Source organism: Eubalaena glacialis, chromosome 5 (genome assembly GCF_028564815.1).
Source record: "Eubalaena glacialis isolate mEubGla1 chromosome 5, mEubGla1.1.hap2.+ XY, whole genome shotgun sequence".
NCBI lineage: Eukaryota > Metazoa > Chordata > Mammalia > Artiodactyla > Balaenidae > Eubalaena > Eubalaena glacialis.
This window is the reverse complement of record NC_083720.1, coordinates 8287379-8575736: the sequence shown is the minus strand read 5'-3', so window position 1 is coordinate 8575736 and position 288358 is coordinate 8287379. Positions and strand designations below refer to the sequence as shown.

Below are 288358 nucleotides of genomic sequence, written 5' to 3'. Positions count from 1 at the left end.
GGATTGCTGGATCATATGGCAACTCTATTTTTAGTTTTTTATGGAACCTCCATACTGTTTTCCATAATGGCTGCACCAATTTACATTCCTACCAGCAGTGTAGGAGGGTTCTTAACAGGCATCTTTTGATTCAACATTATTTACAAAAATAGGCAGGTGGTCAGCAAGCTGTAGTTTTCTGACCCTTGTTCAAGAGACACTCTCTGGAAAACACAAACCAGTTAAAAAATAGGCAAGATCTGAACAGACACTATGTAGAAGATAATGTGCCATTAGCCAATAAGTATACAAACAATTCAATCTCTCAAGTCACCAGAGAGTTTGTGATCAAATTCCCTCCCTAACAGCCCAGGAGGCCTTCAGGTACTTCTCTTAACAGGGCAGGAGGCAGCCATGCAAATGAGATCATTGATGAGAGCATCTTGGGGCAGCTCTCCCCACCCAGAACAAGGGGGGCATCCCTGTCTACTCTTTATTTACATTGAGAGTATTCAGGACCCTCCTTGGAGCCTTCAGATACACATAAAAACTGTATATCCTGCCATTTAGCAAGTAAGGGAGGCAAGACCACATCTGGTGAAATCACCGATATGATGCAGAGAAAATTTCCAGACCATCCTTCCTGAAGGTTAAATTCTTTCCTCATGAGAGGAGAATTGGACAATGGGATCACAGAGCAGAGGCAAAGAGATTTCCAAAGTCCTTTCTGCTTGGTCAGCTGTAATACGCTTCCTCTGAACAATGCTGATTTCAAACATTTTATTTTATTTTATTTATTTATTTTTAATAGATCTTTATTGGAGTATAATTGCTTCACAATGCTGTGTTAGTTTCTGTTGTACACCAAAGTGAATCACCCACATGCATACACATGTCCCCATATCCCCTCCCTCTTGGGTCTCCCTCCCACCCTCCCTATCCCACCCCTCTAGGTGGTCACAAAGCACCGAGCTGATCTCCTTGTGCTATGCAGCTGCTTACCACTAGCCATCCGTTTCATATTTGGTAGTGTATATATGTCCATGCCACTCTCGCTTCGCCCCAGGTTCCCCCTCCCACCCCGTGTCCACAAGTCCATTCTTGATGCCTACATCTTTATTCCTGCCCTGCAACTAGGTTCATCAGTACGATTTTTAAATTTTTTTAGATTCTATATATATGCGTTAGCATACAGTGTTTGTTTTTCTCTTTCTGACTTACTTCACTCTGTATGACACTCTAGGTCCATCCACCTCACTACAAATAACTCAACTCCATTTATTTTTATGGCTGAGTAATATTCTACTGTATATATGTGCCACATCTTCTTTATCCATTCATCTGTTGTTGGACATTTAGGTTGGTTCCATGTCCTGGCTATTGTAAATAATGCTGCAATGAACATTTTGGTGCATGTCTATTTTTCAATTATGGTTTTCTCAGGGTGTATGTCCAGTAGTGGGATTGCTGGGTCATATGGTAGTTCTATTTTTAGTTTTTTAAGGAACCTCCATACTGTTTTCCACAGTGGTTGTATCAATTTACATTCCCACCAACAGGGCAGGAGGGTTCCCTTTTCACCACACCCTTTCCAGCATTTATTCTTTCCAGATTTTTTGATAATAGTCATTCTGACCAGCATGAGGTGATACCTCATTGTAGTTTTGATTTGCATTTCTCTAATAATTAGTGATGTTGAGCATCTTTTCTTGTGCCTCTCGGACATCTGTATGTCTTCTTTGGTGAAATGTCTATTTAGGTCTTCCACCCATTTTTTAACTGGATTGTTTGTTTCTTGAATATTGAGCTCCATGAGCTGTTTGTATATTTTGAAGATTAATCCTTTGTCTGTTGTTTCATTTGCAAATATTTTCTCCCATTCTGAGTGTTGTCTTTTGTCTTATTTATGGTTTCCTTTGCTGTGCAAAAGCTTTTCAGTTTCATTAGGTCCCATTTGTTTATTTTTGTTTTAATTTCTGTTACTCTAGGAGGTGGGTCAAAAAAGATTTTGCTGTGGTTTACGTCAAACAGTGTTTTTCCTGTTTTCCTCTGAGAGTTTTATAGTGTCTGGTCTTACATTTATGTCTTTAATCCATTTTGAGTTTATTTTTGTGTATGGCGTTAGGTAGTGTTCTAATTTCATTCTGTTACATGTAGCTGTCCAATTTTCCAGCACCACTTATTGAAGAGGCTGTCCTTTCTCCATTGTATGTTCTTGCCTCCCTTGTCATAAATTAGGTGACAATATGTGCGTGGGTTTATCTCTGGGCATTCTATCCTGTACCATTGATCTATATTTCTGTTTTTGTGCCAGTACCATGCTGTCTTGATGACTGTAGCTTTGTGGTATAGTTTGAAGTTGGGGAGCCTGATTCCTCCAGTTCCATTTTTCTTTCTCAAGATTGCTTTGGCTATTTGGGATCTTTTGTGTTTCCATACGAATTATAAAATTTTTTGTTCTAATTCTGTGAAGAATGCCATTGGTAGTTTGATAGGGATTGCATTGAATCTGTAGATTGCTTTGGGTAGTATAGTCATTTTCACAGTATTGGTTCTTCCAATCCAAGAACATGGTATATTTCTCCATCTGTTTATGTCATCTTTAATTTCTTTCACCAATATCTTATAGTTTTCTGAGTACAAGTCTTTCGCCTCCTTAGGGAGGTTTATTCATAGGTATCTTATTCTTTTTGTTGTGATGGTAAATGGGATTGTTTCCTTAATTTCTCTTTCTGATTTTTCGTTGTTGGTATATAGGAATACCAGAGATTTCTGTGCATTAATTTTGTATCCTGCAACCTTACCAAATTCATTGATTAGTTCTAGTAGTTTTCTGGTGGCACTTTTAGGATTTTCTATGTATAGTATCATGTCATCAGCAAACAGTGACAGTTTTACTTCTTCTCTTCCAATTTTTATTCCTTTTATTTCTATTTCTTCTCTGACTGTCATGGCTAGGACTTGCAAAACTATGTTGAATAAGAGTGGCAAGAGTGGGCAACCTTGTCTTGTTCCTGATATTAGTGGAAATGCTTTCAGTTTTCACCATTGAGTATGATGCTTGCTGTGGGTTTGTCATATGTGGCCTTTTTATGTTGAGGTAGGTTCTCTCTGTGCCCATTTCCTGGAGTTTTTATCATAAATGGGTGTTGAATTTTGTCAAAAGCTTTTTCTGCATCTACTGAGATGATAATATGGTTTTTATTCCTTAATTTGTCAATGTGGTGTATCACATCGATTTATTTGCGTATACTGAAGAATCCTTGCATACTTGGGATAAATCCCACTTGATCATGGTGTATGGTCCTTTTAATGTGTTGTTGGATTCTGTTTGCTAGTATTTTGTTCAGGATTTTTGCATCTATGTTCATCAGTGATATTGGTCTATAATTTTCTTTTTTGTGTGATATCTTTTTCTGGTTTTGGTATCAGGCTGATGGTGGCTTCATAGAATGAATTTGGGAGTGTTTCTCCCTCTGCAATTTTTTGGAAGAGTTTGAGAAGGATCAGTGTTAGCTATTTGCTAAATGTTTCATAGAATTCACCTGTGAAGCCATCTGGTCCTGGACTTTCGTTTGTTGGAAGATTTTTAATTATGGTTTCAATTTCATTACTTGTGATAGGTCTGTTTATGTTTTCTAATTCTTCCTGGTTCAGTCTTAGAAAATTGTAACTTTCCAAGAATTTGTCCATTTGTTCATGGTTGTCCATATTATTGGCATATATTGTTTGTAGTAGTCTCTTATAATTCTTTGTATTTCTGCAGTGTCAGTTGTGATTTCTCCTTTTTCATTTCTAATTTTATTGATTTGTGTCCTCTCCCTTTTTTTCTTGATGAGTCTGGCTAAGGGTTTATCAATTTTGTTTAGCTTCTCAAAGAACCACCTTTTAGTTTTAGTGATCGTTGCTATTGTTTTCTTCATTTCTATTTCATTTATTTCTGCTTTGATTTTTATAATTTCTTTCCTTCTACTGACTTTGGATTTTCTTTGTTCTTCTTTCCCTAGTTGTTTTAAGTGTAGGGTTAGATTGTTTATTTGATATTTTTCTTGTTTCTTGAGGTGAGATTGAATTGCTATAAACTTCCCTCTTAGAACTGCTTTTGCTGCATCCCATAGGATTTGGGTTGTTGTGTTTTCATTGTCATTTGTTTCTATGTATTTTTTAATTTCTTCTTTGATTTCTTCAGTGATCTCTTTATTTAGTAGCACACTGGTTAGCTTCCATATATTTGTGTTTTTTACAGTTTTTTTTCCCTGTAATTGATTTCCAATCTCATAGCATTGTGATCAGAAAAGATCTTGATACGATTTCAATTTTCTTAAATTTTCCGAGGCTTGATTTGTGACCCAAGATGTGATCTATCCTGGAGAATGTTCCATATGCACTTGAGAAGAAAGTGTATTCTGCCACTTTTGGGTGGAATGTTCCAGAAATTTCAATTAAATCTATCTGGTCTCTTGTGTCATTTAAAGCTTGTGTTTCCTTATTTCTTTTCTGCTTCAATGATCTGTCCATTGGTGTAAGTGGCGTGTTAAAGTCCCCTACTATGATTGTGTTACTGTCAATTTCTCCTTTCATGGTGGTTAGCATTTGCCTTATGTATTGAAGCGCTCCTATGTTGGGTGTGTAAACATTTATAATTGTTATATCTTCTTCTTGGATTGATCCTTTGATCATTATGTAGTGTCCTTCTTTGTCTCTTGTAATAGTCTTTATTTTAAAGTCTATTTTCTCGGATATGAGTATTGCTACTCCAGCTTTCTTCTGATTTCCATTTGCATGGAATATCTTTTTCCATGCCTTCACCTTCAGTCTTTATGTGTCCCTAGGTCTGAAGTGGGTCTCTTGTTGACAGCATAGATATGGGTTTTGTTTTCATATCCATTCAGCCAGTCTGTGTCTTTTGGTTGGGGCATTTAATCCATTTACATTCAAGGTTATTATTGATATGTATGTTCCTACTACCATTTTCTTATTTGTTTTGGGTTTGTTTTTGTGGGTCTTTTTCGTCTCTTGTGTTTCCCTGACTAGAGAAGTTTCTTTAGCATTTGCTGTAAAGCTGGTTTGGTGCTGCTGAATTCTCTTAGCTTTTGCTTGTCTGAAAAGCTTTTGACTTCTCTGTCTTCTCAATCCGTGCCTCCATTCTATTTCTGAGATTCTGGATCATCTTTACTATCATTACTCTGAATTCTTTTTCAGGTAGATTTCCTATTTCCTCTTCATTTATTTCGTCTTGTAGGTTTTTACCTTGCTCCTTCATCTGTGACATATTTTTTGCCGTCTCATTTTTTTTTTTTTTTTTTTTTTTTTTACTGCAAGTGGAATTGTGTTCCTGTCTTACTGGTTGTTTGGCCTGAGGTTTCCAACACTGGAGTCTGTAGGCTGTTGGGTAGAGCTGGGTCTTGGTGTTGAGATGAGGACCTCTGTGAGACTTCACTCCAATGAATATTCCCTGGGGTCTGAGGTGCTCTGTTAGTCCAGTGGTTCGGACTCAGAGCTCCCACCACAGGAGCTTCAGCCCGACCCCTGGCTCATGAACCAAGATCCTGCAAAACATGTGGGGTGGCAAAAAACAAAAACAAAAACAGAGAACAATAACAAAGTAAAAAATAAAATTAGACTAGGAAACTAACAGATGTGTTATAAAGAATATAAAAATATAGATGAATCAACAACTGGAAGGTACAACAGTACAGAATAGTAAAAAAAGAGGAGGGAAAAGAGAAAAAAAAAAAAAAGAAAAGAAAAAAAATGGGGAAAAGGCCTTGGCTGTGGAAGGCAGGGCCTAAGCAATGGCAAAGTTTGGATGGTGGGCGGGGCCTAGGCTCAGGGCCCACAGGGCTGGAAAAGGCCCTGGGGGCTGTGGGGGGTGGGGCTTAGGCTCAAGGAACAGAAGGAGCCTAGGCGTGCCCCCCACCCCTGGTCTCAGAGGGCAGTGGACCTCACCTGGGAGCCCAGCAGGCTTCCTGGGCTCGAGTGGGTGGGGCAAATGCCCTCCTCTCCTCTCCTGCTCCTCCTGTCTGGGAGGGCCCCTCCCACCTGCCTCTCCTGTTCTCCCCTAGGCCTCCTTCCTATGCCCCAGGGCCCACGAGGCCTGGAGGGGTTTGGAGGGCAGGGGACCAGCCTGGGAGCTCAGCAGGCTCCCGGGGCCGAGTGGGCCGTGCGATTGCCCTCCGCTCCTCTCCCACTCCTCCAGGAGGGCCCCTCCTACCTACCTCCCCTCATCTCCCTGGCCTCAGGGGTGCCATCCTGTCTGGCCTCCACTTCTCCTCCCCCCCTCTGTCCCCCAACATCCTACCGGTTCACTTGGGGGTTCCTCCCATCTCCTTGGCATCAGGGTCCCCCACCAACGGCCAGCAGGTGCCCTAGATGTGGGGAGACGTTAACTCGGTGTCTTCCCACACTGCCATTTTGACTCTGCCCTCTCTTTCCTTTATTATTAATGGTTTAGAATGCTTTGTACTTCTCTGGCTATGGAAGAACTTTGATATCTCCACTGGCTACTCCTGCTGTAGCTCCTGTTCCTGTCACCTCTCACTTTGCTTCCCCCTAAGGGAGATTTGAGATGAGATGAAAGTCACCAATCACCCCAAGGCTCTGCACTGGACCCCTACTCCTTTACGTGTGCTACCTGGTCATGCTGGCCTCCTGTGGATTCAAACGCTGGGTGACAGTTGTCAGCCTCATGTTGTACAATCTTTCTCAGCTGGTAAAGAACCCCACTGTTTATGTTCAGGTGAGGTCATCCCATCCCTATTTGAGTCCTCAGCCCCTCACTATCCTCTAGAACACCTTCTCATGTGTTCAGACAATAAACAATACATTGAATAACTAACTAAGACTCAGGCACTTCCAGATCACAGGGATAAAATAGTGAATATCATCACTTTCCTCATGAAATTACTATTTTTGGAGCTGGAGACAGGAAATGTATAAATATTGAAGATCATTTCAGATCGCAAAAAGCACAGTAAAGAACATTAGAGGTTGGAGAGACTGGTAGGGACACCCCGTGAAGGTGACATGTGAGGTGAGAATTAAATGTCAAGTAGAAGGAAGCACATGAAGATCATACAAAAGAGTATTTCAAGTTTGGTAGTTTTAAAGAGCAAACTCTGGAGGAAGAAAAAGTGAGAGAAGGGAAGCCAGTGCGGCTGAAATTAGATGAATGAGAGGTAGGTGGGTGGCTGAAATTGATGTTAGAAAAGATGTGAAGATACAACCAGTAGGCCCCAAAAAACAATGGTAAGGTAACCGTGATGTCCTAGTTGGAGGTAAGAATTACCTCTAAAATTACCATATGACCCAGCAATCCCACTCCAAGGCATATATCCAAAAAAAAACTATAATTCAAAAAGATATATGCACCCCTATGTTCATAGAAGCACTATCTATTCACAATAGCTAAGGCATGGAAACAACCTAAATGTCCATCAACAGATGAATAGATAAAGAAGATGTGGTAGATATATACAATAGAATACTACTCAGCCATAAAAAAGAATGAAATAATGCCATTTGCAGCAACATGAATGCAACTAGAGGTTATCATACTAAGTGAAGTAAGTCAGAAAGGGAAAGACAAATACTGTATGATATCACTTATATGTGGAATCTAAACTATGACACAAATGAACCTACCTATGAAACAGAAACAGAATCATGGACATAGAGAACAGACTGGTGGCTGCCAAGGGGGAGGGGGTTGGGGGAGGGATAGAGTGAGAGGTTGGGATTAGCAGATGTAAAATGGATATCCATTTTATATATAAAATGGATGAACAACAAGTTCCTACTGTATAGCACAGAGAACTATATTCAATATCCTATGATAAACCACAATGGAAAAGAATATTAAAGAAAAAGAATGTATATATAACTGAATCACTTTGCTGCACAGCAGTAATTAATACAACATTGTAAATCAACTTTACTTCAATAAAAATAAAAATAAAAGAATTACCTCTGTAAAGACCTCAATTAAGCTTTCAGAGAACACCTTCTTTTCTCCTGTGTATCTCAGGTTGAAGGGAAAGTTTCAGTTTCTCAGTTACCCCTCCCCACTCCAACATACACCTCTGCACACATACACCTATGCTAGCATACATAGTGTAGCCACACGTCTATACAGAATATGCATATTGAAAATCCAATATGCATCCGGGACTACCCACAAAGGAGCTGTTCTTCTGAAAACTCCGTGGAAACAAGTTGTGGCTGAAGGGCTAATGCCACTTGTAATCACATTCACTGAGCTATGTGATAGAGCGCAAGCCAAGATTTTTCCATAAAGTATTGCCAGTGTGTCCAGGTTCCAAATCAAAATACTGACCCAGAGGAGCTGGGTCAGTGCTCCACTTTTCATGTATAATAGCTTAAGCACCCACCCCAACTCTTAAGAGTCCCTCTTCCAAAGTCTTAGTAAGTAGCCTGACTCAGCTAGACTTCTGTGTGCTCACCTAGAATGCAATGCGCGGAGAGAGAGCTTTACATCTGAGACCATTTTTGCCTCCCAGTGTTCCTCTCAAGGGCCACTGCTCCAGTAGGCTGGTATGGGTCCTACTTGACCATTGTTCTTGTTTTCCCAGTATGGATGCATTTATGCAATGGCTGCCAACACAGAATCTGTTGGGGCATTGATGGAATTTTAACCTTCATAAGCACAGTCTACCCAGAGACTGTTATTGATTTAGCAATAATTTTGACTATTGCAGGCTAAGTATATACAACAGAAGTAAAAAAAAAAAAAAAAAATCAAAGAAAAAAGGGAAATTCTATCAACTTCTGGAAGTCAGAAGAATTATTAGAAAGAACCCTAAATTGGAGGTTATAAACAGGTGTTTAGGTCACTCAGGCCCTAAGTAACTTCAGAAAATTATTGAGTTTTGCAACAGCTGGTGACTTTAGGAAAAATGTATTTTGATCCTTCAGCTTGCATGATTATGGCTGGAATTGAAGATGCTAAGTGCTTTGCCAAGGTTACAAAAGGATAAAGTGAGGAAAAGGATCCAGATCTCCTAATACCCAGGTTTTTTTTTCCAATCTTCAGTAATCGTTTTCAGAGTTCTTTCCTATATCACACCCTCACAGCTAAAGTTAGAGGTGTGAAATGCTTATGGTATTTGCAGCTACATAAACACTGAATTAACTTTTTAAGCAAATGAAATGTTTACTTACAAAACTTTTTACATGTTCCATCACATAGATGAGTGTCAAATGAGTTATATAGGTACAAATGTTTAATTATTAATTTCATTGAAATTACAATCAAATGTGTCTGTTTGGCTGGTAAACTCATGAAATTTCCATGAAAATATTCATGCTGCCCTAAGTAAAGTATTTTCCACCTTCCACTGCAATGCAAAATCTGCATTGCTAATTTGTTCACATATGATTTTCAGAAGATAACTATCCAAATCACTATTTTTTCAAGTAAGTTTTTGTGGATATATATGTAGTTTTATTTTTAATTATATTTTAATTTCTTTTTAATTGCTGTTTGAAAATAAATAACATTGTTAGTAGATTAATTGGATATTTCCATTAGATCTTTAAATTTGTGATTTGTTTACAGCATCTCTGTATTTATTTTAAAAATATTTCTTATGTATTAAAATATTCCTTCTAATTTTTCCTTTCAGTGCCTTGCTTACAAAGACCTTTTCCATCTAAAGAGAACTTTATTATGGAGATATTTTTTCCCAATAATTTCTGGGAAGGTTTTTTTTTTTTCTTGTATTAATATTTAAAAGTGTAATGGAGTGATGTTAATATAAATATCTCAATGCTTCTTCCCTCAACAAATGAAATTATTAACTGATGATGGGAGTTTTGCTATTTAAATATGCCATCCTTGTTTAATGTTTTGAAATGATATATTTTTGATATACTGAATTCTTACATACAATTAATTCCATTTCTTGCTTTTTCTTTTCTGTTACACTTAGTTGTCAATTTATGCTTTGCCACATTATTTTAGGTATTTACTTCTCTTGTTACACTTTCTATGCTTCTCAAGCTGAATTAAACCAAATTCAATGCACTTCCTGCATATTCCCAGCCCCCAGAAGACCCTTTCACTCTGCCAGGTAGATGGTGCCTTCTAACACAGATCCACAGTGTTTGATGTATATCTCTGAGTTGCAAAAGTACATTCCTGTAGGCTCCATTCTTGAGACACGCATCTCTCCTTTGCCTCCAAAACCCAATGCATTTCCAATTCCACTGAAAGTAGCTCTAATTTGTCTCCATACCTATTCATCTCCATTGTGAAGTCAAACATCATTCCTCACTGCTCTACTATGATGGCCTCCTACCTGAGTCTCTGCACATATTGCGACCCTCTCCATTCAGTGTCATTCAGTGATCTCTTCAAGATGCAAAACTGAGCATTATTCATCCTTCATCAAGTTCTTCATGCCTCTGAGGATAAAGGCAAAACTAACTTAACTAGAACTATGAGGCCCCACATGCTCTGTTTCTTGCTCACCTTGATGCCTTATCTGAATAACTCACTTGACTCCAGCCTTCCATCAGCTCCTCGGATTTATTTGTTTGTCCTCGGGTGTATTTGTATGTTTGTTCCAGCTTTGGAGCATATACCTACAGTTCTTTCTTTCTGACTATAAAGAGTCTTCATCTTTTCCCTTTAGTTACTACTCATCTTTCAGATATAAACAAAAGCACTTCTGAGACGCTCTCTGTATTCTGAGTCAGGTGCTTTTGTTATCTGTTCTCTTTTAACTAGGTTCCATTCCTCTGTGGCTCTTATATCATTTTGAAAGTATACATTGCAATGTGTTACTTATTTAATTAATGATCATTTCCCCAGTTAGACAATATGCTCCATGAAATAAAATGCTCACTGCATCATCCTGACATAGCACAGTACTGAATATAGTGTAAACGCTAAAAAAAAAAAAAAAAAAAAAATTATATACAGAGTAAACAAATGGGCACTTTATGGTCTTACTCTTTTATATTTGTGAATCTGTCATACATTGAAAGAGGCAAATTAAAATCGATAGGCTTTTTTTAACCTTTTATTTCGTTTAGTTTTTCTGTCATTTAAACTTGGATACTCCTTATATAAATATTTTGTATATAGCATATATTTACGATATAACCAGAAAAAGTTACATTTGTGATCTATCATTATATTTTCTATCATTATTAAGTCACCTTCTTTGTCCTGATAAACTTTCACTTCTCTTTTGATTCAAGTATTTCATATTTTAAAACTTTATTTGTGTCCCTTGATTTTGCATTTCAAGGTTGAACATTGTCCATTGTTCAACTTCAGCCTTTTGAGGCACTGTGTTCCAAGCATGGCTCTTAGTTCAATTTCTGTGTGTGTATTTGTGTGTGTGTGTGTGTGTGTCTTTAATACTATGAGTTTATATTTCCTGTTAAAAGCTAAACATGTTCAATTGGTTTAATTGACTTTGAGATATGTGATCTGAATTATACTATTCATAAAGAATAAATATGGACAACAGGTTTCTGTTTTCTTTATTAAATATATTTTAATAGCTTTCTATATCCTATATTAGATATATGTTGTTTTTTGATTGTTTTTATAATACTGCCTGATTTACTAAATACATTGTTTGCATTAATTCTGTAAGTGCTGACATATTTAACATTATATAGTATGCTCAAACCTGTTTTCCATATACAAAGGTCTAAATTCAATCTGTTGATCCCACGTGAATGATAAGAAAAATATTATACCATCACAGCCTTTTTCTGCCTTTCAAAACCCCTAACATGCTTGTTCATATTTTTCAATGATTTTTATCTGGGTTTATTATTTTTAAAGTGATATTACTACATAATAACATTATATTTAATTAACTAGAACAAATTCATTAGTTAATAACTATATAAATTTCATTAATTTAATTACACATTTAACTGGTGACAATACCCATTGTCAGTATTTTCTTACTTTTAGTCTCCCATTTCATGAATTCCTTATTTTAATTCATCTTTAATTAGTTAGTATGCATCTTCAAATGGATTTTTGCCAAAAGAGTAAATCAAAGAGTTTGGAGTTTTTGTGTACTTGAAAATCCGTCTTGGTTTCCAATTTAGTTTTAGTTTATTATGAAATTCTTGTGTCACAGTCTCTTACATGTGAAACTCTACAGATGTTGCTTTGCTGTTTTCTGGTTTAAATTATAGCATTGACGAAGATCAAGGTTTCCTCACAACCACCTTCTAAATTACTTGCTTAATCTTCTGGAATGCTTGTATTGTTCTTTTTTATCATTGAAATTCAGGGAGGCAAAGAAGGCTAGTGCTCTGCTCACATTTGCTTTCCTACCATTTACTGGTCCACATCTAATGTATCTTCCTACCCTCTTGTAGTTCAGCTGAACCATATGACTGGGTTGCGTCAAACAGAATGGCGGTATAAATGATACACCACACTTTTTGGCTTAGAAAACACTTCCTGTCAGTGGTTCTCCATTCTCTGTTTTCATTTAGGAATGACTGCAGGCCATGTAATTAAAAATGAGGGCACCAGAGGTGGAAGGAGCCTTGGTACCTAAATTCCTACATGGAAATTGCTTGACACATGTTGGGCAAAATATTTTGTAAAACTATTACTTGCAATATTTGGAAAAACAGACCAAATGCTTACTAACCTGGGAGTTCTAGAGAAAATGATGAGGATAGACAGGAGGATAAGAAGGATTTATGGAATACTGGATGTTTAAATACATTCAGAGAAATTTTCCAGCTCAGCTTGAAAGTTTTGAATAAACAGGAAAAGAGTATATAGAAAACTAAGCAACACACACACACACACACACACACACACACAATCATTAACTGTAATATAAGCAAAAAGATCTATAAGAAAGAAAATGTAATCTTATTTTACTATGTGGCTTAGCAACAAGAAGAATTTGCATAGTCATAATAATGTAAGCAATGGATATTTATTTGACAACACATTGAGATGTAACAATAATCACAACATGTGGAGAGAAGAACTGTATGTGTGTGAGAGTGAAAGTGAGAGACAGGTCAACATAAACAACCACATTTTAGGAAAAGATAAGATCAGGATAGCTAGGTAGCATGCATTTTAGAAATATGAAAGTAGAGGAAAGAGGTAAAATTATTGCTAGTAGTTGTTATCAAGCAGTAGGAATGAAGAGGTAAAAGGTAAAGAGAAGGAAAAATTTGCTGTTGGTTTGCCTTGTTTTACAATTTTACTTTCTATACATAAATAAAATAATGTATTTGTATTATGTTATACAAATAAAATTAAATAAAGCAATGTCGAATATAGTATTAGTATTAAACTGAAGTGATGAATACATAGATTCCCTCTTAGATGTTAAGGAATCTGAGACTCCTGAATTCATTGTGTAAATGATGTACTAAAAAAAGTATTTCTTCATTGTTTCCAAAACTGTGCTTTATAACATCTAAGAATGTTGATGTTCATGAGAGGGGTTTCTGTGTTCAAATATACTTTGGAAACTACTGTATTTTCCTTCTTGAGAATCACAACTCACTTCAACACGTTTACTGTAGATGATTATTGAGTCCACAAGGAAAAAAGCATTTCAATTTTGTTTGATCCATTTTTTTCACAAACATATTTTAAGCCTAGAACACTTTTTTTTTAGCTTAAAAATTTTCTTGTCAAACAGTGCTTTGTGGGACACTGTATTTAAAATCTTGTTTGTGTGTGTGCAGTTGTCTTCTTAAGCCTATTATATAATATAGCCCGATGATTTTACACAAAATACTACTTTTATAAGCATCATTTCAAAAGAATCTCAATGGAGGACAGAGTTGGGGTAGCTAACTACACAAATAAGAACACCGCAATACAGTATGGGTAAGGAGTGGAAGGTTGAGATCCAGACTAAAACAACAAAAAATTAGTGCCTTGTTAGCATCAGGGCTACTGAGGAAAGAAGAAAGTGTCAATGTGTTCATCTATCAAAGGATTAATATCAAATGAATGTAAATAGTTATTATGGAAATGAGATCTCAAAGTTGGAATATGCATATGCATATGCATATCATTTCCTGATATGTGATAAAGTTCTTAAAAGTCCTGCTAGTTTAGGAATATCATCTTGCTTTTCTCCTTTTCTTTTAACAGTTTTATTGAGATAACATTTACATACGATATAGCACACTTATTTAAAGTATACAGTACAACTTAAAAACATTCTATTCACAGAGATGTGCAACTACCACCCAAATCTGATTTTAGAACATTTTCCTCATTCCAAAATGAAACACTATACACATTAGCAGACATGCTCATTCTCATATCCACTCCCAACTTCTGGCTCCGGGAAATCAATAATCTACTTTCTGTTTCAATAGAGTTGTCTATTCTGGACATTTTATGGAAATGGAACCATTATGCATGTGGTTTTATGAGGGGCTTTCTATCACTTCGCATAATACTTTCAAGGTTCACCCATGTTGTAGCATGTACCAGTGATTCATTATTGTTTTTCCTATTGTTCAGTCAATTCGCAAATTTATGAAATGTTTAATTTTAGTTGTTTTGCCAGTATTTCCATTATTTTTGTGAGAGAATGGATCACCTCTCTGAGAGAGATTCTTATTTCATCATTCTGGAAGTCAATCTCTTCATTTTGTTTTCTAAAAAAAATATTTTTACAAGTTAAGATGTCATCTATTTTTGGTATTATTTAAATATAGTTTATCAATGTATAATACTGCCTTTTTATCTTTTCAATTACATATACATACATACATACGTACATACATACATAAAATAGTCACAGAAAAGTAGAAGACAGAAGTATGCAACATATAAAAAATATATAACTTAACAAAATAGTATGTATTCTAGTTATATAATGTTTTTGAAAATGCTTGCAGTCTTACAAATTGTTTGCAAAAGAAAATTGCTGTAGTCTTATGATAAAATGAGCAGTATTTTGGACAGGTTCCCTATGGTTTTCTCTTAAAGCTCTGGGAATTTTTAAAGGTCAGCAACCAACTGGTTTATCATTTGATACATAGGTGACTTGAAATAAATCAAAACAAGGATTGGAAAAATATTTTTAAATGAGAATTGCATAATGGACATCCAACAGAGAAGCCTTTATATACTTTAGATCCCTGAAAATATAAGGGGAGGTAAGTGTGTTGAAAAATATCTGTAGGGTGCTCAAAGATAATGAAGTACAAAACATAATCTGTAAAATATTACACAAAAGATTTATGTAGTGTTCATAATGTAGATCTTTATCTTATGAGCAATTATCCAATGCCTAGGCCATTGCTCAAAAAGGAATCTGTCCATGTAATGGGACCTCCTGTTGTGTTATTTGAGAAGAGAGCTCTGCAAGGATCATGAAATGAAAGAGCAAAGAAACTTTCACTTGGAACCTTGAAACAACTAATTTACTTCCTAGATTAGATTTCACTTTTTTCTTGGATTTGTAGCCATGGGCATGAAGATTTGAAGGGACCTTAGTTCACTGCTTTAATAACAAATAACTTCACCAATGTTAAGAGTCAAAGGTATGCCTAGAATGCAGGTCATTCATTTCTTCAATTAAAAAAAAAAAGAAAAAACACATTGATGTCATAATAAATATTATTCTAGATGCTTGAGTGACAAAGTTGAAATGTTCACTTATGTCACATTAGGTACTGTACTGAGAGAACACTCAATACATATTTTGCAAAAAGATATTTTAAAAAATTACTGCAAATACAAAATTCTAATACAATTTAGAATCAGAATCTAAATCTGATTCTAAAATACAAAAACAAGTCCAAGCCCCAAAAGACAAGACTCTAAAGTTAAAATTATTTGATTGGATATGTATAAATTTATAAATATATATGATTACTTTGAATACAGGTTTATTATTAAAGGCTTAATATTGTAATTATACACACACACCCACACACATATAATTATTATTACCTTTACTGTAAGTAGTGTTGGCCTCCTTGAAATACTACCTAACAAAATTCCTCCCCTGAAAGTCAAGCCTCCCTGGCTAAACAAATACAGTGTTTCTTTTTAATGAAGTCCTTAAGTGATGGCTATAAGCACCATGGGTTAAGGGGTAAGTGTGTTATATTCATGACCCAGATCCTCGCATAGTGCCAGAAAAATGGTAGATATCTCATAAATATTTGCAGAATTTATGAATGAATGAATCATCGAATGAATGTTATTGTAATGCTGAATGAAAAATCATAAATGCTGTCTAAAACGTCCAAACTGCAGAAAGCAAATATTACTGATGAGTTACCAGAGCTAAGGAATGTGATCAATGATTTCTTGGTAGTCTCTGAAAGGAAAAATGCCTAAAAGCATAAATATTTATATGACCACCTTCACTGTTTAATGTATAACCATTAATTTTAATGATTTTCATATTGTATCAGATGTTTTGATGACCCAGTGCTGAAAATTTTTTTTAAATGGAAGATTATATTCTAAGTTTTTTATTGGGTTTCTCTGCTAGTTTAGATGGGAAATGAAAGAGACATGGTGTTACTTATATCATTTTAATTATACTAAGAAAATACATAAAAATGATAGTATGAACTTCAAGATATAAAACCATCTGCTTTATCTAGAGTTTATTAGACCATAATAATTTGGAAAAATATAGAAGATGGATCTTATGATGTAAACCAACTCCTGCTATCCTTATATAGGCCTAATTAAAAATTAATCCTAATAGCCTGTCAGAGTACAGGAAAAATAAACTACTATAATGACAACAAAAACAATCAATGATTTGGGAATTTAGATGGCCCTTTTGAAAGATTTTTAGTTGTCTTACCTAAGTTAAATCTCTTAAGTTTCTTGGTGCAGTTTCCTCACCTATAATTTGAGTTATTGGACTTCAGAAGTGCTGAAGTTCTTTCCATGTCTAATATTATAGGTGATTTTTTAGTCATTAAGGGTAACTATATTTTGAGTCTTTTTACTTAAAATCATTGCAAAAATATTTTTTTTGTAAAATCTAAAAACATTTTAATTATATTTACTATTTACTATTAAATTACTATATAATTACTAAATAATTACAAAATTTATTTAAAAAACATATAAACATATATTCATTGAAGAAAATTTGAATACAATAAAAACTAAAATTTATCTTAGATACTCTCCCTGGAAATGACCACTCTGGCACATAATTTTGCCTTTTTACTCTGTTTTTACTGTGTATGTGTAAGTGTATGTGTGTGTGTGAGAGAGAGGGATCTATGAATAAGAAAATACTTTGTGATGTTATTTTGCAATCTACTTGAAAGTTAACTTGGGAGTAGCTTTTTTTTTTTTTTTTCCTTAATGTGTCCCCACGTCGCCTGTCCTGAGTCTTCCTCTCCAGTCTTATCATTAGCTTTCTTAAGTTACTTTTCAACTTCCTCCATTCCTCTAAGGAAAGAAGGGTATATTTTCTTACACCGTTGTTTTTAAATTTAGCCACGTGAGTTGCTTTGGCCAATGAGATGTTTGCAGTTGTGACAGAAGCGGAAGCTTGAAAACTGTTCATGTATTTCCACTTCTCTTTGTGCTTTCCTCTCTCTGTCATTAAAATGTGCTTGGACTAATGTGCAGAAGGAACAAGAATGCAAATCTGAGGCCATCCTAGACAAGCTGAAAGTTAGTCCACCCTCACACTTGGTGTTGAGCACACAACCCAAATCTACAGCCACCTAGCTGGATCAAGCTGACCACAGATGCAGGAATGAGCCAACCTGAGACCAGAAGACCCATATAGTTGGCCTATAGACTCATGACCTAAATTAATGGTTATTGCTTTAAGCCAGTGCATTTGAGGTGGTATTCTTGTGGCATATTAGTACATTGTTGTGGCAATAGATACTGTAAAAATTGTTTCATTTAGATCTCCTTTGCTTTTTAAAAAAACAGTGTTATTGAGTTAGAACTAACGTATCATAAATTTTGACTGTTTAAATGTACAGTGCAATGAATTTTAGTATATTGATAAGGTTGTACAATCATTATAATAATCTACATTTCCACCATTTCCACCACCCTAAAAAACATGCTTAAAGCCCTCAGCAACCACTAATCTCACTAACTTTCTGCCTCTTTATATTTGCTCTTTTAAAATTTTATACAATTGGAATTATACATTATGTGTTTTTGTGTCTGTGTGTGTGTCTGGCTTCTTTCACTTGGCATAATGTTTTTTGGGTCAGCCATGTTGTAAGATGTATCAATACTTCATTTCTTTTTATTGGTGACTATTATTCAAGTATACTTACTACCTTTTGTTTACCTATTCATCACTTGATGGATAGTTGGATTGTTTCCACTTTTTGGCTATTGTGAATAATGCTGTAATGAAAACTCAAGTGTAAGTCTTTGTGTGGACATATGCCTTCATTTCTCTTGTATATACACTTAGATGTAAAATGGTTGGCTCCTATGATAAGAAAATATTTACCATTTTGATTGTTTTCCAATGGGATAGTATCATTTCATATTCCCTCCAACAGTGCATGAGGGTTCTGATTTCTCCACAATCTTGTCAACACCTGTTATGTTTTTTTTATTATTATAGTCACCTTGGTGAGTGTGAAGTCATATTGCATTGTGGTTTTGATTTTCATTTTCTAATTGAGTATCTTCTTCATGTGTAGATTGGCCATAGTATATCTTCTTTAGAAAAAAAAATGTTTCTTGAGCTCTTTTGCCCATTTTTAATTGAATTGACTTTTCATTGTTAACTTGTAAGAGGTTTTTTTAATCTGGACATAATTCAGTTATGATATATATATCATACGACAGATATCAGACAGAACTATGCTTCCCTTTTATTTCTTGGAAGTGGAGAGAAATAGCGAAAGGTAGAGATGAATTGGGATGATAGGGCAAATTCATAGTAATCTTTATCTTGAAAAATATTGACAAACACCACTTTAGGATAGAAGTTTAGAAAAAGCACCAAAGGCTTCATCCTTTACTTTGGTTTGCCACCAGTTTCTAGTATCTCTTTTTTTCCCCTTGCCATCTTTAATTGGTAATGTAGAGCTTTACCAGGGATTTTTCCTGCTCTTTTTGTTTATTTATTGGCAAATTTTGTATTCTCCATTTTACAAAAATTAGAGACTCCAAACTGATCAAAGATACAGTATTTAATCTTCTGTTTGTCCCAGTAAAATAACTTCCATAGTAAAGTGGCATTTCAAAGGGGGAGACTGTGACAACATAATGTTTTCCATTTCATCTGTATTTTACCTCCAGTTTGTGATTTTGGTGTTTTCCCACTGATAATAAAAAGATAGTTTTTTAATATATATATTATATATATTTATATACATGTATTATATATATATATATAGTGCAATTATTTTCTCCCTGTCATCTTTTCACTTTCTGGGTGGTAGCTTTTGAACAGAAAACATATTTCTTTTTGATGAAGTCTACTTTATCATTCTTTTCTATTATTGCTTGCACTACTGTCTTCATATTTAAGAAACCACTGCCAAACTTAAGATCATAAATATTTACTTCTATATTTTCTTCTAAGAGTTATGGTTTTAGCTTTTATATTTAGGTCTGCCATACACTTTGAGTTAACTTTTTTGTATGGTGTAAAGTACAGCTTCAATTTCTACTTTATTTATTTCGCATGTGGATAACCAAATGTATCAGCACAATTTGTTGAAAAGACAATTTCTTTCCCACTGAATTTTCTTAACATCTTTGTTGAAAGTCAGCCGACTATAAATGTTAAGGGTTTATTTTTTGACCCTCAATTCTGTACCATTGATCATATGTCTGTCCATATGCCAGGACCATACTGTCTTCATTACTGCAGTTTTATAGTAAGTGATGCAACTAGGAAAACTAAGTCCTCCAATTCTGCTTTCTTTTTCTGGGTTTCTTGACTTTTCAGATGAATTCCATATAATTAAGCTGGGCCAAACATTATAAGCCACAGAGATTGACACAGGCTGAGTAGCATGGCTCCTACAAAGCTAATCAAGGTCTATCCCCAGAATTTTATATCAGTGCTTCAAGAGAGAAGTCTTCTCTACTTTGTGTCTCTAAGCTGCCTTAGTAAAATCCAGAGCTACCAGTTGCCATTGTTACACACATAAAACAGGACTGGACTATCTCTCTGTACCAGGAGAGAAAGGTGATAAAATACATAGAACAACACAGATAAGAAATGAAGGAGAAATCCTGTAACTATTCATAGCCTCTCAACCAATTGAACCTGACTCTTATTCAGCTCTATCTTTTCATGGTTTAGTTTTGCAGAGCCACCCAATTCTCCTTTTTATTGCTTAATTTAGTTCAAGATGTATTTTTGTCAAATGGAAAGATTTCTAGTTAATACAAACACATTTTTATGATTTCCCTTAACACATAAGGGAATGTATATCTCATTATTTATTTCAACTGGCACCTGGGAAGTGTGAAGAAAGACATCTTTGTTTAGTACTAATAATACTCAGGGCAAAAGCACTTCATATTTAATTATAATACAATAGTTGCAGCATGATCAAATGCTCCATTTTTCTTAGTTACTATGATATATTAATAAACTAAAAAGTATTAGTTGCCTTTTCTTTGAAGATAGTTTCTTGAACTGTGCTTCTTAATCAAGTTATAAGTAATATAAATTCCGAATATTTTCAGTCATGTAACAAAGTACTGGATGACATCAACATTCTGTAAAAGAAATTTAATGTTTCTAAGCAGTGTTGTTTTTCTTCATGAGACTTAACACTCAATCAAAACAACTGAGTAAGGGACAAATCTGGAAAGAATTTGTCATAAACAAATACCATTATAAATCACTGTATGCATTTCTACCTGTCAGGATGATTCATTATTTATTATTCCATTTTTAGCTCTGAGCCATTGACATATAATCAAGAACCAGACAGAGAGACTGGATAGTTTGTGAGGCTATGAATCACCAACATTCCAGTCTGGCCAAGGAAGAGAAGTTTTAGAAAGACAATGCTTTCTTGCAAATGAGCATTTACTGAAAATGAGGGCTGGAAAGTTAGATTTAAAAAAACATCCTTTTAGGGACGTTCCCCGTGGTGCAGTGGTTAAGACTCTGTGCTCCCAAAGCAGGGGGTCTGGTTTTGATCCCTGGTCAGGGAAAGAGATCCCACATGCAAGCCACAACTAAGAGTTCGCATGGTACAACTAAGACCCAGTGCAACCAAATAAATAAATAAATAAATAAATAAATATTTTTTAAAAATCCCTTTAATAAACTGGAAGAGCAGTATCCTGCCATTATAAGGTAAACTTTGTTATAAGGTACACTTTGTTCCTAAAGTTTACCTTATAGAACCTCACCAAATGTGCAGATCCCTGTCACCAACAGCTTGTTACCAAAAAAAAAAAAAAAATTCTATTAACAGCTGCCCTACTAATTATTTCAAATCTTTCATCTCCAGATAAGAGTAATCTGAGCTGATTCTACCTTCATTTTCTATTGCATAGTTCTTAAACATGTTCCCTTTTTGACCCTGCACTTTTTTGGGAGGAGGCCAATCTTTAGTTTGAATATTCTTCATATATGTCATTTCAACTAATTATCTAAATTAAAACTTTTTTTTTGTATTTCAAACTAGCTGCCAATTAGTCCCAGAAAGATCTATTTAAAATTGGTATTCCTATTTATGCTTTCACATTTAAATAAGATTATCTTCTTGTTTTATTTTCACTGAATGCTGAGAATTTTAACCTTATCCACTTTTTAAAAAAAAAAATTCCCACCAGGGTTCCTATTTCCCCGTATCCTCTGTAGGGCTTGTTATTATCTGCCTTTTTGATTATAGTCATTCTAACAGTTGTGAAGGGTTTTCTCATTGTGGTTTTGACTTGCATTTCCCTGAGGCAATTGATGCTGTCTTTTCACATGCTTATTGGTCATTTGTATATCTTCTTCAGAGAAATATCTATTTGGATCATTTACCCATTTTAAAAAATTGAGTTATTTTTGTTTTTACTGTTTAGTTGTAAGAGTCATTTTTACAATCTGGATACAAGTTCCTTTGGTATATGACTTACAAATATTTTCTCTAAGTCTGTAGGTTGTCCTTTTACTTTCTTGATGGTGTTTTTTGAAGCACAGAATTTCTTAATTTTGTTGAATTCCAATTGATCTAATTTTTGTGTCCTTCAGTACTTCTGAAAATTATTTTAATATATGTTGTGCAGAATCTTAAATATATAAAGTTTATTGATGCTATTGTGTCTTGATTTTTTCCATTTTATTTTTCTAAAGGGTTCTTGAATGTGGAACCCTTTGGTGAAATGTCCCTTTTACCTATTATGTACAGGCAGAGGGTAATCTTCCTGCTTGCTTTGCAAATAATTTCTCTATGATTCCTTCTTCTTTCAGTAAAAAAAAAAAAAAAAAAAAAAAATCAGTAGTTTCCTTTGAGGAATGATAGAACAATCCCTTTTATTTTCATTGGTTGATAAAAATCTCTCCTTGTAACCAAAGGCCAGTAGTACTATTGTATTAGTATTTGCATTTTACTCTAAATCTTGTAAATCATTACCACTGAATAGATTAACTGACATTCTCCCTTTTCAAGCTTGGTGAGTATAATATATTGCATTAAAGATAAACAAAATAATTAATATATTTTCTACTAGAGTAAATCATAGTCAACATATTTAAAAAACATTCCAAGCAGTTGTATGACATCGCATACTATTTCATGTCACTTTAATAGGCATTGAATAATTTGACAATCACGAATATCCAACAAATTGGACTAGTCAATGTTTACAAGGACGAAACTGTATTTTAGAGAGATAGATAGTAATAGAGATATTTTACTTTGCTTTAGTACTTTCCAATTTACAATACAATTTCCCTGACTGTCTCTCTTGATCCTATCACTAATTTTGTAAGGTATTTGTGGAATTTTTTCAATTTCTAGGGCAACTTAAGGGTTATTTATTAGCAATAAATTACCCAGGCATCTAAGTAAATATACGTAAAACAAAATTTCATCTTGAGTTTCTAATCAAATATAGAGTACTTTTTTTTGGTGATATATTAAATAATCAGAGGGTAATAAAGATGATTATTAGGCAGCTTCCAGAATATTGGATCATCAAAAAAGAACTATTATTCAGATAGAAAATCATGCCTATAAATATTTCAAAAGATTGTTTACTTGAGTAATAGAAAAATGTTTACTGTTCCTTAATATAACAAGTCTTCTAACCTACCTAAACCCAGTCACAAAATTTGAATCCCAAAGGGATGTTTCTAATCTTAATGCAGTTGTTCCCCAGACTTGGTCCTTGTCCCTGCTGCCTGAGGAGTTGTTTTTGCTGGTTCCTTCTGTGTATTCCTGAGTGATCCATCTAAAAATATGTTATTCTATATTTTTATATCTTAGACTCTGAGATATTATAAATATCTCATTGCCTCTTCTTTTCCCACTTGGTTATATTTTTGAGCATTACAAAAGTTATTTTTCTTTAACTGATTTACTATCATGCTGGTATCCCACTTTAAAAACAAAAAAATCAAAATTTGATGGCCCCTTTTACCAATAAGGACAGTAAAAGAACTTGTATACTAGCCATTTTTATTCTTAATGCACCCTTGTAACAACACTGTGAACCCCAAAAAGGATTCAATACTACTGAAGTGTTAGAAAATGCAAAATAACAGAGCCTTAATACAAATAAAATATTATGTCTCTTACACCTAAAAGAAGTGTAGCGGTAGACAAACCAAGTGTGTTATATTGGCTTGGCTCCACAAACTCTACAGGACCCAGACTACAGCTCACCCTTGAACAGCTGGGAACTTAGGGGACCAAGCCTCTGCACAGTCAAAAATCTACACATAATTCATAATGGGCCCTCTGTTTCCAAGGTTCCTCTGAATCTACAGCTCCACATTCACACATTCAACCAACTGTGGATCATGTAGTAGTGTAGTATTTGCTATTGGAAAAGTCTGCATATAAATGGACCTGCACAGTTCAAACCCTGTTGTTCATGGGTCACCTATACTTCCATTTCTCCAATCTATAATCCCTAAAATATGGCTTTTATCCTCATGGTCCAAGAGACTGCTGGAGTACCAGCCATCATATCTGCCTTATACTTTAAAGTTGGAAGCAGAGGTGAAAAGCACAGGCCCTCCTCTAAGAGCTTTTCCAGAAAATTGCACATGAGAGCAGCTGAATCTTAAAGATGGACCAAACTAACCGCAAGAGAGCCTAGAGAAAGCAGTGTTTTACTTGGGCAGCAATTTTTAATCTAAAAAATAAAGTTCTTATTATGGAAGAAGAAGGAGAATAGACGTTTGAAAGGAGTGGCACCTCTGCCACAGTACTACTGTTTTGCTTTATTCAGTAAAGGAAACCAAGGCTCATAGACATTCAAATATTTGTGCAATTTTACACAACTGAGTGGTATCAATTCATTTTGAATTTAGGATGTTCTGACTACACAGCCTTGCTCTTATTTCTACAGCATGTAGTCTCCCATTTCCAGGCAAATTTTGAATAAATTTTGACTCTAACCTGTATTTTATTCCTTCCCTGCTTTTCATCTCATCATATTTATATTTATATTTCTGCAGTGTATTTCTAATCAGAGAGAATCTAGTGCCACTCACTTAAAAACTCCAACGCTTTCACACTCTGCTTTTTCTCCTGTAAATTCTACTACATGGATGATTTTCCTATTTGATGTATTTGTATTCATCCATCTTAAGGACTTTCTTGTTTAGATTCTCCAAGAAAAAGAATTATTTCCTCCATTGTATGCCCACCTCGCAGAGTCATTTAAACTTTTTGTAGTCATGATTATTTTATAGGTCAATTTCCACTATTATTCTCTTTCCATTTCTAGAGCATATAAAAGTATTTGCCACATAGAAGTTGTTAGGAACTGACTGTGTTCCCCACTCCCAAATTCATATGTTGAAGCCCCTGTACCTTAGAAAGTGACTGTTTTGGGAAACTGGGTCTTTAAGGAGGTGTTAAGTTAAAATGAGGCTATTGGAGTAGGCTGTAATCCAATCTGACTGGTGTCCTTATAATAAGAGGAAATTTGGACACCCAGAGAGAGACCAGGGGCTCTCACACACAGAGGAAAGATCATGTGAGGACATAGCTAGAAGGCAGCCATCTGTAAGCCAAGGAGGGCTGTCTCAGGGGAAATCAAACCTGTCCGCACCTTGACCCTGGACTTCCAGCCTCCAAATCTGTGAGAAAATAATTTCTGTTGTTTAAAGCATTCAGTCTGTGGTATTTTGTTATGGCAACTCTAGCAAATTAATACAAAAATCATTTAATAAATATTTAGTTAATAAAATGCTTACTAAAAATCCTTACTCGAGAGGATATCTACATCAGAAAAATAAAGTAAGCTTCTTACTGTAAATGTATGTAACAGGGGAAAAAAAATCAGGATACCTTTTGTAAGTGTATCACTTCTCTTGACCAGAATGGCATCTAAGAACCTGGAATATATGCTTTCTTACAAAAGTTCACATCACACATTATAATACAAACATTAATTAACCTCCATCTTACCATTAGGTAAGTATTAGGACCTATATATACATAGGTATACCATTAGGACAGTATTGAATGCACTAATCTCTTTTTATCCTTTAGACCTTAAAGTATTACCTTCAACTATGTTGCTTGAGCATTACATTTTAAAACTGAAGCATGTCAAAGTCAGGTAGGACTAGCTACAAAATTTTAAAGGCTCAGTGCACGTGAGAATGCAGGGCCCCATGGACAAAAAGCATCAAGAATTTCAAGATGGCAACCGTGGGGCATTAAGTGAAGCACAAGGCCTCTAAGTGTGGAGCCTTGTGTGACAGCACACCTCACACACCCTTGAAGCTGACATTGACGCTTCATGGTTATGGACTAAAACAGACATAATTTGTGGTTTATACTCAACGAACAGCACATTCCTTTCCTCCAGTGGCTCACCAGCCTGCTGATGACTGGTGCTAATTGCCTCTAAGGTGCCTTTTCCCAGCATCATATTCCTTGCAACCCATTTCCAAATACACTGGAACAAGCATTCTTTCACAAAGAGCTACATCTTATATCTCCAGGGCCGTAAGGATGCCCAAATTACTCACATTGCACTCTCCCACAGGGAATGTGCATGAGTGTGTACATAATATACAAACACCAACTTCACCAACAACCATGTGTTATACAAATATAAAACAAATTAGATGGTATATAGAAAGCCATAATTTAGATGAATTCTGTGCTTTAAAAAAAAAAAAACTATGTTCTTCATTTTATCTGGTTTTTGAATATTCAACAACTTGTTAAATTAATTTGAAGTCAGAAAACTATTACGCTAATTTGCATTTTTAACTCAGGAAATTTTTTTGAAGTATAGCATCTACCCCTGCCAAGTGCAATGCTGTATGTTCTCAGAGTTGCAGGGCTCTGCAAGACTCATTGCCAATCACTTATCGGCTGCTGCAAAATTGAAAATCCTCACAGAGAGTTCCACCAACAAAATCCTTAATGCTCTGATTATGAAACAGGAACACCTTTAAAGTGTTTTACCTCAAAAAAGAACAAAAAGAAAGAAACAAAGATGTAGTGACTTTGCACACTATTTTCAGAGATAAATTATCTGGCACTGCTGCTAAGCTTCTCTGAAAGCTGCTTTCTCGTGGTTATTAGATTTTATGCACCCAGCTACAATGGAAACAAGAGACCCTCAACCATAGGAACGGAGGTAAAGTGGTATTTTGTAAAAATAGGTTTTTCTTGTTATTTTTACATTATAACATGTAACAACAGACCTAAAAGTGACATTTTAAAGATGTATTCTCTTGCATATATATAAAAATTTCCATTACTCTAGTTAGAATGCATGTAATTCTCTTACCGTACTCTAAAAAAGAAATGTCAAACTTGAATCAAATTGGCTTGAAAAATAAAAGGATTGATTATTTTACTTTAAATATGTCTAGAGAAAAGATAGACCTCAGGGCCAGCAAATTAGGGCTCTGGTTCTGGTTGCTAGGATCCTCTGGGTTTTGCCTTCCTCCGTGATTATGTGGGACAGTTTTAGCAGTTACAGGCACTACATCAGAAACACCAGAAGGACAGAGGGCCGTTTCCTTTATCTTCAGTGTCTTCTAACTGGAACAAAGGAATCTTCCCCAGGAGGCTTCCAGCAGAGTTTCTGAATAGAATCAGATGTGGATTCATAAACCAATCACTGTTATGACAAAGCTAATTAATTGGAGTGGGCATCTCTCAGCCTACTTAGTCTAGGTTATGCTGTAGTTAACAAAGTCTTACTAGTGCACCAATAAAAAAAATATTTCTTTTCTACATTGAACGGCCTTTCTAGTTCAGTGTCAGCGCTGCCTCACATCGTCTTCAGGCTGGGCCTAGAGCTAAGGGAGCAGCTTACATATGAGAAATGGCATTGTGAGAACAAGAATAAGGGTGAACTACATGCTGACTTTTAAGCCAGAAGTGCACACTTCTCTCCTCTTCACTTTTTATTGTCTAAAGCATGTCACATGCCCAGGTCTGACATCAGTAGGGAAGGGAATCATTCTTTCTCAAAGAGAGACCCTGTAAAAAGGGGCTGGATGGGAAAAGACAATTCATATTTTGACAACAGGGCAATATACCATGGGGCGGAGGAGGGAGGGAGCCCATTACCCTTTGCCTTCGGAGTATTATCATTCATTGTTGCTCTTCAGTGTAATTGCATTTTGTAGGACAAAATGTGGTACCATAAAAAGGAATAACTTTAGGTCTACTTAGAAACTATTAGAATTATCTAACAAGTCAACCATTTGAAACTTATCTATGGTGGAATCATAGATAAGAGAGTGTTTTTACCTCTGACCCAATATGGGAAATAGATCTAACAGGTCTGAATAGGCAGATTTGCAACTGCCTATTTCCTTAACTTCTGCAAGTGTTTTCTTTAGTTTATAAGCTTTGAATGAAATTATTGTTTCCTGATTTTTTGTTTGTTTCTTTAAAGTAATAAACAGGACCACACAGATCTAGGAAATTCTCCTTGTAGATATTAGCAGCATATCACTAGTTGTTAAAACATAATTAGGAGTATACAAAAAGTAAGAATTATTTTTTGTGCTGTCTATCAAAGTTGTATGTACTTTTCATAAAATGTCATAATATTTTATATTTATACTAAGAGACATCCCTTTTACTGTTAAACCATTTAATTAACTCCTTTTCCTTCATCATTAAAATGTCTATGTGTAGCATCATTTTGGGAAAGAAATAAAACTCATATATATTTTTTTTTGATGACACATGTATTGCTAGAAATCATAAGGCATATACAAAGTAAAAAACATGAAAATAACTGTGAACAATTAGTGAATTTAGCAAGGTCTTTATAGGATGAGGAAGAGCTGAGTATGTGTCCTTGCAGTTTTAGTTTAGGCACCTGTCTTTGACATTAAGCTAAACCATGGTTTTGGATTATTCCTGTTTTTATGCTATTTGCTTAGGATCTCAGTAAGCATCAGAACAGTGTTTTCCTGAGAACAGTTTTGGCAAGTGTTGTGGCTTGTTACCTGCTCAAAATTCCCTGAGCATTATGAGATACACAGCCAAGAAGAAAGAAAAAGGGGAGATGATTGAAGGCCAAGGGAGTTTTCCCAACTGGTCACCCTCTATCATGTCTACTTTAGTCCTTCTACAGTCTCTAGGAGTGACATAGATTATGGAATATCTCATAATTGATTTAAGCAAAAGTGCCCACTTTTTCAGGAGGAAGATATATTTCAGGACTAGAGTTAGGGAACACATTCTAATAAGCAACATCTATATTATTTTTTTTCCCAAATATTATTATTTATTTTCTATTTTACCTATCATTTTCAATTTGAAACCAGTTGAACATTGTGATTATCCATTTCAGACAATTTTGTTTTGTTAGATATCCCTCTTACTGGAGAATTCATAGTAATTAAGAAATATCCTCCACAAATAAGGGAAGGAATTACAAGTTAGTCTCATAAAAAACTTTAGACTGGTAAAGGGGAAGATGAGAAATCAAATTTGCTTGCCTGTTCTCACTCTCCCTGCAAGTTTGTTTCCTTTATTTCTCTATGCATAACTTCTTTATTGGCAAATGTACCTGCCTATTTAGGTTTTACCAAGTATGCTCTAAAATGGTAGCTTTAGACCCTAAGTCTGCATGATTTTTTTCTGTGTAGAACCTACAGCATTCAAACCCATTTTTTTCATCTATGGACTTCATATTATGTGAGAGGGAGTTACTCAGGTTGAATCTGGCATCTCTCTTGTAAACAACTCTGATGGGGGCATGGAGTGGTGTCATGTATGTAATCTTACCTGCCCTCTGCAGAGCAAGGTGGGGGTTAGCTCTGAAGGGCAGTCATGGATGTGAAAGGGGAAGATATGGATGTGAAAGGGAAAGAAAGATATGGTCTTTCTAATTTAATGGACTGATGTTAATAATGAATGAGAGGAAAACTGCTGTGTTATATTCATTGTACATATAATGTTTTATGGATGGTAAGAGATCATTCGTCAGTAAGCACAGGTAAGAAGCTTATATTATACCAACCAACTCAGTGAGATGGTCAACTGATAAATTATAAATTGTTGTTTCTTACCTTTTTTCTTTATTGATTTTAAGTGAAGTTATTCATTATAATCCAAGTTATATGAAAAACAGGAGTTGTTAATGTTTTCACGTTTCAAAGATTTGTGCTGGTGTTATGAAAGCACCATATAGACCAGTAAAATCCATGGAATGGGAAGAAATTGAGAGCAAATTTTCAACTTATTTAAAGGCTTAGCAATTTCAATAAAACAAGTAAAAAATAAACAGAATAAAGAGGAGAGAATGGGTAAGAAGTTGGTAAGAAAACATTTGTGTGGTTCAGTTCAATATAAGAAATTGAGAGGAAAGAAGAGATATAGAAATAGTAGAAAGTAAGAAGAAACATTTCGAAGGTGGAAGATTAACAAATACCACCAAAATCTTAATTTTTGAAAAGGTAATGTTCTTTTCTGACCCAAGACTTCCTTCTTTAAAAAAAAAAAAAAAAAAGCCTCAAATAGAATGTAAAGGAGGTATAAATGGTGTGGTAATAGAAGGTGAAAAATTCCCATGTGGGATTGGGTAACATTTGTCCCAATTGCTTCGAGGTGTCAAAAAGGCAAGGTTTATGTCTGAAGAAGCCACAGAGATAAATGGAATGCTCAAGCCATTGGAGATCTTGGGGAGTACAGTCCCAACCTGATAATGTTTATAGTGCTAACAAAGTGAAATACTTCCCTAGCCAAACAAAACATATCTGAAGGCATTTGACAACCCCTATATGAAGTGGAAAAGGGATTGAATAGGATTTTTTCTGTATTTCCTGCATTAAAATTCTCTTCCTCAAATCAGAGACTACCTTCTTGGTACTTCATTTGGTACAGTACATAGAGATAACCTCCATTATCAAAAACACTGCTATAGTTTTATTTTATACGTCTCACATTTATTGTATTTATTATTTGTATTCTGAAATGTTGGCACTTTTCTATATGCTTTCCTTGAGGATATTAATTTGTTATCATTAGGGAAATAAGACAAAGAGAGTTAACAACATGTACTAAGCTAGTATTTTCTGTCTATGAAGTTCAAAGTTAAACACACACACACACACACACACACACACGAAATAGAAAACAGTTTCAATCCACTAGCTACAGCATATCTGAAGCTCAAATGATAATTGAATTTCATGGGCTTTAACTTTTTCTTGGATGATGAATATTCCATACTCAAAAATAATAATTATAAAGTAAATGAAATAATTATCTAAGCTAAGCACAAATTGATATAATTCCCTTTTGGCTCAAATGAATATGCTAGTATACATATTAGTCTTTATAAGAAGAATATTACTTTATGAAAAAGAAATATTTAAAAATAGAATGCTATTATGATTCCTAATAAGAAAATTATCAAAATGATTTTGAGAAAAGATGAACTCAATTTTTGTGATTTTTTTAAACTTGTAGTCTATGGTAAATAGACTTTAAGATAAAAATTATACGAAGCTATTTGAGAAGCTTTAATTGATTCTTTTTTTGAGTAGACCTTAGAAAGAAATTTAAGACAAGATGTAGACTAAGATTTAAAAAATTTAAAAAGAGAGTTTGAAAATTTCACATTGAAGGGGATGATTACCTAATGTACATTTCTATTATCACATCCTGAGCTTCATTTCTATATTAAAATGCCACCTAAACATATTCACATAGATCTATTATCATCCCCTAAAAACTGAGCCTGTAATATTTCTCCCACAATGGCTGTTCTTCCTGTCCCTTAATAAAAACTCGAATGGTGCATTCAATATAAAGATTTGTATCAACATTTATTTTAAACATTTTCTTCTTCCACTTCTATTAGTTCCTATACAAATATATTAAATGGTTGCCCCTTATTTTATGCTTAGTGGTAGATGTTCCAGTCATCTGGAATAGACCATTTTGCTTAGGAAAAATTTATTGAGTCCTTCCTGTTACTTAAGTAAATTTAGAGAGAGAGGCAGCCTTTATCACGGGATCATAAGACAAAAAAATATTTGCAAGATACATATCTAATAAAGGACTTGCATCCAAAATATACAGAGAACTCTTAAAACTTAGTAATAAGAAAACATATAACCAAATTTAAAAATGAGCAAAAACTCACCAAAGAATATATATATATATATGTATATGTCAAATAAGAATATAAAAATATGTTCATCTTTTGTTATTAGGGAATTGCAAATTAACTCAGAGATACCACTACATAACTGTTAGAATGGCTAAAATTCAAAAACCTGACAATCCAAAGGCTAGTAAGGATGCAGAGCAACAGGAACTTTCATTCATTGCTGGTAGGAATGCAAAGTTGTACAGTTTGGAAGACAGTTTGACAGTTACAAAGCTAAATATAGTATCATCATATGATCCAACAATCACAGTCTTAGGTATTTACCCAATTGAGCTGAAAACTTACATCCACACACACACACAAAACTAAAGTGAATGCTTGCAGCAACTTTTTCCGTAACTGCTCAAAACTGGAAGCAACCAAGATGTCCTCCAATAGATAAATGTTTAAAAAAATTGTGGTACATCCAAACAACAAAAAACATTCAGCAATAAAAGAAATGAGCTATAAAGCCAGATAAAAATATGGACAAACCTTAAATGTGTACTTCTATTAAAAGTAACTAGTATGAAAAGGATACTTAAGCTATGACTCCAATTATATAACATTCTGAAAAAGGCAAAACTATAGAATCAGTAAAGAAAAAAATCAGTAGAACTATAGAAGCAGTGGTTTCAAGGGATCCAGGGGAAGGGAGGGAGGGAGAGATGAAAAGTTGGAACATATGGAATTTTAAGGTGGTGTAAATATTCTGTATGATACTATAATTATGGACACATGACATTATTAATTTCTAAAAACCAATAGAACTTTATAACATAAGGAGTGACCCTTAATATATGAAATTTAAAAAAATCATTTAGAAGGCTATAGGATCCCAGGAAAGAACGCAGACTATGATGAGAGAATCTAACTGTACTAAAAATATATGAAACAACCTCACTGAAGGGGTCAGGGGGAAATGTGCTGACCTAGTTAACTTTGGAAATAAATGGAGTCAGTAAGATTAAAGACAAAAGGAACTTCACCTAAGTACCACACTTTACTGGATAAAGTTGTTTCCCATGGCCTTGTGGGTTAACAATTCAGACACTGATATACATGTATGCTGAAACTGAACAATTAAATAAATGAAAGGCAGATGGTAAGAATCAGGTTTCTCACTGTTGAGTGGGAAAAGCAAGGGGAGAAAGCTAGAGCTATTCATTGGGTAACAGATTAGAGTTGAAGACATCTGTAAGAACTCATATTTTCCTTAATATAGATACAGATGGTTATATATTGACATATTTATAAATATGTATATATACATGGGTTAGTGTACACACGTATATCCCCTTGCTCTGTCAGCTAAGAGAGCCTAAAAGAAATGACAACCAATAGCAATGAACATGCCTACTGCCTTGAAGTTAGCTTCTAATACCATTATCCAATGAAAGGAACAACACTCTTGGGAGAAATGGCTGATTATAGGACTAGGACAAGTAATAAACAAGATGATCCTGGAGCACCTTTAAGCACAGGTGAGTAAGAAAGTCTTCAAACACACAAATGAACAAACAAAAAAATCACAACGATGGACGTATGTTAAAGGGCACAAGGAGCCAACTAAAAGAACTCCCAATGGCCAAAGCTAGAACAATTTGAACAAAATAAATAAAGTACTATTGGATTATAACTCAAAGTATAAAATTATATCCATGAGTCCATCCTGATATAAATAAATGATTAAATCAGTTAATAAATGGAATAGGAGAGAAAAATGTCCCACTCAGAAGATTCCCAAATTAATGATGTAGGTAATCCACTCTAAAGAAAGGGAAGCATAATTTCCCATTCCTTAAGCTGTACACGGTGACTGCCTTTCAAAGAGTATATTATCAAAAGGGTGGAGCGGGGGGGGAAGAGTAACTTTACAGGGAAGAGACCTAACAAACACTAAGCCAGCCAGATGACCAAAGTTAACTTCAATAGATGTCATATTGATAGTATGTACCCTTAATGTGATGTGATGAAACTGACACTTTCCTTCTGTGGCCTTCCTCTCAAGAAAACATAACCCCAGTCTAATCATAAAAAATTCCAATAGAAGGGCATCTTACAATATCCCTGATCAATATTCCTCAAAACTATCAAGATTATCCAAAACAAGGAAAGTTTTAGAATCTTTTGCAACCAAGAAGAGCCTAAGAAGACATGACAACTAAATGTAATGTAGTATCCTGGTTGGGATCCTGGAACGGAAAAAGGACTAAAAATAAGGAATTCTGAATAAGCTATGGATTTTAGTTAATAATAACGTATCAACATTGGCTCATTAATTGTAACAAGTATACCATACTAATGTAAGGTGTTAAGGAAAACTGTGTGGGTGTGTGTGGGAAGGCAGGGGAGTAATATGAGAACACTCTGTATTATCTGTTCTATTTTTCTGTATATTAAAACTGTTCTAAAAATAAATCTAGCCTATTTATTGAAAAAGTACACAATTTTTACACCTGTTACATAGACAAGTCACTTAAACATAATATGGAGTGAAATAAGACAAAATGTATGCATTTTTATGATTCTATTTATATGAAGTTTCAAAAAATACAGGGCAAAAAATAACTATGGTGATAACGTTTAGGATAATTGTTACCCTTGAAGGTGGTATGGACCGCAAGCGGGCAGTAGAAGCTTTCTTGGCTGCTCACAATATTCTATTTATTGATCTGGGTATTGGTATATAGGTACTTACAAATGTAAAACATTGTATGTGAATCATACCTCGATTAAGAGGCAGAGAGATCCACCTTTTTTTTCCAAGCCCATCTTCTTACTCTCTTCCTCTTCCCCATGGCCTAACTTCAAAGTGTCACCTACAGGCTCTTTCTCCCTTTCCATCCCCTCTTCAGCCTGCTGCAATTTGGTTTCAGATCTCATCAAAACGCTCTAACAAAGATCATCAAAGTTTTGTTGCCAAAGCCAAGGGGCTCTTTTCAGACCTCATCTTTTTGGGCCTAGAGACAGTCTCTGATATTGCTAAGCACTCTCTCCTCATTGAAATTTTATTTTCCTTTGCTACATCTATAACAATGGTTAAGGACAGTGCACATCTCATTACAATGTTGTTGAGATGAAATAAGCTTGTAAGGTCTCTACATAGAGCTGTTCCTGAAACTTAGGAAATACCTATATATATATTAAATGCAAGGAAAAAATATATAGTGAGAGATGGACTCTCTGATTTTTAAAACTATGAGTTATGAAAATACCGATTGTTAGCAAGGTGAGGGAAAATAGAGAGATGCATTTGCTAATCTTATGAGGATAACTTCATACAACTATGGGAAACTTTCATTTTAAATTATTTTCAATACAGTCAAGGATTGTATACATATCCTGTAGTCTCAGACATACATGTTTTGAGGAATGTTTGCACAGATATACCGGAATCCATGTACAAAATGTTCATAGAAATATTGTATATAATGGCACCAAATGAGAACCAAACAAGTACCAGTAATGGAGAAGGAATAAATAAATAATATATTAAAATACTGGAATACTACAGAGGAATGAAAATGAACACACTATTAATAAGAGTTTTCAACTTGGATTATTTTAAAAGCATAAGGTTGAGTTAAAGTATCAAGTCCCAGAAAAATACACAGGACTCATAGTTTAATTAATGCATCTTTTTCCACACTGATTTTTCTAACATGTAATAAATAGCTCTTCTACATAATTTTAAATGTGATTATAGTAAAGTCACAAATTACGTTTCCCTTTCTTTTGTTTTCCATGGTACAGTGTATTATTTTATTTTTCATGAAGTCATGAGACTGCACATATGTTAAGAAAATAAAAGAATAGACCTTGTCTGAATATATACCTAGCAAAGAATAGGCAGACATAAATATAATTCATTAAACCACACTATAATTTCAATAGCATGGTATTGCAAAATATAGATATGAATATAGATGTATACATCATACCACATTCTCTTCCTTCTTCTATTTTTCTTCTTTGTTCTTCCTAAAGGAACATGAACTTTTGGCCCAAATAATCTAAGCCTGAATGCAAGAATGTTCCATTTCTTTCTAAAAGGCACAAATAAGTGGGAAATAAAATCCATTGGATTAATATTCTAGGATAATGGCTGGTAAACTACAGCCCACAGGTGAAATCTGGCCTGTTACTACTTTTTGTACTTGTTGTACTGTGAGCTAAGAAATTTTTTAATGGTTGAAAAAAATTCAGAATAAAATTTAGGGGACATGAAAATGATGTAAAATTCAAATTTCTCTGTCCACAAATAAAGTTTAACTGGAACATGACACAGTCATTCATTTACATATTGTCTATGGCAAAGTTGAGTAGTTCTGACAATTGAATAGCTCCCACTACAGTCTAAAATATTTGCTATTTGGCCCTTTACTAAAAAGATTGCTAATCCCTGGCCTAGAATATACTATGGCAATATCTATCCAATTCTTTTCTTATTGAATGGCATACGTAATTTTAAATTTTTTCTGTAAATCCATTTTATGGAGATGATCTGTTATTACTCAGTAAAAAGGACTTCAGTTTCTTGAAGTTTCATATATCACATTCTCATATTTGGGGAAACACTTCTTAGTGATATTGATAGGTGTTTCATGAAATTAGTATTTCTTAATGGAGTCAGTTTGGAAAACTTAGGGTTAAATGAGGTTACAAAAGTTTTCACTGTAGAATGTTTCCTTGCTTTTGATATGCCCATATGTTTTGTGAATTTTCAGTGCAGCATATTGTGCATAGCATTTCTAACTTTATTTAACCACAAAGTCTCTTTTTAAATTTTTTAATTTTATTTTAATTTTTAACATCTTTATTGGTGTATAATTGCTTTACAATGGTGTGTTAGTTTCTGCTTTATAACAAAGTGAATCAGTTATACATATACATATGTTCCCATATCTCTTCCCTCTTGCATCTCCCTCCCTCCCACCCTCCCTATCCTATCCCTCTAGGTGGTCACAAAGCACAGAGCTGATCTCCCTGTGCTATGCTAACCACAAAGTCTTGTTTATGCTATGTTGTATTCTGTGGAATCTGACAGAGAAACAACTATACTGGACATAAGAAACTTACAAGGGAAGTAAAAGTCTTTGAGGGTTCAGCCATTTTTTTTTTCTTCAGTACAGTTCAAAATAGCATATAGCCAATTAATAAAATCCTTAAATTATTATGAATATCATTGTAGCTTTGATTATCCCAATTTTAGAATATATCTGTTCTTTCATTTGTTATAATTTAATAATTCATTTGCAAAGTGTCTATTAATTTAATATGCTTAATATAGTAACACAATGTAGTAGAATTTTTCACTGTCAAGGAAACTTAACAAAATAATCTGTCTAAAATTTTTTGATTTATGTAGAATCACATGATTTGCTGGTAAACTCCCCCAGAATTTATTCCAGCCAACATTGAACAGAATACGATGTCTTCATTATTTGTTTAGCTGTTAGCCTGTCATCCTTGAATGGATGAACATTAGATCTTTGCCTTTTCAACCTTCATAACAAAAATGCCTTTAATGCCATTTTCTTTAAAAAATAAATCTTCCATCTTAATATGCTTCTCCCCTTTTTTATGCAGTTACTTTGGCAGGAAATGATCTCACATTTCCCTCTGCTGAAGAAAGCAATCTGTGACTCATACACAATTTGAGAAAAGTATTACCTTATTCAAAAGATAAATCATGTGATATTGTTATGCTGAATGAATACGAAAGCATGGATTAAGAATAGATTAGGTGGATAGGAAGAAGATGGCGGAAGAGTAAGATGCGGAGATCACCTTCCTCCCCACAGATACATTAGAAATACATCTACACGTGGAACTGCTCCTACAGAACACCCACTGAACGCTGGCAGAAAACGTCAGACCTCCCAAAAGGCAAGAAACTCCCCACGTACCTGGGTAGGGCAAAAGAAAAAAGAAATAACAGAGACAAAAGAATAGGGACGGGACCTGCACCTGTGGGAGGGAGCCGTGAAGGAGGAAATGTTTCCATGCACTAGGAAGCCCCTTCACGGGCGGAGACTGCGGGTGGCGGAGGGGGGAAGCTTCAGAGCCACGGAGGAGAGCGCAGCCACAGGGGTGCGGAGGGCAAAGCGGAGAGATTCCCGCACAGAGGCTCGGCGCCGAGCAGCACTCACCAGCCCGAGAGGCTTGTCTGCTCAGCCGCCGGGGCGGGCGGGGGCTGGGAGCTGAGGCTCGGGCTTCGGTCGGATCCCAGGGAGAGGACTGGGGTTGGCAGCGTGAACACAGCCTGAAGGGGCTAGTGCACCACAGCTAGCCGGGAGGGAGTCAGGGAAAAAGTCTGCAGCTGCCGAAGAGGCAAGAGACTTTTTCTTCCCTCTTTGTTTCCTGGTGCGCGAGGAGAGGGGATTCAGAGCGCCGCTTAAACGAGCTCCAGAGACGGGCGCGAGCCGCGGCGATCAGCGCGGACCCCAGAGACGGGCATGAGTCGCTAAGGCTGCTGCTGCCGCCACCAAAAAGCCTGTGTGCGAGCACAGGTCACTATCCACACCGCCCCTCCCGGGAGCCAGTGCAGCCCGCCACGGCCAGGCTCCCGTGATCAGCGGACAACTTCCCCGGGAGAGCGCACGGCGCGCCTCAGGCTGCTGCAACGTCATGCCAGCTTCTGCCGCCGCAGGCTCGCGCCGCATCCGTATCCCTCCCTCCCCCCCGCCTGAGTGAGCCAGAGCCCCCGCCCGAAGCAGCTGCTCCTTTAACCCCGTTCTGTCTGGGTGGGGAACAGACGCCCTCATGCGACCTACAAGCAAAGGCGGCTCCAAATCCAAAGCTGAACCCCGGGAGCTGTGCGAACAAAGAAGAGAAAGGGAAATCTCTCCCAGCAGCCTCAGAAGCAGCGGATTAAAACTTCACAAACAACTTGATGTGCCTGCATCTGTTGAATACCTGAATAGACAAAGAATCATCCCAAATTCAGGAGGTGGACTTTGGGAGCAGGATATATTAATTTTTCCCCTTTTCCTTTTTTTTTTTTTTGAGTGTATATGTATATGCTTCTGGGTGAGATTTTGTCTGTATAGCTTTGCTTTATAATAGCTTTATTTTACTTCACTATATTTTATCCTCTTTCTTTCTTTCTTTCTATTTTTTCTCCCTTTTACTCTGAGCCGTGTGGACGAAAGGCTCTTGGTGCTCCAGCCAGGCATCAGGGCTGTGCCTCTGAGGTGGGAGAGCCAACTTCAGGACACTGGTCCACAAGAGACCTCCCAGAGGGAGATGCAAGAGGGAAGAGATATGGCAACATATGTATATGTGTAACTGATTCACTTTGTTGTAAAGCAGAAGCTAGCACACCATTGTAAAGCAATTATACTTCAATAAAGATGTTTAAAAAAAAAAAAAAAAAGAGACCTCCCAGCTCCACGTAATACCAAACGGCAAAAATCTCTTAGAGATCTCCACCTCAACATCAAGACCCAGCTTCACTCAACGACCAGCAAGCTACAGTGCTGGACACCCTATGCCAAACAACTAGCAAAACAGGAACACAGCCCCATCCATTAGCAGAGAGGCTGCCTAAAATCATAAGGCCACAGACACCCCAAAATACACCACCAGACGTGGACGTGCCCACCAGAAAGACAAGATCCAGCCTCATCCACCAGAACACAGGCACTAGTTCCCTCCAACAGGAAGCCTACACAACCCACTGAACCAACCTTAGCCACTGGAGACAGTACCAAAAACAACGGGAACTACGAACCTGCAGCCTGTGAAAAGGAAACCCCAAACACAGTAAGATAAGCAAAATGAGAAGACAGAAAAACACACAGCAGATGAAGGAGCAGGGTCAAAACACACCAGACCTAACAAATGAAGAGGAAATAGGTAGTCTACCTGAAAAAGAATTCAGAATAATGATAGTAAGGATGATCCAAAATCTTGGAAATAGAATAGACAAAATGCAAGAAACATTTAACAAGGACGTAGAAGAACTAAAGAGGAACCAAGCAACGATGACAAGCACAATAAATGAAATTAAAAATACTCTAGACGGGATCAATAGCAGAATAACTGAGGCAGAAGAACGGATAAGTGACCTGGAAGATAAAATGGTGGAAATAACTACTGCAGAGCAGGATAAAGAAAAAAGAATGAAAAGAACTGAGGACAGTCTCAGAGACCTCTGGGACAACATTAAACGCACCAACATTCGAATTATAGGGGTCCCAGAAGAAGAAGAGAAAAAGAAAGGGACTGAGAAAATATTTGAAGAGATTATAGTTGAAAACTTCCCTAATATGGGAAAGGAAATAGTTAATCAAGTCCTGGAAGCACAGAGAGTCCCATACAGGATAAATCCAAAGAGAAACACACCAAGACACATATTAATCAAACTCTCAAAAATTAAATATAAAGAAAACATATTAAAAGCAGCAAGGGAAAAACAACAAATAACACACAAGGGCATCCCCATCAGGTTAACAGCTGATCTTTCAGCAGAAACTCTGCAAGCCAGAAGGGAGTGGCAGGATATACTTAAAGTGATGAAGGAGAAAAACCTACAACCAAGATTACTCTACCCAGCAAGGATCTCATTCAGATTTGATGGAGAAATTAAAACCTTTACAGACAAGCAAAAGCTGAGAGAGTTCAGCACCACCAAACCAGCTTTACAACAAATGCTACAGGAACTTCTCTAGGCAAGAAACACAAGAGAAGGAAAACACCTACAATAACAAACCCAAAACATTTAAGAAAATGGGAATAGGAACATACATATCGATAATTACCTTAAATGTAAATGGATTAAATGCTCCCACCAAAAGACACAGACTGGCTGAATGGATACAAAAACAAGACCCATATATATGCTGTCTACAAGAGACCCACTTCAGACCTAGAGACACATACAGACTGAAATTGAGGGGATGGAAAAAGATATTCCATGCAAATGGAAATCAAAAGAAAGCTGGAGTAGCAATTCTCATATCAGACAAAATAGACTTTAAAATAAAGACTATTACAAGAGACAAAGAAGGACACTATATAATGATCAAGGGATCGATCCAAGAGGAAGGTATAACAATTGTAAATATTTATGCACCCAACATAGGAGCACCTCAATACATAAGGCAAATACTAACAGCCATAAAAGGGGAAATTGACAGCAACACAATCATAGTAGGGGACTTTAACACCCCACTTTCACCAATGGACAGATCATCCAAAATGAAAATAAATAAGGAAACACAAGCTTTAAATGATACATTAAACAAGATGGACTTAATTGATATTTATAGGACATTCCACCCAAAAACAACAGAATACACATTTTTCTCAAGTGCTCATGGAACATTCTCCAGGATAGATCATATCTTGGGTCACAAATCAAGCCTTGGTAAATTTAGGAAAATTGAAATCGTATCAAGTATCTTTTCTGACCACAACGCTATGAGACTAGATATCAATTACAGGAAAAGATCTGTAAAAAGTACAAACACATGGAGGCTACACAATACACTACTTAATAACGAAGTGATCAGTGAAGAAATCAAAGGGGAAATCAAAAAATACCTAGAAACAAATGACAATGGAGACACGACGACCCAAAACCTATGGGACGCAGCAAAAGCAGTGCTAAGAGGGAAGTTTATAGCAATACAAGCCTACATCAAGAAACAGGAAACATCTCGAATAAACAACCTAACCTTGCATCTGAAGCAATTAGAGAAAGAAGAACAAAAAAACCCCAAAGCTAGCAGAAGGAAAGAAATCATAAAGATCAGGTCAGAAATAAACGAAAAAGAAATGAAGGAAACAATAGCAAAAATCAATGAAACTAAAAGCTGGTTCTTTTAGAAGATAAACAAAATTGATAAACCATTAGCCAGATTCATCAAGAGAAAAAGGGAGAAGACTCAAATCAATAGAATTAGAAATGAAAAAGGAGGAGTAACCACTGACACTGCAGAAATACAAACGATCATGAGAGATTACTACAAGCAACTCTATGCCAATAAAATGGACAACCTGGAAGAAATGGACAGATTCTTAGAAATGCACAACCTGCCGAGACTGAACCAGGAAGAAATAGAAAATATGAACAGACCAATCACAAGCACTGAAATTGAAACTGTGATTAAAATCTTCCAACACACAAAAGCCCAGGACCAGATGGCTTCACAGGCGAATTCTATGAAACATTTAGAGAAGAGCTAACACCTATCCTTCTCAAACTCTTCCAAAATATTGCAGAGGGAGGAACACTCCCCAACTCATTCTACGAGGCCACCATCACCCTGATACCAAAACCAGACAAAGATGTCACAAAGAAAGAAAACTACAGGCCAATATCACTGATGAACATAGATGCAAAAATCCTCAACAAATTACTAGCAAACAGAATCCAACAGCACATTAAAAGGATCATACACCATGATCAAGTGGGGTTTATCCCAGGAATGCAAGGATTCTTCAATATACGCAAATCAATCAACGTGATACACCATATTAACAAATTGAAAGAGAAAAACCATATGATCATCTCAATAGATGCAGAGAAAGCTTTCGACAAAATTCAACACCCATTTATGATAAAAGCGCTGCAGAAAGTAGGCATAGAGGGAACTTTCCTCAACATAATAAAGGCCATATATGACAAACCCACAGCCAACACTGTCCTCAATGGTGAAAAACTGAAACCATTTCCACTAAGATCAGGAACAAGACAAGGTTGCCCACTCTCACCACTATTATTCAACATAGTTTTGGAAGTGTTAGCCACAGCAATCAGAGAAGAAAAAGAAATAAAAGGAATCCAAATCGGAAAAGAAGAAGTAAAGCTGTCACTGTTTGCAGATGACATGATACTATACATAGAGAATCCTAAAGATGCCACCAGAAAACTACTAGAGCTAATCAATGAATTTGGTAAAGTAGCAGGATACAAAATTAATGCACAGAAATCTCTTGCATTTCTATACACTAATGACGAAAAATCTGAAAGTGAAATTAAGAAAACACTCCCGTTTACCATTGCAACAAAAAGAATAAAATATCTAGGAATAAACCTACCTAAGGAGACAAAAGACCCGTATGCAGAAAATTATAAGACACTGATGAAAGAAATTAAAGATGATACAAATAGATGGAGAGATATACCATGTTCTTGGATTGGAAGAATCAACATTGTGAAAATGACTCTACTACCCAAAGCAATCTACAGATTCAATGCAATCCCTATCAAACTACCACTGGCATTTTTCACAGAAGTAGAACAAAAAATTTCACAATTTGTATGGAAACACAAAAGACCCCGAATAGCCAAAGCAATCTTGAGAACGAAAAATGGAGCTGGAGGAATCAGGCTCCCTGACTTCAGACTATATTACAAAGCTACAGTAATCAAGACAGTTTGGTACTGGCACAAAAACAGAAATATAGATCAATGGAACAGGATAGAAAGCCCAGAGATAAACCCACGCACATATGGTCACCTTATCTTTGATAAAGGAGGCAAGCATATACAGTGGAGAAAAGCCAGCCTCTTCAATAAGTGGTGCTGGGAAAATTGGACAGATACATGTAAAAGTATGAAATTAGAACACTCCCTGACACCATACACAAAAATAAACTCAAAATGGATTAGAGACCTAAGTGTAAGACCAGACACTATCAAACTCTTAGAGGAAAACATAGGCAGGACACTCTATGACATAAATCACAGCAAGATCCTTTTTGACCCAGGTCCTAGAGAAATGGAAATAAAAACACAAATAAACAAATGGGACCTAATGAAACTTAAAAGCTTCTGCACAGCAAAGGAAACCATAAACAAGACCAAAAGACAGCCCTCAGAATGGGAGAAAATATTTGCAAATGAAGCAACTGACAAAGGATTAATCTCCAAGATTTACAAGCAGCTCATGCAGCTCAATAACAAAAAAACAAACAACCCAATCCAAAAATGGGCAGAAGACCTAAAAAGACATTTCTCCAAAGAAGATATACAGATGGCCAACAGACACATGAAAGAATGCTCAACATCATTAATCATTAGAGAAATGCAAATCAAAACTACAATGAGATATCATTTCACACCGGTCAGATTGGCCATCATCAAAAAATCTAGAAACAATAAATGCTGGAGAGGATGTGGAGAAAAGGGAACCCTCTTGCACTGTTGGTGGGAATGTAAATTGATACAACCACTATGGAGAACAGTATGGAGGTTCCTTAAAAAACTACAAATAGAACTACCATACGACCCAGCAATCCCACTACTGGGCATATACCCTGAGAAAACCACAGTTCAAAAAGAGTCATGTACCAAAATGTTCATTGCAGCTCTATTTACAATAGCCAGGACCTGGAAGCAACCTAAGTGTCCATCGTCGGATGAATGGATAAAGAAGATGTGGCACATATATACAATGGAATATTACTCAGCCATAAAAAGAAATGAAATGGAGGTATTTGTAATGAGGTGGATGGAGTTAGAGTCTGTCATACAGAGTGAAGTAAGTCAGAAAGAGAAAAACAAATACAGTATGCTAACACATATATATGGAATCTAAGGGGAAAAAAAAAAAAAAAAAAAGGCCATGAAGAACCTAGTGGCAAGACGGGAGTAAAGACACAGACCTACTAGAGAATGGACTTGAGGATATGGGGAGGGGGAAGGGTGAGATGTGACAGGGTGAGAGAGTGTCATGGACATATATACACTACCAGATGTACAATAGATAGCTAGTGGGAAGCAGTCGCATAGCACAGGGAGATCAGCTCGGTGCTTTGTGACCACCTAGAGGGGTGGGATGGGGAGGGTGGGAGGGAGGGAGATGCAAGAGGGAAGAGATATGGGAACATATGTATATGTATAACTGATTCACTTTGTTATAAAGCAGAAACTAACACACCATTGTAAAGCAATTATACTTCAATAAAGATGTTTTTAAAAAAAAAAAAGAATAGATTAGGTGACTGCATTATAAAAATATCAAAGTAAACTGATCTAAAGGGTGCACTGTGAATGGACTGAAATTTAAAGATATTACATTGCTACCTAAGTCTACTGGGAATCTAATGAACAAAGGCTGATTTTCTGTTATAGACTTTCAGAAGACTGAGAATTAATGTGAGCCTTATTTTAGAAAGTTTGTTGTATTTATTACCCTCATTACATATGGAGTAATATGCTCAACTAAATAACTTTTTCTAGTAAGATTTGTTTAAAAATTTTTTCACTTTATCTGTTATTTGATTAAATAAAAATTATTGCACTTTTAATACTTAAATATTGCATTAGGGCTGCAATAACAAAGTACCAAAAACCGGTGCTTCAAAATAATAGAAATATATTGTCTCACGGTTCTGGAGGCCAGAGCTCTAAAATCAAGGCAACGGTAGGACTATGTTCCCTATGAAGGCACTAGAGAGGATATATTCCAGGCCTCTGCTCTAGCTTTTGGTGGTGCCTTGGCTTGTGGCAGCATAACTCCAGTCCTCACATGAGTTCTCTGTGTGTACTCGTCTGTGTTTATGTCCAAATTTTCCCCTTTTTATAAATATACCAGTCATATTGTATTAAGGCTCATCCTAATAACCTCATTTTAACTTGATTCCATCTGTAAAGTCTCTCTCTCAAAATAAAGTCACATTCTGAGGTACTGGGGTTTAGTACTTGCTATAACTGAATCTATCCTCCCAAAATTCACATGTTGAAACTTAACCTCATTGTGATAGTATTTGGAGGTGGGACCTTTGGGAAGTGATGAGGTCATGAGGGTGGTGCTCTCATGAATTGGATTAATCCTCTTACAAGGGACCCGGCAGAGATCCCTTGCCCCTTCTGCCATGTGAGAACACAAAAGAAGGCTATTATGAATTATGAAGTGAGCTCTCACAAGGTGCCGAATCTGGTGGCACCTTGATCTTGGACTTACAGCTTCCAGAACATTAAGAAATAATGTTTTCCTTTCTTTATTCCTATATCCCACCCAGTTTATGATATTATGTTATAGCAGCCTGAAAGGACTAAGACAGTACCCCAACGTATTATTTTGGGGGACACAAGTATTGCTTTTTCTTACTATTTATCCCATTGTAATTGCCCCCAAGTTTCATGGCAATCATAATCAAATTTATTCTATCTTTTCAATTGAAATTTTAATGAAGCCACCACCAAAGACTGACCCATTCTGAATATTTGGCACCTATAACATATTGACTTTTGCTTTTCACACTCTTTCATGTTCATTCTATGGCCTTTGTAACTAAAGGCAAAATGTCTCTTTATGGAAGAGACTATCCATTTCTCTACTTTTTGTTTTTAATCACTCTTTTTAAAAAAATGTTGTTTTCTTCTAGTTTTATTGAGAGATAACTGACATATAGCACTGTAAGTGTAAGGTGTACAGCATAATGATTTTATTTACAAACATCATGAAGTGATTACCATAAGTTTAGTGGACATCCATCATCTCATATAGGTACAAAATTAAAGAAATAGAAAAAAAAAAACATGATTTCCTTGTGAGGAGAATTCTTAGTATTTACTCTCTTAAACTGTCATATATAACATACAGCCTTGTTAATTATATTTATCATGTTGTACATTACATCCCTAATGCTTGTTTATCTTATAACTGGAACGTTTTTAACTTTTGACTGCCTTCATCCAATTCCCTCTCTCCTCACCCACCACTTCTGGCAACCACAAATCTTATCACTTATTCTGTGGGTTTGTTGCCTCTTTGTTCTTGATGTGTAGTTGACCTACAACACTATGTTAGTTCCTGTTATAAACCATAGTGTCTCAGCATTTCTGTACATTTCCAGATGATCACCATGGTAAGTCTAGTTACCATCTGTGACCATAGGAAGATATTACATAATTATTAACTATATTCCCTACACTGTACATTTCATACCTGTGACTCATTTATTTTGCAACTGGAAGTTTGCACCTCTTAATCTCCCTCACCTACTTCTCTCTTCCCTCCACCCCCTTCCCTTCTGGAAACCACCTGTTTGTTCTCTAAATCTGTGACTCTGTTTCTGTTTTGTTATGTTTGTTCATTTGTTTTGTTTTTAGATTCCACATATAAGTGAAATCATACTGTATTTGTCTTTCTCTGTCAGACTTATTTCGCTCAGCATAATACCCTCTAAATCCAATCATGTCTCAAATGACAAGATTTCATTCATCTTTTATGGCTGAATTATATATATATATATATATATATCCCACATCTTCTTTCTATTCATCTATTCATAGGTACTTAGGTTGCTTTGATATATTGGCCATTGTAATTAATTGTAAATAATGCTGCAATGAACATAGTAGTGTATATATTTCTTCAAATTATTGTTTTCATTTTCTTTGAATAAATACCCAGCAGTGGAATATCTGGGTCATATGGCAGTTCTATTTTTAAACTTTTGAGGAATCTCCATACTGTTTTCCAGAGTGACTGCACCAATTTACATTCCCACCAACAGTATAGGAGGATTCTCTTTTCTCCACATCCTCACAAACACTATTATTTGTTGTCTTTTTGATAACAGCCATTCTGACAGGTGTGATTTTGTGATTTTGATTTGCATTTTCCTGATGATTAGTGATGTTGAGCATCTTTTCACGTGCCTGCTGGCCGTCTGTATATCTTCTTTGGAAAAATGTCTATTCAGATCCTCTAGTTATTTTTTAATTGAGTTGTGTGGGGGTTTTGGGGACATTGAACTGTGAGTTTTTGTATATTTTGGATATTAACCCCTTATCAGATGTATCATTTGCAAATACCTTCTCCCATTCAGTAGGTGGCCTTTTCATTGTTGATAGTTTCCTTTGCCCTGCAAAAGTTTTTTAGTTGGTGTAGTCCCATTTGTTTATTTTTGCTTTGTTTCCCTCGCCTGAGAAGACCTAGTCAAAAAAATATTGCTAAAACCAATGTCAAAGAGCATACTGCCTATGCTTTCTTCTAGAAGTTTTATGGCTTCAGGTCTTCCATTTAAGTCTTTAATCCATTTTGAATTTATTTTTGTGCATGATGTGAGAAACTAGTCCAGTATGATTCTTTCATATGTGGCTGTCCAGTTTTCCCAACACCATTTACAGAAGAGACTGTCTTTTCTTCATCATATATTCTTGCCTCCTTTGTCATAGATTAATTGCCCATATAAGTTTGGGTACATTTCTGGGCTCTCTATTCAGTTCCATTGATCTATGTGTCTGTTTTTGTGCCAGTACTATACTGTTTTGATTACCGTGGCTTTGTAGTAGAGTTTGAAATCATAGAGTGTGATACCTCCAGCTCTGTCTTCTTTCTTGAGATTACTTTTTCTAAACAGGGTCCTTTGTATTTTCATACAAATTTTAGGATTACTTGTTTCAGTTCTGTGAAAAATGTCTTTGGTAATTTGATAGGGATTGCATGATCTGTAGATTGCCTTGGGTAGTAGGGCCATTTAACAATATTAATTCTTCCAATCCAAGAACACAGTATATCTTTCCATCTGCTTGTCTCCTCTTCAATTTTATTCATCAGTGTCTTATAATTTTCTGAGGATAGGATTTTATCTCCTTCTTTAGATTTATTCCTAGGTATTTTATTCTTTTTGATGCAACTGTGAATGGGCTTGTTGTCTTAATTTCCCTTTCTGATCATTCATTGTTAGTGTAAAAAAATACAGCAGATTTCTGTATATTGATTTTGTATCCTGCAACTTTACTTAATTCACTGATGAGCTTTAGTAGTTTTATGGTGGCATTTTTAGGCTTTTCTATATATAGTATCATGTCATCTGTAAATAGGGACAGTTTTCATTCTTCCTTTCTACTTTGGATTCTTTTATTTCTCTTACTTGTCTGACTACTATGACTGTTCTGGTAGGCATGACTGGCCTCTGGTCTGAATGGTTGCCAGGCCCTGCCTTGTGGGGTGGCTACTGGCTGCAGAGCTCTGGGACATACTGGGTCTAGTGCTAGCCCACCGCCTGGAGCCAAGTTCAGGGGTTGCTAGTTGTGGGGACAGGGGTCCCAAATCTACTGTTGGCCTGCTGGTGGGAGGGTCCAGTTCCTGACATGGCTGGCTGTAGGGTCTGAGTTGTCCCTAAGTTGGTGTCAGCCTGCTGGTGAGTGAGGGTAGACCCTGGGATGGCTGGCTGAAGGGTCCAAGGTATCTTGGAGCCAGTATTGGCCTGCTGGTGGTGGGCAGAGCCATGTTTGGAGGTCTCTGGCTGCAGGACCCTGCAGTTTGGTGTTGGCCTGTTGGTAGGTGGAGCTGGTTCCTGGCACAGCAGGCTTCTGGGTGTGGTCATCCTGGGGCTGGTGTCAGCTCTCTTTTGGGCATGGCCAGCGCTCTGGGGATTAGCGTCAACTGGCACATGGGCAGAGCCTGGTCCTGGGGTCACTGGCTGGAGGGATCTGGGGGTCACAAAGCTGGTGTTGGCCTCTGGTGGGTGGGGCTGTGGCCTACCCACTGGTGGGGGGGAGGTAGATGCCTGGGTCTCTGGCTTCTGTAATAGGTGATTCCAGAGCTGGCATGAGCCCACTGGTGGGTGGGGCCTGGGCCCTGGGGGTCCTGGGGCTAGTGATGGGTAGAGCTGGGACCTGGGGTTTCTGGCTGCAGGAACTTAGGGTGTCCCAGGGCTAGTGCTGGGACACTAATAGGCAGGGCTGGTTCCTGGGCCCTCTGGTAGGTAGGGCCAGGTCCTAGAGTGGCTGGGGGCTCAGGGCGTCCTAAGGCAGCAGGCCTACTGGTGGGTGGGGCTGCATCCCAGCCCAGCTAGCTGCATGGCCTGAGGTGCCTGACTACTGGTGCTGACAGGCTGGTGGTCTGGGCCAGTTCTGGTGCTGATAAGCTAGAGGGAGGATTCCAAAATGGTGCTTGCCAGGACCAGTGTCTTCCTGGTAGGAGGAATTTCCGGTAATGGCTACCAGAACTGTCTATGTCTCCAGGGTGAGCTCCAATTGCCTCTTGCTTCCCTGGGAGCCCATTTCTTTTATGAGAAAGCAAATTCCTTCCCAGATCCTCCAATATAATTTCTCTTAAGTCTAATTGCCAGGATCCAGCAAAGGGGCCAAAGACACTTTAAAGTGACTAGAAATCATGAGCCATTTCCTGCTTTTGAGTACATTGAAAAATTTCAGTTCTGTCCCCACCAAAAATTTCAGTTCTACTAGCAAGAATGTATAATGTCTCTGTTGGGTCAGCAACTCAAGAGAATCTGCCTTCCCAACTGTAACAATGACAGTTTGATGGTGTCTGATGAAATTGGTGAGTCTTTCTTTTGTTTCCTATACCTCCAAATTACTCACAAGTGGTTTTTAAGAAATGAACACAAGAAGTGGCTATTGAGGGCCTGAGAGTGTCATCCTGATTTTTGGATAGAGTTTATTTTATCACAGTAATCAATCATCTCATCTCATCAATTACATATTTTAAGTTATATTTAACTTTTACAAAATATGAACATGAATATAAGGATGTGAGTTTTCTGTTACTTAAAATACAGCATTTTTCCCCAACTATATTGTTATTATAAACTGAAACATATTTTCATCTAAAGATCCATTTCAGTATGGCTCCTTTCTTCTAATAGATAGGAAATATACTTGAAATATATATTATATATATATATATATATATATACAGGAAATATTCTCTTATACAGAGAAACAAAATGTTCTAAGCAAAAATAATTTCAATTTATCATTTAGTAGGGGTATTTTTAAAATTTATTTATTTATTTATTTATTTATTTTTGGCTGCATTGGGTCTTCGTTGCTGTACGTGGGCTTTCTCTAGTTGCGGCGAGCGGGGGCTACTCTTCATTGCAATGCGCAGGCTTCTCATTGTGGTGGCTTCTCTTGTTTTGGAGCTTGGGCTCTAGGTGTGCAGGCTTCAGTAGTTGTGGCATGCAGGCTCAGTAGGTGTGGCTCACAGGATCTAGAGCACAGGCTCTGCAGTTGTGGCACACGGGCTTAGTTGCGTCATGGTATGTGGGATCTTCCCGGACTAGGGATTGAACCCGTGTCCGCTGCATTGGCAGGCGGATTCTTAACCACTGTGCCACCAGGGAAGTCCCTAATAGGGGTCTTGAAACCTTCTATCAGTCTGGTTCACTACTCTTACTTATGCATAAACAGAGGTAATTTTTATGTGCATTGAGTATCTTCTTCTAATAATTTCATATAGAATGAAATTGTACATTAACACTTCTCTATGCCACACAGCTTTTTTTCTTTCCAGTATATTTTTGTAAAATTTTCTGGGTGGTAAAATATATTTATGTTTACTTTTCATCAAGATAGAACTGAAAGAAAATAACTAGGTACCAACTAGAATTGAATCCCTTCAGAGCAGATGGAAGTAAAAATAAATGACATTAAAGTTAAACACTATTGTTGAAAAGGGAACTTAATGAAAACAGTGAATCAAAAATAAGATGTCTTGAGGGTAGTAAAATGTCTAGGATAACTTAAGGCTTGTAACTTTGGCTTATATCATTTCATATATATCATATAAATGGCACTGCTTGTTCTTGGGAAAACAGTAAGTAATGCTTACAAAAAAATAATATTTTTCAACAAAGACATTGTCTAGCTGCAATCAAACATAACATATCTACATGGTTCAGCAATTCAATAAAATTGATTGCAGATAAGTTGAAGCAAGTTGTATCAGACAGAATAATTCACAACTAGAAATAATCTTCATAAAATGCTGCTTCAAACATAAATTTGGCAAAGTACAATAAAGTATTTACTTAAAATTTTACCTGTAAAAAATTACAAAGTTGAAGTGAACTATCTTACAATATATGAAGTGTCATAAATCTTCCATAATTTTTTTCCATTTAAGGAAGTGCAGTATTCGATTTAAACAGTCAAAGGCAACATCACCATTTAAGTCAAAAGAAATGTGTGACTGCAAAACATCAGGGGAATTTACCTCCAGATATAAGACACTAATTTTTAATGTTCATTTTTGTTTTGAGTACAGACATACATGATATTCAAGGAAAATTTTAATCATAGAGACATCCATTCAATCACTTTGAATTCTGAAGTTCAAAATATATATAATCAGTTTATTGGGTAGTTTCAACTGAGTGAAGTATCACAAAAATGCCACTTTCCATAAACCATCCCTTTCTTGTGCTAATGTCAACCTTTCATTTGCACCAAGAAGTGGTCCTCTTAATACTTAAATTTCATTATTTTTGGTTATGTGGTTTATTCAAACTTAATCCAGACTAGTTTAAAATTCTAATCTCAAATCTATTTCAGAGTTTTCTTAACTCCAGCTTCTACAGCACAGCCATCTCTGGCATGGAGGGGGCCTTGCCTAGCTCTGAGACCCCAGCTCTACCCAGATCCCCTGGTGTGGAGCAGAACGGGATAAAAGGCAATACAAAGATCCTCTTACATACGTGACCAGTCATATCTCGCTGAGCGCCTGTGTCCTTGTCTCATCTACAATGTTGTCCGTTTCCCTCTGTGATGTTAGTTTTCTCTCTGGATGTTGTGGGTTCCCTGTAGAGGACACAGGTTACTAGGTTGTAGATGAAGATCACTTGTGAGGCGCGATCATGAACTAACTCTGTACCCCACTATTCCCTCAAAATGTTTTTAATAGGGGAATTTTTTTCCCTGATACAAGATAATAAATCGGGCAGTTCAATGATAAGGCAGTTTCATTATTATTATTATTTTTAATCATTCTGCTATAATAAATATATTCTGTTTTCTAGAAGTTACTAAACACAAAAATGTGTTTTGCTATTTTTTGGTGGATAAAGATGTGGGGGGAAGGCTGGGAGGGAGGCAATCTGGCTCTACTTTTTTGGAAGCTCCTTGACTCCTCTTTCTAAGGTGTGAATATTAAGACCCCTTGTCCTCTGACTTGCATCTCAGATGCAACTCCAGTACTAGTGGGTAAATCTTACTGCCTCTCACATGTAAATGAGTTATTTATGTTTTCTGGGTTGTGGTAGCAAAAGGAACTAAAATCTATTTTCTTTTCCTCTGGTTTCTCTTACTCTTTAACCCACTATACTTTTTCTTCAGTATCTTATTCCAAAAAAATGTTATAAAACTTTTCTCACAAACTCAAAAGTTGAGTAAACTTAAAATTCTTGTCTGCCATTCCATATTCTCACCCCAAATTTTGGAAAAGGAATTTGCCTACATTCTCTTTCTTAGAAATTTGCCTTGAAATTCTCCATGAAAAATTCTTATATATAGAATTATAATGTGATTATCAGGAAGCACTAATCATCTTTATTCCATATTTTTTCATAGCCACCTAAAATCTGAAGTTTTTAAATAAAGCTATAAAATAATTGTATAAGAATCTAATGTAAGTCAAAATTCAAGCACAAAAATAAGAAATAAGATCTGTCAGTGGTTGTAAGAACACCATTATCTTCTTTAATTACTGTTTTTAAATATTATATTTCAATAAGCCATAAATATTTATTAATTTCTGTGCCTTATTTTAAAGTCTTTGCTATATATTTATAATGCTGTTGGGAAAATTTGCACTCAGTGCCCATAAAATAATGCAATTTTAAAATTCCAAATGTCATATAAACCAATAAAACTTATTAAAAATCCCTTCATATTCTGTTTATCCATTTCACTTTTAGTACTATACTATCAGTAAATATAAATGTAACATCTAGCAACAAATCTGCTACAAACAGACAATGTAATAAAATATATTTATTGACTATCTGCCCATTGGCTTTCACTGCTCTATAAATCTGTAAATAAATATCTGTTGAGTATGAGAGCATCTTCCTTTATGACACTTATTTTTATCATGACTTTTATTAAATTTTACGAAGTACTTGATGCACATAAATATTAATATGAATTTTATTTATACTTTTTAGAGATTCTTGTAGTGAATTATATTGATTTATTCAGACTCTTCAAGACATTCATTTTATAGCATTTAATATGGATAGATTTTGAGGTCAAGATATACTCTTTGTAGAACAATTGTGGCTGAGTAGCATTATCTAAATGAATAAAATAACGTGGATTTTTAAAGTATAACACACATGATATTGCACATAATATGGCTCTGAACTGAAAAGAGATTGAGAGGGAGTACTGAGAAGAGAGAAATCAGAAAATATCATGGCAGCCATATTTCTGTACATTCTTGAATACAGGGATGAAACCGAGCAGGACCCTGTGAGGCTCCTGAGCACAAAATCCTTTCTGTATCCCTTGTTTCTTGTTTGTAGGAAATAGGCTTCAGCCTCCATGACCTTCCCTGAGTTCCAAAGGGCAGGATCAAACAGTTGCTAACCAGAGAAGGGAGGGAATACAGAGACAAGGGAGGAGCAGCCCAGAAACAAGAGTGTAGCCTTGGGACAGGGTCCTGCTTCCACCTCAAGGGATACACATAACAATATCTTTGAGCTCTTCTGCAGACAAAAACCTCTAACAAACGGAAGATGTTAACTACTTGATGAAGCATTCTGCATTCCAGAGAGGTCACAGCTTGATAACCTCCAGAACCACAGAAGCTCATCAGGAGATCACCTGAGGCCAGATTAAAGGAATGCAGGCTCTGCACACACCCTAATCCTTATCAGCAACCTGGCCCTTGAACTATTGCTCTAAAACTCCTCACCAAATCCCCCCGGGTTGGGACACACAGTTTTGAGGGCACAAGCCCACTGTGTCCCCCTTTGCCTGGCAAAGCAATAAAACTATTCTTTTCTACTTCACCCAAAACTCTGTGTCCGAGATTTGCTTCAGCACTGGTGCACAGAGGATGAGTTTTTGGCATCAGGGAGAGGAAGAAGGAAATCTGATTTTAGCTGGGATTTCAATCTGGAAATTACACTTACTGTGTTTGGAGGAAATATAAAATAAGTTCAGAGGGAATGAATAACCCTATTAGAGACCAGGGCCATGGACACGCAGACTATATATGCAGCGAAAAGGAAAACCACTTTACTGCAGCAATATACCAAAATAACTGGGGGAGAGGGAGAAATGTAGTCTGAAGAGCATGTTGGAGGAAAATAAAACCTTTTTAAAAATAATACTGATGAAGATGTCCTGGTTAAAGTGTTCTTTGAGGAATTAGATATGCACCGAAAGAATTTTTCAGTCGTAAGTGTGAAAGTCCTGTTTCAAGGTGATAACATTTTCTGTTTAAATCATTTGGTGTGAGGAAGAAAATGTGGACAACATAGGAGAGAATCAACAATACTGGAGTAACACGAGATAAAGAAGAATCTTGGCCACACGAGAACAGAAAAATTCTCTCAGCCTCACTGCCTAAGAATTGTCATTTATCAAGACAATTACTCCTCTGTCATTTGTAGTTGATTTTACATAATCATGCTTAAGTTAAATAGATGACAATATTTACAGATCTTTCTTCCAAAAACACTAAGATTAAATTGAGCGTATGTTATACCCCTGTGGGGCCCTCCCAGGCACAAAAGCCTTTCTGGGTCCCTCATTTCTTGTTTGTAGAAAAAAGGCTTTAACCTCCTAGACCTTCCCTGGGTTCCAAAGGGCAGATTCAGTTACTGATTTAGAGGGGTGAGGGAATGCAAAAACAAAGAAAAGGCTGTCATGAAACAAGAGTACAGAGATGGGGCAGGGGCCTGGTTTCTCCTCAAGGGATGTGCATAGAAATCTGACACATGTCTCTGAATTCTTCTATCGGAACAAAGGCCCCCACCCAGGTGGAGGATGGTAAGTTCAGGCTGAACACAAGAATGTGGACCCCAGATGGGCTGGAACCAGAGGCTGATGACTGAGATTCCAGGAGCAACATCCTATTACTTCACCACCAACCAATCAGAGGAAGGTCCACATCCTGCAAACCTACCTGCAAACTTTGCCTACAAAATCTCTTCCCCAAAAACCATCCAGGAGTTTGCATCTTTTGGACATAAGCTACTCTTTCTCCTTGGTTGGCCCTGCAATAAACTGCTCTGCTCCAAACTGCAACATTTTGGTTTGTTTGGCCTCATTGTGCATGGGAGACACAAACTTCAGTTCTACAACAAACATTTAAGTTCTACTTTCAGAAAATTTCAATTATACAATACAGTGTTATCAACTATGTATAGTCACTATATTATACATTAGATCCTCAGACCTTATTCATCTTATAGCTGAAAGCTGGTACACTTTTACCAACTTCTCCCTATTCCCCCCACTCCCCAACCTCTGGCTTATTTTGCTTAGCCTAATGTCCTGCAGTCTTATCTATGTTCTTGCAAGTATCAGGATTTCCTCCTTTTTTTAAAGCAGAATAATATTCCACTGTATGTATATACCACGATTTCTTTATCCATTCATCTGTCCATAGATAGGTTGTTTCCATATCTTAGCAATTGCAAATAATAATGCAAAAAAATACCTATGTTTCCTGATGTTTCTTTCTGAAGTCTAACTTCTTTACAACTCTTACAAGTCAATATCTTATATTTATTGTCAAAATTTTTTTCTAAATTAGTTGTTCATCTCCTAATGCTCTAGGCAGCAATGAATTTGTTAGGGGAAACACTGACTGACACCGCCCACCCTGGCCAGGCACCACAGTAACCATTTGCATGAGTTATCTTAAACAGGAGGTCCTGGTAAGGAGCATGGAACTAACAAGCCACCACCAACCAGAAGAATTTGGGGAAGGTCAAAAGTAGACACCAGGCCATATGTCCTACCAAACCTCCCAGAATCCTCTTCACTGGAATCCATCTTGGCTGAGCGATGCATGTGCCACCAGGAAGGACCCTGAGTCAGAGTGATTGGCCAGGGACAACCCGGAAACTAATCCCATCACCATAAAACCCAAGACTGTGAGCCACGTGGCAGAGCAGTTCTCCTGGGTTCCCTTACCCTCCTGCTCTCCACCTGGGCGCCCCTTCCCAATAAAGTCTCTTGCTTTGTCAGCACGTGTGTGTGCTAGGACAATTCACTTCCAAGTGTTAGACAAGAGCCCACTCTCGGGCCCTGGAAGGGGTCCCCCTTCCTGCAACAAATTCAGAAACATTCTCCTGCTGTCATGTCATCATAGTGTAATGTCCAGAGTGGCTTGAATATGCATTGAGGAAGGAGTTTGTGTCAGAGGAAAAGAATATTAGGTCTTGGCCTGAAATGGGACTCTACTTTGTTACAAACCCTAATCTGGTGACCAACAGAGCTGTTTATGGACCCCTTAAAATAAGAGAAATATGTTATCAAAATTGTATAATTTCTTCACCTCTTATTAATAAATCTCATGGTTAAATTTTCATAAAATGATGTACTTCAAATAGTTTTTGTTTGTTTTGTGAGATAAAAACATTGAATATTTTTCCTTTTGCTATATTGGTGTGACAAGAATTTTAAAATTTATATACCCATTCTTTATGGTATTTATTATTTTATAATATTCACTCCTTTACATATCATCCTCCTAAGAGAATTTAAAGTTACTGATTCCAAGTTTTTGTTGAATACTTAATATTTAAACAGAAATTACCATTTTTTTCTCTCTACAAGATTTGACCAGGAATAGTGTTTCTCAAAATAGGTTGTAACAAATAGTGGGTTCTGGAATCAAGGAATTGAATTTTGACCAATATTATAAAAAATAGGATAGAATGTAAAAGAATATACTAGACTAGAAAAGTGTGGACAAAGAACGTTGCCTGGCATTTCAGTAAACAAAAAGGTTTCAGCCATAAAGCCATCAGCCACTGTAAACCCCCCACCTCCACAGTGTGTGCTTGAGGGGAATTCAGGATGGAGAAAAACAGGTTACTGACCTAGGATAGTTAAGGTGCATATCAAAGGACTAAATTCAATAAATCCAGACTCTTGCTTTCTCGAATCTTCCCATACATAGAAAAGCACTAAAATCACTTAACTTTGAGATGTCTATTTTTTGTGATTAGCAATAATCTTTTTTTTTTTTTTTTTGCCTCACCACATGGCACGTGGGATCTTAGTTCCCTGACCAGGGATCAAACCCGTGCCCCCTGCAGTGGAAGCACAGAATCTTAACCACTGGACCACCAGGGAAGTCCCAGCAATAATCTTTTGATGTTCAACTACACGTGGGTTTTTTTTTTTTTTTTTTGCAGAAACTCCTATATATCCTTGTTCCTCCCTTACCTCTTTGGAATACTTCCTCAGAGCTATCCAAGAGGCTGTTACCAGGCTATAGTCCTCAGCAATGCCCCATATAAAACATAATTCTCAATTTTTAAGTTGTGCATTTTTTTCCCAGTAGACAAAAGACTAGTTTAAACTAAACTGGAGTCTGTTTGACTAAAAAACAAAGAAGATAGTGTTTGAATATAAGAGTAAATACAGGTTCATTACTTTTTGTTTCAGTTTATATATGTATGTACACAAACATACACACTATACATACATACATACATTTGTGTGTGGGGAGGGTGTGTTGTGTAAGTATAGAGACAACATAAAATGTTTTCCTTCCTATGGATTGCATTACAATTTTTAAAATGTTAGGAAATCATTTATCAAAACCAGTAGATTATCTTTGACCTCAGACAGAAAAAAAATCTATCACATGTTGACAGACAACTGTGTATTGACTTCAAAGATAATTTACAAGAGATCAAAGTGAGCCAGTAATAACTACAGTAAGTTTAGAAAAAAGGAAGAAATAGGCAGGAAGACACAAATTGGAAGACTAGGAAAAGGAGAAGAAAACAATTTGAGATCTTGATTCTTTTGCCTGGGAAAGAGGTGTGGATTCATCAAATATAAAAATAAATAATCTGTAAATGTGTCTATGCCACCTTTAACATTCTCACACTCTGTACAGTGAAGGTAATCTCTATCCTGAAGATATTTCTGCATGTTTCAGGAGTGATTTTTGAGCACCCATTTTTGCCTTAACTGTGGAATGATAATGACTATCTCCATCATGCCCCAGTGACTGAGCAGATGATTAGAAGAGGGCTTCCTGCAGCTCCTGGCCAACACCTAGGAAGCTTAATTTTTAAGAGACAAAGAGTGGAGAGGGACTAATGGGATTCAAGAGGAGGATGGAACTTGGCTGAGGAAAGGGGGAGAGATCATAAAGACATATGGGGTGTCCATAATCAGAAAGGGTCTCACCCTGTGTGACACCCACTTCAGTAACTGCTGTCCCATCACTGTGCAGCTATGATGAAAGCTACCTGGCCCTTCAATAAAGAACTCTGAATAATTCCCATTGCAGTTATGGAATTTTCTCCAGGGGAACATGGCAAGACGGATAGACCAACAATTGAAGGTGATTGGAGATTAAGGGTAGAGGGCTTCTAGGAAGCAGAAGGCCAGAGTCAGCATACACCTGTGTGATTCATGAGCAGAGAAGAAACTCAAGACAAGAACAATGGTAAGAACATATTCCTGAACACTCTTTATGGATTAGTGAGTTTCATCTTTCAAGAAAATGAAACTGTTTACCCATGATAAAATACTCATGGGTATTTTATTATCTTTACATTATAAAGAACTGTAAAAATGATGGTTCTCAAAGACTAGGGAGATGAGAAAAGACTATATTTATGTTATTGTATGTTAAACAATGTCTCTAGAATATTGAGACATTGTTTTACATACAATAACTCTATTGAAAAAGCACCTGCATACATTTAATATAGTTAGTGTAAAAACTATACTCATATACTTATATATAGATGATACATTAATAAGGATTTACTAGCAACACCTCTTCAGTACTTTTTTATAACTATGAACTATCATCTCCTTAAGAAGATTCAACTGTATTATATTTTTGAAAATTTTATATATAATACATTCTGACAGTTTTAAGAAGCTTTCTTTCCTAAAATTCTTTTTTTTTTAATTAATTAATTTTTTATTTATTTTTGGCTGCGTTGGGTCTTTGTTGCTGCACATGGGCTTTCTCTAGTTGCGGCGAGCAGGGGCTACTCTTCGTAGCAGCGCGCAGGCTTCTCATTGTGGTGGCTTCTCTTGTTTTGGAGCTCGGGCTCTAGGCGCATGGGCTCAGTGGTTGTGGCATGCAGGCTCAGTAGTTGTGGCTCAAGGGATCTAGAGCACAGGCTCTGTAGTTGTGGCGCATGGGCCTAGTTGCTCTGTGGCATGTGGGATCTTCCCAGACTAGGGATCGAACCCACGTCCCCTGCACTGACAGGTGGATTCTTAACCACTGCACCACCAGGGAAGTCCCATCTTTCTTAAAATTCTTAATATATAATATTGCACATATTATAGAACTGAGCAAATAATTGAGAAACTATGTAAAATTTACAAAAATGCAAAGTCTTGAGGGCAGGGGGAAGATTTTTGAGAAGTGGAAAATTAGACCCAACAAATATTCTCCACCCAAACTGTGGAAGAAACTGTGAAGGGAAACTGTGTGGAAACTTGACAGATGATGTCTAAGCATCATAAACCCATGAACTTGCATCCAAACGACAGGCATGGATGCTTCCAGTAAGTTGGCCCAGCTTTGATGAGTAAAAGCAAATGTTTGTTCAGTGCATACTTTGCGCAAAAAGTTTTTCTAAATGCTTTACATGTATTAAATCATTAATCTTTACAATATTCCTATAAAGTAATGACTATTATTGTTTTCATTAGAAAAATTATGGAATTGAGGCACAGAGAGGTAAAACAATTTGCCCAAGATCACATAGCAAGTAAGTGATGGAACTCCCAAGGCATTAAATCTATTAAAAGAATCACACTAAGTTACAAACAAGATGTTCTTCTTCAAATTAGCTTGATGGTATAAAACACAGTATTCCTGTTTAACTGTAATGGAAAAGAGAAGCAACCCCACATACATATGGTTAAAATTTCTAACAATTCAGCTCATATAAGCTAAGGGATTTAATTTAATTTAGAAAGATAAACAATTGCATTTTTTCCTTGGACCCAAATATCATGGAGGAATTCATACGCATGAGTGATATAAGTCAATACCAGATTTGTGGTTTTAAGTGTTAAATTTGTACATCTATACCACTGGCTTACAATGAGATATCTTTTTAAGGACAGTGTTGAAGTGGGGCTACGTCACAATAAAATGAATGCTCATTCAGCCTAATTAAAAACTCTAAGGGGTATTGGGATCCCTCACTCCTATCACCTGTGTTGTGAATATGACCACTCCCCACAGGTTTTCTCCAAACCAAATATCCTGTGATTTATTTACCACTATAGGACTTCTCTACTTGAGTCTGATTGCAAGTTAATACATCATATGATAGAAACTCGCCATAATGTAGCGATTATAAATCTTTTAGATTTCTGTTCATAAATAAAGATTTATGAGCAAGAGTTACATTTTTCTTTTCTTTCACATATAAATTAGCCTTAGGATTTTATGAATAATTCAACATGAAAACTATCATCTTTCAAAGCTGCGGTAAATAGTAAAGTATGTGATTTTGTGCAAGGGTTTCTACGTGTATATGTTTAAATAAAACAAGGTAGAACAAGTATAAAAATTAGTAAATCTTACTTTAATGCTTTCTGAACTTTTGAGCATTTTCTTAAAATGTTATATGTCAAAATGCATCTTCTGGTCTTAGAAGGCTACCTATAGAATAGGGTGATTTGTGAAGTAAACATTTTAATTTAAGATATTTAAACAGTGATTTATGTGGTATGTTTCTGTTTGTGTGTATTTTACAATTTAGAAACATTAAGCACAAACAGTTTAAAAATAACTTTTCAGTTTAAGTTAAGGCTGCAGTCTTTGAGGTATTGATTCACAATACTGCCAATTCTCCTGAAAAAGAAAGAACAGGAAGGAAAGCAAAGCTTTGGGAATCAGCCCAATCAATCTGATATTGTCCTTAAAATTCCTTTTGACTTGAAAGAAAACATTTCTGAATTTAGGTCAGATCTGGAATACATTTAAAACATTTATATAATATAATAAATTCCTTATCCTTTGGTAAATGCTCATTAATACACTATACAAAATTCTCACTAAGTATACTAAATATTCTTCACCCACAAGTTTGTAACATTTTAATAGCAAGTGAAAAATACTAAAAAAAGTTAATTTTGGTTAATTCTCTACTCTAATTAACTCCAACAGTTAATATTTCTAATTATTTCAGGAAATATTACTAAGTACTGTTGCAACTAAATTTCTCAGCCAGCGTTCCATGCAGACTGTGAGAGCACAGGATTTGAAATCCCTCAGGACTGCTTTGGGATTCTCTCTCTGGATACGGACTTGACATTCCTAAGCTCAGTTTCCTCATCTTTAAAATGAAGAGAACAATTGTGCTTATCTTGTTGGGTCGTTGTAAGAACTAAATGAGTTAATGGAAGTAAATCGCTTTGCATGGTGGCTGTTGGGGTTTAAGACCTAAGTAAGACCCCAGAGTCGGCGACAGAGACATCAGTGGTTTAGTGGATGGGGGAGCTTACATGTCTGAAGCAAGGTCCTGGGGCGACTCCCCACCGTGTGCGGAGGACAAGGACAGCAGTCTTCCTTCCTGGGAGGAAGGGGAGATGCCAGTTATAGGGGGAATTAGTCAAGTTGGCTCATTAGTTACCAGGGAAACTGGCAGAGGGGCACGCCCTCCCTTGCCCCTTTGATGAGAACAGTCACCAGTTAGGGTGGGGCACGTACACACGAAGGTCAGTCATGTGACTAGGGTGTAGGTGAAGCAGGCCCTGGTTGAGCAGGGGGATGTACAGAGAGCAAGAGAACATCCATCTTGAATTGCCTGACCATACAGTGGCACCAAATAATTACTAATTAAATATTATTAATTATCAAATTAATGTATCAATTATCAAATTAAATATTTATATTATTATTCTATTTATTCTGGAAAAATTGGTTAAGTACATTTTGTAGCTATTGGCAACAATAGAAAAATCAATCTATATCCTTGAACATGTGTTTTTTTGCTATCTTTTCCAGTTTTATTGAAATATAATTGTCATATAACATTATATTAATTTAATGTGTACAAATAATGATTTAATGTGTGTGTATGTGTATATATATATATATAAAGAGAGAGACAGAGAGAAATGTTTACCACAGTAAGTTTAGTTAACATCCATTACCTCATGTATGTACTTACAGTTTCTTTTCTTGTGATGAGAAGTTTTAAAATATACTCTGTTAGCAACTTTCAAATATACAATTGTTTTCTTGCTATTAGTAAGAGTGATAATTAGAACGGTAATAGCATTAATAACGATGGTAATATTTGACTTTTACTAAACAATTAGTTACCTACCTCCTTTCACTGAATCATTACAAACCAACTTTTGCAGTAGATTATGTTAATATCCCCATTTCACAGATAAGACTACAGAAATTCAGGGACAAAATAGTAAAGGGGAAAGAAATTTGAATTAAAAACTTAGAAAAACTTTCTTCAGGACTTGGTTTTAACAACTATACTGTTCTTCTTCAGCTCACCAGTTGTATGTGTACACACACACACACACACACACACACACACACACACAGAGCAGTATGGAAACTAAAGTGATTATATGACAGATTGAGAAAGAGGAGAACTTTTTTATTTGGATTTTTGTTTAAGAATGCCTGCATGGCTCCCTCTTTTTAATTAATATCCACCCGGACCCAGTACATCTGATTCCAATGGTAAATGTTTAACAGCCTCTGGGGGAGGGTAGAGGAAAGAGAGCCCCCTGTTGTAGATTTCCCAATTTCCAATTTCTGCAGTGTAAAATATTCTCATTATAATTTGCTTCAAGCTACAAGTGGTTGAAACTTGAAACAGCTTGCAAAATTCCTGAAAACATAATAATTAATAATCAATTCTAGAGAGCTGGCATGAACCACCTCCACATTACCACTGCATTACCTGTTTTATTTTTCATTAAAACACTTCCTATCACCTAACACATTCCATATTTACTGGTTAATTTTAAAATATCTTACCTACAAAACTGCCCCTAAGTAAAATGTATGTTCCAAGGAATAATGAGAATAGAGAACTCATCTATTTTGTTGACTCCTCTATCCTCAGCATCTAGAAAAGTGTACAGCATATAATAGGCACTCAATAAATATTTTTGAATGAATGAATGAATTTTCAGTTACTTTAAAATTTAATCCTATTAAAGCCATCACTTATCCTGATTTTCCTGTCCAAACTTCCAGCTGTATTTAGATTGGCATCATTATTTTATTTAAGTTCTTATGTGTCTCTAATGTGATTTGTTAAAATTATTAAAATAACTCATTCCACAAACATTAAGGCTAATTTATTTTCTGTGTTTATTATGTAGAACCCTAGACATTAAAAATTTAATCAGGGTAATCAATGTCAACTGACTATATTTGCCTTTGAATATTTGTAATATTTACATGTGTTCTTTATTGAAACTGTACAGATAAGTTTATATGTTGCAAAAGGACTGTTCAAAGCAGAAAAATGGATTAGATTATCGTAAACTTGGTCATTTTTGTGCTACAGCATTAAGATGACAAGATTTACTACTGGGGACATTTATTTACAGTTTAAAAAGTCAAAATTTTCTTCTTTTGGGGGGCACATTTGAATTATTTTTATTTTGATTCCATGATGTGTTTCACCTAAAAATTATTCCAGTTTCTTGTAACCCAACGGAGCTTTAATAAAGTCCTGAACTAAATGTTGTATGTATTTGCATCTATGGTGATATATTTATAGATAATATGTATATAAATAATTTTACTTTCATCCTTGCTATATTATCATTATGTAAATATATTTAAGTGAGTTTAACGGAGACCAAGTAATGCATGGATCAGTGCTTTAATGAACAAATGATCTTTTAGAAGTTATTTTTCTTGGTAAAATGTTATAGTACAATATGTACGATTGTGTTTCTTTAATGAAGTTTAATGGGATGATACATACATGCATGAACAACTCAGTGCCTGGCACATTGTAAATTCTCAATGAATTTTAGTTTATCCACATACTTTTTATAAATTATATCAGTCAGATATGATTTATGATATTTACGATGATTTTGTTATTCATGATTATGATATAAGGAATTTCACTCAACTTCTTAGTCTTTGCAAAGTACTTCTGGAATCCAAAATCATGAAAGAATTTAAAATCTTACACTCTTGGGGCTTCCTTGGTGGCGTAGTGGTTAAGAATCCGCCTGCCAATGCAGGGGACATGGGTTCGAGCCCTGGTGCTGGAAGATACCACATGCCACGGAGCAACTAAGCCCATGCACCACAACTACTGAGCCTGCGCTCTAGAGCCCACGAGCCACAACTACTGAGCCCGCGTGCTGCAACTACTGAAGCCCGCGCACCTAGAGCCCGTGCTCCACAACAAGAGAAGTCACCGCAATGAGAAGCCCATGCATCACAACGAAGAGTAGCCCCTGCTTGCCACAGCTAGAGAAAAGCCCGCGCGCGGCAACAAAAGACCCAACACAGCCAAAAATAAAATAAATAAAATAAATTTATAAAAAAAAAATCTTACACTCTTTTGGTTGTGAGCAGTAAAACAATGAATCAAATGTGTATGAATTCAAATGTGTACTTACACGTAACTTCCTGCTCACTATTTGCTAGCTATTACTCTAAGAATATAAAGGAAAACTGGCTAAGTGTGTTTGGAAATACTTTTTAGTTATTCACATGTTTGCACATAACTGTTAGGTTATTTTTGTATGCATATTAGTGAAGGTGAAGGTGGGTCCTATAGAAGCAGTAGAAATCTTGAAAACATACACATGCAGAGTGTGAGCCCCTACACAAAGCACCACCCCAAAATGCAAGCAACTGACCCAAATGCTGTATTTGATTTTTCTTTGTAGTGAGTTCTGATTTGCTGAAATCCCTAAGTATTCATCTACACAAACAGCAGTTATAGGGGTAGTTTCATCATCCAGAAAAAATAAACCTAACTACAAAGAAAATGAAAGAGAGATTACTTCCATTAGTTAATTTAAAATGGTATGTTAAAATATTTGTCTTTGGTTATTCAAATCTGGAAATTAAAATTTAATTTTAATGATATTTTAGATGAGGCAAAAATGATTAAATTATTATATGGTATGACTCTATTATAGATGACATGGAAAAAAAAATTTGTAGGTGTCAGCTGAGCCAAATGTTGAGTCTGCTATATTCCTTATCATTCAGTAGAATACTTCTTCTCTTTCTCCAAACTTTGCAAAAATACTGATTAATTTACCAGTTAAACTACTCTTCCCAAATGTCAAGTTTGCAATGAATTTCTGTAATACAAACGTTTCATATTTAAAAATGATATCCCTGCATGTTCTCAGAGGTAATATGTGCAAGAAAGAGGCCATTTAAACTACAGCTGTTCCAATTATAATGATTCACAAATGTATAATAATATAAACAAAATATTCTAATGACATTTTAGCATTATTGGTGCCAGACCAACAACTAAGCAAATAAATGAATATTTTGAAAAGGTTATTTTATCGACTATCTAAGCTTTGAATTCAGACCTTACATTGATGCATTTCAACCTGTCTTGGGCAAAAGATTTACTTGGGTTGCTGGCTTAAAATGATGATTCCTGGATTGCACAATGATTCCTTTCTTAGTACATGTGAAGTGACTTCGAGAAACCTGTACAGTATTTTTAACAAGACCCCCCCCCTGGAGATTATGGTGTAGGGAATTATGTGTCTACAGCTCACACTTTGGAAAACACTGTCCTTCTTTTCCATTGAAAGTAGTCTTGTAGCAGAATAAAAACCACCGTCACGGATGAGTGACCAAATAGCGTTAAGAGAAATTTCCTCAGAGACTTTGTGTCTGTATCACCATAGAGAGAAAGAAGATGAGAAAAATATGTGAAATCTCAATATAAATGAACATCAAGGCTTAGGAATTTGTTTTAATAGATGCAAATTAGCATCTATAATAGGCTTAAAAGATGACCAATTCATTCACATTCTGTAGAGCTGGAAAAAGAAGCCCATAACTTTATTTCAAAATATTTTTGCAAGCTTGTATACCACACACATGAGACAATCATGTTGTAGCTAAAATCACTAATTTATATAGGCTATAATAAGTCTTCATAATACAAAAGTAAATGACAGATTATTAATATAAATACCTAAATGGAATTTTGGATGGGTTAAATTTTAAAATATAGATCTTTTTTCTTTGCAATTCTCTTTTTCTCTCATAAGTGAGGTACTGTGTTACAAAAAAATCTGCCTCTTATTGTGTTAGTTTATCCTTAGGCAGCAATCAGATATTCTTATAGGAAATCGTATAGCCTATTCTTGAGAAGCTGGTTAAATATAGCTACTGTGGGGCAGACTGATTCAAGGGCTTGAAGATTCTGCATGGGTGAATAGCATTGCTATGGTAGGAACATAATAGCTGTTCCTACCAGCAGAGCACATTTTAGCTACTAGATAAAAGATGTAAATTCAGGTCAGTGCTTTAGTACCAAAAAAAAAAAAAAAAAAAAAGTTATTAGCAAGCTACCAAGTTTTCTTCTCCCCACTTGAGGTAGTCATTTCTCTCTTTCAGTAAATTTGTATTTTTAAAGGGCAGAATTTATAAATTTTAATTCAACAAATTATACATCAAACTTTATATAATATTTAAATCAACATAATGAAAGCAGATGGAAAGCATGCCCGTGAATCAGAAAATTAAGATCATACCTTTTTTATTTTTGAAAACAGAACCCCATTAAACTATGATCACTTAGAATAATATTTTACAATACTTACAATCTCTTAAAGCAGAATAGACAAAGCTCCAGAATCAAAATCATTTAAAAATTCCCACGTATAATATAATTCTATTTGAATGCAAACTTTTTTTAAGTAAAGGAGAATCCCCAAAGTAAAGATATATCTACCTCCACAATTTTACATCATGTTGACACAATCTTGAAACAGTTTACATTGTTTGCTTACAGACAGGAATATTCGGGGAATTCCAAAGAGTCCCTCAAAATAGTCCCTAGTCCTTCTACTACTAGACCTGCATACAGTTACAGCCTAAAAAACAAAAATAAAATGCAAGCAGAGAGGCACTTAAACATTCACAAAGCATGGATCTATTTAAATGACTATTTAAGGCTATTTGCTGCATGCGAATCTTGTTCATGGGTAGTGAAAGTAGATGAGGGTTTCTACAAGATTGCATAATGTAAGTTAATCTAAAAGATTTTACCAAATGTGGTGGCTATGAGAATGTGCTTCTTACATCTCTGAAGGCAGGTAAGTTAATTGACCAAGGGCCCCATCTACTGCTCTCTGGAATCTACGTTGGCCCTGAAGGCTGAGACCAAACTTCCCATAGTCTGTTCCCTCTGATGCCTCAGCCAGCAGGGATACTGTGGCAAGCCTGTGCCTGGAGGAGCAGGACTCCTCTGACGGATGACACTGTCTCATGGGCTTTCTAATGGCCTTGCTAAAATTGCCTTAGAGCTGATGGCAGTCTAAGATGCTTTCACCCAGTCTTCCCTTCTTTCCTCTTCCTTTCCTTCCTTCTTTCCTTCCTTCCTTCCTTCTGTCTTTCCTCTGTTCCTCCCTTCCTCTCTTTTCTCCCTCACTTGGTGACCAGCCTGAATTGTGGCTTCATGGCTCTCCCAGCCTTCCAGGCTCCCTTTCCATTCTCTTTCACAAATATTTCCCTTAAAACTCTTTCTGCATATTTAATCCCAAGGTGGTATCTATTTCTAAGAGGATCTGAAATTACACACCTAAAAGAACAATTTGTTTAGAATCATATGGACAAATATCTGTCAATGCTTCCTCCAATGTTTTGCCCTAAACAAAGCCAAAATTAAGCTGAGAAGAATCAAAGCAAATTTATCCAAGTAGGCACATAAAATCTGCAGTGATATTGAACATGTAAATAACATTTTTTCATCTTTTACTAATTGTGCTCCCAGATTTGAAACACTGCACCAAGATTGTTTAAAAGAGTACTATGATATTTAGAGACATTTACTGTAGAGACCTAGTCATCAATAAGAGTGTCTACTAGTGTTTACTCATTAATTTTTTTATTCACTCAGTCAATGGTTATGGGATGCCTGTGTGTCATGCACTGCTAGCTGAACAGACAAAAATTCTGCTCTTGTAAATCTTTCCTTCTGTAGTGGAGACATTGAGAGGCAATAATAAATAAACGTGAAGTACAGAGTATGTCAGATGGCAAGGGCTATGTAGAGAATTAAAGCAGAGTAAGAGGTACAGAGATCCCTGATGAGGGAGTGGGATCAGGTGTAACTTTTAATAGAATAGTCAAGGAAGATCTCAGTGAAAAGTTGAAATTTGAGCAAAGAACTAAAAGAGGTGAAAGAGTAAGCCATGCAGATATCTCACAGAACATTCCAGGCAGAAGAAACAACAAGTACAAAGACTGAGACAGAAGCATGTATGCAGTGCTCTAGGAAGACAAAGAACTGGCTGGAGGAGTGTGGGAAAGAGGAAATATGGTTGTAGCTCAGAGACAATACAGGACTGAGACCTTCTAGAGCTTCAGAAACAGTCTGTCGAGGGTTCTTACTTTCTCTGAAAGGGATGGAAAGCCATTGGAAGATTTGAGTAGAGATTATACATGTTTCTAAAAATAACACTTTCAATTCCTGTGTATAGCATAAGTATTAGGGGGACAGAAATGGAAGGAAAACAGGTTAGGAGGCTACTTTTAAACCAGAGGAGAGGAGATGGCAACTTGGAAATAGGTGAAAGCAGTGTTGATGATGACAAGTCGAGTGTTCCTGGTTATGTTTTGTTAGTGGAGATGATAGGAATTGCAGACCAGGTAAGATATGGGGTGTGAAGGAAAGAGTTAGGATGACTCTAAGTTTCTGGCCTGAGCAGCTGTAAGATGGAGTGGCCATTTATTAGGCTGGGGTAGGAGTACGCAAGTGTGTATGGGTAGTGTTAAGGTCAGCAGATAAGGGTTTAGCATATTAAGATTTAAATACATATGAAACATCAAAATGAAGTTTTCTAAACCAGGGAAACACAATTTTGGGGTCATTCCTGGATGGACAACACTTAATCCTTAAGACGACCAAGCAAGTAAGTGTGGATAGAACATAGAAGAGGTTCAGAGTCTGAGAAGTGAAGAATTCCAATCTTTAAATACTGTATATGGAGGAGAAACCTTTAAAAGACACTGCAAAAGAGTACATGATGAGTTAAGCCAAGAAAGTGAGGCACCTTGAGTTTCAAATAAAGAAGGTACTTCAAGCAGGAGGAAGTGAACAACTGCAATAAATAACAATGGGTGAAGTAAGATAAGAACTGAGAATTGCACACTGTGTTTAGCTCTGTGAAGATCAGTGCAGATTTTTGTTAGGAAAAGAATTGGTAGAGAATACATGAAACCACAAGGATAGACAAGTCTTTCAAGCTTTTTGTTCCTTTGAAAAGAAGAAGAGAAATGGGTGAAACTGGATGGCAAAGGAAGTCGAGAGAGGCTCTTTTTCTTTAATAATGAGGAACTAAAACTCTGTTTATAGGCTCATAAGGAAGATCTAATGGAAAGAAATAGAAATGTCTAAGAAAGAGAATGAAGGGAGGATTGTTGGTGTGACTCCCTTGAATACAAGGTAGAAGGAAGAGAGTGGGCTTGTGGCCAACTTTGTCAGGACCCAACCCATACGCCTCAGAACAACCCACTCTCGTGCCTCAGGTAAACAACTCCCCTCTCTCCCGATATTCATTTCTATGCCTGAACAACCCTTAACCAAGGACCTTAAATATTTATGTATAAAATACTCATTTCCTTTATCCCTCAGGCGGATAGTTCAAAAGTATGCATTTTATACTATTTCCTAGAAACTCCCCAGACGACTAAAGTGCTGTCATTCACTGTGGTATCTGGTTTGATAGTGTATAATTTATTGAATGCCTTCTCTGCCCTTCATCACTTCTTCAGTTTTAAATCATAGACCATACACTCTCCTCGTCTAAAACCCTCTTTCATTCAAATCATTGTCTCAGAGTCTGCTCCTGTTTAAGCCCAGACTAGGGCAGAACTCTAGAGCACAATGCAGAATTTAGATTTGGCTAAAAGTAGAGAGTCATTCAATGCCACCAGAAAAGAATGGAGTATGTGGGCATAGGTGCCCTTTGACATATGGATAAGTTGCCAGGAGCTTGTGTAAATACTTTTCTAATTGCTTACTATAATCTGAATGAAATTCAAAGCTCATCAGTTGGAATGAGGCTGATGGAAAGATTTTGGAGGTCGAGAAAAGGTACTAGTTACCTAGGAGATGGGAAAAGTGTACTAGAGTAATGATTACCCAGGAGTATTAGGGAACTCTGTGAGATTAGTGACCTTAAAATTAAAGTGAGACTTATTTGCAAAATTGTTCTGTTTCTTCAGTCATATTCTGCTACATGGGTGCAGGTGCAGAAAGGAAGTTGGATAGCCCTGGGTCAGACTGTAGCTCCCAAGTCCCCATACTTTCTTGGAAATATATTTAAGTCTAGTGCAATTGAAAAACTCTTTTCCCTAGGGTTCTACCCCACCATACATAAGAATGAATAGGAGGGCTCCAGAAGTTTGTATGTTTCTGGCATAGTCCTCTCAAGCCATCCCAAGTGGTAGCTCTTTTCTTTCTCTCAATCCTAGTGTGACTGGACCTGGCTGTGTGGTATCTTCCTTGAACCACATGGCAACTTCTATATGATTCTCCCTCCTTCCATAAGAATCCCAATCTTTGAATTTCATATCATCAAATTATATATATATATATTCCACTACCCTTCCTTGTTACTGTTAATCACAAATGCTTGCGTTATTTCTTGAGTATTTTATTTTCATTTTTTTATTGAGGTATAATTGACATATAACATTATATTCATTTCAGGTGTATGGCATAATCATTTGATGTTTGAATACATGGAGAAATGATCTTAAGTATTTTAGTTCACTACTCCAGTCATAATATTTCTTGTTTTCAAAAGCCTTGAATTATTCTTGAATTTTAACTTCTGTTACTTTCTCTTTTTTTTTGCAGGTAACCTTGTCTTCTGCTCTTAGCCACTTTCTCCCATGGTTACATCCTATATATTGTCATTACCAATAACTTCCCTTCCACCTTAATCTCAACTTCAAAATATCTCATTCTCAGACCAACATCCTTAATTCCCACCTCACTCCATCCAATACTCCTATTCCTGCAAATTATTCAGCACTGCAGGTGACACTGAAAATTATCAATCCTACCAAATTTTTTTTACTATCCATCACACTTTTTGTGTCATTGTTTCTTTTTTTATTCCACTGAAATCCTATGATTCTTTATTATAATCAACCCTTTATTTGCACCTTGAACCTTATTCTCCCTGGCAATTAGTCATGCTTACCTTACAGAATTAGTCAAGGTAAAGAATAATAAAGAAATCCACAGATATTTTAATCAAAAAAACAAAGAACCCAATCAAAAAATGGGCGGCTGATCTAAATACACATTTCTCCAAAGAAGACATACAGATGGCCAAAAAACACATGAAAAGATGCTCAACATCACTAATTATTAGAGAAATGCAAATCAAAACTACAATGAAGTATCACCTCACACCAGTCAGAATGTCCATCATCAAAAAATCTACAAATAATAAATGCTGGAGAGGGTGCAGAGAAAAGGGAACCCTCCTACACTGTTGGTGGGAATGTAAATTGTACAGCTGCTATGGAGAAAAATATGGAGGTTCCTTAAAACTAAAAATACAGCAATTTTTATGATCCAGCAATCACACTTCTAGGCATATATCTGGAGAAATCCATAATTCAAAATATACCTGCACCCCAATGTCCATTGAAGCACTATTTACAATAGCCAGGACATGGAAGCAACCTAAATGTCCGACAACAGAGGAATGGACAAAGAAGATGTGGTACATATATACAATGGAATATTACTCAGCCATAAAAAGGAATGAAATAGTGCCATTTGCAGTGACATGGATGGACCTAGAGACTGTCATACAGAGTGAAATAAGTCAGAAAGAGAAAGACAAATATTGTATAATATCACTTATATGTGGAATCTAGAAAAATGGTACAGATGAACTTATTTGCAAAGCAGAAATAGAGACACAGATGTAGAAAACAATTTTTGGTTACCAAGGTGGGAAGGGAAGGTGGGATGAATTGTGAGATTGGGATTGACATATACACACTACTATGTATAAAACAGATAACTAATGAGAACCTACCGTAAAGCACAGGGAAGTCCACTCAGTGCTCCGTGGTGACCTAGATGGGAAGGGAATCTAAAAAAGAGTGGATATATGTATATGTATAACTGATTCACTTTGCTGTACAGCAGAAACTAACACAACATTATAAAGTGACTATACCTCAATAAAAATTAATAAAAAAAGAAATCCACAGATATTTTATGTGTAGGTTGATAAAGATAAAAATATAGAAAAGTAGCTTTCTCTATATTTACCTGACTACCCATATTTTTAGAAGTGACTGTGTGCATGCACTATCCTAAACACTGTGAAATGTAAGCAATTTAAGAGGCAATCCTTCCAAGGAGAAGCTTGCCTTTGGTTTGTGCATGGGCATGGGTCACAGACCTATTTACAAAATTATTTTAATGAAAATACCGATTTACAAAATTATTCTTATGAAAATGTAAAAATATGAACATTTGTATCCTAGTCTGTGTATATAAGAAATGACCTTACGAAAGTTTAGAGTTGGAGTAAAGATTATGAACACAGAATGTCATCAATATTTAAGAAGCAAGTAGAGGATGAGGAATATTTTCAGTAGGCTGAGAAAGTTTCATCAGAGAAAGAGGAGGAGAACAGTTGGCAAAGAATGGAAAAGAGAGAACAAAGCAGGGAACAGTTTTAAGAGTGAGAGAGTATTAGATAGAGATGAAATAATGCAGGTAAGTAGAGAAGGATGTGTATAAAGTTTAATTTTGCAGTAAGAGGTCATTGATGAGTTTTGCAGAAAATTTTCTGTTGAAAGCTAATGGTGGAAGTAAAATTGCTTGGAATGATGAAAAAATGGAAAGAAATGAGACGGGCAAACATAAACTATTTTATCAATATATTTGATCATGATGAGGAGGAGGATCGTATTTATGGGCAGGTAAAGAAGGATGAAGGACATTTTATGATTGGCGGGGATGTTGGCTCAATATCACCAAGTAGGAGACTTGGTGAAAAGTAAAAGATTAAAGTGTAAATGTTTTCTGCTTTGCTCATTCCCTGGAAACCACATGATGACACTCAGTCATTTAATGTTGCTAGGGATGGCACTGTTAGACAACAAATATTTTTTTATATGCAGACAATCCTCCTTGAATCCCAGTTCTTCCACATTGCCAGTTTTAGGGTTTTTAATCTTCTCCAGGGAAAACACGTGTGTGATAGGCTGTCACAGTATTTCTAGATCTTGCCACTGCAAGATCCTTACAGTATTATAATCACCACAAGGGAAAACAGTAAGTAGAAACATATAATGTGCCTCAAAAATTGTATGCCTTATTCTCTGGGTGGAGTGGTGGGGTGGTAGATACACATACTTGGTTATTTGTAATGGCTCAGTCAGGTAAAAGATAAAGTTGACCATTTGTGTCCCAAAGGAGAAAAGTTTCACTGAAATGTCATAACTTCAATCATCTAGATTATAAAGGAGAGTATCAGAGCATTTCCTCACTTTGGAAGGAATTACTAATCACATTTATACAATATAGAAATACTCATATAGCATAAGCAAACTGTATTTTTCTTCCTTCCCCACTCCAGGTTGTATGACAGAGATTTTCTATTTTGAGATTAAAAAAAAAACCAATTTAGGTGATATTTGACTATTATGTAATATTACTTTTAGTAGAAAATAAAAAAGAGCCTTGTCAAATAAAATCTAAGGTATACTAAAAACTCTTTGGACTGGTCTCTGTTTCTCTTTGTTATGGATGTCCACATCATGCTTTATATAATACCAAATTATTAAATAGGTCTTAGCAAAGAGAAGGGAATTATCCTGGTACTTTGGCAAAGTTTCTAAAAGTAACACTTAGTGTATGTCAGAGGCAAACAAAAATAATGTGAGCGGTCTTGCAAGTGAACTAACAGCATAAGATTTTAGAAAAGTCTTCAGATGATTACTACTTTCTTTCTTTCTTTTTTTTTTTTCATCAGATGTGTGACTTTGAGGAAGTCTCTTAAACTCTCAGAAGCGTCCATTCCCTCATATTAAAATGAGGACAATTACAATACCTATTTCTCAGACAGACTATGTATAAGATCACCAGCTCATAGTAGGTATTTATAAATGTTTGCCCCTATCATATTTCTGCCATCTTTTAAAATAATTTTATAGACCTTCCTCATACATAATACACACACATTATACATTTACAAGAAACACAATAAAATGTCCATTGGGCAAAGAAGAAAATGAAAGTAACGTGTTGAGCATGAGGAACAATTTATAATAGTTTTCAGGTCTAAGAGCTTAACCTAAGAGAAGCTCAACTTCTTTCTTTCAGATTATTAGTGTTTGTATACAGACAAAAAAGAATGCTCTAATTTAGATCCTTAGCATCCTATCCTGTATTAGATCACTAAAGCTGCAGTTTACCAATTTAGCGTTTTTATTTCATAGCTTCCTTGAATAATTAAAAAGTGAGACATTGAGGACACACAAACATTCTATTAATACACATCCTAATAGCATCTCCCATTGCCAAGCAACATCTTTACATACCTACTACATTTCAGAGCTCATCATCTTCAGGAAGTTTTCTGCAATTATACTCACCCACAATTTCAGCCATCAGGCACATAAATCTTGAAGTTTATTTAATAACCTAACATCATGCATATGCCTCTTTCATTTCATGAAAGTAAACCAAAAATTACTAAAGAAAAATAAATGTAAAGAAGTAAATTAATATACTGAAAAAAGAAAAAAAAAATGATATGAAGATGATAGGCAAATTTTCCCTTGGATTGGCCCAGTAGATGCAGAGAGAAAGCAGGTAAAAGGGGATGGAGAGAACGAACATTTATGGAACAACCACTAAATGCCAAGCTTTTTATGAAGGGCATTTCATTTTAGCATTGCCATTTGGCGATAAGGTATCATTTTCCTCACTCCCCATTTAAAGATGTCAAACGTGGTGTTAGTGAGATTAAATAGATCAAGGTGTTAAGCTTTAAGTAGTGGAGAGTCAAACCCAAAACTATCTGACCTTGGTGAATCTAGAGTACAATCTATTTTACTAAATTGCAAAGTGGTTGTAGGGAGCAATAATATGTCACTAATGTAGGACTTGCAGATAGTATACACTCCCCAACTCTTACTGCTTTATTGTTGCGGGGAAAGCACGAATAAGTGGTCAGGAATAAATAGATTTCAGCAACACATTACTGATAACAAATTATTGATTAGATTTTAATGGATCTAATGTTCATTCTTGTTTTTTTCACAGGAAACTTTGCTTCACTTAGGAAACCACTCCTCTACTTATCACCATTTTGTAATTATTTTTTCTATCTTATGTGTCTTAGGATAAGGGATAGAATGTACGACGTCTTTATAAGTTTATATAACTTCAAACTTAGAGATAAATTAAGTATGTTAACATATTACAGATTACACCTTAATTATGTTTGACCAGGTGGATTATACTAACACACAATTTTTCTGTAGAACAGTTTATAGTGATCTGTATTCTTAGGCTCTTCAGGCAATAATATTGTATGTGACAAGCGTCATAATAATTTCTCTGAGTGCAGGTTTACTTTTTGTTTTAAAATATGCTTCATTCCACTAATATAAGAGGGCTAAGAAATTGCAGGCCTGTAGTCAATAGAAACTACTGAAAGAAGGCCAAAGGAGTATTATTGTACTAGGTCTTTCATTACAGAACTCAGCATACCTGAGAGAGTTAAATTCCACCTGAGATCCAATAAGTGTGATTAAAATCAGATCCACATTCAGTACAAACCAAGTGACATACCTAAATATTTTTAAAGCCTTCAGAATGGGAAGAAAAATAAAAGCAAGACAAAAATTTCAGCTTAACTTCACTGGAAAAATATCAGGCTGATTTTAGACTTCTCATCTGCAATACAACATTCTGAAATGTAATGGAACAGCAGCTTCAAATATGAAGGGAAACAATTACACACCAAGCCTAAAAATTATCTAAGTGTGAGAGCCAATTAAAAGCATATTGGCCGTTAAAGAATTTAGATATCTATATCTATCTATCTATATCTATCTATCTATATCTATCTATATCTATATCTATTGAAACTAAATATTTAAATTATTTCAACAAAGTAAAAAAGTAAAAAGAGGAGGATGATGCAGGAGACAAGAAACCATTTTAAATGATTATTATCCAGATGAAGTAAAGCAGTATTAATAAAAACTCGGTTTTTAGTAGAGCCACCTAAGCAAAGTATTTTAATTACATGTGATAACATATTGCAATTACTGTAAATAAAAATCACACAATTATATTTAAATATTGGTTATTTATATTCAATTTTAGAATCAAGTTATTGTAAGACATTACTGAATTGTACATAACTAACACAAAGTAAATAAAATTGAGAAGGCAAGACAATAATATATGTAACAAACTTTGTTAGTAAGAACAGATGAATTTTGGAAGAATAATCCCCTTGTCTTTCATATTATGTCTGCTAGGTAGCAAAATATTGACATAGTTTCCAAAATAGGAAATGTCAAAAAATTTAGAACACTCATATTTTGTAAAATAAAACTGCATGGTTTGAATTTTAAAATCGGGAACTCCTTAATATTTGGCAATTTTATCACCCATCAACCCCACTAAAGTAAAGAAATGTTATCACCTTTTATTTATTTTTTAATAATAAAAGTTAACAGGAGTTGAGTCCTTACTATAGACCAGGTACAGTTCTAAGAACTATACATGTATAAATTCATTTAATCTTGACATCAGAACCTGAAATAGGTACTATTATCATTCATATTTTGGAGATGAGGAAACTGAGGCACGTACAGGTATATTAACTTTCCTAACATTGCACTGATGCCATCTGAAAGCCAATGTTTTGAACACGGGCAGTTAATTCCAAAGCTCATACCTCTAACCAAGATGTCATTGTCTGCTATTTATGGTAATAACATTTATAAATTTATGTAACTAGATAAAAGTAGAAGAAATCGCATTGAAATTGGCTAGAAAGAATAAACAAATGAGAGAACCAATGTGAACCTCTACAAATGGTAAGTGGAATCAGCTAGCACTGGTCAGTCATGTCATGGTGCTATAAATAGAGTCTTAGGATGTTCATTGAGAATTTGATAGTTGAGCAAAGAACTGAAGGAGATGGAGTTATTCATATGATATCTGTGAGAAAATCTTTGTAGGCAGAAGCAAAAGCTGGAACATAGGCCTCTGACTGGAGGATGAAACCTTCTTGACATGTCCATGAACACAGATGTAACTCTCTGGTTAGAGTGAGTGGATTTGGACTTTTATTATTAAAAAAAAAAAAAATAGTCCATTGCAGGGATTTGGAAAAAGTTGCAACATGACTTAGTCATTTATTTTTAAAACACCAGTCTTGTCGAATGTTTTGAAAATAGAAACATTCAGAGGCAAAGACCTCAGTAAGGAACTAATACATTAATCCAGATGAGGGAGGAAGGTAGCTCAGAGTTGGGAAACAGAGGTGAAATGTTTGAATTCCAGATATATTTTAAAGACAGCAAATAGGAATTGCTGCTGGATTGTACATGGGGTAAGACAAGAAATGTCTAATCAATGAGACCTCAAGGATTTTGATCTCAGGGAATTAAAGGATGGAGTTGCAACTTATTGAGATGGGGAACTGGGTAAAGCACATTTGGAGAGGAAGAATGGAAGGTTTTTTTTTTTTTTTTTAATATAGGTAAACTCATAGATATTTATTTTGTATCTACATAGTAGGTGGCTGTAGATTAAAAAATCTAGAATAGAGGTAGACGTACTAATGTCATGTGTTTCTCTCAGCACTCTCTGATATGTTTGAAGATGATTTGGCCTGAACTGAGATGACAGCAGTGAGAGAAAGGAGAAAATATTTGGAAGATATAATTGATGGGTCTTATGATTGATGCTAAGAGAAGGATGAAGGGTGGAAAAAGAAGTGGGGAATCATAAGTTGCATTTGTTTAAGAAACATTTTTATGAAAAGTTTGTAAATTATCACAAAATCTTTAGGGTGAGATCAAATGCTGTTGCTTTTATTATTATGGTTTTTTGTTTTTGTTTTTGTTTTCTTTTTTGGCCACGCCATGCCACTTGTGGGATCTTACTTCCCGGACCAGGGATTGAACCCCGACCCCTGGCAGTGGAAATACTGACTCTTAACCACTGGACCACCAGGGAATTCCCTTATTTTGTTAATTTTGGCCCCCAAATAATTTTGGGAGCATAAGAAGTTCTGAGACTTTTGTATTGCCTTATAGGAGAGCATCTCTCACTTATGCTGCCTTCATAGAAAATTTATACTGCTTACTTGTTTTACAGTATTCTGAGAAAGGAAGTCAATCCCACCATGTTCCATAATACAGATACTTATATTTTTAACAATAGAATACAATATAATTTATAAAATGTTAAGATTAAGTTTTTTGACTTAAGCATGAGGAGTACAAACACTTTCCTGTGCTTAACAATATTGAAAAAAAAAAGAAAAATTAAATCTGTGCTACTTTATTTTCAGCATAACTTTTTATCATTGTGCTATGTAGTATGATATATTTTAAAAAGTACTATATTTAGATCATTCAGTGTTTGTAGCCTTGTTTTACTTGCTCTGACACCCATTTTTCATGCTGATTTTTGTTTTGTATTTGCTACTGTTCTGTTGATTGCTTATTTTCAAACATTTCATTACTTAAAAAAATTTTTTTCTCACAGATGTATATCTTTTTTAAAGACAGAATTCAGGATTGCTATTTTTTAAGTTAATTAATGCTCTTTATTTTTACAAGGGTAATTTATGTTTGCTATAACAGCTATTTTAGTTTTTAACTGAATTCAAATATATTTATATTGCTGCAAATTAAAAATAATCAATATATATATTACGCATCTTACATAGGAGATCACATGTGCTGTCAAGATTTTAGCTTTTCCGTGTTTGAAAGATTTACAAATATACACAATTTCCCCAGTAAGTGAAGAATGTAGGTTGTAATACTGAGATGGTGGGAAGGAGGCTCAGTCCAAGAGAGGATACTCTATCTAATGTTATGTCACTAGAAAAGAAAACAATTTTTATATCTTTAGGCATAAACTAACAGTAAGCTTAATGACCATTTTTATATTAACTCTCTTAATTCACTCAACAGTCCTATGAGGATGATAGTATTAAATTTCCATTTAACAAATGAAGAATGGAGAAACTGGGTGATAGCCAAGATTTCACAAATGGAAGTTGGAAGAGCCAGGATTCAACCCAGGGCCCACGTAGGACACCACTGAGCAATTCTGCTTCACAGTAAAGGATGACAGTATATGACCCAAGAAATGTGGTTTTTCCTCTGAACTGGATGAGCTTCTACAATGAAAGTTTATGCCTGGTGTTTGAGCTTCTCAGAAGCATTGATTACTAATGTCTATGTTCTTATTTTGTTTTATGGTTGACAGTCAAATATCTGGCATCGACATAGGTGATTTATTAAATATATATTCATTTCATATTTTAAAGACTTATGCTTAGCACTTTGACTTTTATATCATACTGCAAACTGTTGCTACTTCTTACATATAATATTGAAATTTTCCTTTTTAAAACAGTAAGTTATGATTTTTGAGTCAGTTGTTATTATACCATTAATATACTATGTGTTGGTTTGTTGATGTGAAAAATATTTAACCTAATAATGTGTTGGGTAAAATTTATTTTCTCAGGTATAGTGTTCTTTTTATTTTTCCTGACATTAACTTAATATTTCATTATATTGAGCTTTTGTGTTGTAAATGGAGCAATACTTATGGTGGTTTTGGTAATCTTAAACACTTTGATATAAGTCAAAATGATTATTATATAAATTAGAAGTGAAATGAGAGAGTAGGATGATTTGTGTATAAAACACTGATATACAATTACTCCCACTCTCAACAGGCATGCTTTGTCTTTTTATACATTCATTCATCAGCAGGAATCATCTATGTCAGCACAATACTTCAGACTTTCAGTATTCAAGTAATTTATGATGCTTAGGATTACATGCATGGGCAGACTATTTTTTACAAGTTTTAAACAGATGTTTTTATACCAAAAATTTTTATAATGACAGAGAACAAACATAAGTTCTTTATGGCCAAATTGTGTCTCACTGTATGAATTTCTGCAAACTCAAGCATATTGAGTGTATTTCTCTCTGAAATTCTATTTCACAACTTATAAATGTGTATATGTCACTTTCAAAGACTGCAGGTGCATTGCATATTTTATTTTTTTATTTTATTATTTTTAAATAGTTTTATTTCTTCTGCTCTAACAAAGTTGACAATGCCACTATTTTTTTAGACCAGAATCATCCTGGGATCTACCCTAGGAGCGTCTTGGTTAGGGAGTTAGGGAGGTCTTCAGGGGCCTGGTTCACCAGGAACTTGCAGGAGACTAGGAATCAACTCCCTTTATTTATTTATGTATTAATTTAATTTTTTATAAATTTATTTATTTATGGCTGCATTGGGTCTTCGTTGCTGTGTGCTGGCTTTCTCTAGTTGCTGCGAGCAGGGGCTACTCTTGGTTGCGGTGCACAGGTTTCTCATTGTGGTGGCTTCTCTTGCTGCGGAGCATGGGCTCTAGGTGTGCGGGCTTCAGTAGTTGTGGCACGCGGGCTCAGTAGTTGTGGCTCACGAGCTCTAGAGCACAGGCTCAGTAGTTGTGGTGCACGGGCTTAGTTGCTCCGTGGCGTGTGGGATCTTCCCAGACCAGGGATCAAACCCATGGCAGGTGGATTCTTAACCACTGCGCCACCAGGGAAGTCCCAGCATTGCACATTTTAAAAAGCTGGCTTTTATGATAACCTATTTGTGAAAATGTTTTGCATGAATTTTCAGGATAATAACTCTGTTAAAAATAGGTTGCAAGAATTTTCCTTGTGGGGAATCACTGTGCCAGATTTACTTTTCTGACTGAATTGTAGGCTCTGCTAGGAAAATGGATTATACTAAACCTGTACCTTCAGTTCTGTGCTGAATGTACAGCATGTAGATGTAAACTGTCCTTAGATTAAACCTGTGAAATGCTATCCTAAAATGGGAAAATTTGCATATCTATAGAGGACTATAATGTAATAACACACTATGCAAGTAAACCAGGAAAGTTAAGGTAATGATTTATGTTATAGTTAAACAAAAAGCTTTACAAAGTTACAATCTTACTCATCTCTAAAATATAAGATTTGAGCTCGAATGATTTTAAACTATTTTCCAGCTGTAATATCCTATGATTCCTAAAGAATTAATAAGTTTATAGAAAATCTATTTGCTTCTTAGGAAGCACTCACCCTGCCTTATAAAATGTTTCACCAAAAAAAATTTTTTTAAGTAAGCGATGATAGAATGTTTCCAAAAACAGGCTTAGCAATACTGGTCTCATTTAAGCATAACTGCAGCATAATGATAAAAGGCTTTCTGTCATAAAGAGGGAGAGAGTTTGTAATAAAATAAAAACTCCAAAGCTTTTATGCAATGTCTACATAAAAATAAGAGTAACAACATACTGTACGGAAATGTTTTAGATTTCTGTCATCTGTTCAGTATTATAAGCTTTTTATACATTAATCTGGTAAAAATATAAAGAAACACACATGCAAACATGAAAAACCATTTATGCAGGCTTTATGGATAAATTTGACTTCTACTAATATGCAGTCAGAGGCAAATGTCTGCGTGTGTGTGTGCATTTTTTTGACTCTAACAGGTGCAGCATACCTTTTGAATTAGAATGGTTTGTTCAATAAATTCAAAAGCCTGTCAAACGACTGGTAGATAGAAAGAAACTAAATTTCTTTGTCTATCTTAGATAGCATTGGAGCACAGCAGATGCGGAGGGTATAGTATTGGGTTAAGGACAAGTTATTGTAACAGGGAAGATTGTTTTTTGTGTTAAAAGCATCAGGATGTTTATAGGAGGATCTCAGGAGATGCCTCACTGTGTGTATGAAAAAACAATGGCAATACCAGGACCACAAGTAAACCCTCGGAATGAGACAGGGCTCCCCTTGTTTGTGATTTTAATTTTACACCAAGGATATTATTAAATCATCTAGTACCCCTTACACTTTTAAAATTAATTGTATTTAATGTCATATTTTCAGATATTTCCAATTAAAAATTTTAGTTTAAAAATTTAGATTTAATAAATACATTATGATAGTTCAGTTTCTTTTCCCTTTACAAATTCCCTTTTTTGTATACTGTCCCCATATGGCTGAATAAAACATGGAAAAATATAAACTTATAGATCAACTTACACAATATGGCCCCAAACCACTTAGTAAGCACTTATATGCGTGAAGCTCTGTCAGGCACTGTACTAAGCAAAGATGATATGAACACTGTCTTCTACATGTTTTTCCAGAAAAGCTCTCAAATGCTCATAAAATTAGTATAATTTGTTTGCAGATAACTTTAAATATAAGTAGATTTTCAGAATTGTTTATTTAGAGAAGAAAGAGTAAAAATGCGGATAGTTTAGAAATACAATTAGTGTTCCCATGTATGGACATTTATTGGTACAGGGGCACATATGACTTTTAAATGTGTTTATTATCTAAATATGTGACATATTCTGAAGTAACTATGATTTTAAACAAAATTACATCCCTGAATATGGGACATTCCTTAGTTTAAGAAGCCCCTAATACCTAGGGATATATTAATTTTGTATAAAATATTTGACATTTTATATGCAAATAATTGCATGTTTAGAATATCTCACTTTACCTCATGCAACCACTATCTTTATAAAAGCTGACAAATAAGTAAAACTTGATGAGTACGGATGCCAAAACCTGTATACTAGAATTCACTCTTGGAAGGTGGCAGAAAATGAACTATCAAGAAAGCAAAGTCATGACATGGTAACCAAACAGGTAACAGTAAGGTTTACAATCCATAGTAAAATTTGGAAAAGCTGAGGATCACAGTGTATAGTATTCAATAAATTACACATCACACTCTGCCATTATTTTACTCTCCTCTATATTAAAAATTTTTTAAAGTAATGTTGGTTTTATCGTTATAAATGGGGAAAATGTGGTTATTGTAGGAAATCAATGTAGAGAAATGAAAAAGTTCACTAGAAGCATTGTCATAAACATATATATATATTAAATAATAAACTTTTGTTTAAAAAACCTGTATTTATTTTCCTGAGGACACTAGTGTACTATTTCTAAACCAGAATTGTTGAATGATGTAGGTTCAAAAACAGTATTAATGATCTTACAGGATAAACAAGTTAAAGATATTTATGAAATGAAAGTCTTACTATCTTGTTGCTAACTGTTAATAACATAAGGTGAAGTATATAAAATGTGTTGTGTTTAATATAATGGGATTTTGGCGATCAACACATTTGAATGTTTAGAATTCTTCCCAGGAAATTACATGAGTGTGGCACCTCTACCGTTAGAGCAATTAATCCCCAAATTTATATATATTGCATGACATGAATAGGTTATAAGGAATAAAAGCATCAATACAAAGATATTATCTGACATAAACATTTCTAATATGAGACGTCTTCCATGCCATTGATTTTTTTTTTTTTTAAATCAAGCCATGCAAGGAACTCCTAGAAGTAGGCCACCATCTAAGCACAAGGAGAATTGTATATACTAGAGCTTTAACCAGCACAGCACTTCATTCAAGAAGACCGCTTCAAGACTTCACTTAAAATTGTCAGGGGCACATTATCTGGGTAGAACAACAAGAAGCAATTATTGGTTTAATTAGCCGGCATTCACCATATCGCCCTCTTTCTCTTTGTTTGATTGCCAGGCAATTTTCTACAATCATTAAGCAAGGGAACTATAATTCCACAATGAACTAATCTACAGTTCCTTCTTATCACACTGGAATACTTTAAAGTTATTTATGACTGTCCTCAATAAGAACTAAGCCCACTGGACAGAAAACACTTCGGGCTTAAAAAATTCAATATTCATTGACATATTCTAAATCTTGATTATATTTAATGTTACTATGTTTTATTTGGATAAATATTTGCCATGAAATTAGGTTAAGACTATTTGATTGAAAGGGACCATATATGATCTCTTTTACAATGTGTTAAAATTCTGCAAGTAATTGATATATCGTTTGCAAGTATACATGTATAAGAGTGAAAATGTGGAACTAAATTTTAAAAAGTGAAGAAATTTGAACATATAACTTACTGTAAACACAAAAGAGACAGATAGACTTATTCTAAGATGTTTTCATCAGTCAAACTCTTGCAGATGGTCAAGTGAGATTATTTGTTCACAATGTTAACCATTGGTTTAGGTGAATTACTCTAGTCCGGCATTAGAAAACAAGAGTAAGTTAAAAGGCATAAAATTGTTTCCTCTGTGAGGCTATAGTTAATGCATGTGTCTCTGTGGTACAAGAATACCCAGTGGAGGATTTAGAAGCAGTAAAAATGATGTCCCATACGAAATAATTCATAAAGCAGGGATTGGGCCAAGAATTGCACTGCAGCTAATTCCCTGGGCGAAAAGGGGTCTGGGCATCCATTTCGCCAGTGCTTTAATTCTTATCTCACTGTGCCTCAAGGTCCATAAATATTTTTTACAAAGTTCTCCAACACGTAGAAATAATACTCAAAAGGTAACTACTCTCTATCAGTAGAATCCCATTGTGTTATAGGAGCATACATTTTGCTACATCCATTGACCTTCAAGCTGAAATGTTCTAGTTTGAGGACCAATTCTATATCCCAGTAAGTTTCTCCTCTCCTGCCCCAAGCTAAAGAGCATGTCTCTTCCAAGTTCTCCCACTACCCAGTACACATTATACTCCTGTCTTGGGCACCACAGTTCTGATCCTACTAATTCTCCTGAAAGCTCAAATCATAGCCTATCTTGCTCACACGATGCTTTAGATTTCTATCATCTTTTACAGCAGTAATGAGCAACATATTTAGATTTGCTTTTCTTTTGAATTTTAAACAAAAATAGAAAAAAGAAGCAGTATAAGTGATCAGGGTGTAAAAATAAATATCCTTTCCCAAAGAAATTGGTTTTTGTTACAATGAATTATGTGATACCCAAATACGAGTCGATGAGTACCATTTAGTAACACTAGTGTTGTCAGTCCCTACCAAGTAGTTGGCAATTATATATCTATGTGGTGTGTGTGTATGTTTTACATTTTTAATTACTGAATAACACACAAATTATTTTTGTTGCAAGAGATTCAAATAATGTGGAAATACAGCAAGATAAATGTGAAAGTCCCCTTTCTAATGGCTTCCCTTCCACTGCCTTCTCTCTTCCCCAGGGATAACTACTGTGAACTCTTGTAACTGTGCATTCTTTTAATCCTGTTTCAATGTGTTTATTACAGATAACAACAAAAAAATCAATGCCCATTTATAAGAGGTTTACATAAAAGGCACTATACATATTTATCTGTGACATTTTTTAATATTTGCTTTGGAGATCTCTCTAAATCTGTTCGTTTATGTCTAGCCAAATGTTTTAAATTGTAAAATAGTATTCTATAGATTAGATTTTATATCTATAGCCTAAATGGTATATAATTTATTCCAACTCTCCCATATGACAAACATTTGGGCTGTTTTCACAGCTGCACTGAGCATACTTATACTTAATTTTTAGACACAAGTATAATAAATTATTTAAGGAATCTTACTTAGTACTTAGAAACAGCCTCAAAGTTGCTCAGCATTACATATATATTTTACAATATTTTTCCTTTAAATCCTAATTTACAGTATTATTAGAATATAATTTGGACTTCATATTGAAACTATTTGGCATTAATCAATTTTTAAATGCTTGAAAAAACGGGGCGTTTTCCATTTGCTGAGTAATACATAATATATGGGGTTGGGCTTGTTAATTATGAACACAGATTTTAAATTATTCACATATTTTATGTTCTTATTCACTTTCAATCTACAAAATATTTTTGAGGCAGCTTAAAAAATAAACCACTATGATGTTAGATTTATTAAACTTTTGCTGTGTTCTGAACAATTTATTTTATCACTATATTACCACTTATCATTTTATCATTTTTACTTTGAGGTTTGGCACTTTGAAACAGTATATAGCACTTCATTTGTTTTAATCTTAAGAATTTTGGTTACTAATGAGCTAAGACATTTTTGTACTCCTACCAAAGTATTTCACATTTTCTATTTGCCACAGTTTCTTGATCTCTACCCCTCCCTCTTCATCCATTTATTCCTCCCTTTCTTTCTTCCTTCTTTGTTCTTTCACTCTGTTAAGACAGAATGGATTTTCTTGTTTTCTTGGTTCCCATCTTCATTGACTCAGTAGTTGTATATCTTACTTGTGATTCTCTAATTGTCATCCTCAAATTTTTATTACTCACATTTGGAAAAAAACAGGTTGGCATCTAGTGTTAATATGTATCATTGAGAACTAAATAAGATCTTTGAAGATATTTATAAATTTCCTTCTTTTTCCAGGGTTACAAAGAAATCTTTACATAACTCCTATTCCTTTGTTAATTTAAGCTTCACAAGTTTGGATTCTTCTCTGTAATATGGACATAATTTTATTATAGGATTATTATAACGATTGAGATAGTAGGTAGTTGTGCCTGTGTTAATCACTTGAAACATGACAGATGGCTAGCCAATGACATTTCTCTTATCCCCATTTCTTTTTTTTAATCAATGTATGTATTTTGTGATTAGAGAGTTATGGACATCATTGTTTTTTTAATGGTGTATAATATTTGTATGCTAAAGCTGAGCTTTACTGTTCAAACCAAATCATTTCAATCTCTCTCTCTACTGTACAGGATCATAAGGCCATGTAAAGGAAATAGGATTATGAAACACTTTTGATCTTTCATAAGGGTAACACCAAATTATGAAGTTATTAAAAGATGATATCAGCTAATTTGTGTATAAACACATAGTACACAGTATACACTTGAAAAATATTAAGTATAGTAATATTTTTATTATTATTTGAAATTTTGTTGTATCACATGCTTCGGTCAAGTTTCTGAGATTAGATATTAGCAAATATATGATAATAATTCCTACTTCATGCTCTGACACTATAAAGTGTTAAAAGTATATAAAGGAAGAATTATGAAGATAATCAACACAAAAAAGGCACAGTTAATATTCAAGATATGATGTTCCTCTTAACCAATCAAGGAAAAAAATATAAGAATGGGAGAAAGAAGAGACAGCCAAGTCAGGAGAGGTATGGGATAAAAAGAGCAGATATACTCCTTTCATCTAGACAACTGGATTTCCTTTATCTTATTTCCATGTTTGCTACATGACAAAATGATATCCTGGAGTGGAGTTTTGCTGCTCAATAGAGCTGGAGATGAAGGCACCCCATGGGGCCAGTGTTCAGGAGGATGTAAAGTTTTTGCATTGGAGAGAGATAGCTTCCACTGAGCAGCATGCAGATATTAAAACAAAAAAATCTCCCAAATGAGAGGGCTTGCTTGAGAACAGGATATTCTAGCCAGCATTATATATGGATACAAATATGGTTAAAATGTAACATCTTAAATCAGTATGGCCTGGGGAACTTAATGTTATTACACATAAATGAGAACTTTTCAAAATTATTACGTCTTCATTGAACGTATTTTCATTGCAATGTCCATATTTTAGAATGTCTTTTTTCCATTTTTAACTCTTTCATGTTGATCATTTTGTTGTGCATTTATTTATCAACTGGGTGCCAAGTATAGCACTGCACACTATGGGGAATCCCATATTTATCAGGTACTAGATACATGAACTTGAAAGCTTTTCTGGGCCTCAATTTTTCTTCTTTCAACAGGTAGAATAGGTCTTAAGGGTTACAGTGAAAATAAATGATTTGTCCAGTAGCATGCCTGGCACATATTTGGTTCATAATCAATCATAATTTCTGCATTCCCCACTTAAAACTAGAATCTAATTAGTCATAACAATATGCACACCAAGCATGATTAGGCAGTTGCCATTAAATATGTGCACACTTGAAATTATTTTATTGTCATAGTGACATATGTCTATCTTGGCATTGGACCAACCTGCAGTTTCCTGATGCAGTCATCTTTTCCTACACCAGTCCTGGTGCAACACGCTGACAGCATCCCACCCACAGCCTCAGCACTTCAGCGCTCGAGCACTAGCCAGATTTCCAAATGCCAGCAGCATCACTTTGTGTCTGGGCTCTCTTGCCTCTAGATCCAACTTTAACACTGGCACAGCAGACTATACATGCTGTAGAATTAACACCTCCCCCTACACTCTCAGACAGAACCGACAGGGTTGGTGTATAAGGACCCCAGCTCTTTCACCCGTCAGATGAGATAATTCTGACATGTGTTTCCTCCTGGTCTCCAGGAGTGTCTCCAGTGAGACTGGACTCCAGTGGTCCCCACTGGCAGCTGGCTGGACAATGTAGTCATCTCATTTCCCCATTCCTCTCTTTTCACCTCTCAAATAAACTACTCGCATTGAATTTAGTCTTGGGGACTGCTTCTGGAGAAAAATATACTTTCTCAGTGAAGACCAGTGACTGCAAAGCCGAACTTTGTATTAAAATTCCAATTGCTTTCAAGGGTTTCAATTGCCCAATTATTTCAATATCAAGGCTTTTCTTCAGGCGTATTTAGCTCCCTCTTAAACTGGTCACCTGTCCTGCTTATTTTCAAAGGGTATGACTCTGCCTGGGAGTAGCACGAAACAGAGGGGTCTGATTACACAATTTAGGCCTCATTAAGACAATTAGGGTGGTGCCAGCCTGTGGTCTCAGTCTGATTTAGAGCTAGTCAGGTGACGTTGATACTGAGGTGTGTGCACAGCCTGTGTGACACACTTGGTGTCCTACAGTACTCTCATGCAGCTGGTTCTTTACTCCTGAGGGCTTCAAAGGGGCAGCCATATGTCCTTTGGCCTCTCACCTGCATCACACCAACACTCAACTGACCACTTCCCTGTTGCATATACTGTCCATGATTGACTACCAGCGTCCTTCAAAGAGTTTCAGGAAAGGAAGTGTGCCTCCTGTGCCTCTCTGAGTGCCTGTGGTTGCCATTTGGCCTGTGTGTGTTGGATATTGGACATTCCAGTAAGTCTTTCATCTTCAAATATTTCTATTTGAGAAGAAATAGGCACTAGCCTTTCTTTTCCCTTCTAGATAAAACTGAATTCTGAAGGACACATGTATCCTTTCTACTTTCAAAGCCAGTTCCAAGATGGGGCAGGTGCAGGGTAAGAGAGAGGTGTTCACTAATTCAGCTCTTTCTGTAACTGACTCCTATCCACCTCTGAATCTTGGTTTTCTAACATAGACAAGTTTGTGTGGATTGTCATTTACAGTGCAGTGGTATACAGCCCCTTAGAAACTCAGGCAATGCAATATCTAACTTAGAATATTAGAATGTGAGGTGAAGGGCATTCTTATCCTGAGATGTGGAAAACCTGTTATTTTGTAAACCACTTGAAATCATTTTGATGAAATGATATACATGCATACTTATCTATATGTTACATATATATAGCATATATTATTTAGGATATATATGTATAGTATATACTTGCATAAAGTCAACTACAAACAAAAGTCAATATATAGTAATATACACAAAGTATCAGTGAGGTTTATTGATTATGGAAGTGACCAGAGTGAGATCAGGGACAAGAAGTTACTTGTTGCCTGTGGATATCGTGTTTAAACAGCACCCATCGTGCTTTACAAGAGCTCATCCTTGCCCCTCTCTCCCACATCACCTTCTGCCATCCTCCCGCTTGAATTACCCTCTCCAGCCATGCTCTTCTTTCTCTGTTCTTTCTGTCCTTGAGAAGAGCTGAATTCCTTCTGCCTTTGTCCTTATTCCCTATGAAAGATTTTGAATTTGCTATTGTGTCTACTTGTAATTCTCTTCCAAGATGTCTAAGTAACATTTCAATGGTCTTCTTTTTCTCATCCATTAAATCTGCTTAAATATTGAAGTGCAGTCAGTAACATTTCACTGTTTATCTCGTTGCACCCATAATGGCCAAATATTATGCATGTATTTGTTTATTATTTTTATTTTCTCATGAGATTACAAATTCTACTTGCTGAATTCCTAGTGTCTAGACTAGTGTTTGACACATAATGGAGTTCAATAGATATCTGAAAAATGGAAAAAAGTATAAGTGAAGGAAACGAGCTAAAAGTCTTGTTAGAATTAGTTTTTGCCCGGCCTAATTTGTTCATTAGAACCATGCAAGGTTATCACCATTTTGTTTTATGTATCACTATAAGCAAATATTATACAAAAAGATTGAGCTTGAACAGATTAACTCTCTTACGTAAACACATAATAAAAGCAACATAATTTATGTATTTTAAATAAAAATGTACATGGGAATTTAACCTTTTCACTAGGGCTAGTATGAAAATAAAACTTAATTCAAAATCTTATTGTTGATAAACGGTTGATCACCAAAATCACAGTATTTTGTAATGATTTTGAAATGAGATGCCTGTAAAAATACAAATCTTTATCTCCCAAAACATCTAAATAACCAATTCTTATTAAATAAAGTTAATTCCTCTGAACATATAAATTCAGTTACAATGTTAAGCCCTGAGAAAAATAAGTTTGCTTAATTTTCTGGGTTACTAAAGTAAAACTAATTTGTTGAAATTAAGCCAACTCTAGCTTTAAGCATTTCATGCTACTACTTAGAAAATAACTAAATGTAATGAATTTTACTTGAACAACTTATTATATGTGAAGAAATTTGGAGTCAGTCTAAATTTTCCAGGAATAGAAGTAAATTTTACTCTTTGTCCTTCAAATCTGTATAATTTCAAGGTGGAGGATAAAAGCACTGAATTGCTTTAGTATTTATTCATTTTTGTCACATACCAAGAAGAAACATTTATCATACAAAAAGGGTAGGGATGAGTAAATATACCTCTGGATGTAAAAAAGGTAAATATAATGATTTCCTGGAAACTAGCATTCTTCTCATTCATTCCACAGATGTTTTCTAGACACCATTAATATCTGACACTCTTCTAGGGCCTGTGACACAATAGTGAACAGAACAGACAAAAATCTCTCATGAAATTCACAGTTTAGAGGGGAAATCAAACAAATATGTAGTGTTAGAAGAGATAAACACTACAGAGAGAAATTGTAAAACAAGGAAGAGATGTATGATTTGTTGTGGAGATGAAATTGTGGCAAAGATAATTCGGCAGGTGCAGAACACATGAAATGATCAAACTTTCAGATTACACTGATCTAGGTTACAACTGAAAATTCAAATCATTGATAATATACTAGAATATCTCTCAGATCAAGTGAATAGATAGAAATGACAGCTGTCTTTCAAGGTTCCTAAGTGCAAGACAATACAGTTAGAGACAACACTTCATATAATAATTTCATGATTGTGGCTTCTGTCTATTTATAATTTAACATCAGGGATTCAGAATATGAGACTTTTATAAGAATGACTTATCTCCCCAACCCAGGGCAACCCTCCCAAAAGACATTTTATGGGATGCTAATATCTCAGGAGTCTACAGAGGCTTTGTGATTAAAATAGTCTATGTAATCAATAATTATTTTTTATAATTTACATATATGCTAGAAAAATATTTTTTAAATTGATATTTATTAAACATGTGCAAATATGTTTTTAAAATTTGCTACATTTAAATTGCTGATTACCAAGTAGCTATCATATGCTAAGTGACCTATTCAGTAATCAACTTGAACTGTTATGGACTTTATCTAAAAAAATCAATATACTATTTTAATATTATTCAGTCTGGGCTGTACTAAACAGTACTGGGTTGTATAAATTATATATATATATATTTTTAAAAATTTTAAAATTTATCTATTCATATTTATTTATTTATTGGCTGTGTTGCGTCTTCGTTGCTGTCCGCGGGCTTTCTCTAGTCGTGGTGAGCAGGGGCTACTCTCCGTTGTGGTGCGCGGGCTTCTCATTGCACTGGCTTCTCTTGTTGGGGAGCATGGGCTCTAGGAGCCCGGGCTTCAGTAGTTGCAGCACGTGGGCTCAGTAGTTGTGTCTCGCAGGCTCTAGAGCACAGGCTGAGTAGTTGTGGCACATGGGCTTAGCTGCTCCGCGGCATGTGGGATCTTCCCGGACCAGGGCTCGAACCTGTGTCCCCTGCATTGGCAGGCAGATTCTTAACCACTGCGCCACCAGGGAAGTCCCTAAATTATATTTTGATAATTCCTTGCACCAACTGTAAAAAGTTTTTCTGTTTGTTTCAAGTCCTAGCATTTAGAACCTCCTTTTGGTTATCTTGAAGGTTCTATTAATGCAGTACAATTTGAAAGGTACCAAACTTCACAAAAATAATGGAGCTCAAAAGGAAAGCTACTAAATATTAAGTATAAAATTTGATTCTAGCTAATAAGTCATTTTTTATAAGAAATATTCCTGTACTTTTAATTGGTATACACCAAGAAAAAGATACAGAGATAGAAAAAGCACTAAAATGATGAGGTGAAACTGAAGACTTGAAGAAAGGTTAAAAAAACAGACTTTAACTATTGTGATTCAAATGAACCCTGACTCCATTTTCTCCATTAACTTCTATCAACTAATCACTAAGTATGTATATGCGTCCTCCAGAGTTTCTTTCGCTAGACCTTATTTATACAAGTTAATGATTACTTTGAGTTGCAAACTTATGGCTGACTAAACAAGGCACAGGTACAAAGCTAGAAGATGCATCAGTTTATATACCTGCATATGGTCAAGAATATTAGAAGCCTTGAAGGATGTTTCTCTCTTGTCCTCTACCACATTTTTTTTCTAGAAAAGGCCTTTTTTTCCCTGCAGTATTATAAGGACAGGAGCTACAAATGTACAGAAGTTGATATACAAAATTCATATATACATAGTTCTAGAACTTTAATGTAAATATAAATTTATGATAACATTTAAGAGTAAAAATGTTTAAATTTGTACAAAACTTATAATTGGGAAAGTGGTTACACATAGAATATTTTCTTTAATCTTCATAAAACCCTTTGCTATAAAAAGATTTGCTGTAGGTTACAGAACTAATAAATGGAAAAGAGTGATGAATTCTTGTTCCATCTCGACATGCTCGTCTTGAGTCTTTCACCTATTCTTCCAATTAGTTTGCAAACTTCTGACCCTGGTGCCTGAAGTCCCAACCATGCCACTCACTAAGATGATCAAAATAAAGCCTCTTAGAGTTGGTTGTTCTTATTTATGACTGTGTCCTTTGCAGGGAAATCTCTATGATTAGAAAAGAACTACTTAATTAAAATTTTTGGTGATGTATCACATTTCCTATTAAATAAGAATAAATGAAAGTTATTTAATCATAAATCATAAAACCTCAGGGTTTGATAGACATAAAGGTCAACTCATCCAATCATCCAGTAAGACTTAAGACATATGTGCAAGTAAATCCAAGTTATATTAACAAACCTGCCCTTTTGTTTAAGAAATAGCATGCTTTTATTTGACAAGAAACTGTTTAACCTTTACCAGAAGAAGTAGATGGCTTAAATTTTTTTTTCATAAATTAAATTAATATTGCTCCGGGAAGAAAGATTAGTATTTAAGAGTAATATATAAAATGAAATATTTATCATTTATTTATTATATTTGAGAAACTGTCAGCAGTTGGACTCTCATATATGCATGCAAAATTCACTCTTGCCTTTCCCCTGACATTTGCTCTTTAGATGTCAGAGTAAGGTCCGAGCCCACTGTGGAATTTAGACATGGCATCAACAAACTGGCAAAGTATGTAAAACATATACTAAGCCTCTCTTATCAGTTTGCTTCCATTTTATTTCCCCATCAGCATACTTCAGGCTGTACAATCTTTTGAAACTTGTTCTGCCTCTTGATCTAACTCACCCTGTTTTTTTGTCTTCCTTAAGACATTAACCATCACACCTTCCCTTAACTTTCAAAACCAGCAACTTCCTAATTTAATAAGCTAATCTGTGGTCCCCTGTTAAGTGGAAGAAGATTAGCTCACTATCCTTTCCTCCTCCAAGCTAACTTATATAATTTTAAAAGTCAGTTTCTGCATTTTTTTTTTCTTATTTTTAAAATTTTAAAAAATGCTCTAAAATTTATCTGGTGAGGAGGCAGGTAATGCTTTTAGGCCTCTTCAGATCATATCACAAAGGTAACTTTCCTCTACTTCTTTGTTGTCATAATTCCAACATAGGTTTTATCAGGACATATAGTCCATGAAGTAAAAGAAAATTAGGTAAACTGTGATTAGGACAGATGCTTAAATACTTCTTAGTTCTGCTTCTTTCCATGTATTGTTTGTTTCTTGATAAAATATTCAAAATAACAAGTCCTATCCATCCTAATCTTAGGGTTGTTTTTGTTGTTGTTGTTTTTATTACTGATGTGGTGTGAAAACTTTTTTAGATTAATTGTGGCATTTCATAATTACCTGGGTGCTATATCAAACATAATTTTGAAAATATTTTGAAAGTTTGCTTTGTACTACATCTTATCTTTCAATGATGCTGTTAGCTCTGAAAGTCACTAGCTTTTTATTGTGATCATTTGATTCATTTCAGAAGTTTATGTATTTTTCAATGTGATTTAAGTTCATATTAACATGATATACATAATGACATTTTTTATTCAGTTTATAAAGTAAACTTTGCCAAATATACTGACTTGGCTTTAATTTATTATATTTCTGATTAGAAAGGTTTTATGTGTAATGCATAATTTTGTATGAATTAGTGGATGATGATTTAAGTTTTGTAGAGACTTTGTTAAATTTATTGTGCATAGGCCTTAATTCAATATTTGATATAGAAAGTAATAGAGATTTCGGTAGTTAACATATTCATGAGAGTAGATATTCATGAATGGATAACTGATGTGTATATCTCAGTAATAACAATTGCATTAGATAGGAAACCACTCTCAGAGAAAATTACCACTTTATACCTTACATTACAAATATATTTTGATATCTTCACAGTATTTATTGCAGAACTTTGCATAAAATGGGACCTCAGAGATTTGGTTCAATCTGAAGAATCATGTTATGTCCCTCATATATCATTTTTAAAAAGTCTAAGAAAGGTCCTTGATAGCAACTAAGGATTTTTTCAGAACAATATATATTAGCCACTCTGTCATTTTGGCAAAGACCAAGAATTACCTTTAAAATGGAACTGATCTTAAAATAAGTAATAATCCAGCCATCATTGTTGAGATTTCTAATTACATGTACTCTGATTTTGAAATTCCTTGACACATTCTTCTCTGCCCTCAATCAGATCAAAAAGTCTGTATGTGTCATCTTCTGCCAGATTCTTTGATAAAATTTGACACCTACGCCAATCATATAACTACAGAATCTGACTATTGTTAGAAAAATAGTGATACAGGTATTAAAATACTCAAACTTTTCCCCCAATTCTAGCTGAAGTCTGAGTTCTTGGCAGCATATCTAAATCCTAGAAAATATAGGTTAAATGAGGAAATTCTTTAATGAATTAGTAGATGTATGAGGGAATATAACACATGAGATAGTCTTTGGAAATATTGTTTTGACTATCATAAGAATCCTAATTCATTAGAACATATTCAAATAAAATAAAATAAAATGGTAATGCGGATTTCAGAAGAAGCTTTATGACTGTATCAGACAGGGTTCAATCAGAGAATCGAGCCAGTAAAATTTTATTTTATCTGGGGTTCTGCATCTGCAGATTCAACCCATTTGCAGACGCTGTAGTATTTATTGAAAAAAATCTGCATATAAGTGGACCCACACAGTTCAATCCTGTTGTTCAAGGATCAACTGTATGCAGATTTATTATAAGAAACTGACTTATGCAATTGTGGGGCTGGCTAAGCAAGTCAGAAATTTATAGGGCAGCATATCATGAAGGGAAGATTGTTTGCATAGCTGATCATGTTGTCTACAGATAAAACCAGTTTTACTCATTTGTTTCCAATCTGGTTGACTTTATTTATTTTATTGCCTGATTGCAATGACTAGAACCTCAGTACAATGTTTAATAGAAGTCATGAAAGTGGACATCTTCGTCTTGTTTCTGACCTTAGGGGGAAATAATTCATTTCTTACCTTTCAGTTGGATGTTAGCTATAGGTTTTTTTCCTAACTGTTCTTTGTCAGGCACTTTAAGAAGTATCTTTTGATTTTCACGTTGATGAGAGTTTTTTTGTAATCTGAAATGGATGTTGAATTTTGTTGAATGTCTTTTAACAAATGAAAAGATCATATATATATGTATATATTTTAGTTTGTTAATACAATTTACAAGTAATAATTGCATGGTAATTATAATTTTATTTTAAAATAGCAAGCTTCATTTTTGGGAAAATACACACTTGGTTAGTCTCTTTTTTTTTTTCCTAGAAAACTTCTAGTTGAAAATATAAGAAACTATTTTCACAAGCTTGGTGGATTAGGCAAAGATTTATTACACAGAACACAAAAAAGCATCAAACATCTTGCCATTGGCAACAGCATGGATGGACCTGGAGGGTATTATGCTTAGTGAAATAAGCCAGACACAGACAAATACCGTGTGTGTTTTCACTTAGATGTGGAATCTCAAAATCAAAACAAACAAACAAATATAACAAAACAGAAAAAACTCACACATACAGAAAACAAACTAGAGGTTACTGGAGGGTAAAAGGGTGATGGGAGGAACGAAATAGGTGAAGGGAATTAAGAGGTATGAACTACCAATTATAAAATTAATAAGTTACTTGGGTGTAGAGTACAGCAAGGGAATATAGTCAATATTTTATATAACTTTGTATGGTGTATAAGTTACAAAAATACCAAATCACAATGTTGTACAGCCAAAACTAATGTAATACTGTAAGTCATCTATACTTCAATTTTTTTACAAAATTCAAATAAATAAAAATTGAAATGCTAATCAATAATTATAAGATAAGAAACTCAATTTAAAAATGGACCAAAAATTCTAATGGGTACTTCAATTAAGAAATAGCAAATGGCTAGTATGCAAATTAAAATCACAATGAGATATCAACTAGAAAATTAAAAGAACTAATAATACCAAATATTGGTAAGAATGCCAAACATGTATAAAATTATATATTTTTGGTGAGTATGAGAACTGATAAAAACCTCTTTGGCAAACTTTTTTTTATTAATATCCACTGAAGCTAAGCTTTTTCTTCTTCTCTTCTTCACTAAGAAATTTCAAATATATATTATGCAATATATATATTTATTATATCTCTATCTCTATCTACCTACCTATCTATCATCTATCTATAGAAATAAGCACAAATATTTACCAAAAAAGAAAAAATTACAGGACTGTTCAAAGCAACCATATTCAAAATATTTCCAAAGACAACTGAATTACTCTTTAAAAGTAGAATCAATAATAGAACAACAATGTAGTTGTACAATCAAATATGACACATCAATAAGTAGAAACAACTACTGCTACACTAAATGATATGAATGAAGGTTATATGCATAATGATGAGGAAAATAAGCTATAAACAAAGAGTACATACTGTCTGGCTCTGCTTTATGAAGTTCAAGAGACAAAGCTAATATAACTGATAGAAGCCAGAATAGTGGTTATCAAAGTAATTACATCTCAAAAAAATTCTATAGCTTCTCAAACTACAGATTTATATTTCTGAAACCCGTTGCAGAATCAGGACTGTATTTTTTTTCCCTAAAAATGCAAAGCTCCAAAGAGATAAAACAGCATGAGAGAAAAAGTATATCTCAACATTAAGTATAAAATATGGAAAAAACACAAGTCAAAAAGACACTTACTGATTAACTAGTAAAACACAACATTAATTAATTCATGTTACCTTAGGCAAAAGTGGAATTCACTTGGCATTTATCACAGAGTCCCAGATAGATAATCATTTCAGGGTATAGGCCTGGCGAAAATGTAGGAATTAAGAATGCTCCAATGTCTGGGCAGCAGGAACTATATCAAAGGCCAGGCACAGAATCATTTCCTCGCAGCCTTTAACATCCACACAGCTTTTCTTCACTAAGTCCTGACATATGTGGGGCTATGTGGGATAGACTAGTTCTGAGAAACATCAGACGACTAACCACAATAATGTACCTGGTCCTCAGGTAGTGGAAGTGGCCCTGTGGGAATGGATCTGGTCCCTTATTCTTTGGATAGTAGACACACTGTCCCTCCAAGATAACATACATAAAGAAAATTTGAGTCTTGGGTAGTGGGTGGGGATGTTAGATGCTTGACATCCACAAACTATTAAATTAGGAAAAAAATATAAAATGTGAGAGAGTAAGAAAGGTTAAATGCATCTTCTGTGTTTGAATTTGCTTTCTCTCTTAAAATGTTGAGTGGCTGAGAATAGCATGTATGTTTCTGGGTGGAGCTAAATCAAACTATTTAATAAGTTTACACTGATGATCACAATAGCCTTTGAAAAATGGAAAAATTACCCTCCAGTTATAAAGAATTAAAATGATTATAAACCACTGAAGGAGAAATGATTCACCATTGAGTAAATTAACATGTCTACTTAATTAGCCTTAATAAATATATAAACCATCATTTAGTTTTATGAGGTAGCAATATATTTCCTGAAATAAATAATTTTAGCTGACATTCAGATAGATAGTGCTTAATGCCACAGAAGAAACATATATTCATTACCTCATTTATGAAGAATAAGTATGAAATACTTAGTAATTGAGGTAAAACATAAGTAAACTATTTGGGTGAATTTATGACTAATAACAAATAACTTACATTTAAATAATTATAACATTCTTTAATATAAATCAACTGCATTTTGTGTAAACATACCTGTTTCAGGTATTAGTGGGAAAATATCAGGCATAAAATCTTTAAGAATTGCAAACATGCCATTAAAAGTAACATTGTTGCCAATTTGTTTTATTGCAAAAACAAGATGTGGATATATTTTACAAAACTCCTGAAAACTACATCAATATTATTGATAAAAAGCTACTAAAATAGAATTGTGGTAACAAAGAGAGCTGGGAAATATGTTTTACCTCATTCAAATCTAATTTCAATTTCTTTGTTTAAATATTGTCACCAATTCAGATGTTTTGAACATTTTCAAGTTATTAAACACTTAAGACCAAAATTTAGAATCTCACCTATTTCTCTTTGTAAGTATGCAATTAAGATGTAAACGTAAGCTTAATATATGAGACAAAGTACCGGGTACTGGTATAAATCTTCTCCCTTAACCCTTCACTACTATAGTAGAAAACCAATTAACCCTTCTATCATAAAAATAAATGAAAAATGAAGTGATCATTTTTCATTTATAGAAAAAAGATCATTTATTCTATGCTTCTTCATCAGTTAAGTTCAACTAAGGAATTGGAGAAGAAAAAAAGAATCATTTTTATCTCTTGACTATTATTTACTACAAATTAGAAATGAGGTGATGATTTATGAAATACATTAGATACAGCTTCACTGCTCTCAAAAACTGATAACTTACTAAATGAGTGAAAATATCCTAAAGCTGATCATAACCTGCTATTAAGGCAAACTTAAAATAGACAGTACCCCGCTGGTTCTCATGGGCACCAACATATTTCCAGTAATTCAGAGTGAGAGATTTTGTTGAACTGCTAATTGAATACATGAAAGTAGGTCATATAATTTGCCATTGAATTAATTATATAAATTTGAATGAGTTGTGTTACATTTTGTATTTGAGCAAGTTAGCATCTTGTTTATGAAAGTTTGCACTTTAAAAGAATATTTTATTTTTATTCAGAGGAAGATTTGCCAAAAATATTCAAATAATATTATTTTTCAGAACAGAATTCTACAAGGTAACTTTTCACATATACAGTTTATACCCTCCGTTTTCCTTTTTAAAAATAATCCAAATTGAGATGTGAAGGTTAAAGTTAAATTTTAGTCAGTATTAGAGAAAAAATGATATTATTATGATGACAGATGAAGTGATGTGTTAAAAATTACTTTAAGATGGTATCAAGGCCATAAGAGGTATCATTATTATAAACCATTTTTCACTCTCAATTTGAAAAATCAACTTAATATATATATGATCGAAGACAGTTACATTTACCAAAAAGAAGGAGATTATTCAGAACCATGCGAGAGTCTGTACTATGTGCTCTTTATGTCATGCTCTATCAATACATTATCTCCACATGGATAAGGTCTGGTCAATTCAATCTTGACAAAGCAATATCCTAACTTTGAATTAAAATGCTTTCTTGAGTAATGCCAGAGAATTTAAAAATAGAATATTATTCATACTTTAAACACGATTCAATATTTTATTAAAATATGTTCAAAGTTAAACATATTTTAATTCCAATACAGAATTCCAATTCCATATTTTCTAGGGTAAATATGTGTTTTATTTTTAGAGTAAATTTTGTTCTGGTAAAGAATAATCACATTAATATTTTATTTCTATAAAATGGTTATTTCTATAAAATGGTTATTTAAATTTTATTTTTCTCTATTTTAACATTTGAAAGGTATAAAAACTATGAAAGACATATCAATTTAAGTTTCCATGGTGAGATTATGTACTATTATTTATTTCACAAATATAAACACAACGAACTTAAAACGCTAAAATATAGAGATGAAGTGAAGGATATTTGAACATATACATTCAGATTATTAAGGATTTTCAAAAATGTAAATCAATTCTACAGTAGATACTTGATGACGAATATAGGAGTAAGAAAGCAAAGGGTGTATGTATGTATATGCATTTGTCCCATAAATATGTATGGTCCTCAGAAGCAGTGATCCGTTGAATATTTTTGAATAAGTAAATTAAAGCTAGATATTTAGTGGTCAAAATATAACTCCCTTTTTATGAATATTAATATAAATTACAATTAGGTCTATGTTATTAGCTAGCAATCTATATACCTTATGTAATTTGACATGTATCTATATATCTGTATCTATATATATATATGTGTGTGTGTTAACACATCACTTTGTAATTTTCATATAAAATTGAAAAATCAAGACATCCAAAATTTTTTAACGTTAAAAATAAATTCATAGGAAAGCTACATCACTAGGTTTATAGTCATCCAGCATTAGAGCCTTCTTATCAGGCCTAATTCTTGATATGGTTTGAAGTATTACAGATATTGGAGCAAAACTGAGAAGGAAAAAAAGGTATTATTATTTAGATATAATAGAAGTAGAACTACAGTAGTCTACAGTAGAACTACAGTAAAATAAAAAATACATATATCAAGGGAGTTGATAAAACATTTTTAACAAATTATACAAAATTTTATAAAGAAACCAAACCTCATTACACAGATGGCTCTTATTTGTGACTTAATAACACTGAGAGTTTAAGGAAGATTATATGATATACATTGCAGTACAATTTCTACCATTGATTTATTGTATAATCCTGAACAAATCAACTAATCTCTATGATTACATATTCTGTTTCAAAAAATAACTGAAATATTACTACATAATAAATAATACTTAATATATTGTTTTACTGAATGTAATGAAGATTCAATGCAATAAGGATTATGGAAACACTTTTTTAAACAACCTATTCTCCAACTTTAACAATAATAACAGGAAAAATAAAATTACTAATCAGCATCTCTCTTTTGTGCTCTCTCTCTTTCTCTCTCTCTCTCTCTTCTTAGCACTTAGTAATTTAAAAAGCAAAATAGGCAAGATAATTTTGGTCACACACTTTTTTCCTTTAAAAAAATCCTATGGAAAAGTTTTGTTTGGAATGATCTCCTTCTACATAAATAGCTCTGACTTAAAACTTAAATTTACTAACTACTATTTTTAGGAGTCTTCAAGAAGCTGGGTTGGTGGATACTTCTATAAGAATCCTATTCATTTAGTTGGATGAATAAAATACCCATTTTCAAAACCTGGTGCTGACAGAAACATCATGGTCTGGATCTCAATGAGTAGTAACAGTGATGATGATGAGGATAATGATGAAGATGATGATAAATAGTTACCATTTTCTGAGGAGTTTAATATGAAACAGTATCTATATTTTTATCTTTAAATTTGTTAGCTCTTTAAATCCTCTTAACCACACATACAAAGACAATAAACTGAGGCTTAGAAAGGTTAGGGAATGTGTAAAAATACATGGCTGCAAGTGACAGACACTAGGTTATCGTAACTCCAGGGGTCACGCTATTTCCAGTGTATGAAATATCCTTAATCTTCTTATGAGTTATTGGAAAAACATAAAAATGATATTATACAATATAAAGGTCATAGTATTAATATGATTGCCTTTAACCTGCAGAAAAATTATTGTATCTTAAAAAGATAACCTTTATTAACTTTGAGTATATAACTTACTAACATACCTTAGTTTGGTAAATATTACCTATAATTGAAATATGTATATATATTAGACACACATACACACACACACAAATATTTATTTCATTACTAAAGTAAATTTACTACTTGCTCCTTCCAAAGATTCTTAACACTTCCAAATCTGCAAGTAATCAGCAGTGACCCTCTTAACCTGAATAGTCACCTTCTCCCTCTTGAATAATGGGCACCTGGGCCTCAGAATTGGTCTCAATGTTTCCTCTCCTGCTACCTCAGGACTTTTTCTACATATTCAGTTCCAGAGTATAAAATAAATGGATGAAACAGGACCAGAGTGGTCTTTCAGATACTAAGTCAGCTCACAACACCCCTCCACAGAAAACATTTGTAAGTTTTTCTGTTACACTTAGGGTAAAATACAAACTCCACATCTTGTTTGTAGTCAGTGCAGCAATTTGACCTGGAGAACCTAGGACAGCCATGGTTTATGCCTGTTGTTCAAAACTGTCCTTGTATAGCTGTGAATTCTGTGGACAGATCACCCAAAAGCCCGTATACGATCTGACCCCTGTCTTCCTCTCCCTGCTTGCTATTTACCATGTTCTCCTGGGATCTCACATGCCAACCACACTGCCAATGTCAATACTTTTTGAACACATCAGGCTAATTCTGCTCTCATTTTTATATCTTCAGAACACTTCGTCCCCAGATTTTATAATGGCTTTCTCCTTCATATCACCATGTCTCTGCTAAAATAAGACCTCCCAAAGAGGTTTTGTTGACAATCATTTTAAAAATTGCTCTCATCTCTCTGGCTCACTGGCTGCTTACTCTGCTTTTTCTTCCTAGCACTTATCACTCCATGAGTTTTATTTATATTTTTATTAGTTGATTTTCTGCTTTGTTCACTATAAAATAGCAAGCTTTATGAGGAAACATTTTGTCATTCTTACTTATTGCTCTATCTCAAGAATTGAGTCAGGCATGTAGAAGGAGCAAACCAAAAAAGTTGTAAATGAGTCAGTAATGAGTGATCTAGCCAGAAAAACTCACTAATTTCTTGTTTTCTTCTACTAGAGAAAGATCCAAAGAGAATTGTGGATATGCATCTCTAAAATTACCTCTGAGTCTTTGATTTTAATAATACCTTCTAATTTTTCTTTTATTTTGATTTTGTGTTTTACAGAATCATTTTTTAATGCTGTGGTTATAATCAAATATCATTTAAATACTATTCCTTCTGAAATTATAAAAGCTTTTCTTTTTCAAAGCTCAATGCATGTGAAAAAATATAAACATTCCCTAATAATAATGTCACTCAAAATGAGATAATATAAAAATTATGCTATATTGTTAAAAGATTTAAAACAAAGATGCTGGAAGTTTCTCAAATATCTGTAAATTACTCTTTCCTAGTTTAATCTCTAAAACATTTTCAAAATGATCTTTACTACTAAATTTATGAATCTTTAAAATTACATGCCAGCTCTCTTTTTAATAATAGCAAAAATTAAATGTCTGAGAAAATCCCCCAAACAAAACACCTGAAGTTGTTGCATAAATACAACAAACATCATTTTATTTGAATGTTTATAAGTAAAATTCTCAAGACTGCAAAGGAGAAAGACATAAAAATTGGAGTAGGTGAGCAAGAAAGAAACCTGCAGCTCTCCTGGTAGCATTCACTGATAGTCAGACCCAAAGCCTTAAATTTTTAAGCAGCTAAGGGACAGGATCCTTTGTGTCAACACACAGAGTGGGATAGGGGGAATGGAACTGAGACCCATGCACGTTGCAAGGTCCCTTGAAGAAACACTCTCAGGAAAGGGTAGACTTTAAAAAAAAAACTGGTCAGAAAATGGAGAAAATAAGCCAAGTCGAGGTTTCAGAATTGGTTCTACACTGGGAAAAAGTCTTCACTAAGAACTTATAATCAGAGTTTATCTATCAAATTCACTGGTATATGGTTTCACACTACGCCATGGAATATAACGAGAGGAAAGACCTGAAAGATCCCACTTCCCAACAATACTTACGAGGGTAATATACCTTCTTATGAAAAATCAGATAAAGGTATTAAAGAAAAGTAAATTACCAACCAATCTTACTTATGAACGTAGTTACAACAAAGAGCAAGTTATTTTATATACGCACACACAAGCACATGCATGCACACACATACACTTTATTGTAATTTGTAAAGTTAACAGGACATAAATAAAAACGACTACTCAAGCAAGACATGCAGAAAAATATTTTTGATAACATTCAAAATACAATATGGTTAAAATAAATAATGAAACCCTCAGCAAACTAGAAACAAGAAGGATACTTTTCAACTTAATAAAAAGGCATTTCAGGAGGAGTCACCTCACCAAGATGGTGACATAGCTTGTTCCTGACTTTGCTTCCCCTCATAGGAAGAACCACTAAAATTATCAAGACCAAGACACCACTGAGAAAATCCTAAAACATAGGGGTGAGATTGAGGCACTCTCTGCACAATAGAAACTGAGACAGAACATATTAGAAGGTAAGACAAGTGGCTACAAGTTGACCACATTGCCCCTCCCCCCATGCCAATGCAGCACCATGTAGAGTGGTCTCCCCTGAGCCTCTGGTTTCTCCAGTGGGAAAAGAGAACCAAGAGGGGACAAACAGTCCCTCTCCAACATTGTGGGTCACTTTGAAAGAGCACCTACTCTGATCTTGCACCACTGGGATTGCAGAGGAATTTGTGGGACTCAATCCCTGGGAATCTGATTCTGATGGAGAAATGGGGAGGGGTTTGTAGAAACCAACAAGACTGAGTTCACATCCGTGGTGCTTAGTTAATAATCCCAACCAGAGGATTTGCTCACCTGCAGAACCAAGTTGGGGGTGTACTTTAACCAGGGAACTTGGTGGGGTATAGACCTGCCTTATTAGAATCTTCAAATGAAGGGTTTTACTAGTCCTAAGGCCCAGTTTGGCCATGTTCAGGCAAGAAGATGAATCACAGCCTCACCCTCTGTGGAGAGCATTTTCCAGCCCCATCTTACTAAAAGGACTGAAGACAACTCCTGAAAGCCGTGCAGTCCAGTGGTGCTTGAGCCAAGAGGTGCTGAGCAGAGCTGATCATCCCCAGAGCAAAGCCAGTACAAGGGAGTGGAGCATTCCCTTGCTACATACAGGCAAGAGGATTCATTCATAGCCAAGCCTGAGGGTAACTCCTGCCCCTCTTAACCTGAGAGCCTGCTGGGAAATTGACAGTAGCCTGGAGTGGCCAGTCCCCCTCCTGCCCAGGCAAGAGAGCTGAGACATAGCCCCACCCACTGTGGAGAGTGTCTTCAGACCCATCTGACCAGGAAGGAAGGAGGACAACTGCTGGAAACTGTGTGGCCCAGAGACACTCGAAAAGAGAGGTCAGCATATCTGAAAGTCTGCAGTGCAAAGCCAATGGGTCTGTTCAGACAGGAAACTTGGGGGTGCAGATCAGCTTGAGTTAAGATAACAAAAAGCTTTACTGGCTTTAGAGCTGCTTCTCTTGCTGTGCCTGGGTAGGGAATCTAATTCATAGATTTGTTTGTTGCTGAATACAGCCTTCAGCCTATCTGACCAGGGAACCTAACCAGAGCACACAAGAAGCTGCATTTCCCAATCAACATCCCTACTACAGTGGCACTTGAACAGACAGCACAACCTGTATCTTCTCCCATCTGATCTGCAGAGAAAACCTGCTAGCCTCACCTGACCAGGAAATTCAGTGCACATGCTGGACTAATGTGGGTCCCCAAACAATGAGCTGTACAGGCCCTGGAACTCATCCTGCTGCCCAGTCAGGGCAAGGAAACTAATTCATAGCTCCATCTACACTGATCATAGTATTCAGTCCCAACCATCTAGTAAGCCTGACCAGAGATCTCAGGCAGCTGTAGAATCCAGTCTACAGCCTCACTTGGGGAGGTAATCAAGCCAGCAATCCTATCCAAATGTTCTCAGCCAGTGGCACACCCTCCCCATTCCCATCCTCAGAGACTGAACAGTTGCCTCACTCCAAAATATACCATAATAGCAGGCCCCACCTTCCCAAGGACATTACCAGCAAACATACCCAGAAACCCAAACTAAGCTAACAGGTTAAGAACTGTCTCTGCCAAAGCAAACCTGTAAAGTCCAGAAGAGGATCCCAATTATTCTTAAGAGCTACAGGCATGTGGTGCTGCTTCACTAATAAACAAACAGATAAGCAGAACAGAAGAACGAGCCCACAAACCCAGGCCTAAACAGGGGCTTAATATACATGTGAAGTAGCATTGCACAGCAATGGGTAAGGGCTAACTAATCAACAATTAAAAAATGTTTAATTATCCATGTGGAAAAAAAAAAATCCCTACCTCACACCATACAGAAAAATCAGTTTCTATTGAATATACGCCTTACTATAGAAAAGCACAATAAATTACAAAAATACAAATAAATTACAAGGGAACATCTTTATAGAAAATACTAATAATATAGAAAAATATCTAAACTTTGGCTATATTAAATTATATAACCTTGGGTATCAAAAGACACCATAAAAGAGTAAAGATCATTACGTTTAGGAAGAATATATTGCAAACGATTGATGCTAATAATAATCATTATACTACATGTATTTAACTCATCTAATAATATATAAAGAACTTCTATAAATCAACAGGTTAAATATGATAGAAAAACAGATAAAAGATATGGCAAAGCTATATATAGAAAAAGAAACCTAAATAATCAGTAAACACATGAAATGAATCACAATATCACATCAGGAAAATAGAAACTAAAACTACACAAATAAAATTTCATACCCAAGATATGGGTGGCTTTTAAAAAATCTGAAAATAGTGTATGTGGCACTGCTTGTACAATAATGGGAAAGCTCATAAACTGCTAATGCAAATGTGATTTAATACAGCCATCTTTGAAAACTCTTGGACAAGATCTATTGAATTTGAAAGCACCATTTATTTTATTACCACTGAATTTTTACTCCTAAGAGTGAACACTAGGGAAATTGCTCTGCAAGAGCAGAGGAATGGATACAATGGAATGCAACAGCAAAATAAATGAAACAGAGTCACACATATCAACATGTATGTAACTCAAGTCAGTTTTGGTGTGGGGGGGGGACACAATTTCCAGAAGAATTCACAGAGCATTGTACCAGTTACATAAAGTTTTAAAACATATAAAAGAATAATGTACTCCTTAGGAATACATTTTTAACATATATATATATATATATGTTAAAAAATGTAAAAAAATGTGTTTAAATGCTAAACCTCAGTTAAAGATTTCATTTTTCCTCTGATAGGGAAAAAAGGTGGATAGTAAGGATTCTGAATTGGGAAGAGAACACAGATTTCTGAATTCTTAAGTGCATGGGTGCATGGATATTTGACATATAATTCCTCTTATTTAGAATGCAAAATAATAAATTTACTGAACAATATTACATATAAAAATTGTGAGCTGGTACCTCAGCTTCTTTTCGGGTAAAGGTAACTCCACATTCAAACCATCCAACCTCTACTCAGAGAAGCAGCATCCCTCTTTTATTTTTCCTAGGGGTGTCACTGTTTGCACGTGGAGTTACTACATCATCCTAAAGCAGATCATATCTTGACCTCCATTCAAACAGAGATAATCCTTAAGGACCAGCACTATAAAATATTAAGAGCATGGCACTTAACCTGGCACACAAGATATCAGATATCCTTATGATTAGTTTTCATGTTTAAATAACTGATAGGGCAAATCATCCTTAATACATTGGTTACCCTTTCTTTTTCATAAATTTCCTGCCTCTTTTTGAATATTTTTCTTATAAACTTCTTACAAATTTTAGAATAAACTTTTCTGGTTCTAAAAGACAATATCCTATAGTGACATCTGTTTGAATTTCTTTTAGTTAATAGTGGAATGATCAAGCAACGGAATAATAAAATGTTTACAATACCTACGAAGTGATATGAATGTATATTTCTGTCCCATCTCCCTCTTCACTATGATAGAAAATGCGGTCAAGGGAAGCTTCTCCTCCCATCCTATGCACCCAAAACCTGCTATTCTCAACAAATGTTTGAGGATACCCATTTGGAAGTACTCGATTCTCTTCCATTTGTTTGATAACTGCACCATCAGACATTCTCTTTAGATTTCTTTTTACATTCTGATTTGATCTTGCACTTAGCAGCTTATTCTCATGAACTCTGAGAAGAAAAAGAAAAGGGCTCTCTTCATTCCATTACCTTAATCATAGAACTTCCTGACTGCCTCTTGGTGTTGTACTCATTAGAAATGAGTATTAGATATGATATACAGTACAAAGCAGGGAAATCAGTACCATGAAGTTACTGAAGAGTCTCTTCTGGACCTAATGGAGGAACTTTAATGCTACTAGAATCTCTATGAAAACAATGGTGATAATGGGATCCAATTAAATATCACTTTGGTTTTCTTTGATACATCTCCCATATAATCAACGATGATATTCAAAAGATTTAATGAGCACTGACCAATCAGAATCAAAGCTAGTGTAACCCTAGAGCACGTGAATGTACTGATCAAACTGGGCAGGGCTGTTTGAAGGTTGGGGCATCCTTTGGTAGGATTCGCGGTGGCTGGGGCCTCTTTGAAAGGGGGGATTTGAGAACTCAGTCAGTGACTATTTCTCTCTTCTACTAAAATATTTCAGGATTGTATCAATTGGCATAGCAGTGCCAAAGCCTACTGGCTAAATATAGACTCAATACAGTAACAACTAAGATTCTTGGTCCCCACTTTTCTATGGCCTTCAATCCGTCAGCTAACATTTTGTAAATTGCCAATTAATTTTTAGAAAGAAAATGCATACTTGTAGATTCTGTGTGGAGAAGGACACTTCAGATTACCATTCTAAGCTGTATGTGTGTGTGAGTGTGCATATGAAAAATACTTTTTGTCGATTAAAATATTTGGGTGACATTTTAACATTTAAACGGTTTCTATAATATTAAATAAGTATGTGAGTTCAAAAGAATGGCTGCAAGTCTCAAATGCTACGAATGAGAAATATGTACTATATCTACTTCAATCTAATTTATATGATGCTTGAGTAAAGAACAAACTACTTATTAAAACAGATTGAAGTCTTCTGAGCCCCTGGGAAGAACTCAACTCAGCATAATTAGCATTTGTGGGGCCTGTTCTTTATTATTTTCTAAAATGCAAGTGAAGCTTCATTAAAACACATCCAATTATAAAATGTCTTTTATTACCAAAATACTGCATAAATCTTACACCTTGGGGAAGAAAATGAACCTTGAAGATGTCTCCAAAGACAATTCCAAAGTCTTTAGAGACTTGTGCTATACCCAAAGGAGTATAAAGCTGCCACTTCCAACCTGACATTACTATTTCTTACATGAGAAAAAACATCTACATTTTTTGACATATGACAGTCTTTCTGTCTTGGCAATGACTTTCCACATCACATATTTTTAATTCCCTTGGCTACCATGAAGCCCATTTTATTATTCTGGTTCACAACTCAGATATTCTGGCTTACTGTACAAATATGAAATGATTAGGGAAAAGAAGCATTCAAACATTCAATAAATATTTATTAAAAAACAGAAACTAGTTACTGCATGGACAAAGGAGATACAAAGGACACACACAGATGACAGGCAACAGGGTGATTTGGAATGAAATAAACATTGATTGGTTAATAGAATTAGTTTTCTTTCTTCATAATCATGTTAGGAAGCCAGGGTAAAGGTGCAGTTGAGGGGAGAATATTCAAGACTGTCCCAGAAAAGGAGAAGGAGGATGGGCTTAAGGGTAGGAGGTGGAAGCAATTGGATTTAAAATTTGGGAAATTTTCCTCAACCCTAGAAGGAGACAGAGGTTTGGCAGGATTTTATGAGCATTGTGCCTATAGTAAGGCCAAAGAAATCCTCTGGATAGCTCTGCAACAGACCCCGGCTTCACCTGCCTTATCACAGCTCAGGCTTCACATGCCTAAAAAGAAGACATGCTCAGAATTTTCCCCAACGAACTCCACAGAGGCTACAAATTGTAATTCCCTCTTAATCCCCACTCTATTTTCTACATTCAAAATTGGAAGTCCAAATCTTTCAGGTGAGGGCTGATTATCTATAATAGTATTATCACACACATCTGCATCTGTCATTATTCGAGTTGTCACCCCCCAAATATTTCATGCACGCATTTTGTAATTTGCACTGTGTCATTAAAAAAATCACATTTTACTTCTCATACTGTTTGCTTTACCTCCTCATTCTTGGTGAGGTTGGCTCTCCTGAGTATCTGGCTTCCCCTCAAGTCCCCTTTGGAATGAACTCTTCTAATTTCCCTATAGATAAATTAACACAAGACCTGGGATGCAGGTAGACATCCTCATTGCTCATAATAGCTGGTTCCATGTAATCTTCCCTCCTCCATCAAAAAGAAAAAAAAAAAAGTCCAGTTCCACTGAAAGACATGCCATCAAACTGTGTATGTGATTCACACACACTTATCTGCTATCTACCAATCCCCAGGGCATTTACCATTAGTTGCAGATTTCTGCTCTTGTTCTTTGTCTTTTTTTTGACCTCTGCTGTCTTAGTCCCAACTGCAATTCAAGCTGCTACAATAAAATACCACAGACTGGGTGACTTACAAACAACAGACATTTATTTCTCGCAGTTGTAGAGGTAGGAAGTTCAAGATCTTCGTGTCAACATAGTGGAGTCAGAACTCTCTTCTGGGTTGCAGGCTTCTCATTGTAACCTCTTGTGGAGGAAGGGGCTAAGGAGCTCTATGGGATCTTTTTTATAATGGGACTAAATCACTAATCCCATTCATGAGGGCTCTACCCTCAGAACACAATCATCTCCCAAAGGCCCCACCTTTGGGATACTAATATCAACACCTTTGGGACTTAGAATTTCAATGTATGAACTTTGGGGAGACACAAACATTCAGACTCTAGCAACTACCTATCAACATTTTACAGCATCCTGTCCAACAAGAAAAGTGAGTTCACCATCCTGCCCATGCACAACAATATTCAACATACTGGCCTCCCAGTTCCTTAAACTCTTAAATTCCAAGTGCCTTTTCTTCCGTGCTTCTTCAGTAAAACTGGGTATTTTATACCCTAAACACGGTTGCTACTAATGGACCTTAAATCCATTGATGCTACCATTTTTCTTTTTCCCTTGTCTCCCTATAACTCACTTCTCTCTACTCACCCAAGACACCATTGTCCACCTCTGTAATTGCCTACTTGGAGCATTCTTGACTCCTTTTTCATTCTCTCTTTAACTCAATGCTCTTAGTAAATTTAACTAAGTAAAACTAAGTTCTTAGTAAATAGAACACTGCTTAGATTCAATTTTCTTCCTATTCTAATTTTGGCCTAGTGTGGTTAAATGTAGGTGGAACAAAAAAAAAATACTAATTTAAGCTAAAAACCACAGTATGAAGGTGAGCTGTCTACACTGCCTAGGTTTCCTTGTTAATTTACCCTCCCATTCTTTGATGTGACTGTTCCATACCTTTTCTTCTCTCTTGAACCTGCTATCACCAATTTCCTACATTATTAATTTGTTCATATACCTTTAAAAACTTTTACTTAAACATAATCTAAAATACATTATTTTATAATGTATAAAATAACATAATTTATTCATATATTTTTCATTCCCTCTTATTCTATAGGTGAATTTTCTGTTTTTTCCTAAAACTAATCCCTCCAATTGTGTACCAGTCAATACTTATCGTGTCTCAATTATTCAAGTTTATTTTTAGTGTAATTATCTCATCTCTATCCTAAATAATTCAATTTTTATTCTTTATTGGCCATTCCTACCTGGAACTTTTGAAGTTCTGTTCCCACTCCTTCAAACATTCTTCTCCAAGATCTTTGCTGATTCACTCCCTCAATATTCTACTCAAATGCCGTATCTTCACAAAGACAATCTCTGTCACACCACAAGGTCACATCATTCATTATTTCTTTGTCTTATTTTTCTTTATGGCATGTATCACTGCATATGTATATGTAAGTCTATGTGCACACGTATGTGTGTGGATGTGAGTGTGAATATGTGTGTGTATGTGTGTGTGTGTGTGTGCTTCTTTCTTATCTATATCAAACATTGGATTATAAACTCCATGAAGGATTTTTTTCTCTGTTCACAATTTTATCCCTGTAATTAAAATAGTGCCTAGAACACAAGTGGGTGCTTAGTAAATATTTGTTAAATGAATAAATAAATTCCACTATCATTATTCTATACTCATTCTCAAGTAATAAAATAGGTTTGCAGGATAATCCAAACAAATATTCGGCTAAACCTGTGAAGTTATTACTTCTCCTATTTGAAACTATAAATAGCTGTTATTATTCCTATGAATTTAAATTAGAATCTCAAAAGGCTGGGATTTCACAATTTGTTGAATAATAGATTGACTATTCTTGCTGTTTTTTACCTAACTACATAAAGAGTTCTAAGCAAGCTGAGAAAATGATTCAGCTAAGATATTTACACTGCATTAATTATTTATGTATATAATGTATTATTAAAATAAAGTTATATGCTTTTGAAACCACCATCATCATGCTTACCTATATTAAAATACCTTTACAGAATCAGAATCAATAGTTCGTATGAAACAAATTCAGGAAAAGTTGAAAGCTGAAAGTAAGAGAATCATAATTTTTCACATTTCTCTGATAAAAGACAATATATTATGCACATTTACTCTTTTAAAGACTTAAAAAGGTGAAATGATTATGCTGCCTTTACCTCCAAGAATGAGCATATCCTTAACCAACTGAAATTGCAAGTGATTTTATCAAGGGTCCAGACTCCCTACCCACGGCTAAACTAGTGGAAACACCCAGGTTTTTACACTGGTGATACAGCTGATTATTTGCTTATGATATATTCTCCCTTCAGCTTTTGTAACACTGCAACTCTCTCCTGCTTTCCCTCCAAATGTTCTCATGAGTTCTACTAATTTTTTTTTTTTTTTTGCTAAGAAATGTTTTTGTTCCTCGGCATTCTTTCCCATGTTTATTTGTCTGTCTTTCTGCTCTTACCATAAACATTCGCTGTAGTTACCCTAGGCAATCTTCACAACTACCATAAATTTAGTTATATCTATACACCAGCCCACATATCAATAATAACTTCAGTCTTATCCTAATATGATCCAGCATCTTCCCTTGATTGCCCTATAGTCTATAGAAAAATCAATGTGTCTGAAACTGAACTTATTATCTTCCCTCTAAAACCATCTTCTCTTTCTTTTATTGACATTATCTGTGAATTCCATCAATAGGCATCAACCTCCACTCTTTCTTTGTTTTTACTTCTCATATACAATAATACAAATTTGAGCCTTTTATCCCATAAACATACCATGAATCCAACCTGTGGTGAAGAATTTCAATGTGTCACATCAGTTCTGTTTTTCTTCCAGGCACTTAGATTTAACTTTCCCACCCTCTCTGAAGATAGTTCAGGGAGTCTTTCTAATAGTCTTGATATACACGATTTGTTAATTACACAAATATTATCCCCCAGTTTGTAGCCTATCTTTTCACTTTTACATTTTACTTTTTTTAAAGTGTTTTGGTAAACAGAATTTCTTATTCTTCATGCAGTTAATTTATCTATTTTTTCATGGTTAATGCTTTGTTGTTTATTTATAAAATATATTGCCACATCAAAATGTGAAACTATTCATGTACATTTTTCAAACATATACTCTACAAAGAATTTGTATCAAGAATATTGGAAGGACTCTTACAATACAGTTGGCTAAAAGAACAATGGACAAAAACATGAACTGTTATCACAAGAAGAGAAAACAAATAAAAACACCAAGAAAAAGTATTCTACCCTCATATTTTCATAATCAGGAAAATGGGTCTACAACAATAAAATATTTTATATCCATTAAATTTGTAAAAATTCAGTAATCTGAAAATACTCCATATTGGAGAGAATGTGAATCAATGAGATCTCTTTCTACAACCATTATGAAAAACAGTGTGTCATTGTCATTGTACCATTGAAATATTTCCTGCTGCATGACTCAAAAGTTTCTACTTATAAATACCCAGAGACATAATTGTACATGTCACACTGTAAATCATGTGAATGTGTTTTATCAACACAATTTGTAACTGAAAAAATGGAAACCAAAGTATCATTGACATGAGAATGAACAAATACATGGTGATATATTCACCCAGCAAACCATGTATAGCAATGATATTTATAATCTGACACCATGTAAAATATATGGATGGGTTAAGCAAGATGAATAAGTTCTAGAGATATGCTGTACAAAATTGTACCTAGAATCAACAATAATGTGTTGTATGCTTAAAAATTTGTTAGGAGAGTAGATCTCAAGTTAAGTATTCTTACCACAATAACATAAAATTAGATAGTTGATAGATAGATGGATAGATAGATAGATAGACAGATACTCAAACATTACACATAAATTGAAGAAACAAATAATAGATAATTCAGGACAGAAGATAAATCCTGTAGGTAGGTGGAAGGTTGGGGAAAAGCACAGGTGAATAGAAGCTGTTGGTAATGTTGCAGGTCTTGGTTGAATCTTGAGTTCAGAGATATTCATTATGTTATTAAAAATGAATGAATAATTAATCAGGTATAAAAGATAAGATATAACCTGGCTATGCATAGACCAATGACAATAATATATCATGAATCAAGGATTGATTGATTTGTTTGTTTCTGAGATAACTTTTGTTAAATAGTATATTCCATGATATATTAGTTGTTTGTTACTATAAGGCATAGAATGCATATTTGCCTCGTCAATTGTATTAATATTTATTTTCTTATACGACAATAATTTTTTATATGCTATTTAACTACCCCACCCAAACACATACACCCCCTCCCCCCCACACACACAAATTGTTTATGGCTACTTGTTTTAAAAAATAAAAAGACACAGCCTAGTTCCACAAATATGCTTTCTTGACATCATCTTCCTTGAAAGAACCGTTTGTTTTAGTACTTAATTTTTCTTAAATATTTTTAAATTAACTTAATCAAATGGTTTCATGTTGTTGTTAATGTTATTCAAAAGTTAAAAATATGCCTAATTTTTATAATCAGTATTTATTTACAATATTTTAAAATATATATCATTTTAACTGAGATGTTTTATCAAAAACACTTTTAAAAAAACATAAAATTAGCAAATATCCAGAAATTCATGAATTTTTATGCTTGAATGGAATACCTCTTTAATAGGAGGTAATAATTTCATAGACAGGAATTATGAATTAGTAATGTTATCATCATATTTTCTTACATATTTGTGCTTAGAGAACTAAAATTTGTTACTTAATAAGCTTGCAATTTAGTAATACATTTTAGTATGTGTACAATATTGCTGATAAAATGCTTATACTATTTGTCAGTCATTTACTGAAAAAGGTAAGTGAAAATAACTTTTTGTCATCTTTTAAAAATATTGAATTTTTAACATACTGAATTTTATTTAATAAACATCACAAAATCAAACTTACTTAAGTCATGAATTTAGTATAGATGTGTTTTTATTTGAAACTTAGACTAATTATAAGTCTTCCATTTGTATCAGGTAGAATACTCCAGGAGAAATCACTTTTTAAGCTAGAATTCTAAACTGAATAAGGAAAATGGCAATAATTTTTATTGAAAAAAGTCTTTTATTATCACAGATGAAATCCAAATGAGTTGCAAATGGCACAATAGTAAAATCTTGACTTCTTTTATACCTACTAAATACTCATTTGCTTATGGAAGACTAAAAATGTAATTAACATCATAGATATTATTGTAAGGGATTTATGTTGAAATATCTGGTACCCCAGTGTGTTTAGTCAAGACAAATAGTTCTTAAAAGTCAATAGTCAAAGGGAGTTTCTCAGAGAAAAACTAAAAACAGAGGGAAAGCCTCTGAATTGCTCAAAGAGCAATGTTTTCAAAGACTTGTTCTGTATTTTGTCTAGATTTTATTGCATTCAGAAGTTTAATAATGTAATTGGCATTTTCCAAAAACAGAGAGTTTATAGAAACACTAACTAACTGGTCAAAAATTACAACATAACAATAGATAAAGTTTGATAGAGCTTAAATATCAGTCTGTAACACTCTTTTCTCTTGGACAGTTCCCTGATACCTACATACTGATAGATCTTCTACTAGATGTCTAACTCAGTCTCTACCATGTCACATGGCAACATGATTGTTACAATCTATACAATATACTATGACTTTAAATAATGCTTTTTAAGAGTTCATGTATCCCAGAAGAAAATCTGTTCAGTCCGTGTGTGTGTGTGTGTGTGTGCGTGTGTGTGAGTTTATGTGTGTATGTATAGTGGAGTATGAATTAGTTCAGATAATGTATTTGCAAGCAATAGAAGCAAACTTAGACTAGCCTGGTAAGAAAAAGGATGGTACCTTTAGCTTAGAATCAACAGAAGAGAAAAACAAGCAATGTTTGGGAAAAATAGAAATCAGGGTACCTCTTGGGAATCTTAAGTAGAAGAGGACTTTTGTTTGATTGCTAAGGTCTAACTCCTTTGGGTCCCTTCGTCTCTTCACACAAGACTCAAATTATAGTACATATGGTATAATAGCTTCAGTTGTATTTGGCTGCTCCTACTGTGTTTGGGACAATGGCAATGTCCCAAACTCTTTGCCCAAGAGTAAGGCAAAGGCAGATCCTAAGGAAGGGATGATAGACAGTCTGGAACAACATAACTGCTGAAAACAAGGCAAAACTCAAGATATATACCAACAACATTTTCACGTTACTTCGTTTGAATTTATACCTACCATGAAACTGATACGAAATCATGCTACTGAGAAACTGGCAGACGTTCTTTCCTGCTCTTGACTGAAAGACTCTCCACTGAGGATGCTGGGTATCTTTTCTTTTATACTTCACTGGATTCATCCACAGTAAATAATAATAACCATGATGATGATGATGATGATGTAATGTGTGGTATCTCTTGAAAATCCAAAGATTTTCTTTAAGAAAAAAGCACAAAAATATTTTTATAATAAAATCTGAAATTTATCAAAATTATAGCAATTCCTGTCTTCCACAGATTAATATGCTATTATTAACTCACAGATAAGGCTAAAGCTTTGAGTGGGCTTTTTAGTAGTCTTTTTTTGAGGACTGAGGCATCAAGGTCTCTTCCTCCAGGCACATTTGCAATGGAATTGCATGGCATGGTTAGCCAATGCCACAGTTACACCCTGAAAGCTAATAAAAATAGTTAACTGAAATTCAGCTCTTTGGTCCCATACGTTCTCATGATTTTGTAACCAGCCCTCACTTAATTGTATTCAGAGCAATGCTACACTCAAGGATTTCTCTTTCAACTAACAGGCTAAAAAGTGATTCTAAAATTAATAATAATAGAAGTCTGACAAATATGATGAATTATAGAGACAATTAAATCACAATGTATATGATCTCATTTTAAGCATGCTTATTTTAATATTACATATAGTAATACATGCTCATTTCAGAGTTTTAAAAAATACTCTAAGGGCATACAAAAGGATAAGGAAAATCATCCATAAGCCCATCACATTAAGATATAATTAGCATGTGATGAAACAGGGATCAGAGGAAAGCTGTTTTTGAATCTACAGCATAAGTTGCTGCTCTTCTAACTATACATATAGGTGTAGCTATTATAAATAAAATATATCCATTTACATAATTTAGTACTTTATGTTTATCGATAGTTTCCATGTTCCTAGATATCTTTCAAATACATATGCATTTTTAAAGGTTTTAGAGTCGTACATGTAATCTTTTACATCCTGGGTGACTCCGAAAAATTTCCAGGTGTCATGGAGTCTTCAGTTACTTTCTCTATATAAAGGGTATAATAATTCCTACCTCTCAGGGTTCTCATGAGGATTTCAGCTAATATCTAAGAAAAAGTTTTATAGCAACTGGCACAGAGTATTAAATAAATGTTAGAAAATACTAATTGTATATATAATATTTTATCCAATATTATATACTAACCTTATTTTTTAATTCTATATTTGAAGGATAGGTTATTTTCTATTTTTTGAAATGATAAATAACCTACACCTTTTCTATAAATAGTGTTGACAATATTTGATATCCTTAGAAAAGTCTATGTTTCACACATTATTCACCTTTAAAATAATTTAATGTTCCATTACATTTGCAAAGATAATGGTAAGGTAAGTTTTAAAAAATGGGAAATGTTTCACACTGCATACAATACTGAAATTTGAGATGCATCATTCAGCAATTTCTATTGTTTCTAAATATATATCTCCTTTTTCTTTACTTCATTTCCACTTGTAATATAATTAATGTTCTATTATTTGGGGAAATATCTAAATATTATAATTAAAGTTGTGATATGTGTTTTATCATGTAATAAGAAGAGCATCTTTAGTGGAGCATTTTAAAATGCAAATATCTGTGACATAATAGGAATGGGACTCCTTTTTTAATTACTTATCTGGGGTGGTGATTCTAGGATGGTTATTGTGGATAGGCTCTATGTGAAGCACAAAATTTTAACCAAGTAATCTGAACAAACTGAAAGTAAGTAATGCCACTTCCAAGGCCTCCTTTACACTTCTGCAGAACCCTCCCGTGCCCTAGAGCATATCTTACCTGATACACCCACACACATAGGCCATCCTAAACCCAGAAAGGACTAGTGCCCCTTCTAGACTTGGGCAGCCACTTCGGTAACATCCATATGTGAAGTGACCCGAAGTTGACAGATTTAGGATGGTCTGTGCTTTTGAAAATTATTTTTGTAACTTGTTTTTGTAGTTGTTAATTGCACAGATTTAGAAGAGTGTTAGTGGGAAATACTGTCCAACATGCTACATAGATTTGTTAGTATTACCAAAAGGGAGAGGAGAGGGAGGAGGGAAAAATTAGGGGTATGGGATTAACAGATACAAACTACTACATATAAAATAGATAAGCAAGGATACATTGTACAGCACAGGGAATTATAGCCATTGTCTTATAATAATTTATAATGAAGTATAATCTATAAAAATACTGAATCGTTATGCTATATACCTGAAACTTACATAATATTATAAATGAACTATGCTTCAATTAAAAAAGTAATTAAAAAAAAGGAAAAATGTTCCTTGAGATTGCCTACAATAATACCTTTACCCTAAGGTACACATTTAAATAAAAAAAGATAACATTAATATTTTTTTCATAGAAAGTTAGACAAGCAGAAGGGGAACACAATTATTATGTTAGAGGTAAAGCCAGGAATCCAATCCTTTCTCTACCACTTACAGTTTGAGGCTGTGTCCCTGTTGTATCTCTCTGATTTGTATAATAGAAATTATGCTATCAACCTAATCTGCTATTTTACAGGAGTTTGTGTGATAATATGAATAATTGCTTCATGTACATGTCACAGAATACATACTAAAAATTGGTTTTACTAAGGTTATAAGAAAATATGTCAGTAACAGATTATGTAGATTTATTATTTTTTCCTAGGAGGTATATTACGTCCTCTCTGGTATAGGCTCAATTTCCACTAGCTACTGAAATCATTGAAGGAAATTTAATTTCAGAAAAAAAAAAAGACTATAAATCTCATCTGAGCAATTTATATTTTTTAAGAAAAACTATAAGATTCATTTAACTAAAGTAACTTTTAGGTAACAAGAGATTTATAAATTTCTCTTTTACTTTGGTTGTAATTTTTATAATTATTATCTTTTTTCTCTGTGATGTTGTTTTTCTCTCTACCCTCCTTCAATATATATGTATTATTAATTTAGCTTTTAAGTACATTGTATATAATAAGTGTGGACACGTGTGTTTGTATGGGTTCTGTTGGTATTTATCCAGCTTGGTGTTCTCTGACCTTTTTGAATTTGTGTTGCTTTTTTGTTTTGTTATTTAGAAAATTCTCAGCCATTATCTCTTCAATATATTTTTTTTTCTGCCCAATCTCTGGCTCTTTTTCTTGGATTTCTCTGTCTTTCTGGGAATCCAAGTACACATTTGTTAGGTCATTAGGATTTGTCCTGCAGCCCATCAGTCCTCTAATCCTTTTGTTTTTTCATTTGTTTAACTCTTATTTCTCTTTGGTTTTCAGTTTGGGTAATTTAAATTGACCTATCTTTAAATTCAGTAATTCTTTCCTTGGCTCTTTGAGGTCTACTGGTGAATACCTCAAAGTTACTCTTCTCTTTTAATGCATTTTTTTTAACATTTTAATTCGATTCTCCCTTAAATGTTCCATCTCTGCTTGAAATTCACCATCAGTTCATGCAGAGCCTTTAAAACATAGTTTTAAATTTTCTCTCAGATATTTCCAACATCTGGGTCACATGTGGCTTTGGTTCTGTGGATTGTTTTATCTCCTTGGACACTGCTTTTGTCTTTTGAGTGTGTATGTGCATTTTTGTTTCTTAATTTTTAGTTGAGAGGCAGACATCAGATGTAGGGCACTTGAGACAAACGTAAATAGTGTTTTTCCTGGAAACTGTTATTATTCTCCTTCTGCTAAGCCATTGGTATGTGAGAGTCCAACTGGTTTCTGTTTTATTGTGGGTGTTGTTACCTTCAATGCTTCTGATTAAAATTTCTCCAGTGTTTCCTTGTGCTCAGGCTGACGACTGGTTTTCCAATGGGTTTCTTTCAATATCTGCTCCTCCAACAGTTTTACACCTTCCTATATATCTTTTCCTTAGAGGGAGTCTCTCTCCACACTCTCCCCCCTACCCCAGTGTTATTTTCTTACTCTTTACTCAATGCCTGCTAGCTTGGCGATGGGAGGTGGGAGGCGGTGTCCTTTGTGGCCCTGTATTGTCTCAGTCTTAAACAGCCGTTCTCAGGGGTGAGGAGCTTTTCAACAATCCTGTCCCTTCCCCAGCGATTGGATATCTCCTACGTGCATGTTTCCTGCTCCTCCCTGAGTGTTAGAGGTTGCTTTCCTTTCCTTTTCCATGGTGAGTATTCTCCTTGCTTTATGTGTGTCAGTTTGCTGCCCTTCAACAGCTCCTTAAGTCTTTAGTTCCAGAGAGGAAAAGTATCGAACAGGGCTTTGTGCTTTTCCTGTAACAGCTGCTGCATCCCTCCTGCATGATTGCACTATGTACATTTGTATATAATTCACAAATGAAAGCTCTTTCCTGTATCTTGCCCTCAATCTTTCTTATGAGTACATTGTAAATGACTATGGAAAAGAACCTACAAGTAGATGCAGACTCCCCTTGTGTCTGAGGCTACCAGAGTGTCTAGACTCATGCTAGCATACACTCAGCCCTTAGCAATGTGTCAAAAAATTTAGTTGAATTTCACGTTATTTATATGGCAGCCCTATCTTCCTCTTGTTCATTGTCTTATTTTCTCTCTCTCATTGGAAGCACTTGTCTTTTCTTAGATTTCAGGCTGACTGCCCTGTGACCTCAGTGCATTGATGGATTAAAGAAAAGTTATGATTTTACAGATTTTTTTTCTCTTATTGTCAGGGTGGGAGTGACGCTCATTCCAGCTTTTTCCTTCCTAAATAGAAGCTTAAAGTCCCTTGTGTATATGTAATAAAATTATTGGTATTGACTATTGTTAATTTTATGTAAATGAAAGAAACATTATAAATCAAAAGGTGCATGGCTAATTTTAGTCAGGCCAGTTTCATTATTATTATTATTCTAACACTGAAAGAAAAAAGGAGTTGAAGTATTATTTAGCAAGTGCAAAATGAATTTTGAAAAATCACAACCTTAATTAAAAGGAAGAATAAAACAAAATGTGAGAAAATCTGCTGAAGGTGTTAGTAAAATAAAGTCATGGCTTATTGTTCTCCAATTCACAGGTACTCTATTTTATTAATAAAAAAATCAGTACATATTATTTATTTGTTATTGTGAATCAAACAGCATATTTGTGCATATCTAATAGAAGCTGAGCAACAGCATCATGTACATAAAATAAAGAGAGATTATGCTTGTCATTGGTATTGTTACTACACTTAGAATTATTAACATAGTAGGTCTTTATGGTAATCATATTAATTATCTATTTCTGTGTAATAAATGCTACAAGCTTAGTGGCCTAAAGCAACCCCCATTGATTACCTATAGATTCTGTTGATCATGAATCTGGATTAGCTGGGTTCTCTGCTCAGGGTCTCACAAAGATGTAGTCAAGGTGATAGCCAGGTTGTAGTCTCATTTGAGTTTTCTCATTGAAAACTACTAGAACTAACCAATGAATTTGGTAAGGTTGCAGGATACAAAATTAATGCACAGAAATCTCTGGCATTCCTATACACTAACAAGAAAAATCAGAAAGAGAAAACATGGAAACACTCCCATTTACCACTGCAACAAAAAGAATAAAATACCTAGGAATAAACCTACCTAAGGAGGCGAAAGACTTGTACTCAGAAAACTATAAAACACTGATGAAAGAAATCAAAGATGACATAAACAGATGGAGAAATATACCATGCTCTTGGATTGGAAGAATCAATATTGTGAAAATGACTATACTACCAAAAGCAATCTACAGAGTCAATGCAATCCCTATCAAACTACCAAGGGCATTCTTCACAGAATTAGAACAAAAAATTTCACAATTTGTATGGAAACACAAAACACCCCGAATAGCCCAAGCAATCTTGAGAAAGAAAAATGGAGCTGCAGGAATCAGGCTCCCCAATGTCAAACTATACTTCAAAGCTACAGTAATCAAGACAGTATGGTACTGGTACAAAAACAGAAATATAGATCAATGGTACAGGATAGAAAGCCCAGAGATAAACCCACACACATATGGTCACCGAATTTATGACAAAGGAGGCAAGAACATACAATGGAGAAAAGACAGCCTCTTCAATAAGTGATGCTGGGAAAACTGGACAGTTACATGTAAAAGAATGAAATTAGAACACTACTTAACACCATATAAACTCCAAAACAAAAATAAACTCCAAATGGATTAAAGACCTAAATGTAAGACTGGACACTATAAAACTCTTAGAGGAAAATGTAGGAAAAATACTCTTTGACATAAACCACAGCAAGATCTTTTTTGACCCACCTCCTAGAGTAATGAAAAACACCTCCTAGAGTAATGAAAAACAAGAATAAACAAATGAGACCTAATTAAACTTAAAAGCTTTTGCACAACAAAGGAAACCATAAACAAGACGAAAAGACAATCCTCAGAATGGGAGAAAATATTTGCAAATGAAACAACGGACAAAAGATTAATCTCCAAAATATACAAACAGCTTGTGGAGCTCAATATCGAAAAAACAACAACCCAATTAAAAAATGGGCAGAACATCTAAATAGATATTTCACCAAAGAAGACCTACAGATGGCCAAGAGGCACATGAAAAAATGCTCAACATCACTAATTATTAGAGAAATGCAAATCAAAACTACAATGAAGTATCACCTCAGACTGGTCAGAATGGCCATTATCAAAAAATCTAGAAATAATAAATGCTGGAGAGGCTGTGGTGAAAAGGGAACCCTCCTGCACTGTTGGTGGGAATGTAAATTGATACCACCACTATGGAGAACAGTACGGAGGTTCCTTAAAAATCTAAAAATAGAACTACCATATGACCCAGCAATCCCACTACTGGGCATATACCCTGAGAAAACCATAAGTCAACAGGAAACGTGTACCACAATGTTCATTGCAGCACTATTTACAATAGCCAGGATATGGAAGCAACCTAAATGTCCATCAACAGATGAATGGATAAAGAAGATGTGGCACATACATACAATGGTATATTTTGCTGCCATATACAGGAATGGTATTGAGTTATTTGTAGTGAGGTGGATGGACCTAGAGTCTGTCATACAGAGTGAAGTAAGTCAGAAAGAGAAAAACAAATACTGTAGGCTAATGCATATATATGGAATCTAAAAAAAATGGTACTGATGAGCCTAGGGGCAGGGCTGGAATAAAGATGCAGATATAGAGAATGCACTTGAGGACACTGGGGGGGGGAAGGGGAAGCTGGGGCAAAGTGAGAGTAGCATTGACATATATACACTACCAAATGTAAAATAGATGTGTAGTGGGAAGCAGCAGCATAGCACAGGGACATCAGCTCAGTGCTTTGCGATGACCTAGAGGGGTGAGATAGGGAGGGTCGGAGGGAGGCTCAAGAGGGAGGGGATATGGGGACATATGTATGCATATGGTTGATTCACTTTGTTATACAGCAGAAACTAATACAACACTGTAAAGCAATTATATTCCAATAAAGATGTATTAAAAAAAAGAATATAATATCTGAAATGTAATTTGAGTTAAAGTGCATCATACTCTAAGACTTTTTGTCACACTGCCAGTGGTTCTTGCAGGGGTTGCCTTCAACAATAATGCCAGTGTCCATATCAGTTGATCATTGCCAGGTCATGAGTCTTCTGTAGCATAAGTGAATTGGTACAATTTTATTTGCTCCTATTCCAAATCCTTTTTCAGGCTGAGTTGTCATTGTATTGATATTCTTAGATTTAAAATCTAGTTCATAATTGTTAAATATTTTAGTGAATTGTATTTTTTAGGCTCCTTTATAATTATCTTTGCAATTTATATTTCTTTATATAAATGTTTGAAGTGCTGTGCATGCATCCTCTGATAAGATGATTATTTATTCTACACCTTACTATATCATTTGATTAACCAATCATTGTTGTAGAGTCTTCATTTGAAATATTTGTTCAAGAATGAGTATATAAAGAGGGAGTGGATATATGTATACATATAGCTGATTCAGTTCATTGTACAGCAGAAACTAACACAACATTGTAAAGCAATTATACTCCAATAAAAATATTTTTTAAAAAATGACTGTATAGATGCCTTTCCTTCTGAGTGCTTGTATATATGACAATAAATTTCTGTGCATTCACAAATAAATCACAATATGTCAGAGTATATTATTTGCTATATTGCTTTGTATAATTATTTGAACACAAAGTAGGTGACATCCCTTTATCTCCTGATTTTGGCTATGTCATGAAGAACTTTTTGATTGTTTTCCTTTTGTGTTAAACAAGTTCATATTTGTTTTCTAGTTAAAGGTAAGATTCTTTTATTTTCATATTGTAAAATAAAACACAATTTTCAGACTACATGTAATAGACATTGTGTTATACACTCCCATACCCATTCTACCTCTCTATGCCATTTGTAGTATTCTCTTAGTTATAAGAGAAGATCTAGATTAATTCAAATTCAACATGATAACCCCTGGGTTTAATTATTCATTGCATGATAGTTACCTGATTATATAAATTGGTTCAGTAATGGACATGAGATCTTTTTAGATTTATTTTTCCCTCCCATCTCAGAACTTACTTAAGATGAAGAGCTAATTGGCATCCATTTAAATATGCTTCCGTTTCTGGTTTTGGTGTTTTGAAAAACAAACATCCTGAAGACCCCGAATTACCAAATATCAAGATAGTTTTAAATCAATATCTGAGTTTCAAGAAATTAAAGTTACTCTCTAGAGACAAAAACCTAGAAAAGAAGTGTAAAAATTTATACTGCATTTACAGTTCTAATCATGAAATTACCCTTCAGAATTTTTAACTATAAACTTAAAAATTGGGATTCACATTCATATGACACACATGGATAAGGAACTCTTCCTGCATATCTTTCCTGCATTGTATTTATGGACATACCAGGTGAAATATAGTTGTGCTGGGATTACTTAATTCTAAATATCAGTGAAGATATTTTATGTAATTATCGTCACAACACATGACTCAGATTGGCTGCCTTAAGGTGGTCAAACATCTCATTTTCCTGGAAAGTCCAAGTTTAGGCAACACTTTAATAGTAGTAACACTGCCACTTTTAAAACTTTCTCAGTTTTGAGTGATGTATCTTATGGGCTCCATTTTTTAATTATAATGGGAATATAGTCTCCCATTCAGTTGAAAAAGTCTGCAAACAACTTGAGCTTCAGGCAGTGATGTGCTGGAACCAGCTCTTATCAGCTAGTGAGAGCCATTTGTTTTCATCTCTTTCCAAGTCCATATTCAGGGACATCAAGTTGGTAACTTGATATTTACACTGAGGATAATGGTAAAAGCTACAATTCAAGGTTTTCCCCCCGAACCCTGACCAGTACATCATTGGCTTTACAAATGGTTCTTGTGTGTTTGTTTGCTATTTGTTTGTTTTGTTTTGTTTGTTTGTTTTGCAGGGTCTCTGTTTTTTTTCTTTTATTCTCTTCTACTTTTTCAAAGTTTTAGCCTCATTCTCAGACTGTCTTTCCTCATGGTGCAAAATGGCTGCAGCTCTTCCAGGCCTATGTTCCTTTCAACATAGCATTCAGAACAGGTTCAGGGAATTCTCACTGCATGACTGTCTGATATGAAAGAGGTGTTCATTTACCCATAGATGGTCTCTACCAAGTGTTTTCTGTGTTTAATCCACATTCTCTTAACTCTTCTAGCCTCCTCCCTGAAGTTTCCCTGATGTGGCTTCATGTCCATATCTGTGAGCTTCGACAACACAAAAGCGCATCTCTACTACTGTACACTGGTTTTTAAAGAAATCCCAGAGCCTTGCAAGAATGCAAACTTGTGAGTTGATTTTTTTCAAGTCTGAATTATTCTCTTCAGGCATGATTATATTACCATTTCTGCTCCAATTGTTCCTATTGCTTCCTTGGGTAACTAATTTATTTAGCAGTCTAAACTTGTAGGGATACACACTTGAAACAGTTTTATATTTCTCCAATGACTGCTTTCAAGCATGTTCTCCAGAATGCTAATTCCTGACCCCTAGAGCTATTTTAGGCAGATGGCATATTTTTTTATTATGTTTAGTGACAAAATATCCATCTAGTCCAAATACCAAATTTATAACCTGTTCAAAATCAATCCCTCTCTCTCCTCTTCCCAAGCCCCAGCTACATTTATAATCTTGGGGACTTGGAGTTATGGAGGAGTTTTGTCTCCACTTTTCAGTCCTCCTTGCTGTCTAGTCCCTTTGAGTGTGGGATGGCGGTGTGCATGGGCTGCCTCAGGAATACCTATATTCCCTCCTTTCTCAAGGTCTTAATTATAAAAGCAAATTCTACTTCACTTAACTATTGGTTTTTGTTACATCCTTGATTGTTATTCTTGCATTTCTACTAACACTGGCTGTCAGTCAATGTTCTCTGAGCATCAGGTATTCAAATTCTACTTCTCTCATGTGACACCAGAGGATCCTATAACAGCACAATTCCCTGAAAAAGAAAATCTAGGTCCAATTCCACCACTTATTCTCCCCTTTCACCAAGCAGCCATTTCTTGAACTGGGTAACCAGCAAGACAACCCAATTAGTTTACCTTCTGCAGTATCTCTACATCCGAAGGGAAATTGTACATCTTTGCTGTGACAATAAGTGAGAAAGCAGGACATTCCAATGCAAATCTTTCTCTATATCATGTTACCCCTCTTCAATTATCTTTACCTTTCAGATAGGTATAGAGCAGCTAATCAATGCTGCTGGGTCTGTAGACTTCCAACTGTGAAATGAAATGCCAGGCTTTCATTCCTCAAGTCAACTTTAATCTCTTCAAACAGTTCTTTTGGAGAGTAGCCAGCCTCACCTGACTTGAAGTTGTGTTTGAAAAGTAAGCTCCTTTTATAGAAACCACAACCTTCCCAACTAGGTCAATGACACAATTCCAAACAGTCTCCCCAACAACCCCCATTGCAGTGTCCTGTGTATATAGAAGACAGTGGTGATGCCTTGGGAAGTCAATGGAAGACACTGTGGTAGACCCTGACAAAGCCCTCTAATACCTGATTCTTAGTGGCTCCTTGGTAGCTTTCTCATAGATATGGGATAAACAATGAATTTTTATCTTCAGCTTTGAATCCTCATTGTCAATTTCAGGACAATAGGAAACATTTTATATAATAATTGGTTACAACTGTGAATGTCCACAAATTATGGTTATATTTCTAGTTTCTACCTTCAACAGTTTTTATTTTTTTATCTTTTCCATTTCTTTGCCTTTTCTTTTAGATTTTTTAAAACAGTGCAAAAATGTGTTTTTTATATCCCTCCTATAATATTTTACACTATTAATTTGTTCTGTGTTGCTCTAGTAAGGTGTCAATTCTTCCATAACTATTCTTCTTTTCTTGACCCAGGTGTTTTATATAATTATATTCTTCCTTATTTCAGCTTGTCATCTTCTCATCTTTGCATTTTTTAAAATAATTTCAATAGAAGCCTAATGAAAAAGAAATTTTTTGAATAGGGAAAATATTCACATGTTCAAAAATTAGGAAGTACAGAAAAATATAGCGAAGAGATTCTCTCTCACCCTTGTTTGAAAGTCTCTGAGTCCCTCTCTCTGGAGGTAACAAAGGTACATTTCATACACAAAGGGAAAGCTATATAAATATTTTCACAAAATAGTAGCATATCATTAAACCTGCTCTCCATTATTTCACTCAATAATGTATCTTGGCGATCCTTTTTTATTAATATACAAAGATAGTTTTACATTTCTTTTATGATTGCATTATATTTCATTATGTACTATAATAAATTGACTCAACTCCATATTTATAGACAGGAAAGGGGTATGTGCATTTGTTATCTTGTTAGATACTACTAAATTATTCTCAATTGGGGTTGCAAATGTATTGTTTGCAATTCTTACATTTGATAATATTGATAATTTGGCAATGATAAATCAAAAGTGGTATTTCAGTATATATGAATTTAATGATATATATGCACATACTCTCTATACAGCAACAAGCAGAATCCTTATTTTTTTAAAATAACCATAAAATCCATATGATATAGAAAAATAAGAAAATGAAATGCAAGACCTTTATAATGAATATAATGAATACATATTTTCCTCTCATTGAAAGTCACTAAAAAAGACTTCGATAAATAGAAATAAATAGAAAGGTATCTCTAGGAAGAATAATATCATTATTATATTAGTTTTTTCTCTCAATTTGATCTATAAATCAATACAATTTCAAACAAAATCACAACTTTTGGGAGCAAGATAAATGTATTATGAAAGTGCAGAGGCTAAGATATCCCAAGAGACTAAGGTGAAAAAACAATATATTGGGGTCTTATAGGGAGTAATGTTATATTACTTGGCCTGGATTCTATATATATTTATTACTGTGCTTTAAAATCTTTCAGGTATTTGTTATGGTCACTTTATATTTCAGTACCATTTAAACCTGCTTTTCTCATCAATAGCTGAAAGGAAACTTGTAGTGAATAATTTCTAGACTAATTTCCAATACCTGGCAAATATTCATTCAGTAAATTCCTTTAGAACTCATGTTCCATTTTTTCCTACACCAAATGTTTTAATGGCTGACCCTTTGAACTCATCAAACACTTGTGAATCCATAACTCTAAGATGCATCCCTCTGTGGGCACAGGGCTCTTTGTCTTAAAATTTTATTCCTAGAAATTTCATGTCCAAAGTTGATTTCTCCACAACATTTTAAATCATTGTTTTCTCTGAATTCTGAATGGATATAAAAATAGCAATACTGGTTGGGTATGGAGAGAGGGTGATACACAATAATGCAGTCTAAACTGAAGCAGTGTCCACAGATTGGAAATATAACAGTCTACATTTTTGGCAGCCATGTAGCCAACAATGAGAGCATTAACCTCTCATTGTATTACCTCTGGAAAAAAGTCATCAAACAAGTAGCAAACCACCCATTGAAATCTTTCGTCCATTTATTTAGAGTGTGAGGACTATCTCTACATAGTCTAAAACATTAAATATTTCTATGTATTGAAATCTTTTGCCTTCTTTTATTAATATTTTAGTGAAAAGTTGTGATAAACAATATCAGATACTAAACAAAGGATATTCTAAACCAGAGCCTTCATGAAAATTCTAAGGTGACATTTTCATGTTTCTGCTCCATCTTTTGTAAACCATATCATCTACATCAAAATGTTTTAAATTGAATTTGAATCTCAAGGGTAAATATTTTAATATCATAAGTTTGTTATATATGCCATATCTGTTGTTACATTGCAATCATTCATTTCCATAATTATCCATATTTGATCCTCTTTTCTTAAAAAAAAAATCTTGATTTTTTTAATATATTATCCTTGATCAATTCCCACTAGAGATATAGATTTAAAATCCAGAGATTTTAATATTTTACATTCTTATTAGCCTAAATGGAGTGAGAGCTCTTATTTATGTATGTACAATATGTAGTTATGTATGTATTTACAGCCATGTATTTCCTCTCCCTCCGCTATCCTTTGATTCTTATCTGGTGATAAAAGTTCAAACTCAATATGAGGTAATATACGAAGTTCTCATGTAAAAGAACCACAGTCCAAACACCATGGGGGGCAGGGGAATGGTGATAGATTTTTGTATTGATATTTTAAAGGGTAAAGTTTGAAAGAAGAACATTTGCATAGATTTTTGTAATTGTTAAATTCAATGGTTAAATATACCTCACTCCCCACACTACTTTTGAGTAAATAGAGAAAACATAATTAACAAAATGTGTGTGTGTGTGTGTACATTAGTTAGTTATTTTTAAAGGTTAGATAAAAGAAAATCGATTTTATCACTCTAATGTCTTTGAAGTAAAACTTAGATTGAAAACTGTAGGTATTTTGATCTTATTTGAGAAAAAGAATTTGAAGAACATATGGCTTTATAAGGCAGAGTACTTGGCACTACTTGAAAGGTACTCTCAAAATGCATAATGAATTCCAGCAATATCTTAAGCTTGTAGCTATGAATATGCTTGGTAATTTTATAATAAGAAGGTTAGATGGCAAAATAAAATTTGTTAGTCCTTTAAAAAAATTACTTTGTAGTAATTTCAATTGAAATTTACCTCTGAATAATTTCTGGTCAGAATGAAAATATCAGAAAATATCAGAAAGGAAAGAGAGATAAGTGAGGTGGACATGTGAAACTAAAAACACCATTGATAACGTAACTTCCTCATCTCCTTCTAATCCTTGTTCAAATATGATTTTCACAGGGAAGCCTATCTGTATCTCTTTTTTAAGAACTGCAACTTGCTCTACAGTTTTTTTTTAGCCTTTATTAGTTTCGAACACTACTGACATATATCTTTTTTTTTTTTTTATTTTCTGTGTCCACTCACTAGAATGTAAACTCCACAAGTCCAGAATTTTTTTTTTTTTTTTTGCTGGATTATCTCAGGCACTTAAGATGTTGCTTAATGCATGGAAGGAATTTGATAAATATTTGCTGAATAAACAAAAGATAGAAAAGAAAGGGAGGAAGGGAAGGGAAGGAAGGGAAGAAGGAAGGAAGGAATTGAGAGAAAAGAGGGTAGGGGAGAGGGAGGGAAGGAAGAGGAAAAACAAAAAAGAGTGCGAATGGGGGGCGAGGGAGGGAGGGAGGGAAGGAGGGACATCTTTTGTTCTACTGCAGTGATCCTATTCCCAGGAAACAAACTCAATTTTGGGAGATGACTGTTTCACCATAGGCCATATGTCAGTCTGACAATCTGTCTCAGCATGGTTGTCCAAGCTTCAGAGGTATGTCCAAATTTAGGCTATTGATGGATTCAAGGTTTTTTTGTGTTTGTTTTTGTTTTTTAAGAATTGGAGGAAAGCACCTGAATGTTAAATGTCCATTCCAGTTCTAAATGATCTTTTAGGAATCTCAGAGAAATGGCATTTGCTAGCAGAGTCAAACAATGCTATGCTTCCTACTTTCTTCTGCTGACTATCCTCTATTTGTCCAGCATTCCAAAGTCTGCAGTTATATCTAAATTATTTTCCACCTACATCCTGATCTCAGAATCTCAGGAAGTTCTAAGCTTTAGGGAAGGGCCCTGCTGTCATCACTTAGTAATCTAAATTGGCCATACTCCCAACCCACAGGTCCATTGTGTCCAGGAACTCACCTGTATCCTGGATGCTCAACCCTGCTTACGAGAGCAGCCTCTGTGGTTAGATTGTTCGGTCAGTTCCCTGAATCTCTCCCTTGTTCAAAGCTACTGGACATTTTGGGGGCCCTTACAATACTGATTGTACTAAGCCCTTTGGTAAGTTTCCTAGCTTTTCTTTTCATGGTTTCCTCACCATGAAGTGGGAAATAATAACAATATTTGTGATCTATTGTAAGGATGAAGGATATAATGAACATGTGACTTTAAAAAAGTACATCACAGGGTAAAAGTGTTCTATGAATTTTCATTATTGTTATTACCAAATTTGGAATATGTAATTCTTTGGTGAAAGAACTCTCAATAGTCTAGGATCTGAAATATTCCATGTGTGTCCAAGTACCTGGGAAGTGTAGAAGAAATCACCCCTCTGTTTGGGCTTTGACTGCTACACAACATTTGAAGAAGTTTTTACTTCAGACAATTGAAACTTTCTGCTTGTACCAAATCCCAAAGGAATGAAATTAGAAAGACTGGCTAGAGTTTGAAATCACAGGCAGGGAAAAATATCAAACAAACAAAAATTTTAGTGCATAGTTTCATTTTTCTCTGTATTCATGGCTCTTAGTTATCACTTTTTAAAAATCATTTTCTTTCATTAAAGGTAGTCTTACCTTAAAATTTTATACTTATTTTTCAAATAGTCTGGATAATTTTTGACATTTGTATTACTCAGAATTAAGAGATCAAAAAATTATCTTTAGGAAATAACTGCTCATTAAAAGAATACAAAGTAGACTACATCTGTTTTTGATATTTTAAAAAATGATCACAACATACCAAATAATAAGCTCATGGAAAATGAATCCCTATTTTATCTGTTTTATATCTGTTTAATATAGTTTAGTTTATGGCAAATACAGATTATTTAATGTTAGTTAAAGAAATAAATGAATGTTTTACATTATTCAGTCATCTACAGTAAAAATTACCATGATTCTTTTTCAAATTGATCATTAAATATTAATAATATCTTACTGATAGTTGAAATTAACTTTTATGCAAATAATTAAATATTTACAAACACTTGTTGAAAAACAATGGAAAAATAAAGGGCAATAAATTCTGTTGTCACTCCTATTTAATGTAGAGTAAGTGCAAAAAATACCACACAGCTCAAACATGGGTAATTCAGTCCTTTTTCTCTTCATTCTGCCCCTCATAGCAAGGATGGGTAGTTGGGTTTATTATAACTATTATATTTTTATTTGCATTTAACAAATTATGGAATTCTCTTTATTTAGTTTTCTTAAGATAAAATATCTAACAGTGTCTTTAAAATATCACAGGGCCCCTGTTCCTAATGTTTAAATGAAGAGGAGCACAGGAAATTACATGTGGGTATGAACATCTTACTCACATAAATTCAAGAAAAAATTCTCCATCATGTCATTAGATTAGGCAATATGCAGGATATTGATGATATTCTGCAGAAGCCACAGTCCCTGAGATACAGCGGATGAGCCAATCCTTGGCTTCCTTGAAAATAGGCTTAATGGGGAGACATTCAACTGAGGCTGGAACAGAGACAGACAAGGGGATGGAGCTGGAGAGTCACACAAGAAATCAGCATTTTGAGAACTTTTTATGTCATATCAACACTTCTGAAACTTATCGTAAATACACTGGGGATCTGTTGAATTTTTTAAAAAAGAAAAGCATCAGATATGTATTCCCCAAAGTCCTTGCCTGGCTGTGATTTGGGACTGGGTTGGATGAGAGCAGTTCTGCAGCTATGAGGACCAGTTACAGTTGTTCTAGAAATCTAGGTCAGAAACCAGTTTGGTAGCAGTGAAAATGAAATAAGTTGGTGCATTTAAAATAAATATCGGATGTAGAGATGATAGGACATTTCCTTGAATATCTGGAGGCTTAAAACACTCTGGATTCGGCTGTTAGGATTTATAATGCTTTTGCTGTTATCTAGGCAAGAACTTATAGGTTTCCTTTTGATGAAAAAAAAAATCTCTTGTTGCATTGAGAATTTTTAGTCTCATCCTCTAGGACTCAGCTTATAATAATTTCCTTTGTGAAACAGTCTCTGGTGTCTGAAACTAAGTTAGGTTTCCCTGATGTGCAATTCATATGTATACTATAATTCTCACAAATCTCTTGGTGGATACTAACTTGGTCCACAAACTCAAGGGGAGATGAAAGTAGATTTTATTTGTATAGTGAATTGAATTTTTTAAGCCCTCATTCCACACAAATAGCAGAAACTTTACCTAGTTTGGTACAGGTGCTTCCCTTCTCTTTCACTTCGGGCTGTGTCTTTATTTCCAGGAGTAGGGGTGGAAGCTAGGCATCTTGTACCAAAAGTTGTCTGTCCATGAATTATCTTCTGAGCTATCTATTTTACTGTATTCCCCATCTTTAGGCCACAAAGTTAACTGTGGACCTAATAATAGCTAATACTTATAGAATGTTTGCCATTTGATACGTAACAGTACTAGCTGTTCTTTTTTCTTTAATTTCAAATATTAATCACTGAATCCTCTTTAACATCCCCATAAGGTTGGTACTCTCGGTGATTTCATTTTGAAATGAGAATACTGAGACAAAAAGAAATTTAAAGCGATTTGCTAAAGGTCACACAGCTTATAAGCAGCGGAGCCAGCTTTGAATCTAAGCAGTCTAGCATCAGAATCTGTGCTCTCAGCCTCCACAGTGCAGTTTCAAAGTCCCATTCATGTCTGATTTCTGCTAATTTAATGCCACTATGGGTACCTGGAAATTCTTCCATTTCCAAGATACTCTGTGAGTTTTCTAAAGCTTATTCTGGCCTTAGCTACTTTTTTTCCCTTTTGCTGCTACCAACCAGACACCTGGGCCCTGTTTAGCAGTCTTTAACTTGGAATCTGCAAAGTCCAAGGTTTTGTTTCACCTGTATCTGCCCCCTGGTGGGCATAAATGGAACCTGCTGCTGTCTCCCGGCAGCCCTAAGAAAAATCTCCTAGCTGCCCAGCTATCTTGTTAACATATTTTAAAAAAACTATCTCTTCTACTTAATAAATTGCTACTTTTGAACTAACTTAATTTATATACCAATTTGCTTGATTTCCAAATAATATCTATTGATGCCATTGCTTTATTTTTTATTCTATTTTATATATTTATTTTCTCTTAATTTTATAATAAATAATTTAAAAGGGGACTAAATAAGTTATTTTAAGTGATTTATAATGAACAAATTAGGAGTCTATAATTTCCTATTGTTTTATTGAGATGTTCCAAAATATTTTTACTATGGCAGGTTTTTTATTCAAATTTTCTTTAGCTGAATACTAAAAATGGCATCCTCACAAAAAAGAAATATAAGAGGAAAATTATGATAGAAAGATTGAATACTTTAACCAGTTCTCACTTAAATATCATAATACTGTGAATTTTATAAAAGTATACAATCATGAGAATACACTGCTAAGCTCCCTAAGGCCTTGGAAGGCTCTATATAAGTGAGGAACCTGAAATTTAAGCTTTATTAGCTTTAATTGAGGATGGTATATCTGTCACACTTCAGGGTTTTTCTCATTTTATAAATTCTATTTCTTTTCTCATTCATCTTCTGAATCATAAAGGCCCTTCTCATCCCAATGCAGTAGACACTGCTGGTGTCTTTTGGTCCTTCTTTCTTATAACAGAAATCTAATGTCCTTTGAGGCAGCAATTCGTCCAATTGAAGTATTCATTTTAACTCCCTTGCAGCTGATAGTGGTTACTTCTGGTGAAGGAGATGTGCGCAGAAGTCATATGAAGCCTCAAAGGAAGCTCTTTAAGAGGAGATGGACTTAGCTTCTGTGTGTCTTTGATATTTCGTTCATTGTCGCCTTAAGATTTAACCTCCTTGCTAAATTCCTATTGTAGAAACATTATTACTCTGTGTTGAAATGAGCTCTTTGTAAAGAATCCCCTAAAATGCAGCCCAGTGGATGGAACATTGGTACAGACTGTTAGGAAACTCCTAGTGTGACTTTCCCATTACCTATTTTATTTATTATATATATTTAAATATATTATATTACCTACTACTGTTGACCCCCCAGTTTATGAACCCCGATACTCCCTCTCCAACCCCAAAATCACGCTCTTGAATTGCAAAGAATATTAATGAAAACACTGGACCCAAGCTTTGTCCCTCAGCTGGATCTTCTCAGTCATTTAGACATCTATTTCCGTACATTCCAGTTCTCTTTCATTATGATCTTTCAGATTCAGCCCAAATGCTCTATTTTTCAAGACGGTTTCTTATTTTAACAATGGAAGTTTACCTCTCATAGCATTTTATCAGTATTTATTGTAGTAACAAGAAAGATGTCAAAAGAACTCATCTATTTCCAAAATATTAGACTTAGCTATTGCAATTTATTAGAGAAGCATGCATTTTGTGTATAAAAATACATTTCATTACATCATGGAAATAAGTGTATGATTTAATTCCATTCTTCACAATGATGAAGATGAATAAAATGATGAAGATGATGATGAAGCAGTATAACTTTGTAATTAAATCTAATAAAATTTCTAAGTCTGAGTTTTCTCCATTTTGAATAGGTAAGATAATATGATATTGGGCTATTGTGGAAATTAAATGAAATTATCCATGTAAAACATTTAATACACAGTCCAGAACTGTAAAGTTATTAAATGTTTTTATTGATATTATGTGATACTATGCTTATATTTGCATGTAAAACAAAGTATCAGTATATTAAAATAAAGTATCTAGTAGAGTAAATCTAGACCATAAAGACCTGGGTGCTTTTTGTGAAAGAGGGAAATGAGATTAAATTTCCATTTTATGTGTGAAAGGGGTCATAAGAGCAAAATGACTAAAAAGCAATTAATGTATGAAATTTTCATCATGTAACATACCTCATATGAAACCCCTGTACTTCTTCTCAATTCTCAGTTTTCTCTCCAACGGTGCTAACTGTGAAATTTGAAAAAAGGGAAAAAATTGTAAACTCAATAAATAAACCTAACTTCTATTATCCATGATGTAATGAATGCAGATTAATGAAAATATAATAATTTGAGTTGACTACTCATACATAAATAATACCTATTTTCTTACACCAGTGTGAATAATGTCTCATGAGCCAGGTTTCAGAAATATCATTTTACTTTAAATAACTCTGAAATTTACAAAATTGCATTCTTGTACATTTCCTCATGACAAATGACTTTGCATATATTATATACACACACACACACACACAAGTATATATATATTAGAGTCCTCTGGCTGCATCTGTCTTATTTTTAACTATTATATATACAATGTTACTTAGCACAGTTTTATACATAAGTAGGTTGCAGAGTGAATATTTTTGAAAATATAAATAACTTATTTTGGATATTTCTCCATGACTCTTATACAGACACCACCAGAACCACTGTACCTATTTCTGTGACAACCATGGATAAACAGTAAGACAAAAGTTTGAGTTTCAGACTCTTTCAGAGTTTGTGTATGATATCTCTCTATACCTCCAGCACTTTGAAGTTTATTACTAAATCCAGTGATAAACTTTTATAACTTTGAGGAAACCTATACTAAAACCAAATATATGTACTCTTTTATTATTTGATCAATAAAATACACAGGAGAAATTGGAAATATATTTGCTCAGTTTACAACTTACCTCAGGATGTCTTTGTATTTTAAATTAGGGACTCTTTAAATTGTATTCAATTAATCAAACTTGATAGTTCGATCAATTACATACATCTTTTTTCCTAATGGGCCACTAAGATATAGAGTTAAAATACATTTTAGAAGTGTCATGTATTTATTTCACTAATGAAATGCTCAAGATAATGTTATCTAAGAAAAATGTATATGATACTCAGAAGTAAAATTTCCTTAAAAATAATATTTAAAATTTTGAATTCTAGCATTCACAGTATAGTATAATGTATGGACACAAAGTAATGGATATTATTTTTACTCAAATATTCCCCAATTATATGAAATTTTAAAATTTATATATAAGGAAATGGTACTGCTCTATTTACTCCTATATAATTATATAGAAAGTTAAAATGTATGCTAAATCATGTTATGAGATATTTACTAATATTCTCAAGTTGTTATAAAGACCTGGATATTTTTGGAGCAACATAAGTTTAATGATCCTAAATTTAAGAATATATATTCTGTATTCTTCTTTCTAGAAGAAAGCATGAACAAGTATATTATTTTAGATGCATAAGCCTTAACCTCTACATTATTAACCATGCTATTTTTAAAAAAACTGAACTAGTACTTGATGCTTATTCTGTCTTCCTTTACTATTTTGATCCTTCACTATATTATTTGGTCTTTATCAGGTTTTGAACCTTTACAGTTCGACGTATCTAATTTTAGTTGTGACATAATGTTTTTCATTTCCCAAAAAATACCCCAGTGTACAGATGAAACATACTTTTAATATGCTGGACACAAAGCTTTGCAGGTTTGAAGGTTTAATATTATTCCTTAACTTTATACCAGTGGGGTGCACTTTTTCCACAATAATATATTTGATACAGTTATAACAATCAAACTGTTTCACTAAACTAATAGATACAATGAAACTATATTTGTATCTAGAGACTTCTGGAATTGGAAAGAGGCTTTGACTTAATCCTCAGATCTCTAGCACACAGAGAAACTAAAGCTATTTCTACACAGGAACATTGAAGAGATGAAGCAATTAAATGAATGATTCAGGCTAAAGAAATTACCCAGCCATTTTGCAAGAAGAGTTTGAAGGCTAAATTTAGATATTCCTATTATTTACTTTTACCAGATCTACTAACATCTTGCTAAACTAAAATCACTTTTGTTTAATATTAAAATATTCTTAATGGAAAATATACATTGTCAAGCAAAATTCATTTAGAATTCAATATATGTTTGCTAAATACATACTGTATTTTTAGTAACTAGGTACAGTTATCGTACTAAATTGTGGGACAATGAGCCTATCAGTAGTAGCATAAAGTAAGGAATGTTTGAATTCATACTTGAATGTCAACAATATAGTCTCTTATTTTCACAATTACTTTTTAGACAAACTGTACAGAAAAATCAAATATAAATATTGCTGTTGTATGAATTATATCCTGATTCCTATTGTCTTTATTCTCTATTGTACCAATGCAGAAATATATCTACATCCAATACTTAGAGTGCTACATTTTTTCTTGTACTTCAACATTCTAGGATGAAATGCCTAAGCACGCACAAGACATCTCAACATGTATGATCACAAAATCCTTCATCATAATATACACAAAACCTTAAGTTGACATGTTCTTTAAATAGTTTTTCTTCTAAACTCTCTATCTCAATAAATGGCACCCATTATTTGCATCCAGTTGCTTAAACAAGAAACTCATGCATTATTCATGATCCCTCCCTCTTTTTTCCTTACACTCTTAGTCTGGTTCTCACTTATCTCTGGCATGGACCGCCCATTCTTTCTGCTTTATTCAGGTAAAATCTTGAGTTCCCTTATTATTTTTGCTTTTGCTATAATATTTTTATTGAGTTATGGATGATGTACAATATTATATGTTACAGGTGTACAATGCAGTGATTCACAATTTTTAAAAGTTATACTCTATTTATAGTTATTATAAAATATTAGCCATATTCCCTGTGTAGTACAATGTATCCTTGTAGCTTGTTTTCTACATGATAATTTGTACCCCTTATCCCCTACCCCTATGTTGCCCCTCCCTCCTTTCCTCTCCCGACTGGTAATCACTAGTTTGTTCTCTGTATCTGTGAGTGTGCTTCTTTTTTGTTATATTCACTAGTCTGTCGTATTTTTTAGATTCCACATGTAAACACTATTGCTCTGACTCTTTTGTTAGAAATATTTTCCTCATCTCCTCCTAACCTATCAGCTAACCCTGCTCATCTTAGATTGATCTTATTTTAGACACTACTTCCTCCCAGATGTCATTATTAACCACCAAATGGGATTCTCGGGCACTACGAGCCCTGGTAGTGTCCTGTATTGTAATCGCCTTTTTACTTCAGAATTGGAAGCAATTCCCCAAGTAGTTTCTAAGTTCCTTTATGGCAAGCAATACATCTAGCATGGTCCACATAGAAATTCCCAGTACGTGGCCCACAGTTCACCAAAACAAGTCTTTGCTGAATAAATAATGTCTAAATCCACAAAAGGTTCAGGGTACAGAGAAACACTTCACACTTACAAGTGAAAAACATGCATTGGATATAAGATCTATTGATCCCATGAAATGTATTGGTGATAAACTCTTTATAAAAAAATTTTCACTTAGATCTTAAAATCAAGAATGACTAGATATAGAGTAATCATAGTAGATATTCTATTCCTTTTCTAGATATGTGTCTAAAGGCCCTGGTGAATTAGACATATGAATTCAAGTAGTATGAAGGTTTTCTTTTTTAATTTTTAAACAGGGTTTTAAAAAGATATTGTTGAAGGAATGACATAATTTCCACAAAGTTACATTAGTACTTTATAAGTGATTTTTAATCTATTACAATGGAACCAAAGAAATCAGCAAATTGGCATCTTGAATCTGCAATCAGATTTATAATTTATTGTTCACTAAAAATTGTCTTAAGGTTTCTCTTCCTTTTAGTTACACTGAGACTCTAGCAAAGTTGTCTTACTTCTGTTTAAGCCTCATGCTTATTTGTTTCTCCCTTAAACCAAATATTTGAATCTTGTCTGAGGCTGTGATGAATTGAGATCCACTCTATGAGTAAGCTCTTCCCTGGGACCCTGGTTGAAGAAATACAGCTCTTATGCACAAACTGTCCACACTTTAAGGCCAATGGAGGAGGCTTCCTCTACCTCAGCTGCTTCAGTAGTGCATGGGTAAATTCTCCATTTCCTCTTTTTCAGCTTTTATGTTTTTTCCATATTTTATGACACAATCATAGCCTCCTGTTCAGCTTCATGATTTTGTTCCCCGCCCCCTGCCTGCCCCCCCCCCCACACACATCTTTTAGCTCTTTTTCCAATAACCCTGCAGAGGAATGACATGCAAACCCTGTTTATTGCAACCAAAATTCTCAAAATTGTGAGTTTGATTTATATAAGTAAAATTTTCCATTGAAGAATATTACAAAGGTCAAATCATAATTGTGAACGCAATGTTTTCCAACATGGAAATAGCATGTGGCTCATTTCATTTTTAACAATAGATTCAGCATGATTTCCCCTCTTGAAGAAAATAAAATACAATAATATAATAACGTATTTTCACTGTATCCCTGACATATAAAGACTTTCAATGAGTATTTATTGAAAGAAAGGAAGTTATTCATAAACTTAAGCTTGACGAGCTTGATGGAATAGAATCTGTTCTCACCAAGGATGTTTAATATTTAGAGATAGAGAATAATGATATGATTTGATTAAGGAAGCTCAGAAGAGATACAGCTAACATACAGAAAAGCAATAGAGGAAGAGGCAGGCAACAGAAAGAGAAGTCCCTGAAGGAGGCTTTGCTTATAGACATGCTGTACTTTAGAAAAGACTTTCTTCCCTGACTCTATTATTTTAACAGGCTAACCTACCCTGAAAGCTATGTCCCTATATAAAAGCACATTGGGTTTCTTTTCTGGTCCGTCCAAAAAAAAAAAAAAAAAAAAAAATCCAGCTCTCTGTCATCTGTATCCTGCCTTTAATCTTACATATTTTCTTCTACTCATCTTTGGATCATATGCAGTTTTTGAAGGCCGGTATAAACTATCTGGCTGACCAAATTCAGACAAATAGGATCCAGCCTCCGTAAAAGATAAGTTTATTAGATGTACTAATAAGGCACAATCGTGATCATGAGTAATTGAGCAGAATGGTAAGTGAAAATCCACATTAACCTAAAAAATGAAAATATAACCTCTTTCTCTCTCTCTTTCTCTATATGCATATATTTTTCATGTTTCATATATATCTCTCTATATTCATATTTATGCATATGTGTGTATGTACATGCATATATGTGTATATGTATGATTTGAATTATATTATTTAATTTCATTTATTTACACAGATATTATATATTTTATGACTATATATACAAAGTACACACACACACACACACACACACACACACACACTAAGTAAATAGGTCAAAATTAATTTGTTGCAAATATTTTGAAAATTTACACTTAATTATACTTTGATTATTTAATAGAAATAATAGAAATAATTTTAGCTTCAGTTTTGTAAAGGATTCCTTCTTGGTAATGAAATTATGATATCATCAAATTTTTTATACACCTCCCCAAAACTAAATTGCATTGCCCTGAATGGAATGAGTTAGGCCATGGTAAACACCCTGTAAATCCTCCAAGGTTTGAAGCCAACTTGTAAATATTTTAATTTTGTATTGTGACAACACATAAAGAGAGTTTTAAAAACTATTAATCCCTTTTAATCATAGGTACAAAAAAAAAAAACCCAAAATGGCTGTTTAAAAAAGAGTATATTTCAGGAGTTACAATGTTAGACAGCTATTCCACCAACGCACCCTTCACCTAAGTATTTGGGTTCCCACACGGACCTACCAGTGTGCCAGGATCAGGAACTCAAAAAGGAAGTAGTATAACAGGTAGGTTAATAAAGCCAGACCCAAGGGCTCCAGACACATAGTCCTGACACAACCCTTTGTCACAACATTAACTACAGTCCCCAAAGGCACAGAGCATGAACACAGTAAGCAAACAGTTTTATTCTTAGTACAGATTGGGTCAATTAACTGCCCTTATTTTTTTCATTGGCAAAATGAGGATGCTGCCCAGAACATGTAGAAATGGGCCTAGTATTTGATCACTACAGACCCCCAAGTGTGCTTTCTTGAAGTTGTGGACTTCAAAGTGGCATGCACACTAGAGGATACGCAATCTGAGCCATTAGGATGCAGGAGAAAACAATTTGTATTTCTGGTAATTTCCATATTAAAAATAAACTAAGCTTTTCAACATTTAATGCATAGATTTGCACTGATGTCCTCACATGACCTGTATTTCAGACAATTATGTTTCAGTCAAGGTACTCAATGTAATTTGAGAGAAGAATGAGAGTTCTTCAATGGGGATGTTGACAATGGCATCTCCAGTATTAATATATATTATACTGTCTATTTTAAATTAAATGAAAGTAAATTCCATAAAATGCAAAGGGGATTTTAAAGGTTCTTGTAAATAAACTCTGGGTTGAAGATAATGTCTAAGTCTAAGAAAACAAGACAATGGTAGAGCTGACATTTCTAAACTTAACTATGAGTTCACAATCAGTCTTCTCTACAAGGTAAAAGCACTGGTGATCTACTGGGTTCTGAAAATTAAGGAATTAAGAAAACTTTTTGATTTAAAAAAGTTAGAACTATTGTTAATGAACCTCATTCCAAGTGCATTTTGCCTTGAGAATTAGTTTATGATAACATCAAACTTCACAATCCCCAAGTCATTTAAATATATTTTTTAAGAATTTCAACTTTATCTCAGTCTTTGAAAATGATTGTTTGCATTTGAACTACAGTTTTAACATGTATATAATTTATAGTAAGCATACACGTTAGGTGGGTATGCTCAAAATTTATTATACTGATAGGAAAAATGTTTGAAGAAGTTCAGTGACCCACACATTGGAGAACTATGTATTGATACTTTGGCACAAACCATGAGGAGCCTTTGGGACAAAAACGAAATGCAGTCTTACAAGGGATCCTGAGTCACTGCTTAGAACTAGATAATTCATTTCACCATTATGCACAGATATAACATTGAGAGAAACAAACATATTTCACTCATTTTGTTAATATTTATTGAGCCCACAATATAAATGATGAGAATGACTGTGCTGAGAATAAAAGTAAAGAGATCACTCCAGGCAGAAAAAACACATTTAAAAATTGGTGAAAAGTGTGTTTTGTGCGGGACCATTGAGAATTTGTGCTGTCTCAACACAGTTTCCCTCTTTACTATTTCCTGGCTCTGTAAGGGTACCAAGTTACTGAACTTACTTTATCTCAACTGTAAAATAACAGTGATAGTAGCATACAACTCAGAGGCTTGTTATGATGACGACTAAATTACTGTATGCAAAGCACTTAACACAAAGCCTGCCATTTTCTAATTGCTGCATAGAGTTATTTTATCATAGACTTTACTTTTCAGTAGGAGATTATTTTTACTCAGTATTGGATTAACAGCACTTAGCATCTTGTTTTAACATGGCAGTGATTGCTGAGAGAATAAACAACTAAAAATAAATGGAACGTCAAGTACACACGGTGTCAGCTGGAAATAGCTAGAAAGGCAAGTCTAGAAAATAGTCTAACTTGGCTTACCCACTTATTAAGAGTAATCTAGTAATGGCATGAAGGCAGTTAGGAAACCGCATGCCTTTGTGTGTGTGTGTGTGTGTGTGTGTACACATATATATATTTAAGTTCATTTGATGCTAAATATTTGTACATATTCTCCGCCATGGAGACAGAAAGAACTTCACTAGCAAGCATATTACACAAACAGAAAGTTCAGGATCAAATATTTTGTTCAGTGGCTGAAATGTACAAGTGTTTATATAATTAACATTATTTCTTCAGATACAGTGATTAAATCTTTGTATACTTTAAGTTTTCTATTTCCACAATTTGATAAATACTTTGTTGAAAAATTATACATCGATTCATACATCGATATATTACACCGTTGGCTATGTTTAATATAATCTGTATGTGATGCACAATAAGGAACTTGTGTGATAAAGTTAAGGCTATCCTACAGATAGTTTATAATCTGATACTCTACGTTTTGTTTTCTAATGCACATTTTTAAAGTTATAGTAAACCTCAATCATTAATCATTAATTATTAATAAGTATCTTTACTTTGAACTATCACGCTCAATATCTTCAATTTCTTAGACATAAATTTGCTTTAGGGTTGCATACATTAGTGAAGCTTTCCTGAAGACTTTTAAAAAATATAGTAGCATTGAAAAATATTAAGTTTCAATATAATTAAATTATTTCAAAAAGAAATTTATTAGAAAAAGTAAAAAAATAAGAAAAAAGAAAAATCAATTTTAAAATATATTTCTTTTTAATATTTCTAAAAAACATATATTAAAATGTAAATCTATTTCCTCACTATATCTAAACACGTTACTTTAAAGCTAAAACTTCAACTGCTTTATTCTGCAAGGTTAATTTTTAATTCCATCTTGTTAAAATATGTTATTGAACATTAAGAAACTAAGATGTGTCTAGTTTAAATAATAATCTGTCAGAATGTACAGACTGAATCATGGAGAAAATGAAGAGACACCATATAAGATGAAAGTAATATCATTTGCATAAAACCCTACAAATTACTTAAAATGACATCCTTCTTGTTTAATGCATTTAGTGTAGTTTTTGTTTCTCACTGAATAGTCTTATAAGATTAACACTGTAGTACTCTGGATGGATATTAGCAAAAATAACAAAACCAGGCTGATGGATTCCATTATACATTCATTGCTATTCAATCCAGAGCTTTCATTCTTAACAGATGACAGTAATCTCCAATTGGCTCTCACAGATATTTTTCAAATTTTAAATATGAACCATGCTCTTCACCCTTTTCCACCTCACTCACTGCAGAAAAATTCGCTCTCCATTTTGTGAAGAAGATAGAAGTGAAAACCTTCAGTTTCTCTTCTTAGAGCTCATGATTGCATGAATCTCCTACTCCCCTTTCTTAGCTCAAGACCTATTCTTCCTCTTCTGCAAAACTTATTGCCCCACTTACATCCTTGGGTCCATCTCCTATTCTACATCCCAGGTTTTACTCATATGTTCTGGATCTTCTATCCTTTTCTCCTTCGAATCATGTCTTTACTCTACCATGACCAAAAACAAATTTCCTTTCAAAGAAACAAACAAAATTAAGACAAAATTAATTTCGATCTGTAATTGGAATTTACATCTCTCCAACTCCAATTAAGGAATCATTCTCCCTTATCTCAATTGGCATTTGACATCATTCAGTATAACATAGTGATAAAACTGTGGTTCTGTAGTTTGCATGTGGCACTAGCACTAACTAGCTCTGAGACCTTAGGGAAGTTACTTAATCTCGCTGTACCTTTGCCTAAAACATGTCTAAAAGCAGTGATAATAATAGTACCAACCTCCCAATTTTGTGTGAGGATTAAATATACATAAGGCAAGGGCCAATGACTGGCGTATATGAAGTGTTGTAAAGAAAATTAAAACATTCTTACTATTGAAACAATCAGAGTGCTGTTGCAGACTCGACTATCTCATTTTCCACCTTTCTATTTAAAATGCCAGTAATCTGACTTGTCATTGTTACTCCAACTTTTTGCCTTGGTCTCCTGGATCTTCACTTCTCACGCACTTCATCCTCTAGAACATGTCACTGTTGACCATCTTCTTGAATCTTACTCCTTGCATCCCTAGTATTTGCTTCTTCCTGCTCCTCTACCTCCCAGCTACTTCTCTTACCTGTTCTGTGTCCTCTTCCTGCTTTCACTTTCACATACTCAGAGTTTCCCTCAGGTTCTATACTGCACCTTCTCTTCCCTGTCTACACAAACTTCTGTTCCATTTATGACCTTCAAGTTAATATTAAATATCAAAAATAGCTGTCCTTCTGAAAAACTGGAATAGTACACATGGTACAAACTGATCACTTCCCGTTGTCCTAGTCTCCTCTTTATCTCCCTCCAGGAGGCAAGAAATCTTCTAACCAGTCCCATCACTATACAAATTACGTAGTACTCTTAAGCTTTTTTCATGCAAATATTACTTAATTTTACATTTTCTGTACCTTGCTTTAAATTCAACAAATCATTGTGAGGATTATCTATCTTGGTAGAATGCATCCAGTACACTCCATTTTACTTTTAGCAATATCCTACCTGCTATCTATATCAACATTTTACTAAACTTTTCCCCTATTAATAGGTATTCTTTGGTTTAATTTATTTCATTGTAATAGGTACATGTCTATAAATCTATTTCTCTACTATAAGAAAAACTAAAGTATATATATATATATATATATATATATATATATATATATATATATATATATATATGCTTTTCTCCTAGAACTTTTATGACACAATCACAAACTGGCAGGCAGCACAGCGTTTCCAGCCTACAACTCTTTCTTATTAGTCTACAGGGTATTTCTCTATTGTTTCAGTTTAGAACTGAGTGTTCTTTTCCCTAGATTATGGCTTTAGAAATGCCTATGTGAGATCTGTTCTAATAGTGGATATCTGCGGTTTCTGCTTGCCCAGCATATTTTCCTTTTTCTGGTAAAGATATTTAAAATATTTTCCTGAACATACTTCTTGATTGGTATTGATATTTACAATGTGAGTTATAAACTAATTAGTACATGAGAAAAAAGATGTAATGCAGAAGGAAATCAATAATCCAGTTTTATGATCAGCAGATATTTTGTATGTTTGTTTTTCTCCTCCTCTTTCCTTTTTTAGTTTTTCTTCATTTTTGTGATTTTTAGTACCAGGTTTTTCAGGGATCACTGGGGGTGAGAGCATATGATTTATCTTATAAATCTTATCATAAGTATATATAATTTTATTCGCTGATCATAATTAGTTGTTCAGAGATGGGCAAATGACTTAAACTACATTAATGAAACTCAACTTGGAGAATTTTAATTAATTGGCAGAGAAGGAAATGCACAATTTTTAACTCAGGAAAATTTAGGCCTGGTTTAGAGAACAGCTATCAGACTGAGAGCCTGCCTAAGAGTGATATCAACCTAGAGGAAAGCCAGACCAAGAAGAGAGGGAGAGAGAGACAGAGACAGAGACTCCTATTCTCCTGTTGCTGTGGTAATGTGTGATCACAGGCATCATTATATTTTACGTAAGATGACACATATGCCTTTTCATCTAAGCCAGTCTGAACTGGGGTTCTTACCACTTGCTGAATTAAAATAGTTTCAATGCAATGCCAATTGCAATACAGAGCAGCTGTTTTCTAGGCCATAAATAAACACAGTAAAAGGATTACAAAGAAATCCCGAGTTATATTGTTTCTTATTAACGGATTCCTACGTAAACTTACCTTCTGGCTCGGTCTTTTGTTTTTACTGTTGTTCTAAATATTCTTAGAATAATTACAGTAATAAAGACATATAATATAGTGGATAATTAAAAAGAAGTTCTGAAATGTTATTTATCAATAAGATATTGATTCTTTAAAACTGACATAAAATTTGATTATTCTGTATATTTTATTTTAAAAATTGATTCATATATATTCAAAAAATTATTTTGCTATTGGTTATTGCACACATAATATAAGTAATAAATGTTCATTTGACTAAACTGCATATTTGCCTTGTAATTACAAGGAATTTTGACACATTAATATTTAAGCAGTAGTCTATGACAAATTGATTTCAAAGTAATTAATCCTTAAACTGCTAATTGACATTAGATAAGTGAGTTAATTGATATAAAGAGCATGGTAGCTTATATGATAAATGTCAAATGTGTGTTACTAACAATTAAAATTTATTAATAATAAATTAATTACATATATAGGCCTTGTCATGTAATGTTAATTATATTAGATTCTTAACTCAGAAACTTATATTCATTGAATAGTTTTAATAAATTATTAAATATTGAAAAATTATGTAGTTTATTTATTTGATTATGAATATTTTGGTTTATTTATAAAATAGAAAAATTACTTACTATTCCCTCTTATCAGAAGTTTACAGAATTAAATTTTTTTCTATTTTCCATAATGCCCGTGTTGACTGTGTGTATTTCTTTGATTGAAGGGAAAGTAAACATAAATAGAGTGAAAGTGCAGAGAACAGACTGAGGAACTCTCATCCAGCAATCATTCCTTATGTATGAATGTAGAGTTAGAGTAGAAAATTAATAAATTCTAAATAACAGAAAAGTCTATTTTGGTGTGCTTGATAATATCGTATAGTTCCCTTAGGTTCTGTTTTTCCTCATTTTGTTTTCTTTCTGCTCCTATAGTGTGTAATTTCAACTGCCCTATACTTAATTTTGCTGATATTTTTCTTGTTCCTGCTTAAATCCACTGCTGACTCCTTCTGGTGATCTTTTTCATGTCTGCTATTGTAGTTTTCAACTCCATAATATCTATTTGGTTTCCTTTTTGTAATTTCTCTTTATTAATAATCCATATAATTTTCCTGATTTCCTTCAGCTCTTTGTCCATTATTACCACAGCTCTTTGAGTATGTTTAATACAGTTAATTTTTTATTAGTAATTGGGCTTCCTCAGGGTTGGTTTCTGTCAGGCATTTAGTTAAACTAATTTTAAAAAAGGCTGAAGAAGCAAATTAAAAAATCAAAAATAAAATTGGAGCAAAAATAGTAACCTTATACAAATAAAAGGGATAATAAGAAAATATTACAAGAAATTGTGCAACAACAATTTAGATAATCTAGAAGAAATGGGTAAATTCCTAGAAACACAAAAATTATCAAAGCTGAATAAAAAAAATAAATAGAAAATCTCAGCAGACCTTTAACAAGAAATTAAATCAGTAATCAAAAACCTCCCTATAAATAAAAGTCCAGGATCAGTTGGCTTCCCTGATGAATTCTGCCAAATGCATAAGAAGAATTAAATTAATCTTGCTTGAATTCTTTCAAAAAAATAGAAGATGAAGGAACACTTCCTAACACATTGTATGAGAACAGCATTACCTTGATACCAAAACCAGTGAAAGATAAGAAAGGTAAGAAAAGAAGAAAACTACAGGCTAATATCTCTATTGAATATAGATGTAAAAGACTAGCATGCCAAATTAAAAAATATATTAAAAGAGTTATACATCTTAATTAAGTGAGGTTTATCACAAGTGGTCCAATAAAAGAAAATCAATCTAAGTGATAAACCACATTAATAGAATTAAGGAAGAAACAATACATGATTTTCTCAATAGATGCAGAAAAAGCATCTGACAAAATTCAACACCCTTCTTGATAAAAACACTCAGAAAACTAGGGATAGAGGGATCTTCCTTAACATGATTAATGGCATATTTGAAAAACCCACACCTACTCAATGGTGAAAGACTGACAGCTATCCCCCTAAGATCAAGAACAAGACAAAAATATCTGCTTTCACCACTGCTTTTCAATATTGTATTGGAAGTTCTGGCCAGAGCAATTAGGCAAGAGAAAGAAATAATAGGCATCCAAACTGGAAAAGAATAAGTAAAATTATTTCTATTTACAAATGACATGATTTTATAAAGAAAACTCCATAGAATGCACAAGAAATCTACTAGAGCTAATAAATAAATTCGGCAAAGTTGCAGAGTAGAAAATCAACTCACAACGATCAGTTGTGTTTCTATTTCTATACACAAGCAATGAACTAATGTAAAGAAAATTAAGAAAATAATTTCAATTATTATAGTATCACAACTAATAGAAATCTTAGGAATAAATTTAACCAATGACATAAAACACCTGTATATTAAAAACTATATATTGATAAAATAAATTAAAGAATGCTTAAATGGAAAGGCATGACATGTTCATAGACTTAATATTGTTAAAGTTGCAGTATGCCCCAAAGCAATCTACACATTCAGTGCAATTACTGTGAAAATTCCAATGGCTTTTTCTAGGAAATGGAAAAGCTGATTCTCCCATTCATATGGAATTGCAAGGGGTTCTAAATTGTTTAAACAGTACTGAAAAAAAAAAAAAAACTAAGTAGGAAGACCCACACCTTGATGTCAAAACTTACTACAAAGCTACAATCATCAAAACAGCGTTGTACTGGCATAAGAACAAACATATAGAGCAATGGAATAGAATTAAGAATTTAGAACAAACCTAAATATCTTTGGCCAATTGATTTTTGAAAAGAGTGCCAAGATCATTCAATGGGGGAAAAGAATACTCTTTGCACAAATTGTGCTGGGACAATAGGATAGGGACATCTTAAAAAAATCAAGTTGGACACCTTACCTCACTCCATATACAAAAATCCAACCAAAATAGACTAACATCTTTGATATGAGCTAAAATTATAAAAGTATTAATAGAAAACACAGGGGTAAATCTTCATGACCTCAGATTTGACAATGGATTCTTAGATTAGACAACAAAAGCACAAGCAACAACAAAACATAGATATGTTGGACTTCATAAAATTAAAGATGCATGCCTCAAATGACATTGTCTTCATCCATTTAGGCTGCTATAACAGAATACCATAGACTGGATGACTTATAAACATCAGAAACTTTTTACAGTTCTAGAGGCTGGGGAATCTAAGATAAAAGCACAACAGATAAAGTGTCTGATGAGAGTCTGCTTCCTTGTTCAGATGTTCATCTTCTCACTGTGTCCACATATGGCAGAATGAGCAAAGGAAACTCTCAGGAGTATCTTTTATAAAGGCACTAATCTTATTCATTAGCCTCTACTTTCATGACCTAATCCCTTCCCAAGGCTCTACCTCCAAATAGCAACACACTGGGGATCAAGTTTTAACATATGAATTTGGGGGGGGACACAAACATTCAGCCTAAAGTAGACATTATCAAGAAAGTGAAAATACAATCTACAGAATGGACAAAAATATATTTGCAATTACAAATCTAATGAGTTTAGTATTCAGGATATATAAAGAATATTTACAACTTACCAACAAGAGAGACAATCTAATTTTTAAAATGAGTAAAGGCTTGATATTTCTCCAAAGAAGACATGCAAATGGCCAACAAGCACATGAAAAGATGACCGTTAAGGAACTCTAAATCAAAACCACAGTGAGATACCAATTCACTCCAACTAGGAAAACTTTAATAATAATAATAATAATAATAATAATTGGCAAGAATGTGGATAAATAGAAACCTTCATGCATTAATGGTGAGAATGTAAAATGGTGCTACTAGTGTGGAAAACAATTAGGTGGTTTCTGGAAAAGTTACAACCAGAATTACCACATAATCCAGTAATTCCATTCCTGGGTATATACCCAATAGAAATGAAAAGATACTCAGATACTTATTCACAAATGTTCGTAGCAATACTATTCACAATAGCCACATGGTGGAAGCAACAAAAATATCCACCAACGGAGAAAGGGATAAATAAATGATGGCTATACATACAATGGAATATTATTCAGCCATAAAAATGAATGAAATACTGATACATTGTACCACTTGGATGAACCTCACAAACACTATGCAAAGTGAAAGAAGCCAGACTTGAAAGGTCCATATATTGTATGGTTACTTTTGTATGAAATATCCAGAATAGGCAAATCCATAGACACACAATGTAGATTAGTGATTGCCAGAGTATGGGAAGGGGGATGAAGAATAATTGCTTCACATATAGGGTGTTTTTGTGAGGCAGTGAAAAGTTTTGAAACTAGAGAGGTGGTGGTTGTACAACATTGCAGAAGCACTAAATGCCACAAAATTGTACATTGTACACTAAATTATAAATGTGAATTTCATCTAAATAAGAAAAGCATCAAAAAATTAGGATAGAAACCCCATATATTAAGATGTGAGGTCAAGTAAGATGTAGCTACATTCTGGATCCAGAGAGGTTCATATACTCATAATTATGGTAAATCATATTGTAACTGTAAAAGAGATTCAAAAATATGAAGAGGGTATCTTTAATAAAGGCAATGTAAATATCCACAATATACAGATTTCACCATTGAATTTTAAAAAGATATTTTAGGAAGAAAATCCAAAGGATTAGAAAAGTGACAAGAATAATTTCCTTTTCAAAAAGAACTGTACGGAAGAATTTTATCAGGAGCTCAAATGGCAACAAGAAAAGATGTATTGAGTCTTTGGTAAATTTATATTATGAGGGCCACATCTGACTGATATACTCTACTCCAGGAGGTAAAAATACAACTTTTATAATCTATTGGAATTTTCTCAATAGGGATTTTGGGGGTTATTTTTTTTAATAATGATTTGATGTGTAATTCTAATGTGGTAATAGGGTACTTCTGTGTTCTTTCTAGAGAAAGGTTTTATGCATACACTTGTAATTTTGATTTAAAACATTTAAATATGTTCACTATTAGAACCACTAAATAAAAGCTGATAATTCAGCATATAACAAGGTACTGAGTTTTTCAATGAGAGTATTGATTTTGATAATGTCATACAGTCCAGGCAAATAATTTGAGGAACTAGAACTTAATTTGTCTTTTTTTCTTCCTTTTCAAATAGCATTAGGTTATCTTCAAGAAACAATTGTAAATAGCTCACTATAAAGTCAGTTTGTTTTCACAATAATTTATGGTCTGACGTCTGTGTATTACATGCAGGAATAAAAGACAATTAAGAAACAGAGACCACAATACCGCTTTACTCTCACTAGTTTACGTTTCTGAATAATGATGTCAAAATATGTAGCAAGTTATTAAGAAATAAAGTATTAGACTTTTATGTCAAACCCTCTTCTTCTCTCATTTGTGGCCTATAAATGATGCTAAATTGTACGATATATAATTTATGTAAACACAAAATACTACTATAACTTTTTATTGGGGCTCAACATACAGTTAGAGTAGAAAAAAATAAAGAACAAATGCTTCAATAACTGAAAATGACAAGTTCTAACTCTTCAAGTACAGAAAATTTCAGAATAATATATCCTGTTAAAAAAAGTACCTGCACATTTCACCAATATGGTCATATACAGGAATGCAAACAGTTTTACAAAGCAAAGTTAAACCTGCCCCTGGAGTAAAGAGAAACAAACCCACTTATACGTTGTCCCACATCAAGCTTCCTTATATCTTTACATAACGCCTACATTAAACATTGACTTTTTAGGATAACGTCCAAAACACAAAGAACCTTGATATAAAAAATGATTTGCATGTTTTGTTCTAAATAAATAATTGTAGCCTGAATTCAAGTGACATACCAAAACTGTAACTATACCATAATAAGTACATAATGGATAAAGGAAAGGTCTACAGCAGTAAACCATTTCTAACTTTTTACATATAATGCACAATGTCATAGACAATATTCGCTGACTGTTACTGTTTGTGTAATTTTCTAATTTACCTGTTATTTATTTGCATATAAAAATACATTAGTATTCTACTCCTGGCAACATGTCAGGTTAAATATTCTTAAAACTCTCCTATTATAAACACTTAGAAATGCTGAATATGATATAACAAATATGCTTTCATGTTTTTGACTGAGATCATAATAAAGCAAGAATAATAAACCAAGGAGAAAAATTAAGAGAGTGCTAAAAAGAGTTCAAAGAAAACACTTAAGCCAAAGCCAAAGATTATCCTGCAAGTTTCTACTGATACCAGTAACTTGGAGCCTTGGATTTTAAAGGTTTATTGGAGATACAATGTTTAGCTATCATTAGTTGGGGTGTTGTAATAGTGAATATTACAACAAGCCAGGGACATTGATAGACTGAAACCACAATGAAAAGATGAATTTAAAAAATTTATTTAAGAAGGATAGATCCAAATATATTATTCAAAGTGCAACATAGAAAATTGATAAAAGGGAGGAGTGTGGGAAATGTGGAGGACAGAACGAGAAGGTCTAATATACATTTAATTGAAGTTTCAGGATGAGACAGAGATAAAAACACAAAGAGATACTGAGGATTTTCCAAAATTGATGGAATTCAGGAAGCCTTGGATTTGGTAAGTAAATGGACTCATTGCAGGATAAACGGAAGAAAGGCAGTGGTGTGCTGGAGCTAGTTCATATTGCCCCACAAGAGTCATTTGTTAAATATTCAGGGATTTACCAGCTGATCTTTGAAAGATGGGTAACTTGCATTGGCCATGATGGAAATATTCACACAATGGAAATCAACAAACATTACCGGTCCGCGGTTTTTATCTGGAGCGTTAGTTTACCAGTATACCACTGAGAAAGCCATACCTTCACCCAACTTACGGAAATCGCTAAACACAAAAGAGAAAGAGCATTTTAAAAGCACCCCGATATAAAGGACAGATGATTTTCAAAAAAGTATCAGTTTCACTCACAGCAGTCAACTGAGCAGCAGCTTTGAAACACACAAGACAGTAAAGTATCTTCAAAATGCTGCATGAAATAGAATTTAATTCTGGTAAATTATCATTCAAAAATAGGTCAAAATGCAGAGGATGTTTCAACAACAAAATCTCCCTAAATTAACCTCTAGGATATCTGAGAAGGAAGTTCTGAGATGCATGAGGAAATGTTGACAAAATAAATCTTTAAATACCTGGTACATTTTAAAAATTACTGAATAAAATAAAAATAACGTGTACCTGCGATTTTTAAAAGTTAAAATAATAATATTGCACCAAAATGATATAGTAGTTAGGAAAGTATGATTGTATATCATACTCACTGAGATCTATAAAATGCCAATAGAAATTTTCCTTGAGATTGATAACAGATTTTAAAATTTATGTGAATAAGCAAGTCTATAAGAATAGTCAAAATACTCTTGAAGAACCAGGAATAAATACTTGCTGTACCAGCTATCAATACTAAGTAGAAAACTACTGTAATTAAGAAGTGCACTGTTGATGAAGAGGTAGACAAGTAGAATAATGGATATGAGTGGAGCACATAGCTATGGAAAACTGATACATGACAGTTGACATTAGTGGGAAAAGATTGCATATGTAGTATTGAGACCAGTATTTACCCATATTCAAAGCAATGGGAATTGGTCCCTGCGTCACAAAATCATCCATATCCAGATATATGAATTGTTAATAGTGAAATAAATTTTAAATCTTTTAATAACATTTATTTAGGAATATCTTTATGCCTTTAGAGATTATCTTTCTGCTGCAAAACATATGTGCAAACCACAAGGGAAGATATAAACACATTTTACCAAGTTAAAATAAATATTATTTTCTCTGTTTATTAAATACTTCATAAAGAGACTAAAACACAGAACAATGAACATGGAGAAGATAATAATACCTTTAAAAAAGGATTATAATATAGAATATTTAGGAACACATATAAAGCAGTAAGAATAAGACCAAAAATGGTGTGTGTGGTGGGGGGTTTAAACTGTGTATAGAGGTATTTCTCAGGAATACTCTTAGCTTGATTAGTTATCAAGAAAATTAAATTAAAATTATAGCAAGATACCACTACATAGATGTCAGAGTCACACACAAAAAATTGAAGTTAAGACACCGACAGCTGTTACAGAAGATGTGAAGGAATATGCAAGCTTATTGGTATAAATATGGGAGTGTAAAATTTTACATCACTTTTAAAAACTATTAGGAAATATAAAGTTTAACAGGAAAAATCTACAATCAATAGTTCCCTTTCTCTACATATCCTAGAGAAACAAACACACGCACATATATATATACACACACACACATATATATCCATATATAGACATATATATGGATAAACATACAAATACTTTTAGATGCATTATTCCTCATAGTAAGTAAATGGAAGAAATGCATACTAATGGCAGAATGGATCATACACTATAGGATCGTCAAAATTGAACATTACTCATCAGTGAGATGAAATACACAGAAATACAGAGATACAAATACAGAGATACAAATCAGCATGAATCAATCTGCATTAATTTTCTATTGTTCCATAAAAATCATCACAACTCTGTGCCTTAAACAACACCCATTTATTATTTCATGATTTCTCTAGATCAGAAGCCTAGTAGGCGCAACTGGGTACTCAGGCTCCAACTGGTTTAAAATCAAGATAAGGCTGGGGCTGCAGTTCTTATCTCGGGCTTGGGATCTTCTTCCAAGCTGACTGGTTGTTGACAGAATTCTCTTCCTTCTCATGCTTCCCATATAACTCCTTACAGCTTCGAAACAGCCGCGGTGCATTCACTCCTCCTCATGCCCAGCATCTCTCAGTTCTTCTGCCCCCATCTCTCTGACTCTGGCCAGAGAAAGTTCTCAGCATTTTAAGAGCCCATATAATTCATCTGGGCCCACCAAAATCATCCTGGTAATCTCCTTATTTTAAGGTCCATAAACTTAGTTATATCTGCAAAATCCCTTTTGCCACAGAACGTAACATATTCACCAGTTCCAGAGATTAGGCTGTGAACATCTTTGGAGTGGCATTCTTCCCATCACACACTCAGAGCTAATTTTGTGCAATATAATTGACTTCACACAAACTGTATAATTCCAATGATAAAATATCCAAAAACAGGGAAAGCTAAACAACTGTTATTTTATATGGTTACATATATATGTACTAATATTGTAAAACAACATAAGGCAATATAGCTCTCTATATTTATAATAAATGTTACTTTTTTAGGGAGAAGAACATGTGAATTAAAAAGGGAAGAAAGGCAGCTCCAAAGATTTTGGTAATGCTCCTTTTCTTAAACTGGGTGATGGGAATCATGCTGCTTATTTTATTATTCTTCTTTAAATGATGATTATTTGTTAATTTTCTTTCATGTATATTTGAACAACTTTACAATAAAACTACAATCCACTGAAATATTTTAATTTAGTACTTTTGAAAAATTATATATATGAAATGGACAATTTTCTTAAAAAAGTCTTGCTGAGATGGAAAATAAAAGATTAATAAAACCTAAAAATAATCTGAATTCTAAAATAATCATTAGAAATGGATCAATAGGCAAAATCCACAAATAAAACTTGGGACTAAAGAGGGATTCCATTCATCTATTACATATATAAGAATATATGGATAATTTCAATATCATTCAAGCATTTGAAGGGAATACAAAAGGAGGGAATAGTTCCTATCTTTTTGCAAGGCTGTGTAAACTTGTTACCAAACCTGATAAGATCACACTCGGAGGCATGGATAAAAAGTTCAAAACAAAAATGTTCAATATTGAATTCATTCTCATTTAAATTTAAAAAAGAAACAGCATATTGATCGAGTTGGATTTATTCAAGGAGTGCAATGATACAATGGAAATTAATTACAGTAAATATTTTTATTAAAGTAATCCTGTGGATGTGAGCATTTTTACCACACAAATAAGGATCCTAGTACTTAAAGTTAAATTTGCGATGTTACTGAATGGTGGATCTCTGATTTACTCTAGGGTTTGAGATCAAAGCACTCTTCAGTTAATTGTTTATGGTACCATTTTTCCTCACATGCAATTTGTTGATGAAGAAATACACTGGAATTAGCCAAAACATTTTGTTTCACCTGACAAAAATTAAAATTATGTTAAATGTAAAGTGCTGTTTTCCTGAAATAATATCAATCCAAAGAAATTCTAGAACCCATGGGGGAAAATATTGAAGAACACAGCAAATGGAACCCAACATTATGGGAAATGATATAGTTTGAAAGGCATACAGAGAGAGGAGTTTTAGGAAGCCACTCCAGTTATGTTCTATCCATCCTCAACATATTATCAGTGGCCAAAAATATTTTTGGACTTAGTAGATGAAAAGATGAAAAATATAACTTTTCGCTGTTCCAGACTTAATTCCAAATTTGCTCACATTTGTTTATGAAAAAAAATTAAAATTTTTGTCCCTGAAACTTGAGCCATCTGTATCTGAAAGAGATGGAGAAGTACAGATAACAAAGAATGAAGTTTGGCTGCAAGTAGAAATTGAACATATAAATAATGTCATTTATTTCATGTTGGCTAAATTTTAAGCATATTCTTTAGAAGAAAATCACAATAATGTGTTTTGTGGGAATTTTTCTATTAATAGAACTGCCAAATATAATATGTGTATGTACATTACAAAACTGATAAAATATGTGCATGGTTTTAAATACAAAAAAAAATTAAAATAAGGTTTTAGGACAATCTTAGTGGAATCTTAGACTAATTGCGTTGCGGTTCTTAAAGGTGTTTTGTTGTGAGTAGCTGACTAAGGTAATGTTTCCAAGAAGACTGCCATCAGTCCTTTCTCTTCTTAACCAGGTACATCATTTCCCCATCAAGAAGCAGCATCTATTCCTTTCTTTGAATCAGGGCTTGAGTAGAGATTTGCTTGGCCAGCGGAATGTGGTAGATAAGATATTCTGGGACTTCAGAATTTAGGTCATCAGAATCTTGCAGTTTCTCCCTGGGCCTTTTGGAAAGCTCACTTCTTGTATCCCTGAGAGGCTTTTTGGAGCCTAAGTACCCTGGAGAGAATGCACATAAAGGCCCCAAAATCACTGAGAAGAAGAGGGTTCCTATTGAGCCTAACCGTCCAATTGGTCCCATCAAGACATCAGACATGAGGGTTAATTTTTCTTTGACCCTCCAGACCACACCAGGCACTGGCTGAATGCCACGAGTGAATCCAGCTTTTGCTGTGTGAAGCAGAATTGTCCATCTGAGCTCTGCTCAATTTCCTGACCCATAAAATTATGAAATATAGTAAAGTGATTATTATTTTAATTCAAAAAGTTTGTGGATAGTATGCTATTCAGTAATTAATAACCAAAACAATAACAAAGTAAAAACTCATTTGATTTTATAGATTATTACAATACTACATCCAAACTATAAAATTAATGGAACAATGAAATGAATTTCCCTAAACTCTCAAACCTGCAACTCCAGCTAAACAGTGAAAGTAGTTTAACACAATATCCAAATGATATCTTTGTTCATTTTTAAAAATTTTAATATGTATTCATAGTCTGATATGAAATAACTTCTAGCTCATCAATATGAATTATATAAATACTTGACATGATAGAGATAAAAGCATTAATGTGTCACAATAATTTTGTTATAACTTAATTGGAAAAAATGGGTTTCTATTTAATGCATAAAATTTTGCATTTCTATATTCATTTATTTATTCATAATGTACTCATTTATTCTCTGTTGGGACTCTGACTCTTACTTCAGGATTTCATAAAACTTGAAACATTTAGTATATAAAACTGCCAATTGCTTCAAGTAGTGTTATAAATGAGGATGTATATTTCAGAAGAAACTATTTTTGACCTTTGTTTGCTGGCTGAGGTCATGAAGGCCTGGAAATTTACTGGGGGAAGAACAGGCCAATGTGATCATCACTATCAAGAATAATTCATCTTACAGATTCAAAATAGGTCATATCAGAATTAAAGTGAAGACAACAATGAAGTAAGGTAGAATATGAATATGCATAGTAAGAAATGTGTCAGAAGAGGGATTTCACATATTCATTGTATTATGGGTAGGTCCACTCAGCTTACTGGTTCTGAATTTTTCACCTAGAGAGCTCTGCTCTCATTAATTGAGATTATTATGTGACTGAAATATCAGAAGTACAGTAACTCTAGGGAGCCTCATTCTAAAATAATGTTAGGTCTCAGCAAAGGAAACCATAAACAGAATGAAAAGACAACCCACAGAATGGGAGAAAATATTTGTAAACGAAGCAACTAACAAGGGATTAATCTCCAAAATATACAAACAGCTCATGCAGCTCAGTATCAAAAAAACAAACAACCTAATCAAAACAGAGCAAAAGTTCTAAATAGACATTTCTCCAAAGAAGACATACAGATGGCCAAAAAGCACATGAAAAGATGCTCAACATCACTAATCATTAGAGAAATGCAAATCAAAACTGCAGTGAGGTATCACCTCACACTGGTCAGAATGGCCATCATCAAAAATCTACAAACAATAAATGCTGGAGAGGGTGTGGAGAAAAGGGAACCCTCCTACACTGTTGGTGGGAAGGTAAATTGGTAGAGCCACTGTGGAGAACAGTTTGGAGGTTCCTTAAAAAACTAAAAATAAAGCTATCATATGATCCAGCAATCCCACTTCTGGGCACATATCTGGAGAAAACCATAATTCGAAAAGATACACGCACCCCAATGTTCATCGCAGCACTATTTACAACCGCCAGGACATGGAAGCAACCTAAATATCCATTGATGGAGGAATGGATAAAGAAGATGTAGTACATATATACAATGGAATATTACTCAGCCATAAAAAAGAATGAAATGATGCCATTTGTAGCAACATGGATGGACCTAGAGATTGTCATACTGAGTGAAGTAAGTCTGAGTGAGAAGGAAAAATACCATACGATATCACTTATATGTGGAATCTAAAAAAAAAAATTGTACAAATGAACTTATTTAAAAAACAGAAATAGAGTCACAGATGTAGAAAACAAACTTATGGTTACCAAGGGGGGAGGGGGGAGGGATAAACTGAGAGATTGGTATTGACATATACACACTGCCATATATAAAATAAATAACTAATAGGAACCTACTGTATAGCACAGGGAACTTTATACTCTGTAATGACCTGTATGGGAAAGGAATCTAAAAAAAGAGTAGATGTATGTATATGTATAACTGATTCACTTTGCTGTATAGCAGAAACTAACACAACATTGTAAGTCAACTATACTCCAATAAAAATTAATCAAAAAAATAAAATTGTGCTAGTTCTGTTGCTGGAGAAAAAATTATAATTGAGAAATCTGGACCTCATTTAATAAATATTATTGAATGTCTATAGTATGCAAGAGTACAAAGATAAATAATATGCATGTCCCTGTGCCATACTGTAGTAGATGAATCAGGAAGATATGTAAATGATATAAATGCACTGCTATAAGAACAATGATACAGCATAGCAAAAGAAAAGCTTGATAAACTATGCTCTAGTTGGTCAAAGATAAACAAGATACTGAGTGGAGAATAGTTCAAGAGGTATTTAAGAGGGAAGAGAGTGCACAGTGTTTCAGAGGCAACACCAAATCAGCCATAAAAAGAAACGAAATTGAGTTATTTGTAGTGAGGTGGATGGACCTAGAGTCTGTTATACAGAGTAAAGTAAGTCAGAAAGAGAAAAAGAAATACCGTATGCTAACGCATATATATGGAATCTAAAAAAAAAATTGTACGGATGAACCCAGTGGCAGGGCAGGAATAAAGACACAGACATAGAGAATGGACTTGAGGACACGGGGAGGGGGGAAGGGGAAGCTGGGGCAAAGTGAGAGTAGCATCAACATACATTCACTACCGAATGTAAAATAGATAGCTAGTGGGAAGCAGCAGCATAGCACAGGGAGATCAGCTCGGTGCTTTGTGATGACCTAGAGGGGTGGGATAGGGAGCGTGGCAGGGAGGCTCAAGATGGAGGGGATATGGGGACATATGTATGCATATGGCTGATTCACTTTGTTGTACAACAGAAACTAGCACAGCATTGTGAAGCAATTATACTCCAATAAAGATGTATAAAAAGATGTACGGAGAGAGGAAAGAATGTTATTCACATTCAGGGAAATACATGGGCATGGAATGCCTGAAATGAGGACCTAATAAAGAGAATATTGTCAGATGGTATATGAGAGAGAAGTAGCCATTTAATTATGGCAGATCTTCACATTAAAGAACTAGCTTTTTAAAATAAGAGATCACATAGAGGAGGGTTCAAAAGTTCAGTACTGAAATCCCAGTCTCTGGTTTCCCATCTCTGCTGTGCCTCTTGTTATCCGAGTGACAATGGGCAGATTACCTAATCACTAAGGGTCCCAGTTTCCTCATCTGTGAAAGGGAGATAATAAAAGCCTCATAGATAGTTTTGTGGATGAATCAAGACTATCTATGTAAAGCAATTAGAACAGTGCCCAGGCCATCAGATACACTCAATAAATTTTAGCTAGTATAATAGGTATTGTTTTTATCCTGTAGTCAGTTTTTTTAGAATTTTGGTTTTATATTATTACAGGCAGAAGTAAGTCATGATCTGAAACAAGCAGCAGACCTAGAAATGAAGAGGGCAGACGTGAAAGATGTTAAGAAAATAGAAACAAGTCAACAGGATTAATAAGTGACTGAGTGTAGGTATTGAAGAAGCAATTTTATAATTAATTTTTATAGTGGGTTTCTTACTCGGGTAACCAATCCAATGGTGTTTTTATTAACCAAAATGGATAATATAAAATGAGGAAAATGTTTGAGAAGAACCATATTGAGTTAATTGGAGAATATTATATACATGTCCCATATACCCTTAAATAATTGTGTTCAGTATTAGGCAGGATTCTCCCTGTACTTATTTATGAGTTGCATGATATAGGGCTTGGTGGAAACTGAATCTTTAAGGGAACTCATACGAAGGAGTAAAAACATAAAAGGAGTAAAAACAAAAAATGGAAGACTATAATATTAAAAGATACCATTTAAGGTTTGAGTAAAAGAAGGGACATAAAACACTGAAAAGGAGTTAAGGAGGAAGGTGAATTAGGAAATAATGTCATCACAGAAATCAAAGGAATTAAGAATTTCAAGATGGAGAAAATGGTCAACAGTGTAGAACACTAAACAGAGATCACGTAATAGGGGATTCAGAGTGGTACTTGATATATTTTTCAAAGTAATCAATACCAAGAGTAAAATAATTTGGGTTGTTATTTAGTTTCATTATTCTCAGAAAAATAGAATGTTAAAACCAGAAAGAAACCAATTTTAATTTGCCAGCTCACTTCAGTTTAATTTTATTCTGTTTTCCTTATCAGGAAGCAGAATCCTTTAAACAGTTTTCTCATATATCTAAATAATTTTTAAATTGGCATTTATCCAATATTTCAAAATGCAACTCCACTTAATGTAAGAAAGCATAACAAAGGTATTTTCTAAAATCTGTATTATGTCATGATACATGTTACAGTTATAACTTATCATTTATGTGTTGTATACTTATTAAAAAATAGATGTGATTTTTTGTTTAAAAATGTGCTCTGTTGTTATTTTTAAGACATAAAAATAGTAATCTAAGTCTGGAAATAATTGCTTACAATTATTTATTCTAATTTAAAGTTAATATTCTTCACTTTGTGTATTTTTAAAAAGAAAATGATCACCCATTTCAAGTGTAGATATTGGGTAACTACATGTTGTTATTTCAGGAACTGTGGGATATAAAAAAGCACAACACAGTTTTGAACGAACCATTAAAACCTAACTGGGGCTTCCCTGGTGGCGCAGTGGTTGATAGTCTGCCTGCCAGTGCGGGGGACACGGGTTCGAGCCCTGGCTGGGAGGATCCCACATGCCGCGGAGCGACTGGGCCCGTGAGCCACAACTACTGAGCCTGCGCGTCTGGAGCCTGCGCGTCTGGAGCCTGTGCTCCGCAACAACAGAGGTCGCGATAGTGAGAGGCCCGCGCACCGCGATGAAGAGTGGCCCCCCACTCGCCGCAACTAGAGAAAGCCCTCGCACAGAAACGAAGACCCAACACAGCAAAAATAAATAAATAAATAAATTAAAAAAAAAAAAACCTAACTGGAGGGGGCATCCCATTTTTGATGGAAAAATTGGTTTATTGATATATACTTCTAAATACAAACAAAAAACATTTCTCAATACAAATATAGATATACTATATTTTAATATGACTTTATATAAATCTATCCCTTCTAAAATCACCTAAAGTAATAGCTGTATTTTTATTTATTCCCACTGGTATAACTGGATTATATTTTATTTTAGTCATAAAATGGAATTAAGTTACATTTCAGTAATACAATTGTAGATATTATGCAGAAATTATGCATAGTAATTTTGGTACTCCATTAATCAGGAAATAAAATGTGCATATAAACTATGATTTATTGAGGAAAAATGCTATTATACATCTGGTGTGTGGTATACGGTTTAATCCTGTATGCAACACAGTAAGAAACTCACACTAACCGTGGACTAAAATTGAAATTAAACTGCATAATGAGGCATGTAGTTAAAAATGATCTTATTTTATTTGCGATGTCACTGGAAAATATGACATTTAAACTATTGTATATACATATTTTACACATATAAAATGTTTCCAAAATTTAGGAAATAAAGCCTTAACTTTTTATGTCTTAAATAATTTAGTAATATATTTCATTTTAAATATTACTCATATATCATAAGAGCTGCTCTCATGAAAATGACAATAATTCTACTTACAAGGTATTGAAACAAGAAATGTTTTTGTTTCAATTTCATCTGAAATTTTGGTTTTCTTTTTAATTTCACTTTCTTTTAAAAAAACTTCAAGTGATGCCTGCAAATAGGTTCTTTGTGCTTGGAGCATATTGATGGATTTTTTGGGGTTAGTGTTGCTTTCAGAAATAATGACATGTTTGTTTTACTGTCAACAGATTTTAATGAAAACAAGATTGTAAAACACCCTGATAAAATACAGTCATCCACTACATAGTAAAATGTCTCTTTTTTTTGCTACCAATATACGTTGAAAGAATGTTAACTAAACTCTATTTTCCTTTTATCTCTTAAGTTGTGGTCCAAATTATGTATCTGAAAGACTAAAATTTGTATACTTCTAGTATTAATGTCAAACAATTACTTAATGTCATCTCTAATTTAGAATGAAGACCATTATAAACATTTCTGAAATTGCAAAGGAAATTTAAATGAAGCATCTTTTATTTTCACACTGAGTGAAAATGTACAGTCTCATTCAATAATTTTCAAAAGTACTTCAATGTTGCACTTAAATTAACAGCAACCTTTTGAAAAGAAAAAAGGAAAAGTAAGAATGGGTTACTACTATTTATCTTAATTTTTTTTCCATTAAAATGTATGAGAGTATTCCTTTCATTTAAATATCCTTAGCCTTCAGAAATTTTAGATTATAAATTACTTTCAAAACATATCCCTATACTATTTGTATATATTTCATAAAATATCACTTGATTATTTATAGTTTAGAACCACAACTATTAATTACTTATGTAATGAGATTCCCCTCATAACCGATTTTAGCACTTTACATGTCTCATAAATAAGAAGAGTTCAGTTATATGTACCTAATGATGAATAAGACAAGGGGTACAATGGAGGAGGAGTGATTATGAGTTATAAAAATGTAAATATCAGGCAATTACAGGAGAAAAAGATGTATTATGCAGTATAAAGTTATGCCAAATTACTGAATATATTGACTATCCTAAAACAGAAGATTAAATACTCTTGTTTTGATAAGCTGAAACTTTTTTACATGTGTAAATTTATATCTTGAAAGTATCTTTTTATATTCTGTGCTTGTATGAGACAAATACATGCTCTCCAAAAACAGTCCTTTGGGTTAAATAAGCCTCCTCAGGTGATCTTTATTTTCTTAGTTATGCACTGAGTCATACCATGAATAAGGTCCAGATAAAGAAAGTTACCTAAATAGATGCTCCATTTACTTTTCATTTTAATGATCTAAAACAAATATATTAAATAATGAACTCTGATTTTTCCTTTGTATGACATCTTTACATAGTCTTAAAATAATGTTATTTAGGTGTTTTTAAATATTGCTATTCTGAAAAAGTATGTACTCAAAACACACAAGCCAACTACAAAACTAAAAGGTGTCAAAAAGTAGTAGTAATGAAATATGCTCTTTCCATTGCCCATTTTTTCTATCCTCTGAATAGTAATTATACAGAAAAAAAGGGTTTTTTTTAAATCACTGATTAAAGTGAAATAGACTTTAAGAAATTTATTTGAATTGAAAATCATATTTTAGTGAAAAATTAAAATTATTTTAAAATATAGATTAATAAAATGATACCAATATGTAGCTATAATGATATATGGGAACACAAAATACTTTTTTTACTATCACAGTTCATTAACTACATGTATTTGTTTTAATAATATACTTACTTTGAAATTCCATGAAAAAGCTAATTAAAACACTCTGGAACTACAGTTAACATTTCAAATATACTTAACTGAATAACCAACAAATTACTTGAGATTAAACCAAATAACCAAATAATAACTATAATGCCTTAATGAAAGACATGTTCTAATTACATCATTTTTTCACATGAAATAAGCTTTCAATTAGCACGGTGTATCTAAGGCACATAGAGCACCTCTGGTTTGAAATCTGAAATGATATATTGGCTTTCAATTGCTATTTTAATTTATTGTTTCTTCTTTTCAAAGCATGAAATACAAAGCATCATTACAGCATTCATACTGAGCTAAGATGCAATCATTCTAGGCTCAAGTGAGGATCTCATCATGTTATCACAAGATTGCATACAGCTTATTATGCACTAGAGCAGTATGGACACCTTAAAAAAAAAAGCTTTTAAATGGTAACCATGCTGAGCTCAAATGAGACAATTATGGATTTCAATGGATCTTAGTAGGAATAAAAAAATTATGAATATGTCGAACTGTGAAACCAAAAAAATCTTTCCAAGGAGTGAAAATATGAAGTGTATATTTTACTACTAATATAGTTATATACCTTAGTTTTTATTTTATTAGAATTAAAAAAAATTTGATAGGTTATTTCTCAAATATGAATAAACAGTGCATATGAGATTTTAAAGACAGTGTGAGAAAACATGTGTTGTTGATTAACTGCTTCTCCTTTTTGGAATTTTAGTATTTTGCACTTAATGCTAAGGCTTATACATCTGCAATCGTATAGGTAAGAACGGATTTTTCATTATTTACTTTACTAGTATGGTGAAAACATTCAAGCTTCCCACACCAGAGAAAGCTCTAGAGTTCTGATTTCTCAACAGAGGAAAATGGGTTTCCTTTGATGCCCATGAATTTTCCAGTTTTCCATTGTTTTGGTCATGTTGCCTAGGATTTTGTTGCTGTTTTCTGAAATATTAACTTCAGAATGCTACACATGACCTTTGCATAGCATTTTTTAAGCATTTTTTTTAAGTATGCTCACCTCTGTGGGAATGTATTTAGCTGAAAATTCATATATAAATGTCTTCCAATTTTTCTTTTATTGAAGTATAACTGCTGTACAATATTATATAAGTTATAGGTATACAATTTAGTGATTCACAATTTTTGAAGGTTATAATCCATTTATAGTTATTATAAAATATTGGCTATATTCCCTGTGCTGTACAATGTATCCTCATAGCTTATTTTATACAAAATAGTTGGTACCTCTTAATCCCCTAGCCCTATATTGCCCCTTCCTTCTTCCCTCTCCCCACTGGAAACTACTAGTGTGTTCTCTATACTGTGATCCTAGAACTTTTTGAGAACCAGGGAAAAATATTGGTCCTGTAGTCAAAAAGACATAGATTTCAAGCCTATCTCTTACTTTTCTGATGAAGTTGACCCATTAGCTCTTCATTTCTTTTTAACTTAAAATGATTGGACCAGACTGGATTTTTCTCTGACTTCTCTTAAATTGAGTTTTTCTATCAGAGGAAATATAATTCAACTTTGGGATCTTCTTCCTAAATTTTTTTTTCTGCTTCTATTAAGTGCATGTGAAACGTTGGCATTTCCTTAAAGTCTTTGGAAAAAATTCTCAAGACTTAAGGGAATATGAAAGGCATAGAGGGAGATCTGGGAAAGAAAAAATATATATATTGTGCTTAGGTGTTTCTCAGCAAAAGAGAAGAGGAGATTCTGGAAAGGCCGAGGAGTTCCCAGCCCACTCCTGACCTGGGTCTCTGGTCAGAGACTTCTGGCCAGGTGGGTTCCAGGAAGTGATAGTGTAGTTAATATGACCAGGCAGAAAAGTGGCCTAATTTGTTCGCTTTGGTGTGCGTCAGCTCCTGTGTGGCCCAGATAGTACACGGAGAGCCAACAGATCTACTGTCCAGGGAAGAAAAGCAGCAGAGCAAGAGACTAATCTAAATGTAAAAGAAGGAGGATATGCTGTCTAAGAAAGGTTTCAAGCACCAGTGGCATGCTGAGTGTCAGATGAAACGCTGACTTCCGAAACAGGGGTTGTAGCATGTATAAAACCGCAATGATGTCACTCATGAATCATAATTTCTTAACTAAAATTTAGAGTCATAGTAAATGGCCCTAGAAGCCCCAATCTGCAACATAGTCGTTGCATTAATTAGTCAACTGTGGAAAAACATTGATTATGCCAGGAGTGGAACTGCATAAGAATGACCTGGGTGGTCTGCACAACGCTACATCTTCCCAGTTGTGCATCCGCACCACTACACAAGGATGCTAACATGGGTGGGGCTGTGACACGACACAAGCACCACAGGACCTAGTTCTTCAGATGCATTGTAGCCAAGTTCCCAGGCAACTCCTATAAATAGCAAGAAATCCACACTAAAGCAGCTGCATAGCACAGGGAGATCAGCTCGGTGCTTTGTGACAACCTAGAGGGGGTAGGGTAGGAAAGGTGGGAGGGAGATTCAAGAGGGAGGAGATATGGGGATATATGTATATGCATAGCTGATTCACTTTATTATACAGCAGAAACTAACACACCATTGTAAAGCAATTATACTCCAATAAAGATGTTAAAAAAAAAAAAACCCACACTAAATGGCACCAAATCAGCCACGTAGGCCATTTTTTCACACTCTAAAAGGAGACCCACAGAGTGACATGGGGTTCCTCCATGGCTGACTGCAGCTGAGACTCTGGCCTTGGTACAATACGCTATTGAATGATGTGGAGCCTGAGGCATTACATGTTGCTTTGTCTTGCTGATTCTGCATTTGTGATTTTTCTCCCATCTCAATAAGTTCTGTTCCTTAACCCACGTTTTCTGACTTTGTAGAAGTCTTCCTGAGTCCTGGCCCTAGCGGCAGCTCTGAAGGAAACCACCCAGAACAACACATTTTAAATCTCAAGTAATAAAAAAGTTTCTCTAAGTAGATGAATTACTGTTTCAGTCACTGAATTTTGCATAAATCTATTTGAAGAACACTTCTTTGCAACTTTGCATCTGTTAGGGCTTATTCAAAAAATAGAAGGATTTGAGAAAAGAGAAGAATTAGAAGAGAAGAATGTTTTAAAATTAGTTAATTCTACAGTTCATTCAATTCATTCTGTAGCAGTATTTTCTAAAGAAAACATCCCTAGAGGTAATTATTGCTTAGTGGAAAGGCATATGTCAAAATGAACTTCATTTTATAAAATGTAGGGAGAGCCACACACTGAGAGAACACATGTATGTTTATGTCAAAAGCATAAAATAAACAATGTCCACCTGTCTTTTTCCTCCTTTGAAAATATAGCTTTTCTCCACATGCTTTTCTTTGAATGTGCAGGTTCTGGACTTGAGAACAACATGATCTTTTAGCAGTCGTTTTTACATAAGAAATAAGATGTACATTTTAGCCAGAGAAAAATCACACTATGTCCCCAGACTAACCCTATGCTATCTCAGTTTTGAACCATATACCTCTAATAATTATTATACCAATTACAAAAGTTTAGGTCTGTAAATGCCAAGGAGTAACGGAAAAAGCCTGAGGAATTAAAGTTTTAGTCAGGATATTTTAAGTCTTTTTATATTAGGCACATTGCTCTATTCCAGAAATGGACTGAGCTTTTAGTGAAAGATGTGGTGTATTTGGATTTTTCTGATGTGAGTCAGGATACGATACCATTATTTATGGTGTTCTCATGATAACTACCCATCAGTATCTTATTTCAATCCTTCCGATACCTATATTTTTCAGGATCACATAACACACCTACAGAGCTCATATCATAAACTTTAATTGAAGGTTATTTTAAAGATATTATCTATGTTAGCAACCATTACTAAAATATAAAGTCTGACTTGATTAGGGAGGAAATGGATAGTGAAAAATACGTGATGGAGAGCACTTTCTTTACAGTTTATTTTGAACATCAAAAATAAAGCAAGGTAAAATAAGTTGAATCTTCAGAATAATATTGAATCACTTTATTTCACTTCAATAACCCAGTTTGAACTGTATTTCATGACTAATTTTTAAAATTTATATTATTTTCATGTCACGCTATTAGATTTACAATTTTAATATGTAAGTTTATAAGATTAGAAATCAAGATTATTAATAGGAAAATAGCTTTTCTATTGACATTTTCAAGATAAGTAGTATTGCACAATGATATAGAAAAAGTGGGTATTTGTTTTTCAGTAAACAATAAAATGTATTAAAAATCATAAAATATTTACTTTTCAAGTTATAATACTTTGTTTGCTTCAAGTTTATTACAGGATTAAACAGTAACGAAGCAAATTTTCATTTAACTGTAATTGTTTATTTGTATCATTTGCTAAATAAATAAATAATACACTAATCAATACAGACAAAAGCATGTTTAGAGACAGTTTTAGTGTCATAATTCAAATAAAAATAAATTTCAAAAAGGAAATGAAATTTATTTTGTTATTCAAAGCACACATTATAAACTTGATTTAATTACTGTAGATATTTCAGTGGAATATCCAAATCAGGTAATAAATAAATGTTATAAATTTTATACTAAATTTTTGAATATTTATTTTCTGATGCCTTCATACAAACAAGGTTTGGTGATGACAAAATTATTTACTGATATTCTGCCGTGCATAGCTTTCAATGCTTTAAGGTGAGCTTCATTCAATTGGAAAATGCCTGTCAGCGTTGTGTTTTATGACACACAGTAATTACAAAGTTAATTTTGCAAATCTCATAAGCTTAGCACCTTAAAAGTTCGAGTTCTTTAAATGATATGCCTAATAATATTTTAAGCATTTTAAACAACTTTTTAAAACTCAAGTAAATTATCATTTTAGCTAAAAATGACATTGAGGTTCTTTCAAATTACTTTCTACTTTTGTCATCATGAATTTAAAAGGGAGGATTTAACATTAAAAGATCAGTAAAAAGAAAAAATAATAAAATTATAATAGTCTAATCTCAAAAATGTATTCTTGACCTTAGTGTTAGCCATCTTTCTTTAAAGATGTTAGAATAATTTCTGGAGAGCTATGGTAGCTATGGTAAGGTAGATTACCTTTTTTATTTTATCAGTATCAGTAGTAGCCTTTTAAAATCCAACTAATTATGGTAGTCATATACTCTCTAATATTATATTGTAATACCAATTTTTTGAGGAAATAAAATTATTAAAATGACTTTCAGGTAAGCAATTCAATTGATTATTGGTGTCACAATATTATTGGGAAAAATACAACTATTCATAAATTAGAAAGTGTTTCTTAGCATGGCTTTGTTGACAAAAGGAGTAAGGTTGGCTTTGGAAATAAAAAATGTATAATATATATTTATATTATATATAATATATAAATATATATTATGTCTATATAGTCAAAGTGTAAAGAGCTATTGTATTACAAGATGAAGTAAACAAAGATAAAATAATAATAATCTTTCCTTCCTGTAATTTCTGTTTGCTATTAATTTAAAAATCTAGCAAAAATAAGTTCTTTATTATATTCTATTACATTATCAAACATAAATTTAAATAAATCTGAATATAAATAAATAATCATGATCAATCAGGTACTCATTAAAATATATTTTATTAATTTTTCACATTTTATATCTTACTAGTGGCTCCAAAATTGAAAAGGTCATTCACCTATTATTACTGCTAGTGCTTATCAAAGGATCTGGGTCAGACATTGAATATCTGGAACATTAGTAATGTGATTAACACCAGCATTTCTAATTACTATGTCTGTGAGCTAAAGGTCTCTAAAACTGCAAGTTTTAGCACTTTCTAACAAAGTTATTTTTCTCAGCATAATGTACTTTGCAGTCATTTTGTTGGGGTTGTTATTGTTTTATATAGACTTTACTTTTTTAAGAAAAGTTTTAGGTTGACAATAAAATTGAGTGGAAGGTACAGAGATTTTCCACATACTTCCTGCCACCCCACACATGCATAACCTCCCTCATTATCAACATTACTCACCAGAATGGTTCATTTTTTATGTGAATGAACGAACACTGACAGATTATAATCATCCAAAGTCCATAGTTTACCTTGGGGTTCACTCTTGATGTTTTATGCATTTGGACAAATGCATAATGACATACATCCATCACTGTAATGTCAGATGGAGTATTTTCACTGCCCTAAAAGTTGACTGCTCTGCCTATTCATCCTAAACACCCCTCACAACCTCTGGAACAACCGATCTTTTTACTATCTCCATAATTTTGCCTGTTCCATAATGTCATATAGTTGGAACCATACAGTATGCAGTTTTTTCAGATTGGCTTCTTTCACTTAGAAATATGCATTTACAGTTCCTCCATGCCTTTTCATCTCTAGATAGCTCATTTTTTCTTTGTTCTGAATAATATCCCAGTGTCTGGCTGTACCACAGTTTATCCATGCACTGACTAAATGACATCTTGGTTACTTCCAAGTTTTGTCAATTATGAATATAACTGCTATCAATATCTGCATGTGGATAGCTACATGTAAAAGAATGAAATTAGAACACTCCTTAACACCATACACAAAAATAAACTCAAAATGGATTGAAGACCTAAATGTAAGACTGGACACTATAAAACTCTTAGAGGAAGACATAGGAAGAACACTCTTCGACATAAATCACAGCAAGATCTTTTTTGACCCACCTCCTAGAGTAACGGAAATAAAAACAAAAATGAACAAATCGGACCTAATGAAACTTAAAAGCTTTTGCACAGCAAAGGAAACTATAAACAAGACGAAAAGACAACCCTCGGAATGGGAGAAAATATTTACAAACGAAGTAACTGACAAAGGATTAATCTCCAAAATATGCAAGCAGCGCATGCAGCTCAATATCAAAAAAACAAACAACCCAAACCAAAAATGGGCAGAAGACCTAAATAGACATTTCTCCAAAGAAGACATACAGATGGCCAAGAGGCACATGAAAAGCTGCTCAACATCACTAATTATTAGAGAAATGCAAATCAAAACTGCAATGAGGTATCACCTCACACCAGTTAGAATGGGCATCATCAGAAAATCTACAAACAATAAATGCTGGAGAGGGTGTGGAGAAAAGGGAACCCTCTTGCACTGTTGGTGGGAATGTCAATTGATACAGCCACTATGGAGAACAGTATGGAGGTTCCTTAAAAATCTAAAAATAGAACTACCATATGACCCAGCAATCCCACTCTTGGGCATATACCCTGAGAAAACCATAATTCAAAAAGACACATGCACCCCAATGTTCATTGCAGCACTATTTATAATAGATCATGGAAGCAACCTAAATGCTCATCAACAGACGAATGGATAAAGAAGATGTGGTATATATATACAAAGGAATATTACTCAGCCATATAAAGGAACGAAAGTCTGTTATTTGTAGAGATGTGGATGGACCTAGAGACTGTCATACAGAGTGAAGTAAGTCAGAAAGAGAAAAACAAATATCATATATTAATGCATATATGTGGAATCTAGAAAAATGGTACAGATGAACCGGTTTGCAAGGCAGAAATAGAGACACAGATGTAGAGAACAAACATACGGACACCAAGGGGGGAAAGTGGGGTGGGGGGGTGGTAGTGGTGGGATGAATTGGGAGATTGGGATTGACATATATACATTAATATGTATAAAATAGATAACTAATAAGAACCTGCTGTATAAAAAATAAATAAAATTCAAAAAAAAATCTGTGTGCAGTTTTTTGTGTGGACATAAGTTTCCAACTTCTTTGTGTAAATGCCAAGGAGTGTGGTTGCTGGATCTTGTAGTAAGAGTATGATTAGTTTTATAAGAAACCACCAAACTTTCTTCCAAAGTGGATGTACCATTTTGTATTCCCAGTAGCAATGTATGAAAGTTCCTGTTGCTCTGTATTCTTGTCAGTATTTGGTGTTGTCAGTGTTCTGGATTTTGGCCATTCTAATGAGTGTTTAGTGGCATCTTATTATTGTTTTAATTTGCATTTTAATGACATGTAATGTGGAACATCTTTACATATGATTATTTGCCTCTGTATATCTTCTTTGGTGAGGTATTTGTTAAAGTCTTTGGTCCATTTTTTATTGGGTTGTCTCTTTTCCTATTTTGGGGTTAAGTGTTCCTTGTTTACTTTGAATGATAGTCCTTTATTAAATGTGTCTTTTGCAAATATTTTCTCCCCAGCCTGTGGCTTATCTTCTAATTCTCTTGTTAATGTCTATTGAATAGCAAAAGTTATCAATTTCAATTAAATACAGCTTATCAATTATTTATTTTATGGATCATCCTTTGGTGTTGTGTGTATTAGCCCCTTTCACAGGTTTGAAGTAGTTGTGGTGTTTTTAAAAAAATTTTATCTTCCCAACAGCTAATGATATTGTGGTATGTATCTCTTCATTTGGCTTCTCACTTGTATCCTTCATCACATCCTTTATTATATAACAAATCGATAAGTGGAAGTAAATTTCCTCTGAGTTCTATGAGCCATTCTAGCAAATGACTGAACTCAAGGAAGGAGTCATGGGAACCTGGATTTACTTAGTCAGTCAAAGTATAAGTGACAACCTGAGACTCGTGACTGGCATCTGAACTGGGGGCAGTGTTGTGGGACTGAGCTCTTCCTTAACTTGTGGGATCTGATGAAAGTAGATAGTGTCAGAACTAAAATAAATTGTAGGAGACCCAGCTGGTGTCAGAGAATCGGTCAGTGTGGGGGAAAAACCCTATACATCTGTTGACTTAATCAGCTGCTTAAGGGGAATTGACCTGCTTCTGGTCAGAGCCTCAAAACTATATACCAGAATGCATATATATTTTATATATTTAAATATATATTTTATTTATTTATATATTTTAAATATATTTTATATGTTTTAAATATATTTTTATATTTGTTATATTTTTATATATATTTAAATATACATAAAATATGTATACTTTTTTAATATATATTCTTCTTTCATTATTGATTTTGGTAATTTGTGGCTTCTATTTTTTCTTATTCAGTTTGAGTAGGCTTATCAGTATTACTGATCCTTTCAAAACTTCAGCTTTCTTTCAATCCCAGGTTTCAGCACCAAAAGTAAAACAAAAAACAAACAAAAAACTTCAGGTTTCAGTTTCATTGTTTTTTCTATTGTTTCTCTGTCTTGAATTTCATTGAAATCTATTCTTATACTTACTAGCCCTTTCATTCTGCTTGTTTTGTGTTTATTTTACTCTTTCTAAAAAAATTTTCTATGTTGGAGGCTTAGATTATTGATTTGACACCATTGTTCTCTTCTAATATGAATTTTGAGTGCTATAAATACCCTCCTATGCAGGTCTCTAGCTACAAATTTTAATGCATTGAGTGTTCAATATTTTTGTAATTCAAAATATATTCTAATTTCCCCAGTGATTTCCTCTTTTAATCATATTTAGAAGTATGTTATTAAATTTCCAAATATTTAAGAAATTTTCAGATATCTGTTTATTTCAAACTTCTATGTTAACTCTGTTATGACTAAAGAACATTGTATTGTTTTTAAATAAACTTTATTTATGGAAAAATTTTAGATTTATAGAAAAAATCTATTACAGAATTTTCATGTTTTGCACACTAATTTTTCCTATTATTAACATCTTTCATGCGAAAGATAGTTTGTTACAATTGATGAAATAATGTAGATACATTATTAACTAAAGAACATGGTAAAAACTAATGTCCTTTAGGTATATTAGGTAAATCGTATACCTAAAGGACATGTTCTAGGACCCCATCTGAGATGACATATTACATTTAGTCATCATGTTTCTATAGGCTAGCAACTCTTGGCTGCAATAGTTTCTCAGACTTTTCTTATTTTTGATGATACTGACAGTTTTGAAGAATACTGGTCAGGTATTTCGCAGGATGACCCTCTATTGGAATTTGTCTGAAGCTTTTCTCATGTTCAGACCTAGGTTATAAATTTTGAGGAGGAGGACTTCAGAAATAAAGTACTGTCTTTATCATATAATTTCAAGGGTACATACTATTCAGCATTACTTGTTATTGTTAATGTTGACCTTAGTTATCTGGATGAAGTAGTGTTTCTCAGGTTTTCCACGGTAAAATTATTAGTTTTATTCCCTTTTTCAGAGTGAATCTTTCGAAGGGAGTCACTATTCACAGTCCACACTTAAGAACTGGGGATTTATGCTGCATTTCCTTGAAGGTAGATATCTATATGAATTATTTTGAATTCTTCCGACCAGGAAGTTTGTCTCTTCTCCCTCACTTGTTTACTTATTCAATAATTTCTGTATCACCGTGACTCATGATTATTCTACATCGATGGCGTTATGTCAAAGGGTCATAAAGCAGACAACTGAGGAGAACTGCTAATGTCTACAGCCAGAAAAATTTGAACAACCAAATAGATAAATTAGTATTCATTTATAACCCAAAGATAAAATGAATATCCATGAGTCCACATAGATATAAATGATTGAATAAATAAGTACATCACAGAAGAAGAAACAAAATCTCCCATGCAGAAGGATTGTAAATAATTTATTTCAATACCCTACCTTCAAGGAGGCATGGCATAACTTCTAATTCCATAAATGTAGGCTACACATAGTAATTTTCTTCCAAAAAGTACACTATGGAAATGGAACATTTAACTTTCCAGTGGAAAATGTGGAGTAAATTGACTCCACAGTAACTTCACAGTGGAGAAAATCTGTCAAACACTATCTCAGCCAAGTGATCAAGTCAACATAAGTAGTGAAAATCATGTTGATAGAATTTACCCTTGATATGAAGTTACAAAAATGAGATTTTATCTTTGTGTTCTTTCTCCTAAAGACCCATAACCCCAGTCTAAATATGAGAAAAATATCAGACCAATTCTAATACAGGGCTACCCTACAAAATACCTGACCAGTATTCCTTGATACTGTCAACATTATCAAAAGCAAGGGAAGTCTGAGAAAGTCACAGCCAAGAATACTTGGCATAAGGAGGCATGATGACTAAATGTAATGACGTATCCCGGATGGAACCTTGAAACACAAAGAGGATATTAGGCAAAAATAAAGGAAATCTGAAAAAAGCTTGGGCTTTAGTTAATAATGATGTATCAGTATTGGTTCAGTAATTGTAACAAATATGTTGTACTAACATGAGATGTTAATATAGGGAAAACTGAGTGTGAGGTAGATGGAAACCCTCTGTACTATCTTTTCCATTTTTCTGTAAATCTAAAACTGTGCTAAACAATAAAGTTTATTTCAAACAAAAAGACTTTTAAAATACACAGTAGAAATATTTGCATAATAATAGTGTGTTTTATATATGCCTATGTATGTATGTACTGATCTACGGCAAGGAACACAACCAGCATTTAACAATTAATTAAAACAAAATCAGGGGGAGAATAGAGTGAGACAGAAGATACGCATGTATCTGAAATGTAGAGTGATGTATATGCTGCGTGACTGCAGACACGCAGTTACAAATTCCTCCAGTCTCTGCAGATATGCTCAGTCTAGGACAAATGGAAGCTCCAGGGTTTGGTGCCCTGCAGTACATCAGATTACAGCTTTAGAATAGTAAGGGAGTTCTACCTGCAATAAGTGCTTCCCCGTCTTTTTTATTATTCTTCCTTGGTAAATGTGCTCAATGATATTTGCCCTTAATAGTGGAACCTGCATTTCCATTTTGTTACATACATATATCTTCTTTCTCACAGAAAATGATTATGGGACCAAACCTTTGTTAAAGGTTCATTGTGTCACTCATTATGCCAAAAGTGAATTTGTTTTTGAAAATTTCTTTTGGGGCAGCAATTTGCTATAATTATGCTGGTCCGGCAGCAACAGTTACACTAATTTTATATGAAATGAGAGATAAATATATTATGTATGCACAATTACAGAATTGTTATTCATAAAACATAGCATACCCTACAAAACAACTCAGGTTAACTACTTTAAAATTAATCCCATTTTTGATAGTTCTAGCAAACTACCAGTACTACTTATACTACTATTCTTATGTATTACACAGATTCTGGTAGCTACAAAATAATCAAGTGTCAAAAAAGGTTGTTTAAAGCTTGTTTATTTATGTTTATCCTTAATGGCATTAAAAAAGTAAGGATTTTAGAATTTAATATGAAAAACCTTTTTCCTAATGGTGAACTTAAAATATGTTACTTCTGAGACAAAATAGCCACTTTAAAAAACATGTTTTTCTATTTTCAAATGAAAACACATTAAAAGATTACATTACACAAAAATATATGAAGATAGTAATGAATTTTTTAAAAAACAAATTTCTCTATCAATATACATCCCATTTAAAAATTTTATATTTTTATGTACAAATCTCTGAAATCCACCTGAAAATAATATCATGTTAGTGCAATCCTTGTTATGAAACTTGCCTTGGACAGACCACGGATCATTATGGGGGAATGTAGCTTAGATTCATGCAGAGGTATCATATTGATTGGCTCCTACTTCAAAGGAAGGTTGGTGGGTAAATTGGATCTAACTGTACTACAGGCAGAACTGGTGTCGAATTAAATGATATTTTATGATGGTTTTATAACTTTAATGCTATCATTTGCACATTTATTAATTTCACCAATAAATACCCAGCCCAAATAAAAAATAAATCAAATCAGTTATTTGGAAATTTGTAATTGTAAAAATATGTCATAGTTAATTCACTAGTTTAAAATATTTTATTTAATTCAATTTAACGGTTTTGACTATTTAAAATAGACAAAAGCAAAATTTAGATTATTTGCCATGAAAAGAATTTATCAGTAAAAACATTGAGAGTTGGTCTATAAAAGTAAATCTGGGTATATATTTATACAATGGAATATTACTCAGCCATAAAAAAGAATGAAATAATGCCATTGGTAGCAACATGGATGGACCTAGAGATTATCATACTAAGGGAAGTAAGCCAGACAGAGAAAGACAAATATCACGATATTGCTTATATGTGGAATCTAAAAAAAAATGATACAAATGAACTTATATACAAAACAGAAATAGATCCACAGATATAGAAAACAAACTTATGGTTACCAAAGGAGAAATGGGGTGATAAATTAGGAGTTTGGGATTAACATATACACACTACTACATATAAAATAGGTAACCAACAAGGACCTACTGTATAGCACATGGAACTATACTTAATATTTTGTAATAACCTATAAGGGAAAAGAATCTGAAAAAAATATATATGTATGTATAACTGAATCACTTTGCTGTATACCTGAAACTAACATGACATTGTAAATCAAATATACTTTAATAAAAAATGAAAGAAAACAAATCTGGGTAATTCAAGGTAAACTCTTGTTTTGTCTTAGAATTTCCTATTTAATTTCAAAAATAGAAAAGATTTCCATGAAGACACATTATCTTGTATCGAAATTAGTGAGTCTGAATCACTAAGGCACATTTTCCTTCAAGTTTCCAAATGATTCTAAGAGCCTATTTTATCTACACTGGAAGAAATATTTGGATGAAACATTTTGCAAAACTGAACCAGTTTTTATGTTATGAAACTAACACCCACTTCCATATGTTCATGTTAATTAATTTCCAAAGTGTTAGTTGCTGTCATGTAGACAAATCCATAAAAGAGCATAGACCACTCCACCCCCAAGATAATGAATGACAAGGCTCTGGCAGCAGATGGTGACTAGGTCATTTCTTTTTCCATCTGGAATCATACCTGACTAGATTAGAAAACACCAAAATACCATAAAATATATTGTCTATTCTTTATGCTTGAGGATGACCAACTCAGAGCAATATGCAGAAATGTCTACACAAAGTCACATGCATGGCTAAAGAAGATGATGGAAATCAATGCAATTGCTATTGAACATTCTAAATTACTTCTATTGAATCTACCATTGACTTCTGTACCATATTTTAGTTGGGCCAACTGATGAAAATCAGATTTATTTCTTAATATTGAGGAGAAAAATCACTGAAGTCTTATAGCAAGTTAGGTCAAAAATAAACACTTTCTCCAGTTCTCTAAAGAGAACTAACATAATGAGAATGGGAAGGACAGAGACTTCCAGAAATTATTAACAGCTAATTGGCAACCTGATTCACAGAATAAATATGAGTTTCATACAGAGCTTGATCATCTATATCAACAGTCAAAACTACTTATCTAAACGCATAAGCTTAGCAGAGCAAAATGTTTGTTTATACCTAGTTTTCACTAAAATAAAGGGGTGAGTGAAGGGAGAAATGGATACCATTCATACTGCATATAATAACTGAAGACAAAATAATTTCATGAATCAATCTCATTGAAATGCTTAAATGTAGCATGCAATAAATGTTTGCTGACTTGATCAAATGAGTTAATTTCTAAATGTGGTTAATTAGTAATTTTTTTTAACTTTTTATTTCATATTGGAGTATAGGTGATTAACAATGTTGTGTTAGTTTCAAGTGTACAGCAAAGTAATTCAGTTATACATATACATGTTTCTATTCTTTTTCAAACTCCTTTCCTGTTTAGGTTGTTACATAATATTGAGCAGGGTTCCCTGTACCTTACAGTAGGTCCTTGTTGGTTATCCATTTTAAATATAGCAGTGTGTACATATCAATCCCAAACTCCCTAACTATCCACCCTTCCACCCTTCTCCCCTGGTAACCATAAGTTCATTCTCTAAGTCTGTGAGTCTGTTTCTCTTTTGTAAATAAGCTCATTTTAATCATTTTTTTTAAGATTCTGCATATAAGCAATATCATATGATATTTCTCTTTCTCTGTCTGACTTACTTTACTCAGTATGACAATCTCTAGGTCCATCCATGTTGCTACAAATGGCATTGTTTCATTCTTTATGATGGCTGAGTAATATTCCATTGTATATATGTACCACATCTTCTTTATCCATTCCTCTGTCGATGGATATTTAGGTTGCTTTCATGTCTTGGCTATTATAAACAGTGCTGCAATGAACATTGGGGTGCATGTATCCTTTTAGACCATGTTTTTCTCCAAATATATGCCCAGGAGTGGGACTGACAGATAACATGGTAACTCTATTTTTAGTTTTTTTTAAGGAACCTCCATACTGTTCTCCACAGTGGTTGTACCAATTTACATTCCCACCAATAATGTAGGAGGGTTCCCTTCTCTCCACACCCTCACCAGCATTTATTATTTGTGCATTTTCTGATGACAGCCATTCTGACTGGTGTGGGGTGATATCTCATTGTAGTGTTGATTTGCATTTCTCTAATAATTAGTGATGTTGCACATCTTTTCATATGCCTCTTGGTCATCTGTATGACTTCTGTGGAGAAATGTCTATTTAGGTCTTCTGCCCATTTTTGATTGGGTTGTTTTGATGATATTAAGCTGCATGAGCTGTTTGTAAATTCTGGAGATTCATCCCTTGTCGGTCATGTCATTTGCAAATATTTTCTCCCACTCGGTGAGCTGTCTTTTCATTTTGTATATGGTTTCCTTTGCTGTGCAAAAGCTTTTGAGTTTAATTAGGTCTCATTTGTTTATTTTTATTTTTTTTTATTTCTATTACTCTGGGAGATGGATTGAAAAAGATCTTGTGCAATTTATGTCAGAGAGTGTTCTGCCCATGTTTCCCTCTAAGAGTTTTATAGTATCTGGTCTCACATTTAGGTCTTTAATCCATTTGGGGTTTATTTTTGTGTATGGTGTTAAAGAATGTTCTAATTTCATTCTTTTACATGTAGTTGTCCAGTTTTCCCAGCACCATTTATTGAAGAGGCTGTCTTTCCTCCATTGTACAGTTTTGCCTCCTTTGTCATAGATTAATTGACCATAAATGTGTGGGTTTATTTCTGGGCTTTCTATCCTGTTCCACTTATCTATATTTCTATTTTTGTGCCAGTACCATACGGTTTTGATGACTATACCTTTGTAGTATAGTCTGGAGTCAGGGAGCCTGATTCCTCCAGCTCCGTTTTTCTTTCTCACGATTGTTTAAGCTATTCAGGGTCCTTTGTTCTCCACACAAATTTTAAGATTTTTTCGTTCTATTTCTATGAAAAATGCCATTGGTAATTTCATAGGGATTGCATTGAATCTGTAGATTGCTTTGGGTAGTATAGTCATTTTGACAATATTGATTCTTCTAATCCAAGACCATGGTATATCTTTCTGTCTGTATGTGTTGCCTTTGATTTCTTTCATAAGCGTCTTATAGTTTTCAGGGTACAAGTCTTCTGTCTCCTTAGGTAGGTTTATTCCAAGATATTTTATTCTTTTTGATGCAATGGTAAATGGGATTGTTTCTCAAATTTCTCTTTCTGATCTTTTGTTGTTAGTGTATAGAAATGCAACAGATTTCTGTGTATTAATTTTGTAACCTGCAACTTTACCAAATTCACTGATGGGCTCCAGTAGTTTTCTAGTAACATCTTTAGGATTTTCTATGTATACTATCATGTCATCTGCAAAAGGTGACAATTTAACTTCTTCTTTTCCAATTTGAATTCCTTTTATTTCTTTTTCTTCTCTAATTGCTGTAGCTAGGACATCCAAAACTATGTTGAATAAAAGTGGCAAGAGCGGACATCCTTGTGTTGCTCCTGATCTTAGAGAGAATGCATTCAGCTTTTCACCACTGAGTATGATGTTAGCTGTAGGTTTGTCATATAAGGCCTTTATTATGTTGAGGTATGTTCCCTCTAGGTCCACTTTCTGGAGAGTTTTTATCATAAATAGGTGTTGAATTTTGTCAAAAGCTTTTTGTGCATCTATTGAGATGATCATATGGTTTTTATTCTTCAATTTGTTGATGTGGTGTATCACAATGATTGATTTGAAGATACTGAAAAATCTTTGCATCCTTGAGATAAATCCCACTTGATCATGGTGTATGATCCCTTTAATGTATTGTTGGATTCAGATTGCTAGTATTTTGTTGAGAATTTTTGCATATATGCTCATCAGTGATATTGGCCTGTAATTTTCTTTTTCTGTGGTATCTTTGAGAAACTCATTCTATGAGGCCACCATCACCCTGATACTAAAACCAGACAAAGATATCACAAAAAAAGAAAATTACAGACCAATATCACTGATAAACATAAATGCAATTAATAATTCTTATAGAGAGCTTTCATGCATCAGCTTTCCCCTTCCTCTTTTTTCTGGTTTTAAAAATTTTTAATTATATTTAAACAAAAATTTAAGTTGCTTTCACTTTTGTTGATAACTTTTTTTATTGAACTACTTAACACAGGCATATTTTCTTCTCTTTGTCCTTCAGTACTTGCTTTATTGTTTATTGTTTTTCTTGCTGCTGTTATTTTGTTTGGTCTGGTTGGACTTGGATGTTTAAAGTCTAAGCTAGTAGTTTTCCAAGTAGAATGCCCATTAAGCTGATTTAGATTATTCAGCAAGAAAACTAAAGAGCAGTGTATAAATAAAAATAGAGGAGATAATACTGATATGTCGAATGGAATAACCCATTTTCTAAGAATTAAATTCTCTTAACCTTAAAAGGTACACAGTATTTATTGATCATATATAGATCCTTAAGAGTTATATCTCTTTTTAGAGTTATCATAATGAACATATAGAGTTAGGAAAGTACCCTTATGGATGGCATTTAAAAACAATATGAATACATGAATCCATAAGGAAACTACATGCTAAATCAAAGGGGGTAAATAAGGAAGACAACATTTACTTTATATCACACTACTTGGTACTAGGTTAATATTTTAGGATAAACATAAGATATATCTTAGATTTTATTAACCAACAAGTCCATTTTATGTTATAACATTTGAAAATATAACACGAGAAATATTTTTGCAACTAAAGTTAAAATCCAAGGCAAATAGCAATTACATAAGCATCAATACATCATATTATCACATGCAACTTTGCTGTATTGTGTTTTCACTTTGTTTAACAACAGTACCAAAAATGAGAGCATTGAAAAATATGGGGAAGAATGAAAAAAATATACACCTCAATTAAAAAGCAGATAGACAAATTTACATGTGAGCTTTTCTTCATACTTTTATCTGCCTCTCCCACCTCCCTCCATTTGGATCTCTCAAATTCACTTCAGAATCACTAAATTGAGTAATTGTGGTGATTAAAACTTGCTTAGAAGTATGCTGAAACTCTACCTACATAAATGTTTAGATTTATGAAAATCTATTCATCAGTCTTGTGAAAGAGCTGTAAAAAAATCTTCCTAAGGTATATATCTTATTATATTATAAATATACTAACACAGTATGCTCAGTTATAAATACTTATTTAATAATAATGATTATCATTTATGTATAGAGAAACTAAAAAATGAGGTATGTTAACTTTAAATTCTCACTTCAGAGCATAGAGATTTAAATGAGACTGTGTATAAGAGATAATATAATTTTAAAGTACAATTTTGATAATTTTAGAAGAAATTCAGGAGGACACAAACCAGGAACATATGTGCATACAAATAAAGAAAATTTTTAAAAATGTTTTAGGAGATCGTCCACCTGTTTATATCTTGTGTCAAGAGCTAGTTTTTAGTGTATAAATTATGCTTTTTATTATATGCAAGTGTCTCTTTTGTGTGCTAAAACTATAGCTTTATTTAATTTTATTTTTATATAATTTTCAATAGATTTCCAAATCTATTGCCTGTTAAATTTGTTTCTTGGTATATTTAATGCATATATTTAGTTAGTATGTTATAGTGTTAACTGACTGGCTCAGTACTAAGAACATGATATTTAAAGCATAATTTAAATTTAAATGACTTTAAACTGAAATATCTCATATATTGATTTGAGCATATTAATTCATTATGCTTACATAAAATATAGTATTTTATAATAAAGATGATTGTATTAGAGTAGCAAAAGAGTGATGTTTATTTGAGCTATATAAATTCTAGAAGATATTTAATGTGATTTTACAATTCAGAGCTATCATGGAGTTGATTTTGTTATACAGAGCTATCACAGATGTAAAAGGTTAATCAAAAGAAGGAATAATAATTATATAATGATAAAGTGGTCAATCCAGCAGGAAGATATAACATTAGCAAAAATCTGTACATCCAACATAGGAGCACATAAATATGTGAAGCAAATATTAACAGACCTGAAGGGAGAAATAGACAGCAATATAATATTAGTAGGGGACTTCAATACACCACTTTCAATAATGGATAGATCATCCAGACAGAAAGTCAATAAGAAAACTTTCGACTTAAACTACACATTAAATCAGATGGACTTAACACACATTTACAGAGCATTCTATCCAACAGCAGCAGAATATAGATTCTTCTGAGGCACACACTGAACATTCTCCAGGACAGATCATACGTTAGGCCACAAAGCAAGTCTTTAAAAAGTTAAGTATATTGAAATATCAAGCATCTTTTCTGAGCACAATGGTATCAAACTAGAAATCAATTACAAGAAGAAAACTGGAAAACTCACGAATATATGAAGATTAAGTAACATTCTACTAAACAACAAATGGTTCAAAGAAGAAATCAAAATAGAATTTAAAAATATCTTGGCACAAAAGAAAATGGAAATACAACACACCAGAACTTATGAGATGAAGCAAAAGCAGTTCTAGGAGGAAAGTTTCTAGTAATAAGTGCCTACACTAAGAAAAAAGAAAAAGTTCAAATAAACAACCCAACTTTACACCGCAAGGAACTAGAACAAATTTAGTAGAAAAATGAAAATAACAAAATCAGAGCAGAAATAAATAAAATAGAGAATAGAAAACCAATAGAAAAGATCAATGAAACTAAGACCTATTTTTTTAATAAGATAAACAAAATAGACAAAACTTTAGCTAGGCTTACTAAGAAAAAAAGGGAGGGAACACAAGTAAATAATAGTAGAAATGAAAAGGGAGACATTACAAATGATATCACAGAAATACAAAAGAACATTGACTATTATGAACAATTATACACCAACAAATTAGACAACCTATAAGAAATGAATAAATTCCTAGAAACAGATGACTTACCAAGACTTAATCATTAAGAATTAGAAGATCTGAACACCAATTACCAGTAAGGAGACTGAATCAGTAATCAGAAACCTCCCCAAAATGAAAAGTTCAGGATCATATGGCTTTGCTTGTTAGTTCTACCAAATATTTGAAGAACAATTAACACCAAACCTTCTCAAACTCCTCTCAAAACAGAAGAGAAAGAAAGACTCCCAAGCTCATTTTATGAGGCTAGCATTACCCTGATACCAAAAGTAAGCAAGGACACCCCAAGAAAAGAAAATTACAGGCCATTATATCTGATAAATATTGATACAAAAATCCTCAACAAAATACCAACAAACCAGACTCAACAATACATTAAAAGAATCAGACAGTATAACCAAGTGGGATTTATTCCAGGAATGCAAGGATGGTTCAACATCTGCAAATTAACCAATGTGATATACCACATTAACAAAATGAAGGATAAAAAACATGATTATCACAATAGATGCAGAAAAAGCATTTGACAAATTTCATCACTGTTTCATGATAAAAACTCTCAACAAACTGGCAACTGATAGAACACAACATATGACCAGCCCACAGCTAACATCATACTCAACAGTGAAAAACTGAAAGCTGTATTGTGAAAGCTTTTCCTCTAAGATCAGGAACCAGAAAAGGATGTCTACCCTCACCTCTTTTATTCAACATAGTGCTTGCTAGCCACAACAATTAGACAAGAAAAAGACAAACAAACAAACAAAAAAACTGGAATCACCAAATTGGGAAGAAAAAATAAAACTGTCATTATTTGCTGACGGTATGATATTATATATAGAAAATCCTAAAGACTCCACCAAATAAGTGCTAGAACTGATAAACAATTTAGTAAATTTGTAGGATACAAAGTTAATATACAAAAATCAGTTGAGGTTCTATACACTAACAATAAAGTATCAGAAAAAGAAACTAATTTATAATTGCATCAAAAAGAATAAAAAGTACCTTGGGATAAATTTAACCAGGAGATGAAAGTTCTTTGCACTGAAAACTATAAGACATTCATAAAAGAAATTGAAGAATGCACAAACAAATGGAAATACAACTGACCTTTGAACAACATGAGTTTAAACTACAGGGATCCACTTATTTGTGGATTCTTTTTCAATAAATACATACTACAGTACTACCCAATCTGCAGTTGGCTGAATTTGCAGATGTAGAACTGCAGATACACAGGGCCAACTGTAATTTATACGTGAGTTTTTAATTGCTCAGGGGTTGGTGACTTTAACCCTTGTATTAGTCAAGGGTCAACTACATATCCCATGCTCATTAATTGGAAGAATTATTATTGTTAAAATGTCCATACTCCCCCAAACAACCTACAGATTCAATGCAATCCTTACCAAAATTCCAATGACATTTTCACAGTAATATTAAAAAAATCCTAAAATTTATATGGAACCACAAAAGACTCCAAATAGCCAAAGCAATCTTGAGATAGAATAAAAAAGCTGGAGCATCACACGTCCTGATTTCAAACTATATTACAAAGCTATAGTAATCAAAACAGTTTAGTATTGGCATAAAAAAAGACACATAGATCCATATAACAGAATAGAGAGTCCAGAAATAAACCCAGCATATATGGTCAATTAATTTCCAACAATGGAGCCAAGAATATATAATAAGGAAAGGATAGGTTCTTCAATAAATGGTGTTGGAAAAACTGCACAGCCACATACAAAAATAATGAAACCAGACTCCCATCTTACACCATAGACAAAAATCAACTCAAAATACATTAAAGCCTTGAACATAAGACCTGAAACCATAAAACTAGAAAAAAATAGGGGGTAAGCACTTTGACATTGGTCTTGACAATAATATTTTGAATTTGAAACCAAAAGCAAAGTCAACAAATGCAAAAATAAGTGGGACTACATCAAACTGAAAAGCTTCTGCGCAACAGAAGGAAACCATCAAAAAGTGAAAACCATCAAAAAATGAAAAGGCAACCTATGGAATAAAAGAAAATATTTACAAATCACAGTTATGATAAGGGGTTAATTTCCAAAATACATAAAATCCTCATAACTTAATGGCAAAAGAGCAGACAAGCTGATTGAAAAATAGGCAGAGGAACTGAATAGACATTTTCTGATGAAAACATACAAATTGGCAATAGGTACCTGAAAAGATGCTCAATACCACTAATCATCAGAGAAATGAAAATCAAAACTACATTGAAATATCCTCTTATACCTGTTAAAATGACTATCATTAAAAGGAAGAAAGGTAACAAGTGTTGGGGAGGATGTGCATTAAAAGAAACCCACATTTACTCTTCTTGGGAATGTAAATTAGTGCAGCCACTATTGAAAATAGTATGGAGATTCCTCAAAAAATTTAAAAATAGACCTAACATATGATCTAGCAATTCCACTTCTGGGTATATATCCAAAGGAAATGAAAACAGGATATCAAGAGACATCTATACTCCCATGTTCATTCCAGATGATATGGAAACAACCTAAGTGTTCATCAACAAATGAATGGATAAGGAAAACAGTAAAATAATAAATTCCTATCTCTTGATAGTAACAAAAGACTACACCTAATTTGGCTATATTCTTTATCTTGGATATTTTTAAAAAATTGAAACAAAAGTTATCTGATGTAATTTCATAATTTTTAGCTTCATTTTAAATTGACTACTTTTGCTAGTGTCTAAGATTTAGACATGTCAAACTCAGTGAAGTCATATTTGTTCCAGTTTAATGGAAAATTCTAGCATTATAAACAAGCATTGATTACATTTTTAAAAATTTTATTTACCAGCTAATAAAATAACATGCATTAGTCTTGTTACTTTGGGCTGTAAAATAACCTAAAATAGACTTTTCTCTATTAACACAGATATGGCTTTTTGAATACGTCATGCAACCCAAGAACATGTGATTCAGCTTTTGTTTTTAAATGGTTTGGTTCTATTTTCTGAAATTCAAGAGCAAGTTTTTTTGCCTCTGAAAAATCTCCTACCTCTCCTGTAATTATCTAAGAAGGTTGCAATGATATTTTACATCAGTGGTTCTACATAAAATTAAATATAAAATTATGGTGGAGATAATTTTTCTGTATCACTTAATCAGGGTCATTAAGGTTTAACACTGCTCTTAAACTGCTAAAAATAATAGCATGATTTCAAATGATTTTTATACTTTGGCAATAATATAGATCATGTTCAAAAGATAGTTGTAATTATTACAAGAGTTATTTTATGGTTTAATTCTTATACCTGATCTTCAAAACATACTCCATATATATTCTGTTAATATGGATATTGCTTTTAATAATGTTGTTTTCCCATTACTAGTTTTTGGGAAGAGTTAACTTAATGATACAAATAAATAATGTGTCATGACAATAATTTATAAAAATTTCTCTTAGATTAACTCTTAAGATCACCTAATGATAAAGGCACAATAGCAATAAACTTTTTGATTTTGTGTTCTAACCTCAGAAAAACAGCTTGAGAGGCTATTATGCAAACAATACAATCTAAGTTCACTAAAATTAAAAATAAGATGGAAATTTTATGATAAAGCCACATGCTAACTTTTGGAATTATTTCAGTATCTTCATACTTTTTTCCTTCACATATGTATGATATTATTATGTATTTATTTAAAAATGTCTCACACAGTTTTTCCTAAGAGAAATAAATGCCATAACATTGTTGGTTATCATCACTTCACATTACAAGGTACTATACTTCAAGAATTCTAATGTTTTTCATTCACTCAATTGGAATCTTATCCTTCAAAGTTACATCACAAAGTTACATTACAAAGAATGCAACCAAAAATAATTCATATGACAAAATCTTTGGTTAATTCTGAAATACTCTCATGCTATTTTTACTTTTTTTTTTTTTTATTTCTTCGAATTTTCTGTAACAAGAGTCAGTCTTTCTACTAGAAAATCAAGTTGCCTTCAGTTATAGCTACCGATCAAATCAAGTATGCAGAGCAGTAGAGTAGAGGAGAACGATCCACCCTGAATCTGCATGATATCCATCCTATTATACAACATATGAAATCTTCTAGACTATTTATAAATGCCTCTCAAATTAAGCTTTTGATTTGTGTATGTACTTATTTGTTTAAGAAAGGGTATAATGGCCTCTAGTGGTACAGAAAAAAACACCAATGCTTACATCTTCAAAGCAATGACAATAAAAATATTTTTTAATTAAAATAAAATTTATGAAGCTCATGCACAAGTTGTTCATGTTGCACTGTAATTTTTGAAATAATTACCCTCAATTCATTTATGCAAATAAACAGTAAGATACACTCAATTGTTACATACATAAAGCGCCTACTTAAGTATAGGTTATAAGGTTATTGAGCATGTTTCATTGTAGGGGCTATGAATTATTGATGAAATAATGAGAATTTAGTAATTTTAGGGAATTTATTCACATTTTAAAGTATGTATTGACTACAGCTGTATTTGTGAACAATCATAATAATAATAACTGAGAATTTATTGTGACAAGAACTGTGCTGTTTTATTTATAGCAGCATTTTTAACTTTACAACAACCAGATCAATTCACATTATTGTAACTCATACTGATCTCTGTTCCTATAGTTCTTCCTTTCCTAAAATATGTAACTCATATTCTATAACAAAGGAAACTCAGCCGTAAGAATTTGTATTTTAGGACAATGTACTATACTGTAAGGGCAAATGCAATTTTCACACCAAGTTTTCTGTCTCCTGAGCATAAAATCTCAATACCAATTTTATACCAGCACTCAATGTAATGGTAGGACATTTAAATATGGAATTTAAAGAATTAGCTCATCAATAAAAATTGTAATGATATTTTATGAGAATTAATAAAAGAATGTCAAGTATTATACTGGCATGGATTTTTAATATAAAAGCACATGCAATTTTTTAAAAGGTTATAATTTAAAAAATTTGTTATTGTGTTTATAATGTACATCAGTCTTAATTTCAAACAATTTTTATAAAATGCAAGACTTATTTGGTAATTTTTATATTGGACTTAATTGCTAACATTCTTTAGGTCTCATCAAATACATAAAGTAAAAACAGAGATTTCGTTGCTATCTTATTTAGGAGACTGAATTATTTTAATCATTGGATATTGTAAATGAAGCAAACTGGTGCCCATTTTCTCAGAAGTTTCCTTAGGAATAACTAAAGAAGGATTTCCAGTTTTGTCAAGTTAGCATGAAACAATATTCGTTCCAACTTCCCCTCCCCTCTTCCTCTCTTTCCTTCTCTCCTCTCTTTACCTCCATTCATTCCTTCCTTTTGTGTTATGTCTAATATTTTTATTATTTTTTAAATATACATGCATTAAAATTTACTGATTTTGGTGTAGAAGTCTATGAGTTTTAGTTCATGTATAGGTTTGTCTAATGACCACTATGATCAGGATACAGGAGAGATCCATCTCCCCAAAAACTCGTTTGTGTTGCATCTGTCGTGAACACTCCCTCCAAACCTAACCTCTAACATCCACTGATCTCTGTTCCTACAGTGTTTCCTTCTCTAAAATATATAAAATGGCATCATATAGTATGTAACATTTTGGGAATAGCTTCTTTCACTCAGCAAAATGCCTTTGAGAGTCACCTCTGATACTGGGTTTATCAGTAGTTTGTTCCTTCTTCTTGCTGGGTATTATTCCATTGTATAGATGTATGACAGTTTGTTTATCCATTCACCTGTTAATGGATTTTTGTTTTGTGAGTAGTTTACAGTGATTTTAAGATATATTCATGCCCAGTTTTAATGAACATAAGTTTTTATTTCTCTAAGGTAAATAGCTAGCTGGTTATACAGTAACTGTGTTTCACTTGATGTGTCCAACTGATCTGTTTTTAACTTCCAGATTCTCCTTTGAAAAAAATTCTTCTCCAATCTATATTATTTTTCATTTTTAGTTCATTTTCCCTGAGCATCTCTACCCAAACTTCTAGCCTGTATTTAGGAGATTGCTTACTTTAATGAAATTTCTAAACCTCCATCTTGTTTTCATCACAGCTTTGAGACAGTCTCTATGTTGTTAGTTTTCTCTTATGTAAAGATGAAATAACACTGCTGGACTGGCTAGTCTGTAACTTCTATTCTTAATATTTTAACTTATTTTGAAGAGCCATGTAATAAATATCTTTTCACATATACATAAAATAAAGAAATATTTTGAATATATAGGTGCTTGCTTTTGATACATATAGTTGGGCTGCTTTCGAACTTGGATTTGGTTTTCATTATTTTATTGGGTAGGAACAGACATGGGATAATGCAGAGGAGGGACATATACATTATTTTGAAATATTTATTCAATGGTTTTTTTGATCATTCTCACAGGTTATAAAAGGGGCCACTGTGGGGGGAAGGGGGAGAACATGTGCTGCTAGACTGAATGACAGCTTTCATTGGAGAAGCTGTCGTAAACAGCCTTCAGTATTGCAGTGATGACAATGAACAACATGATGTCCTCATAACCATCTCATTGGCTATTAAAATGCAGCATCACACATTAAAATTACTGTACTATCCACTTACCTTGCAGATATACTCAGGAAATATGCAGTTCCTCAACAGTTTTCTGCTGTTTAGTGGTAACCTGTGATTTTTACAGGCGTTCTTACTTTTCAAAAATCCTGCTAAAACGTGTGGACACGGTGTGGGAGAGGGAAGGGTGGGATGAACTGGGAGATTGGGATTGACATATATACACTACCATGTGCAAAACAGATAGCTAGTGGGAACCTGCTGTATAGCGCAGGGAGCTCAGCTTGGTGCTCTGTGGTGACCTAGATGGGTGGGATGGGGGGCATGGGAGGGAGGTCCCCGAGGGAGGGTATATTTGTATACATATAGCTGATTCACTTTGTTGTACAGCAGAAGCTAACACAACATTGTAAAGCGGCTATACTCCAATAAAAGAAAATCCTGCTAAAAAATTCTCCCCCATCTCTGTATCATTTATCTATCTCTCTGTTTATCTATCTTTATATATATGTAGATATGTGCGTAATAATTATAATAAGACTATTGTTTATCATGGATCCTGTTAGATGACATGAAGAGACAAAGAAATCCATAGCATAGTAGCATAGTTATCTGAGCTCATTATGCTAGAATTCAGAATATTAAATTACCCTGAGAAAGTTGTTTTGCCCCTATAATGTGGTAAGTCACAGCCTATAGTTCTGAATTGTAATAGCCTACACAAACCAACATGAACTTTTGGACACTATTAGACTATGATCAGCTCCTTAGCTTCTCCCTCATTCAAGTCTCTCATCCTCAAGGGCAACGATGTCTTGGAACTGGAACAATGCTTATTTTCCCTACTGTCTACTCAAATTTTTAAAATATCAAATGATATAGTGGCCTAAAATACCATATTAGGGTCAAGTAAACCTTCAGGGTCTCTAAAATTTATATATCAAATTAAATCATTGCTGAGAAAGCAAATGAGTCATATATGCAAAAATTTAAAGTTCAAGTTTGGAACTGTGGATAACAGATTAAAACCTTTATATAATGTTTAAATTGTAGTTATGAAAGGAAACTTGGATTAAAACTTTTAAGAGGTCCACTTTCACATAGAATTGATGCTCCACATGAAAGAATTAATACCTTTGATTATATATAGACTCACACAAAATAGAAGTTGGAAGGTATTATGGAGTGGACTGTGTTCTCCCAAAATTCGTATGTTGAACTCCTAACTCCCAATGGGGCTGTATTTGGAGATATGAATTTTAAGAAAATAACTTAGGTTAAATGAGGTCATAGGAGTAGAACTGTAATTTTAACAGAACTGATATCCTTATAAGAGGGAGATATACCAGTGGTGTGCATGCAGAGAAAAAAGGCCACATGAGGACACAGTGAGAAGATGACCACTTACAAGCCAAGGAAGAGGCCTCAGGAGAAACCAAATCTTCTGTCACCTTAATCTTAGACTTCCAGCCTCCAGAACAGTGAAAAAATAAATTTCTGTTGTTAAAGCCACCCAATCTTCTGGTATTTTATTATGGCAACCCTAGAAGACTAATACAGAAGGAATATCAGTACAGTGGATTTTAAATCATATCATGAACAGGCCTCAGTGTTAGGACATTTATGTTTGGGGCTCTGGCAGGATCAAAGTTTTTTGTAGGGGCTTTGGTACAGGGGTTTCTGTCATTGACAAAGGAACCAATGTTGGTGTTCTAAGCAGACTGTTTCTTTGTTCCTGATTTTCTGCCAAAATCTGTTTCTCAAGACTTCTCTTTAATTTATTCCTTTCCAATACTTTATTTTCCAACTTAAGATAACACAATTTTGCTGAAAAAAAAAAGAAATTCTGACTAGTGCAAAGGAAGTTATCACAAATAATCTGTATATTAGAAACTAAAGGCTGTTAACTTTGGAATAATGACTTTTGGTTACTGCATGTCACATTTTAATTTATACGTTTAAACATAGAGTAGTCATAGTTTATACTATTTCTTATTATTGATTTCCATTTATATCATCTCATGTGCATTAACTGGTCATTAACAATTTGTAAATTTATTCCATAATTATTTATTAATTGCTTATAAAAATTCAGATTCTGTGGTTCTGTTGTGAATAAGCATAGGTAAGACCTTCATGTACCCTGCAGCCCAGTATGAAATTTACACTTGACAATTTGTTGTAAACAATACAAATACATTTTTCCCGAGGCATCTATTTTGCTTTTAATGTTTTAATTACACATTATTATTATATTATATTATTACATACCTACATCTATAAACTCAGATAAACCTTTTTAATTATTTTCTAAGGATTTTCAAGGAAAAAATAGTTGGTATAAAGGGTATGAATCTTTTACAGTTCTTGATAAATGCTTGAAAATTATTAATGAGAAAGTACCATCTGATAAATATTATGAGAATGTCCCTCTCACTGCATGCTAGCCAGGAATGAAAGTTAATAAATGAATTGTTTGCCAGCAAATTGTCTCTTGACCTTTTCATTATTTCTCTAATTATTTCTAGTGAGTTGAATTGGTCCCCCATAAAAAGAAAATATTATTTCCTTTAATTGTCTGCTTAGAAATTTTACACACTTTAATTGTAGTTCTCATAATTTTTATGTAGATTATTGAATAACAATGTTTTTAGTTGGTTGTTACATTTGTGACAAACACAGTTCCCATTAATCTGTCATTTTCACGATTTTAGTGACCTTGCTTAACTCATTTATAACGAACCTTGCTTAACTCATTTATAACAAATTTTAATCAACATATGAAATAGCTTTTATTAGTATAATTAATCCTATATTGCCTAGTCTAATCATTTCATCAGTAAGTCATACAATTTAACATAGTTTTTTTTTTTAATGTACTAATACTTTTTTTTTTTTTTTTAACTTATTTTTGGCTGCATTGGGTCTTCGTTGCTTCACGCGGGCGTGAGCTACTCCTCATTGCAGTGCGCGGGCTTCTCATTGCGGTGGCTTCTCTTGTTGCAGAGCACGAGCTCTAGAGCGCAGGCTCAGTAGTTGTGGCGCACAGGCCTAGTTGCTCCGCGGCATGTGGGATTTTCCCGGACCAGGTCTCGAACCTGTGTCCCCTGCATTGTCAGGAGGATTCTTAACCACTGCCCCACCAGGGAAGCCCTCTAACATAGTTTTTAATTAACATATTGAATATATGTAAGTCAGGGTCTTCTAAGAAGCAGATGGCAAGACAGGATTAAAATGCACAGGTTTTATATTAGGAAAAATGTCCATGTGAGACAAACTAGGGAAGAAGCCAGGTAAGACTGGGAGAGCCTCAGACAGTGACATAAGCATGATTCCAGGTGAAGGAGAGAAGGACAGACGGTTGGGAAGAAACTTCCTAGACTGTCACACAGTTTTAAGAAGTTTTGGCAAAGCACTTGTGGTGTTCTAGAATCCAAAAAAGACCTACCAGGCACTGTGCATCTTTCTCTGTGATAGGGGATGATGCAAGATTTAGCCCTTGTCTTTTATTTGGGAGGGAATGTCTTAGCACACTCCAGATCACTGGAACCTTAAAAATTTCATGGAAATGGTTTGCTACTTTTTTTTTTTTTTTTTTTTTTTTTTTAGTGTGCAAGGATTTTACTAGGGAAAATGTCTTGTTGAGAGCCACCAGTAAGACTGCAAAGCAAGTCACACCCTGAGGAAAGGAGAGGAAGAAAAGATGAGGTGAATGAGTCCTAGGCTACTGTGCAGTCTAAGAAAGGTCTAACAAAGCACTGGGGAGTGTTCAAGCCAAGATGAGCCTTCAGAAAAGACCTGTGAATCCTAGAAATGGATTCGTCTTGGTATCTCTGGCATGCTCATTCTTAGACTGGAAAGCCTGGCTTTGGTGCAGATGTCTCAGTGGGTTTCAGAGTCCAGTGACTGGGGCCCTTGATCAGTGACACTCCCTGTAATTGCAGTCTGACAAGCACATACTCACGGACACCATAATCTATTTTACAGTATTAGCATGCATGTGTTTAATAGCAAAATATATCTAAAATGGACTATGATGTCGGACAGAAATAAGATTAAATCCTATTTCTACCAACTTTAGTAGCAGGACCATAAATGAGATAAGTTACATCTCTGAGACTGTTTCCTCAGCTGAATAAGTGGATATAATAACACTGTACTACATGAGGAATAAATAAATAATATGTAAAATAGCTGGCTCTGAGTAGATAAGCAAGATAAGTGTTATGCAATATTAGCTCTAAGATGTTCTCTATCTGTAGAGTAAGGCTAAGATTATGATCAATCGTGAATCTGAATGTGGCTCAAATAGTTAAGAAAATGGCACCTTAGAAACCACATGCATAAATTTAAAGAAATAAGGGCTTTGGTTTCTGTAATTAGGAGTCCAGGTCTCAGACACAGATGCATACTATCGTCTTTGTCTGTGGATGTGAATAATTCACTGATGACAAAGAGTTTTGGCTATAGGGAAAGCTACAGAATGAAGAGCTAAATCACTCAGGGAATTAACAGAAGTGTCAAGGCATTTTGAACCTATTCAGATATTAAAGCATTCTTAGAAGAACAAAATGAAAAAAAAAAAAAGCATTTCTACATGCCAGAAATACCAGCATAATTATCAATGATATCTGAATTAAGATAAGCTCACAGAGGGAATTTCCTGGCAGTCCAGTGGTTAGGACTCAGCGCTTCTACTGCAGGGGCCATGGGTTCAATCCATGATCAGGGAACTAAGATCCCATAGGCTGTGCGCAGCGTGGCCAAAAAAAAAAAAGATAAGCACATAGATTATATAGATACTTGTGATTTTAACTCTCTCTAAATTTTATTTTACAGTTAACTATGAATTTGTGAAATTTCTTGTACCTACATTCTAATTCAGTATATAAAGTAACATAGGGAAATATATGTTGCACATTCACTTGTGGTACTTGTGTCTAGATCCACTTGGACTTAAAGTAAAGGCAAAGAAAAAAGACTAACCTCATCCATTACACATAACAGTTACAATAAACAAAAGATTACATAAAATAAGAATTACAGTGCCCAAGTACCTGAAGCGTAGGAGGAATTTATCAAGAGGATTAATTCCCTCTAATGAAAAAACATTTTTCTTGAATAGCAGACTTTTAATGGTAACAAGTATAAATGGTTTAGAATGAAACGTAGATATTCTGAGTAGAATATTTAGTAGCCTGCAGTGACTTGGTCAGTATAATTTTCAAATCATTTACCATTTAATATTGATACTCCTACTAAAATGATTCATGCAGGGAAAATGCCTGTGCCTTAGCTACAGTTGGATTTTCAAAGCTAACATCAACTAATTTATATAAAACGAAATCAGAGCTAATTATATTCATCTAGTTGTTTACTAAATGTTCTTTAATGTCTCTTGATTCTAGTAAGCTCTTATTGTATTCAATAAATTGAGTATTATGAAATCTGTTGGCATAGAGATTTTATAAAGAATTGATAGAATTGAGGAGATGAAGTTAAAAAGAGAAGGTAAAAATGTGCTACATTTCAATAATGCCTGAAGAAACTTTCACAGATATTGTAATTTTCAAATGTATAATATGTTTACAGATGTGCCCTGCATTTAGTCTGCCTTGTTCTATTTTGATTTTTGTTGAGTCTCCTGCCTGCCTGCTAAAAGCTAGAACGCTTTAGGCCCATGTACAATTGAAAGCAGAGGCATCCTTGAGCTTTAAAGCATTGAACAAACTGGGAAATGCATCATACCACATACTGAAGTGAAAGAAGTCTGTGTTTTTGTGTTTTCCTTTTTAAATAAAAATTTTCAAAAGGTTAAAAAAGAGACAAGGTTGATTAAAGGAAAAAAAAAAAAAGGCATGTATCTCTTTCCCTGTTTGTGGACACAGAATTATGTTATATGCTCACTTTCAAATCCATTCCTATTATGAGTTGTAATGTTTATCATCTGTTGGTTATATGTTGGTTATATTGTAAATATTGGGTTGGCCAAAAAAGTTCGTTTGGTTTTCTTCCATAAGATGGCTCTAGTAGTGCTTAGTTGTCTTTAACTTCATTCAAAACAATTTTGTTAGATTGCATTGTGACAGCTGTCATATCAGTGTGCATTAAAAAAAAGCTTATCAAAATTGGTGAATTTTTGTGTAATCATTTTAATATTGAAGATGGAAGAAAATAGCAACATTTTCAGCAAATTATGCTTTATTATTTCAAGAAAGGTAAAAAAAAGCAACTGAAACGCAAAAAAAAGATTGTGTAGTGCATGGAGAAGGTGCTGTGACTGATCAAATGTTTCAAAAGTGGTTTGAGAAGTTTCGTGCTGGAGATTTTTCACTGGACGATGCTCCACAGTCGGGTAGACCAGTTGATAGTAATCAAATGGAGACATTAATTGAGAACAATCAACATTATACCATGCGGGAGACTGCAGACATACTCAAAATATCCAAATCAAGCATTGAACATCATTTGAACCAGCTTGGTTACGTGAATCACTTTGATGTTTGGGTTCCACATTAGTTAAGTGAAAAAAACCTTCTTGATCGTATTTCCACATATGATTCTCTACTGAAACATAACGAAAACATTCGTTTTTAAAACAAATTGTGATGGGCCATCAAAAGTGGACACCGTACAGTAATGTGGAACGGAAGAGATCGTGGGGCAAGAGAAATGAACCACCACCAACCACACCAAAGGCCGGTCTGCATCCAAAGAAGGTGATGTTGTGTATATGGTGGGACTGGAAGGGAGTCCTCTATTATGAGCTCCTTCCAGAAAACCAAACAATTAATTCCAACGACTACTGTTCCCAATTAGACCAACTGAAAGCAGCATTTGATGAAAAGCTCCCGGAATTAGTCAACAGAAAGCACATAATCTTCCATCAGGATAATGCAAGACCACATGTTTCTTTGATGACCAGGCAAAAACTGTTACAGCTTGGCTGGGAAATTCTGATTCATCTGCTGTATTCACCAGACGTTGCACCTTCGGATCTCCATTTATTTCGGTCTTTACGAAATTCTCATAATGGAAAAAATTTCAATTCCCTGGAAGACTGTAAAAGGCACCTGGAACAGTTCTCTGCTCAAAAAGATTAAAAGTTTTGGGAAGATGGAATTATGAAGTTGCCTGAAAAATGGCAGAAGGTAGTGGAACAAAACAGTGAATGCATTGTTCAATAAAATTCTTGGTGAAAATGAAAAATGTGTCTTTTATTTTTACTTTAAAAACCGAAGGAAATTTTTGGCCAACCCATAGTTTTTCAGTGTTCTAGTTCTGTTTTTATTTTTCCTCATAACTGAAAAATATTATTTCTCATTACGAGCTTTTATATATGTCTGAATTTTGTTCTCTAAATACTTAATTTTTTATACATTGGCTGGTTGTGATCTTTATTTGTTGGGTAAAAATTTTTAAATATTTTTCAAAGTACATATACTGGGTCCTCTTTTAAAGGAGAAAATCCAATAAATGATTTTTTATCTTCCATAAAAAAAGACAGTAAGTTTGAGGAATGGGTTCTGATATTCCTGTGTCCCGTTATCAGATTCCCCTAATTCATTTTTTTAAAATATATTTGACATATAACATTGTGCCAATATAAGGTGTATAACATGTTAAATTGATACATTAATACATTGTAATGTGATTACCACTGTAGTGATAATTAGAACCTTTACTGAATTACATAATTATCATTTCTTTTTAGTGGTTGAAAACATTAAGTTCTAGTGTCGTAGCACATTTAGTGATTATAATACAATATTGTTCTCTATATTTATGATACTGTTCATTAGATCGCTAGGACTTATTTACCACTCAATGCCAAGTTTGTACACTTAAACAGCAAATGTTCTATGCACCCACCACCGTCCCCTGTAACCACCATTTTGCTCTCTGTTTTTATGAGTTTGGCATTTTTAGATTCCACATATAAATGATATTGTACAGTATTTGTTTCTCTGTCTGACTTCTCTCACTTAGCATAATGTGCTCAAGGTCCATCCATGTTATTGGGAAAGGCAGGATGTCTTTCTTTCTCATGGCTAAATAATATTCCAATGTATCTAGAGTGGACACTTGAACAACATGGGTTTGAACTCCCTGGGTCCACTTATAAGAGGATTCTTTTTCCACTAAATACATTCACACTACATGATCCAAGTTTGGTTGAACCCCAGGATATGGAACCATGGAAATGGAGGGCTATCTATAAAGTTATACTCCATTTTTCCATTGTGGGGAGGGGTGGCATATACACCACATCTTTTATCCGTTCATCTGTTGATGGGCATTTAGGTTGTTTCCATATCTTGGATATTGTAAAAATTGCTGCAATAAACATGGGAATGAATATATCTCTTAGATGTCCTGTTTTCATTTTCTTTGAGTATATACCCAGAAGTAAAACTGCTGGACCATATGGAAGTTCTATTTTTAATTCTTGAGGAACCTTCATGTCATTTTCCACAGTGGCTGCACCAATTCACATTCCCACCGACAGTGTACAAGGGTTCCCTTTTATTCACATCCTCACCAAGACTTGTTATCTCTTGTCTTCTTAATGATAGCTATTCTAACAGGTATGAGGTTATATCTCATTGTTGTTTTGATGTGTATTTCCCTGATGATTAGTGATATTTTCATCTTTTCACATACCCATTGGCCATTTGGATATCTTCTTTGGACATATGTCTATTTAGTTCCTCTACTCATTTTTTAATTGGATTTTTTGTTGTTATTGAGTTGTATAAGTGCTTTACATATTTTGGTTATTAACCCCTTAGCTGAAATCTGATTTGCAAAAGCTTTCTCTCATTCTGCATGTTGGTTTTTTTTTTAATTTTGTTGTTTCTTTTGCTGTATAGAAGCTTCTAAGTTTGGTGTAGTCCCATTTGTTGATGTTTGCTTTTGTTGTTTTTGCTTTTGGTGTCATATCCAAAAAATCACTGCCAAGATCAATGTCAAGGAGCTTCCTCCTATTCCCTGTATTCTTGAACACAAGTCAGCTCTATGACTTTTGCCAAGACTGACTGCTCTTATGGGGACAGGAGAAATGAAAAAAAAAAAAAAAACGGAGGAAAGAGGGTCCAGAAAACAATGTAAGGCCCAAATGTACATGACAAAAAATAAGATGACTTCCAGCAATATTTCATAGTCTTTCAGTAAGGACAGACATGTGGACCTTCACTTTCTTACTGAGAAAAGCTAGATAAACTTGGTGAAAAGAGAAGTTGAAAAGACTGAGTTTCCACATAGTGTGTACTCACCCTATCAATCCCATGAAAGAAGCAAAACGTCAAGCAGCTTTGTGCTTAAAGGTTCGGTCTAATGAAAACAATCATAAACATCATGTGGAACAAAAATGTCATTCTCTAGGGTAGAATAGATGACTTTGCCAAACCCTAACAGTCAGTGCTCCGTTGTGGTTGGGTCATCAGAATTATTAGAGATCAGTCATCCTTAATCAGAAATTCAGCATATTTAATAAACAAAGAGAAACAGCATCACTGATCACTAACTATATGTGAGTAGTTCTTTTGTACTTTTTCAAGGTATGATTTCTTCCAAAATAGAAATGGAAGCCACTTGTGAATAGTCATGGCAGGCCCAAAGAGTAACAGACAAAGTAATTACTAAGACAGTTGTATAAGAATGGCTTCATGCTTGCTTCAACAGAACATATACTAAAAATTGGAACGATACAGAGAAGATCAGCATGGCACTTGTGCAAGGATGATATGCAAATTCATGAAGCAGTCCATATTTTTGGAGTTTGGGATTAACATATACACACTGCTATACATAAAACAGATAACCAACAAGGACCTACTGTGGAGCACAGGGAACTATACTCAATATTTTGTAATAACCTATATGGAAAAGGATCTGAAAAACAAAAAATATTTATAAATATACACACACACATATATAACTGAATCACTTTGCTGTACAACTGAAACTAACACAACATTGTAAATCAACCATACGTCAATTAAAAATAAAAAAGAATAGCCTCAATGGCCTTAGCACTTATCTTTTAAGAATGGACTCACAATGAGCGCTGACAAACAGATTATCTGTTCATAAACAATAAGAGGTTTTGTTTTGATTATTTAAGTTTACATCCAGGACAGTTGCAAGTTAACCATTTAATTTTAGAAAATACCCCCTTTAGGCTTAAATATATTCCCTTTTCATTTATTAGTTCTGTAACTGACTGAATAGAAATAATGGAAGTATTTACATCTCTTGATTTCATTCACATGGTCAGCCGCCTTTGTAAAAATGAATCTTACCAAATCAAAAAACACTGCACTGACAAGCTGTGAGCAATGACAATAATTTCACTAATGCAGTTGCCAAGTACACTAATTATCCTAATGATGGTTCAGTCGCCTGATAATCACATCCCCCAAGGATCATATACAGTCAATCCACACAGCTGCAGAGTCCTCTCCAGGCTCATTTTGCTTATTCCTGTCTCAGTAAAAACTACATAATATTACTTTATTAGCATAAAATAATCATCATAGCTGAACATGAGCTGCACAGACAGAGAGCTAGACTGCTGAAGGGTAATCGAGGAGACTCCTACATGAGGTGCTTAGTCCTGTCATTCATTACTCCAACGCCTGATAGAGCCATAATTTAGACCAGAAATCTGCTTCCATCTAAAGTAATGGTGTGGATTTTGAAGGGATAAAAATACTTAAGTGATCTATTTTCCTAAATCAATGGGCACACTGCTTGATAAAAATATTTTGAAATCCTAAGTGATGTCTTTATAGGTTTGCTGGCAAATTTTGTTTTCTTTCCTTCCTGAATTCTCAAGTCGTGACCCAAAATGGCTTTCACAAGTCTATCGAATTTTAAAGTCTAATTTGCAATAAAAGAGTATTTACCTTATCACAGAGTTCAGAGAGCAACACTTGTATTTGGGGAAAGGAGACTTAATGGTTATTTATTCCACATTCAATCATTTTGCAAAGATTTTTTTTATACTTTAAATTTCTTGATTAGACTTTTTCAAGAACTGGGAAGCGTTTGAGATTTTGCCACCTGTGTGCTAACAAGTTAGTCTGTCACAGTTTCACAGATGCAGAAAAAGAGGTTCCAGGTTAAGGACAAAAGATTTTGTTGTTCATGGCACTGCATATAGCATAAGCTGCATGTTTGCATCAGTTCCCTTTGTCCAGTGTGTCTTATCTGGCAATGTGGAGCGATGTGTGTGCATGCTGCCCACACAGGTGGTTTGTATCACAACTGAGAAATATAAGGTTAGGAAACCCCAATCTTTTAAAGAATCTACTAGAAACCTGCCTAATGTTTACCCTGAAGGGGCGGATTATCTTTATTATCCTGGACAGCAATCAAACCTGCTATCTGCCCCACAGGAAGAAACTATCCCTATTTTCAGCCTTGAAAATGTAGTTCAGAAAAATATAGCAGAGTAAAGTCTCTGCTTGTAAGATGTGTAGAAACGCAGGAGATGAATGGAAATGATCTCCCAACAGATTTTCCAAGTTTATAATCTGATAAATAATTTTCAAAAACTGTCACTCTCCAGATACGCTTTATTTTGTTATTATTTATAACTTTCCTTTTGTTTTCCTTTGTTTGTTTTGAGTGGAATGCTAACATAGAACAAAAGGAAATAAGAACAGAGCAGGTATGTAAGACTGGGTTCTCCAAAAATAGATGCTGACAGAATTACACATGCAAGATATTTGTTAGGAGTAAAGGATTTATAGATAAAGGGGAAAGGAAGCAGTTTTGGGCAGAGAGAACTTTCAGAAAACTATACACGTCTGGCTCTTGTAAAAGGGAAGAGGCAGGTAAAGAGGGCTGGACAGGACTGCAGTGAAATTCTGGGAAACTTCCAATCCCAAGAGGAGTCTCAGACTACCCATGTGATTTCAGTCATTGACTGAAGAGAGCATGGGCTTCGTTTATATGCTGTCAGATCCCGAATATCTAGTAGGTATAGTGCGTCAGCTAAATATACTCCTAGAAACAAGTTCTCTCTTGAGAGATCTCATCAGAGCATTCACAGAACTGCTGTAACAAGGATAGTAAAACTTGCAAGGGTAGTTAAAAGCCACAGTTTATTCCTGTCTGGAATGTCCTCTGTTTCATACACGTTTCAAAGGTTTCCATCCTGGAAGTTATTATTAAAGATAAGTAATCGTATGTTTTGCAATTGGAGAATAAGATATAAATCCACGGCTCCCTGTGATATAACATAAAAATTGACAGGTAGAAGCAAAATGAACAAAAGAGATTTCAGAGTTATAGTGTAGAACAGAGCAAACATTTTCTTTAACAAACTTGATAATAAATATGTTTAGCTTTCATATCACACTCTCTCTGTCACAACTACCCCACTCTGCCTTTGCAGTATGAAAGCAGCCATAGACATATAATCAAATGGGACTGACTGTGTACTAATGAAATTTTTTCCAAAAACATTGGTGGGCCAGATTTGGTCCATAGACCATCATTTGCCAACTACTGATGTAGAATAATGTACTATCTGTTCTGCACATAGAAATGGACCAACAGATGACAATTCCCATCTAAAAAGTATGGAAGCCAAACACTGGAGATATACATTCTCTTTGAAAAGTTATAATATTGGCTATTAAAGAAAGCATCTTTAGAACACACAAACGTCCACTGTTGTATGAAATTCTTCTGTGCTTTAGGGGCACAGAAGAAGATTCAGGTAAAGGTCATGTAGTCATTTATACTTCAATAGAACAAGTAAGCATATGGAGGGTTGGCAAAGGGCTGGAGAAATGAAGAGGTTATATATAAATGTAGCCCAATATTTTCTATTTTTAGCATGTCCTGTATTGAAATGAAGATATTTAATAGGAAAAAGCAATTTACATGTACTTATTGGTATACAAATTTGAGACAGAACCTAGAAAACAATGTCAGTGATAATAAGGTATTAAAGTTTTCATTTTGTTCTTAAGCAAAAAATAAATTTAAAAAAAAGAGTCACTGGTTACCCAAGTAAATATACAATCCTTCGATTTAGTTTGTGTTCTCCTAAAACATCACCTAATTCAGATGTAGGTGGCTTACATGGTAAATGATCCCAAGAAGTCGGAATAAAGTGGGACAAAAAAGGGAATAACTACATACAAGGTTGCAGTTGTCACAGTTGCCTTGGTAGATAACACAGATTCATTTCCTCTGCGACCTTTGGCAGGTCATGCTTGCCACCCAGAGTTGTCTGATTGTCTGAATTTTTTTTTTTTTTTCCTGGGGATAGACATTATTGACTTATTTTATTTCATCTAGTCCTTTTAACTAGCACAGAATAATTCCATAAACAATCCACTTGTTTTTTAAAAACTATTTCAACTTTTTTTTTCCCACCGAAACCTTCCTAATTCAAAAGTAATCGGGGTACATCAGCACCATCTAAAATCAAAGACTAGAGAGCATTGTTTTAAAATATGAGAGCACTGATCCTACTGCCTTTATGCATGTCCAAATTGACTCTTTCTTTTACTACTCCACACCCAGTTTGATTATAAAATCCCACCTGGAACTAGTCCAAATGCAGAGTACAATTGGGATTGACTGAAGCTAGTGGGCTAGTTACTAGTTATATAAAAATGTTAATTAACAGAATTATATGCTTTTACAGCCAGATGATAAACATATTTCAATTTAAATACAAACTCTGATTAATTGGTAGTGGCTGCCTAGAGGTCTGGGTTGAGAACACTTGCACTTGTAGGCTGAATGAATAAGCACTCCTTGGCTAATTATTGATATACGCAGGGACACAAAGTAGAGTAGTGGCTGTTCCTTAGCTAAATATTCACATACCGTGCCCTGGAGAAATTTTAATGAGGGCTATCAGGGAACCCACTTATACCATTTACTAGCTGTAAACTTGGCCAATTAACTCTGTTGTACCTGTTTCTTTATGTATAACATGGGACTAATATTAGTACCTGCCTAAGGATTTGTGTTCGTTTTACTGAGGGGAGGGGTGGTACATAAATGAAACTAACTTAATAAGCTGCTTAGCATTATACCTGACAAAAATTAAGGAATCAATAAATGCTAATTTTGGTAATTATAATAACCGTGACCATGTAAGCCATCAGTATCATTCACCTGTGTCAGGCACTGTGCTAAGAGCTTTATATCCTTTTCTTTCCTCACAACAAAAATATAAAACAGATATTTTTACTACCATTAGATAAACAAAGACAACCAACTACTGAGAATTTTATGTTGCCTTACATAAGGTCAAAATTTAGTTTGGGGAATAGAAGTAAAACCAGGTCTGTGATTTACTGACTGTGGCAACCTCTATTATAGTTATTCTCGTAATAATAACTTATATTAGTAGTATAAATAAAATTGATATATTTTGTTTGAATAGGATATTTCTGAAAGCTCTGTTATCATCTGAACTTATGAGTAAAATGAATATAGGTATTAGCCTATGAGTGGAAATTTTCTTAGAAAAAAATTTACAGGATATTTCTTTTAGGAAAAAGGGAAACAAAGTCATATTAACCATTTAGAGAGATAGATATTAAGTATGCTCACATTAAAATGGGTAATTAGTCAGAAATATTTTGTATTATCATCATAGGCAACAATACAAATTATGATACAACAAGTAAGTAAAAATTTTTCTCCCTAAAAGTAGATAAATAAATATCTCTCATCTTCCTGGATGGATCTTGGGAGTAAATAAGTTAATGATATGAGAGCTCCTCCTGAAATTTCAACCTTCAGGGAGACACAAAATCAAATATACCAATAAAATGTATAAGCTATACATTGCTAAAAGGAAATCCCCAAATCTATATTGTATTGGAAGGTAGACTAAATAGTTGTTTACCAAGGACGCCTTTGCACCACCATAGAAGTATTCTTTCCCACAACATTGTTATCTGGCTTGACCTTGTGATTTGCTTTGATCAATGACATGGCAGTGTGCATATTCTTGTGATTTAAGAAAAGAAACGAGTCAGTTTGGCAAAAGCAGGATAGTGATGGAGACAGTGGCCAGAGAAGAGGTCATAGAATTAGATCTCACAGACAACTCTTTATATTTGAAATCACTACTAGTTACAATTGTCTTAACTGTAAATATTCTCTAGGATTGAAATTTCTTTTGTACCCATTCTACAACCTTATTCCAGAATGTCGTAACTGAAAGAATATATAATTGGGAAACACCAATACTCCCAAGTTTGAAAGTTTCTGAGTAGCTTCTTGGTGAATCTCTACCCAAATTATTCAGGATAGAAACCAAAAATGTTTATTTGTGCTCAGGGCAGATTTAAAATTATAAGACAGTATCACCTCTCTCGTTGGTTGTCTCCATTGTCATGAGACTGCATGCTTTATTTATTTATTTATTTATTTATTTATTTATTTTTGTTTGCGTTGGTCTTCGTTGCTGCGCTTGGGCTTTCTCTAGTTGTGTCGAGCGGGGGCTACTCTTTGTTGCAGTGCACAGGCTTCTCACTGCAGTGGCTTCTCTTGTTGCTGAGCACAGGCTCTAGGCTTGCGGGCTCTAGAGCGCAGGCTCAGTAGTTGTGCTGCACGGGCTTAGTTGCTCCGCGGCATGTGGGGTCTTCCTGGACCAGGGATCGAACCTGTGTCCCTGCACTGGCAGGAGGATTCTTAACCACTGCGCAACCAGGGAAGTCTCAGCTTGCATTATTTTTTTAAATAAAAGCCCATATTTCTTTCAATATTTTAAAGGATATTCAGAGTACTTCTTTTTCTCAGAGTAACTTCTACTTTAATTATATTCCATACTTATTGTAGCTTACTTCCAGACGTGCTAACTCTTCTGTCACTTCTTTGTGCCCATGGAAATCAGTCCTTCCAAAATAACTTCTAAGGCTTATTCTCTGTAGAAAGCTTTGCTAAAGATCCAGGGCTGAATGCAGGGGTTATATTATCATAAATAGCTGATTTTAAAAGTGTAAAATTGAGTAATATATATCTTTGTTCTTAAAAGTCTCGTGGCCCTCTAGGTAGACAACTACAGGGTATGTCTGACTTGGAATTTCTTTTTGTTGTTCTTTCAACCTGTTTCACTTTGGTTGTTTCCAGAAGTTGAAAGTTCCTCCCAGCTTTACTAGTTTATTCTGGTCTCTCTTTCCCCTTGGTCTCAAATAGTTCTGGACCTTCCTTTATATATCCCATACACTATTAAGAAGCTTAACTGTAGTTTATTTCTCTACTCATGATCATAGGAGTTTATCTATTAGTAATACAAAAAAAATGGCAGAGGGACTTCCCTGGTGGTCCAGTGGTTAAGACTCTGCGCTTCCACTGCAGGGGTCACAGGTTCAATCCCTGGTCTGGGAACTAAGATCCCTCATGCCACGCGGTACAGCCAAAAAAAAAAAAGGCAGAAACTTTGAAATAAATGTCTTTCTCTTGGCAAATAGCAAGTGTGAAGAGTGGCTTCTTTCCCCATCATTCTATATAACCATAAGAGAACACTTTATAGATTTTTTTTGCCTGGTACAAAGCTATCCTCTTATTCCTTTTTTGAAAGCAGAAGTACCCACAGGAAGATTTTGTTTATTTATTAATACTGAAATTTGCTTTTCTTTTTCTTGAATTTCAGGTTTGCAATTGACCTTAGAGATCTAATCTAAAATAATGCCTTTCTCTCTCTTACAAAAAAGCGTTGCCAAGTCTAGTAGAGGATGATAAATTTCAGAGCTTTGAGTTGTTCAGTTGCCTTCCATGCTGACTTAATAATGTTCAAGTATTTCCCAATTTAATAGAGGTTTTAATTATATTTTTGGTTTTTAGTTACATGCATAAGTGGTTTCTACTTATGCTTCCAAAGCTAGAAACAAGAGTAAATTATGCACAACACAACTTTATTTCAGAGGTTATAAAAATCTGATTCAAATCCTGTATTATTTTTCAGTAGAAAAACAATAGCTACATATATAGGGTAGGTGAAAAATAATTACAAAGAAGAAAAATGCACATGTATAGTGTAAAATTACATTGAAGAGTGACAAAGATGTAAATAAGCGGTATTCAGAAATGGTGTAAGTTGATCGACAAAGATGTATTACAGTAGAATTAGTCATAGATGCAAACAATTTACAAGATAATTAGAATTACTCTTTGGCATATTGACTGACCATTAAAGACTAAATTCATTTTAATAAATCTATAATTATGATACTGTGCTATGATGGATTTATGAGGCTCTCTCTCTTTCATCTCCACACCCATGCACATATGTCCTTCACAGAGAGAAAGGCACAAAGGTGCTTCTAATTTTAGTGGCTTCTTGTTGATGATGCTGTTGCTTGTTATTGTCAATGTTCTAATCATTATGAGAAAAAATTGGGTCATGATATGAATTTACAAGCATATTGACCAATATTTGGGGGGGGAACAAGTAAAACTGCCTAAATATGTCAATAGGCCATTTAAAATTCATATCTATGCAAACATTTTTGTATAACATGTGTTTAAATGATACAAAAATATGGAAAATTAGTCAAAATAGTAAAATATGCAGAGGTTTTTGACATCTTAACCTCATAATCTATTTGTTGGTCTTTTTGATAGTTCACAATAATATTTTTGCTTTAAGATATAGAATTAAGTTTAAAATCTTCACCAGAAGACAAAGTCTTTCTTCCATCTTTTGGTTACTACTGTACTTTATGAAATTCAAAAGAATTAGTTGGTCAGTTGACTATGTGATGCATCTAATATGCTCAGCATAATATCCAATTATACTCAATTTCTATCTCTTCATGACAACATGTGAATTTGTAGAATTGGTATATCAGGAACATTTTGAAACTTCACTCTTTAAAAATGTTTTGACACTGACTTTAGAAAGCAATATTAGTACATTTTTTGAGGAATATTCAGATATGGGGACACACATCTGAAACCATTAGGATAACTTATCATTTCTGTTTAACCAGAAGTTCTAATTATTTTATATGAATCTGTGGACTCTGTATTCTCTGAATATAAAATATAGGCTAATTCTTATTATACTATTCATATTTCTGGTGCTCAGAAGTATATATGTCCGTTTAAGGACTTATTTGACATATTGAAAGTAGAATTATATTTGGAGAGACAGTGGGAAAATTACTAATTGAGTTTTGATATAAAAATTCATTATATCTTTCAGTAAAGAGTCTCTTTCACAAGTAAATTTTTTTATAAATCTCTAAGAAGATTTTTTTTGATAATTTCATATGTTTGTATATGTTAGTATAGAAAGTCATTTCTAATTAAATGCAATATTGATCACAGGTGATCATTTTTAAAATGTATAATGAATAATTTTTTATTTTTAATGGAAAAATTTTGTAATGTTGATAAAGATGACAATGATGAAAACATGAACATTCATAATACAAGGGGTTACGACTCAGAACTAGACACTGTGTTTTGTGTGTACTGTTCTCATTTCTAAATAATTTTATATTGGACAACAATTTTTCAGATATTAAAACACTTACTGATGCTAAATGCTGTCCAGATTTAGTAACCAAAAATTTAGAGCATTCATTCAATGTTATATTAGTAAGAAAAATACAAAAGAAATTGAAAAGATGACAATTTTGCTCAAAGCAATTGTACTAAATTATAAAATAGCAAGCATGCAAAAGAGCCTTTGAACTGGCTTCAGAAACATTTTGGAAAAATACATTAATAAAACATTTCTGCAAGTAAATTAAAAAAACGGTATTTGGTTGGAGGGACACATGTGCATTGAAAATATTTTATTACAGTGATCTTAATTGTCAACTGCATATGTTGGGTACAAAAATGTTGAATAATAAGCATTTGGTAGCTAAATGCAAAATATTACAACTTTGTAGCCAGAAGAAATCTTAGCAGTCTTTTAAAAAACATGTACATTCACATCAGTATTACTAAACAGAAGCCTCAAGTAGGGCACATCTATTCAGAATGTTCCTTTCCTTCCCCCTCTCTTCACAGCAGTCCAACTGTGTTAAATCATGCAAAGAGAAAACGAACAAATAATTCACTCCAAGGCTGGAAATCAATGTTGCAGAATACCTGAGAGATAGAGGCCACTCATCAGCAGGCCCAACCAGGCATTAAGAAATTAATGCTGAATAACCAAGAGGATAGGAACCTGGTGTGGTTGTTTGGTTCAATGCTTTATGGGGCTTGGCTCACACAGAGCACATACACTTCAGAAATGTGAGGTGGATGATACTTTCTTACTTAGTCTTCATTTGGTCTCTGAAGCAGTAATTGGTTGTTGAAATGAGTTGCTCACAATACACTTAGAATTTAATATCCCAAAGTGTAGGCTAGAGAGGGCTGGCTGTTATTTTTGCTTTAACAACTGGTGGCTTAGTTTGTGTTGTTAACATTTAAAGCACTCTTTTGGAAAAACAGAAAATTCTGGGACCGGAACAAAGAATTACAATTTCCCTAGAACATTTTTGGGTGGGGGGAGGAGGGATCTAAAACTTGCACCTTGAAAAGGGTTAAAGCAGACAGTGTATCTGAAAAAGCTCAAATGACTTCTTTTATTCTCTCTCCAAAACAACCCTTTTGTTCTGATTGAGCTAAGAGTCCCAGATGGGAAGAAGCATGGCGTCAATTCAAAAGAAACACTGCTCTATTTATTTTTCAATCACTATGCAGATGCTTTTGGATGTCTTCTAAGTATGGGCATCCTTGCACAGAATGTAGAAATATTTTTAATAAGATTCTTCACAATGTAAGTATCTAGAAAGAAATCCAAAGCCACTAATATTTGCAAATGGTGTGTTCTTACTTATTTCAGCATGCCTAAACTAATTCACCGTTACGCAACTTCCTTGCACAGAACACAAGATGAATATTATTAATCTGCAGAAATTTGTTCTCAAACACGAAAAGGAATAATAATATATATGCCAGTCAATACATGATATTTATTCATCATCAGTATTTATTTTATCTGGCTATATTTTGTTACAAAAATGAAAGTCTTCATGATGGTAAGTGTTCAACTGTGACAAAGTTTGAGTTATACAATACTAGAAAAATAAACTGAAAATAATTTCCTTTTTAGTGTTTTAGGACGTTAGAAATATCAGTCTGGATCAGTACATAATCCACACAGTTGATTGTGGATGATATTTAAATCGTATTCAGATACTCACTGAGCACCTTTCAGACACACTGAGTTCTTTGATGATACACAAACATCTATGCACGCTTCTATCTTAAATAAGACATTTGTGTCCTCTGCCTAGACGTCTCTTCTCTAGGTATTTGCATGCCTTTCTCCCCTAACTCTTTCAGGTCTTTACCAGAGCACTACTGATGATGGCTGCATAGTCTGTGGCCAGCTCAACTCAAGAGGCATCATTCACATAGATTACAGTGTGAATGACACTCTGGAGTTGTGTGATGCTGCAACCCTTGTGTTTATGTTATACGTTGCACCCTGTGAAAGAGGCCTTCCCTAAGCACTGTTTAAACCAAAATTCCCCTCTCCAATATTCCCTTCCCCCTTCCCTTCTTAGAATTTATCTTTGTAGACCATGCAACATAGTTTCCTTAATGCTTTTGCTTATTTCCCTTTTAGAATATGAACTCCATGGAGATATGGGTTACTGTCTGTTTTTCTACAGATGTATTTCTAGCATCTAGAACAGTGGTAAGCAATCAATAAATTTCTGTTGGGCAAGCAAACAATCTGTGTCATATCTTGTACTGATTGTTTGAGAGAGAGGGAGCAGGGAGAGAGACAGAGACAGAAGTTGGACAGAAAGAGAGAGCAAGAGAGTTCAGAGAGTAAGAGAAATTTAACTTAAAAGATCTTATGGTGCAGACGGAAAACAGATTTAAGAAAACCCTTCAAATTAGGAGGACAAAGACAACAGTGGAAAGAGATACATGGGACAAGTGTAGAAACTACTATTGACGTAGAACAAAATAACAGCCATATATGGGCTAATTCAGAGGTCACAAATAGAGATACGGTGCAGAAAAAAAAATGAGTATAATAATTTAGGACATTCCCATCCTTCTTAAGAGTCATTGCAAAAAGATTTTGTTAAAATTACGGTAAAAGAGGAGGTTTGTAGTTGGACATGAGTGGCAAGTTCCTTCCTTGGTCAACTCAAGCATGTGCTTAAAATCCATCCAAGCATAAGTATGTTTATCATAGTGGATACTGCAGTCATGCTAGTATATGATGGATCATTGGATAAGAACAAGTTTAAAAAATCATTAAAATTTTTATTTCACTGATAAAAAATGATTTTAGATGAAATTGTTTGCCATGGATATTTTAATGTTTAAATAATAATGCAACTTTCTATTGATTTTCCTGATTTCTACTCACAGGGCACAAAGTAAATAATATGTATGTCATTATTTTTCTTTTTTCTACACAAAGTGATTGACTAACAAGTATGAGAATTGCAAAAACAACTGTATTTTTTATACTTCAAATAAAAATCATTCATATGAGGTAATCATTGGAGACTTTGTAACTTGGGGATAGTAGGGTAAACCAATAATAATTTTAAAAATTTTGATCTTGAATATGATGCCAAAATGCTGAATAAGACTAAAAGGCATCAGAACCTTCTTAAAGTAGCAGATTATCTTTTAAAGCAATGAAGATAAAATAGACTCAAAATATAATCTAATACTTCAGTAAAAATGTTTATTAGATTTAAAATGATCATTTAAGCATTTTAATTAATTCTTGATCTCTTTTATGCACTCTGTTACCATAAAAATGGTCTTAGATGATTTCAATATTCCATTTGAATTCCATTTGAACTATTATTATAGTATAAATATAGCAAAACCAATAAACTGCTTTCATAAAACAAAGGGTCAAAATACAGTCTTATGAAAACCTCTATACAAAATGATCAGCAAGATTTTCTAATAGTTTTGTGTAGTAACTGGCTCTATAATAAAAAGCTAACCTGATCATAAACACTTTGCTTGATTTTACTGGTTATTATGGGAATTAGCTAGGGCACATAACCATGGTTACTACAAACTGTCCATAGTAATTCTCTAAGGGGCTCTAAAAATATAGAGGGAAATGTTGATATTGCTCATGTTTAAAAAAATTCTTAGTATGTCTTTTTGTACTTTTCTATGTCTTTTCCTAAATGCTTCTGCTTTTAATTTTCTAATATTTTCTCTTTGATATCAAAAGAAATCTGTGACTCTCAACCGTAGCACATAATTTTGCCTAGAAAAATAGTATAATTGTACCAAGATCATTCTAAATAATCTCCTTATGCATTTTAATATGGATACATCTTATGTGTGCTTATTTGATTGCATAATTAATATTCCTTTAATCACATAATTTCCCATTGTGTAATTTTCTTAGTTGCATTTCCATCAAAAGCCTCTTTTAACAAATGCATTCAAATGGAAACCATATCATATATTTGCTTGTGGTTTAATATATTGAATCTATTTCAATTACTACAAGAGTCCTACTTATCTATTACCATTAGTTATTTACTTACTGACGCATGTCAGACAGCCCATAAATGTATCCAAAATTAAAATGGTTTTTGAAAGCATGCATCCGATTCTCTGAGAGATTTTATAAAATGAAAATGTATGTGTGCTGTACTTGTAGATGTTTGACTCACAAAGTCTAGGATGAGTCCCTTGATTTCGGATTTGGGTATACATAGGTATTCCTAGGGGCTTCAAAAGATTTTTGTTATTAGAGTGTTGCTTTTGCACTTAATAAATATTATCTTGTTGAGCTAAAGCATTTTGTAGGCCTTCAACTTTTAAAAGTGTTTAAATATGAAACAGCACAGGGAGAAAAAGAAACAAAATCAAAATAAACTCATCTGATAAAATACAAAAGAAATTTTAAACCGTAGTAGACATTAATTGAAATTGATATTTTTCCAACAAATTGAGACTTTATATATAATAGCTATTTTGGCAAAGATTCAAGGAAATATACATTTTATAAACTTTTGGTGGGACTTGAATTTATATTTCCTGATGGGAAATCAATATGAATTAAAGATTTCACAAATTTCAAACCCTTTATCAAAGTAATTCTACAGCCTTTTGACAAAATTCAACATTCATTTATGATAAAAATTCTCAATAAAGCGGGTACAGAAGGAACATAGCTCACCGTAATAAAGGTCATATATGACAAGTCCACAGCTAACATCATACTCAAAGGTGAAAAGCTGAAAGCATTTTTCTCTAAAATTAGGAATAAGACAAGAATGCCCACTCATGCCACTTTTATTCAACACAGTATTGAAAGTCTTAGCCACTGCAATCATACAAGAAATAGAAGTAACGGGAATCTAAATTAGAAAGGAAGAAGGAGGGGGCTTCCCTGGTGGTGCAGTGGTTGAGAATCTGCCTGCCAATGCAGGGGACACCGGTTCGAGCCCTGGTCTGGGAAGATCCCACATGCCGCGGAGTGACTGGGCCCGTGAGCCACACCTACTGAGCCTGCGCATCTGGAGCCCGTGCTCCACAACAAGAGAGGCCGTGACAGTGAGAGGCCCGCGCACTGCAATGAAGAGTGGCCCCCGCTCGCCGCAACTAGAGAAAGCCCTTGCACAGAAACGAAGACCCAACACAGCCAAACATAATTAATTAATTAATTAATTAAAAAAGAAAGAAAGGAAGAAGGAAAATTGTCACTGTTTGCAGATAACATGACGCTATACATCGAAAATCCTAATGATACCACCAAAAAACTACTAGAACTCACCAATGAATTTGGTAAAGTTGCAGGATACAGAATTACTATACAGTAATCTGCTGTGTTTCTATACACTAACAATTAACTATCAGAAAGAGAAATTAAGAAAACAAATTCATTTACCATCACATCAAAAAGAGTAAAATACCTAGGAATACATCTAACTGAGGAAGTAAAATTTCTGTATTTGGAAAACTTTAAGACACTGATGAAAGAAATTGAAGATGCCACAAGCTGAAGATGGAAAGATACACTGGTTCATGGATTGGAAGAATTAACATTGTTAAAGACCATACTACCCAGGGCCATCTAGAGATTTAATGCAATCCCTATCAAAATACCAATGGCATTTTTTACATAACTAGAACAAATAATTCTAAAATTTGTAGGGGAACACAAAAGACCCCAAATTTTCAAAACAATTTTAAGAAAAAAGAACAAAACAGAAGATACTAAGCTCCTTGATTTCAAAGTATACTACAAAGCTACAGTAATCAAAACAGTATGGTACTGACATGAAAATAGACACATAGATAAATGGAAATAGAGAGCCCAGAAATGAATGCACATTTATATGGGCAATTCATCTAAGACAACAGATGCAAGAATATACAATTGTATACAATATACAGCACCATTTTTCAATAAATGGTGCTGGGAAAACTGGGCATCTGCATGCTCAAGAATTAAAGTGGACTACTTTCTTACACCATATACAAAAACAAACTCACAACGGATAAAGACTTAAGTGTAAGACCTGAAACCCTAAAAATCCTAAAAGAAAACATAGGCGGTATGATCTTTGACATCAGTTTTAGTAGTATATTTTTTATTTTCTGGATATGTCTTCTCAGGCAAGGGAAACAAAAGCAAAAACAAACATGGATTACATCAAACTAAAAAGCTTTTGCACATTGAAGGAAACTATCAACAAAAGTAAAATATGCCTACTGAATGGGAGAAGATAATTGCAAATGATACATCCGATAAGGGGTTAATATCCAATATATATGAAGAACTCATACAACCTAAGGTCAAAAAGCAAAGAACCTGATTAAAACATGTGCAGAGGAACCTGTGTAGACACTTGTGAAAGAAAACATGCAGATGACCAACAGGCACGTGAAAAGATTCTCAACACCACTAATCCTCAGGGAAATGCAAATCAAAACTACAATGAGATATCACTTCACACCTGTCAGAATGGCTATTATCAAAAAGACAAGAAATATCATACGTTAATGAGTATGTGGAAAAAAAGAGACCCCTTGTGCACTATTGGTGGGAATGTATATTGTTGCAGCCACTATGGAAAGCAGTATGGAGATTCCACAAAAAATTAAAAATAGAACTACCATACAGTCCAACAATTCTACTCCTGGGTATTTATCTGAAGAAAACAGAAACACTAATTTGAAAAGATAGAGGCACCCCTATGTTAATTACAGCATTATTTACAATAGCCAGGATATGGAAGCAACCTAAGTGCCCATTAGAAATGAAGTGGCAATGTAGAAGGCAAAACCTTATTAGATTAGAATGCAGCAAATTACTTGTAAGACTGAAAATGTAGAATTTATTTGGAAAAAATTTCTAGAGTGAGAAGTACAATTATTTTTTTGCACATATTAAATAGAAATGTCTGACTCAGTTGTGAGTTAATCCTTCCCTGTGATTATATCCTTCAGTGTAAATGGTAAATAAAAATAACATTTTGTTAGGAATTTGCAGGATATTTTTTTTAAGTTGAAGATATTGCAGTCACTGTACAAGAAATTGCTTTGTCTAAATCTTAAAGAGCCATGTTGTAATTTTGGGTTTCCACTATTCAATCATACGTTAAAGTAATATCTTTCTACCTTTTTCCATTTTAAAGTTAAACATTTATACAAGCCATGGAGGATTAATAAGAGTTTGAGTGTAGTTGAGCCCCGTCTTGATACTGAACACACTTTTGTACTAATAATTAACTTGGGAATGGTAGAAGGACACTTAATAATTTTTTAAAAACTTCCCCAGCAACTTAATTTCCTGCTAGTAATTTAATTTTATTTGATTAAGCAAGAAATTATGGAATGCCTACTGTATACTAAGTATTAAGCCAAATATTAAAAGAACACATAATTAGGCAACTTTTAGATCACTGTAGTACCATTTACTAAAGCAATCTGAAGGAAAAAAAAAATCACAGGCCTATATATGAGAACTGGATTACTTTGTATCTAGACTCAAAGACTAAATATATGACCACAGTCTAAGTTAATTTTAATACAGGTATCCCTCCCTTTTCAAAAGTTTGCTTTACAACACTTTTACGAAAGACCTACATTAGTACCTGATTTTGCTAACTGAGAGAAATCTGAAGAGGATTTTTGCTTTGGTGAAAAGGGAAAATAGCGTTCAGCATTTGTTTTGCAGGAGCCATTATAGAGGCAACGTGCACCCTGAGCAGTGAGAGTGGCGCCACCAAGCTCCTTCCCCGGGAACTACACTCAGCATCTCAGCATCAAGCCACCATAGCCTAGACGTGTATCTGTGGGCATCTGTGCTTTATGTCCGTTTATTTTGTGCATCTATTACGAACATGTGGCCTAAGGTAGTTGCTTCTTTGCTTTATGCCATTTCAGTTTACAAAAGGTTTCATAGGAAAGCTCTGCTTCCTGAAAACAGGGGAAATCTGTTTAAGATTTATGGAATTTCTCTATGCGTCAGTCAAAAATGCTACTTTTTATTGTCCAGTGATGATTTCCCTAAAGCTTCATAAGGAACTGGCTTAGTAAATAGGTGTAGCCAGCCTATGGGATGTATTTTTATGAGTTCTGGGAAGACCATTGCCTAAAAGGTTAACTCAGCTACCTGTTTGATACTTCCCTGAATTATATTAAAGTGGGACACAGCAGGCTAAACTTTTAAATATCCTTCGAAAACAAAAACATAATGAAAATAATGTAAGGTGAGTTGTAAATAGAGTACAGTAAGAGATTAGAGCCATATGATTGCCTAATGAATACATATTTTTCATGGGTAAATTCATTTTGAAAAATCAAACTTTACCTTAAATGATATTATATCCTCCTTTTTCAAGAATGCTCAAGATTTTGTTGAATATAAAATAGTAAAATCCTGCCATTCTGGAGAGTATATCTTCTTCCTCAGATTCAACTGTTCTGCTCAATGAGCCCTTTAGCTAAGTAAAATAGCAATAGTATAGTTTAGGAGGGAATTAAAATTTATGCTAATCCAAGGAAATGTGGACATATATCTGTTGGTTCATTGCATGCACTCTCTTCAGGGAGCACATATGAAGTCACTGAGGGCACATAATTTCTTCATAGATTTTGCATTGTGAGACATCAGTCGGCTGGCTTCATTACAGTTAAAAGTTATTTGTAAACACTTTATGCATTTAGTACTTTGCAAGCCATCTTCAGTGAATGAACATGCTCTGTGACTTACTTATTCTGTCTTACAGTTTACAAATACCGACAGTGAAACTCTATGTATGAGTGTAAACTGTTTATAAATTTATAAGCTTGTATGGCATGGTACTGGAACCAATGATTTTTAACAATTTAAATAGTTCTGAATAAAACGACGGCAGTGATGTTTATTTTGAAAATAAGAATATACCCCCCACTTTTTTTTTTTTTTTTGTCCTAGGTAAATTGAGGGTTGTCTTTGGAAACTTATTTTATTATAGTTTAATGTAGCTGATCAAAATGTTAGGGATGATTATCCCATATAATATTTTTTTAATTTTGAAGAGATGTTAAAAGTATAGGAAGTGTTTGGGAATAAGGGGGGGTCATTAAATAAAATTAGAGCTTTGGATTGAATAGTCAGGAATTTTAGACAGCATTTGCTGCAATGTACTTAAAAATTAGAAGAATAAAAATTTATTTTGAACAATGTATCTTTTACCTTTTAAATGTGTTTTTAAAAATACATTTGTAGAGTAATACACATTTTTTTCTGTTTTAGATACAAATTTTTCTAGTATGTTAAATGAGGATATTAGTTTCTTTTGTTTTTTTTTTTTAATTTTTTTTTTGCAACAGTACAGATCCCATAGACCGGAGTTCAGACAAACCAGGGTTGGAATCCCGGACCTGTTTTTTGTTTTTTTTTTTTTTTCCTAATTAATTAATTTATTTATTTTTGGCTGTGTTGGGTCTTCATTTCTGTGCGAGGGCTTTCTCTAGTTGCGGCAAGCGGGGGCCACTCTTCATCTCGGTGCGCGGGCCTCTCACTATCGCGGCCTCTCTTGTTGCGGGGCACAGGCTCCAGACGCGCAGGCTCAGTGGTTGTGGCTCACGGGCCTGGTTGCTCCGCGGCATGTGGGATCTTCCCAGACCAGGGCTCGAACCCGTGTCCCCTGCATTGGCAGGCAGATTTTCACCCACTGCGCCACCAGGGAAGCCCCCAAGATGTTAGTTTTTTAAACTCTCATCCTCACTTGAAGAAAACACTTGTACTCCTCTAAACCTCTCAAAAGACTTTACTCATAATGTTTGGTTAAATTATTCTTTAGTGTTTATGTAGCCACAATTCTGCAGATGTTCAGATTTGTACACACACACACACACGTTTTCCCCTAAGAAATACTCTTGACCCTATTCTACTCTAAATTCTTTTTTCTCTGAATCATGTAAGTTCTTTTTTCTTATTTCTTTCAATAAAACACATCCTTCAGCAGTTTTCAATGAACAGAAGTATGAAGCATTTTCTATGGCTGAAAATATCTTCATCTTACCCTCCTATTTGCAAGTAGCTTTCAATTATTATTGTGATTTTTTCCAAAGTATTAACACCACAATTAGTTTTCAAGACGTATTTATTTCATGAAACACTTCCCTTTCCTTTTTTATATAGCACTGTTTTTATTCATGGTTACAGTATCTTCCCATAACTGTGATATGAATTATAGTTTTTTTTGAAGTTTAACTCTGCTTTAGGAGCTTTTGTTTATGTTTTGATCTCTATAAATTCATGGTAAACTCCTCCTATTTTTCATTCTTTTCTTTTTTATATTTTCAGTTGAGGGCCTTAAAAACTGTTTTGAAGCATGAGAAAGATGAAATGGCTGGAGGGTTGCAATCTAGTTTTTCAAATAAAGTAGTGACTGTTTCACTGGAGTTCACTATGGCAGTGTGTCCTCCTAATTGGCCAGTTTGAACTGGCTGCTCATTTCTGGGGCCCCAGTGGAAAGAAAGGGAATAAAGAGTATGTAGATTTTCACTTACTAAAGAATATAGGAATACATCCTACAGGTGATTAAAATGTTACTTAGATCTAGTTTCCCCATTTTCTTGGTATTCTTACATCTAAAATATTGTTTTGTTTTACTTTTTATGGATTAGTATCTCCAGAAAAGAAATCCCTTACCTTAAACCACAATTGCAAAGGGGTTTTAGTCTTGACACAAAACAATAAAGGAGAGCATCTAAGGGTGTAAGTGTTCCTTGTATAATAGTTCAACTCTGCTTTTAAATCCATAAATCTTTCACTTTTAAAGCTACCTTGTACCTTCAATTTCTGAGGCTTCTCGGCATTTTTTGAGCCCAATTTAAGACTTGTTGGCTTGTCTTTCTGTAGTAGATGAAGTCACTTTCTTCATTCTGCAAAATTACCATTTGTTCTTCCATTTCCAACGATTGTTGATGTTGGTCATCTCCTATCATTTTCTCTTCCATTTTCTTCATACTTGTGGGTTTTACGTATTTTTATTCTTGCCATATTATTAGTTGATTAATCAGGCAAGTGGGGATAACCAATTCTATTCTACATGCTAAATGTCTTTTTCATATTTCACTGAATTGTATAGAGGAAGTAGAGATAAGCAAATGTGTTCCACATACCACATAACTTTCTAAAATATTTCTTTGGATTCTTTTTTGCAATTTGATCTTCCCTTTTACCTTATGCATTTGTACATTTGTGCACTATGTGTGCCTGTGTGTTTCTCTTTGGAAACCTACAAGTTTGGTTTTCAAATAATCTAGTGCTTAATTTTTTGCCTTTAAATTTATATCTTAAATCTCATGTTTTATTTATAAGTTTCAGAAAGTATCTATTGATGCCCTATAGTAAAACAAAAAAAATGAGGCAATCATCTTGTCTACATTCCTTTCACCTCTCTTTTCCTGAACTTGCATTTTGTCAATTTTATTCTTTTAACTAAAAGTTCAAACTCAATCTTTCTCTTTACTCCTCTTGCTCTTTCTACATCGGCTGATAATTATCTGTTTTTTTAAAACTGTGGATTATTTGTCTGCTTCTTTAGACAGTTTTTCACTGTGATACATGCAAGACGGTCTCATACCTCCAAATGATTAAAATAAGAAATTTTGGAAAACTGCTGAATTCTTATACTTGTCATTCATACAGTTTTATAGTCATTCATACAGTTTTATAACTGGCCTGACCTAGGTTACTTTCCCATTTATTTGGCAAGAATAATGTTAGAGGATGTTGTGACTGATAAATTCGTATGTATCAATATGACAGGGAGAGGGGGTCACCTTGATTCCCAAAAAGAATGTGGTGTAGTCTCACAAATATTATATGTGTTCACTATTTTTAATATTGTACTTTTACATTTTCAAGATTTATAGCATTAGTAATTTACTAGGTAAACTACAGTGTGCCTGAGGTCCTGAAAATCAGCCATAGGTTTGATGATTCACTAGAAGGATTCAGAGGACACAGCATAAGTCACACTCACAGCTAAGATTCATTACAGTGAAACGATACAAAGCCAAATCAGCAAAGGCAGATGGGACAAAGCGCAGAGGAAATTAGTGCCAGCTTCTCCCAGTTGAGTTACAAAGGAAGTGCTTAATTCTGCCAGCAAGAAGTAGTGACAACACAGCACATGTGTGAAAGGTCCAGGGTTTTTCTTGGGGTCTGATCACATAGGCACTCTCTGCCTAGGAAGAACCAAAAATCAAGACTCCCAGAAGGAAAGCAGGTGTTCACTATAAAACCATATTGCTTACAAACAGGTTAGGCATAGTTCAAGTATATTCCTCTCTGTTTGGGGAATAGTTGGAATACTCCTGAAATCCAAGTTTCCATATGCCAGCCAAGGGCCAAACTGACAAGCAGGCTTTTCTAAAATTAGTAGTCTTAAGCCTGCTACGGTAACTTTTTTCTACACAGTTCTCAGTTGTTAACCTTAGTTCTCTAGATGTAAACAAATTTAATACTATTGGTCATTTCAAATACCAGTTTCTCCAATCTTGAGCTCTCTGTTTTAATTCAATTTTTTATTGCATGAATTTTATCAAGATATTTCATCAGAAAGAATAGATGAGCCTATACAGAACAGTGGTTTAGAGCACTGGTCCTGGAGTTCCAAGTTTATAAGATAAAAATCCATACTTTTTGTGTGATATTGGTTACCTAACCTAAACTCTCAGTTTCCTTACTTATGGAATGAGATTAACAATTGGTTTTTCTTTCATTTCTTTTTTGACTGCACCTTGTCTATGAGCTAACAAACCACAATATTTCTTTGAGAATACCAAGAATTTTTGTCAGAAAAATTTTCTGCATTTTTAAGACCTCCTTTTGTCTGTGTATGCTTTAATCAACATGGTTTGCTATATCCTTTTATAACTTTAATTTTCTTTTTGTGTCTCTATGCATGTGGCTCTTGCTGTTTCTTCTCTATCCCTCACGTAGTCTGAGGCCTAGTCTCCCTGGGCCTCTGGTTTGCTCATTAAGGGCAGGACAGGGAGAACATGCACGCTCCACAGGCATCTTTAATACAGATAATTTTTAAATTTCCCTACCACAGCTGCTGAGACCTCTCTTCCAAGGGCATGTATCTGTGCTCTTCTCAGTGTTTTTCCTGTTAATAATGATTACAACCTGCATCCCACCTCCCCACCATGGACCAAGAGGGCCTTAAAGTTCTCCTCAGCTTGACTAAACTTTAGACAAGTTTCTTGCTGACCAGAGGCCCTGACCTCCCTTTTCTTTGAGCATTTACTTTAGATAACTTGCATTTGTATATTCTTTCTCTGCTCCTTTGAGATGTAAATTTTCACCCGGCCTCTTGCTAGTTTTACAACCCAGGAATATCTTTCTCAAGGACCTGGGAGCCATCTCTTTGAAATGTGATGATCAAGAAAATAGTGCCTCTATCTTCCAAGTCTCTGAGGGAGAGTAGAAGCCTAACTTCAATCAGTGCCAATTAGCAAACACAGATGGCTTAATCACTTTGACCTACATACCCCCTAATATCCTCCAGCAATTTTCCACTATCTCAGCCCAGCTCTTAAAAATGCTCGCACTTTTTGATGCAATCTCTTATATGCAGAATGGATAAACAATAAGGTCCTACTGTGTAGCACAGGGAACTATATTTAATATCCTGTGATAAACCATAATGGAAAAGAATATGAAAAAGAACGTATATATATGTACAATACAACTGAATCACTTTGCTGTACAGCAGAAATTAACACAACATTGTAAATCGCATATGTTTCAATTAAAAAAAAAAAACCTCTCCCACTTTTTGTTTCAGCACAGTTCAGTTCAATCTCCCTTCACTACTGGGAATGTAATGCACAGCAACAGTTTTGAATAAAGTTTTCCTTGACCATTTAACTCTGTCAGGTGCAATTTCTCTTTGACACCATTAGAAATTCCCCATCCAATTTTACCCTGCTATATTTTCTCTCTGTTTCACATCATTAATCATCTTTTTATATTTTATATAATTTACTTATTTATAATGTTTATTGTTCATTGTTTATCTAGCTTCTGCTAAAATGCAAGTTTTGCAAGTATAGGAATTTTTACCTGCTTTTCTTTTTCCCCCACTAATATATCCCAAATGCTAGAAAAGTATCTGAATCAAAGTATTGATACATTATAGATACAAAGTACTGTATTTAAAGTATTCTTCTTAGTTTGAAATTTGGAATCTGAGATGCTTTCTAGTTTCACTGAAGCTAACTTTATCCTTTACTTTTCCATGATATTCTTGTCTTCAATTGGTTTCAGAGAATGGAGTGCTCAAGAAATGTCTTTAATACTACATTCTCAACCCAAAGACTGTTATTGTATTTTAAAACTAATAAATTTTTATTAAAATATATTTAAGGAAGATTTATCTAATCTACTTATTAATTCATTACTTACTCTATGTAACAGTACTAGCTAAATGAACACACATTTTTTCATTGGTCCTTTAAAGTTTGCATAAAATGTGTATAGTTTTCATAAAATGTGTATAGGAGGTAAGAATCTTATTTATTCCACTTCTTTGACTGAATCCAAGCAACTGACTATTCAAAACAACAGAATTTTTCACATTTACTTAAGGTGATGATTTTTCATCCCTACCTTATAACCCCCACCAACAAATCAATGTCCAGGTTTAAGAGTGCCCAAGGCAGGGGGCTTCCCTGGTGGCGCAGGGGTTAAGAATCCACCTGCCAATGCAGGGGACACGGGTCGAGCCCTGGTCAGGGAAGATCCCACATGCCGCGGAGCAACTAAGCCCATGCGCCACAACTACTGAAGCCCGCGCACCTAGAGCCCGTGCTCCGCAACAAGAGAAGCCACCACAATGAGAAGCCCGCTCACCGCACTGAAGAGAAGCCCCCGGTCGCCGCAACTAGAGAAAAACCCGCACGCCGCAACTAGAGAAAAACCCGCACGCAGCAACGAAGACCCAACGCAGCCAGAAAAAAAAAAAAGAGTGCCCAAGAGGGACTTCCCTGGCAGTCCAGTGGTTAAGACTTCGTCTTCCAATGCGGGGGGTGCGGGTTTGATCCCTGGTCAGGGAGCTAAGATCCCACATGCCTCGCAGCCAAAAAACCAAAACAGAAAACAGAAACAATATTGTAACAAATTCAATAAAGACTTTAAAAATGGTCCACATCAAAAAAAAAAAAAAAAAAATCTTAAAAAAAAAAAGAGTGCCCAAGAAATCCCGACAGCAGAGGTCATCTAAGACTACACACTCCAGACCAGATGTCACCCCAGGAATTCATTCAGCTCCAGCCACAGCAATGGTTATGCTTTACCTCTACATGGAAAGCCTTTATTCCTCTTAGTGATATAGACACAGAATATTCCAGTCTTTGCAGCATATAAGTCTTTTTATCAGTTGGAGAAATATCTTTTTCATCATTAAACTCTATTCAGAGCTACTAAACTGATATAATTAGGGAGACTTTTGTATGCCTTAATTCTGGGATTCACATCTTTCCAGAGGGAAAGCATGAGGTACCATGATATATTTGACATTTTCCCTCCAAAACACAAATATAAAAATGACACATACTTGCTTATGGAACTGTGGTGCCTCCCATCAACTCTAGAAAAAATTATTTAAATGTATCTATCTATCTATCTATCCCTTTACAAACAAGGTGTTGCTTCTCATTTTTCATTCTTAATTCTATCTCACACAGCAATGTTTAGGCCAAAGAATCCTTGCAGAAAAGATGGCAAAGTTAGGATGGTTGGGAGAGCATTTTATCCCCCTTTCTTTACTGGCCTAAAGCTAGATATAAGTCCACAGCTCCTTAATCAACACCCCAAGGGCCAAATGTGTTTTGGAATCCAGAACTTTTCAGACTTTAGAAAGGTAATAACAGTACACGCAACATATGTTGAACATTATCCCATCAGGGACTGGGGTAGCAACCCTTAATGAAACACATAAATATTTCTTCAGTAAAACACATAAATATTCACAATGAATGAATCTGTACTAAACTTAAAGAGAAAAATGTTCAGTTTCAAATTTGGGAATTAAGAATAAAGGATTATAGATATGTATCTGCCAAAATATAGTCATGGCTTTTATTAAGGAAAGCATATGTATCTTTTTTCTTTTTTTCCAAAATGAAGCCACAAGCTAACAATAAGTACTTTCCCTTTTTCTTCCTCTTTTTTTGGGGGGGTGGTAGGTTTGCAGAATTCATATTTTGCTTGTAATTAAAATGATCTGTATCATTCTTTCCACTGATATTTTAAAAGATCATTAATCTGTTCCAAAAGAATCAAAGGATACAAAAACTCAATTTGGTTTGATTTTGTTTAGCCAATTAAAAGGCTAACAATTAAACTTACAAAAAAGGAGATACTAAAAAAAGGAAGAATAGGAGAATCCGTAAATGTAAATTAATAAATCCATAAATCAAATGGTTCTAATGGGTTCTAGGGCTCCTAAATTTTAATAGTACCAGTGCTCTGGCTTAATTTTAGATGTTCGTTTTCTTTTTCAAAAATAACACATTAGGAAAATATTTAACAATCCAAGGCCAATATAACAAAAGCAGGTTTTTGCAATCTCTACCTTTTAGCTATTTATGCAAAATACCTCTATATAGTACAAAACACTTCTATATAGTACAAAACTTATATATATATAACTAGATACACAGAACTGCGAAAGTGAGGAGGTAAATTTTTTCCAGAAACTGAAGGGTTTTTTAAATTGTTTTATTGTGGTAAAATATATATAACATGAAATTTGCCATTTTAACCATGTTTAAGAGCACAATTCAGTGGCATTAATTACATTCACAGTGTTGTGCAACCATCATCACTGTTTCCAAACTCTTCTATGACCTCAAACAGAAACTCTCTAACCATTAAGCAATAACTTCCCATTCTCCCCTCCCCGTAACTCCCGTAATGTCAAATCTACTTCCTGTCTCTATCAATTTGCCTATTCAAGATATTTCACATAAGTGGAATCATGCAATATTTGTCCTTTTGTGTCTGGCTTGAACAGACACAAAACCATTATGATACGTTTTCAAGGTTCATCCATGTTGCAGCATGTATCAGAACTTCACTTTTTATGGCTGAATAGTATTCCATTCATTGCATGTATATACCACACTTTGTTTTTACACTCATCTGTTGATGGATACTTGGGTTGTTTCCACCTTTTGGCTATTGCCGTGAACATGGGTGTACAAGTATCCATTTCCCTGTCTTCGGTCTTTTTGGGTATATGCTTAGGAGTTGACCTGTTAAGTCATATGGTATTTCTGTGTTTAGCTTTTTGAGGAACTGCCAAACTGTTAGAAACTGAGGGGCTTTAAAAAAATTATTTTAAAAGAATTTTTGTTCCTTAGGCACACTTGTAAACCATATGCACAGCATAAAAAATGTTATACCACCAGTTTCACAGAAGCTGTCTGAGGGGTCATCACGCTTGGTCCACTGAAGGGCAGCCTTCTGCATTTCCTCACGCCGAGATTCACCCTCAGCTGCAAGGCGCTAGGCCTGCTCACATTCTGCAATGAGGTTACTGGCTTCCTCAGAATACCCGTAGCTCACAGATTTAACCCCAACAGGAATTTCATCCAATTGACAAAGCCCGACAGCACAGTCCCTTATCATTCCAGAAAGGACATGGCTTTTTCAGGTTTACCTTGTAATAGCTAAAGTAGTGACTTTCCAGAAGTTTCAAAAGTCTTAGGAAAAGCCTGTAGCTCTTAAATCTATCAACGGTTTCAACATCACAGGTATAATCATCCAAGTAACCACTTACCTGGCAGAAACACCTCCGCGCCACGGTCTCCGAGGGCTGCTGCCCGCCTTGGCCCCAGCCCAGCAGCCCCTTGGCACCCAGGAAGCGGATCACGAAGCCCCAGCGACGGCCCAGATCTGCTGCAGCCTCGGGCGGGCACTTCAGAGGCCCCAGCGCTGAGGGGGAGGGGAGGGCGTAGGCGCAGCCGCAGATGAAGCCCGATGGGCTATGCCCCACCTCCCCGGGCCCCCCAGGCCTGCCCACGCTTTCCCGCCTCTCAGCTGATGCCACCTGCTGGCACAGCCTGTGGAAACGCAGAGCACCTGGCAGCAGCCTGGGGCCAACTTCCTTTCCCACACTTGAGCTGCTTCTTTTTCTTATTTTACATAATTTCTCAAGACCCAATTCAAATGAAACTTCCTTTACTGCAGCCCATCCAGCTTCTTAACATCTCTCAGACATGATGAAACCAAGCAGGATCCTAGGGGGCCCTCCTGGGCACAAAAGCCTTTCCAGGTCCCCCATTTCTTATGTGCAGGATAACGGCTTCAGCCTCCCAGACCTTCCCTGAGTACCAAAGGACAGATTCAAACAGTTACTAATCAGGGAAGTAAAGGGATGCAGAAAAAAATGAGGATTAATCAAGAAACAATAGTGCAGCAATTAAAGCAGGATTCTGGTTCCTGTTCAAGGGATATACAGAACAGTATCTCTGAGTTCTTTTTCAGGAACTAAGGCCCCACCCACCCAGGTGGAGGATGGTAACTTCAGGCTGAGCACAAGATTCCTGCAACACCGCCCTGTTACCTCACCACCAGCCAGTCGGAGGAAAGTCACACGCCCTGCAGCCTTCACCCCAAATTTTGCCTATAAAAACTCGCTGAAAACCATTGGGGAGTTCGGTTTTTTTGAGCATCAGTCACCCATTCTCCTTGCTTAGCCCTGCAATTAACCTTTCTCTGCTCCAGACTCCAATGTTTCAGTTTGTTTGGGCTCACTGTAAGGTGCATGAACTTGTGTTCTATAAGTTTCATGCTATTTAACTTCTCAACATGCGCTATTCCTTAAAGATAAAATTCATGTATCAGCTTATCAGTAAACTCTTTTCTAATTCACCAAAGCGATTAGTTCTGCCCCACTTTCCAAATTTCTCTGGAAATACCTCTTTTACCATCTGATACATTTTAATATAATTACATGTGCATGCATGTATTTCTTCAAGTCAGATATTTGAGGGTAGGTAATATGACTATTATTTTAGAACTCTCTGAGAACAGAAAGATATATTTTCAGAACAAAGTAGTGTTTTGCCCACAGAAAACAGTTTTTAGAAAGTATTTTTTGGTTGAAAAAATGAATAAGTGAACTATATCTGTTCATTATTTGGTTTATAGTAGGTGATTATAGAGTACATAGTTATGAATTACTTAATGAGATTTATGTCTGTAAATGTAGTACATAAAGTTGTACTTGGACCTAATGTAGTTACACACAGAGTTATCCAACATCAGAAAAAAAGTCAAGAACAATATCAATTTATCACAATCCCATTTTTTTTCTTGAGCATTTTTGGGCTATAAAATAAGCAGATATGCTATTTTTTTTTCTTTTACAGCTGCTTTTGAACTGCTAAATAACTTGAATTTGTAAATGCAAAAAAAAATGCACTTGAATAATTAATATTACCCCTTTTTATATTAGAAAGCGTTACTTGGACATCCATTATGAGACTTTGCTAATATTTTTTTTTGAAATATGCTGTAGACTGAATGTTTATGTCCCCCCCACAAAATTCATATGTTGAAACTTAATTCCCAGTGTGAGGATATTTGGAGGTGGGGCCTTCAGGAGGTCATTAGTTCATGTGAGTGGAGCCCTCCTGAATGAGATTAGTGTCCTTATAAAAGAGACCGCACAGAGCTCCCTTTCCCCTTCCACTAAGCGAGAACACAATGAGAAGATGACTGTTTATGAACGAGGAAATGGGACCTCATCAAACACTGACTCCACCAACACCTTGATCTTAGACTTCCCAACCTACAGAACAGTAGAAAGTGCATTTCTGTTGTTTATAAGCTATCCAGTTTGTGGTATTCTGTTACAGCAGCATGGATGGACTAACACAGACTGTATAAATATTTATAAAAGAATAATACCACACTGTGGTTAAGAGAAAGGACTCTGGATAAGATTACAGGTAAAATACAAGGCACTTTTACAGTATTTGGAACAAACTTATACTAAAAAAAAAAGTTATTCATCATTTATATGAAATTCAAATTAGCCAACATCCTGTAATTCTTACTTGCTAAATCTGACAACCCTAATTCTGGAGCCAAAAGGCTTAATTCATATCTTAACTCTGCAATTGGTAGTTTATATGAACTTGAGTATGTTACTTAAACTCTGCACCTCAGATTTTTCATTTGCAAAACTTAGCTTATAATAGTATCTACCTTACTAATAGGTTGAAAATGTGTGTATATATGTGTATATACATATATATGTTAAATATGTAATGTACTATGAATAGTATCTGTCTTATAGGAAACATATGTATGAATTATGGTATTTTTCAGCCTTTGTTGTGATACTACCATGTAATAAACTACCCCAAAACTCACTGACTTACAACAACAAATATTTATTTCTTGTTCATTGGCCTATGAATCAGTTAAAACCTCTTTTAGAATGGGCCAGCCAACCATCTATTCACATTCTTTTGGCCAAAGCAATCATGTAACTAAACCTAGTACCAAGAAGTAAGGAAGTATAATTCTCCTACAGAGGGTGTGCTGAGGGAAAAGTGAATACATACTGGAATTACTACTATCTACCACAGTTATTAGTTTTATTGTTGAGCATACACTATTTCTAGGCACTAGGAATTCAGCAGGGAACAAAACAAAGCCCCTGTTTTAGGGAGTTTATATTTCAGTGTAGACGAGATGGTCAATAAGCAAAAACAAACCCATCAAGTGGTGTTCTTTACTACAGGGAAAATTTAATGGGCATTAAGGGAGAGGGAGTGCTTGGACACACAGAAAAAGACAACATTCACCCACTATGAAGCCACACACCACATTTATCTCCACAGTGTGCTGTAATACCTATTCATAATTCCATCTAAAATAACTACCCTTCCACTCAACTCCTTTTACTATGACTTTGAAATGTTCATTCTATAATGACTTTTAAAAACGTACAAGTGCTCTAAATTTATCCAATTTTGGCAAAATTGAAGCATCAAATATATAGCCAGAAAAAACATGTTGATACATATATGCTTTGAAAATAAACACATTTTTTTCCCATGAACTGCTATAAGCCTTCAGGTAAATAATATGAAGAAAGCTTTGTTTATTTAGCAAATATGTTACTAAACAAATTGGATATTTACTGAATAATACCACTCAGTGAATTGACTTTCGGTGAATTGTATTTTGGCAAATGGGCTTTAAGCCAGTTGATTGAGAGACAACCTACCATTCTTCTCCCAGTGGCACATGTATATAGGCACACACACATGCACACACACACACACACACACACACAATACAGAGTTAAAACTGCCCAGAACATACTAAGGCAGGAAATGGGGAGAGATGGTGATGAAGCATGCATTTTTGAAGGTGCAATGCTAACATATAGAGTTCAATTAGGAAGAGTATTAGTATAGTGACAAAAATCTCTGATAGGTTGCATGCCAAGAGTATGGAGCATTTCAAATAATATATCTATTCTGAATCTTCACAGAAACAGGGATCTGAGGCAGGACAGGAGCCAAACCAGATAGATGCCCCATACCTCCCTAATTATACTAGAACCTACACTACAACCATGAAAAGAAAATTCAACTAGCATACACTGGTCAGTGAACACACCCAGAAAAAACCCTTCATAACTTTGAAACCGCTAGGTGGCATTTCAGGGGGCTCCAAGGAGCTCCGGTCCTTTATGTCTCAGTGCAGAAAGAATTCAGCAAGAGGCAAAGTGATAGATAAGAAGTGATTTATTAGAATAGGACACCTGTGAGGCTTACAAGTGGGCGGGCAAGCATTGCGCTGCCCCAGGTACTTAGTGGATTACATTTTTATAACCAAAAGAAAAGTGGGGAGTGGGAAAAGACTACCTTCTTCCTCATTCTTGAGTAGGCATCACACTTCTATCATCAGCTTCTCCTCCTGGCTGGGCAAGGGAGTTTTCTTATCCCCATGGTCAAGCCAGGACTGTCACAGCACTATGGGAAAATTATTTCAGGTCTCAGTACAATGAGGGTCTTTCACTTTGAAATGTCACCTTTCCATAAATTATTGTTTTTTATTTGCGCAGAGAGCATGTCCTAGGGATCATTAACTTACTGAGTCATTGGACAGAATGTGGGTCTCATGCCACCATTGTTTTATTGTTTTGAGGCATGTCTCATGCTTCTGTTGCATGGTTTTATGGTTAAGCAAACCTGCTTTCTTGAGTGATCATTAATTTACTGTGGTCTCACAAAGCCCCCTAAAGTTCCCTGTCTATCTACAACCCCCTAATGGGATTTCTGAGCTAACTATTTGATTATCCTGCTCTATCCCTATCACCTTGTTGACATGTTTGTATCAGGGCAAATATTACTAAAGAAAAATAACGTATGAAATAACAATTGAAAAGGACTAGTGAACCAGTGGAAGTAGAGATTCCATTCTGAAGAATAACAAGAACAAACAAATATTTTTTAACTGACTTTCTGTAAGAAACAAAACAAAACAAAAAAGGCAATGGTTGAGATTCTCAAAAGAATAAAATAAACATAAATCATGAACAGAAATGAACAATTGCAGGTTGTAGAGAAAGGGGGGGAAATTAGGGAGCAACAGAAAGAGATACAAGGACAAAACAAACAAATTAAATGGAGGAGAGGGTGAAAAGGAAGCATTGAAATGTATCTAAATTTATAAAGCTTAACTAAAATTAATATTACAGATACTCCAAGTATATTTGTTATTTGAAGAAAAACCAAAGAACAAAGAGAGGCAAATTTTGAAACGTGGCTCAGAGTATAAGGGTAAGAATAAAGAGATTAAAACGAGGAAGATAATGATAAAAATTGAGAGAGAAAATGAAAACCCATTTAAAAATGTATAGAGGCATGACTCAGCATCCAGGCTCTATAGGGTCTGGCCCTGGTTCCTGGCCCTGTAGGGATATACTGGGCCAGAGATGGGATTTCTAGGTCCAACCCTCTGCCAGACAGAATTTTGTTCCCCTGTCCCCAGATCTCAAGGGAACTCCTTAGCCCTGCCAACCAGGGCAATGCCAAGGAGGCCACTGATTAGACACTCTTGGGAAAACTGACTCCCAAGGAGGCCCTGTGTATCTTCTCAGCACAGGGCCATAAGGGGTCTGACTCAAAGGACCTACAAAGCTCTGCATCTGGGGTGCAGTGTGGAGAATCAACGTTCTCAGAAAACAGCTTTATGGGCTTGGTGGCTCCTGTGCACAAAGGCCTAAAGGTCCTGGACGCCTGAGGGCAGGTGCACTGCAAGTGTTCCACTCCCACCTCAGCCTGGCAGCCAGGCTCTCTGGGGTCTCTGGGTCTGGGCGTGCATGGCCTGATCACACATAGGGACTTCAAGGGGACATAACATTTTAAAGAAAATAAAAGGTTTAAGACAACTTTAAGGAGAGAAGACAATTGACGTGGAAATTACAATTACATTCAAATTGGAAGATAACTTCCTCTCAGTGAAATAATAGCTGATTATTCATATCAGAGTAAAATCTTTCTTATTCCAGGTATCAGTGCCCTTTAGCTAAAGATTACCATGAACACACATAGAGTTTTAAAAAGTTGACTGTTGACTCATTGCAATGAAAGGAAACAAACACCGTGGAAAACTGTAGGGTTACTTGATAAAAGATATTATTAGATTTAAGGGAGGTTTAAAGAAAGTGGTGCTTTGCTCTGGAATGGGTGTTGTCTGGAAATGGTGATAATTCTATGATTGGGCATCTTAAGTTTTATTTAGAAAATGATAGGAATGAAGTGTGGGTAATAATGTACAGGGAACTATGGACAGATGGACCTTTAATTGGTGAAGAAGCAGTGGCCATTTATATTAGTCAGGATAGGTGAATGTTGGTCATTACTGTGGTTTATTTTTATATGAGTTCAGTTATTTTATATGAGTTCACTCCCTGACTATGGAGCGGGCTTGTTTTTGTCTCAATTCATCAAGATCAAAGAGTGGTCTTATCTATTGTTTGTATTCTGAGAATTTTTACATTCAGTAGAACACAAAGACTAGCTATAATTACCTAGCTGTGAATGGCAGGTTAGCTCCTGGCAACAACAGGCCAGTTCCTGACTGTCAGAGCCATATTTTTGTATATCCTTCCCCCCCTTTTCTACCCAAAGACAAATAAATTCAGGCTGCAGGGCATCAACCTACGATATAAACATCTTCACCATCGCTAAAAATTTGCTGATCAGGACACTATTTAAGAAATATAGCCTGTGGTTGTATTGATATTTGTCTCTCCTGCTTCTTTTGTGACAGGATGAGTTGATGAATGCTTGGACTTGACAATGGATGTATGGTAGCATTTAATATTCTGGGCCGGATACATCAGCCAACTTCAGCACAGGCAATTATCAGAGACAGGAGTGCTGGCTTCAGGTAAGCAGATCTTCATTGCTCTATCTCTCTGGGTGTGCTTCATCTCTCCAAATATTGGGATGGCAGTTGGCCAGGCAACCTCAATTCTTGGATGAATCCAAGAAAAATCATTGATTTTGAGTTTGTCCAACATTTGTTAATGTCAACTTCCAGACGCTTTATATCTTCGAGTTGAAATTGAAAACCCATTTAACTAATAATTTTTAACCTTAGGTATCTACAGTTTTTCCTAGCTTGCAAGGAAATCTTGGAACTATAGAAGGAACCCAATGTTAGATTTAATTTAACCTGATTTTGCAGCAAGACAATTACCAATAAATGATAGTAATTTTACAAATATGTAAAATACACCATAATTTGTCCCAAGTGCAAACATTTATAGTATCATGATTTGAGTACATTTTTTATCTATTGTGTCAATTTCTGTAACTCATTCACTTCCGTCCCCATTACATTTCCTTTCATTTTGATTCTCTATAACTCCATCCTTATTTTGTTGCTTTGAATTTGCTGTTTCTGTTGTGATTAGCTCTCTCTTTTTATTTTTTTCCCTTAAATGTATTTGAATTCTAATAAAACTTTGAAATACATAAACATTAAACACTTATTTTACATTTTTTGGCTCCAAAGGTATAATTAAGATAAATGACTTAATGATGTTCTTAACTTCAGGATCCCATATTATGTGATCTAATATAAAGTCCACAAGAAATAAAATAAAATTAGCAAATGTTAATTTATTATTTTGAAGAGTAACTCATATATCATTTTGTTTCCAAATATATTATTAATTTTTGAAGCATCAGTAATGATGATTTCTTTTTGCTTCTTGCGAGAATGGGGATTTAAAAATGGTCCACATAGCCTTCAAGTAAACCACAAATTGGTCTCATACACAGAGGGCAAGGAGAGACGGAAGAGAGAGGCAGACCATGCCACATTGGCACGTGGCAGTTTTAATAAGCAAGCGAACTCACTCACTAGACTTATCTTGAGAGGCCACAAGATGAGTAGATCTCTGCACTTGCCTGCCAGCGTCTTAAATGTTTATAGAGAGACCTCAGTCGGGTTCAATCAAGTATTCAGTTCAGATGGTCTCAACAACACCTTACTACCCCAAGGCTGTGTCCTTGGAACAGCTCCCAGTGTGGGAACAGTAGACAGAGTGTACATTCCAAGGACAGAGGAGGGAGCCTCCAATTGTCTGGGTCCAGCTGGAGAGTCAGCCGGAGGTCACATCCTCTTGATCACCTCCTCCAACACCAGATGGCACACTGCAAGAGAAAAATGTTATGACTAATGTTCTTAAACAAAACATCCAGTTCAATAAGAAATATTAGGGGGTCATTTGTCAGGATGGTCTTTTGAGCTCTGCCAGAGAATATATATATATATATATATATATATATATATATATATATATATATACACACACACACACACACACATATACATATATATATAATTCTCCATACAGTGGCAAAGGTCACAAAAATTAATTTGGACAAGTAAGAAGGATGGATTGACATCTTAATTTTAATAATGTTTAAGCTATATTTAATCTAAAATTTTTGTATGAATTATAATTTAAAGATGGAGAGATAAATGATCCCTTCCATCTTGGACATTTTTTCGAAATCAAAGAAAGTTAATAAAACAAACAAACAACATATAAGTCATTTAAAAGACCATATTTTACCACAATGGACTATAATATAATCAACACATTGTAAAATGTCTTGGCTAGAATTATAAGTTACAGAAAGTCTTTCCATTATGATGTTCCTCAAATATTATGCAGATGGACATAACCTTTCTATGCCACCCACAGTCATTTTAAATGTTTATCTTTAATCAACAGTGGAGTACACTGTTTTAATATCTAAAGATTGAAATACAAGACACCTGATTTAATTTTATCAAAAATTCTTGCAATCTGTAGTTTATTACTGATACCTGGTTTGCAGGGATGAAAGTGCCAGAAGCTGACATGTCTAGATAATTAGCTAAGTAACATTATTACGTGATGAGTGTGCAGTTAGCTAGTTTGATTCCCTTACTTCTTAGGTAAATACATAGCATAAGTACCAATTTATGATATACAGATAAAACTTACTACTCAAAGCTTTTCTTAAATTAGAAACTAGCTATAATTATGTGCACACACATATGTACACATCACACATGTGCAAACATATGCATATATGTTTCCTTAAACTTGTGATTTAAAATCTTTGATTCTTGGTATTTGTATATTTCAGATCTTCATATTGGTTTAGTTCAGGTGAAAGTTATAGATTTGGAAAATTATAGATGTGGAAATATTTGATGATATTATCATGGCAACTTATTTCAAATTTTAATTAAATTACCAAGTTATTTGGTTTGTCTGTGTGCATCCTGTATGTAATGCTACCAGAGGAAATTGCTTTCTGAGTCTGTGTACATGAGTTAAAAAAGCAACATTCTGTGAATAAGGGTGACCAGCTATAGGGGTCTGGCGACCAATAACGATTGAATGAGGCCTTATGGAAGAAAAGGTCACCAGAGTGTAGTCCATATCTTAAAGGAATGCTGGAATTAGAGAAGTTTGGATAAATTGAAAAGGTTTTAAAGATGATTTGTGTTAATTCCTTTCAGTTAAAAATGAGGAAAGCAAAATAGAAAAAAATGATGAATAAGTGACTTACCCTAAGTCATAAAAACAAAGCAATCAAATTGAAATCAAAAGTTTGTATTCAACCCTGTTAACTGTCCTAGTAAGGAACAATGTTAACTAAACTATGTCTTCATATCATATATCAGAATTCACAAGGAGATAGCATTACCTCAGTGTTTAATCTCAGACACCACACTAAGAGAAGGGGTTTTGGAGAAGGTAGGTGTGGATAATTTGGCAAACATTACATAGGACATCAGAAGGGAGACTAAAAATATCCAAGATAGAATTAGAAGGAAATTTGCTCAGCCATCGATCAACACAAATTATTTTTGTCCCACCTAAAGCCACAGAAATCAATAAAACCCTTATACCATGAATCTAGAATGCTTTGGGGGAGGTGAGCATATAGCAGTATTTTTTCTTTCTTTCTTAATTGTGGCTAATCTTCTCTCTTCTAGTACTTATACACATTAGAGCAGAATAAAAATTTTACATAAATAACCAGCGAATAAAACTCTATTGAGGATACCTACATTTCAAGATCTTTTAACTACTGATATGAAAGATATAAATTGCTTAGAATAAATATTTGAGGTAAGAATAAAGGAAAAACCAGATTTAGGGGTATAGAAATGCCAAAGAGTAACACAATATTGGAAAACTAAAAGAAGGGGGAGAATTTTGATTTGAATCAAGATGCAACTAAAATTATTCCTGAATATCTTTTCCACTAATTATTGGATAAATGGTAACTAAGCATTGAATAAAGAGCCCGTTTATAGTTATATTTGTACACTGATTTACACAATTGTACTACTGGTCATTTACTGTGTTGTTTAGAATTCAGTCCCTACGATGTGCTCACTAGTCATTCATTTAGCAAATATTTGCCAAGTACCTGTGATGTGCAGGCATTATTCTATGCAGTAAACCTCAGTCAACAAAATTAAGTCACTTGACCTCAGGATGCATATATCCTATGGGGTCAAAACAGGCAGGTAACACTGGAAATAAGTAAATTGTGTATTGAGAGGACACAGTTATATACGAGGAAAGCATATAAATATAAAATGAAAAGGGCCATAGGGTAAAGCAAACTGGGCCCCCTGGCACTGGTCGTGAGCAGGTTGCAGTATTCTACAGGGAATCAACATGAAGATGGGATGTGAGCAAAGACTTGGAGCCAGAGTAAAACTGAACCAACAGATATATGGAGAGAAGAATATTCCAGGCACAGGGTCCAGCCAATGTGAAGCCATAGGTTAGAGTATGCCTGGCATGTTTGAGAAACAGCAGGGAGTTGAGTATGGCTGACATGGAGTGAGCAAGGGGGAGAAGAACAGGTAACTAGCTAAAAAAGTCACTAACACCTGGTCTGGCCTCTGTTCCTGGGTCCAGTGTTCTTAATTCCTTCTCAACTGAGTTACTTTCAGGGGTCACAGAAGGACCCTGGAACTGCCACTTCTCCATGTTAAAAATGGCATGTGGAAGCTTTGCTCTGATCCACTCCAGTACAGCTTCTGTGGTGCTATTCAGATCCAGGAGTCCCTTCCCCCTACCTTGGAATTTCTTCACAACTTTTGAAATGATTGCTTCCTTAATACTGAAATTTAAGGTGTGAAAATTGTACTTACTTCTGTAAAGAAGTATTAGTAAACATGCTTCTCCGTTCAAATAAACACAGTATTTCCCACTAAATAAGTTTATTATGTATATGACTTCTAATATATATGAGGCCTAGGCTACCTTAAGTTTTACATTATAATACCCAAATTGCTTTGAAAGTGTGTTGATTTCATCATGTTCCTGACACCTCATTTTTCCATAAGGGTGTAGTTTTTGTTACATGTTACTTGAAGTAGTCTTATCAGTTCATGTATATTTTGAAATGAGTTTTTCTTTCTAAATTTACTATATTTTAAAAACATATTTTTAAAAATCCAAGTAATAGGGTTTATATTTATTTTCCTTGCTAGGTTCCTAGTGGTCTCTCTGTGGAACCTGCCAAATACAATGCCTTTTAAAGTTTCAAAAATTAAAACCCCTGTGAAAAACTTAATTCTTGCATGTCCTTCACTCTTGTGTTTTTTTCTTCTTCTGTGAAATAACAGCATACACACCAGAATGTAGAAAGAACATATTCTGAATTATCTTTCAAACATTGCCTTATGGTTTCCTCAGCATCACTGGCTGTGTACTCCTGGCAGTGGGAATTACTTTGGCAATGTAGAAGCATGGTTTCCTACTTGCTCTTACATATGAGCCAAATGGGTAAACAGTTGGGCACTCCTAGCCTTGGAGAAGTCTGTACACAAGAGACCACATCACTGGCGTAGAGCATAATCTTAGTAGCTCCTTTACTGTTGCTGTGTGGCATAGATTAAGAGAAAAATAAACAAAACATTCTAAAATTAAGAAAATAAAAATGAATGCTTTTCACCATCTCATGAAACAAATTAATTTATATATCTCTTTGTAAATCCTAAATCTACAATGAATAGACAAAATAAAATAACTGAAAATTCATGCATCTGAGACAGGCTAAATATTTGATTATCTTTGTGTTTTATTAAGGCTTACATTGGTTTAGGGGGGTGAGAATAAAATAAAAATCCTTAAGACATTTTGTTGTCTTAAGTAGAGAAATTATTATAAAATCATCCACTAGGCACCTCTTTTCTGCCTACTACGTATATCAAAACAAATTATGGAAGTCTCCCATGTAGGTTATGGTTCTGTTTCTATTTTCATTTCTAAACAGTTTTGATTTTCATATTTAGATATTCCATTGTGGACACAAAACCTTTATAACAGGCCTCTGTTTTAAACTATAACTTTATTCATATAAATACCTTATATTGCTTAGTGCTTGTTGCTTTAAACTTTTAAAATAGTGTTTCCATTGGTCATTTCTGTTTTGGTTATACATTTCTGAATTTACATTTTACTTTTAGATACATTTCTTATGTTGTGCAGTTACAAGTGTTGAAGAAAGCTGAAGTTTTTTTAGAAGGTAGAAATCTATAATACTTTCTTTTATTATCATTTAACTTCTCTACTGTGATGAATGTAACCTATATAAAAGTTACCCCCCAAATTTCCAATAAAATTATACCCTACTTGATAAACCTATGCTAGCAATATTTGGTAGGTAAATCAAAGAAATTGGATATATCCTGTATTTGAATTCATTGAAGAGAAGGTGTGGGTAACATCAAGCATTTAGGGGCAACATATATGAAAGCAAAATGGGTAAGAAATTTTAGAGAAAACTATTGAATACTTCACAGACCTGGAATAGGATTTGTGATGCTTATCCGTAAATCTCTTAAGACAAGCAGTAATCTATGTTACTTTTGTGTCTTATGTATCTAACCATTCTCAAATGGATAGTCTTGCATTTATTATTGTAATTCATCTCTTGTTAGAGCATGTCTTTAAAAATTATTTTATATGAGATGTTCTCAGTCCTTGTATGTTGTAAAATATCTGTGTGTTCTCTTTAAACTTTAATAATGAACTGAAGAGTATAAGACTTTGATTAAAAACTTCTAAAGTAAAAATAATTTTGCATTTATTCCATTGCTTCTATCAGTTGAGTTTCAAATAAGTGTTTTGTAGATAGTCTGTTTGTTCTGCATGGATGTTTATACAGATATTTTCCTAAGATACCACTTTTATTATTAAAAAGTAATATATGGGTGATCTTCTGAAATGTTTGTGTAAGGAGGTTGAGAAATTCTCTCTAAAATAAAGCAACAATAAAAGTGGACAAAATAATCAAAAACAACCATTTAAAATCTCTGGAAATTGACTAAAGAGAATAGAAGTTGAAATTGTTTTTCAAGAAAATGTACTGATTCTCAGTAAAAGCAGCTGGAGTCTGTGACATGTAATCCAGGGGCTGCTCCTTTCTACCCCCAGTAACTACTTGGGGATGTTATGTGCTGGGAGGTGCTCCCAGTTTCCATCATCGTGCCATAACTCTACTCTATGCTGCAGCAAATCCACTCGAGGCAAGAATGAAACGCCATGAAAAATAGGAGGTCCTTTTCTACTCCCTCCTGCGCCCAGTGGTCGCTCCAGTGCACAGAGATCCTATTCTGTGGCTGTGAAGATAGGAATTTCACATTATCCTCACCACCAGCACCACGGTGAGGAAACTGTATTCATGGATCCACCTGAAGTATTTGACGTTATGTAGAGCACAGCATGGAAAAATCCATTTCAAGGGTAAGTTGTACAAATCACAGTGGTGAATAATTTGGGAGGGCTAATATTACTGTGATGAAAGGGGGGGGCAAGAGAAATGGCAGATTGTCCAGAAATTTAACAGGGAGAGCTGGGAATAGATTCAGTCATAGAGGGTTTTCCTAATGTCAAACTCCAACCCGCTTGTCTGGAAGTCCGTGCACATGTGCAAGGCTGTACCTGTTCAGGGGACACCAGAGGAAATTGTGAGCAATTGGCCCTGGCTAAATGTAGGGCAGACTTTTAACATCCTCTAAATTGAATGTATTCCCAAAGCTACAAACAGATCTAATCCAAAGGGTCAAAGTCTTATGGCTCAAATTTTAAGCACAGCCTCTGACCAGTCACAGGCCGACCACCAAGCTAGGCACACCTGGGACAATCCTGGTGAAAGGCTAAATGCTTTCCTCTTAAGATCTTCAACAAGATTCTGCCCACTTGGCACTTCTAGTCAACATCCTACTGGAGGTTTTAGCCAGTATTCAGGCAAGAACAAGAAAAAAAGAGAGGGGGAAATAAAATCTGGATGGATTGAAAAGGAAAGAGTAAACTGACTTTATTCACAGACAACATGATCTTGTCTGCAGAAAATAATAAGAAATACATACTTACACACATGCATACACAACTATGAGTTCCATCAGTCTCAAGTTAAAAGATTAAATATAAATTTTTAACAGAACAAAGAAAATCCCATTTACACTAGCATTAAAAATAAGATATTTAGGAATAAAATTTAGTAAAGTTGTGCAATTATTCTATGCTAAAAACTATAAAACAATGCTTAAAGAAAATAAAGCAAGAACTGATAAAAATAAACTGGAAAACTTCTATGAACAAGGTTAGGAAGACATGATATTTTTAAAATGGCAATAATTCTCAAATTAATCAATTCAGTGTGATCTTTACCCAAATTGCCACTGACATATTCTGCAGAAATTGGCAAGTTTATTATAAAATACTTCAGAAATTCAAAGGACTCAATAAGTAAAACAACCTTAAAAAATGAGAGCAAATGCACTTCCTGGTTTCCGAATATAGTACAAAGCAACAGTAATGAAGACAAGGTGGTTATGATATAAGGAAAAACATGGATTTGTGAAACAGAATTGAGAATTTTGAAATAAATTATTTCATGTATGATCAATTAATTTTCAACAAAGATGCCAAAAATACTCAATGAGGAGAAGAATAGTCTCTTCAACAAATCATCTGAAGACAACTGGTTATACAATTCAAAAGGATAAATTTAGATTCTTACCTCACACTGTACAAAAAGTTTAACTCAGAATAAATCATATACCTAAATATAAGTGATAAAACTATAAAACTCTAAGGAAGTCTATGTTTCCAAGATTAGGATTAAGTCTTCCTGAATTAAGTTTAGGCAAATATTTCTTAGGTATCACATAAACATGGCAAAAAATAAAATTAAAAATTGATAAAATGGACTTCATCCAAATGAAAAGTTTTTGTTTTTCAAAAAACACTGTAAAGAAAGTGAAAAGGTAAGCTATAGACTGGCAGAAAATACTTGCAATCATATATCCAGAATTTATAAGGAAATCTTATAACTCAAAACTATAAATAGCCCAAATAAATATTGGCACAAAAATCTGGATAATCATTTCTCTAAAGTTGACATGCAAATGGCCAAAAAGCTCATGAAAAAAATTTCAGAAATCAATAATCTTTAGGAAAAAGCAAATTCAAACCTAATGAGATACCACTTCATACCCATTAGAATGTTTGTAGTTAAAAAATGAGACAAGTCATTAGGAAAATGCAAATTAAAACAGGACATGCCACTACACACCATTTGAACGGCCAAATCCAGAACACTGACACCACCAAATGTGGGTAAGGATGTGAAGCAGTAGAGACTTTCATTTATAGCTGATGGTAATGCAAAAGGGTACAGCCACTTTGGAGGAGAGTTTGGTGGTTTCTTATAAAATAAAACATAGTGTTACCACACAATCAGCAGTTCTTCTCCTTTGTATTTACCCAAAGGAATTGAAAACTTATGTCCACATAAAAAACTGCACAAGTGTATTTATAAAAGCTTTATTCATAATTGCCAAAACTTGGAAGCAATCAAGATGCCCCTTGGTAGGTGACTAGATAAACTGCAGTGTAGCCAGGCAATGGAGTATTATTCAAAGATAAGAAATGAGCTATCAAGTCATGAAAAGACGTAGAGGAACCTTAAATGCATATTACTAAGTAAAAGAAGCCTGTCTAAAAAGGCTACAAACTGTAGGATTTCAACAATGGAGACCCTAAAAAGGATCAGTGGTTGCCAGGTGTTGGGGGTTAGAGAGTGGGAAGAGATGAATAGGTAGAGCACAGAGAATTTGTAGAGAAGTGAAAATAGTCTGTATGATACCCTAATGATGGATATATGTCATTATACATTGTCAGAACCTATAGAATGTACAACACCAAGAGTGAACCCTAATGTAAACTGGGGAGTTTGGGTGATAATGATCTGTCAGTGTAAGTTCACCAATCGTATCAAATGTTTCACTCTGCTGCAGAGCGTTGGTAATGCAAGAGGCTGTGCATGTGTAGGGGAACGGGTATTTGAGAAATCGCTGTACATTCTCAGTTTTGCTGTGAATCTAAATCTGTATTAAAAAATAAAAATAATTTTTTAAAGTAAGACAGTAACAAAAGTAGGCGAGTATACGGAGAAACTAAAATATTCATATATTGTTGACGGGTATATAAAATGGTGTAGCCTATTTGGAAAACAGTTTGACAATTTCTTAAAATATTAAACATAGATTTACCGTAATAGCAAGCAATTGTACTCCTAGGTATATATTTAAGATAAATAAAAATATTTGTACATGCAAAGATTTGTATATGAATGTTCATTGCCACATTATTTGTAATAGCCCAAAGATCAAAGACAGAAAAACAATGAATAGAATCATGTATCTGGGTACTTTTGCTTAGAGTAATCATAAGTTTTGTTAAGTTATTTAGTGAGAAGTAAAAGTGAGAGGGGTATGCAGTTTCCTTAATATGCAAGTTCTAGAACTGAATTGTCTCTTACTTTCCTAGGTAATGGGGTGAGACTTTAGGGAAAAATCAGAGAGGGAGAAATAATAAATAGCTGTCCTTCAGAAAAATTAATTCATAACTACATTCCTAGTTCCTTTTCAGTAATACAGTAGCATGTACACCGAAGCCAAACAATGCAAAGACCCAACTTTTTATTTCTTTATGATTCTCTTTTCCTGAGCACAATAGGGTAAGGACTTGGGCTGAGTAATGGAGAAAAAAAGCTCTATTGTTTTAGCCAAGAAAACTAAGGAGAATATCTGATTTACTTGGAATGTCTGTGGTCACAGTGCTAAGGACTTTTGCCACATATTTTCACAACAAACCACTGTTTTGCAGACTCCAAATATATATTAAAATATTGACATGTTTATGTGTCTAGTTTGGCTGTAGCTTTTAGTCAGGATCTATTAAAAAGGACAGACTGCAAAATAAACCTGATTTGTTTATACTTTATGCATATAATAATAATGGAGGCTATTTGGAGAACAGAATGTTACTAGAATTTATCAGGACTTCATTTGTTGGAAAGAAATTATAGTAACCTGTGTTTATTGTAGCTTGGTGAGTGCCATAAGAGTATGTACAGTAATTGGCCTGTGGCATATTTTCAAATCATTAGAAGGCCCAGGGTCTTCACAAATCACCAGTTAGGAAGCACTCATTCAACCCTATTCTTTAGTAGCAAATATAATAAAAGCTTATATTTTAATTTAACTTCTAAGAGTAAATTTCTCCAATTTTTTGGAATACCCAATTTACTTAGCTAAATCCCAGGTTAGCTTTAAATATTGCCCAAAGGGTTAAACAATATCCATGTTTACCTTAACAGGACAATGGGAAGAACAATAAAAATGAGGTAAAGGGATTGGGGACTAAGAAAAAAATATGCATGCAGTTTGATGAATTCCAAATTATAACTCTCTAGTTTATTGATATGTAACTGCACTGATAGAATATGCAGAGCTAATCCAAAACCGGTTACAATTTATGATATTCTTAAGCAAAGGAAGCAATTAGCGAAGTCATAATGAAATAGCTGAAATATTTTATAGATTAAAAAAATAAATTACTTTTGGGCAAAAAGCAACATAAAGTTAAAAGCTAAAAAACAGGCAAGGAAAGTATTTTTGAGTCAGATGTTATAGCTCTGATGGTAATTTTATGTGTCAAATTGCCTGGGTCACTGGGTGCCCATATATTTGGTTAAAGTTTATTTCTGTATGTGTCTGTGAGGGTGTTTCTGGAGGAAACTAACATTTGAATAAGCAATTTGAGTTAACATTTGAATAAATAATTATCACCTAGATAAGTAATTTGAATATGTAAAGCAGATTATTCTCCTCAGTGTAGGTGGGCCTCATCCAATCTGTTGAAGGCCTGAATAGAATAAAAGTCTGAGTAAGAAAAAATTACTTCCCTCTGCTGGATTGTCTTCTAGCTGGCACATCTGTCTTCTGCCTTCAGATTCAGACTCTGACTGAAATATACCATTGATTCTCCTGGGTCTCCAGCTTGCCAACTGCAGATCATGCACTTCTCAGCCTCCATAGTGCCATGAGCCAATTCTTTACAGTATATAGTAATTATATATATATATATATATACACACACACACACATATATATGTAATTTTAAAAGTTTTAAAGTAATTATATATATGTATATATATACACACACACACATATTTCTGTTTCTCTGGAGAACCCAAAGTGATACAATAACAAATATAGAAAGAAAGATCTGACCCCCAAAAAGTATGAAACCAATGAATCTAATCCAATAGAAAAATAGGTAGAGTTATAGGAAAGTAAGAAAGGAAGGAAGGAAGGAAAGAAGGAAGGAAGGAAAGCATATAGGGAAAGAATGCACACAGGAAGTCACAGTCACACAAAGCCAATAAATATTGAAAAAAAACCAAATAAATGATTGAAAAAATTGCTGAGAAATGTATTGCTGTTTATCAGATATATAATACCCAGTGAAGATATGAGGAAGAAGATTTCTCTCATGTGTAGCAGATATCTTAGAAAGAGGGGAGCTTTTGCAAATGAAGCAACTGACAAAGGATTAATCTCCAAAACATACAAGCAACTCATGCAGCTCAATATCAAAAAAACAAACAACCCAATCCAAAAATGGGCAGAAGACCTAAATAGACATTTCTCCAAAGAAGATATACAGATTGCCAACAAACACATGAAAGAATGCTCAACATCATTAATCATTAGAGAAATGCAAATCAAAACTACCATGAGATATCATCTCACACTGGTCAGAATGGCCATCAGTAAAAAATCTACAAACAATAAATGCTGGAGAGGGTGTGGAGAAAAGGGACCCCTCTTGCACTGCTGGTGGGAATGTAAATTGATACAGCCACTGTGGAGAACAGTATGGAGGTTCCTTAAAAAACTAAAAATAGAACTACCATATGACCCAGCAATCCCACTACTGGGCATATACCCTGAGAAAACCATAATTCAAAAAGAGTCATGTACCAAAATGTTCATTGCAGCTCTATTTACAATAGCCAGGACATGGAAGCAACCTAAGTGTCCATCATCGGATGAATGGATAAAGAAGATGTGGCACATATATACAATGGAATATTACTCAGCCATAAAAAGGAACGAGACTGAGTTATTTGTAGTGAGGTGGATGGACCTAGAGACTGTCATACAGAGTGAAGTAAGTCAGAAGGAGAAAAACAAATACTGTATGCTAACACATATATATGGAATCTAAAAAAAAAAAAAAAGAAAATGTTCAGAAGAACCTAGGGGCAAGACCAGAATAAAGATGCAGACCTACTAGAGAATGGACTTGAGGATACGGGGAGGGGGAAGGGTAAGCTGGGACAAAGTGAGAGAGTGGCATGGACATATATACACTACCAAACGTAAAATAGGTAGTGGGAAGCAGCCACATAGCACAGGGAGATCAGCTTGATGCTTTGTGCCCACCTAGAGAGGTGGCATAGGGAAGGTGGGAAGGAGGGAGACGCAAGAGGGAAGAGATATGGGAACATATGTATATGTATAACTGATTCACTTTGTTATAAAGCAGAAACTGACACACCATTGTAAAGCAATTATACTCTAATAAAGATGTTAAAAAAAAAAAGAAAGAGGGGAGCAGTATTCCAGGGAATCCTCCCTCCCCCCTCTGATGGTCCTCAAGAATAAGGAGATTTGATAATGTCCAGACTCCTTAACAACATTGGCTGTCACCTCAGTGTGAATGTGTGTGTCAGAGGACAAACAGCACAGATGATAAATGGAGATTAATCAAAGTTGGAATTACTTACCTTCATAGAGGAAAGACGTCACTCAGTTATTTTGGCATTTGAGATAGACTTTACTGGGTAGATTGTATGTGTAATTTGCAATAGATAAATCTGAAGGAAGGTAGAGATAGGAATGTAAATCAGTGAGAGATCTTTGAGTCTGTCTCCTTGGAGAGAAGATCCCTTCAGACACGTTAACTCAGCTGGAAAGATTCTAGAAAAAAATTGTTTTTAATAGTGTGCATTCAGGGGCTGTGCCATTTCACTTTAACCTCTAGACAAATAATCATGAAGGAAGGTTGTGATGGTCATAATAGATAGGAATAAATTATGATATAGGAATGGCCAGTAGGCAATCTTCTTTTGGAAACTTTTCTCTTAGTGAGTTAATAAAATTTCAAATAATGCTAACGTTGCAATATAATCCACTGTAAATACATATGCTTGCATAAGTAATAAATAGCTCAAATATATTCATCTAAAGCACAAAATATTTTACAATTAAGATGGTTATCCTTTAAAACTTTAAAATATAGGTGCATACTGTCTTGCCTTACACCCCTCCCAATCAAGGACACGATTACAGCTGAGGATTCCAGGTGGCCAGTTACCTTTGTTTTCACTGGAGGAGTATCAGTAAACTAGCTCTCTAGCCTAACATGAAAGGGAAAAGGAAAGGAAAGGAAGATAAATGTCTGTTGTTGTTACATGTATTATATTAATATATACATTTTGTATGTGAAAATTATCTGACCAGTTTAAAGGAAAATCAAACAAAAAACTGTAGCCACAGCCCAACTTAAAAAATAAATTATAAAAAAAAGTTTATATTTGCAAGTCCTTCTGCATATGCTCAAGAGATTCTTTAGGTTCTATTCCTAAGGGTGTCAACAACAAATTGGCACTCGCCACTGGCACTTGCCAACTACCTCTACAAGGATTAAATCATATGCTGCTGCAGCTGCTGATTTTCAACACCCCCTGAAAGGAGTTCAGGGTGGAGAGCAGGAATGAGGCAATCTGTGTTCTGGGAGAACTGGCAGAACAGGTCTTCAGATAGTTAGATATTTTCAGGAGCCGATTTTATGAGCCCAATTCTTCTATCTCCTTATATCTAGAAAAGTATTAAAATCCTTCATGGTGACGACTGCTCCTCGTGACCAGCAGAAACTTTCTGCAAAAAAATATGTGCTTGATTGTATGTATTTCCCCATCACCAAAATCACATATATACTGACCTTCCCTCTTACCTCTTTGGAGCAGTTTCTCAGAACTATCTGAAATGCTGTCTCCCGGGCTACAGTCCTCATTTTGCCCCAAATAAAACTTGTCTCACAATTCTCAAGTTGTGCTTTTTTTCATGTGTGTGTGTGTGTGTGTGTGTGTGCATTTTTTTTTTTAAGTCTACAAGGGGATAATTATGATTAAGTCACACTTAACTGCACTGATTAATGCTGTCAAGAACCACTCCACACACTGAATAAAACAAAGCAGAAAGATGAGTTTATGGCAAGGCTTTTGATCTGCACACCAGGAAACTCAAGGCTACAAGAGCAATGAGTTCTGAGGTGCTCACAGACTAAGGGATTTTTTATGGAGTAAACACAGAAGTCACTTGTCTTTTTCAGCTGGTTGGTTGCCTAGTGGTCTTCTTACTTATTTGGATCAGGGTAGCTAAGTCAGGGGAATAAGGAAGTCCAGAGGTGTTGTGAAGAGACCTGGAGTTTGGGAAGTAGCTGGTGTCTTCTGCTGATTTCTGAGAAGAGCTCTAAATTCCTGTAAAGTTAGGTTAAGTTTCCTTTATGCACCTGCACTGACCATCTCCATTTTGTCCCTGACATAAGTGAATCCATTTTAGCTTGGTTCTACAATGCAAAAATGTATTTTAAAATGGTTTCTCCCACCAACAGTGGATGAGAAACTCCAATGTTCCATATTACTCACAATACATTGTTTTTACTTAATTTTTAATCTTTTCCAATCTGGCACGTATAAAATGGACTCACATTGTGGTTTCAATTTTCATTTCACTGATGATTAATCAGGTTAAACAAGTGGAGAGAAAGTGATTCTCAGTTAAAAGTTTTAAAATATATCTTCAAATAAAGGGTTAAAATTTATGCCAGTAAATTCTATTTATCTTATACAGAAAGGCTTTTGATTTCCAAATTAAAACGAAAAAATTTAAAGTGTCTTCAGAAAATTTTAAACTTCTTTATTAACTGAAACCTATGTTTTTCATTGTTCTTAGGAAAATCTGTAGAACTTTCCAAAAGAAAATTTACTTAAGAATAACAATCAAGACACTTCGTAGGACAATAAAGACATTAATAATACTTTGTTATTGCTCATGATATTATTCGCTCTCAAGTTTAATGGCTTACACTGCCTTTTTTTTTTTTTTTTGGCAGTATAAGGAAATTAGCTCTGTTTCCTGGCACGATTAGTTATGTCCTTCATTTTCATTCTGTTGAAGACTGAAGGACAAATCAGTGATAACAGAATCAAGCACTTGGGTAGTCAGCTGAGATTCTTGTCTAGCAGTAATTTATCATGTAAATGGTGCCTACTTTTTTTTTTTTTTAATGGAAACTTGAAAACAGCTTTCTGCATGATTGAAGCCTTTGTCATAGACCATCACCACATATGACAAATGTAACTTTTCCCTACAAGTAGGAAGATCAGTGTGATAAACTTTTGAAATGGCATAATTAGTTGAATATATGTAAATTTTTCCAAATCCTCTCTTGCTCTTTCAGAATTTTATGTGTATGTTATATTTGCACTCTAAGGAAAGCTTAAAATATTGTAAAATGTTTTTTTCTCTGTGAAAAAATAATAGCTTGGGAAGCCAAATCTATAAAGTATATATGTGTATATTTTCTTTCCTTTTAACCTATGGCTTCTTCAAGTAATATTAAAGTAATATTAATAGTAATAATAATAGTAAAGTAATATTAATATATTAAGACAGTATCTGCATTAAAAAAATGTGTCTATTGAAAATATTTTAAAAACTAGGTGACTATTTGTATGACACCAGATAAATGAATATTTACAAATGTATAGAACACAGATTTTCTTTATTTTTCTTGGGGCTTTTGGCACCATATATAGTACTTTTTATCTAAATATATAATACATGAAATTGATATTGCAGCCAATTCCTAAAAATACGGGAATGCTCAAATATTTGATGTTTATCCTTAAGGAAAAAATATGCCAATAGGTCCATGTCTGTGAAAGGAAAAATGATAATTTTTAAAGTATTTTTTAACCCATCCTGAAGGAAATTGATTTTTTTTAATTTAAGTAGTTATTCTTTATTAAAGTCATTCAACTACTATGTTCAATTGACTATATCGGGAAGTATACTATGGAATTATAGTTTTGTGGATTGCTTTGTTTTTTATTTGTTGTCTTTTTTTGGCCTCCCCCATGTATCTATGTATTCCTGCTTATCCATTTGCATGGTTTACGATTTCAGGATGCCATTGTCTATGACCATGTTTCTCTGGAGTTATTATTGTTTCCATGTCACTGCAATGCCAACCTTTTGGAATTGATTTACCAGCTAAGAAGCCCCTAAGCTGTCACAAACACTTCCTTCAAGAGAATTAAATGCAGAATGGTAGCAGTGCATCCTATTGTGGGTTCCAATGAACCCCTAGGAGTAAGATTCAATGAGACCTCTGTACATTGTTATAAAGTGATGGGAATATACACAGAGGGCAAAATGCTTTTTGTTATGTGTCTATCCAAAAATTTAAGGTATTCTACAATTATAAAATATTTAGTTATTCCTCATTAACATATAAGTACAGCTAAGTAGCTCCCTTAATTTACTGGATGGGAAAAGTTTGCATTTTGTGCAGAAAACTTACTGTATGATCCATTCTATTTTCTCTTGAAATTTTTAATCCAGTGTTATTTCTCCCATGATTATTATGACTCTTCTGTCCAAGATATTCTGCTTCCCACTGCTGACATGGATATTACAGATGCCCTTCAGTACAGAGTAATGCATGTGACTTTAAAAAATCATGGTTCATACATTTGCTATACAAGTATGGATGGAATATTCCAACATGCAGAAATGGGAATGTAAATTAACCACATTGGGCATTGTGATTTCATCGATACTATGCATATGTTTAAAGACTATGATTGATCTGTAATTGTAATATGAGAAGATAAACCTATTCATTCCTGAAAAAAATCATCAGTGTAGGTAACATTTCTATCTTCTATAAACAGAGGTATACAAGGTGGACAAGGAATTAAGAGTCCCTTTGGTCTGGAGTCAATGACAGATACAATGTTTTGCATTTCAAATAAACTTATTTCATAAACATTACTGAAAAGGTAAGTTGAAGATGGGAAAAGCCTTGGGGCAGAAAAGAATGTAGATACTTTAAGACAGTCATTAATTAGCTTATCTACCGAAATCTCAGAATTTAATTTACTCCACTTCAGAATATGGCTGATTCCTTAGTTTAACTGCTGAGCCTCAGCAACTGTTGTTTTCTACCTTTTTCTCCAGGAGGGACTGATAAGCAGCAAAACTGACTACTGTCGACATTTTAATATTCAGTTCACCTCTTTCACCCTTTGCCTCAGGGCAGCCAGCACACTTTGCACAACATGAACGTTAGCAGGATTTGGAAGAATTCACCTCAGGGAAATTAAAACTGCAGATACAGTCAAGGGACCTATGATTACAAATAATCCACAAACCCCATTATTTGGCAATACTGAGCTATTTTGGTGCAAACTTAGAGGTTTGATTCTTCACTGTTTCCTGGGTAGCCACATGCACTGTAAATTACTTTTACTTTTATGTGTGTCATCTTTTCAGCATAAATCAAATTGAATATGACAACAAATATACTTTTTTTGTATAATGAACAGGACTCCAATAAATATTATTAGATATTTGTAAAACCCCCTCCCAAACACACACACACACACAAACACACACACACTCAGCTGCTAGTTCTTCATTGTTGTGGGTATTTAAGTGGACCACAAATATCCCGTCTCAGAAATCATTTCCTTGGGTGCTGGAGTGTTGCCTGTTGATAGCTCACAGTGGAGACTCTCCCTAAGACTATCCTCTCTAAGAGGAAGTTGCCTTGTTCCAGGTGACCTTCCCCTCCTCCTCTCCTATGTGGCCTTCATCCAATGGTTGGTCCATTCAAGTCAAAGGCCCGTCCGCCATGTTTCTGTTTGAGACATCTCTGAAGGGGCATCCCAGCTTACTTTCAACATCTCCATCAGTACAGTCCTCCTTTCCTTGCTCCCGCACAAGTGTTTTTTCCCCAAATCCCTCTCCAAGAAACATCCCTTAGCTTCAAAGTCTGTCTCCAAGGAAACTCAACCAATGTATGGTGATCAAATAAATGACTAGTCCTTCACAGAGGAAGGGACAAAAGACAAATCCAAGTTCTCTTCCTCTATTCAGCTTGCTTTATTGATGCTGAGTCATTTCAATACAATCACAGCTCCATTTCCTGGAAGAGAGCTAAGATCTGGAATGGGAGGCTAAAGAATTTCTTCAAGACTGGTCTTAGAAAGTTGGAATGGATTTTAGCTTTCTATGCTGCCATTTTTATCTTAGTTGGGAAAGGATTTCAGGACTCCAGTTTTTACCTGACAATAACGTAGTAATAAAACTATAAATAACATATTTGTTCTTGTTTTCTTAGGAACATTTGTATTTTTTCCAGTCAAGAAACTTAACACTTTTCGTGATGTCTTATAGAAAGCCTGCCCTCTGGTAACGACTTGGATTTCCTCTCTAGGAAGCAGTCCCTGTCTCTTCAAATATGTAGAACACCAGGATCTAAGAAGAGCTTCATCCCCAGGGGCCCAGTGCAGGACTATACAGATTTGGCTTCTAGAAGTCTAAAAGCCAATATGTGATTTGGGACTTACTGAAGTATCAGTATGCTGATGATACTTTACGTTCCTCAGAAAAATATTTAGTGGCACTCATCTCTTCACTTTGTTACTCAATATAGCTCATGTAATATTTTTCATTGTCCCTCTTTATAAGGTTTTCTAAATTTTCTTTCTAAATGTCCTATAAAAACTTCTCTTAAAAAGTGCTTATTTCTATAGTAAAGAGTATAAACTTTGAAATCAATCATACCTATTTTGCATTGCTGCTCTGCCACTTACTAAATGGTAATCTAACATACATTTTCTGAGAACTCTAAGGGCCAATATATTTATCTATATAGTAAAAATAGTAATAAGACCTAGAGCCAGGAATGACATAATGATTTAATTACATAATTTATTCAAAACACAAAGCATAGTACTGGCATGTAGTCACCATTAAAAAAGACAACTATAGTAATAAAAAATGATTATTAGCTTTATCAATTCACTGAAAGATTTAAAATCATATTTATTATTTCTCTAAACCATAATTACATTATTTCCTCTACCAAAGATAACATTTTAAAACTGACATGATACATCTTTAATGAATTCAACTCCTTTAAAATTATATTCTTCTTTTCGTGCGTCTCCTTTGTTCTGTCCTTCAGGTATTCCAGCCTCTCATGCTCTTTTCATCTCTCCGTTCTCCACTCCCTCTACTATGAAAATGTGCTCTTAAACCCATCTGATATACCATGTACACTTGTTACACATTTTCAATGTATTATCTGTTACAAAGATATTTAGATTAGAAAACATATCTTTATAGAGATTGAAGGAAGTTTTATTTGGCTAAAAGAATTTTAAGTATCAAAAAGCAGATAGGGTATAGTGTACGTGCCTGACATTAAGCTTTTGATCGCCAAGGCATCCATTTAAAAGTCATTCATCTTGAATAAAGACATTACCAGCTACACAACTAGATACAAATCCTGGCCACCCCACCCATGAAGTTCCCTTTATAGAAAGCCCTGGGTGACCTAGATAAGTGACCTCTGTAATGACCCTGTGTTTCCCTCCCCATGCTTTCATTCCTACTCTTATGTTTTTAATTCACCAATAAATAATAAACCCACAAAAGCTAGGCACCCCGTCCTCTACCTCAATAAAGGCAGGTCTGCACTGTCTTTCTCTCTCTCTGAATGTATTTCATATGCAATATGAGCTACTGTGTTATAGGAGTTAAGAGGACAGTGAGTCCAATAGGGCTGAAACAGACAAAGACCTTGGGAAGATAAAAATGAGCTGCCTCCCAAAGGTTGTAAAGAAGTGTTTTGATGGAGAGCTGAGAAGAAATTACTTTGATCAAGAAAGTGAAGTGAAGTTGAGACCCACTTTAAATTTGAAGTGAAATAGAAACATTTGGATCATAATTAAAATGGTCTTGGTAAGAGTTTCTATGTTGTTTGCATGAGAAGTATCTTTTGAATTTTGCCTAACTTTGTAACTGACATTTGATTTCACTCCTGAGGTGATTATAAATGAAGAGACGATTGGATGATAAGGTTGTGAGTCAGCAGTGACAGGTTTTTTTCCTTTAATTGACAGTAATGGTGGACAAAAGCTGCTCAGGTAGTTTAATGTTTGCGCCTGAAGCTTTGCTCTGATCATCCTTTAATTTTAAAGCATGTCTAGCTACAGATTCTTAGTAAACCATTTTCATTATCTTAGATCTTGTATACACTCTGAAGTAACACTGGAATGAATGAAATCGTTTTCATTAGCCTCTTTGCTCTTTAAAAAGTATCCAAGGTATCAGACACTAGACAAGTTTTAGAATAAGTTAACCTTAACATATTCCTTAAAAAATATAGTAAATATGCAAATATGCTTCATAAAACAACTTTTATCTAGAAACACATGGAAGAAAATAATCACTAGCTTCATGGTTTCTCAGCCTTAATTGGATTTGAAAGCTGAAAAGTATTAATTCTATTTGATGTATATAAAAATAAAGTTTCCAAATACAAACAACAAAATCTCAATGTTTATTGTTTCATTTAATCTTTTTTCTGGTTTTATCTCAGATATTATTTATATGATAGATGATCTAGGGGAAAATAAAGATATATGTCGCTGAAATCTTAAGCATACGCTGTGGCAACATTTTTTATTTCAAATTCACTTCTCAGCATTAGCAGATAAATCAACAGAAGATGCCTGGAGGAAAATATAAAATCACATTAAAATATTCCCAGTGTTAAGACATAAAACCTGAACACCAAAGCCTGATTTATTCAAACATCACATGAACTTTTCAACATTGTTATCAATCAATGCATATTTAAATGTGCTAAATTTTAAAAAGTTGTATTTACGTACAACTTATTTCATTTTTTGCTGTGTTGGTTTATCTCTAAGTATGTGTGTTGATATATATTTTTGGTGTATCATGTAAAAATATGTAGATTTAATTCATTGTTATTACTTACTCAATTAAAAGTGAAAACTGTAGTCAATTAGGTTAAAAAAGGAGGACAACATTGCATTAGAAAAACTTAAAGAAACCCCCTATTACTGAAGTGCTGAAACTGATGAAGGATGGGATGGACAAAAGAGCAAGTTAGGGAGGGATTGACTCATCACATCGTGAAAGGATCTTGCTAAGCAGTTTAGTCTTCAGACATAGCAAATATGGGTCAGGGAAATCGTGCTTGCATTATAGAAATAATATGCTAAAATGGCGTAAAAGAAAAAAGAATTCAATGTTGAATAAACATGAAAATATAGTACTATTTTAATCTATTTGAGATACATGGATAAAATCTTTTTTCTACCTACTATAAACAAAGATACCTGATTTGTTAATACGTGATTATCCATTTAGAATTTTATGTTGAAAAGAATTGTTATAATTCACATTAAAATTATTGTGAATTAGATATATAGAAACATGAATTATTGGTTAAAATGTATTTCTAATTAAAATAGAGAAAATTATTTTTTGCCAAGTTTCATTCCTCTGGACATCTTAATCACTATTATCTGTGGAGCTTAAAAAAATATTACTGAGCCTAAACCCAGATATTCTAATTTAGTAGTTGTTAGAGGACATAAACATTTTTATTGAATTAATGATCAATGTCTTGAACAGACATCTGCAATTCTGACAACAGACTTTACCTGGAAGTCTCAACATATGAAACACTATTTCCTAACTGATCATTCCTTCAATCTGAGAAACTTCCTAGGAGTCATGGGACATGACTCCTAGGCAAGTGTCCCAAATAGGACACAGAGCAGTTGAGTGGTGTAGGCAGACAGGGGAAAGAGATTATATATAGAAATTTGAAAAAAAGCTGTTTAAGCAAAGTTAAACCATTTTCTATTCCAAAGATTTATTTCATACAGCATTTATTTCACTATTGCCTATTATACATCTCAGAGAAGTCATAATGCACAACATTTCTCAAACTAATTTCCCAGAAATGTATGTTATATAGAATATTTCTACAAGGCTAGAGTTGAGCTGAACATACTTTGGGAAATACCACTTTAAAGCAGACTGAATTACAGAAAAAAAGGATGGCATGCTCATGAGCTTCTAGATTCTGATGTTAGAAAAGTTAATTAAAATATCAGATGGTTAGAAAGTGGTGACAAGGATAATTATGTTGAAAAAGAAGAGAGGAAGAGAATGGAAAGGCAATGAGGTATACTAGAATGAATACGAGAATGAGGCAGAAGACCAAGGTTCCAGTCCTGACCTGAAATAAATAAGCTAAGTGATATTGTGCAAACTATTTAACAACTTGTCCAATGTTTAAAATGAAGACTCTTAGCTGAAAAATCCCCAAGATCTCTTCTATTATCTAAAGTTAACTCGATTCCACATATTGCATATATGTGGAATCTAGAAAAATGGTACAGATGAACCTATTTGCAGGGCAGGAATAGAAAGGCAGATGTAGAGAACAGACGTGTGGACACTGGTTGGGGGGAAGGGGAGGGTGGGATGAATTGGGAGATTAAGTTTGACATAAATACACTACCAGGGGTAAAACAGATAGTTAGTGCTAGTGGGAACCTGCCGTATAGCACAGGGAGCTCAGCTCGGTGCTCTGTGATGGCCTAGTTGGGTGGGATGGGGGAGAGGGAGGTCCAAGAAGGAGGGGGTGTGTGTATGCGTATGGCTGATTCACTTCTCTGTGCAGCAGAAACTAACACAACATTGTAAAGCAATTATACTCCAACAAAAAAAAAGAGAGAGAGAGAAGTCAGGGTGGGAAGAAGCACTGTTTCTAGAAAATGTATTTTATTAATATTTGATGTACAAATGGAGGAAGAATAAATATCTTGTCATTTCAAAAGAAATAAAGTTAACTCGAATACTTTCAATCACTGGAAGCAGCTCATACAGAGTGATAAGGATGTCTAAATTAATATTTTTCCAGTCATAGGACACAGATCTATGCAAAGTTAATTCTTTTTATGAATTATGAATTTGATGTTATATTAAAGAGGATTCCATCTATGTAAGTATAGTCAAGCCAAAGATAATAAAAGAGAAAGAAGCAGGAGTCAGAATGTGATACACTCAATGCTCTTGGGTTGCAGACAAGTAGTTTGAGGTTTACTAATGGCAGCCTCTCTCCTGCCATTTTCTTCTCTTTCCACACTATTGGTTAAAATCACTGGTTGACTGGAGTGCATCTCTAACCTTGGGAACTCATGGAGTTTTATAGCAGGATGATGCTTTCGTAATACTAACTTGTTTGTCCTTTGTCTCTTCAGCCTTGTTCTTCTTACTAGTATCCCTCTCATTCAAAAAGCTGGGTTGCTGAATCAGAATAAGAGAGGTCACAGGGCACAAAACATGAAAGACAGGAGTCTGATTTCAGTTCCCCAATACTCTCCTCATGATGGGAATACCAAGGATGGGATCCATAGAAAAGTATTTGTGATAATTATCGTTTGAAGAGAGCGTGATTTCCCTCAGAGACTAGAAAACATTTACTTTGAGCCTGGCTCAAAGGAAAGAAAAGGGCAGATGATGAAATTAGAAAAGCCACTAGTGAATTTGCCAGGGGAACTGCTAGCTTTCCGCCCAAATCGGTTTTTCTTTATTTCATTATTATTGTGGTCAGACACAGTTCTGACAACAAGTAAAGACATTTTGAATTCTTATTTCCAGAGATAGGAATCAGGGACCTTGTAGCAAAGACAAAACACAAATGGCAGTGTTCTGGAGCTAAGTCTGGAGTCATCACCAACAGACCACTCAGCTTCCACTCCAGTGAGGATGTTTCCTTTAACAACTTCTACAAGTTAAGTTGAGAAATGTTTCCTGGAGACTTTCAAGCACCATCCTGAAAGATTATCATATACATAACCTGCTCCCAGGCAGCTGCATAAACTCTATTTCCCACAGTGAGATGATGAGGCATTTTTCTTTGATAGCATCCACACTTCTTATAAGAACTGTCCAGAAATAGTGACATTTCTCTGTGCCCTAAGAGTTTGCATGATTTCCACTGAATTTGCTGATGTGGTCAACAACTTTTGTCATTTAACAGGTCACTAAAAATCCATGTGTATCTTGTGTTACACACGTAGACTTCATTCTCTGTTAAGCCCCTCACTGGGGTTATCCTCAGCCTAAGAGAGCCAGCCACCTCTCCAAAGGTCATGCTCCCCTCTTTGAAGGCAACCCAGAGCAGTCTAACCCAGACCAGCAACCCAATCCAGACTAATAGTTGGTAGATTATAGAATCCCACAAAACCCTTTCCCCAATTGAGATCACTCTGCAGGACCATCCCAACTTGTCCAAAGCTCCTTTTAGATGCAACTGTATCACAGTTCAACTTCCCCCTACGGTTGCTTCCTTCAACCTTCACAGACTTTTTTCCTTAGAGAACATTCCAATTAACCTTCAGAATAAAAATCTCAGAATCCCAGAATTTGTTTCATGGAAATCTAACTTACAACACCAAGAAAAAGAGAATGATGGCATGTAGACTTTGGAGGTAGTGGTATTAAGTTTTCAGCAGGCAGCTGTAATTGTGTAAGGGAGTGGGGAATTGATGGGATGAGCAGTATTAACTTATCATTTCACTGATCAGAATAGTGGAAAATATCCACTCCCATTTTATGTTTAACAGTTTGATTTCATCTCTTGCGCATAAAGTTTTGACTTCCAGTAATGATCAGAAAGAGCATAAACTTGGGTTTATATTTTCATTCAACTATGTGGTTTTCATCCATTCTTTTGATATATAAATACTTTTAGACTTCCTACACGTGGAAAACACTATGAAAGTTCCTGGGAAAATATACAAACAGACCTTATGGTCTTCCTCATAGTTTTTAAAGCCTGAGAGTGAAAGCTAATTTTCAATAAGCAATTATAAATGTTAGAAATCAATGGTTAGTTAATCTTGAAGTCCATTTTTTAAACATCAAAAATAGGAGTAATCATAATGTAAAACTGTTGTTATGGTAGAACATGTCAACATATGAAAGTCGTCTGGCACAGCACTCAAGAAACATCAGAATCCTTCCAAGTTTCTCTTACAATTTTGACATGGATTCTAAGATAATAAAGATATCATGGTTGAAAGTTAAGCTTAATGCATGTAAACATTCTATATACATAGAGGAGGAAGGACTTACGATACTGTTTCTGGTTAAAAGCCCTTCATATAAATGCATTTGTGCAACTTACTGCAGGTAGAAAATATATGAGAATAAAGGGGGATCATTATATTTATTCTATATGAAACTCAGCTATCAGGACCCACCTGTTGCAAAGGTTGTATGGCAAGACAAAATATGATTTTCAACACAGAAGAAAACAGCCATAACCCAGCACAAACGTCATGATCCTTTCCAAAATTTCTCTACGGATTTAGTGTATTACTTAGAATGATTTAGACACTTGCAAAACACATTCAGATTTTATGTGTACATCATCATTGTCATTGTAGCTAACATATACTGAATGTTTATTATGTGCCAGATTCTATGCATTTTCTATTCGTTTCATTTATTACAGAAATGACCATACATGGTATGCAATATTCCCAGACAAGCACATTTCTATGGTGAAATTTACTTTGGCTGTTTAGAGAAAACAGTCTCCATTGTTCCTACTGAAGTTTCCAGAGTTTTGTTTTCCTAGAAGAGCATTAAGCACAATTTATTTTTCTTCAGATGTCAACAAATAAACATAGCCAATCACTCTGTGTCCTCTCCAGAATGTGTGAATATATAACTTTCATAACCTGTTAACAAGATTTTTTATTGTTATATATTCTTTAGAGACTTACATGGCATGTTTTAAAGAGGCTTTAGATCACCTGACTCAAGCCTGCCATACTGCTTGAAATAACCTACATTAGGCACTACAGGATTTGATGGAGAGCTTTGCATTATAAGTGGAAGATTAATTTTCTACCAAAGTTCAGTTTACTTGATCTGCACTTTCTCCAATCCATTATGATGGATCAAAAGAAATTTAAGAAAATGGGACTTGGGACAGATGAACTCTGGGGAACAAAATTTAGAAGGTGTTATCATGAGTAATAAGTCATCAGTAAAAGGTGGTGTTGCACAGAATAATTCTATTACTGAAATAAGGAGTACATAAGGCAAATTTCATCCAGAAGCAGTACTGTGTGATTGTTACAACTCTAGACTCGAAGAAGAGTAGCCCTGGCTGTTACATATGTGATTTAGGGAAATTTATTTACCCTCGCTTTGCTTTTATTTCCTTACCCCAAATTAGGACCTTAATATTAACTACCTCAATTTCCATTTACATGTGTGATTTTTTTTTCTTTACATATGTGATTTTTTAGAAGGCCTTTACCCTCTCCCTGCTTCAATTTCTTTGTATAGAAAATAAGGATCCTAATAGTAATTACCTCATTGGGCTAAAGTAAGTATTGAATGTAAAGCACTATTTGAGGAGTACTTGGCATGTGACAAGCACTGTTAGCTATTACTAACACTCATTCCAAACAGATTTTACTTGGTTAGCTAGGTAGGTATATACGTAAATGGATAAGTAGACCTAGACAGGTTAGTTATATTTCTTATATTTCTAAAAGGCCTACTTTCCAAATTTCACTAATATATTTTTATAAAATTTTATTAAAAATTCTTTTAATTGATTCACATATTATTTACTAAAAATCACAATAATTTTCATATTAATACCAATTATGACAGAGTAACTTTTTCCCTGATCATCTTATTAATCAGTGTTATGTGGGCAGAGATTGAGAAAATATTGTCAGGGCCTACTATATAGACTACCAGCATGCATAACTTGTTTGATCATAAATTGAAAAAAGAAATTGAACTTTTTTTGATCATCATCTGTATGTCAAGTTCCGGGCTAGATTACTTACATGAATGATACCCTGCCTAAAACAAAATTACTTACACTGACTAATAGTCCTAGTGTTGTTAAATTATGTGAGTTGTGTACAATCAGCTAAATTTCAATAATGGGATAATTGAGCTTAAGCAAGTTATCTACAGATATTATAATTAAAGAAGCTTACCAGAAGAAAGCTAATACAGAAGAAACAGGAAAGTTGAAAAGTGCTAAAATACAAACTGTCTAACAAACATACTGGTATTTTAACCTGTCACTGGGAATGTAATTTTTGAGCTCTGATTCCAGAATGAATGTCTTGCAAGGTATATTCTTATGGAATGTTAAGGTACTTAATATTTTTATTTTATGCATTATAGAATTGTTGAAGTGGAATGAAAATAGTTGAAATTTCTAATTTGTATCTATCTTTAACTTTGGGGGTTATTAAGTGTGAAAATGTGATTTATTTTAGCAGATATTTTCATAAGAAACGTCCATTATACATTTTAAAGTATTCTGTTTCATTTATATGGAAAATGTACTTTTTTAGAAGTATTCTGCAAATCAGTGGCTGGATTAATGATGACTCACTGGGAAAAAAAGCAATCAATATAAATTATTGCAATGCTAAGTGAAAAAATATCCAAAATTCATAGTGAGTAAATATCTGGATTTTCCATTAAGAGGAAAAAATATGAAATTTCTACTATGTTAATAAAACATAATCAGTTGTGAAAATATCTGAAATTCTATTTACTTACCTCTTGGATGGTGTATAAATTTTTACAAGGATCTGATGGTAATGCATCACAACTGGGGTTAGGTTTTTATATCTACCAACATAATTCTCAGTATTTTTTTGTAGTACCTTAGAAATATGTCTACTTCTACAAATGTATCTTTTAAAACTATACATGCAGTAGGTATAATGACATACCTAACAAAAGAATGGCTTGTGTGAAAGATGTTTGTCTTGTCATATTACTAACTATAAAAAACTCTATTGTTATCTATTAAAAGGAGTTGTCAGGAGCCTAGACACAAATGGATAGCTGGTTTATTCCCCCCTGAACTCTCAGGCTATTTCAATTAATTTTGTTATTCCTGCAAATGTCGCCCAGTCAATTGAAATGTTTATAGAATTTTACACTGCACAGAGGAAAGCAATCAAATCGGCAAAAAATGTGAGCAAGATATTAGTGCTTGATCGTATGTTCAGAATTTTTATGGATGTTAACTGTTATCTATCATGCTATGCAGTGCCTGATACACCCCCCAATCCTGAAAATTGTCTTATCATGAATATATATAGGAGGTGATTCTCTTTTTCTCTGGCTAGTAATTCTGTGTTTTCAACTATTAAAATGCACTGATTAGTGTATTGGTTCAGATTGACTTTTCCTGTTTAATCAAATGCTAGTGTATACACTAATTAAATAGCATTAAACTAGAATACCTATTATGTTAAAAATCATTCCATGGCTATGATGTAAGTGCAAAGGAAGAGGTGTTAATTCAGTTCACCAGCAACTAACATCTGAGGCACCACAGGTTATAGTAGACTAATGATGGTCCCCAGGTCTGTCTCGAGGCTGAGATTTGAAATTTGGAATCTGTCTTTATTAATATAAAAAAATGTATTTACTGCTTCTACCACCACTACTACTGCTAATATCTATTGTCACCAAGTGCTAGGATTTCCCAGCTAAGTGGATAATTGTGTATGTGCATTAACTCATGTATCTCTAAAAAAGACTCTATTCTTTCTCTTTGCATTACTGGATTTAGAGTATCATTGAAACTCTATGTTTATCCTAAGAGAGGGTATATATGAGTTTACAGCTGACTTAACACTAACTCAAGGAAACATGAACAGTGGGAAATGCATCTCTATGTGTTGACAGAGTTGAATTGTTAAAGTTAACTCAGGAAAATTATAGATCTTACCCTCCATCAAGATTTACCAGTAATTCTAAAGTTGCAGGCATGTACTATGAACAGATATAAACATATTTTTCCTGGAGAAACCCCAAAATAATATGCTGAAGCTCCCTTAAAAAGCTATCTTTTTTCTCTGCAGTTTTTTTTTTTTTTTTACTCTGGGAAAAAACAGACAATTTAAAAAATTATGTATGCAGATCCACTGATACAGAGGGGAGATATTTTGGTCTTGCAATATCCTCATTTTATTCTCCATTAATTACACAGCCTATGTGACCACCCTTATTCTACATACTCCATAAATCTATAAGTTTCAGGTTTGTTTTCCATAAAAGATCTAAATAGATACTTGTATAACCTTATAAAAACATTTTATACACATGGCCTTCCACTTTGTAAATACTATTACTGTGTGCCAAGGGATGGCTGTCCGATCAAGGTCATTCATTTCCCAAAAACTCCTGTCTAGGGAGGGACTGTGCATAGACCTGCTCGGGACCTTTTCCTCTCTGCTCTGTACCAAAGAGGGCAGACATTGAAGGGAAAAAAATATAATGATTCTCCCTTATTGTCAGAGCACCAGAAGCTATCAAGCATTGTTTAAGTTGAACTTCTTTAGACTTTAATCTATACTGAGTAACTGAGACTCAAAGATAGGGGGATAATCCTGAGATGAGCTCAATTTTTATTTAAGGGTTAAATGTCATGATTACTAGTGGTAGAGTTTAAAAGAAGATAATCACCCAGAGAGAATATATGACTTAGGTTAGGAGAGCTCAATTAGGAAACGTTGATTCCTATAAAAGATTTAACTTCTTAGGTACTTTTTCCTTGGATTGAGTGGATAATTTGGCATAGTGTATTTTAAAAATACAACTACTACAATTTTTCCCTAAAGTATAATGTACATCATCATTTAAAACTTTAGTAAAATATTATACACTGAAACATTCTTGTGCACTAATTTTGGGGGACTGAAGAGTCTGAGAAATACTGCAACAAGCAACTCTGGGCACTCACATATTCAGTTATCTGCAGCTCTATAGTGAAAGGAGTTATGACATCATATCAAGGGGATTTTGTTCCAGAACTCAAGACGGTATCATCACTGACGTAATAAGCAGCCCTTGGTGGAGAAGACAGAGTCGGAGAGAGCCATTTTCGCCAGGAAAATCAGGAGAAGAACATAGTAGCCCTGATTTTTTCCAAAAATAAATCAGCAGAACATGACCTCTGAAAGGGAGAGGAGTGACTAAAATATGGCTTATGTATTTTGTCAGTCTCCTTGATTCATTTGTAATGATTTAGATAAATTAAAAATCAATTTATTACTTTTATGTCATCTACCCTAGAGAACCATTTGATTAGAGAAAGTAGTTGATGCTAAGAATGAAAGAGGGAAGCTAGTATATATTACGTGTATTGTGATATATAAGACCTGTTCTCAAGTTGTCAACTAATTCATGGTTCCCTTCTTCTATTTCTTCATTCACACTTCTATTTTCAACATTAATTTGCATATGCAGATGCATCTGTCCTATTATATGAGATAAATTAGAAGCAGCTAACTTATTGAAAACATACAGAAAGAAATTCTACTAATAATACATGCAATAAATTAGGTATAAGCTCTGGATATGATGTCCAGATTTGGATATGTAGAATTGTGGGTTTCAAGGAAGGATAGGATCTTGTAAGATACAATAGTGAATATACAAAAAATTTTATTTATATACTCAATATATGTGAAACCTAAAAATAAATTAAGAAAACAATTCTATTTCTAATAGCATCAAAAACACAATATTTGGAACAACTTTAACAAAAGAAGTCTAAAACTTTACACTGAAAACTAGAAAACATTGTTGAAGAAATGAAAGGAAACCTAAATAAATAGAAAGACATTCTATGTTTATGGTTCAGAAGACAATGTTAGTAGATGGCAATACACCCCAAATTATCTACAGATTCAATGATATCCCTTTCAAAATATCTGCCAATTTTGCAGAAATTATCTAGCTGACCCTAAAATTAATACGGAAATGCAAGGAACCCAGAACAGTAAAAACAATCTTGAAAAAGAGAAAAAAAAGAAAAACAAAATTGGAGCCTCACACTTCTGATTTCAAACCTACTACACAGCTTCAGTATTTAAGGTCATATGGCATAAGAACAGACCTGTAGATTAATGCAATAGAACTGAAAGTCCAGAAATAAATCCTTATTTTTATGGTTAATTGATTTCTGACAAGGTGTCAAGACATTTCAATGGAGGAAAATAGCCTTTTTTTTGCAAATGATTCTGGAACAACTGGATATCTACATGCAAAAGAATGGATTTAGACCTTTAACTTATACCCTACGCACACACACAAAAAATCCCTCAAAATGGATCATAGATCTAAATGTAAGGGTTAAGTCTACAAAAATCTTAAAAAAAACCACAGGAGTAAATATTTTTGACCTTAGACAAAGCCTTCTTAGAAAAAACACCAAAAGCAAAAGCCATGTAACTATATATATATATAATAGACTTTTCCAGAATTAAAGACTTCTATGTTGCAAATGATACCAACAAAAGGTGAAAGACAACTCACAGAATGGAAGAAAATATTTGCAAATCATATTATCTGATGAGAAACTATTATCCAGTATCTATAAAGAACACCTACAACTCAATAATAAAAAGATAAATACCTTAATTAAGTATGGGAAATGATATGAATAGACATTTCTCCAAAAAGATATATAATATGAATATATAAATTTGTTCATCATATTTAGTCATCAGCACAATGCAAGCTGAAATCACAATTAAATACCGCTTCTCACATACTAGGAATGCAGCAGTCAAAATGTCAGTGTTGGTAAGGATACGAAGAAATTAGAACCTTATATATTGTTAATGGGGATGCAAAATCGTGCACTTAGTTATTTTTTAGCTTGAGTCTGGCGCCTTAGACCACTCGGCCATCCTGACAGCCTTCGTGCACTTACTTTTGAAAAAGTTTGGCAGTTCTTCAAAAAGTTAAAGTTAAAAGTTTAACCCAAGAGAAATAAAAATATATGCCCACAAAAATATGTGTGCATACATGTTCATAATAGAATTATTCATAATAGCCAAAAATTATATACCACTCAAATGACCAACAACTGATAAATGGATACATAAACCGTGGCATAGCCATACAATGAATATCATTTGGCAATAAAACGGAATGAAGTCCTGATACATTCTGCAATATGGATGAACCCAGAAAATAGTGTACTAAATGAAAGAAGCCAATCAAAGAAGATCACATATTTTATTATTCCTTTTATATAAAATGTCCAGAAAAGGCAAATCTGTAGAGACAGAAAATCGATACATGTTGCCTAGGACTCCTGGGTTGGGTGGATGAGGAGTGACTATTAATGGATAAGAGGTTTCTTGTCTTGAGATGTAAGTGTGCTAAAATTAGATTGTTGTAATGGTTCAGGACTCTGTGAATATACTACAAAAAAATTACATTGTGCACTTTAAAAATGTGAATTGGATGTTATATAAATTATATCTCAGTAAAGCTATGGCTTTTCCTTTTTAAAGACCATTAGAGTGTAAAAATACAAACTACATTTTGGAGAAGATATTTTAAATATAAATAACTGTAAAGAATTTGTGCACAAAATATAACCCATCCTCTCTGAACAACACCTGTAAATCAGTAAAGGAAAAATCAACAGAAAAAAAATGAACAAAAGATGGGAGCAAATGGTTTCTAAAAGAGGATATTCAAATGGTCAAAAAAGATGTAATAACAGTGCTCAACCTCGTTGTTCATCAGGGAATTGCAAATTATTTATGAGATACAACTTCATATACACCAGAATATCTCCCCCCAAAGCTTGGAAGTACCCAAAGTAAACAAGCGAAGATAACTCTCATACAAAGGTAGTAAGAGCGTAAATTGATATAAGTACTTTGGGGAACTTTCTGACATTATCTACTAATTTTTACGTATGTAGACTTGAGGAACCAGCAATTTCTTATACAAAATAAGAGAAATGAACTGTAATGTTTATAACTGTATAATTCACAGATGTCCCAGTTTGAAAACAACAATGTCTCCATCACCAATACAAGGGATAGATGATTTGTGATACATTCACAGTGTGCTATGGTCTGAGTGTTTGTGTCCCGCACCCCCAAATTCACATGTTGAAATCCTAACGTCCAATGTGATGGTATTAAGAGGTAAGGCATTTGGGAGGTGCTAAAGTCATGAGGGTAGAGCCTTCATGAATGGGATTGGTGCCCTTATAAATGAGACACAGAGAGCGTGCTAACCTCTTTTCACCATATGAGGACACAGCAAGAAGATGCCAGTTATGAACAATGAAGAGGGCCCTGCCCTCACCAGAATGTGACCATGCTGGGAACCTTGGTTTTGGACTTCCCAGCCTCCAGAACTGTGAGAAATAAATTTCTGTTTATAATCTACCCAGTCTGTGGTGTTTTATTTTAGCAGCCCAAACAGACTAAGACAGAAAATTGGTACTGAAAAGTGGAGGTGCTGTAACAAAGACCTAAAAATGTGGAAGCAGCTTTGGAACTGGGTAATGGGCAGAGACTGAGAGAGTTTTGAGGCACATGCTAGGAAAAGGTTCCAGTGCCATGAATAAACTGTAAAAGGTGATTCTCATGAGGGCTGAGAAGGAGAGGAGGAGAGCCTTAGAGAAAGTCTCAGGCCTCTTGGAGAGTACCTAAATGGTCATGAATGGATTGCTGGTAGACCTATGGACGGTAAAGGTCATTCTGATGAGGCCTCAGTTGGAAATGGAATACTATGCAGGAGTGAAAAGAAACACATCCCTGCTGTGCCTTGGATCAGATTGTCATTAGCTGATATGGTTCACCTGATTACTTTAGACCTGACTTAGTTTTGACTTTTATATTTTTACTGATCCCAACTTTACAATGTTAACAACATAGAAAAATCATTTTATTCACTTATGACAAACAAAAGGTTTTTTTGTTTGTCATATTCATTTTGTTTGACTATTCGTTTTTACCTGAAAATTCCACAAAATTAAATTTCGATTAACATCTACAAGAAATCATTACTAATACCAGTAAGTAGGTGGCTTTACAAAAGGACAGGTATGACAGTCCCTGACAGTAGCTCTTGAGATAATCATGCTATTTTGTTTGTTGATCTGTTATTGAATTATTTAAAAAGATCATATGAGAACTATTATTTTCATATTTTGGGGAATTTTTGAGGACATTTCTCTGTAACTCTCTTTTTGTCTATTTCTCTACCTGTCTCTGCAATATATGACAAGTTTTGGAGGTATTTATGCTACCTTAAATGAAAAGAATGCTTTCCTTCCTTCTCTTATTATTTGGCACTGTTAAAATTTGACTACCAGATTAATTTATACATTAAAAATATTGAAGACTTTACCCTTGAATCATTAAAATCACTGACTTTTTAACTTTTTTGAGGAGAAATTATCACATTGATTTTTTTAAATTCCTACAGTTATTTTTATATTTTAGGTTTGTGATGCCTTAGAGAAATTTTAGCCTTTTCAGAAACAGTTGTAAGATTTATTTTATTTTTGCTGTTTTACTGTACTTTAAATAATTTATTATGATATTTATGTATAGTATTATCATTTATATTTTTGTTATGATTACTTTGTTACTTAAAAAGTAGCTTCTCAGGGACTTCCGTGGTGGTCCAGTGGGTAAGACTCCGTACTCCTAATGCAGAGGGCCCAGGTTCGATCCCTGGTCAGGGAACTAGATCCCGCAGGCATGCCTGCTGCAGTGAAGATCCCACATGCCACAAATAAGACCTGGTGCAGTCAAAATAAATAAATATTTTTAAAAAAATAAAAAAATAAAAAGTAGCTTCTCAAGTTTCATTCTTAGACTCTTCTTTATGGAATAATGAAGTCTTTTTTTTTTTTGAGTAAAACTTTGGTTTTCTCTAATAAGGCATTTTCTTCCAAAGAATAATGACTTAATTGTTTTTGTACGAAGAATAAATGCTTAAAATAAAAAATATGTGAAATAATAAGCAAATAGTGATCATAATAATAAATAACAGTGAGAAATATAAAAAGAAAATAAGTACTTTCTATTTGCTCAGGAAACAGTATTCATGAATATTGCCTACATTGATTATTCTTAGGTATGGAATATATGTACATATATATATTTACTAAATATCATTTTCAGGAATTTAATAGAAAAGAAAAATAAAGTGAAACTGAATAACAAACTACAAAGTTAGATAGATAAATAGAGATGTAGATATAACTAGATAATGAAAAAGACAAAATTTTAAAACCACTATTTTAGGAACATTTGAATATTGGAGTCATTATATATTATTTTCAACTTTATATACAATGTGACTTCTTCAACACGAAATAAAGTCACCATGTGTATATTTTAGCCTTATGGATTTTTCCTTTATCCTTAAAATTAAAAATAAAATTGTCAGCAAATTCTTACACTGCTTGTGTGTGTGTAAGTTGTGGTGAGGAGGGTGTACTGGAGAGGATTTACTATTTTCCATTAATTGTCTTGTAATTGGTAGACTCTCATCTTGTAATTGGTAGACTCTCATTTCGGGGGGGTTTTCAGATCATTAATTTGTTTTTCTAAATTTTACTTTCATAATTACATTCTTCCATCTACACTATGCTTTCTTTCTAGAATTTATATCATATAGGTACTGGATCTTCTGAATGTACTCTTTGCTTCTCATCATTTTGTTTATCCTGTTAATATTCTTTTTACTTACATAGGAGAATTTACCTGCTGTGCATATAATAAACTCATTCAGTTTCTAGCTGTATCAAATCTGCAAGCCATTATTCTATTTGATAATCCTGCTTTATGTATTAAATTGATTTTTCTCTGCACTCTTTAATTGAACAGTACTGTCACAAGTACACCCATTAGTCTCCAGCCTGCTGTAATAGCCTACATTACACAGCCTGCTGTCCCTTCCCACCTTAGTCTGAGTTTACTACTATCACCTCTTGCTCTCTGTATTAGCATCACCATGGCTCCCAGAACTGTCTCTGCATTTACTATTTGCCCTGATTATGCTGTCATGTTGTCCACTTTGCCTCCAGTCTAAATTTGGAGCTTGTATTAGTCAGGGCTCTCCAGGGAAACAGAACCAATAAGATGTGTTTATATAGAGAGATTTATTTTAAGAATTGGCTTATGCAGTTATGGGGACAAAGTCCAAAACTTGCAGGATAGGCTGTCAGGCTGAGCCTCCTTCGAAACAAGGAAAGCAGTTGAGTCATGATTTCTCCAAGCATTTCATGACAATTAAAATCAGCAATTTCAAAAAGAGCAATTAGGCAAGAAAAATAAATAGAAGGCACCCAAATTGGAAATTAAGAAGTAAAATTATCTTTTCTCAAATGATATGATTTTACACATAAAAAACCCTAAGGATTACACACACAAACACACATAGACACAATAGTTAGACCTAAGAAATGTATTCAGAAAGTTGCAGGATACAAAATCAGCACACGAAATTCAGATGCATCTCTATACAAACAATGAAAACTACAAAAAGAAAATTAAGAAAACAATTCCTCTTACAGGAACATCAAAAAGAGCAAACTACTTAGGAATAAATTTAATCAAGGAAGTGAACAACTTGTATGATGAAAACTACAGAACATTGATGAAAGTAATTAAATGTAAATAATAAATAAATGGAAAGACATTTCCATGTCCATGAACTGGAAGACTTAATATGGTTAAGATGTCAGTATTACCCAAAGGGATTTACAGATTCAATCCCTATTGAAATCCCAATAACATTCTTTGCAGATACATAGAAGCTCATCCTAAAATTTATATGGAATCTCAAGGGATGTTGAATAGTCAAAATATTCTTGAAAAGGAAGAAAAAAGTTGGTGAAAGCAATCACACTTCCTGGTTTCAAAACTTTTCACAAAACTACAGTAATCGAAACAGGATAGTACTGGCATAAAGATAACATCGAAGATGAATGGAATGGATGAAATAGAGATCCCAGTAATAAATCCTCACATACACAATTACATGATTTTTGACAAAGATGCCAAGATAATTAAAAAAGGAAAAGACAGTCAAATGTTGCTAGGAAAACTGGGTATATTACTACAAAGAATAAATTTGGACCCTTATTTTATACTATATACAAAAATTAATTAAAAATAGATCAAATTCCTAAACTTCAGAGCTAAACTATAAAACTCTTAGAAGACAATAAAAGAGAAAAGCTCCATGAAAAATCTTTAGTCTTAAAAAGGAATGAAATTCTGATACATTCTACAACATAGATGATATCTTGATGATATTACGCTAAGCAAAATAAGCTAGACACAAAAGGACAAATGTCGTAGGATTCCACTTACATGAGGTACTTAGAATAGGCCAAATTCACAGACACAGAAAGTAAAATAGTAGTTACCAAAGACTGAAGAGAGGGGAAATGGGGCATTGTTGTTTAATTGACACTGAATTTCTGTGATGACGATAATGTTCTGATAAAAAATGTTCTGGAAATATATAGTGATGATGGTTACACAATAATGTGAAGGTACTTAATGTCACTGAACTGTACATTTAAAAAGGGTTAAAATGGTGAATTCATATTATATATTTTACCAGTGAAAATAAATAAGATTATGCCTTTTTCTACTCTTTCCTTGCTTCATAAATTAGATTACTATCAGAATAAGGGATAATATAAGAAAGAGTAACCTGAATGATTCATTGACTGCTAACTTTTCATTCTGTAAATTAGAATAATAAGTTTCTAAGGTCCAGATTACATCCCTCCCACCCCTACCCTTCCCTTCTCATTCCTGATCTCCCTTATCCAGCTTTATTCATTTCCAGAGCTTCTATCATCTTCTAAAATACTCTACAATGTATTTATTCATCATATTGTATTTTTCTCCCCACTAAGCGCCACAAAAACTAGAGTTTTTAATTTTGTTCACAGTTTTATTATTAGATTTTAAAATAGCATCTGCTCTATCACCAGCACTTAGAACAGTACCTGTTATATAGTAAGCAATCAATAAACATATGATGAATTAATGGATTTACCTGCTATCTTAGAGATCACATATTGTAGTGTTTAGAAATAATAATTTGATGTCGATCAATCCAGTCTTTGCCAATGAGTAGCTGAGTGTCCCTTCCCTCAGTTCCTTCGTCTGATAGAGTTGCAAGGAGATTGAACTGTGATGTACATTTTAAGAACTTTGCCCCATACCTAATGCACATTGAATTTTCTCTAAGAGGTAGCTGTTCCTACTGTTGGCTATACATTTCAAATACACATCTCTGTTAGAAAACAATATTATTTCATTTTTATTTTTAAGAGAGTAGGGCTTCAGCAAGTATAACAAGTGTGTGTATATGCAGTTGACTCTTGAACAACATAGGTTTGAACTGCACAGGTCCACTTACATGTGTTTTGTAAAAAAAATAAGTGCATACTGTAGTACTACCTAGTTCCAGGTTGGTTGAATTCGTGGATGTGGAATCCTGGATACAGAGGGCCAGTGTAAAATTATATGCAGATTTTCCAGCAAGTGGAGAATCAACGTGCCCCTAACCTTTGTGTTGTTCAAGGGCCAACTGTACATTTTTTTAAAAAATGTATGTGAGAGGAAGCCTCTCTTTATTCCCAATACCCAGTTTGCATTCCAATGGATATAACAACTTTCATGAAATGTAAAGTGGGTTGTCTGCTTTCGGTATTTGGAATAGCTACATAACTTTCAATAACATTTAACGTGCTACTGTATAGGTGACTCTCCAAAATGAGGAATATAGTGTACATATTACCACTTTTATAGAGTTCATCCTTATTTGTGATGCATCTCATGAAACTGATGTTACATTGAATATCATAACAAACAAACTGCTGTTTAAAAAATAACAAATGTGGACAATACAATCATTTTCAATATTTTTGCTAACTATAAAAATAGTACTATTTAAAAGGAACACACTAACAAAATATCAAGTTAGTATTGTGACTGTATTGACTAAAAATTTAAAGCAATCATCCATGGTATCTTCAGCACACATCACCATCATTTCTCTGTTTCTTTAGATCATTGGGATCCACCATTAAATACTGATAGGTTATTTGTAGCATTAATTGTCTTGTAAAAGAAATAACCTACTTTAAGAAAAACTTTGGACTTCCTATCTAATCTAGATTTTAAAGTATAATCATTTTAACTGTCAGAATAAATTCCAAAGCTTTATCTTCTTTGACTAAACCAGAAATGGGGCCATTTGGAAAAAAAAATGACAGCTTTCTCCTTTACTCCCCACAATAAGAAAATTAGCATAATAAATATGATACTGACCTTCAGGGCTTTATTATATTAAAAAAGAATCAGGAATAAATGTATAAGGGCAAGGTGGAAAGAGAAATACCATTTTTCATAAAATCTGTGACTTTTAATTTTATATTTATTTTTCTAATAATCAAATTTTGTATTAAAAAGCATATTTCTACTAGGCTATATAGAGACTCCATACTTAGATAGAATTTTGAGGAGCTTTTAAGATTAGATTTAAAATTCAGAAGCAGTGCCAACATGGAATACAGTAAGGTATACAGTGCCTCCACCCGTCTACATCATTTTTGGTATTAGTCTTTCCTTCAAAGATGTCTTTGCTGTTGAAAAGTTAGCTAAGATCTACAGGGAATGCACTCAACCATAGTAGACAATTAAAAAGATAGCAATCATTTTTAAGTTTGAATTTGAAACTTCAAAGCTATGGAAAATATTTTAAATCATATATATTTATGTGATTTATAATTCATTTTCTTCTTGGAGTGGGTTTAATACTATATTTTAAGTTCCCAAGTCCTTACATAAAATGTAACCTCAGATTTTTATTGTCAAATTTTGATCAAAAGCCCCTTTGAGAGAAATTTATGGACAGTATATGAAGGGCATCATCAGCCATTCTTCTAATTTATTTATTATGCAAGAACCAAGCTGGAACTGCATAAAGATGCAATTTAGATCACATTGTTTTGCATAAACTTCCCTCATGCCTTACCACAAAAGGATGGCTTTTCCTGAGTTATGCTTTGAAATTACACCTTGAATAAAACTTATAAACCCTAAACTAAACAGTTCTAAGAACCTAACTATTCTACCATTTAGGTAAACTGCTGCAGATATTGAATAACATTGTACTCCCCCTTATGAGAGCCCTCTAATAAATTCAATTGTAAGTGACAGAAAAAAAAACTATACTTTTGTGTCAATTATTAATTCTTTCATTTATTGGCTAAAGTTTTATTGACTTCCCAATATGTGGTGGTTACTATGTCATGTCCAGTGGTCCCATCAGAGTAAACAAAAAGAGCTCCTTAGCTTACAGGGCTTAGTTCCAGTGAGGAGACATAAAGTCAATAAATATACAGTGATGGATAACATTAAATGCTATATAGAAAAATTAAGTAGGGTGAGGAGATAGACTACAGAAAAAACAGGTTGCTTTTTTGAAAACATATTTACTTTTTTTTTTTAACATCTTTATTGGAGTATAATTGCTTTGCAATGGTGTGTTAGTTTCTGCTTTATAACAAGGTGAATCAGTTATACATATACATATATCCCCATATCTCCTCCCTCTGGGGTCTCCCTCCTATCCTCATTTTCCCACCCCTCTAGGTGGTCACAAAGCACTGAGCTCAACTCCCTGTGCTATGCAGCTGCTTCCCACTAGCTATCTATTTTACATTTGGTAGTGTATATATATATACATGCCACACTCTCACTTTGTCCCAGCTTACTCGTGCCCCTCCCCGTGTCCTCAAGTCCACTCTCTACGTCTGCATCTTTATTCCTGTCCTGCCCCTAGGTTCTTCAGAATCTTTTTTTTTTTAGATTCCATGTATATGTGTTAGTATACGGTATTTGTTTTTCTCTTTCTGATTACTTCACTCTGTATGACAGACTCTACTTCCATCCACCTCACAACAAATAACTCAATTTCGTTTCTTTTTCTGGCTGAGTAATATTCCATTGTATATATGTGCCACATCTTCTTTATCCATTCATCTGTTGATGGACACTTAGGTTGCTTCCATGTCCTGACTATTGTAAACAGGGCTGCAATGAACATTGTGGTACATGACTCTTTGAATTATGGTTTTCTCAGGGTATATGCCCAGTAGTGGGATTACTGGGTCGTATGGTAGTTCTATTTTTAGTTTTTTAAGGACCCTCCATACTGTTCTCCATAGTAGCTGTATCAATTTACATTCCCACCAACAGTGCAAGAGTGTTCCCTTTTCTCCACCCCCTCTTCAGCATTTATTGTTTGTAGAGTTTTTGATGATGGCCATTCTGACTGGTGTGGGGTGATACCTCATTGTAGTTTTGACTTGCATTTCTCTAATAATTAGTGATGTTGAGCATCCATTCATGTGTTTGTTGGCAATCTGTATATCTTCTTTGGAGAAATGTCTATTTAGGTCTTCTGACCACTTTTGGATTGGGTTGTTTGTTTTTTTGATATTGAGCTGCATGAGCTCCTTGTAAATTTTGGAGATTAATCCTTTGTCAGTTCCTTCATTTGCAAGTATTTTCTCCCATTCTGAGGGTTGACTTTTCATCTTGTTTATGGTATCCTTTGTTGTGCAAAAGCTTTTAAGTTTCATTAGGTCCCATTTGTTTATTTTTGTTTTTATTTCCATTTCTCTAGGAGCTGGGTCAAAAAGGATCTTGCCGCGATTTATGTCATAGAGTGTTCGGCCTATGTTTTCCTCTAAGAGTTTGATAGTGTCTGGCCTTACATTTAGGTCTCTAATCCATTTTGAATTTATTTTTGTGTATGGTGTTAGGGAGTGTTCTAATTTCATTCTTTTACATGTAGCTGTCCAGTTTTCCCAGCACCACTTACTGAAGAGGCCGTCTTTTCTCCATTGTATATTCTTGCATCCTGTATCAAAAATAAGGTGACCATATGTGCGTGGGTTTATCTCTGGGCTTTCTATCCTGATCCATTGATCTATATTTCTGTTTTTGTGCCAGTATGATACTGCCTTGATTACTGTAGCTTTGTAGTATAGTCTGAAGTCCAGGAGCCTGATTCATCCAGCTCCGTTTTTCATTCTCAAGATTGCTTTGGCTCTTCGGGGTCCTTTGTGTTTCCATACAAATTGTGAAATTTTTTGTTCTAGTTCTGTGAAAAACGCCATTGGTAGTTTGATAGGGATTGCAATGAATCTGTAGATTGCTTTGGGTAGTATAGTCATTTTCACAATGTTGATTCTTCCAATCCAAGAACATGGTATATCTTTCCATCTGTCTGTATCATCTTTAATTTCTTTCATCAGTGTCTTATACTTTTCTGCATACATGTCTTTTCTCTCCTTAGGTACGTTTATTCCTACGTATTTTATTCTGTTTGTTGCAATGGTAAATGGGAGTGTTTCCTTAATTTCTCTTTCAGATTTTTCATCATTAGTGTATAGGAATGCAAGAGATTTCTGTGCATTAATTTTGTATCCTTCTACTTTACCAAATTCATTAATTAGCTCTATTAGTTTTCTGGTAGCATCTTTATGATTCTCTATGTATAATATCATGTCATCTGCAAACAGTGACAGCTTTACTTCTTCTTTTCCGATTTGTATTCCTTTTATTTCTTTTTCTTCTCTGATTGCTGTGGCTAAAACTTCCAAAACTATGTTGAATAATAGTGGTGAGAGTGGACAACCTTGTCTTCTTTCTGATCTTAGAGGAAATGTTTTCCGTGTTTCACCATTAAGAATGATGTTGGCTATGGATTTGTCATATATGACCTTTATTATGTTGAGGTAAGTTCCCTCTATGCCTACTTTCTGGAAGGTTTTTATCATAAATGGATGTTGAATTTTGTTGAAAGCTTTCTCTGCATCTATTGAGATGATCATATGGTTTTTCTCCTTCAATTTATTAATATGGTGTATCTCATTATTGATTTGTGTATATGGAAGAATCTTTGCATCCCTGGGATAAACCCCACTTGATCATGGTGTATGATCCTTTTAATGTGCTGCTGGATTCTGTTTGCTAGTGTTTTGTTGAGGATATTTGCATCTATGTTCATCAGTGATATTGGCCTGTAGTTTTCTTTCCTTGTGACATCTTTGTCTGGTTTTGGTATCAGGGTGATGGTGGCCTTGTAGAATGAGTGTGGGAGTGTTCCTTTCTGCTATATTTTGGAAGAGTTTGTGAAGGATAAGTGTTAGCTCTTCTCTAAGTGTTTGATAGAATTTGCCTGTGAAGCCATCTGGTCCTGGGCTTTTGATTGTTGGAAGATTTTTAATCACAGTCTCAATTTCAGTGCTTGTGATTGGTCTGTTTATATTTTCTATTTCTTCCTGGTTCAGTCTCAGAAGGTTGTGCCCTTCTAAGAATTTGTCCATTTCTTCCAGGTTGTCCATTTTTTTGGCATATAATTACTTGTAGTAATCTCTCATGATCCTTTGTATTTCTGCAGTGTCAGTTTTTACTTCTCCTTTTTCATTTCTAATTCTATTGATTTGAGTCTTCTCCCTTTTTTTCTTGATGCGTCTAGCTAATGGTTTATCAATTTTTTTTTATCTTCTCAAAGAACTAGCTTTTAGTTGTATTGATCTTTGCTATTGTTTCCTTCCTTTCTTTTTCATTTATTTCTGTTCTGATCTTTATGATTTCTTCCCTTCTGCTAACTTCAGGGGTTTTTTTTTGTTCTTCTTTCTCTAATTGCTTTAGGTGTAAGGTTAGGTTGTTTATTTGATATGTTTCTTGTTTCTTGAGGTAGGATTGTATTGCTATAAACTTCCCTCTTAGAACTGCTTTTCCTGCATCCCATAGGTTTTGGGTCGTGGTGTTTTCATTGTCATTTGTTTCTAGGTATGTTTTGATATCCTCTTTGATTTCTTCAGTGATCTCTTGGTTTTTAAGAAGTGTATTGTTTAGCCTCCATGTGTTTGTATTTTTTACAGACTTTTTCCTGTTATTGATATCTAGTCTCATTGTATTGTGGTCAGAAAAGATACTTGATACAATTTCAATTTTCTTAAATTTACCAAGCCTTGATTTGTGATCCAAGATATGATCTATCCTGGAGAATGTTCCATGAGCACTGGAGAAGAAAGTCTATTCTGTTGTTTTTGGATGGAATGTCCTATAAATATCAATCAAGTCCATCTTTTTTAATGTGTCATTTAAAGCTTGTGTTTCCTTATTTATTTTCATTTTGGGTGATCTTTCCATTGGTTAAAGTGGGGTGCTAAAGTCCCTTACTATGATTGTGTTGCTGTTGATTTCCCCTTTTAGGCTGTTAGCATTTGCCTTATGTATTGAGGTGCTCCTATGTTGAGTGCATAAAATTTACAATTGTTATAAAATAATCTTCTTCTTGGATTGATCCCTTGATTATTATGGACTGTCCTTCTTTGTCTCTTGTAACAGTCTTTATTTTAAAGTCTATTTTGTCTGATATGAAAATTGCTTCTCCAGCTTTTTTTGATTTCCATTTGCATGGAATATCTTTTTCCATCCCCTCACTTTCAGTCTGTATGTGTCCCTAGGTCTGAAGTGGGTCTCTTACAGACAGCATATATACGGGCCTTGTGTCTGTATCCATTCAGCCAGTCTATGTCTTTTGGTTGGAGCATTTAATCCATTTACATTTAAGGTAGTTATTGATATATACGTTCCTGTTATCTTTTTCTTAATATTTTTGGGTTTGTTATTGTAGGTCTTTTCCTTCTCTTGTGTTTCCTGCCTAGAGAAGTTCCTTTCGCATTTGTTGTAATGCTGGTTTGGTGGTGTTGAATTCTCTTAGCTTTTGCTTGTCTCTAAAGGTTTTAATTTCTCCTTTGAATCTGAATGAGATCCTTGCTGGGTAGAGTAATCTTGGTTGTAGGATTTTCCCTTTCATCACTATAAATATGTCCTGCCACTCCCTTCTGGCTTGCAGAGTTTCTGCTGAAAGATCAACTGTCCACCTTATGTGGATTCCCATGTATGTCATTTGTTGCTTTTCCCTTGTTGCTAATATTTTTTCTTTGTATTTAATTTTTGATAATTTGATTAATATGGGTCTTGGGTGTTTCTCCTTGGAATTATCCTGTATGGTACTGTCTGCACTTCCTGGACTTGGTTGACTATTTCTTTTCCCATAGTAGGGAAGTTTTCAACTATAATCTCTTTATTTTCTCAGTCCCTTTCTTTTTCTCTTCTTCTTCTAGGACCCCTATAATTCAAATGTTAGTGCTTTTAATGTTGTCTCAGAGGTCTCTGAGACTGTCCTCACTTCTTTTTATTATTTATCTTTATTCTGCTCTGTGGTAGTTATTTCCACTATTTTATCTTCCAGGTCATTTATCCATTCTTCTTCCTCAGTTATTCTGCTATTGATTTCCTCTAGAGAATTTTTAGTTTCATTTAATGTTTTGTTCATCACTGATTGTTTGCTCTTTCATTCTTCTAGGTCCTTTTTAAACATTTCTTGTATTTTCTCCATCCTATTTCTAAGATTTTGGATCACCTTTACTATCAATACTCAGAATTCTTTTTCAGGTAGACTGCCTATTTCCTCCTCATTTGTTTGGTCTGGTGGGTTTATACCTTGCTTCTTCATTTGCTGTGTGTTTCTCTGTCTTCTCATTTTGCTTATTTTACTGTGTTTGGGGTCTCCTTTTCACAGGCTGCAGGTATCCGTTGTTTTTGGTGTCTGCCCCTAGTGGCTAAGGTTTGTTCAGTGGTTTGTGTAGGTTTCCTGGTGGAGGGGACTGGTCCCTGTGTTCTGGTGGGTGAGGCTAGATCTTGTCTTTCTGGTGGGTAGGACCACGTCTGGTGGTGTGTTTTGGGGTGTCTGTGACCTTATTATGATTTTAGACAGCCTCTCTCCTAATGAGTGGGGCTGTGTTCCTGTCTTGCTAGTTGTTTGGCATAGGGTGTCCAGCACTGTAGCTTGCTGGTCATTGAGTTGAGCTGGGTCTTAGTGTTGAGATGGAGATCTCTGGGAAAGCTTTTGCCATTTGATATTACATGGAGCTGGGAGGTCTTGGTGGAGCAATGTCATGAACTCAGCTCTCCCACCTCAGAGGCACAGGCCTGACACCCGGCTGGAGCACCAAGACCCTGTCAGCCACACAGTGAGAAGAAAAGAGAGAAAAAAGGAAAGAAAGAAAGAAAATAATAAAATAAAATAATTAAAATAAAAAATAAATTATTAAAAACAAAAAATTTAAATGTAATAAAAAAAAGAGAAAGAAAGAAGAAGAGAGCAACCAAACCAAAAAGCAAATCCACCGATGATAACAAGTGCTAAAAACTATACTAAAATAAACAAACATACAAAAAAATGGGCAGACAGAACTCTAGGACAAATGGTAAAAAACAAAGCTATACAGACAAAATCACACAAAGAAGTATACACATACACACAGAAAAAGAAAAAGGAAAAAAATTATATATATATAAAAAAATAAAGGAAGAGAGCAACCAAATCAATAAACAAATCTACCAATGATAATAAACTCTAAGTACTAAACTAAGATAAACATAAAACAAGAAACAAATTAGGTGCAGAAAGCAAATCCCAAGTCTACAGTTGCTCCCAAAGTCCACCGCCTCAATTTTGGTATGATTCATTGTCTATTCAGGTATTCCACCAATGCAGGTACATCAAGTTGATTGTGGAGATTTAATCCACTGCTCCTGAGGCTGCTGGGAGAGAGTTCCCTTTCTCTTCTTTGTTCGCACAGCTCCTGTGGTTCAGCTTTGGGTTTGTGCCCGCCTCTGCATGTACATCACCTGAGGACGGATGTTCTTCACTCAGACAGGACGGGGTTAAAGTAGCAGCTGATTAGGGGGCTCTGGTTCACTCAGACCAAGGGGAGGGTGGGGTACATAATGTGGAGCAAGCCTGCAGTGGCAGAGGCAGGAGTGATGTTGCAATAGCCTGAGGCGCGCCCTGTGTTCTCCCGGGGAAGTTGTCCCTGGATCATGGGACCCTGGCAGTGGCGGGCTGCACAGCCTCCCAGGAGGAGTGATGTGTTTAGTGACCTGTGCTTGCACACAGGCTTCTTGGTGGCTGCAGCCGCGTTAGCGTTTCACACCCGTCTCTGGTGTCCGCGCTGATAGCCGAGGTTCGCGCCTGTCTCTGGAGCTCATTTAGGCGGTACTCTGAATCCCCTCTCCTCACGCATGCTGAAACAATGGTCTCTTCCTTCTTAGGCAAGTCCAGACTTTTTCCTAGACTCCCTCCAGGTAGCTGTGGCGCACTAGCCGCCTTCAGGCTGTGTTCACGCAGCCAACCCCAGTCCTCTCCCTGGGATCCAGCCAAAGCCCGAGCCTCAGCTCCCAGACCCCACCCACCCCGGTGGGTGAGCAGACAAGCCTCTCAGGCTGGTGAGTGCTGGTCGGCACCGATCCTCTGTGCAGGAATCTCTCTGCTTTGCCCTCTGCACCCCGATTGCTGTACTCTCCTCCGTGGCTCCGAAGCTTCTCCCCCGCCACTCCCCATCTCTGCCAGTGAAGGGGCTTCCTAGTGTTTGGAAATTTTTCCTCCTTCATAGCTCCCGTCCAGAGGTGCAGGTCCCATCCCTATTCTTTTGTCTCTGTTTTTTCTTTTTTCTTTTGCCCTACCCATGTATGTGGGGAGTTTTTGCCTTTTGGGAAGTCTGAGGTCTTCTGCCAGCATTCAGTAGGTGTTCTGTAGGAGTTGTTCCACATGTAGATGTATTTCTGATGTATTTGTGGGGAGAAAGGTGATCTCCACGTCTTACTCCTCCACCATCTCGAAGGTCTCTCTGTGTGTCAAAAATGTATTTACTTTTTGCATTCAGTCCACAAATGTTTCTTGAGCATCCATAAGGTGCCAGACTCTGTTCTAGGCACTAAGGATACAGCTCTGAACAAAGCAGACAAAAATTCCTGCTTTCATTCTCAAGGAGCTTTCATTCTAGGAAGAGGGACACAAAAACAGAAGCAATAAGTAAAATCGTATATTAGAAGAAGGTGAATGCCATGGAGGAAAATAAATCAAGGAAGTTGGAGAGGTAGTACTGGGGTAGTCAGAGAAATCTTCACTGAGAAGGTGACTTTTGTACAGAACTCAAATGAGGTTGCTTTTTAAAAACACAGGTTCAGGGCTTCCCTGGTGGCTCAGTGGTTAAGAATCTGCCTGCCAATGCAGAGGACACAGGTTTGAGCCCTGGTCAGGGAAGATCCCACATGTCGCGGAGCAGCTAAGCCCGTGCGCCACAATTACTGATCCTGTGCTCTAGAGCCCACAAGCCACAACTGCTGAAACCCGCACACCTAGAGCCCGTGCTCCTCAACAATGAAGCTACCACACCACTACGAAGAGTAGCCCCTGCTCACCGCAACTAGAGAAAAGCCTCTGCACAGAAACAAAGACCCAATGCAGTCAAAAATAAAATAAAATTAAATTAAATTAAAAAAAATACAGTTTCATAAGAAAAGACTTCTGAACTTTCAGACCTGAGACAAGAAAACAAGATGTTCACATATTGGAATTAAGAGTTTTTTCATGTTTCTGGAAGAGCAAGTGTTGGGTCCTTGACTTAGAACTTTTGTGAGTGTTCTAGAATTGTAGAAATGTTCAGTGTAATCAGAATGGGGAAGAGAACTGTTAAATGAGCCACAGTGACATTCAATAGCCAGATGACAGGTAGACATACTGCATAGAGTAAGAAGTTCAGATTTTATTCTAAGGGTTTGGGGTAGCCTTAACCCAAACCTCTAAGGGAGGTTTGCTGGGAAGAAATGACAGAATATATGCTCATTCTTAAAGAATCAAACTTCTGTGTGTTTGATTCTTTAAGAGAACATGCTATGTGTACATGCAAGAGTAGTGAAAAGTGGAAGGAAAAGATAGATTTGGAAGCTACTTTAAATATTCCACATGCAAGATGCTGGTGACTTGTGTTAGTGTGAGACAGAGAAAGAGACCAAATTGATTAGAGATGGGCTTTGAAGGTCCCTCTCTGGAATTGGCATGATTTTCATTTTATTTAACTTTAATCCTATAAATTATTGGGATTCATATTTTGCTTTAAAAGCTTACAGGAAGAGAATAAAACCTCGTTGCTCAAATTTTACATTGAGCAGGACTCAGAACTAAATTTACCTTTTGCTCTACATCTTCAATTTTGTATGTATATATTTTTTTCAGATTGTTATTATATATATATATATATATATATATGTATTTACCTACATATATTCAGTATGGATATATGGATTCAGTGAGGTCTAAATGAATACAAAAAAAGCAGTTATTTTTAACTTTGGTGTTTGAAATAACTATGATGAAATTTTGAGGAAAATTATGTCTTGGCAGACTTATGTTCCAATGCTAACGAAAATATACTTAAATAAATAGCATCTGCTTGAGATAGATTATATGACATTGAGATACTGTGTTTTTGTTACTATATTTCATACTTGGCTTTATGGATGACTAAAATGGAAATGAAAATCAATTCTAATATACATTAAGATAAATATTCATTTTCCAAACAAAATAAATGGCAACACTCTTTGCAACAGAATTAACTGTTCTGACGCTTCAAATGATTTGTTCATTCACTAACAAAATAGAAATATCTGAAATTCTGACACTACTATTAAAATGGCTAAGGCATATATTACTGTAGATATGCTACCATTTTTTCAGGTTGCATTTTATATCTTTATAGTTCTGGAATAAGAATGGTACCAATAATTTTAGGACTTTCATTTTTATAAAAGCATGAAATCATCATAAAGATATGTTGATATATAAGACATTATTAATTAAACATTAGTTAAGGTACAATTATACTAATTCATCACTGCCATAGGAGTGGCCATTATTTGTTTATTTCATTTTATCCATTTTACCTTTCTTTTTTTTTTTATTTGATATTCATTTAAATCAGTCTCACATTTACTGGAGCTGAATATTACAGATGAATCTAATTTAATCTTTCTATTTCACATGAAATGGCCTCAAATAGTATTTTTAATGTTTTATTAGTAAGAAATTCTTTTTTTTTTATTCAAACAGAAAGTCACAAAAATTATGATCATCCTCATCAGTTCACTCAGTCCCATGTAATTA

At 34.4% G+C, this 288358-nt stretch overlaps 1 long non-coding RNA gene and 2 other non-coding genes across 3 annotated transcripts; 2 read left to right on the top strand and 1 right to left on the bottom strand.

Moving 5' to 3' along the window:
* Positions 1-118356: 118356 nt before the first annotated feature.
* Positions 118357-231163, bottom strand: LOC133091904 (uncharacterized). Its single transcript, XR_009701000.1, has 3 exons — positions 231048-231163; positions 138320-138377; positions 118357-118461 (listed from the first exon to the last, which is right to left on the bottom strand). It is a non-coding gene; the product is annotated as an uncharacterized LOC133091904 (long non-coding RNA).
* LOC133092858 (U6 spliceosomal RNA) lies at positions 204410-204515 on the top strand. The gene has a single exon (XR_009701209.1). It is a non-coding gene; the product is annotated as a U6 spliceosomal RNA (small nuclear RNA).
* Positions 231164-272897: 41734 nt separating the features above from the next.
* Positions 272898-272970, top strand: TRNAR-CCU (transfer RNA arginine (anticodon CCU)). The gene has a single exon. It is a non-coding gene; the product is annotated as a tRNA-Arg (tRNA).
* Positions 272971-288358: the final 15388 nt, after the last annotated feature.